This window comes from Leguminivora glycinivorella, chromosome Z (assembly GCF_023078275.1).
Source record: "Leguminivora glycinivorella isolate SPB_JAAS2020 chromosome Z, LegGlyc_1.1, whole genome shotgun sequence".
NCBI lineage: Eukaryota > Metazoa > Arthropoda > Insecta > Lepidoptera > Tortricidae > Leguminivora > Leguminivora glycinivorella.
Genome location: NC_062998.1, coordinates 44,928,565 through 45,201,680, shown reverse-complemented (window position 1 = coordinate 45,201,680; position 273,116 = coordinate 44,928,565). Strand labels below are relative to the sequence as shown.

Here is a 273,116-nt window from a genome sequence, read left to right as displayed (position 1 = left end):
TAATACGACTATGTACAGTTGTCAAAGGTGGACACAGACTGTGAAAGATAAACACATATTTAATTTAGCCGTATTATAACTTCTAAAAGGCATCCAAAAGGCATCCATTTGACAATCGTTTAGTGACCACCTTCGGGAAAACGAAAGAAGTTCCGGATTTTTGTCTCATTCGCTCATAAACAAAAAGTACTTAATAGTGTGTTGTGAGTAAGATTCATGTTAACGTATGCGGAATGAAATCTGGACAAAGTTTTGATATCGTACAGAGTAAGTAAATAAATAAACTTAAATAATGTATAAATGCCAGATTAAAGTTTTCATATCTGTCATTTAAACTGGTAAGTTTCATGAGTATTGGATTCCTTTTCTCGAAATGATGGTCAATCGAGAAGGACGACCTAGCGAAACAGTTTGTAATTTCTACATACCTACCAATTTTCTGTGACCGAATGCAAAGCCCGAGGAAAGTTTTGTAGGAAGGGTTAGAAGCTAACAGTCAATTTATAATATTTTTGCGTCCTTTTTCTTTACAAAAACTACCGCTACAAAGCGTGGTTCAAGAAAACATTACAGCATTGGCAAGTTTTCTGGGAGAGATTTGATTAAAAGAAAGTCGGCCCCCTAAGGCACAAAATCTTACAGAGAGCTCGAGACAGCATTCGAATGGGGCAGCGAAAGTGATAAAAATTATCTTGAAGACATGAGTATCGATACACATTCAAAAAAAGTTAGGCCTATAGTCTTCAACAATAAAATAAAAAACTTTGAAAATGCTGCTACGCCGTTAAGTCAAAAAATGTAAAAAACAGCTATTTTTGCATTTCTGGGTTTCTGAATGACTAATAATATGTCGAGTAAATGGAATTTCACGACAAGAAAACTATTATTTTGAGAACACTAATAATCCTACGGACAAGAATGTGAAAAATGTCGAGCACACGAAGCTTCTTTAAAAAGTTATCACATGGAAGATGAATTTGGACCTTAAAAAATGCTAACATTGGTTTTGTCGACACCGATGGACATAAAGTATCACAAGTTCTGTTAGAAGCCTCACATTGGCGAAAAGTAACTCTTTTATTTATCGATATTCAATACATAATTAAAATCACGAAATATATCAAAAATAAACTATGTTAAAACCGAAATAAATTACACATATGAAATAAAAAGCACATTTGGCGCCCAACATAAAAACTCACTAGGAGTTTCGTTAGCTCAGGAGGATTCTGAATATTCTGATAGGCTAGGGCGTGCACTCGACGCGTCCCACCCACCCGCTTAGAAACATTAATACCGAGACTTAGCCGCATTACGCCGGCAACCGTAGGAAGTCAATCCGTCCGTACCGATACCGAGAGTCGAGCGTAAGTATCCCGACGCGCCGACCGCACCAGACAGTCATAACACACAGACAGACAGTAAATAATAGACAGTTTTTCTTTCATATGTGTAATTTATTTCGGTTTTAATTTATATACATAGTAGTGTGACTACTTTAAGACAGCACAAGTTGAAATATTTTCAATAGATTATAATTTAACTTGTGTTCATTAGAATAAACTATGTTAACCCTTCAGGTGGCGGAGCTACAAGTTGCATAGGGGATAAGTGGCACGGTCGTTTTATAAAACATTCCGTTAAGTGGCAGGCGCCGGGAGCCGGACTCTGGGAAAAACAAGCCGATAAGTGGCAGGGACCGGCTCCCGGACCCCGTGCGACGATATACCTAAATATATAAATAAAACCGTCTAAAACTGTATCTAGCTTCCTCACACTTGCACGAACCATTCGTCACTAAACAAGGACGGCATTCAGTAAAGGTCCAACACCCTCAACTTCAAAACAGCTTGAAATATGACCCAATTTGATTGGACCAACCGCCTGCCATATTTGAGACACGTGTTTAAAAACCGTCTTTTTTGCAAAAATTGTACTGTAATATGTTAAAAAAAGGGATATAAGTGTAAATAAATGTATATTTTAGTCCCTGAATTACTTTTTTATACAATTTACTGTTTGTTTTCCTAAATAAAGTTACTTTAATACATGGAAGTGGAAAACGTAGCCACCTGATATTTGATCGAGTCTAGCAAAATTCACATAAATGGAATGTATTTTTTGCTATGGAATGATTTTAGCCGTTTCATAATGAATCCAGTGATATATGGTTTATGCACAACATCCCTACACTTTTTGAGAAATTATAATTTTTGTAACACAAGTGACATTCGCGATGACCACCCGTGAGGGCCCCGCCACTCAAGGGTAACTTTTTCTGTCATTTTATCGGTATCCTTGCCACTCAACAGCTTTTTATTTCAAGTCCGGCTCCCGGTTATACCTGCATTACCTGCCACTTTACGTGCGCCCATATAACCATAATCGGTCGCCGTTCCTACGCAAATCCTCCTATTTTGTGTACACACAGGTCTTCGGGTCTCAATGCTTAGTCGCAGTACGGTCGACGTTTAGTCGCGGCGACCCAAATGGGGACGATTGGTAACAGGCACAAATGGTCACAGAAGTGACAGAAGTGTGCACTACGCGTGCACACATTGTTACCGTTTGGCGACTACTTTCCCAAAATCATTCGTTCATTTCATTATTTTCAAATGGCGACTGTCAGAGACGTCAAAGTAAAAAAGAAATAAAATCATTTGACATTAAAATGTAATGGCGTAAGAATTTGTTAAAGATAAATATTGTTTGCATTTGTAATATAATGTGGGCTAATTACCATGGCCAATTAAATTGCTCGAGTGATTTCATAAAATAAGTCTAAATTTATCAACGCGCCATCAATTTACCTCAGTTTAACCAGTAATAATATTATTGACTACTCGGTGTTTGCGTGTTATGTATATTGATTGGTGAAGTTTTATTGCTCCGGTGCATATACTATACTGAAATAATAAAAATAATGCCTAGAAAACCAATAAAGTTGTTAAAATATGGATTAAGACGGTAATATTCCATGTAAAGAACAGTCGCCAAACGGTCACCAAACGGTCGACAAACGGTCGCAAAATGGTCGCAGCGTACACGCGTGACCGAAAGCAGTGAATATCTATTATATTTTCAAAATGGCTTCTTGTATTATTTTTTTTCAGGTATCCTCAAACTTTATAAACAATTAAATATGCCGTCGTACTCAGTTGCCCTCACTAAAGAAGATTAAAAAAAATTGTAACGTGCGTACCGAGCTGCTGGATTGTAAAGGATCGGGGATCATATTATTATGGTCTTCTATAGAGCAACTAGTATTTTGCGGCATTTCACAATTGACACTTGTTGAAGTAGTCGTCATTAATATTACTATCAACATTAATTTCAGCGATCTGTACTTCTTTTGTCAAGATTTTTGTATAGATAAGTGTCTACAAATTTGTAATGTTAAAGAGACATAAATAAAACGTAGTAGAGTAAATAATGTGTTTTTTTATAACCCAAACAAAATACTTGTAGATACGAGTGCGGAAAAGAGGAAAATCGATACGAGTAGCGATAAATTAATACACGAACGAAGGGAGTGTTTTAAATCGACACGAGTTGTGAATGTCCTTTTCGCACGTGTATCGTACGAAGATTTTCAGTACCTAAATCTAAGCTAAGAGTTTCGACCAGACAAGAAATGAATCATTGCTTGATTTGCTCGCACTACTGCGTTAAAAAAAGCAGCATCTGTACTGAAAAAAACTATCATTGCGCAACAGAAATTCTATTAATATCACAGTAAATACTCTATTTCATTTGATTCCTACTTTTATTGTGTAAAGCAACACTACACTTAATTTTTATCAATAAGAATTAAAAATTATATATTTAATACATTAAGTAACTATAAAGTGCTTATCTATTTGTATTATCATTCTGCACTTTTCTTAACTTTCCCACATTTCTATAAAATGTCGAAGAGTGCTTAAATGGTCGTCGTCGTTTATTATTATTTAATTCGCTCATATTTAAATGATTCAAAGCAACCAGTCCACAACTTCACAAGACAGTTTGAGAAACCTTCGTATTTCAGATTGTCATTTGCGGATACAGTGGTTTAGGAGCAGTTCGGTAATCAGACCTACACATGTGTGTACAAATTCTGTCAATGTCACTGTCAGAAACCGTTCTGACAGTGACAATGACAGCCACAAATTCGTCCACATGTTGTTACCGTTATGTGTGCAAACGTCGACTAATAAAGTGTCGTTAAAAGTCATTCTGACAGTGACATTGACAGCCACAAATTCGTACACATTTTGTTACCGTAACGAGTGCACACGACGACTACATTTTGTTATTGTATCAATACGGTCGCATTGTTTGCACGACGTTACCACGCGTTATGTCACATTTGACAGTTAGTTACTGATTTGAAGATTTTGCGACTGAAATGGTTGTATGGGCGGTCGGCTCCCGGATTTCGCCACCTGAAGGGTTATATTAATTTTATAAGACATCGAATTTTGTCCAGATTTCATTCCGCATACGTTACCATGCTCTTATTTTTTAGCATGGCTTCCATGCTTTAGTTATACTTCCGTGGTTTTATCATTTATCGCGCGACCATACTTGCCTGCGTGGGGGGGGGGGATCATGGAGGACATGGAGCCTAGGTTGGCCCACGGAAGTAGAACTAAAGGGCCATACAAATAGACCACGTACAACTACTACAAATACCTATCCAACCATAGAAATATTACATATAGAATACTAGTTTCCATACAACTCATCGGCCAACAATGAAGCCAAAACCCGATCGATGTGTGCGTGGAACGCGCCTGTTTTACGCTCACCCCACGCACACATGCATATAAAAAATGTTGCCAGAGAAAAATGTTTTCCCTCGAAGTTGGGATTTTTACAAAGTCGTACTTGGTCATAGTAATTAATTACTAATAATTTTAGTGTGTGTTCCATGGAAATTGCTGTAAGTAAGATTATTTAAATTTGTTGCAAACGGTTGAAATGAATAAGCCAATAAATTTAATCAGTCTTTTATTTTAAAAATACCTATACCTACATATTAAGTACTTAAGAAGCTATAGTACATGGACTCGATTGTTCTAGTTTTCGTCCACATACAGGTACTCTAGTTTTGTTCTACGCATAGAATAGCAAACAATATAACTATAAATATTTGAATTGTACGCTAAACTATTATATACACCGTGTTTCACTTAACACTAAAAACCTGAAAACCGTTTGTTCAGAATCGAGAGTAGAATCGATTGAGCTATATCTTGATGGGGGTAATATTTTTTGTTTTAATTTGTATTATTAGTTATTGTTTACGTGCCCATTCTACAAATTCGTAATACAACATTGTGCATATCATATTGCTAGAGGTTGTATACCTTTTTCAGTATTTAGGGGTATTAATACTGGCTGGTTACTTGGACGATTATTTTTTCCGCTACGAGTTTGACGTTGTGCGTCACTTTAATTTTAAAGTTTATCATAAGTCATAACAAATTGAACTCTTACCTAATTACAACCTTGTCATTTTGAATGGTAGGTTTAAATTTGCTTACTGCGTCACCTGTCCAATTTGAAGTTTACTGTGACACAGTTTAACGTGCTTTACAGTGACATAGCTGTCTATTGGTAAACCTTATGTCGTTGCAGTAACGTACACAATTAATCAGTTTTAAGGTTTAGGATGGTAGCTAGCAATTATTTTATTGAGTGTAGAGTTAAAAGTCGAGTAGAGCTGCACAGAAAATTAAATATTCAATTTAAAAAAATAATAATCATCAAATTAAAAAATGAATATTCTAGATGCGTTTAAAAAAATAAAAATCAGTTGGGGTGTCTGAGGTTTTGAGTGATACCGGCAACACGGTGTATACACAGTGTAACATGAGGAAACCGAATAATTTTAAAAGCGTGTTCCTGATCACATTTTAGGACGAAAATATACCTAATTCTTGCCTAGTTTGATAGTTACTTTACTACCAAAAACCGGCCAAGAGCGTGTCGGGCCACGCTCAGTGTAGGGTTCCGTAGTTTTCCGTATTTTTCTCAAAAACTGCTGAACCTATCAAGTTCAAAACAGTTTTCCTAGAAGTTTTATAAAGTTGTGATTTTTTTCATATTTTTAAACATATAGTTCAAAAGTTAGAGGGGGGGGGGCACTATTTTATCCTTTAGGAGCGATTATTTCTGAAAATATTAATATTATCAAAAAACGATTTTAGTAAACCCTTATTCATTTTTCGGGGGGGGGGGGGGGGGGGGGGGGTGTACCCCAATAAAATATTTTTTTTCAATTTTTTATTTTTGCACTTTGTCAGCGTGATTGATACCTATACATATTGATACCAAATTTCAGCTTTCTAGTGCTAACGATTACTGAGATTATCCGCGTACGGACGGACGGACGGACGGACAGACAGACAGACAGACAGACATGGCGAAACTATAAGGGTTCCTAGTTGACTACGGAACCCTAATAAAAAAGGACAACTTCATGTTACTTAGTAAAAAAACCGGCCATGCACATGTGACACCCATTGAGTTACAGGCGTCCATAGGTTACGGTAACCGCTTTCCATCAGGCGGACCCTATGTTTGTTTGCAACCGATGTAGTATAAAAAATATAAAGCGGTGGACGGAAACACTAGTACAGTAAGTGCGTTTTCACATTATCCGATCCGATATCGGATATAGGACCGATATCCCATACAATACAGGCGCCATCTTTTTTCTATTGAAATCCTTCCGACATCCGATATCGGATCGGATAATGTGAAAACGGACTTACTCTGCATACATTGCAAGTTAAAAAAAAGCTTGTAGAAAGGCACTTACTTTAGAAAGGACCGTACCACGGCGTAATTTCCGCAAGCCGTTTTTACTAATGTATTTGTCTTGCTCATTAAAATGGAGCGAGCATACACGACTATGTTTAGTAGGCTTCCACATAAAATCGTTCCTGTTTTGCCGGATTGTCTCAATCCATTTCGCAGACAGAAGCGGATCAATCGGAAATCTAAAACGAACATCATGCTAAAATTCCTAGCTATAATTAGAATTTTGATAAAACAACAAAATTTCTGTCTAGTTGAGAAAATTAAAAAAAAATTGTTCATTTTAAAATGTATTTTTTCTTTAAATATACATACAAAGAACCTAACATTGTTAATACTTATATTTAAACATCATTTGGCGAAAAAAAAATCATTGGACTGGCAACATTTATAAGAAATGGCGGACGGCGAAAATTTCAATTTTAGTATTTACAATTTCGTAAAAATATCACATTAAACTCTGTACTTACGCGTGGAATGTAATGTCGGGCGGTTTCTTAATATTATTTGTTGTGTTATAACATCTATTCACTGCACAACCTACCATATTTCTAGCGAATTTAATTTTTTTTCCGGAGATGTTTTCAGAACGATTTGAAATTGAGTACTGCGAGGGCCGTTCAGATACAATCACACAAGTGCGAAAAAAATTCGCACTTGGCATGGCTGCACTAGGACGTTCGGAAACACCATCTGGAGTTATTAATCTAAGTATCCAACAATATATCAAACGTTGGGGTTGGAATGAAAAAAAAAACAGTCCCCACTTTACATGTATGGGGGTAGTGGGGTACCCCTAACAAAAAAATTTTGCCACTTTTTAATTTACCACTTTGTCGGCGTGATTGATATACATATTGGTACCAAATTTCAGCTTTCTAGTGCTGACGGTCACTGACATTATCCGCGGACGGACGGACGGACAGACAGACAGACATGGCGAAACTATAAGGGTTCCTAGTTGACTACGGAACCCTAAAAATGACTGGCGACGCGCAAGACAAGACAAGAAGCGCTCCAAAGTTCGCGATGGAATCCGGGACGATGGCGGAGGCGGTGACCGATCGCATGAACTTAACGTACCTAAGTAATTAAATTAATTATAAACGATTACTTATTTCCGGAAAATTCAACCACAACAGATTTTAAAGTGTTTGTGGAACACATCGACTCACAGGTCAGGCTGGGTAATAAAACCTCCATGTATTTACTACAGGCGTAAAAGGTGTGACGGGGCGACACAACGAGTGAATGCAAATAAAATTGCAGTTAGCAAATAATTTCTTGACCAACACTGCGTTCCTTTAACAACACAAAATGAAGCGCAAACCAAATTGAAATAACAGGAATATAAGGTTCGTTCTAGCAAATATTTCGAATATAAGTAAGGACTTAGGCACGCCACAGACAGTCTGAAAAATTCATAATCTGAATTTGGATTTGTATGCAACCTGTCAGTTCAAACTGACAGATCTGTCAGTTGTCAGTGTCAGATTGCATATTCAGATTCAGATTCAGATTTTTTATTGATAAAATATGATATTTTACACGTCATTTTTTATAAGTATAAATACAATAATCTAAATCCAAATCCAAGCATACAAATCCAAATTCAGATTATAATGAATTTTTCAGACTGTCTCTGGCGAGCCTACGACGCTTCACAAAGAAAATCGGCTAAGGCTTGCCACAGACAGTCTTAAAAATTCATAATCTTAAAAAAAAATTGTATGCAAACTGACAGTTCAAACTGACACTGACAGATCTGTCAGTGTCAATTTGCATACAATTTTTTTTAAGATTATGAATTTTTAAGACTGTCTGTTGCCGGCCTAAGACCGCGTTCCACTACCTACAAACAGTCAGTATTAAATACATTCTTATCAAATGTACTACTTACCAGATAATGTACAATATGCTTTGATTAAAGTAAAATTCTGTTTTCTTACAGAGTATTTGATTATATACCACCACTGCAACAATGTTTTAAATGTTTCAATTCAAATTTAACCACTCTGCTCGAGTGTAATGGCAAGCAAAGATGTTCGATATGTTCAGACTTTTATAAAGAATGCGACAAACCTAACAAGGTCTCCTACATTAAGGGCCACTTGCACCAACGAAAATGGAGGGTTAACCCGAGGTTTAACCCACCATTTTATATGGAATTTGAGAGATGACAGCCCACTAACCCAGAGTTAAGTGGTTGGTGCAAGTGGGCCTAATAATTGCAGTGGTCCTCATCTAGTTATTTCCACAGAGGGTCCAATTAAGATGAAAAAAATATTAGAAAAGAAAAACAAAATTACACATGCCATAGTCTAGCTCAAACTAAAATCCCGGAAAATGAATATCATTCCTTGCCATGTCAAAGCAGCCATTGCAAATTTTTTTGGGGTTTTGGTGAAAGGTACTTGCGAATGTTGGATTATGTAGAAATGTGTAGGCATTTTTTATAACTGCTTTGATTATTTGATGGAAACACAAATGAATATACGTACCTATACCGTTAAGGTTTGAGTAGTTTCTTCAATTCCTCATGAATCCGATATCCGATTACTTATAAGAAATCGAGCTTGACAAAATGTTACTTGAAAACTCAATATGCTTAACAAACATATTTAAGAAAGAAAACAAATCTCCTAACAAATAAATGTCATGGTTCTGAACTTAAATGCATGCTGTACCTACTTATAAAAATACTAAAGTCACTATAAGTGTGCCGTTCAGATTTGAGGAGTTCCGTTCTGATCATCATCAGAAGTACCACTGCACCAAATGTCACTGTTTCATACGTAAATGCATGCCGTTCTTATAAAAACACAAAAATCACCATTTATTTAATTATTTGTTGTTATTATCTGTTGGAACTCGACGGTAAACATACTGGCACACCACTACTGCGAGTTTGAATGCGTGTCTATTTACTTAGATGTCAATACTGATTGTAAAATTGTGAAAATAACATGACGTGCTTATTTAATGTATAAAAGAAAATAAAACGAAGATTCATTTGTATATGGTTTATTCTTTAATCCGCCTCTCCACACAACAAGTGGTAGCAGAGCGTGGTTATTGAAGTCTGCTAGTTAAATGTAGTCGGTGAATATTTCGATCAAGATGAGTACGTCGGCAGCAACGGCTTCGTCGTCATATCATCGAATCGAAGCACTAACAAAGGAAAATTATGATACGTGGTGCCTCCAAGCTCAAGCAGTGCTTATCAAAAATGGCCTATGGGGATACACGAGTGGAGAAATACCCGAACCAGCAGAAACTAGCAGCGAGACGGAGAAGAAAGAATTTACACAAAAGGATCTCACAGCACGGTCAGAATTATTACTACTAATTTCACCATCCGAGTTAAAACAAATAAAAGGCTGCAAAACTTCGCACGAGCTGTGGAAAAAACTAAAAAGCATATACCAAAGTACGGGCCCCGTAAGAAAGGCATCACTACTAAAGCATCTGATCTTAAAGAAGCATGATGACGGTGACGTCCGAGAACACCTGAACGACGTCATGGACACCGTAGATAAATTGGCAGATATGGACATAACTCTCAATCCTGATTTGCTAAGTATCATGATGCTCTACAGCTTGCCCGCATCTTTTGAAAATTTTAGAATTGCTGTTGAATCGAGGGATACCCTACCAAAGCCCGAAGAACTAAAAATTAAAATAATAGAAGAAAGCGAAGCAAGGCTGAACCAAAATAGGCAAGACCAAAGACGAGAAGGTGCATTCTATTCCAAGAAATATACAAAATATTGCCAGAAATGTAAGAAAAAGGGGCATAACACTGAAGAATGCTGGAGTAAGAAAAATAAACGTCATCAAAATCAACCTACACATAAAAGAGACGAAAAGAACTTCAACATTACTCCTACTTGTATGTCTATTGCCTCAACAGATACCTGGTGCATTGACAGCGGCTGCACATCCCATATGTGTGCACAGGAAGATAATTTTGAGAACATGAACTCCGAAACTGGAACTTCATACAGGAAAAGTACGTATAAACATCCAAAACGAAACAATTAACCTCCATGATGCATTATACGTACCCACCTTAGCAACAAACTTGATGTCAGTTGCAAAGATCACTGAAAAAGGAAATACCGTACTGTTCACAAAAGATAAGGCATTCGTCAGAGATCAAAAAGGTGAAGTAGCTCTAACTGCCACAAAAGAAAACGGCCTGTATTACACAAAGGGAGAAAAAGCAAATATAGCAAAAACTATGAGCAACATTGAAATTTGGCATAGAAAACTCTGACATCTTAATGAGAATGACCTAAAGTTAGCTGCAAATAAGAAACTGATAAGAGGTTTGGAACTAGGAGGAGGAAATTTACCGGATTGCGAAGTATGCATAAAAGGGAAAATGAGCAGACTGCCATTTTCGTCCTTAGACGGACCACAATCTATTTACACAAGCACTGGAAATAGTGCATAGTGATGTCTGCGGTCCGATCAACACTGAAACACTAACCGGATCCAAATATTTCCTAACATTCCTGGACGGCTATACTAAATATTGTTGCGTGTACTTCATATCGCACAGAACGACTGACTGACTGACTAACTAATAACTGACTAATAATAAAGACTGGACCAGCTGTTTCATTATACAAATGGTCCATCTGGACCAGATGATATCAAACGGGGCATAAGGAAAAAATAAATGTTCATAACTATGCCAAATTGATAGCATAAGTAGTTCTCGAGATATTTAGTAATGTGACAGACGGACAGAGTCGCACCATAAGGGTTCGTTATGTACCTTTTTGGTACGGAACCCTAAAAACGGGCCGCTTGCAGAAAAATGCTCGAAACCGTTAGCTTTTTCCGTGATAACTAATGGAATTCAAGTCACATATGTGAGCTGAGGTGCATCCATGGATACCTTACAACCTTAATGATCTTTAAGAGATATGTGGTCCGAAGTGCAATGCCTTTGTTTTGAATACTTAAACCTTAGGCAGTTGAACCAGGATTCACTGGAAAATCTTTTTGATGTTCTGAGACAGCACAGCCCCCCACAAACAGACATACCACATAATATTGTCTTCGGTTACCACGATAGTTACTCATGAAATAAAACTATGGAAACGGATTAAATCGCGTAATAATGAATTTACAATTAATCCCGACGTTTCGAACGCTTTACAGCGTTCGTAGTCAACGGATGACTGAGGAAAAATTACAATGTGCAAAAGCTACCCACATACAAGAAATACTAACGAACCATGACCATAAATAATATAGATTTGTAAGGCAGGTTCATACTCTATAAATAAAGCCATACAATATTCCAAAAATTAACCATTACTATGTTAAAAAACAATTAATCAATTAATCTACACAAAATTCACAAAAAATAAACTGCAATTCCATACAACACAAATGCCTCACAGTCTTCGTCGTGCTTGTTCCATTATTAGATGTACTACTGGATCCCAAGCCGGTGGTAAAGTAAAGCCATCTGCTCTATTAAAGTTTGGATATTTCTTTATCTCAATGGCCTCGCGCAACATTCTGGGTAGGTATATACCGCTTCTCCTTAGCAAGAACCAGAGACGTATCAAACTTTATAGCATGATTGACTTCATCCATGACATGTTCAGAGACTGCAGACTTTTGCCGACGGTGCTTGATATCCGCTATGTGTTCCTTCACACGTGTGGAAATACTTCGTTTCGTCTGCCCCACATATGACAGGCGGGATGAATTGTAAATTCATTATACGCGATTTAATCCGTTTCCATAGTTTTATTTCATGAGACATACCAGTTTCCTCATTCGTGGCAGCTTTAAAAACCGCAATTCTTTCGGGGATGTCTGCTCTGCACAGCCGTGGTGCAATCTGTATGAAACACAAAAACAATTTGCTGTCGGGCTTACATGATTACTTATTATGTCATATATCATTCATTTTTATTTTTAAACTAGTGCTGTGGCAGAGTCTGTCATTTCGATTCAAATGACATTTCAGTAAGTTGATAGAAATCGTATATTTGTTTAAGCGCCTCCTTGTACATAGGGCCTAATTGATTCAACCAATTCGAAATTAATCGTTAGATTTGGCAAACGATACGTCTTAGCCACATCGCAACATACTTCAAAACAAATGTGTCAAAAATTTGAACTTACAAATCCGGGACAATAGCCGTCCTTTTTCAAAAATAGCATTACGTCGTTTTACACAGACTTTCGAACGGCGAATTCGTGCGTTCGAAATTAAAAAATCGATAACCAGGCCATAAAATTCAAAGAAAAAAAAAGTCATGGCGGCATTTCAAATTTAATTTTACTTCAATTTTATAATCTTTTGGCTTTTTATTTTATAAGTAATCTTATGTATGAGTCACTCTCATTTTTAACTTGTTGCTGTAAAACAGTCAAAATGGTTGGCAAAAGCCGATATTGTGGAGTGAGAGAACGTCTTCGGGGAGGATACTTTGCTTGCTTTCCTAAAGATGAACAGCGGTAAGCCAAAACCATTTAATCACGATCTTTGATTAAAGTAAAATAGCGGAAGATAGGTGACGCGCCGCTCAAACGTGGGCCTCAAAAATCAGGCCCCCGTCGCCTAATTGCCTTCAGTTGCAATCGGAACTGCGTGCGCATCGGATGTTGTGAGACGTGTGACGTGAGGAAATTTTAAATTATTTTTTATGGGTAAAACGTAACCAAAATGCCTTCGTGTGCTTTTATGCGTTGCACAAACCATTCTAAAAGGAAGAACCAATCGCATGGAATCACATTTCACTCGTAAGTACATGATTTTTTTTATTTTCTAATATAATATTTGAATTCAGTCATTGTTTTGACGGCCATTTTGCAGAGCGGGATAGAAATATACGTTTCACTGACGTGCGACCACATACGCATGATACATTAATGACGACCAAAGATTGCCTTTTGAGATTTGTCTTTGCGGTAGCGTCAACATAAAATGTCGATCATAATTAATTTATATAATAAAACTTTTACCTGGTATTGATTGTTGCTTGATTATATTATTTTTTGTTAAATGATATTTGTCCTCATTTTTGCAACAAACTTTAGTAGTAGATCATTATTTTATTATTTTTATTTACAAATAATAAAATAATGATCTACCAAAGTTTGTTGCAAAAATGCTTGTCTTATCAACAATGTTTTTTAATTCACTAGCACCTAATCTGTTTATTTGTTTTCTAGTTTTCCTGGAGATAAACTTGTCAGACACAAATGGCTTATTGTAGTGCGTAAACTACGACAAGAACCAGACTGGACGCCAAATTAACACCGACGGAAAAGTTTTGTAAATAACTATTATTCTAAGTATAGGAAAGTACCCTATTGTAAGCAATTTTAATAAAGTTTGTCTTAAAGAAAAAATATGAGGTCACTATTTCAGTTCCATCAATTTCTGCCCCTTCATATTTTCATAAGTTGTGAGTGAGATACATGTCATCAAGCTCTTATATTTTCATTTCAATATTACGAAGATTCACTTCTTCCGCGCACTTTTTGTTTTAATGTCTGTATAAGTACATAAAATATTGTAACAGTTGTGGCAAAAAGTGCCTCATATAAAAGACCTCGTGCTTCATGCTTTTACGTTATCTTTAATGCTAAATAAAACGAGGTATAGTACCATTGTTATGTAACTGTTACGTTTTACCATGTTGTTCACTGTTCGAATTACTTATAAGATAATATCTAAATTTTGGTCTAAGATTTATTATAAGTTCATAACTTAGTTTAAAAATAAAAATAAATATTAAAAAATATACTTTTTTTGGTAACCCTACTTACTCCAAACATTTTTCCAGAGTGCAAAATAGTAAAGTAATAATTATAAATTAATTTTATTTATAAGTAATTTATTTTGTTTTCATAAAAAAACATGTTTCATAATTCTTATACTCCAATTGGTCTGCTGACGCTTCTTGATTTTTTGCAATGACATATATGACATGACACTTGACAAGAGGCTCATCTCGATGCGCGCGTTTGTTTCGTTCGCACTACCGTCGTAATAAATCGGTGTGTCTCTGTCGTTCAATAGCGTAAATTTACATATCTGTGTGGTTGTGCTTGTATGTAGTAGTGTGTATTGCCATTTATTAGCTGACAATTAGTATGACGTGCCGTATCTTCCGCTATTTTACTTTAATCAAAGATCACGATAGAAAACTTCTTGACGTAGGCCCTTGGTTTTAAAATGTTTAGGGATTTACATTATTATTAGATTTTCTACCACAGAGGGTAAAAAACTGGCCAAGAGCTTGTCGGGCCACGCTCATTATAGGTATCCGTGGTTTTTTTTTACCAAAACTCAAAAATAGCGTAAATTTACATATCTGTGTGGTTGTGCTTGTATGTAGTAGTGTGTATTGCCATTTATTAGCTGACAATTAGTATGACGTGCCGTATCTTCCGCTATTTTACTTTAATCAAAGATCACGATAGAAAACTTCTTGACGTAGGCCCTTGGTTTTAAAATGTTTAGGGATTTACATTATTATTAGATTTTCTACCACAGAGGGTAAAAAACTGGCCAAGAGCTTGTCGGGCCACGCTCATTATAGGTATCCGTGGTTTTTTTTTACCAAAACTCAAAATATTTTAAACTGTTCAAGCACAAAATGTTATTACTTATTAGAAAACCCCCTATTCTTTTTTAATTACTTATCCAATGAGACGTCACACTTTAAAAGCTCGGCCACACATGCGCGTTTTGATAGCGTAGGCGGAGCGGTAGCGGAGCGTTAGCGGAGCGCAACGATAGCGGTGCGCCGGACGAACGCTGGCGTTGCGCCCAGCGGACGCCGGCGGAAACTAACGAGCGCGGATTGCGAGCGGAATGCGCGCGGATTGCGAGCGGAACGCTGGCGTTCCGCCGGCGCACTGCTATCATTGCGCTCCGCTAACGCTACTCTATCAAAACGCTTTATGTGTGGCGGAGGCTTAAGGTTGAAACTAAATCATTGCCTAATTTGGAGACACCCTAAAAATTATTTTTATTTTATCACTTTTTAGCCTTGTGGTATGCCCAGGTCTAACATGCCGGCTTCAGAGTTAATGTTCTTGCCTTATTCCTGAATCATGTTTTCTATGTATGGGTGATTCTAAGTTGTAGGGTAATACGTTGTACCTATGGAGTGACGGCGCGGACTTTTTTTTTGTTTTTTACCTATTTGTTTATTTGTATTAGTTAAAACTGCCAATTTGAAGTGTTTACAAAGAGGACCAGTCAATTTATTTCTTTTATCGTGTTTTATAAGTGACCAGGGGAAATACTCAGTCCAGGGGAGATACTGTTGCACAGGGGAGGATACTTTCTGACCAGGGAAGAGACAGTTGTATGAAAAATTTAGTTAAATTTTTTAAGAATTAATTTTATTTATCGTTTTAATTATAATTATTGATTATTTATACTCAGACTTTACATTTCATAACATTCTTACAGCAAGAAAAGTGATAATTCCTTAATGAGTTGTCTTATTTTTCACTTCTCCATATTATCCATTAAAACAAAAATAATTTGAATGTACAATCAATAGGCAACAATTAAACAAAAACCTATCCTTTTTTATGAGTATTAAACCTTTTTATTAAACAGCTTCATGAAAATTTCATATGAAGTTGAATGTGAATGTGCCCTCTTTTTTTCTTAATAGTTGCATTTTTCTGGAAAGAAAACCTTCTATCGTAAAGCTAAAATAAAAATAGGTACAACGCTAAACAAAGGTTAAGAGATAACGGAAATAAAAATAATCAAAACTAGTACAAAAGTATCTCCTCTGGACAGAAGTATCTCCCCTGGCATCAAAAAAGCCAGCTGGGGGAAATACGTCAGGGGAGATACATTTTCGATGAAAATCAAAAATAGTTGTAAAAGTGTTTCTCGTACGCAATTCATAAACAAACGTAACAATATATTCAACATTTACAGTGGATATTGTTATATATATTAGTATTTGAACAAATGATTGTGAAATAAAAGTGACCAGAGGAAAGACTGCATTCACTCAACATTTCTGTACCCAGCGAGTGCTGTGGCCGAAACAACCAACAAAACGGATGCATAGTTGCCTTACGCGCCTCTTGACGGTAACTTCACATAACACCCTGTTTATTAGAGGACAAAACCTCCACAGATTAACAAATTAAACCGACTTTTGAAGGAAAACTAAAAAGCCAGGGGACGAGACACGAAACGAGGAGGACAAAGTTTGGAGTTCATATTTGTTGTAAAATACAGAAATATAAGAAATTTCACTCATAAAATACTGTTCCCTAGTTATTTATGTTTGTAAAATTAAGGCTATTAAAATAATAAGTGAATTTTAACAAAGTCATAATTACTTGTTTACAAATAAATTCGGTTGGGGGACAGGCCAGGGGAGAGACATTTTTCCTACATTAGAGCTGATTGTGACTAATTTACATAAATTTCTGTAATAATTTTGAGTGTCCATGTAGAAAACATTTAGTTTTATAAAATAAATATGTTATTATGAAGTTTTATCTTGAAAAAATATATATTATTGTCAGTGCCGTCGAAAGTACCTCTTAACTTAGAATCACCCGTATATAAGTAAAGTATAAGATAAGTTTCGGAAGATCTCTTTTAGTATTGCGCAACCTCTTCAATCTAATGTGCCCATTAGAGGGAGAACAGTAAACACATATAATGGTTAAATTACCGCGTTCGGTGGATACAGAAACAGTTGCTGTTTGAATTTTTTCGTCAAGAGATGTATTTAAAGAGTTGTAATTAAGTAAATTTATTAATTAAAAACACAAAGTTATATAAGTATGTATTTATTTATTTAAGTATGTATATCGTCGCTTAGCACCCATAGTACAAGCTTTGCTTAGTATCTGGCTAAGTTGATCTGTGTAAGGTGTCCCCACCAATATATTTATATATTATATATTTATATTCTATTCTGACCTTAACCCTTGCAGAGGCGGGGCTATTAAAATCTATGCAGACTTATTGTGGGACGATATTAAAATCTATGCAGACTTATTGTGGGACGATTATATAATTTGTATTTTACATCACCACACCATTGTAGTTGTGCAGATTATTAATAGAATTAGGTTGTTTTGGTGAAAGCTGTTAGTTTGAGTTTGGTTCTATATCGGAATCCCTAAGCGTTTTACGTGTGTTTAGCATTATACAGTTATAGGTACTTTTTGTAACTGAGGCAGTTGGCTACTGCGGGCTAATGATGGTTGGCATGAAAATGAACATTGATCAGTTTACGAATAGTTTCAAATATCTAAGTCAAATTGTAAAACTTAAACATATTGATTTAAACTAACACGATCTTAAACATGTTGTACTATCAAAAAACAAGCTAAGTGGGTAGGTACATACCTCCTAATTGAAAATCACATAATTATGATTGTAATGATAAATATTAGACAATTTGTTTATAAAATATAAAGAATGTATAAAAATTAATAAAATTTATATGAAGCTTTTCGGGGCTTTCATTTAATTTTTTAAGACAATAACACTAGGTTTAGGGCAGTATTTAACGACCTCATTTATGGGGCCCTATTTATCGCTTGCCTTTTCGGTTTTAATCGGTTAAGAAAATCAGTTTTATCGATTTTTTACATCACTACTTCCTAAAACCTTCTTGATATGATAATGCTTAAAAGACTTGCATCCAGGCCATAATATTATTTAAAAAATATGATAATATGGCAACATATTATTTTCCTTTTCGGTTTTAATCGGTTAATAAAATCACTATTATCGATTTTTCACATCACTACTTCCTAAAACCTTCTTGATATGATAATAGGGAACTTGACTGTAGTTAAAATAAAATATTTTTCACCACACCAACTGGTAAAGGCTTTCTTTGCTATTCGAAAACAGATAGCAAAATTGCATTTTATCCACAAGGGGGCAAAGTAATTTCATACAAATTTTAACTCGATGTCTGAATCTGGCTGCTAGATTTTACTTATAAATGATGATTTCGAATCATAAATATTGAATAAATTGATGGATTTGATTTATTTTGATGTTTTATAGTCAGTCTTTTGTTCGTGTTGGTGTGATGAAAAATTTTGTGTTTCACTCGGTGGCAAAGTTTGTTTAACCTTTGTGCCTTTGATACCCTCGCAAAGCTCAAGATTCCACTTTTTGAACCACTCGCTACGCTCGCGGTTCAATATTGGAATCTTTCGCTTGCTCAGGTATCAATATTGGCACGTGTGGTTAAACAACTACTTTGCCCCCTTGTAAAACAAATGTGTGCGTGTGGATTGAGTAAGCACCTTCAGAAAATAAAAAAAATATGCTGATAATTTAGTAAAAGTTCTAAAACAATTGTAAAACGAATCTCTGAATTTGTAAAAAGATAAATCAAAAGATACAGTCATTAATGTGCTCACTCAGTTCTCACAAAATACCAACGAAAACAGTGAATGTATTCATTTAACATATATAAGGTCCTAATTTATTAGATGCAGATATTTTTACAGCTGATAGTACTCGGTCTCTGGAGTATATTAAACCGTGAAACATTATAGCTTTTACGATGTTTTTTTGGAGAAAACGGAAAAACAAATTTGCTACGTAAAAACATCCTGTTTATGTGATTATTAAATAAAAAACTCATTGAACAGATTCTAGTACCAATTTTACGTACCATTTAACACTTTCGCTACCAAGAACCCGACTGTCGGGCACACCGCTCGTAGAAGCGTAGCCGATTACATGGGGAAACCCGTATGTAGCGAAAATGTCGTAGCGCCGCGTAGAGCCCGGTTTCGAAAGTGTTAACTGTAACTGGCCACTTCAATGACATGTGCAGTTTTCCCGCCGAACATTTACGACATTTACAACAAACAATTGTTGACATGACAGACAGTGTTATTGTGACATGTGATAATGCACATGATGATTTTTTTTAGACGAAATTATAATTAATTTTTTTGTTAGGAAAATGAAATCAAAAAAGTTACATGAAAAGATTTCTTAATTTATATTTAAAGTTAATTATTTTAATGTAAAGTATCATGTGTTAAAATATCTGCAACTAATAAATTAGGACCTTATATATACTAACATTTAGTAAAAAATATGCCAACTACCTCTATAAATTTTAGATCACCTAGTGACGTATTTAATTTTTTACAAATAGTTTCTTATGCTCACTCAATCCTCACACTTTTGAAAAGCCGAATTTTGATGAAAAACATAAGATTTAGACCGCTATTATATGTGTATAGTTTAGTAAAAGTGAAATGGGAATTTGTAAAATACAAAACGAACCACTAACGTGTCAGGTTTTTTTATAATAAATTTTTGTAAGTGCTCACTCAGTCCACACGTTTTGAGAAAGTTAAAAATGTAAATATCTTAAGATTTGTAGCACCACAGACACTCGAAAGTACTTCAACATTTAGTAAAAATTTTTACTAAATATCCACCATCTAATATTTTATATTCGTTGTCTGGTTTTAAAGATATTCAGACATAACTTTTCTCATACAAATGTATCATGTAGGGTGACCACACTATGATTTGACTAGGAGGCAAGTAGCCTATGCTTAAAGGACTTGCATCCAGGCCATAAATATTATTTAAAAAAAAAGATATGATAATATGGCAACATTTTATTTTCCTAGTTTGGTACAAGTGGAACTCGAGTGCAATACAAACCGTTCGGCAGATACTCACTATGGAGTTCCGTCTCTTAGAAAGTAGTGATTATGTTCTATTTGGAAGTAATCTGCTCTGTTAAGAATATTTAAATCAGAATTAATGATATCTATTCGAAATTAATCCCTTTAAAACTATTCATTTCAGTAAAAATAAAAAGAACCGGAAACTTCTTGTATTGAGAGGTAAATACACGTTGACCAAAGATGGTAAAACTAATCAAAACGGTACTTCTCGATGGAAGTGTACAAATGGAGATGTATGTTCTGCAACTGCAACGTTAACAAAGGATGAACATAAGATAAAACGTGAAACCAAGCATACATGCATACATCCATAAAATTAAAGTCACTGAGCTGATAGACGAAATCAAGCGGGAAGCATGTGTCAACTTACGCCCTGTGGAACAAATATATGGCGGAATGGTGCAACAATTTATCGACACTAATCAATTGTTTCCAAGTTGTTTCCTATAACAGAAATTCCAACTTTTTCTTCGATAAAAAGTACCTACGTTATATAGAGCGAGAAAAAAATAATTGGGCACGGATTCCCTTGCTTTTATGCGCATTGAAGACGTGAAAATTCCTAAACAAATTCCTGATAATTTCAATGTGTTTCAGGATGGTGATCGGGAAAAAATAATTATGGTTTGTTCTGAAATTGCCATAACGGCAATCAAATCGTCAACATCATGCAGCTACAGTGGTGACGGTACATTTAAATCTTCGCCACGCCCCTTTCGTCAGCTGTATCCATTTGATTGGACTAAGCAGACAAAAGGGCGCCTACTAAACTTGGCTGTTTATCATTTCGTACTCTAGAAAAGTAGGGAAATAATATTCTGAATGTCGTTAATCTAGGTAACTCATAGTTTCCCTGAAACAGGGCACCTAAATTTGGATCCCATACAAGAAAAACACATTTTATTTATTCTTGCCTTAAATATGCGTTATTTTGAAAAACATTTATTGTTCGCCATATTATTTCTTATCAAATAGTATTTTTATACATTCATTTTTCGTATAATAGTACGAATGTCCGCTTTTTCTTCGTTTCGCCCCATAGTGCGCCGTTCGGGCCAGTTTTCCAGACGCTAAATAATATATCTGGATGTTATCATCACTTTAATAAAGCCGTCTGGAGAAAGGCAAGAAAACTGAAAATTGCTGGAGTGAAAAGACCTTCAAGTGTGCACGAAAGATTGTAAGGGTGTGGTCGAATTTCGTATTGTTGCCACCCTCTGCCATGCCTCAAGCCTGGAATAGTACCTATTCTAAATGCTGCACCAAGTTCCACAAAAATGAAGTTATTTTTAAAATACTTCAAAGATGAATGGTACGAAAACGATCACAATATGATAAGTTGTGCGCTAGAAATTCACCGAACCACAAACAGTTGTGAGGGGTACCACAAACGACTTAATGCGAGATTACCATTGAATCCAAATTGGTACTTAGTATTCTACACAATCGACGGCTGAGGGATATCCTGTTTGACAATAACTATTTATCACTAATGAAAATGCTCGAATGAAAATTTATATCTCCAGTTAATTTACTTGAGAAAATCAATTTAGTGAGATTGAAACTTGGTTTTAAGTAAATAAATAATATGTAAAAGTTTTCAATAGAAGTGAGGTTTCATAAACGATTATTGGTAAAAGGTCAAGTTACGTTTTATTGTAAATAAGCTGTAGGTATCTACGTTTTATTGTAAGTAAAGGGTCATAAAAGATATTTTCTTCCCTGCTAGCAGGGATCAAAGAGGCGTGGTGGGGGAGCTGTGCACATAATATGTTCACCCTATGATTTATAACAGTATACGTATGCGGCTTCAGTATTCCGCAAGCCTTTCCTGCCTTCACTTCGCGGGCCGGATTGGGACCGCTTGCGGGCCTGATCTGGCCCAACTCAACATTAAAAAAATCGAATGTGTGCAATCTCAACATTTTAATAATCAACATCCTGCAACTTCAACTTTTTGCAATTTCAACATTGAAAGAGAATTTTGGGAATTCAACATTTTAGAGCGTGCGCAGACAGAGAGCGGTCTGGAGTTCTGCGTTCCGCGTTCTTTAGAATGGACCGTGTCTATAGCAACAACGCACACAGCGGGCAGTCTGACCGCAGTGACCGCGGCGAGCAAAGCGGAACGTCGCGTTCTAGCGTTCTATTCCCGCCGAGACAGAGAACGCCGGAACGCCGCAATGTCCGAAGTCGCAAATACAGAAATATTGATTGAATTAGTTAGAGAAAGGAGTTTATTGAACGATTAAGTAATGTAGACTATAAAAATCGTGACAAAAAAGCAGAAACTTGGCTTCAAATTGCCACAGCATTGGGATTTGGAGATAGTAAGTAAAACATCACATTATTGTAATATTTTTTTTATTTAATGCGTACTTTTACCTACTTATCTATATTTATTGTTTTAATACTATATTACGTATTATTGTAACACATATCATTCACCTATATTTATTGTTTTAAAACTCACTACTTATTATTATTGTAATACATATCTTTACCTATATTTATTGGGGGTTAGGGGGTTAGGGGGTTAGGGTAATTCCGAATGACAAAAATGCTCTGGTAATTCCGAAAGGGGAATCTTAATATGATGGAAATAATGGTGATTTTTGTGCGACTTTCGAAATTAGACGGCTTTCGGAATTACCCTAGTGCACGTTATATTATAACACCTATTGATTAAAATAAGTAATATATTCATCTCGAATTGCATATGCTGTATTATTTGTTCTATTCGTATTTGTTCGACGAAAAGATTGAAAGGCGGTATTTTGTTGATCGTTATTTATCTCTGGTTCATCATCATGGATGTGACAATCTTCTTTTACTCTGAGATAGTTGTGCAAGCAGCACGCTGCTTTTACAACATCAACAGCAGTGTCTACATTGAGTTCTATTGGCTTAAAAAATACCCGCCATTTTTGAGCCAAAATGCCAAATGTGCTCTCCACGACACGTCTTGCACTATCAGTCTCTTATTATATGTTTTCTTTCTTTCATCCTGTATGGTTATATTAGTTGGGAAAGGTCTCATCAAAAATGTTTCTAATTTGAAACCCCCGTCTCCAATAAAAACGTGAGGCACTAGCTTTTCTCGACCTGGCAACGGCTTTGACTCAGGAATGTTCAGCTGATTGTTAACAATTTTGATAGAATGACGTCCTTTGAAAAATCGTACTATCACTGTCTTTTCCGTAGCTGCCAACATCAATCAAAATAAAGGCCGTAGCAGGATAAGGGAAGAAAAAATGCCCTTTAATGATTAGAAGCTGTTTTTTTTTCTATAGTTACTTACACTTAGTAGTAAGATTGTGCAGTTTTGTTGAAAATTTCCCAGTGGTTCAGCCGGCAGAAAAAAAACCAAATTCATGAAATATGACTTTTCTCTAGAATTATTTAACTCTATCATACAATCTTTTTTTCATTTTGGTTAACTAAATTGTACTTATAACCTGGAAGAAAATTGAGTTTCCAACTATAATATTTCTGCAAAAAGTACGTAAGTCCACATTTCAAGATTTTTTTTTTAGTTTCTGAAGGAGCGACCACTCTAAGTGATACTTCTAAAAAAGCCTTATTTGATGATCTGTCAGTCATATAAGTTTGACAGTTAAAATCGAAAAGCAAGTGTCAAAGTTAAAAAATAGTGTTGATTGGATTTTGTTACATTTTATTGTTATACCGTTCTAACACAGCTACGGAAAATTCAAGAAAAATAATGAGTCTTCTACAGGCCAGTCTTATAAAAAATATAAGACTTGGCCATGGGCGTCACAAATGAGGTTTTTGGATGATTACAATGTTAGAAGACCAACAGAAAGTAATACTCAGCCTTCTCAAGCCACCATTGATACAATTTTTCACACCGACACGAACATTACGGACGACTCTTCGGTGGATATGACTGTGAGTCATGCGACACCTGGTCCAAGCAAGCCATTTTCAAGAAAAAGAATAAGAACGAGCGAAGACTCCAGCGATAAAATAATGGAGTATTTAAAAAACAAAAATGAAAATAAGAACAAAATGGATGGAGTCGACTATTTTTTTTAAGTAATGCTCTAACATTTAAAACATTCCCGCCGAAAATTCAAAGTATGGTTAAATTAGAAATGGCTACTCTATTTGCCCCATACGAGCTACAATTGGCAGAAGGCAGTGATGCAAATGCTACTCGAGTTTCATCTCAATTATCTAACCAAGCAGGCAGTTCTACGCCAAATTCGGGGTCTGTTCCAAGTCCTGCATGTGCATATGAACTGAGTTCAAGTTCGTGGGCCGTACTCAGCCCTTTTCAGAACAGTTTCTGGAACCGGCTAGTCCTAGTGCACCTAGTCAAGATAACAACACTGTAGCGTATGTTCTTTCACACAGTCAACACCAACTTCACAACAATCAACGACATTACAAACAGCTACAGAATATTACGAAAATACGTAAGACAATTCTGTTGAAAAATGAACCGAGTATAATTTGTTATTATTTTGTTTAAACAGTGTGTTTTCACAATACGGGCAATTTGGCGGGCGGGTATTTTTTTGTTACGAAGTTTATAAGGTGAACATTTTTATTTTTTTATTAAGGGCCACTTGCTTAAAAGTACAGTAATAATAAACACACTGTTTTTGTTGCGAATACAAGAAGAAATACTGTTATGTTTTCTTTTCATTCTTAATAAATAATACGTACATACCTTAAAAATACGGCCAGTCTTTCTTATATATATATACATACAGTGTGGAAAAATCGAATGCCACATCAATGGCAACTACCTTAAATATTGTAAATAGCACATTTTGTGTAAGGGAGACTTTCCTTTGTTTTTAAAAACAATAAATTCTGCATTTAAGGATTTATGAAAAATCGCTTGCCTCGGTCGGGACTCGAACCGGTCAAATGTGACAAAAAATAACGTGCCAAGCCAAGTAATGTTAATTATGTCATCAGCCGGGCATATCTCGTAGATAGGGTGGTGACACCTGAAGAAACAATATAAGTACCTAGCTAACCAAACAATTACGTTGTTTATGGCTAATGGAAGTTATGACGAGCACCGCACGCGAATTTTCACACATTGATAGTACGGCTGGCCGTTACAAATAAGAAGACAGTGTCAAGGAATTAATATTTCGTTGTCTTCTCAAGAAGAAAAATCTGCTGACACGTACAAAAAAGCACAGCATCAACACGGAGCCGCTAGATAATATTTAGTCTTAAAAAGGCGGTGGCCCTTTTAAAAAAGACTCTTTCCGAGGTAGTGAGGAGTAAATAATATATTATTATCCTGTGAACATTTCCATATATTTATTAGGGTACCCGCGACTTCGTTCGTGTAATAGTACATTACATCAGAGGCCGGGAAAATGAGGATTTCCGGCCAAGTGGGTATATACGGCCGAGCGAGCGTGCGAGCGAGGCCGGATAGGGATACGAGGCCGGGAATCCGTTTTCACGCCGAGGCATGTATAGTGCTTTTCTCAAACATACAATGAAATAAAACAAAAAAATGCTCTAAAGGACAATATTTTATGAAAAAAAGTTACTTTGCAGGCCTAGGTCTAAAAATTAATATGAAATCCCTTTACAGTCCTCTCGAGTTGTTGCGCCCAAAAAGCGATACTTCCTAGCCCATTTTAAGGAACGTAAAGACAATATTTCATTGCATGTTTGAGAAAAGTTTTATTTATAATATAATAATTAACTGGGAATGTAAAACGCAATTTGTATGGGAATCAAGGCCTGTTAACTAAGTGTAAGGGGGGGAGAAGGGGTCAATTTTAGTTCCATTAATGTCCGTTGGATTTTGATTGAGACCGCCACTAGTATAAACGTGTGAAGGTGTGTAAGTGTGTGTGTGATTGGAAGGGGGCATTTTTTTTATGAAGTTGGTGTTCTCCTCCTAGTGAGTGTTATATATTCTTTGATGGGAATATACACGCGAACCCTACTTATTACCCCTTTAAATCAAAAAGTTACTTATAGTACTAGAGCCCACGACCAAAACCATGTCTCATAGCAATACGGCAAAAACCCTATAAAATCGTTAGATTGTATGATTCTGAACCCGACTAGGTGTGTAGTAACGGTCGAAAGTGTAGCAACTGCGTGGGAGGCCATTTCTGCTGTGTCAAAAAAAAAAAGGCAGTCGGTATTATACCAATACGTCTGATAGTGAAAATGTACATAGATTTTATAATTGTATTACGAAAAAGTTTGTTTTCAGACATTTTACGCGTAGCACATAGCCTGAGCGCATTTTTGAAAATGTCAACAAATTTAGCCGACCTGTATCATAGCAATACGGATAATTTTTTTTTTAACTTTTCGTATTGCTGCCATGATTACCAAAAAACTGTTTTCAGACACTTTAAGTGTAGCATATACTCCCAAAAACGAAAATAACGTTTCGGAGTCGCCTGGCCGACGCCTCTGTTAAATGTTTTTTTAAATTTACAGCCTTCATAGATATTCAAGAATCTCCCTTGTCTATTATATGTACTTTGACAGATGACAGATGTCATTACTTATTTCTTTTGTAAAAGTTATTCAAGTGTGCTTTAAATAAAACCAAAACTATCAAATCAATCAGTATTTAATTTCAACAGCCTCAGCGCTTGTTACGCTCCTGCCCCTTTCTTACTATTATCAAGGACGATTATAAAGGACCAGCAGAGTCCATACTAAATACCGTACCCCGTTGGCAGCCGTAAATCTATGTCGCTAGATGTCACTAAGAGTGTCATTTGAATAAAAATGTTGTTTTTTTTTTTTTAAATACGCACGCGGTAGTTCAACGGCATTACAAGTGATACAGTGAAAAGTATATAGATGACGCTAGGGGCCCGTGTCATGTTTCAGTCCCTGTTTACAACGCAAGCCATCGTTCTTATTTTGAATTATGACAATCATGCAAAAGAGTACCATACTGTCAAATTTTCTATCTCTTTCATTTTGAGCGTGACGTCAATGATTAGTAATATTACTTTCAATATATTTAAAATTTAGATTTTAATGAGGCCATTTCGAACGGTGTTTATGATAGATATCATGTTGACAATCAATCTCCTGACCGTCTCGCTCACACCAATATATTCCCCTATATTTGAACGAGTGCGACCGAAACAGTTGAGTATTATTGAAGATTTTTTAATGTCTAAAATCTTATTGGTAGTTGTCGAAAACCCGCTTTTTCCATAAAGTGTTGGCGCGACGTCAAGTGGGTGATAGGCGTACGAGCAAGTACGCGTTGGATGGTCGACTACTATGCGCGGCGGTTTTTACGCGTACTTACGGTGACACACAATCGAAAAAGGTCGTCGAGCCATAAGTACGCATACTTGCTCGTATCGTACGTCTATCACCCACTTCAGACTGCGTTTCGATCGGCGTTTAGCGTCAATAATTATCAGCTTGGCTTCATGGCTTTACGAACCTTAGCTCGGACCATCGAATATGAAACTTATAAACTTGTTTATACACAAGGGTATAAAGAAGTTTATAACCAGGTGCTCCATGACACCATTGCACCAATCTGTCGCCAGCACCACTACACTTCAACGGCCAAGTCACACAACATCCATACTAATATTATAAATGGGAAAGTGTGTGTGTCTGTTTGTTTGTCCATCTTTCACGGCAAAACGGAGCGACGTATTGACGTAATTTTTTAAGTGGAGATAGTTGAAGGGATGGAAAGTGACATAGGCTACTTTTTGTCTCTTTTTATATCCCCCCACTTCCTTAGAATGGAGGATGGAACGTTGTGGAGAGATTTTTGAATTTAACGCGAGCGAAGCCGCAGCAAAGGCTAGTTAACAATAATAATAAAGAAATCGCAGTAAGGAACTTTATGTAGATTTCATTACTTTTTAGAGATAAACAAGCAGTTCCATCGAGACGGCTATTTTTTACAGAATGTTTTTGGTGGGATATACCTATGTATATCCCACCAAAAACATTCTGTAAAAAATAGCCGTCTCGATGCGTCGTTATCGTTCGTATCGGATCGGATAATGTGAAAACGGACTAAGACAATAGATACTTGGTTAGTGTTATATATGCCTATGCATATATAACACTAACCAAGTATCTATTGTCTTAGTCCGTTTTCACATTATCCGATCCGATATCGGATGTCGGAAGGATTTAAATGGAAAAAATCCAAGATAGCGCCTGTAATGTATGGGGTATCAGTCCTACATCCGATATCGGATCAGATAATGTGAAAACGCATAGTCTCATTAATTATTACTTATGTCAGAGTTTCACTCATTATTTCTTTTTATTCATTTATTATCTCAGTTTAGGTTTATACAAGTACCAAACGAGTAGTATAAGAGTAGAAAATATATTACCAAAACAATACAATCTATCATTAATTTATTATAAAAACGTAATCCAAAGTGCCACACCTAGTCGGCCAGTGCATGGCCTACGCTGCCGATGGTTAGGGTGCTCGGAGTGACATACAAGAAACGCTGAACTATCCGCGTTCTGTCCAAGACGAAGCCTGACCGACGAAGCTAGCAAGTCTCTCTACATGTTAGCTGAAATACTGTCAAACCGTTCACTGTGATTACTCAGATTATTATAAGCAAAATGATCTTCGAATGAACTTTCTGGACAATTGAGATGCATGGGCGCAGTCGAAACCAGCTCGCCCCTTCAGCCGTGTCCCGTTGAAAATCGGAAAGATTCTTTTCCTTAGCACATTTAATGTTTACAAATTGGATTCGCCTTCTGTCACCTAAACTGGTAAATTTATGTATGAGGTCATTGGTCATACAATTATTAATTTATACAGTTATTAATTCTGTATCTCTACTCGCATTGCTGCTGCGATTCTAAAATAATTTAATATCCATATTATGAATATTCAATAAATCATACAATGACATTTGTGATGTGACATGGATGTCACATCTGTTGGCACAATGATTGCGTTTTGTTGAACGTATTTGAGCTCAACATATAGGTTTATTATCACTAAGTATATTATATTAATGAACAACGAAACGGATGTGACATTTTCCTAGTCCACCAACGTCATCTTTTTTTTTTTTTTAATTATTATTATTCACAACAACATGTACACTTTTACAAATTTTATATATCTCATTTTATTTGGCAATAATTAGACAACATGCGAACAAACTTAGCCAGCGAAGCGATCACAACTACGTCGAGGCCGACCAAAAAATATAATTTGTAAAAATTGTGTTTTGAGCCAATATTTTGATATTAAAATAAAGTTTTTTGATAGTTATTCATAGTATAATATAAAAACAAGTAAAAATATGGGTGAAAATATGTTTTTTTCCACTCCCGGGTTACGAAACAACGCCATCTAGTTTTAAAGCAAAAACTAAGCTTTTTTCAGGGGTACGCTTTTTTGTATGGGCTATATCAGTCTAGTATTAAATGGTCCTTGCTATTATACAGTTCACTCGGCACTTCCTTTTGTGCGATTTATTTCAGTCCTTCAACTTCAATGTTACGGTTTCGGGTAAATTCTTTGTTAATTATCATCTAATAAATTCAGGGTCGCAACGTATTCATTGGTTTGTAACAGAGAATTCAAGATGCCTCAATACGATTTTTAAATGATATCTGAGTATCGAAAAGTTGTCTGATAGAGAAGGTGCTACACTTAATTTGTCTGATATAAATTTTTTGCACATGTGGACAACTTATTTTATCATGTCCAACAATTTTCAGACATATTGCTATGATACCGATCGGTAAAATTTGTTAACATTTTCAAAACGGTCTCAAAATTTAATGCGTTCACATTTCCGTCTGAAAATTGTTTTGTTCGCATCAAATAACCAAAATTTACTAATAAAAAAGATTTTCAGACGTATTGCTATGAGACATTTTTTTTGTCTCATTTTTAATTTTTTTAAGTGATTTTACGGGTTTGCGCTACACCACTAACGTCTGAAAAATATGTTTCCGGTATCTCAGAACTATCATTCAACTACAGTCTGCAAATCAGACATATTGCTATGATGCAGTTCGGTAAAATTCTTTGACAATTTTGAAAATTCGGTCAGATCAAACGCTACGCGGAAAATGTCTGATATTGGTATTTTCGAGTTCAGGATAATCGTATCTATCGATTTGATGCGGTTTTGGCTGTATTGCTATGAGACAAAAATTTTGGTCGTGGGCTCTCGTACTATTAGTTATTTTTATAGTTACTATTTCTGTACCCGCGACTTTTGTTTATCATTGATTTGGGAAATGAAACTTTTGCGAAATGATTCTTGGCAAGTTGAATCTTGCGAAATAATTTTTGTTAAATCAAAAAGTTACTTAGTTATTAACCGTCGCCTCATATCTCTCAAGAAGGACGGTTATCAAGTCGTCTGTATGTTTTTTTTTATTTTTTTTAAATGTTTGTTCCTCGATATCTCCGTCGTTACAGGACCGATTTTGAAAAAAATTTTTTTGATTGAATGTATATGCATACAGATTGGTCCCATTTTTCTCAGAACCCAGTTCTGATGATAGGATCCTGGAGAAATCGAGGGAACTCCTCGAATCTGAAAGGCATACATATGGTAATTTTTGTGTTTTTAAAGGAACAGCTCCTCAAATCTGAACGGCACGCTTATAGTGACTTTGGTATTTTTATAAGAACAGCATGCACTTACGTCCAGAACAGTGACATTTTGTGCAGTGGAACTGCTGATGATAGTCAGAACCGTACTCCTCAAATCTGAACGGCACACTCATAGTGACTTTGGTATTTTTGTAAGAAAAGCATGCATTTAAGTTCAGAACAGTGACATTTATTTAGTTATGTTTGTTAAGCATATTGAGTTTTCAAGTCAAAGTTTGTCAAGCTTCGATTTCTTATAATATAAACGGATTCATGAGGAATTGAGGAAGCTCCTCAAACCTTAACGTTATACGTATATTCATTTGTGTTGCCATCTAATAATTAAAGCATTAAAAGCAGTTTAAAAAAATACTTACACATTTCTACATAATCCAACATTCGCAAATAGCTTTCACCAGAACCCGAAAGGCGACGGTTTTTAGGGTTCCGTACCAAAAAGGTACAACAGGAACCCTTATGGTGCGACTCTGTCCGTCTGTCTGTCCGTCTGTCACATTCCTAAATATCTCGAGAAATTTGGAATAGTTGTGAACATTGTAAACCTCTACAAATAGAAAGTATAATTTTTTCAAATATATTAATTTTAATTGTAGAAAATGGCCAAAATGAAAGGAGGGCAAACTGTAAATTTCAAGTTATTAGGTCAAGTGGGGTATCGTTGGAAAGAGCTCAAATTGAACGTAAATAAACTATTTTTTATAATTTTTTTGTTGTGGAAAAAAAAAGAATTTTGAAGGAAAATGTAAAAAAAAATACCGTCCCCCCCCCCTTATCTCCGAAGTTTACCAACGAAAAATTATGAAAATTTTAGTAAACATTGGTTTTATGCTATATATTACAGGAAAAATATAATCGTGTTTGTATTTTGAATACTTTTTTTTAATTCACAAAAAACTTTTCAGATTTTTACTTTCAATTTACCCACCCTTGCGGATATAGGTATATCGTACTTAAAATTAATACGAGATGTTACGTAAACCATCTTCTGTCCAATAAAGTAAAAACTGTTTAAATCGGTTAACATTATAAAGAATTATCCCTGAAAAACCAGGTCGCGCAAATTAGTTAGCAAATTGACCGGGAGATGGCGCTATACACTATAATACTCATTAGTGCCTATACTTTTGTCTTCTAGTCAAGTCATTAGAGTTATATGAAAATATGAGATTATTTTTACTAGGTAGTTTGAAAGAAAGTTTGTACGGAACCCTCGGTGGGCGAGTCCGACTCGCACTTGGCCGGTTTTTTTTTCTTAAAAATTATTTTTATAGATACTATCTGTACCCGCGACTTTTGTTTTTTTTGGGAAAAGGGCAGGATACCGAAAGAAAAGTCTCAATACAAAACTACAGAACATTTCCATCATCATTTGTACAGTCAGCAGCAGAAATTGCTAAGCGGACTCACAATGAGCTTGGCACGACCTAATCGTTAAGACTATATAATCGCTTACTTAATAGCTACTTCTGCTGCTGACTATTGGGATGAGAGGCAGGTTTAGAATATGCTAGGTAGGTTTAGATTAAAGAAAAAAAATTAGGAAAAGGAAAACCTAAAATAAACCATATTGAAAATACTTGTAAAAACGAATCTCTCAGGCAGTTACTAAATTTAAATTTGAGCTGCTCATTTACCCTTTTGCTCGAGAGCCAACTTCAAAATTTTCAACGACCCAAGCAAGGCAGACGGTACAATTTAGACCAAAAACTACTGGCATTAACTTTGTATAAAAAATCTCCAGCTTGTTACAGTCTGCTAACAATATTTTTGTCATTGCCATGCCCACCAACTTTGATTAACTTATTTTATTGACTACCGATGAAGCCAGGAATTAATGCAATCAATGACTGAAACGTTAGCAGACGACGAAAAAATTTGTACCTACTCTAATATTTGACGAAATGTCTATCAGAAAACAAATTACAACACACAAATTGATTCCTTTGACGGATTTTAAGACCATGGAAACCACGGTAGAAACAATGTAGTGCATTGAACGCATTCGTTTCATCTTGTGTGGAATAAGAAAGCAATGGAAGCAGCTTGTAGCTTTTTACTTTTCGGAGAAATCGGCGACCGCAGACAGACTCTCAGTATTAATCCAAGAAGTATGTTTTCTCCTGACGATGATACCTTTAGTGCGTTTTCACATTATCCGATCCGATATCGGATGTCGGACCGTTATCCCATACATTACAGGCGCCATCTTGGATTTTTTCTATTGAAAATATTGAAATCCTTGATTATCTGAAAAGTTGCACCACAATGCCAAAATGTACAACATTCATAAGGTGGGAGCTGTTGCTAGGGCGCCGTGAAAGATGATTCTAATAGCTCTTGACGAACCACGTTGTTGCGACGCCGAGCGACAAAGTTACGATGCTATCCAAATGACATGACCGACAATCCAAAGCGGAGTCCCTCTTAAAGCCAGAGGCGCAAAACGTCTCAGAGGGGCGCAATTTTGTATGAATCAAAGGAGCGTAAGCGTGATGATGAACGAACTTCTAATCACTAGGAAACCGAAGGGCACATGGCAAACCACCGATACCCATTATGGCATCCCGACGCTGACTACCGAGTTACTGTGGCCTAATTAATTCTTAGTGCTATCTTATACTATTAAACGAGCAATTCTTGTATATTTATTTATTTATTTATATATACCGACGATCTCGGAAACCGCTCTAACGATTTCGCTGAAATTTGTTATGTGGGGGTTTTCGGGGGTGAAAGATCGATCCGACATCCGATATCGGATCGGATAATGTGAAAACGCACTTATATGTAGTAATCCATACTAATATTATAAATGGGAAAGTGCGTGTATCTGTTTGTTTGTCCGTCTTTCACGGCAAAACGAAGCGACGAATTGACTTCATTCTTTAGGTGCAGATAGTTGAAGGTATGGAGAGTGACATAGGCTACTTTTTGTCTCTTTCTAACCCGAGCGAAGCCGTGAAGAAAAGCTAGTTTTATATACATCCATATCACAAGTTCTTTATAATATGCCTAGGAGCGATAAGCAAATGGCCTATATTAGAAATCTGTATGCTAGTGCACCATAATTGACAGACTTTCAAATCTCAAGGGAGAAGGTTATCAATTCGTCTGTACTTTTTTGATGTTTGTGTCGAATACGATATCCCCCTCGTTTCTCACCAAATGTCTAACCAACAATGACGCGTTCCAGACTGTACTCGTAGTGCACACGATGAAACCTGAACGGCATTTATTGAATATGCAAAAACAATCTTAAAAGAAACCTAAAGGACGCTATTCAGTAAATGATAAAAATCTGGCATTAGGTGTCGTTTTACAGAGTCCAAATATTTTTCACTTCCATCTGGAAAAGCAATGAACAGATTATTTATTAAGAGAAATCAAACTAACCAGCGGCATATACTCAAGGAATTCAAAAAGAAAACAATGGCTACTAAAGAACCTGCTGAGATGCTGCGTAAATAATGGTCTGCTGTCGAAATGTCCATTACGCTCCAAGTCAATTACATCGCTCATAAACATATTTTGGGAGCGGGAATGATTTACATACTTAAGCTCGAAAATGGTGAAAACTATAAAAGACAGACATTACATTAGTTTAATTTATATTTCAATACACGAATTTGTTCCGGCACCCCAAGTCCAATTACAAGAGGCTTTTCATGTAATGCTAAGGCAGATTTTAAAACTATGGTCGTCTGTTATTGTGCATGCATTAAAATCTATTCTTATTAAGTATTGTTAATACCATTTGTGATTTAAGCTCGGTTAACCCTTCGGCCGCGTACGAAACCGGAGGTTCGTAACCAATTGCAGAAAAAGAAAGAATCTACTTTTTACGATACTAGTTACTAAGGGGTCACTATCAAGTTTACCTTATCGCTAAACGACTATTTCGGCTAGATGTCAGAAAATTTAAATATACAGTCAGTATAAAGTCAATTCAGCTGGGATGACATGAAAGTAGAATACTCAATCAGCAAAATGTAAATTTAACTGGATGGCTAAGACTTAGAATGAATGAGTAGCCAAACGTCTGGAAATATATTTAGTCCGTATGATTAGCATATCTAAAAAGCCAAAAGTGTAGTTAGTTAATTGACGTCAACACAGAACTATTCAGTAGCAAAACGTCCGGAAATATAATGTGTCATCGCCATGGTTTATATATATGTAACAGAACAGTTCTTATTAACAGTGCGAGAAGGTTTGAATTCTCAAGACACTTAAGCATTTTAAAACCAGACGTTTTGCTAACGGGTCGTTTGGCATTTATTCTATTTAGCAATAAAAACATTAAACAATCCAGATTTTTTGCTCCTTGACCGTTTAGAGTTCATGTCTGTTTTGTAATACAGACATTCGAAGATGAAGATGTTTTGCATCTAGATCATTTTAAATTGTTACGTTTTAAGATCCAGACGTTTTGCTAAAGACACATTTAGCATTCATGTCTACGTAGCCACAAAGACATAACACAATCCAGACGTGTCAGCTATATAGTCTTTTAGCGATAAGGTAAATTTGATAGTGACCCTTACTAAGCAATAGGTTTTTTCCTTACCTACACGTTACTGGTATCGACGTAGGATTTTTTATCGAATTACTAAATTACGTAAGCGTACTTTACATTCTTAATACTTAACTACTTAAAATAGACTTTCAAAATGATATCAGAACCTCTTTAGATATTGATAACATTATCTAAAGCCTCCGGTTATACTGTCAATGTCTCGTTTATTTCTTTATCGATGTTGATTGCCTGTGTTAAATGAACATCTAGTTTATATCTGATATTTCAACTAAAAGAACTTTAAAAAGATGAAATTACAGTTTAAGTAAAGTGAAGATAAATAGAGGACGGAACGAACAGAATGGAATTAGAGTTCATTTCCACAAGAGGGAGAGGTGGGAGATCATTATTGAACAATGGTCGTAGATATCATAGAAAGAAATTAATCAATTAATCCACAATATAATCACCATTATTATCTAGAACATGTAGCCATCTGCTAGGCAAAGTTTCAACACCCTTATCACAGAAAGAAAGTGGCGGAGAAGCAAAAAAAAAATGCTTTTTACGAAGATGCTGTTTTAAAGCCCGGAAAAGGTGATAGTCGGAAGGTGCCATATCAGGGCTATAAAGCGGGTGAGGTATCGTTGTCCAACCGAGCTCCTCTAGAAATTTACGGGTAGACTTCGGCGTCAATAGTTTGGTTATCCTCCAGTAACTCCCAAAACAACATTCCTTGCGAATCCCAGAAGACTGACAGGAGAAATTTCCGACCATGCGTACTGCTTTTCGGCTGTGTCGGTGGCCGTTTATCGACAGGTATCCCAAAGGCTTCAAGTGTGACGTTCTCGTACAAGATCCAGGATTCGTCTCCAGTGATGATCGACTTCAAGAAGTTCTTTTTTTGGGGACGCAGCAGCAGAATTTCACAAATACTAACACGTACTTCACGTTGAGTATCGGTCAAAGCATGAGGCGTCCATCTTGACAAAACTCTACGGTAACCCATGGATTGTAGATGGCGATATATAGTACTGTAGTGATATTTTAGAGTCTTCTCTAAATCTCTGGTGGCGGAATCCGGATGCAACTCAAGCTCGCGCCGCAATGCCACTTCGTCAAAAGTGACGGGGCGACCAGTATGAGGAATGTCTTTTAGACTTGTAGGTATCTCCTTCAACAAAGCGCTGGAACCAATTTCGTACTGTGCGATCGGTAGTAGTGTTTGGGCCAAAAGCACTGTTAATCTTATTTGCTGTTTCCCTTGAACTGGTTCCCAATTTGTGTTCCTATAAGTAAATCGCTCAAAGATGTTGTTGGTCCATTTTTTATATTTTAACTAAATCCCTGTGACAAGCCCCCGCTTATATACCCGTCGTGAAAGATTCGAGAACATTCTGCTATATACCAGATTTATTCTAGAATATTCCAGACAATACCGGAAATAGCAAGAAAATTTTGAAGTGGGAAAATAATTATGCAACAACCTAATATTACATACATAAATGAAGACATGGAAACGCATATATCTTACATTTTACATCCTTCCTTTGGCATCTGGGTATATCTTAGGATAAAATGCATCTCTATGGAAAGAAAGGACCATATACATCTCTAAGGAGAATTTGATTAAGTAGTTATACATTTTATCTTTAGTTGTGACATTTAGAGTCATTTGCAGCTCTAAAGTAATTTTAGACTTTTTTTTTGTATTTGTACTTTTTATATTTAGTGTAGTTCTTGGTTGTAATTCGACATTTAGAGACCTTCTACATCTCTATAATCTAAGATTTAATATTATTTATTTTTGTAAAACACATTTTTTACCTATTACTGTTTATCTGAAACTTCAACCTTAATGTACTTAGAAATAATGCTTTTATAATTTAAGATTTAATTTTGTAAACAACTTTGTTATGTTACCTAATGTTTATTTAACACCTTGTATGAAAGAGCGAATTCCTCCTAACACAAGTGTCAAACTTAAAAGGAGGATTCGACACCTTAGGAAACCATGTTTGATAAATAAACGAATTTTTGATTTTTTTTAAATTTTTAATTCCTACATCCGATATCTTATCCGATAATGTGAAAACGCCTAAGGCTAAATATTAGATGTTAAGAATTTTAACCAGAATGAGAACATAACAGGTCAATATAAGTTATTTTTAGATTTTTTTTTAAATTGGAGTGATTATTTATTTATTTATTTATTCGAGAAACTAACATTCAGAGGACAACGTGACGGTGTTTTGCAAGCCACTTGGGCCTGCCTCTGGCTGATCCATTGCAGTAATCACAGTCGAATGCCACCAAACACATAGCACAAAATAGAATATATCATAAAATTCATCATAAAATTCTATACAAAAAATAACGTACCTAATATCGTCACTACTTTGAAAAACTCTCGTATCTCACGCTGCTCCTCAAAGTTAAAACGCAGTAAGTCTTAATGCATTCCATACATACTTACTACAATTTTCTTTTCATTGACAGACGAAGATACAAGTTTTTTAAAAGTAGTGACAATACGTATAAATAAAAAAAAACATATAAATGAACCGATAGTTCCAAATGTCTGCTTCTTTAGGTTTTTTAACATGCAACCTTTCCAGAACTAAATTAGGAAATTTTAAACAATACAAATTAAAACTAATATCTACTTTCAAATTAAATGTATAATTGTAAGTATTGTAAATATTAAACACAGTTTTATAATTTAGGGTAGAAAACAATAGAGTATTTTATTAAAATGTCTGTTTATGATACTGACAGTTGTGGCAAAACATGTCCCAATAATGCTAAAATGAGGTATATGAATTTCGAAATTATTCCAGTCGGCGAGCCGTTGACAATTATCAGAGCTGCGGAAAACATTGAGAAATGTATTTTTTCTCAAACATGCAATGAAATATTGTCTTTAAAATGGGCTGAGAAGTATCGCTTTTTGGGCGCAACAACTCGAGAGGACTGTAAAGGGATTTCATATTATTTTTTAGGCCTAGGCCTGCAAAGTAACCTTTTTTTATAAAATATTGTCCGTTAGAGCATTTTCTTTTATTTCATTGTATGTTTGAGAAAAGCACTATACACATACATGCCTCGGCGTGAAAACGGATTCCCGGCCTCGTATCCCTATACCCACTTGGCCGGAAATCCTCATTTTCCCGGCCTCTGATGTAATGTACTATGTAATAGATGCAATATTCTGTCGCTGCGGGAAATACCAAACATGATAAGAATAAAATATATTCATTATTTTCAATTAGTGTTCGTTCCTGACTATCCCGCGTACCCTCGTTCGAAACTAGTGTTGGAAAAAACAAAAAATTGTTGCTCGAAACCAGTTACGAAAGAATTACGCGGTTTCGTTTGAGTAAAAAAAGCTTTGAGTTACAACTAGTATCGTAGAAAGTAGATTCTTTTTCCCCTCACTAGCTCGGAAACACGTGTTTTGTCCTTTAATACCAGCGGGTAAAAACGCATTTTATCCACTAGTGGGTAAAGTAATTTGACCTTGAATAAAGTCAAATTAACTGCTTTAAAATTGATAAAAGTAGGTGAATCTAGTAATAAAGATGATTTACCACCTGTGGAACTACTGGAAACAGTGATAAACGCATTTTTTGCGTTGTAGTTTCCTCGCTATAGTGAGAGGAAAAGTTTTGTGTTACACTCGGGTGCAAATGTATTTTACTTCTCGTGTGTTAAAAAACTTCCTTTCACTTGCTCGTTTTTCAATCCACACTCTGCGTTAAAATACAACTTTGCCCCCTTGTATAACAAATAACTATTTTCTGTCGCAATTGGTTACGAATCTCCGGTTTCGTACGTTATTAATTATTTTTAAAAGTATTTCGTATATAACTCACGATTCTGTGGTCCGATTTTCATGCACTTTTCACTGAATTGATCCACTCTTTATGCACTACATTTTGATATAATTTTATATGCGAAATAATAACTTTTTACAGCAAATTTTATTTTATATTTACGGAGTAAACAAACGTAGGTGTTGCCTCTATGACAGCGCGCGCGCAACAAAACGGGATAGTTAAAGAAGCAATAATTTTTAAGAAAAAAAAATGGCCTTCCTTTGGGGTTCTGGTGATAAATACTTTCAAATGTTGGATTATGTTATCAATTCGTCTGTATATATTTTAATGTTTGTTATTCGATATCTCCGTCATTTCTGAACCAATTTTGAAATTTGGATGATTCTGAAGTACTTACAGATGAGAATGATTATCAGAACGCAACTCTCTAACCAGGGGCGGCTCACTCTTCATCAGCAGTTCCACTGCACCAAATGTCACTGTTCTGGACGTAAGTGCATGCTGTTCTTATAAAAATACCAAAGTCACTTTAGGTGTGCCGTTCAGATTTGAGGAGTTCCGTTCTGACCATCATTAGCAGTTCTACTGCACCAAATGTCACTGTTCTGGACGTAAGTGCATGCTGTTCTTATAAAAATACCAAAGTCACTATATAAGTGTGCCGTTCAGATTTGAGGAGTTCCATTCTGACCATCATCAGGAGTTCCACTGCACCAAATGTCACTGTTCCGTACGTAAATGCATGCTGTTCCTTTAAAAACTCAAAAATCACCATAAGTATTCCTTACAGATTTAAGGAGTTCCCTCGATTTCTCCAGGATCCCACCACCAGAACTGGGTTCTGAGAAAAATGGGACCAATCTGTATGCATATACATTCAATAAAAAAAAAATTTCAAAATCGGTCCAGTAACGACGGAGATATCGAGGAACAAACATTTAAAAAAAATACAGACGAATTGAGAACCCCTTCCTTTGAGATTTGGAAGGCGGTTAAAAAGAAACTTGATACAAAAACCAAGACAAATTATATTACCTTTACTTTACTCCTGTAATGTTATAAATTAAACACTTTCCTGGGAATAAAATGAAACTTCCTACTCCATGATCTTCGTCTTTCGGCTCGTTTCATAAAACTTCGTCAAATGTTATGTTGCCAAGGACACCCAATGATGCAATGATAGCGCGAAGTAGTAGTAGCAACGCAGAAAGTTATTTTAAAAATATAAAACAGTTCCTTCTAATTCACATAAGGTACAGCGAGGCAAATCTCGACTGGGGGGCAAATGTAACTGGTCCATTTTTTCCATGTTTTACAATGTTTGCATTATTAAGTAGAGTGTCCACCGGTTATAGAGGTATATGGTAGGTGTGTTCAATGGATACATGTAGAACTCAACATCATAGTGTAATAATGGAAAAAATGGATTAGTTACAATGCCCCCCCCCCCCCCCCCCCCCACCCCAGTCGAGATTTGCCCCGCTGTACCTTATTACAATTGTATTATGAGGAATATCTACAATATTTGTCTTTTGAAAGTGGTAGTTTAATGAACACTACTAAAAAACTACTTAAATATCGATTTTGACGGAAAATATTGATTTTTCATGAAATAAAATAAAAACCGGGAAATTACCGGTTTACCGGTTTTGGCGACGCTATGTCGGTAAATTACCGGTTTTGAAAAACGACCGGTAATTGCATTCCCTAAGTAAGATACATGTACCCATTACCAATCATTGAAAAGAATTTAAATCTAAGCCAGGATTTAAAATATGGCGGAACCGAATATTCGTATTCGGCAAAGTCCATATTCGGCCCATCTCTATCCTGGGCACATAACATTACATCTTGGTAAGGCGATCACATATAACTTTATAAAACGAAAGTGAGGGTCCGCATTTCGACACAGCCTTTCAGCAGCTGTGGCTAATGTTATACAATATTGTAAAGACAAGAGCACCCACGTGTTCGAGGACTGTTAATAATAAAGGGCCCCCGACGAATTTGGGCATTTAATTTTTATGGTTGGTGTGGCTCTACACCAGGGATGTAACGGAGCTCTGCTTCTGCTTCCGTTTCTGCGGAACTTCCGTTTTGTTTTACACATCCGCTTCTGTTCCGGTTCTGTTATTTTTCAAACGGAAGTTATAGCGAATGTCGGAACCTAGCGCGACGGTGGGACATGAGCGGCGTACATCAAAGACCAACAGGTCTATACCTGTCATTCGCTCATCTCTCTGCTGCCACGTGCTGCGATACTAAACATCAATCACTTCATTCAATTGCGCGCCAATATTTGTCCTGTCCACCTAGTTAGTAGCGAGTGAACAACTATTCAGTGGTGCCAGGCTTATCTACGATCCCCTTAGAAGCAAACTGCCGGGAGATAAAGCTGCTAAGCTTTTGTTTATTAAATACAGTTTACTTCTTTTACAATCACTCCATTTAATTTAAAAATTTAATTGTGTGCTAACAATTACACATATCACGTTTTCTGGTTAGTTTTGGATTGTATTATACTACCTAACGAGTAAGTTTTCTTTTCGTTTCAAAAACCTTTTACGCCATAATAAAGGTTTAAAATGATTCTTATGTGATTTTTAGTGAGTAAACAACTAAACATCTTAAAGTTCAAGGTGATTTAAATATTTGGATTGTAATTAATGATACACTTAAGATGATATACTTACTGATATAATCAGGTAACTTTTCTTTTCGTTTTTAAAACCTAAGTGGGCCTAAAGGCTGATTACAAACTGCTGATTACAGGCTGAACAGTAAACACCTAAAAGTTGTAGGTAATTTAATTAGTTTTGGTTTATGTTATACCTATGTGGTATTTTTTCTTTTCGCTTTTTTTATAGTTTCGCCATGTCTGTCTGTCCGTCCGTCCGTCCGTCCGTCCGTCCGTCCGTCCGTCCGTCCGTCCGCGGATAATCTCAGTAACCGTAAGCACTAGAAAGCTGAAATTTGGTACCAATATGTATATCAATCACGCCAACAAAGTGCAAAAATAAAAAATGGAAAAAAATGTTTTATTAGGGTACCCCCCCTACATGTAAAGTAGGGGCTGATATTTTTTTTCATTCCAACCCCAACGTGTGATATATTGTTGGATAGGTATTTAAAAATGAATAACGGTTTACTAAGATCGTTTTTTAATAATATTAATATTTTCGGAAATAATCGCTCCTAAAGGAAAAAAAAGTGCGTCCCCCCCCTCTAACTTTTGAACCATATGTTTAAAAAATATGAAAAAAATCACAAAAGTAGAACTTTATAAAGACTTTCTAGGAAAATTGTTTCGAACTTGATAGGTTCAGCAGTTTTTGAGAAAAATACGAAAAACTACGAAACCCTACACTGAGCGTGGCCCGACACGCTCTTGGCCGGTTTTTAACATCTATAAGTTCCGCTTCTGGTTCCGGTTCCGCTTCTGCTTCCGTTAAACTAAATTCAAAACTTCTGCTTCCGCTTCCGGTTCCGTTAAAAACACATCCGTTACATCCCTGCTCTACACCAGTAATTAATGTGCAAAATTTGAGCACCCTAAACTTTATAGATTTTATAAAAAAAAAACGAAAAATCATTTTCCTTTGATAAGATTTTTTCTAGTTTTCCGTCCGATTCTAGTATAATTTACATAATATGCTGTACATTGAGTCAAGATAAGTCCGATTTTAGTAGTCAAGATCATTGTATGACATAATAATATTCTCATTGTGTCATAGCAAAAAAATAAAAAAACCGGCCAAGAGCGTGTCGGGCCACGCTCAGTGTAGGGTTCCGTAGTTTTCCGTATTTTTCTCAAAAACTACTGAACCTATCAAGTTCAAAACAATTTTCCTAGAAAGTATTCATAAAGTTCTACTTTTGTGATTTTTTTCATATTTTTTAAACATATGGTTCAAAAGTTAGAGGGGGGGGACGCATTTTTTTTTCCTTTAGGAGCGATTATTTCCGAAACTATTAATATTATCAAAAAACGATATTAGTAAACCCTTATTCATTTTTTAATACCTATCCAACGATATATCACACGTTGGGGTTGGAATGAAAAAATATATCAGCCCCCACTTTACATGTAGGGGGGGTGCCCTAACGAAACATTTTTTTCCACTTTTTATTTTTGCACTTTGTTGGCGTGATTGATATACATATTGGTACCAAATTTCAGCTTTCTAGTGCTAACGGTTACTGAGATTATCCGCGGACGGACGGACGGACGGACGGACGGACGGACGGACGGACGGACGGACGGACAGACAGACATGGCGAAACTATAAGGGTTCCTAGTTGACTACGGAACCCTAAAAAGCTGACTAAACTATTTTTTTTTATTACTTACAGGTTAGAGACCGCTCTAGTTTTTTCGCCAATAGTATGCCCACTAATAACCTACAACATATATTTTTTTCAAAATTGTATCTGAGGGAGAACATAGAGATATCTTTACATAAATTACTTTACATGCATTTCCTAGACTCGCCTTCATATAACATAATATGAAATGTGTGAAACCTCTTTAGAGAAACGTGCAAATTGCATACCTACATAATACTGGCCACTTTCATTATAATTAAAAAAAAGTTTAAAAGTAAAAAATATAAAAAACCATGAATCTACAATTCTATGGACGGATAACTCCGAAGAAAAACTTGTGATTCCATCATCCACATTGATGGCTTTGTCTATGACCTCATCCACTAATCTCTCGTCAGTCGGATCGAGGCACCCGTGGTGAAAACATCTCCAGAAAAATAAGAAAATATGCCTACATGCATTATCAAACTGTGTAAAAATGACAACAATCGAAAGAAAAAAATACGGAGTAACTTTTCATGCGTAAATTAATACACTATCACGTTATAATACGTAAAATTACGATATTCATTTAATGTTCATAATCATAAACCAACAAACTGCAAAACAAGAGAGTGACCAGTATTTCTGTTAAATAGTGTTTGCACACGGTGCACTGAGTCATTATTTTATTGTTAAAAACAATATATCTCTAAGTTTCATGTAAAATAATTAATTTTTGATAAATTAAATGAAGAATTGATTATCTTTTGACCTGAATTATCATTCTTTTGATATTAAATCGTGTTTGCACATCGCATATCGTGTGCCATTGCTGGCTTGAGTGTTCCGCCACCAAGCCATGAAAAAGAAAATGTCCGCCATAGCACAGAATATATAATAGTACAAGTACAGAAGGCCCACTGCTTTGATGTTCACGACATGCCGCCTTTTTAAATGCCTACAAAATTCTTACAAAGAAACGAGCCGCACGTGCGCGGCGCCCGGCGATAGGGTTGCCTATGGACTAAAACGAATTAATACTCAGATAAAATGTTATACTATTATATTCAAGTCTTGGGTACTTTCTAGGTATATATATATATATATATATATATATATATATATATATATATATATATATATATATATATATATATATATATATATATATATATATATATATATATATATATATATATATATATATATATATATATATATATATATATATAGTATTTATATATTTTTGTTTGAGTTCCAACATCACAAGCCTTATTGAATCTTTTTGGGGGAGTTAATCAGTAGTAGATCTGTTTAAAAATGTCTTATGGTATTTATTTTATTCATGATATCTATTTAACTAAGTATTATTAGCCATTCCACCCGCGGACATCCCATATGATATGAACCTTAAAAAAAACTCGCAACGTAAAGTAACATTAGAAAGTGCGAACGTGCGTTCCGTGAGAACGCGCGCCACCCCTGATTAGGCCGCGAACTCGCGGCCACCGGCATGTACTTGTAGCGCGGCGATAGAATCGCGGAGTGAGCCGCCCCTGGCCATAGTTGGGTCACAGCCGGTCTTCAGTGAGGCTCTCTCTGTTTCTATTACTCTATGTAAAAAACAAAGTAGGTATTTCTTTTCGCAGCGGAATATTTAATTTAACTCCTTTGGATTGTAATACGCTACAAAAAAGCAACAATATGAGGTTTTTAGCAAAAAAAAAGGTCTGCAATAGCACGGGTTTGGAAAAAACTGGATGATGGCGATTTTTAGTACATGATTTAAGTAGATTTTTTCAGAGTTAGTAATTATTTTATATTTATATATTTTTTTATCATATCATGGGTTTCACAAATAATGTACCTTTCTAATAAAAGTAAACTTTTCATATAAATTTTACCAATAATGATATACAGTAGCGATCATAACGCCGTGTCTTGCGTGGGCGACGGTCGCGCGACCGTCGCCGTCGCGTCTCATACTTCCATATCGATAAGGTTTGATTTCGTATGCGTCGCATCGCCGTCGCGCGACCGTCGCCCACGCAAGCCACGGCGTAAGTATTTTGACGACAATTAAGTACCTAAAGTTTTGATATTTTAAGAAACGTATAGGTACTATGTCAATAATACTAATGTGGAAATAATAAACAACCTAAAACCCTATCGAAACAAGCAAAATTTTTTAATTTTTATTACGACTTGATTAAACTGGCCACAAAAAACTTGCAATCGCAAGATCAATTTGCAATGAATTTGCTATGAATTTGCAATAAATTACTGATTACAGTGTCGACAATAAGCCAAGAAGCGGCCGTCCTCGAAAAACGACTACATGATAATGTCATTAAAAAGCTGTCCGCCGAAGACCCGAGTTAGTCGGCAGTGACGATTAAAGACGAATTAAAAGAAAACTATGACATATTATGTTTCTAGATATTCATGTTTCTACCGTTAAACGACGATTAATAGCAGGGGTTACACGGCCGACGTCCATCTAAAAAGCCGCATATTTCGGCAAAGAATAAGACATCAAGATTAGCGTTCACTCTTCGTCATAAATCGTCGACAAGTAGTGAATGGTATAACATTTTATGGAGTGACGAGAGCAAATTTAATTTGATGTCGTCGGATGGCATTAAATATGTGCGACATCCACACAATAAACGTCACGATGTGCGATACCAGGTACCCACAGTGAAGCATGGTAGTGGTAGTGTTATGGTTTGGGGATGTTTTTCTCGTGACGGGGTCGGCCCTCTCGTAAGAAGTGACGATCGCTTTGTGTACGAAAACGTACTTAATTAATACACACATGATTCCTTATGAGAGAGAGAATATGCCACCTCGCTGGATTTTTCAGCATAATATCGACCCCAAACAAATCCAAACATATCCAGGCTTTCTTAAAGCGTTAAAAGCCGAAAGTTTTTGAATGGCCGAGTCAAAGTACTGATCTGAATCCTATACAGCATTTATGGGAAGAACTGGACCGCAGAGTAAGACGCAGAAATTACTCTATTACTATAAACTTATTTAAAGTTTTTTATTTGTCAAAATACTTATGATCGCTACTGTATGTATTTATATAAAGAAGATTTAGCCTATTTAACTTTTAACACTGATGTTGTATTAAATCGATGGTAAATATTTTTTTTATTATTTATCCTAGAGTCAGAAAACGACTATCACATATATTAATTTCTCGTTAGAATAAAAAAAAACCGGTCAAGTGCGAGTCGGACTTGCTCACCGAGGGTTCCGTACAATTTTTCAATAGTTGAATCATCAAAATGTTATTCATAGAACTCTACAGATTTGACTAAATCCCTCAAGACTCAATTTCCCACAAAACAATTTGATTGTTAGACAACGTCCAAATAAAATCAAGACTATTCGACTTCAATAGTTTACGACTTACGACATGTCGCAAGAACGCTCCTGAACCGACCTCATTATATCAGGAAAAACGCGATGTAGGAAATGAGCGTTCAACGTACAGCGTGCAGCGACATCTATCGGCAACTAAACTAATGCGCGCGAGCTAGTATGAATAATTATTTATTGCGTGAACCGATTTTAACCATTTTGCCTCTATTTGAAAGCAGGTAATTTCATTGTAATTTTGTTAAAAAATACAGACGTACAATAAACACCCGCAAGGGTGTTGAAATTGAAAACGTAAATCTGAAAGGTTTTTTATAAATAAATAAAAAGTTTTCAAGTGTACGATTAAAATCCTATACAGTAAAATCTAATACAGTGTACGATTTTATTTTGGACACGTGGCGTCTGTTTTATCACATACAGATTCTCCTTATAAAAAATAACTCGTCACATGCGTGCCGAGAAAGTATTTTGTTGGCGCTTTACCTTTGGTTTTCTTAGACACTTCGGAAATTTCATGTACTTTGTGCTTGTATTTTATTAAGAGGAATATACTCTTTAGTTTAAATAAGAATTTGATGGCCTGTGATCCCTATATCTTTAGAACTGAGGTAAAATGTGAGTATTCGGACACGGTGTATATAAATTAATAAAAAAAAATACTTTCAACTTGTAGAGGTTCACAATGTTTATAACTATTCCAAATTTCATATCGATAGCATAAGTAGTTCTCGAGATATTTAACAATGTGACAGACGGACAGACAGACGGAGAGTCGCACCATAAGGGTTCCTGTTGGTACGGAACCCTAAAAATATCATGTTAAAATTATTAAAAATTACACTAAAATTACACCTAAATGGACTTTTCATTTAATTCAAGTTCATAAGATTTCATTTTTTTTTCATAACTAAAATTATATATAATATATATATATTTTTTAATGTACATTGGAACATAATTTATTGTTTGCATTTTTCGTGTAATGTATAATTGTAAGAAGTATAAATAATCAGTTGCTTTCAGCGTTTAAAAACGCAGATACATTGATCGACTTGAATATTTTTGCCGCATTTTTATAGTGCGCAAAAGTGGGGTATCGTTAGAAAGAGCTCAAATTGTACATAATACATATCAAAACTATTTTTTATAATTTTTTGGTTGTGGAAAAAATATATTTTTTGAAGGAAAATGTAAAAAAATACCGCCCCCCCCCCCCTTAGCTCCGAAGTTTACCAACATAAATTTATGAAATTTTCACCAAACATGGCTATTATAATGAATATTATACGAAAAATAAAATCGTACACGCATCTTGAAAACTTTTTTTTATTTATAAAAATCTTTCAGATTTACATTTTCAATTTCAACACCCTTGCGGGTGTTTATTGTACCTGTGTTTTTTAACAAAATAACAATGAAATTACCTGCTTTCAAATAGAGGCAAAATGGTTAAAATCGGTTCACGCAATAAACAATTATTTCATAAAAATCATCTTCCATACTAGCTCGCGCGCATTAGTTTACTCAATTTTCCGATAAGATAAGATTAGATGTCGCTGTACGTTCAACGCTCATTTCCTACATCGCGTTTTTCCTGATATATTGAGGTCGGTTCAGGAGCGTCCTTGCGACATGTTGTAAGTCGTAAACTATTGAAGTCGAAAAATCTTGATTTTATTTGGACGTTGTCTAACAATAAATTTGTATATTAAAATATTACTTGTTATGTGGGAAATTGAGTCTTGAGGGATTTAGTAAAATCTGTAATAGAGTTCTATGAATAACATTTTGATGATTCAACTATTGAAAGTTTGTACGGAACCCTCGGTGAGCGAGACCGACTCGCACTTGACCGGTATTTTTTTAAATAACAACTACGACAATAATCTACACAACACGAACAGAATATTTTTTAATAAAAAAACCTAGGTAAGGACAATAAAAGAAATACCATTTCTTTACAATTTAAAAACGGTGACAATATAGGAAAGACCGAAACTCGAGGAAACTATGCTTATGATCATTGTAACTCGACACACATGAGCTAAATTCATGACCATTTTGGTCTTATTGTAGGATTTTGCAACTAGTTTCCATTAGGAATACTGCATTATGTAATGGGAAACAGATCCTTTCTGGGAATGAAGCTGAAGCTACAATCGACAATTAGGGAACTAGCATGTACTTAAAAAATATTGTATACCATGCAGAAATAAAGTATCAATATAATTATTAGAAAAAAATGGACAAAAGTTATTTTTAAAAACAAATTATATTTAATAAGTGAGAGAAAACGATATAAAGTAAATGTGTTAATCGTGTCGTCACTCGACACGATTTCATATTAATTCCATATTAACAAACCGTTCAAATTCGTTTTGTTTTGATAGTTCTTAAAAAGAAGTTGATTTGACTGGAAGGAGAGTGTAACCTATTAGAAAAATACAAAAGAAGAATAGGAGGAGTTTGATGAGGAAAAAGGATTATCACTTATCAGAAAGCCTTAAAAAAGGAAATTCACGTCTGACACTGTCTTAAAATTATCAGTCTTTGTTATTTCATTTTAACCCTTAATTACGAAATAAAGATTGGAGCTTTGATTTTTAGTTAAGTACTAAGGAGGTACTTGAACAATAGATAAGGTTTATTTTAACGTTATTTTACATTTTATAAGCATTTTTATTTATTTTATTTTTATTTCTTGGAGAAACAACAGAAGTATGTGACAGGATAATACAGATTACATTAATAACAATACACCGAGATCATCGAAAAATTTAACTTCTTCAACTATACTCTCAAATTTTATTTATATATCATAATAAAAACACTTAAATTAAAATCTTATAAGCTGTAGTTATTCCGTTATACTTTTTATAAATGGGCGTTTTCCAAAATAAATCTTGAATATCGAATTTCACCAGATCTGGATGTGTTTGGGGGCTCATTCTTCTCAGAATCACGTGCTGATTCAATCCCAACGATAAAAAAAATGTGTCCCAAATTTTCCATACAAAATTCGAGTTTCCAATACGTCACGCACGTAGTAAGTTCATACTAAAATCGTGACGTAAAAGGAAAAAATAAGACACATTTTTTCATCGTCAGGATCGAAAGCAGGTAATTTCATTGTTTTTCTGTTAAAAACTACAGATACAATAAACATACGCAAAGGTGTTGAAATTGAAAATGTAAATCTGAAAGGTTTTTAATAATTAAAAAAAAAGTGTTCAAGATACGTGTGTACGATTTTATTTTTCCTGTAATATTCATTATAATAGCCATGTTTGGTGAAAATTTCATAAATTTATGTTCGTAAACTTCGGAGATAAGGGGGGAATGGTATTTTTTTTTTCATTTTCCTTCAAAATTTTTTTCCACAACTAAAAAATTATAAAAAATAGTTTTGATATGTACGGCGCCATAAGGGTTCCGTTTGTAACTTTTTGGTACGGAACCCTAAAAATCGCCGCATCCAGATGTTCTGGTGAAAGGTATTTTTTTAAACTGCTTTTAATGTAAATCTATGATTGTTTGATGGAAACACAAATGATCCGATATCCGATTATAAGAAATCGAGCTTGACAAAATTTGACTTGAAAACTCAATATGCTTAACAAACATAACAAAGAGAACAAATCTAACAATTAAATCGTCACTACTTTTAAAAAAACTTGTATCTTCGTCTGTCAATGAAAAGAAAATTGTAGTAAGTATGTATGGAATGAATATAGACATACTGCGTTTTAACTTTGAGGAACAGCGTGAGATACGAGATTTTTTCAAAGTAGTGACTGTTCTGAACGTAAATGCAACCTGTTCTTAAAAAATACCAAAGTCATAAGCGTGCCGTTCAGATTTGAGGAGTTCCGTTCTGATCATCATCAGCAGTTCCACTGCACCAAAGGTCCGACGCGAAACGAAACGCCGCGAAAAATAGTCTGACTCTGTCGCGCCAATACGCAAGAGCGATAGAGAGATAGATATCTACGAGCGTTTCGTTTCGTGAGCGTTTGCACCATTAGCCTACGCACTCTGGGTTTTGATAAAAATGGGACCAAACTGTATCAATTAAAAAAAAATCAAAATCGGTTCAGTAACGACGGAGATATCGTGGAACATTAAAAAATTAATACAGACGAATTGAGAACCACCTTCTTTGAGATTTGGGCGGCGGTTAATATAGAAAACGAATTGACCGTGACGTCACTCGACACTGACAGTTCTTCAAAAGAAACTTATGTGACTCTCTCTGTGATTAGTGTGATTATCTGTCATTTTTACTTATGCATCTGCGAGAAAGGGACAAAACACTAATCAGTTCAGTAACTTTTTTACGAATTAGCTTAAAAATTGATGCATTTGCAGTGGAGGATTCAGGCTTTTATATATACACACCTGCAGTATAAGAAATAAATTAAAATTCAATACCAACTCAAAGAAGAAATATTTTAAACATTGCATTTTAAATCTATAATCATGATACTTACTCTAGTTGCTCAACCACGACAGGCCTAAACGCCAATATAATTATTATGGTAGGTGAAGACAAAAATGATAATGTACCTACCTACCAGCAGCGGCTGGTCCATACAAGCCGATTCCCACCGGCTTGCCTTAAATTGATTACTAGTAAAGTACCTAATGTTCAGGTAGGTTTCTTTTTGCTCAGTGTTGCCTAGCAGAAATTTACACCAGCCGCCACTGCTACCTACCTACGTGTTTAAAAGCTAAAACATGTAAGCTGAGGAACTGATAATTTATACTACTTATCTATTATTGCACACGGTATATTTTAATAAATAACAATTAGGTAAGGACGATATAATTATGAAAGACCATTAATTTATAATTTTAACACGCGAAAATAATAATTAGTTCCTATAATGGTTACGGTTTGTAGAGGAAACCTTGCCTGTCTTACCTAATCAAAGTGAGTACCTACCTACTGAATGAAAAAGTAGACTAAAGCCGTAATTAATTATATTTTAGTGACAAAAATACACGAACAGAGTTTTATGATTCTTACTAGTTATATTTGACAAAATCATATATCTCAAGAAAAACCCGCACGACACTCATACCTATACTATACTAACAGTGATGGACGGACAATGTGGAGTAATACTGTTGCTTGAGGCAAAAAAGGTAACTCTAGGTACCTATACCTAAACTTAATTGGTCATTGTTTAAAAACATTATTTAGGTACTATCGGATTTGATAAAGTAAGTAGTCTACCTTGCTTAAACAAATTCCACAAAAAAAACTAACAAGACTTAAGAAAATCCTGAAAAAACAAAGAAGTTTATGAACTTGCACAGAAGAAAAACAAACAGAAACGGCACGATGTGTGATATACACGGAACAACATAACTTAGCAACGACGTCGGCGTCGTCGGCGGCAACGGTAACGGCGTTTACGAGTGCACTTGCACTGATGGCGGCGGCGCCTTCGACACTTATCGCTTGGGTCTTCGGCTGCAGTACCAGATTGACTAGTTCTTTTTTCAAAAAGTTTCATCTCTTCTTCTGCAGCTTTAGCAGTCGCTTTTCGGTGTTTATCATCTTCACGCCGAGGGGTCCTCAGGCGCTTTATAATATCGCTCAGCTTCGCGCTATGACCGCAGTTTCGCAGACATTGGACCACCGCTTGTCCGATCGGAGTGATAAGCTGTTCCAAGTCTTCCAACTCGAGTTTAAGATTAACACCTCGCAACTCAGTGCTCGTAGACCTCGTTACGGCCAGCTCGGATGTCATTAAAGAAGTCTTACTCATAATTTAAATCAATTTTATAACTAAAAATTTATCATAATCAGAGACCAAACATGAATTTCTTTAAAACGAAAATGACATTAATGACGTCTATTAGAATGTGTTGACATTCCGAATTTGAAATGACTGTCTTCCTTATAGCCGATAAATAGTCCAAGAAGTCTATAATCGATAACCCCTTCAAAGAATACCGCCTCGCAATTGTGGCCGCGTTCAGATGTTTCGGAGGGGCAGGCCGTACAGCTGCGTTCGTGGCCCACAAACTGTAGGGCAATCATGGTCGCACTTACAAATAGTGCGATAGGGACGGCCTGATGTTTTATCATTTATCGCGCGAACATACTTGCCTGCCTGCCGGCGTATCAAGCTAGGAACACACTACGCGGACGTCCGTCGTAAATCGACCGCGGACGGGAATCTGGACAATGGAAATACACATAACCGTGCAAACTATCGGTCGACGGACGCGGACGTAGCCTTGAGCGCACGGACGTCCGATCGAAATCTGGCTCTCTGGATGTTTTGTTCCGTGCACACTGATAGGTCGCGGTCGCGGTCGTTTTACGACGGACGTCCGCGTAGTATGTTCCTAGCTTCATGCTGCCAATTTAATCACTTATTCTCGTGGATAAGACATCTGTCACTCTCACACTGACATACTTGCCAAAGCGTGACGGATGCTTTATCCACGTGGATAAGTGATAAAATTGGCAGCATGATACGCCGGCTGGTCTCGCCGGAAGATCGGCGCTGACCCTTGGGTCAGCATTTATGCTGAGGCGGGACCATTTCGTGGTAAACCCGTCATACATTTTTTAATAATAATTATAAAATTTATGTAAATAAATTCCGTCTAAAAAAAAATTACGCTATAGGTCAGAAACTTATCACTAGGTTAGCGGTTTAGGTAGGTAAAACGGAATGACACTAACTATAAGGATGTGAACATAGGTATATTTAATAAAATTTGGCTGAAAAATGGTAATAAGATATATATAATAGAAACACTCACATTTTACAAGTCAAAATCGGTACGTAGATAATTGGTTAAGTACTTACTAAAATTTGGTGGGTAACAAAAAAACGTCTAAGTCATACAAACATTTCCGTGCCTATGGCATAAAGTGGATCGAAATATGTCAAGCACTAGTTTAAATTTTCGATTAACTAAACGCTAGTAACAATAACAAATTGCCTCAATCATGTTCTTAAAATACATACCTAATCGAAAAATACTTACATTTTTGAGTGCTAAATCATCGAATTTTAATCCAGTGTTACTTTGTAACAGACAATTGAAATTATATTCTTAACACTAGTTACCACAGAACATATAATAGCACAAGTACTCCTAATGGCTTAGGTACTCCTTTGATATTTATTTACAACAAAATGCCGCCATTCTAAATTCTTAACTTAACTACATTAACAAACGGACCGTACGCGAGCAGCCAACATTGAATTATATTGAACCGCGCGAAGGTCGTCACAACTGAATGGGCCGTGAACTCGCGAGTGTCCGGCATGTAGAGTGAGCCACCCCTGACACTACAAAGTTTGCACTTTTGGTTGTAGGTAGGTATTTATTCAAAAAGTAATCCCGTCGGAAATTCGGCATTTCACACATTTCCTTTTAATATTTAGGTAAGTATTTTAAAAACTAAGACAATTTGAAAACAGTCATTATCAGGGCCCGATTATAACTTTCATGCCGCGATGACATCAATTTGACGTCACGCTGCATATAGGATGATTCAAATAATTTTATTGTAATAATTAATCATTATTCATCAATCAATTTAATCATGTACAAATGACTTCAAAAGTGAGCTACTCATACGTGAAATAATTAATACCTACTTGGTACGTGAAACGAAAAGGAAACAATTTTGTTTTGTTTTTATAATTTATTGAAATATGGTAACAAAACTATTTAATAAAAGGTAGAGTGTGGCTAATGAAAGTTGAACCCAGTATTTTTTAAAACAGCAACTCTGGATGTCATATCATCGATTGTCATCTGTCAGTGTGACTGTCACTCTAACGAATTTCGGTAAAAGTTAACAGCGAAATCTATAAATAATAATGAATAACACCATAAAAATTAGTAAAGTAAGTGCTGTAAATAAATTAGAAATAATAAAAAAGAAACCATGTTATCAATGTGTTGCCAGCTCCAATTTTTTTTAAATTGCCACGTTTTTTCGGGGTCAACTTTCATTAGCCAGACTCTATGTATAAAATAAACAAATAATTTAATTTTCTCAAACATGCAATGAAATATTGTCTTTACGTTCCTTAAAATGGGCCGGGAAGTATCGCTTTTTGGGCGCAACAACTCGAGAGGACTGTAAAGGGATTTCATATTAGGCCTGCAAAGTAACTTTTTCTTTATAAAATATTGTCCTTTAGAGCATTTTTTTTTATTTCATTGTATGTTTGAGAAAAGCACTATACATGCCTCGGCGTGAAAACGGATTCCCGGCCTCGTATCCCTATCCGGCCTCGCTCGCACGCTCGCTCGGCCGTATATACCCACTTGGCCGGAAATCCTCATTTTCCCGGCCTCTGATGTAATGTACTATTACTACCTTGGTTGTTCATAAGTTTTGAGAGTAATTTAAAAAGTTGATTTTGAAATAAGAACATGCCCGCAGCTTGCATCCAGTGTTACAATTTTTGAATTTGGAACCTTTTAATTTAAACAAGGATATTTTATTCGATTATTTGTCATTCTTTATGGCGGGAAAGAAACAGTTACGGTCAATGGTGATTTCGTTGTATGAAGCCGGTGCAAAACCTATGGAGATTTTCAATCAGATTAAAAGTATTGGAGCTAGTCGCAATTTTGTATATTATACCTTGAAGAGGTACAGGGACACCCAATCAATTGCTGATCGACCAAGAACCGGCCTTCCGCGATCGGTAAGGACTCCAGCAAATATTAAATTGATCAGTGAACGACTCCGTTGTAATCCGTGCCGCACACAGAAGAAAATGGCTCTTCAAACTAATATTTCACGTATATCGGTAAACAGAATTCTTAAATATGACCATAAAGTAAAGGCCTACAGTCGGAGAAAAGTTCATTATTTAAATGATCGCATTCGAAAAATGCGGCGTGTTCGATGTCGGATGCTGCTAAGGACACACGATCCTAAAAAAAATTATTCACTGGTGTAAAAATAATTACAGTTGAAGAAAAATTTCACAGACAAAATAACAAAATCTATGCAAAAAGCTCGAAGGACATTACGGCTAACGTGCGAAACGTCCAACGTACCCATCACCTTGCTAGCGTCATGGTATGGTGGGGCGTTTCGTATGAAGGTGTTACTCCGCTACATTTCTGTCAACAGGGGGTCAAAGTCAAGGTACTAAATTATCAGAATGACATACTAGAGAACGTTGTAAAACCCTTATTCACTGGAAAAGACTGGATTTTCCAACAAGATTCTGCCCCGTCTCATAAAGCGAAATCTGCCCAGAAGTGGCTAAAATACAATTTACCCAGCTTTATTAAGACTGACGAATGGCTTTCGTCAAGCCCCGATTTAAACCCGTTGGATTATGCTTTGTGGACAGAGTTGGAGCTAAGAGCATGCCGAAAAACTCATCCGAACCTTCAGTCCCTAAAACGCACGCTACTTAGTGAGAGAATCGAAACGAATCCCCATAGAAAAGGTGCGTGCCGCTATTGACGAGTGGCCAGCCCGCTTAAAGGCCTGTATAAAAAAACGAAGCGGTCATTTCGAGTAAATTTTATTTATTTATTAATTATTTATTGTATATGGATAGTCCTATGTTTGACATATTACAATAAATTGTTTCAGTTTTTTATAGTGTCAGTTTTTTTCTCGTCTCAAAACTTATGAACACACGAGGTATTCACGTATCAAGTAGGTATTAATTATTTTACGTATGAATAAATTAGTATTGAAGTCATGATTAAAATGATTGATGAATAATGATTAATTATTAAATAAAACTCTTGAATCATCCTATATGCAGCGTGACGTCAAATTTATGTCATAGGCATGAAAGTTACAGGCCCTGGTCATTATAAATAAGTATTATGATATGGAAAACAATTTTATGTTTTGAAATTTAGGACAAATGAATATAATTACATTATGATAATTAGTTAGGTGTAATAAAGAAACCAAAGCGTCATTTTAATACTTACTTCAGCCATGAGAAAGGAAAATAATATACAAATATATATCATTAACACAATATGTAGTTCAATAACTGAATTACATTCAAACATATTAAACACACATATTGTACCTACATGTTTGCAAAAATAAATGATTAGGTATATACATGTTGGTATATAAAAAAAATACAAATGTATACAAGGTGTAACATGAGGGAACCGAAAGATTTTTAACTACGCATTAACTACGCATTTCTGAAGGCAAAATCAAGTTAAAATATTATATGACGTAAAACATATTTCGCCAAAATTTATTTTTGTGTAATTTCGTTTTTGTATTTTCTTGGTATATTTTCACATAAAAAGTAGGTAAATGTTATTCGTAAAATATATTTTAGACATTTTTTGAAATCTATCAACGAGGATAGTTAGATTAAGTCCGAAAACAAACGGCATCATCGCCATTAAAATAGCGTTTTGTTCTGAGAAATAATAAGTAAGTAATTGTTATTTTTTTAAATGCTTATAACTCTGAAAGAAGGCGAAATCCAGAAAAGTTTTATAACATTTTTCTCTTCTAATATGATGAGGTAGGTATACGTTGTCAAAATTATTTGGTTTGCTTATGCTACACCGTGTATATGTTTAATATTCTACATAATAAAATATACATATTTAAATTGAGTACATTTACGTACGTTCAGTCATATATATTGAATAGTGTGTATTTTTAATACCATCTCAACATCTCCGGACGCAATTTTATTAATCACAAGGTTCATGACATTTTGGCACTTGATGAAAGGTTTTTAATTGGAATTATTTGGAATAATATAGAGCTTATTTTAACGATGACATATGAATACTAATAATAAAGGGTATAGCAAGATAAGCTAAGAAAAATTGTAAGATTTCATAATTTTTAAAAGTCGCTAGTCAAATGTTGGTTACTTTAAGATGTAATATTAGTCTACAGTTTAATTTTTTGCTTTTGTTATACTATAGGGCCACCCGGTATAATGCAAGTCTCAGCCAATTCATATTATTTTCGTTATGTTCCTTCTGGACCTGCGGGCCGATTTTTGAGTCTCACTCGAATTCAGAAAATTGTCACTGAAAATAATAAGCAAGTCACCGTTTTCAACCGGTATTTTAGTGACAAAATCTCGTATGCGAGATTCAAAAATCGCCCTCTAGGTCGATGAAAGTTTTGTATGATGTAGAATATAAATTGGTTCATATTAAAAAAAAATATGGTGTTTGTACCAAGAGCCGAACTGGTTATACAGAGTGATTAAAAAATTTATTCAATTTTTTTTCATGAATTTTTATGGTTAGAAGGGTCATATTTTTTATAGCTTTTAGTGCCCATAATGTTTGTACAAAATTTGGAATTCGTACCTTTTATAGTTTCGGAGAAAAGAAATAAAACAGTTTTGGGGTTAATCGGGTATTTTTCACCCCCAGGGGGTATCAGGGGGATGAAACTTTGTACAGTGTATAACCTCTTCAAAAGGCATCATTTGATTATAGATCGCTGGGGACAATTTTTCTTAGGTTATCCTGCTATATTTGTTTCTTAGGTTACCCTTAGAGGTATATTTGTGACAGCACTGACAGCACATAAAACTACATAAACATATATGTACCTGGCTACGAGAGTACAGGATCACGAGCAACGTATCCTGTAAACTGACCCGTTGGGACGCCAGGGGCCCGTTTCTCGAAACGTACAAGCCTTGTATTACAAGTGCGCGAACTGTCAAATCATATGGGTTTTCATGGAAACACACTGGTAATACAAGACTTGTACCTTTCGAGAAATAGGCCCCTGGTCTGACTTCGTCCGCCACTGAGCACCTATCCATACCTAATTATACACCGTAAGCTCAGCCAGTGCGCAGCGTGCCTCGTACGTAAAGGCCTGGCCACGACAATGGTCTAAACTAAGGCGACCGGAGGCTTGCCTCCACATTTCTGTAGGCGTCATAGCATTTCTGCGACGCGAAACGAAAACGAAACGCCGCGAAAGGTAGACTGGCTCTGTCGCGCCAATATGGAAGAGCGATAGAGATAGATATCTATGAGCGTTTCGTTTCGTGAGCGTTCGTGCCATTCGGCTACGTACCCTTTACCGGGCGGCGAGAGCGATGCCACGACTGGCTAGACGGGTCGAGCGATTCCTCCCGGAACAACACATTTTGTTTTTATTATAAGACTTGGACCTGATTCCAGGCGAAGCCCTAACATCTCAGCACCGTATCCTCGTGGCTGTTTACGATTTACCAAAGCCCATTAGAACAATAGTGGATAGATCTCCTAGAACTAAGTGGGGGGCACTAGATAGCTCTAAAGGCGACACACTAATTGATGAGATGAGAAAGTACCTCGAGGCTGACTTGGATATAGACTATGAGTGCGCTGACCACATGTGGACTAAATTTGAAGAACAATGTAAAAGTAAAGCAACACAGATCTTAGGTGTGTCCAAAGGTCCTCTTAGTGGCGGCAAAAATCCTAAATGGTGGAATGAGAGGGTGCATGAGAGTTTGGCAGCTAAGAAATCCCAGTTTAAGGTTTGGCAAACTTCCCAATCAGATGAAGATCGAATTAAATATAAAGAAGCAAAGAAACTAGCGAAGCAAACCGTCGCACAAGAGAGAGCCAACTCAAACCAGGCTTTTTATGCCGACTTGGAAAACGCCAAAAATGAGACTGAAGTACTCAAAATTGCTAAAACTAGACATAGGTCAACAATGGATATTAGAGTAAATAAGTACATAAAGAACAAAAATCATCAACTAATCACAAACAACGAACAGATTAACGACAGGTGGTTAGAATACTATGAGCAACTACTTAATGAGGAATTCCCACATGAAGAACCAGCACCTCAAAATGCCACACATGGTCCTATAAAAAATGTGGACGAAGGAGAGGTCAAACTAGCGATCACAGCAATGAAAAATCGTAAAGCCCTAGGCCCAGACGAAGTACCGGCGGACTTATGGAAGCGATTAGGCCCGCCGGCAGTAACCTGGCTGACCAGGCTGTTTAACACCATCTTAACCACCAAAAATATCCCGGAGTCGTGGCGAAAAAGCTACTTATTGCCCTTCTACAAAAATAAAGGAGACGTGGCAGAGTGCGAAAATTATAGAGGTATAAAACTTACCTCGCATACGCTGAAAATATGGGAACGGATCATTAACAAACGTATCACAGCGCTCATCAGGATATCTCCAAGTCAGTTTGGGTTCACTGCTTCCAAATCCACCACCGACGCCATACAAGCGATCAGAATCTTGATGGAAAAGCATAAAATCAATAAAGTAGACCTACATCTAGCATTCATCGACCTTGAAAAGGCGTTTGACCGCGTGCCACGTAAACTTGTATGGCAAGCACTTCGAGCCCAAAACGTACCGGAATACTACATCCAGATTATTCAGGACATGTACTACGGTGCTACCACAAAAGTTCGAAGCCTGGCGGGTCTAAGCAAAGCTTTTGAGGTTAAAGTAGGCGTCCACCAGGGTTCTGCGCTGAGCCCTTTACTTTTTAATCTGGTGATGGATTACCTCACTAAGGACATACCGGCACCGTTACCATGGACCATGCTGTATGCAGACGATGTTGTACTAGCCGCAAATACTGCACAACATCTGCAGGAACTCCTCAATATGTGGACACAGTCCCTGGAAAAGTACGGCCTACGTGTTAGTAGGAGCAAAACCGAACACATGCAATGCTCCTTCAGTGGAAACACAAAGCAAGACACAATACACATCGGTACAACACCCATACCAACAGTGAGGAAGTTCAAATATCTGGGCTCCATGCTAACACCAGATGCAAACGTGGATGACGACGTCACACATCGCATAAGTGTCGCGTGGCAAAAATGGAGAACGCTGACAGGAGTACTGTGTGATCATCGTATGCCCGTAAAGGTGAAAGGCAAAGTGTACAAAACTGCAGTTCGCCCAGCCCTACTGTACGGATCCGAATGCTGGACAGTCAAGAAAATCCACGAACATAAGGTCCACGTCAATGAGATGAAGATGTTGAGATGGGCGGGAGGTGTGACTCGGCTCGATAAAGTGCGCAACGAATATATAAGAGGCAGCTTTAAAGTCGCACCAATCGCCCAGAAACTCACAGAGAACCGTCTCAGGTGGTACGGACATATCAAAAGACGCAGTGAGGACCATGTGGTTCAGATTGCACTAGGTTTGCCTGAGCGGAAAAGAGGTGGAGGCCGCCCGCCACTAACCTGGTGGTCAAAAATACAAAGAGACCTCAAGGAAGCCCATTTGCCTGAAAAGACAATCCAGGACAGAGTATCCTGGCGCAGACGAGTGAGGAGACCCGACCCCAAATAATGGGAAAAGGGTAGGACAAAGAAGAAGAAGACTTGGACCCGAGAACGTTATTATTATTCGCCAAGTGCCGCGAGCATACTGCGGAAAACTACGTTTGAGGAAAGTGCTCGTTGTAGGTTCGTCGCTCGTGCTCGGTTCGTCTAGCGTAGACCCACCAACCCTTAAATGCATAGTGATGTATATATGCATCATGCATTTTGGACTCTATTGACAGCTCGTCAAAATTCAAATTTGAATAAATCTTTGTCAAGGTCATGCATTTAAGGGTTAAAAGTACCTACCTACGTAACGTGGATAGCGAACGCGCGCGAATTTCGCGCGGCCCACCACACCGCTGGTCGCCTTAGACCAATGTTGTGCCCATTTTTCAAAATTGAAAGTTACAAGTTACAAGCGGAAGTCTCTTTCCAACTTGCCATAATAGACATTGACTACCGCTTGTAAATTGTAAGTTGTAGCTTTGAGAAATGGGCCTCAGGCCGTTGACTTATGAACCCGAGCGTCAAGGGCAATTTTAAGCACTGAAACGCGCGCACCACGTCATATGAATATACATCGGGCGTGTCCGGAACTACGGGTTCGTCGATACATAAAATTCAATTTATTGCACAGCTTTGGAACCATCTTTGGACGAAACTTTTCATTCAAATATAACCTTTAATTCATCAGTCATTCAATTGAGCAAAAATTATCAAATAAAAAATAAATTTTCTGCGTTACGTACGTAAACTATCACGACCTAAATAGTATTGTGTACTTTCAGGCATGGAGACGCTGATATAGCATCCACCGTAGACTAAGACCTAATGGAACGTTAACAAAGAATTACAATATATAAGATTCTCACTCACCAAGGTATATAACTAGTATATTACTTATATTCATTAATTATTTATAATTTACACAATAGTTAAGTACTTAAACTACTTAAAATCACAGGAACTAATTATGCAAAAGCTGCAAAAGCAATTCGCACCACAACCAACATAATAAAACAAAAACCTAATTATTATAAAATGTTAAGTTGTTAAGCCACTATGTGGAACTCTTGGGCAAACCTATATTAGTTAGGTTAATATTTCGTTTATATAAATATTGCAATGTGATAACAATTTACATTTATTCATCATTTATGTACATGTTTCCAAAAACATATTTTCATAATTATAAACCAGGTATCACAATATACACAATGTCAGGTTTTCTTCATTATTACAGCACAGAGGATATCATCTCGCTCGAATCTAGGGCAGAGCCCAACTGGGGAAGTACCTCCGCCTTACAGAAGTCCGCAAGCCAAATAGCACTAGACCCTACTCATAGTGTTGTGTTGCTGCCGGTGAGTAAGGCCGCCAGAGCTCAACGAGGGTGCGGTGTGCTGGTGACGGAAGGACCTACGGAACTAAATTTGTTCCGTCTATTGTCTGAGTCGTCGGCATCCCGAACCCTCCTTGGAACTTGTACACTCCTTTTTGCTGTGTACAGTCACGGACTTTAATTGTTGATCCACTTCTAGCTCATTTTATACTGGAACGTCATAGCTTAACTATGCTTAACTGTGATATGTCCAGTATAAAATGAGCTAGAAGTGGATCAACAATTAAAGTCCGTGACCGTACTTAACCCAGCACTAACCTAACCACAAAATTAAAATTTTGAAAAACCCCCGACCGCGACATAGTAGACCGATTTTAATGAAACATGGCTAAGAACACTCCCGACACAGCTTTCAGACAAAAAAAAACTAAATCTAAATCGGTGCATCCGTTCGGGAGCTACGATGCCGCAGACAGACAAACAAACAGACAGACAGACACGTCAAACTTATAACACCCCGTCGTTTTTGCGTCGGGGTTAAAAAGGGAGTGTACTAGTACAAGTTTCTAATGGGTTGGCAACGCGCATGTGATACTCCTTGATTTGCAGGCGTCCATAGGTTACGGTGACCGCTATCCATCAGGCGGACCGTATGCTTGTTTGCCACCGTCGTAGTATAAAAAAAATTAACTTAGTAACAATGATTCCATCAATTGTATGAGCACAGTGAGCATATATGCCCACGTATAACATGATACATACTTATTATGTTTTACTCTGAGAAATTGTAGAATTATATTTGAAATGTTCTGCAATCACGACAGCTAGGTAACAAATTATATGTATACCTAGCTATTACAAAAAAAAATAGCTCTAATGTAGCATTAGACAATAAGTTAGATACTTATGTATATGAAGGATATACTACACAGGTACTGCGCCCAGCTAATCGCAGTTAACATGGCGTACAACGGTTTCGGAGTGACCGATCTCAAATTCACTAAGTTAACGAAAGTATATGTTTATAACTACCGCAACTGCATTTCCCTGCCTTCTAGGTGATCTTCCATTATACACACCATATCTCCGGGCTGCTCATATCTTATGATGGACATGTAGCCTCCTGAAAAGTTAAACATCACATGGTAATAAAATCACATTTGCAAGCCTATGAGGATAGGAGACAAACATACTAACTAGGAGGACGAAACAATAAACATGTATGCAAGATGAATTAACAGAACAACATAGGTACAAGTGCATAGTAACGTTTATTTTGCACTAATACAGTATACACATTTGATGGTTCATACATGGTTATAATATAATGTTTTATATTTAGTATATTGGAATGTACTTGCTTTTAGTTAGAAAAGTATAAATAATATCAACTTCCTGATGTGCATACACTGAAACAAAAAATCTCCAAAAATTCAGGGATAAACATCGCAGTTTTATTTTTAGAAGGAAAACAAATCAAACACAAGTTTTTAGCTAAAATTTATTTGAATAAAAAACTACGACTATTCTCTAATATAATACTGGATTAAAAGGAACTTATAAGCACAACTTTAAATTAACTAAATATTTTATCCTACATACATTATTAAGCACCTCATGGTAAGTACTTAATTACTTATACATATGTATTTTGGAAGTAAATATTATAAAAACAATTAGTAAAAAAGTCCAGGGGGATAAAAATTATCTAACCCAAAACTTCATTTATATATATAATAATGGAATTACCTAATGTCAAGAATAATAAGTACGCGGAAGGAATCATTCAACACAGGAATTAAAATAAATTGAAATAAAATTAAAATACAATCTCGCAGATAATCCCCACTAACGATGTACATATATATATACCTACGGTGATGTCGGTGATGTTCTGGTGTGTATGGATGGTTAATGTAGACGTAATATGAAATTCAAAATCCATTCTAACACTGTCAAAATTATAACATATGAGTGCATACTAGTTTGAGAAAGATAACTTCAAGGCCAATGTGTTTTTGAGTCAAGAAATTATGTTTCATAACTGTAAATGAATTTCAAGTGATTTTTCATTTGTTATATTAAGGTACCATAAACAATACAAGTAATATTGAGCATAATATGTAGTTATGAAAAAAAAATACTTAACAGAAATACAAATGAAACAAAACACGGGAACACGACCCACAAAAAGAAACAAATAACAATAAATATCACAGAACTATAAAAGTAACAAAAGAGGGCAATCGAATAAAGTAACAAAAAAGTGTAAGTACAGTAGTGGAAAAAATCTATCTATCATATTTTTTGGACACATTTGCATACTTATTTAGTTAATAAAAAAAGGCTATTGCGATGTCGATGAAATATACAATATAGATGCGTATGAAAAAGGCTATTTTGGGCAACTTAAGGTTCATTTTGAAAACAATTTGTATGCCCGAGTTATGCAGGGTAATAGCCATGTGGGCCTCAAATAGTAAAATAATGATGTGGTGTAATTTTCATAACGACAACTGGCGTGCGACCATACTGCCTGAGATTGATAAATCCATTTATCTATATATTCTATATTATATTGTTAGTAGGATTCGCTATTTTGTGTTTTGATAATAAGAAGTTCAATATTAGTAACATACACGATCGGTGTGTAAAGTCTAATCCGCATCAGGCACTCGTGGATGCCCACTGGCCACGTGCAGTGGGTCCTAAGACTCGTAAGTATTCAAATACATATTTGAAATGAGTTGTTTACTTGATACAAAGTCTAATTTAAGAATTTTCGACTTATTGTTATCGTTATATAATATAACCAGTATGATAGTATTTTTTCAGTACAGATGGTGTTTTTTTACGCACTAGTGCGAGAAGTGGTTCATTATATGCTAGGTCGAAACTTTGGAGGCTCATCTGTACTGAAAAACGTCGTACGATACACGTGCGAAAAGGAAATTCGTAACTCGGGTCGATTTAAAACACTCCCTTCGGTCGTGTTTTAATGTATCGCCACTCGTTTCGAACTTCCTTTTTTACGCACTTGTATCGTAATGTACTATTTCCGCTACTGTAAATACAACAAGAGTCGAAACTTCTAAAAGTTCTAAATAATAAGCCGCTATTTGCAGACACGAAATGTATTCAGGAACGAAGAATTATAATTTCTTTCGTTGTCATTAAAATCCATAGTGGAACGGAAAGTACCTCACGGAAAAAAGCAAGTAAATTCCAAGTGCAAACCGAAGTACGAGTAAAGGACATTTATTAACCACAGTAAGTAGCTATCTAACTCTTAATTCCAGTTGATTTGAATTCAAAAACTGGCAATACAATAAGTAGTTAACAGTTTTAAATACTACTTAAAGTTTTAACTAAGGTAAGGTTCATTAAAGTGCCGGCACAGAGACACTTGTGTGTTGTTATCGTTGTTCCTAGCTGCGAGGTAAATAATTAATTATATACTATCTAAACTTCATATGAATTAAAGGCAACACTTTTAGTGTCCGAGAGAGATATAGAAACAAACAGGATAAGTACCTACACAGTAGACTCACATCCTAACATATATTATGTTTACAACAACGGTTTATTTAAAATTAACACAGCCAATGTCTTTTATTTTCTGTATATTTTGTGTTAGGCGATATACTAACCAATAGACCTCTGGCATTTCAACTACTAGCGTAGTTGGGTATGTTTTATCGAATTATATGATGGATGAATAATATTATATGAAGATCAATGTAATCAAGCTAAAACTGAATTAAACTCAATGAATACGTAATTGTTAGGACTATTAAATATATGAAATTTCATACCAGGTAAATTTTATTATTTTACCTTTTATCCAACGTCTCTGCTTGAAATGAAAACGTGAAATTTTAATTATTAAGTACTGAAAATCATCAATTGCAAATTTCAGTACAAAACGTATAAAAGCTTACAATGCTATAAATATATTTAAGTCAAACAGCGCCTATTTAAAAAATTGAAACAGCGCAATAATTTCTAGATTTTCGGTAGTATTTTACTAAAATAATACTTTCCTAGTTTCATAATTGAAAAACTAACGTTATTATAAAGGTAACCACCCTTACTTACCTATATTTTTGCGAATAAAATATACCACAAAAAATACGTTGCCACAGGCCCGGATCAGAATAATTTCTAGATTTTAGTATTTGGAAACTAACGTTAAAATATTACTGTATTGCGGCGTGTTCGAATTATATTCGATTTTGTTAGGTAGGTATGCCAGGTCACTGGTATACACAATGTAAATTGGTACATTTTCTATAAAACATTGTTTTAATAATACAATTAAATCGGACATATCCATTGCTTGAAATCAAACGCTATGCTTTCAACATTTTTTCGCATGTTTTTCAATTAATCATCAATATTATCATCAATTCGTAAACGAGGCATGTTTTTCGCAGAGACCACGTCGATGAGTATGAGGTATTTGTGGAAGTATTTGATGAACATATATTGACTATAAAAAATCATTTTAGTTATTGCTTTGCCGCTTAGCAGTCAACACCTTGCAGGACACTCCAACACAACAGAAAGAACAAGGGGATTATCCCTATAGGCGTTTAGTGTTCACAAAGGTGTTAAGCTAGAAGGTTAGTCACACAATAATGACCAATAAAATTCGTTTTATAACAAAGTAAGTATGACTTACCAATTGTATGAGTACAATTAATTCACTATTTCTGCCCATTCGCCATCATGCTTCGTTTTCACTTTACTCGTCAACTTTTGTAACACCTAGAGCAGGTTCATTCGCTTCTTTACCTTGCTGTGTTCCTGCCGTTCTGTCCTTGACCAGGCACTGGACGACGATGTGAATCACGCAGAAAACCAGGGACCCGATCCCAAACCACAGGAAAGTCTTCCAGCTCCCGTATTGGTCGTAGAGAAGGCCTCCGATGAAACTGCCGAGCGAAGTGCCAACGCCTTCGAATATAGCTCCTGTCAAACCCTGAAAACATATGTAGGTTTGATTATTTGCCCAGGGTAAACAATATAAACAAAATCAATGAAAATTCGATACTAAATACCCGTTGAACGACTTTTAGGGTTTAAATAAATAACTTAGGATTGATACTTCTAAAAGCTCGTTTTATCGTTTATACAGCCCAGGAAGTTTTCATCTATACATAATGACAGCAACGTTAAAAAAGGAGGTGCAATAGAAAGCATCGCTCACGAATTTCAAGTTATTTGCCATTAAATATTTCGTACATTGACTTGCCGAGTACGTTCATGTCGTCGAAACAGTTTCTTCGAGATAATGTACAAAAATCTTTGTCCTGGTAATGTGTTAGTTACCTGTACAGTAGTTTCAGTCCCAGGTGGTGACACGACCTTGGCGTATGACGCCATGGTGGGGTAAAACATGCCGAAGGTGATGCCCTGAAACATCTCTATGGGCAGAACCCACCATGCGTTGGTCAATAGCGAGTATAGTATAAAACGTACGCCGAAGGCAAACAACACAAGGGTCATCATGTTTATATGACCCAGACGCTTTAGTATGTATCCTGAAAACAAGAAGGTGATAAATACATATTCAAACAGTCTGAGAAAATATTAGGTATTTTAGTGGGAAAACAATTTTGGTGTACTCAACATTTTGGTCAAGTGTGAGTTATTTAAAAAAAAATATAATATTGATGAAAGACACATTTTTTGGAACGACATATTTTTATTGTTTTCCCAAAAATACCTAATGTTTCCTTAGACCGGGAAATCGAAAACTATATAGAAGATACAGGGGTATCTTCTATAGTTTTCGATTTCCCCATACCGTCCAACTTAAAAAAAAAAACACTGTATAACGGCACTGATAGCTTATAGCTAAATCCAAGAAGGGGATGAAAATCTTTTGTCTTGTGTTCAATTTTACATTGTTTTTGTTATAACTTTGTCGAGTTTTGCGACCAAGTAAATCACCTACCAGACACAAACATGAAAGGTATCTCCCCTGCAAACGTCTGTATAGCGCTAACCAGGCCCTGCAGAGTCTTGTCATACTCCGAGCCACTGCCGTTTTGCTTCGAAATGTCCTCTAAATGCCAGAACAGAAACGACCAGAGCAGTCCCGTACAGAGACCCACTGTTATCGTCCATAGAAAGAATATCACAGTTGGTAGAGAGGATAGCAGGGTTCCGACGTCGGCGAGAATGCTCACTGACATTTTGGTGGATTCAATCTGAAATTTGTATAAAAGTTAGTTTTTCTGTCTACTTTATAATTTAGGTGAGATATTATACGACGCTTTGTAACTTCGCTTTGTAATTAGTAGGTAAAGTTTTTTGAAGATAGTCAAATAATATATTTTTCTGATAGAATACATCATAACGATCACGCAATCTTGGCTCTTTTATTTTTATTTAGTATTATTCGGGTGAATCAACTTTTTCTTGTCTGTTATTGCCATGGTTACGGTCTCCTGAGTCACGCTGGTTTTATACAAAAATATGCTACTTAAACCATGAACCTACAATTCTATGGACGGATAACTCCGAAGAAAAACCTGTGATTCCATCATCCACATTGATAGCTTTGTCTATGACCTCATCCACTAATCTCCCGTCAGTCGGATCTCGGAAAACATCTCCAGAAAAGTAAGAAAATATGCCTACATGCGTTATCAAACTGTGTAAAAATTACAACAATCGAAAGAAAAAAAAATACGGAGTAACTTTTCATGCGTAAAAATTAATACATTATCACGTTATTATACGTAAAATCACGATATTCATTAATGTTCATAATCATAAACCAACAAACTGCAAAACAAGAGTGTGACCAGTATTTTTGTTAAATAGTGTTTGCACACGGTGCAGTGAGTAATTATTTTATAGTTAAAAACAATACATTTCTAAATTTCATATAAAATAATTAATTTTTGATAAATTAAATGAAGAATTGATTTTCTCTTGACCTGAATTTTTATTTTGATTTTAAATCGTGTTTGCACATCGCAAACCGTCTGCCATTGCTGGCTCGAGTGTTCCGCCACCAAGCCATAAAAAAAGTTAAAAAAAAATGTCCGCCATTGTTGGGTCACAGCCGGCCTTCAGTGAGGCTCTCTCTGTTTCTATTACTCTATGACTTAAACTATGCAAATATGTATTTTTCTGGTGTTAACAAGCCTTGGGTGTCGTAGAAGTCGACTGTGGGATATGGGTTAAATTGTGGCGTAGGCGAGAGGCTGGCAACCTGTCACTGCAATGTCACAATTTGGATTTCTTTCAACCCCTTTTTGCCAAGAGTGGCAGTGAAAGCTAGTAGTTCATGTGCTATGCCAACCCCTTTATGGGATACAGGCGTGATTATATGTATGTTATATGTATGTATGTTAACAAGCCCTTTCCTTAAATTGCCACCTACAAACATGGACAACATGCATGCTTGCATAATTTTGCATAAAACCAGCGTGACTCAGGGGACCGCAACCATGGCAATAACAGACAGAAAAAGTTGATTCACCCATTTATGAATTATCTTTCTTGAAGTAATCGAAACGACGTTTGTGAAATTTAATGGCAGATGAGGTGACAAAACCTTTGCGCGTAAAGGAAGTCTGTAGCGTACCTTTATAAAACACGACACGATGACGTCACCCAGCATGAACACGAACATAAACACGAACGCTACGGCGTAATTTTTGTACTCTCCTTCGCTGAACACGTCTATGAGGGTCCCGGTGAGCAGAGAGAATATACCCCAGCCCACCGAGCCCCATAGTCGCTGTTTGCCGTATTGGGACACTTTGGCACCTGAAAATAGAGATTGTTATACTTGCCGCTAAGGTCCGACCGAGAACGCCTTTTTAGTCTCGGCAGAGAACGAGACCGAGACCGAGACTCAAAGTCATTCTCGGCCGAGACCGAGACCGAGACCGAGAATTTAGAAAATTTAATAAAAAACACAATTTCTGCACAAAAAACTGTTTATTTCAAATTTTAGTACTTAAAATCAAAAAGTTTTATGTTGTAACACAAAAACAACATTTTTTCCCATAAAGTTAAATTATGCCGACGCTCATCATACAGCTGGCCAGCTCTACTAAAAAGTTGCTCGCTTGCGACACTCGTTGGTGGTGCCGACAAGAAGTTTTTCGCCACTGCTGTTCTTGTATCGCGTAAACACTTTCCATTCACATCAAGCTTCAGTAGTCAAACACAATCCAACTTCTGCCGTCCCACACTGCCACCTCTGCAGAAACCGGATGGTACGCTGGCCCACTCCGCGGCGGAGAAAGCAAACTTGTTTGCTTCTCTGTTTGCGAGCAATTCACGTCTAGATGCAGGCTCAAAACTCCCACCTACGCTACCTCAGTGCAGCTCCTCTATGAAAGGAATTGCTATCCGGCAAAATGAGGTACGCCGAGCTCTGCAGACTCTTGACGTGAATAAGGCTAATGGTCCAGACGGTATACCTGCACGTGTTTTAAAACAGTGTGCGCCTGAGTTGTCTCCTGTACTGACACGCCTGTACCGCCTCTCTCTCCAAACAAGAGTGGTTCCGAAATCCTGGAAGCTTGCAAACGTGCAGCCAGTACCCAAGAAGGGTAGTCGTGCTGATCCCTGCAATTACCGACCAATCGCCATTACCTCCATGCTCTGTAAAGTCATGGAAAGGGTACTTAACGGCAAGTTGCTGACTTACCTCGAGACAAACGATCTGCTCAGTGACCGTCAATATGGCTTTCGCCGGGGTCGGTCTACTGGAGATCTCCTAGCGTATGTCACGCACCGCTGTGGCGAAGCCATCGAGAGGAACGGTGAAGCGCTTGCTGTTTCACTGGACATCTCGAAGGCCTTTGACAGGGTTTGGCACGCAAGTCTCCTTAGCAAGCTTCCTGCATACGGCATCCCTGCTGACCTTTGCAGTTGGCTATCTGACTTCCTGAGTGAACGGTCGATCGGAGTGGTCATTGATGGCTGCTCTTCGGACCTCATGGCCATTGACGCCGGTGTTCCTCAGGGGTCTGTTCTCTCCGCAACCCTTTTCCTGCTTCACATAAACGACATGCTGCAACCCAGCATTGTCGGCTATGCAGACGACAGTACGGTTGTTGAGAGATATTTAGCTAGTGCAGGGGACAGCAGGGACGACATACATTCACAGAGAGAGGCCATGGTTGAGCGAGCGAACTTGACCCTTAGTCGCGTTTCCCAGTGGGGGGACGACAATCTGGTCAAGTTCAATGCCACCAAAACGCAGGCGTGTCTGTTTTCGGCAAAACGGAGTCCGTTCGATCTGACTCCTACTTTCCGGGGTGCATCTGTACCTATTACCGACAGCCTAGAACTCCTCGGTGTGGAGTTGAGTTCAGTCCTCAACTTTGGACCTTCATTGAGTCTAAAGCACAAACTGCGGCCAGAAAGCTGGGCATCCTAAATAAGGTGAAGCGATACTTCACACCTGGACAGCTTCTAACACTCTATAAAGCTCAAGTCCGATCCTGTATGGAGTATTGCAGCCACCTGTGGGACGGCTCAGCCAAATACCAACTCGCTGCTTTGGACTCAGTGGAGCGCAGAGCCAGGAGGATGATTGGCGACAAGAAGCTAACGGCCAAGCTACAGTCTTTGGCCCATCGGCGGAAAGTCGCTAGTCTGTCGGTGTTTTACAGGTTGCACTTCGGGGAGTGTGCTCAAGAGCTACACGAGCTTATTCCACCGTAAAAAACAATTAGTTAAGTTATTTATAAATTTTATAATTATCATAATTTTCTTTCATAAGTTATTTATTATTTATTAGATGACAACAAAACTAAAAGAATCACGTCAATAAACAAGTCATTACACGCGACTGTTGCAAATGTGGCATTTGCGCCTATCCAAACTCTTACATCTAGTATTTGAAATGCAATTTGCTTAAAATGTGATAAAACTACCAATCAAAACGTCACATTGTTCGAGCAATGTAACCAACGCGTGTCATGGAAGCGGGTGGCCGTGCGCGCTAAATTTAAATGCGCCAATCACCGCTCAATTCGCTCATTGCCTAGTATCGGCCGGGGCCGAGAATCTCGGCCCATTTAGGCCGAGAACCGAGACAGAGTTCTCGGCCCTATTTTCGGCCGAGAATGCCGAGACCGAGACCGAGATCTCGGTCGGACCTTACTTGCCGCTATACATGTGGCGACTGATGTTGTAGTGCTATCCTTCTCTATCTCACTGGGTCTCTATTAGCATGAGAGATAGCAATGATTTCAGTTCCCTAGTTAGTATTGCGCCGAGTATAGTAACATATTTAATGAATGTAACAAGTTTAAACAGTGGTTAGGCATTCTCCTGATCGGCGATTCCAGCAACGTTAGGCTCGCATTGCTACGTAGCATAGATACAAGTTGACGCCCTTTTGCGTGCACTACCACAGATTAGATAATGACGTGATTTTTGAAATCATTGAATAGTTGAAACTGTTGAAAGGTGCATGCATTAGAAAGGAGCAACACGGTATTAACTCTGAACTACAGTCAAAATTCGGTGTTGTAGGAATAGGAAGTGTTCTACTAAGCACTATTATTTATTCTACGTACTTATACCCCCTATTCATAAAAAAAGTTAGTGAACTGATTACTTACAATGCGTTTTGTCAATTTCTCCCAAAAACATATGTCAACATGACATACAATGACAAACCATTATTAGCTAAGTCAGCCGGCGTATTATGCTTCCAATTTTGTCACTTATCTATGTGGATAAAGTATTCGTCACGCTTTGGCAAGTATGTCAGTGTGAGAGTGACAGATGTCTTATCCACGTGGATAAGTGATAAAATTCGAAGCATGATACGCCGGCTGGTTATAAAGCGATTGTGAAAAATGACGCACTACGTTAGAAACAGGTAGTAATTTATCCATACTAATATTATAAATGGGAAAGTGTGTGTGTCTGTTTGTTTGTCCGTGTTTCACGGCAAAACGGAGCGACGAATCGACGTGATTTTTTAAATGGAGATAGTTGAAGGGATGGAGAGTGACAGGCTACTTTTTGTCTCTTTCTAAGGTCAGCTTCCAGAGGTCGCGGGTTCGAAGTGTTCGAACCCCGGCTCGCACCAATGAGTTTTTCGGAATGTATGTGCGAAATGTCATTTGATATTTGCCAGTCGCTTTTCGGTGAAGGAAAACATCGTGAGGAAATCGGACTAATTCGAATAAGGTCTAGTTACCCCTCTGGTTGGAAGGTCAGATGGCAGTCGCTTTCGTAAAACTAGTGCCTACGCCAAATCTTGGGATTAGTTGTCAAAGCGGACCCCAGGCTCCCATGAGCCGTGGCAAATGCCGGGATAACGCAAGGAGGGTGAAATACCTAGTATATTGAAGCAGATAGCATCAGCGAAGGTGACGACAACCGCCATGCCCACCCAACTCAGGATCATGAGTACGAAGAACATCCAGAACTGGCCGGTGTATTGGCTGCCCGAGTTCAGGCTCTCTGTCGCCGCTTGAAACAGCTCGTTCAACTGTAAACAACCATCAACTCAAAGCTTACATCAGCAGCAGCTGTCGTATCCTCCTAAGGCACTGGTCCCATTTTCATTGAAACACCACCCTAAACGTTTCTATCTAACGTGGGCCGTTTTCGCTAGCCTGGTACGGACGCCCTTCAAGCTCGGTAAGAAGGTTAAATTTACTATGGCAAAAAAATGAGAGGACCCTCTAGTGTTATAAAAATTAAACTCTATGGTTACTTGGTTACATAGAAATCAGCTAGTGTTCATTCCATATATCAGTTTTCTAACGATAAATAATTCAAGTAATGAAAATGGCCGTGCCACGCTCTATTGGGATCGATCTATTATCACTGACAGGACTATTGTAGCCAATAAGCCTGACATTGTGATAATAGATCGACCGCAACGCCGGGCCGTGCTCGTTGACATCACCATCCCCCATGATGAGAATCTCGTGAAAGCCGAGAAGGACAAGTCCAGTAAGTACCTAGACTTGGCTCACGAGATAACCACCATGTGGGATGTTGATTCAACGATCATTGTCCCGATAGTTGTTTCAGCGAACGGTCTCATAGCGAAGAGTCTCGACCAACATCTCGAGAGACTCTCGCGAGGCGGTTGGATCAAGGGTCAGATGCAGAAGGCGGTGATCTTGGACACGGCGCGGATAGTCCGACGGTTCCTCTCTCTGCAGCCCTAACCACCGGCAGCTTGGGCCCTGCCCCGCTGCTGGCGGCACCCTAGGTTAGGTTTTTTATAATGTGTTTATATATTTTGTATTGTTTTGTATGTGGTTTTGTATTTTACTTTTATAATCATATTATAAGTAGCCTAACTTAAGAAGAAAGATAAATAAAGATAATAATTCAAGTAACAAAGTACAATGTAATATAAACTACGCACCTCAGCTTTCTTGCAATTTATTTTACACGACGTCTTGAACAACTCGTGTGATGCACAATACGGATAATGCACAGACTCCGTGTCACCTGAAAAGAAATAAAATAAAGTCAAGGTCTGGGTGTGGAATGCTTCGTTGAGAGCCCAAAGTAGTATTAGCAATATTTGGAATAATAAATAAGTAATATAGGACATTCTTAGACAGATCAGCTTGTGGGTACTGAGACAACGGTATATTTAGTCACACCTCGGACACTGGCGATCAAATATATGAAAGAGGCGCGTTCCTAGCACACAGTCTAAGCTCGTGTGCGTGAACGCGTACCATGCTTGTATGAGTGAGATATGACAGGTCGACTGTTCGCGTTTTTGACAGGCGGTAACTGTAAGGTAACCGAGAGGTGGTGGGCGGCACTTTCAGCGGGGTGCGGGAGTGGCCATACTGTACGATAGTACTATTTATTATACTGTGATTTAGTATACAAATACTTATAAACGTTAAATTTTCGTGAGACATTTTCAAATATTTAAGTATCGGTTGTACTCACGTTTAATTACGGTTGTATTGATTGCGTCATTAGGATTTCGGATCAGTTATGAGGCCCGTTTTCCGGCATAGGTATAGAAGTGCTCGCGGCGGCTGCACGCAACAGTCGCGATAATAATAACGTGAGTACAACCGATAATTAAATTAAAATATACAAATACTTCTTTATTACTTACTTAAAATAAAGCCTCGCCAGAAATATATGAGTATTGTGAAGAGGGCGCTGTTATTCTGATTTATGTAGTGACAGTTCAGTATAATAGGATGAAGAAATTAGTTCTAATTAAATTCCGCAAATGGCGCATAGTCATATATTTCTGTTCAGGCTTTACATAGAAAAGACACCATTGGAATAAGACTTACCATTAGGAATTGACACGTTTTTAAGCCTGGCATAAACGCAAGAGCTAACATTGGTCGCGGTGTCCAGTTCCACGTATCCAGTGAACGACAGTTCATTCGGCAGCGCCTGCCCCTGGCGGGTCTTCGGTTGGCAGGATTCCGCGTCGTCAGCGTACCAGCCGTCGCAGATCTCCATGAGACGCCATGGAGTCGTCGAGTCTAAGTCGCAATGCGCCTGGAAAGCGTTTTAAAGGGTTTTTAATACGCTTATATTATTAGGTCGACATGTATGCAACTATATGTAATGGAATCTAACTCATTTAACCATCTTCCATGGATCGTAGCATAATGAACATATACAAAAATATTGTACTGTCAAACTGATCTGATGATGGTGCCGAAACATATAAACTGGAACTTCGTGATGTAACATCGTATCATAGCCGTTGGATTTCTTAGAAAAGTCTTGTAATGAACTTTATCAAAGCGTGTTTTTCTAGTGTTTTTTACAATATTAATTTATTAGTAAGACGATTCATTGCAAAATTATGCTGCTAAGTGCCATACATTTTTACTTCGCTATTTGATACTCGAAATCCATTTTTACTGAACATTTCATTCAGTGTAGGGATGATTTGATTTATTTTTCGTAGTTTTCAACACGCGCACTTAGCGTGTGTTGACAAATATTTTGTAGCATCAATCGATAAAGACTCGAATTTTAAAGCCGTATGCAATAAGCAGTTAAAATCAAAATATACGGAGACTGTTAAGTCATGTGAGGTTCCGCGGCAAAAGGTACCTATAACACCATGTTATTTATTGGACATAAGTTTGTATTGAATACGCCTGTCGCAAGTTCTTGAACCCACACACTTGTATTGGGTTGGTAAGAAAGTAATGAGCGATCGATTGAATTCCACATAAAATTTTTGAGAGAGTTCTAGAATCTTCTATGGTCGAAAGTATATAAAGGGCGAGTCGCACAGTTTCTCGTCAGTCATTCACTAGCTGTCGCCGAGCTAATATAAGGAAGAAAATGGACGAATTAAAAGTGCATGTAAGGCATTGCTTACTATATGAATTTCAGTCTGGCCATTCAGCCGCCGAAGCAATGCGTAATATATGTCAGCGTGTTGCTCCTGAAGTTGTGTCTGAGGCCACGGCGAAACGATGGTTCCAGCGGTTTCGTAGTGGCGACTTTTCATTATCAGATCAACCTAAGTCTGGTCGACCGGTGAAGATTGATGTAGCCAAATTAAAAACCTTAATTTAAGGAGATCCGAGGCTAACGAGTCGTACTCTTGCTACCGAGTTAGGCTGCTCTCATGTCACCATAGAAACACATTTACACGAGTTGGGAAAAAACTACAAATAGAGTGTTTGGATACCGCACGAACTTGATAGACATCAACTAAACCGCCGTACCGATATCTGCATACAACTTCTGTCTTTTCGCCGCACATTCAACTGGTTGGACCATCTTATCACTGGAGATAAAAAATGGGTCTTATATATAAATCACACACGCAAACGTCAGTGGCTAGCTCCAAACGAAAAAGGAATAGAGGCACTAAAAACAGAGCATCACCCGAAAAAAGTTATGCTGTCCGTTTGGTGGGATATTCATGGTATTATTCACTGGGAACTCCTACCAAGTGGAATGACTGTTACCGCATCAGTATACTGTAATCAGCTTGAAAATTTAAACCAAAAAATCTGTCAGAATCGTCCACAGCATGCTAAAGTTTTTTTCTTACACGACAATGCTCGCCCACACATTGCAAAAGTGACTCGGCTAAAGCTATTGGAGCTAGGTTGGAAAGTGATACCTCATCCACCGTACTCTCCAGACTTGGCACCTACGGATTACGCATTGTTCAGATCGCTAAGCAATGCCTTGAATGAAAAAAAGTTCGATGATCAAGCCCATCTACGACAGTACATAGCTGAGTTTTTTGAATCTAAACCTAAGAACTTCTTCGCCGATGCTATTCATTCTTTACCAGAACGATGGAGACAAGTAGTAGATAACGAAGGCCGTTATATTTTTGATAAATGATTAAAATAATAAATTAAATAAAAATTACAATATTGGTTATGATTCGCTCATTACTTTCTTACCAACCCAATAGAATGTAGAGCCTACTGGGCTGTTTGCGCATTACACGCGCAATTAGCTAACAACTGGGACCCGTCTGCCGGTCGCTTGTCAGCTCTCTAGTATTATATGCTCTAAGGACGTCACTCATTCATCATATGTCATTTATTGTACTGTACCTACCTCACATTTGCTGCTAACATTGGCAGGTATCTGTTCCAGCGAGGTATCGTTCACACACAGCTTGTAGTTGAGGGTCTGGTTCCCGCAAGTCATGTTGGCCGTGCGACTGCCTATCACTCCAGAGAGAGCTGCATTGTCGCACTTCAGGTTACATGGCTCGTTAATGTCCACGTAGTCGCTTCCCATATTGCAGCGGGGAGTGTAAAAATTGCCTGTGGAAGGTATTTTACATTACGTGATTTATAAAATAACGAGACCGCTATACATGGAACATCCTCATCATCCTCCTTGCGTTATCACGGCATTCACCACGGCTCATGGGAGCCTGGGGTCCGCTGTGACAACTAATCCCAAGATTTGGCGTAGGCACTAGTTTTACGAAAGCGACTGCCATCTGACCTTCCAACACAAAGGGTAAATAGACCTTACTGAAATTAGTGCGGTTTCCTCACGACGTTTTTCTTCACCGAAAAGCTACTGGCAGATATCAAATGACATTTCGCAAGTTAAGTTCCGAAAAACTCATTGGTATGAGCCGGGGTTCGAACGCGTGACATCCGGATTGAAAGACTCACACTGTTACCGTTAGGCCACCACGATGCTACATGGATACCGTTACTAAATCAGCATTATGCTATTGATGCTGACTACCGGGCCTGGGCAGTTCAGCGATGCATTTCCATTTGCACAAAGTAAAATCACGGTTGTAATACCTCCGAAATTTCCACATTACCACTCGTGGTAATGTGGTAAAGATATATAAGATGACAATGTTACACGACATACAAAATGAAAGGTAAAAGATGATTAGATTTGTGTTCTCAACATCAACGATTGCCTTCTCGGTTCTAATCTAATGTTCTTGTATGTATGCCGCATTTCATATTGGAGTTGTCGTGAACAGTGGAACTACTTTTATAGTTATATCCTGCAGACTTGGAGGGTATATTTCATTCTATCTTTATTATTTACCCAAATAAAGAATGAGCAGGATGTGCCACAGGTTCTGTATAAGTGTATATACCTACTAGGAGATCCTTATCAATGTAAATTGTGACCTATATGTTTGAAAGGAAATAAATAATTTTCATTCATTTTCATAGACTGTGTCGTTAACGAAGACGCGCGCCTTGAATCGCAATGGTATGTCATTTGTCACTGTCATGTTATGTTACTCAAGGTTAGATAATTTGACAAAATAAATGTGCAAGTCATGGTGGGCGACAGGAACTATAATCCTTGCCAGTCTTTGACAAGTGTCAAGGGTGGCAATAATTGTGCTATTATTTGTATTAGCCATACTAATATTATAAATGGGAAAGTGTGAGTGTCTGTTCGTTTGTCAGCTTTCACGGCAAAACGAAGCGATCAATTGACGTGATTTTAAGTGGAGATAGTTGAAGTGATGAAGAGTGACATAGGCTACCTTTTGTCTTTTTTTAAACCCCATACCCCTAAAATAGGGGGTGGTAGATAATATGGAGCCTTCTGCAATTTTCTAATTTAATGCGAGCGAAGCTGCGAGCAAAGGTAGTTAAAATCGCTGTCAATAGAAATTGTCAACAATGTAAACTAACCATTACATAAAATATCAATATTTTAGCACAATTTTATTATTTTAAAGGTTGAGGATCATAATGTGATATGAATTGATTAAATAACACGTGGATTTAGCCAGTATCTGATGAGTTAGAATGGAAATTAAATACATTTTAACTACAAGGTTTGTTTACATTGTTCACAAGTTCTATTGACGGCGACTTTATAGAATAGTGTCGAAGAACGCTGGCGCGATGAGGACCGAGCAAAGTGGCGTGCTTTTATGTTGGAGGCCAAAACTCATTTTGGGTTATCGAGCCAGCCAAGTAAATTAAAAAAAAAAACTAAAATTATTCCCTTACCTTCTAGTGAGACGTTGTTAGCAGCTATATAAGCGCAGTTGTCGCGCACGGTGGAGCCAGCCACATACGCAGTGTAGTTTATACTGTCGGTGGCACTGTAGCAGTATTGCGGTATGTGCCAGTGTTCACATATCGTTTGCCACATCTTTGGTGACGTCATGTCGCAAGTCATCTGAGGAATTTAATTACTAATTATGAAGGATTCACCTTCGTCGCGGAAATTAACGTAACTCGTATTTTACCACAACACTGCGATAAGAGGTCTTTAGACCCTTTACCGCAGTGAACGTGTTAACATAAATATAAATCATAATAATACAATAATACATGTAATAAACAATAGTTTCCTTCCAGCGCTATTTTGCATTTGCATACATTAATAGTTATTTGTTATACAAGGGGGCAAAGTTGTATTTTAACGCCGTGTGGAATTGAAAAACGAGCAAGTGAAAGGATTCTATAGTTGAACCACGAGCGAAGCGAGTGGTTCGGGAATAGAATCCTGAACTTGCGAGTTTTTTAACATACGAGGAGTAAAATACATTTGCACCCGAGTGTAACACAAAACTTTTCCCCTCACTATAGCGAGGAAACTACAACGTAAAAAATGCGTTTATCACTGCTTCCAGTAGTTCCACAGGTGGTAAATCATTTTTATTACTAGATTCACCTACTTTTATCAATTTTAAAGCAGTTAATTTGACTTTATTCAAGGTCAAACAACTTTACCCACTAGTGGATAAAATGCGTTTTTACCCGCTGGTATTAAAGGACAAAACACGTGTTTCCGAGCTAGTGAGGGGAAAACGAAATTTTGTATAGTACCTATAACCCTGTTTGCCGCACTCATTGCAATCTTCAAAGTCTAAACAACATACATTTTAATTTACAGCCTCAACCTCCTAAGTCTCGGAAACACTATAATGTTCAAAATAGATTTTGGAATTATGTATAAAAATTTGTCAGAAGATTATAGCTAGAGAGCGGATTTCGGGTAGCGATTTAAATATTAATATGGATATGACTAGTGCAAATGTTTAAATACATGTCATGTGTTATTTACATTACACCGCACACCGTAAACTTCGCTGAGTAATTAGATTAAATTAACGTTATTTTTACAACAAACTGCATTTAAAGAAAAGTATTTTATTCTAAATAAAGGGGTTAGTATACAGGAAGCGAATTATGTTCATTATTCTATTCTTTGAGTCGTAATAGAAGTTTGCAGACGAAATATTAAAGAAGAGCTTAAATAAATAAAGTATTAAAAAAATATATATATTTAATTATTATCATCATAATCTTTGCCCAATATTCAAAAAAGCATCCAAAAAAAGGTTTGATTTTTATGTTCTGATACCTTTTTTTGTGTGTAGAAAAAATAATAAATTATGCAAGTCATATCCTTTTTAATATTTAAATCGCTACATTAAATCCGCTCTCTAATTATAGCACTATAGATACCCATTTTTAACATATCGGATATTTCAAAACAAGGACTCACATGACATGTAGTCGTAGCATTTTCTTTTCCTAGCTTGTTTAATTTATCAAAATCTATCAAGTTCTCCGACGAATAACAGCTCTGAAGGTAAGATAATCCACTACTGCAGGAAATGCCCACTGTGGCGAGGTTATCGGACTCCGGTATCAGGTATATGGCTCCGAAGCTCACAATAGTTACTATTTGAAATATTATGAAAAGCGATTTTTGTATCCTAAATCTGTAAAAGAAAAAACATTTTAAGTGAAAACATTAATTTTACATACCGACATAACCAGTACGACGGTGTACCTAATTCAACATTATCTTAATTTGTATTATGTTGCCAAAGGACATAATTATGGAGATATTAGTGATATTACCTGGCAAATTTTTAAGAGTGCACGCATTATGCAAAATAGAAATCCGACTGGGGCATCAATGGCATCATTCTTTGGTGAAAGTATCATAATTATTTGAGGTGACTTCAACAAAATATCTTTTTCGCTAAATTCACACTAAAGTTTTGCCACGAGTATGGTTGATGTAACAAATAAAACAACAAAACAGAGTTATTGTATCCTATATACAAACTAATTTGAAGATACCCGTACCTATGTTAAAATAGCGGCAAAAGAAAACTTTTTTTTCATTTCCGTTTTTTTCCTCCCGGACGCATGCCGCGCGCATCCGTTGAATTCTCATAACGTTGAAATATTTGAATTCTCAAAATGCCCTGAAACTATATAGCATGTAACAAAAGTCAATAGGGTGCTTTGAGATAATTTCGACATACAGAAATGCTCGGGTAATTTCGAAAGGGGAATCTTGATATGATGGAAATAATAGTGATTTTTATGTGACTTTCAAAATTAGACTACGTTCGAAATTACCAATGCACTTCCACAGCCGGCAAGACCAATACCCTGATTGCTATTTAAGCGGAAAAAATCGAAACTCATTTTTTTTGAACTTCGAAATTTTTTCACTTGTATCACACTTAGGGTCATTAGTAACCCTATCAGCTGTTAAAGTTCGGAGACAAACTAGAGTCTGGGTCTGATTGCAAAATTGGAATTCATATTTGATTGGCGACTTTTTTTTTCATTTGAATCATTTGTCGCTTTTTTCTGCTGACCGAAATAGCTTGACATTATATATCTAACTTACCGCTCTTTTTTACAGGTGGAGTGGAAAACGGCTTAGCATCGCAAAGATTAACAACAAATAAAATTGTTTTTTTTTCATAAATGTAAAATTTTAGTTTATAATTTAAAATTACTTATTTATTATACGCAATAATAACATTTTTATATTTGTCATTATAGAGCAGAGAAAGAGAGAGAAAATATAGTAAGGTAAGGGGGATTTTGACAACGAGTATGTAACTCGCGACAGCCGCAGGCTGGAGAGAGACATTTTTTTCATTTTCTTATTGAAGTTTCTGTTGTACTGCCCGTTGCTATGGCAACGCGGTCAAGCGCGAATCGAGATGGCCGTCACAAATTCCTGTCAGATTGTAAATTAAAACGATTGATTTATCTGCGTGAAATTTACAAAATAAATGTAAAACACAATGAAATCATTGTTAAACATAAATAAGATGCAATTTTTATAATGTGGAATATTTTTTTACAGCTTAATAGTCAAAGTCTGGTAGTGCAACAAAAATCCTTGGCTGAATGGGCTGCTCGAAGGGTTGGCCCAACCGTTGGCTCCATGTGTACAGCGGCCATAATGGGTACAGTCATTGGCCCACAGCATTGGCCCCTATAAATTACGAATGTAGCCTTCAAAAAACCGGCCAAGTGCGAGTTGTACTCACGTTGCAAGGGTTCCGTACACTACAAGAAGGGCTTAAGCGCCTCGTTTTTAGTAGGAACTTTTGTCATTTTTGCGAATAATCGATATTATATGAACAAAACGAAACAGAAATGAGTTTATATGTAATATTCAAACGCGCTCACACAATTTCAAGAGATTTGGTAATTCCTTGCAGCGGCAGTGAGTGAAATTCGTAATTTGAGTTTTGTTCTTTTAAGTCCGACTTACGCTTTACTGTAGATTTCTAATAATACTGTAGGTTTTCCTGTAATCTATAGATTGAAAACTATTTCGTGTATTTTTTTGAAAAATTTACGCTTAGTAGTTTCGGAGATAAGGGGGAGGGAATGGTCATTTTTGGCCTATTTTCTTAAATTACTTGAAACTAAAAACTAAAAAAATAAATAAATAAATAAATAAAATAAATATTATAGGACATTCTTACACAGATTGACTGAGGCCCAAAGCTCAAGAAGGCTTGTGTTGTGGGTACTCAGCAACGATATATATAATATATAAATACTTATATAAAAAAACATCCATGACTCAGGAACAAATTCTGTGCTCATTTTAAATGCCCTTACCGATATGTAACGCAATATAGTTCTTATAAATCTTTGATTTTTTGAATTTATAGTTCTTAAAACTTTGATTTTTAATTTTCACTTTTACCCCCCAAAAGTGGCCCCTATAATTGAATTTTCTTAATTTAAATTACATGTCCGTCTTTGGGTTACAGGTTTAATTTCAAGCAAATTTCACTTAAAAAATCGCGTCAATTCGTCGCTTTGTTTCGCCGTGAAAGACGGACAAACAAACAGACACACTTACTTACCCATTTATAATATTAGTATGGATTTCATGAGTAACTATCGCGCTAACCGAAGACAATATTACGAATCAACAATATCAAATGAACAGGATCTTAAAGATTATGATAACGTAGAGATAACATTCGCTAGTAATGCAACTATAGATTATGATGGATTTTAATTACACGTCGATAATAATATTTCGTCCCAGTTCCATCAGTCAGGATAAATCATTTTTTTTTTATTAGTAAAATGATTATTGTTACATATTGATATTGACAATGTTGTAATCAGGTGTCAATTGACAATTGTACATTTATTAGAAACAGATTGAACTCCTCTTTTCAATTACGCCAGAAAATTCTTTCACACTCGCTTATTAAATATGTGCCGCGATTTTATAAGTACTCAAGGCAGTGGGTTGACAACTGCCGGGCAATAAGCGCGAAGCGATTTTTTTATTTTATTTATTTAGGTAATTACAAACAAAAGTCTCTAATTAATTTACACAGTATCGTTAAACCAATAAGGTTTGTCTCGATACCTATTCCATTCCGCGGTAGATGTACGAGTGTTGCCTTGTGAGCCAGAAATTTGTCTTAGATACTATCATATATTAATTTATTTAATTCACAGAGACCTTTACTGTTCGTTAATGCTTGACAATGTTAACAATCCATTCACATAGTCAATATCAACGAGGTAAGGCTTAAAAATATCCAGCAATGTACCTACCTAGTTTATAGTAGGCCATTTTATTTAAAAAAAAATGACTTACTATTTTTCATAGACATTGTATATGGTGGTATCAATGGAAGGTACAAAAAATGGTTTCACTCAATTTTGTTTCCCATTAGGATGTACAGAACTTGTGACTCACACGGTTGACATAACATCTGAAACAGTGTTGTGTAAAACTTTGAATGAAATATCCCATCGTGATACTGAGTTCATTCACCTTTAACTCATGGAAAAGGAAAGAAAAGAGAAGAAAAGGGAAGAAAAATACTAACCTATCAGCAATAACTCCAAAAAGAGGTTTTGCTACCAGTCCAAATATTGGCAGGATTGTGTAGATCAGACCCACAGTGGCCGAAGAGAATCCCAGCTGCCGGGCATATGTGGAGAGATATGGGACTAGGGGTGCAGTTCCTGTAATTGAAAAACACAGCAATAGACCACTAGCACAAAGTGCCTTAATGCATCACTGTTATATTTTGTTATGTATTAGTTAATCTATGGTTTAATTTATTCCAGTTAATGAATTGAATGAAAAACAAAACCGGTTTTTATAATAATGGGTGTGCAACTGTGCACGGAAATATATGCAAATAGTCTAAATATATAATTACACTTATATTTAAATTTATTATTAGCTTTAATTAATGAATTTTGTCATAAATGCCAAATTGTTAAAGTTGTTGCTTCTCATGCATTGAATATGGCGAAATTCGCAATACTTTGGTCTTAGAATAACCTTGTAAGAGTCAGTAACCTAACCTTCAGTTACAATAATACTTTCGGCTAGTGTTACAGGGTGCAGTTATACGGCGAAGAAATATACTATTTTTACTTTATAATTATAATTCTATTTCCGTGTCTTTGTGTTTGTGGCAGAATATGATTTCAGACCTAGGCCCCAAACCCCAACAAAGAATAACAAGATTAACAGAAGAACATATAATTTTACCTCCAGATTTTCCTTTCTAATTCCTGACTACAACCACTATTTTAATGTTTAAATTAATTTATATCGGCATTTGGAACCCCATTGGACCTGTTTTAGCCCTATTTTGAGTCCTTTGAGAGATTTTGTGGCAGATTATATTGAGTGATTTTTTTTCAAATATTTTTGATGACTCCAACATATTATTTTAATGCAAGATAATAGCAAATTAACATGGACACCGAAGTTCAGGGTCTCCTGATTCTAAACATATTAAGTTAATGATAAGTTTAGTAAATGCCCAGTGGAAGTGTTAATTGCTTAGGAAAAGTTTAGCAGTGAAGAATTATTTTTAACACTAATGAAATTAATAAAGGATAAAACAAACCAATTTAAACACAAAAAATCAATCAAGGACTAATGGATAATATATCTTTAATACAACAAATTGTGTTACATCAAAATATTACAATCTGGAGCATTCTTGTTCTGTTCTACATTTGAAATCAAACTGATAAGCTATGTACTTAGAAACTAATTATGCAATAAAGATAAGGGAATTGGCAGTTATCAATGGATTTAAAGACAAATACAGACGCCATCAGATATAATTATTAGAATGGCTCGAAACATCTGAACATAGCTTTTTTTTATTTGGGGACACCTTACACAGACCAACTTAGCCCCAAACTAAGCAAAGCTTGTACTATTAGTGCTAAGAAACGATATACATACTTAAATAGATAAATACATACTTATATACATAGAAAACATGCATGACCCAGGAACAAATATCTGTGCTCATCACACAAATAAATGCCCTTACCGGGATTCGAACCCAGGAGCACGGCTCAGCAGGCAGGGTCACTACCTACTTTGTAATCATGTTAACACATCCACTACTAGAATCTAGCTGTTCAGGATCTCATTACAGGCCTTTATAATTTGGGTAACCCCATGTTATCGGCTACACTTGTAAGCCTGACCAGACAATATTATGACTATTGTCAAGAGGGTGCTGTTGTTCTGATATATGCGGTGAACATAAGTATAGTATGATGAGATAAAAATATATAGTTTTAATGCAATTCTGCAACATAGTGTATACTAATATATTTCTGCTGTCGCTTAAGAATATAGCTCACACCTCACACTTGCATTATACATATATTTTAATACTGATCACTCTGAGCTATGGGACAAGTTAAGGGCAATATATATATATGTAAAAAAGTATCTGGCATTATATAGATTATAGCAGAGCTCAAGATTATCAAACTTACAGTAAATGGTGACTTATTTTTTACAGTTTTTAGGTTAAATGGAATACTTGAAATTCGCATTAAATCAAAGAACCCGACTGTCGGGCACACCGCTCGTAGAAGCGGTACCCCGTATGTAGCTGTTGTATTAATAACATACAACCTGAGGAAATTAGAGAAATCTAGCACATTATATATTCAGTATTAACTGGTACATAATCTTGTACTAACTCATTACTCACCTGCATTGAAAAGAAAATAATGCCCTTTAACAGGCAACAACTTTTTGTTGACTTTCATTCTTGATGACACCATCGGAACTGAAAACACATTACACGCGCTTAATTATGTTGAATGACAAGAAACACTATTTAAACAGAATTCATTAATTGTGAAGCAAATAAACGATAGAGGACAAGGTAAAGACATGCAAATCCTGCACGACCGGAACTGTTAAATGAGAACTTAAGAAGTACAACTATTAGTGTTTATTACTTAAAATAGCTCGGAAAAAAACAATACCGACGATTTCAGAATTTTATCAATTACCTTATGATTTTGCATGGATATTTCAACCAAAACTTAAACACAAAATAATTGCCAATCGGAAATATTTATTGAATGCAACATGCACCGGTTCTCGGTGCGTTTCTCAAATGAAAGCGCGTGCAAACAATATCTATTCTCCACCTCCAGTTTTGCAACTGTTTGACAGTTGTCAATGTTGTCATTGTCACTGTCAGGTCAGGTGGTTGCCGGGCTCTATAGTCTATCGTACGTGCGGAACTGCCATAGACAATTCATTAGGGCTCTCCAACGGATTTGTCCTGGATTTTCCGTTCGGGCGGAATGACCAAGAGTGGACGGTACAGAGGTACAGGCAAAGAGTAGTATAAAGGTCTAGGCTTTGGGCTATACTAAAACTGGCACCCTGGCAGACTTTAAAGCCTGACCAGAAATATATGACTACGCGCCATGTTGCGGAATTTCATTAGAACTCTTTTCTTCATACTATACTGAACCGTCATCCCTATTAAAACCTCATTGCGTAAAATTGTGGTTACTAGGCAACAATGTTTATATGTCAATTAGACTTCTGAAAAAATTTTCGATTCAATATACGTTGTACATTGCTTTTTGAGATTCTTTTCGTTAATATAGATATACATATTTAATTACTTCCATATAGTCAGTAGTCACCATTAAGCTTCCAAAAGTATTAATATATAGTGCGACTCCCAACTTTAAAAGGTGATGTGCCCAGAGTAATAATGGATAATTTAATGACTACAAAATTGTTGATCGGCAACCTAGAAGGAAAAACAAATTGGTCAACGTGGAAATATAAGATATGTATCGCCTTAAGAAGCATTCCAAATGCGTTGGATGTTGTTGAAGGCAAATTAGCGAAACCCGCTCAAGTAGAGGGAGCAGAGGCAGCAGCGGCAGCAGGAGCAGGAGACCAGCTTGCTACCTACACCAAGGCTGACTGCAGTGCTCTGCTTCTCCTAACAAGCAACATGACAGATGAAACACTTCAAAAGGTCATGCGGTACAACACTGCTCGAGAAGTCTGGTTAGAACTCCATAGATTGTTTGACGGAACTAACGAAGATAAAAGCTATAATCTATGCATGAGCCTCTTTGGATTCAAAAGGAGTCCAGAAGATGACATAGCGACTCACATGAGTAAATTGAAGAATATTTGGTCCGAACTTAATCAAGACTTAAAAAAAGATAATAAAGAGTTACCCGAACTATTATTGATCTGCAAAATTCTTGATACACTAAGTGAGGAATATTCGACTTTTAAAAGTAGCTGGCTTTTAGTTCCGAAAGCAGATAGAACAATAGAGAGTTTGACAAATCATCTTTGTGCTTACGAAAGATCAATCAAGGGTCCTGTGCCTGATCAAGAAGCATTAGTTACTCACTCAAATGATGTTCGAGTAATCGATAAGAAAAACAAAGATAAAAAGATTAAATGCAATTACTGTTCTAAAATCGGTCATCGTGTCAAGAACTGTCAAAAGTGGATACGAGATGGCAAACCTCCGAAGAACATAAATGCACAGAAGGGTGAAAGTACGCCATCAACTTCCCAAGCGTCAGTAGTTAATATGACAGTAATGCTGGTGCAGGAAGAAGTCTTAGTCGTCGAGCATGACAAGGACAATTGGTACGTAGATAATGGTGCCACTAGCCATATAACAAATAGAAGCGACTTGTTTACAACTTTCAATAATTTTGATGACAGGCATACCGTTACAACAGCCAATGGTCATGTTTTACAAGCCAAAGGAAAAGGATCGGTAGTCTTAGAAACGAATGTTAATGAAAAAGTCTCAACTATTACTTTAGAAGATGTATGGTATGTTCCAGGTATCCAGAAAAATCTATTCTCGGTCCTAGCAGCTCACGATAAGAATCCCGATAGCAAGTTTATATCTACAACTCAAAATTGCAGTATATCTATAAATGGAAATGTCAAGGTTATCGGAAGACGAAACAAATTTGGTGGTCTCTATAAATTAGATGTCCAGAATGTCATACCAAAGAAGATGGTAGCCTGTCTGACAACAGAGACTCAACTTTACCATGAGAGATTTGCCCACCAGAATAAGCGGCATATTAGAGCGTTTGTGAAACGAGAGTTAGGGATAGAGCTTCCCATTGATGATTCATTATGTGAAAGCTGCATTTTTGGTAAATCGCACAAGCTAAAATTCGGTACGAGAAGTAGAGCATCACATCCAGGTGAGCTAATTCATAGTGACGTGTGCGGACCATTTCCCAACTCTATCACAGATTTACGATATTTCGTACTATTTCGTGACGATTACACTGGATATCGTATGATTTACTTTATGAAAGCCAAGTCTGAAGTAAAACAAAAACTAGAACAAATGATTTTAGAAGCTCACAATCAAGGTCACCCAATAAAGACACTTTTGAGTGACAATGGAGGCGAATATGACAATAAAGATGTCAGAGATATTCTTGCAAAGAATGGAATCAAACAGAGGCTGACAATGCCATACACGCCGGAGCAAAGCGGTTGTTGCGAACGTGATCATCGCACGTTAGTCGAAGCAGCAAGAACAATCATGTATAGCGGCGAAGGCTTTCCTCAAGCGCTTTGGGCAGAGATTGTTAACACGGTAACATACGTCATTAATAGAACAGGTCCCTCCAGAGTGGAGAATAAGTCACCGTTTGAACTATGGAATGGCAAGAAACCAAAGATATCGCATTTAAAGATAATTGGCAGCACGTGTTATGCTCACATTCCCAAGCAAAAGAGACAGAAACTTTCGAAGAAAGCGCTTAAAGGAAGACTTGTCGGATACGATAATGATGACGGTTATCGTATATGGGCGGCAATAGAAAATGACAAATATAGACTTATACGATCTCGCGATGTCATATTTGACGAAAAGCCGCTCAACAGACAAAACTACTCTGAGATTAAAGTGCCCCAGAAATCTAGAGATTCGAAAAAGAATGAACTGGAAATAAAAATTGTCTCACCAGAAATCCGTCCAGCATTCAAGTTTGGTGTGCCAGTACCAAACGACTCGCCAGTATATCGCCAAGAAAATACATCGCCGTTCGAATTTAGGGAGGAAAATCAAGTCGAAGACACAATACATGTCGGTGAAATGCCATTTCGAGTCGATGAAAGACAAGAAGTCGAAGATTCATCATTCTCTGAGGAAAGATCAGAAGGTTTAGCGGAGGTGACTAATCCAATCGCGTCTGAGTCAGTTCCTATCGAAGAAGAGGCATTCTCTGAGGAAAGATTAGAAGGTTTAGCAGAGGAGACTAATCCAATCGCGTCTGAGTCAGTTCCTATCGAAGAACAGGAAGAACCATTCTTTGACACCGAACATTCCTTACAGCCCAAATACGACTTAAGACCAAGATCGACCCTTCGACCTCCAAAGAAATTCGACGACTATGTATGTAATGTTGATACCCTTACAGATCCTCAGTCCTACAGGGAGGCTATGAAGAGCCCTCTAAGAGGAAAATGGGAGGACGCTATGAAAAGAGAGCTAACATCTTTAAAAGAGAACGACGTGTGGACACTTAGTGAACTGCCACCAAATAGAAAGGCACTCTCATCAAAATGGGTATATAGAATCAAGAGAAATCCTGATGGCTCTATAGATAAATTTAAAGCACGACTTGTAGTAAAGGGCTTTAAACAGCGAAAAGGAATTGATTATGACCAAACTTTCAGTCCCGTTGCAAGGATGGCAACAATAAGAGCGCTTATAAGCGTTGCAGCTAAGGAAAGGCTGGTACTTACGCAATTTGACGTCTCAACAGCATTCCTATATGAAAGACTTCAAGAAGACATATACGAGTATATGGAACAGCCAGAAGGTTTTAATGATGGCAGCTCCAACAAAGTCTTAAAGTTAAAGCGCAGTCTATATGGACTTAAACAAGCACCACGCTGTTGGAACTCATGCTTCGCTGAAATCCTTTTAGACTTAGGCTTTACACAGAGTGATGCAGATAGTTGTTTGTTTACTAAGAAGACAAATGGAAAGAAGCTTCTCATAACCTTGTATGTGGATGATGGACTAGTTGCTGCTACTGATGCAGAAGTTACCAAAGATTTTTTGAATGATTTGCAAAAAAGGTTCAAGATAACGACAAAGCCTGCATCCTACTACTTAGGATTAGAAATAACACAAGAAGAAGATGGATCTGTCGGAATAAAGCAAGAATCTTATACAAAAAGATTCTGGAAAGATTCCATATGAGTGACTGTAACCCTATTTCAACTCCCATTCAAAAGGAATCAGTGTCACAGACTAGTGAAAAAGGGAAAGTCGCACAACGCGAAAAGAATTTTCCATACAGAGAAGCAGTAGGTGCTCTGACGTACCTGATGGTTGGAACACGTCCAGATATTGCTTATGCTGTCGGTATTGCATCTAGAAAGCTTGAGAACCCCGACGATTCGGATTGGCTCATGGTCAAAAAGATTTTCAGATACTTGAAGGGAACAACCAGCTTCGGTATAAAATACAAATCAGACCATCCCGAAGGCTTTATTGTTGGATACAGTGACGCTGACCACGGGGAGATCAAACAACAGGAAGATCGACCACTGGTGTCACCTGTTTATACTCGGGAGGAGCTGTCTCGTGGCTGAGCCAAAGACAACCATCAGTTTCAATCTCTACCACTGAAGCCGAGATCGTTGCCGCAAGTGAAGCCACAAAAGAATTAATCTGGCTTCAGAGAGTATTTAATATGCTGACTCAGCTTAAAGAAGTGCCAATTCTCTTCGTTGATAATGAATCAGCAATTCGACTTGCTCACAATCCTGAATTCCATAAGAGAACGAAACATATACAAATTAGGCACTTCTTCGTGAGAGAAAAAGTCCTTGAAGGATTAATAACCGTGGAAAGGATAACCACAACAGATCAATTGGCAGACATGTTTACTAAACCAATGCCAAGACCGAGGCTCAATGAACTGAGAAAAAGAATCGGCTTGACACACATTGTTGAGGGAAAGTATTAAAACCTCATTGCGTAAAATTGTGGTTACTAGGCAACAATGTTTATATGTCAATTAGACTTCTGAAAAAATTTTCGATTCAATATACGTTGTACATTGCTTTTTGAGATTCTTTTCGTTAATATAGATATACATATTTAATTACTTCCATATAGTCAGTAGTCACCATTAAGCTTCCAAAAGTATTAATATATAGTGCGACTCCCAACTTTAAAAATCCCAACGTAGTGATAATACAATACTCTTTGATCAGAATAAGGCCGGCCACATAGTCTTAAAATTCATAATCTTAAAAAGCAAGAGTGTGTGTGGACCAAAGACCTTTACAGGGGACAGCGCAATCACAATTTTTGCCATGCGAAATTGAATCTTATCAATTAGTCAGAAAGGCGATCGTATCAGACTAGCGAAAACGGTCCACATGAGAGGGCATTGTTTGGGCTGGTGGTGTCTCTCTCGCACGTATGGCCAGTGTTAATGAGGTTACCATAATAGTAGTATTTTATCTGTATATTACCTGACTTTATAACTTCTTCTATTATTTTAAGTGTTATATTCAGACTAGGGTTTCGATATACATATTTTATAGAATTGGCAAATAATTAAGTACAATGTAATTATTTTCATGCCAATAAATCAAAGATTTGCTTAATTAAAAAACCTTCAATTGGGTATAGTAGATTTGGTAGTAACTTTGAATATTTTACTGGTATCCCCAATGTGATGATGATAATGTCCTCCCAGACGTATCCGTCGACGGCGACACCTGGACAATTCAGCTATTTTATAATTTCTGACGTGCATAGGCTCGAACGTGACTTGCGAAGCCGAGTTTTGTTTTAAACTTCCGGTCGCAAGTCATGCAGTAAAGCTCACCATTTGCGTCATAGGTGTATGTGTAAGAGGGCTTGGGCCGAGATTTTCGGATCTGGCGTTTAGCGTCAAGATCTTCGAGGCGTGCACTTTCGAAGTCGTTGAGACCAGTGTTGATCGCAGTTCGCCAGTCTGATCTCTGAGTTGCAAACTCCTCCCATGATTCACACGATATACCGATGGCCGACAGGTGGCGCTTTAGGACATCTTTGTACCTCAGATATTGCCCACCAGCCTTGCGTTTACCCGAAGCTAGTTCAGAGTAAAACACAATTTTGGGCAATCTTGATGGTGGCATGCGCACAAGGTGTCCACACCAACGCAGTTGACCTTTGACGAGTAGGCATTCCATACCCGTCATACCAGTACGACGCAGAACCTCCGAGTTTGGAACACGATCCTGCCATCTCACCCGAAGAATTGCTCGGAGACACTTTAGGTGGAAGGTGTCGAGACGTTTGATGTCTCCCTTGTACAGACACCAGGTCTCCGAAGCATAAAGCAACACAGGCAGAACTATTGCTTTGTAAACGGCGAGTTTAGTGTGAAGCCTGAGATCGTGTGATTTCCAAACTCGTTGGTTGAGTCCGCCAAAGGCTGCTGCAGCTTTTGCTATCCTGGAGGATATCTCAGACTCGAGGCGATTGTCTCTCCGCAATAGACTCCCAAGATAACGAAAAGTTCCTACTTCCTCTAAAGCAGTGCCTCTAAGGAGAACAACAGCATCGTTCGCAGATTTCCCCCGTGCAGGTTGTTTAAGAATCTGGGTTTTCGACGCGCTGATCACCAAGCCGAACGTACGACACGAGTCGTCTAAATTGTCTAAATAACTTTGCAGGTCCTCCAAGCTGTCCGCCATAAGGCAAACGTCGTCAGCATAGAGAACTTCTGTGATTACAGTGGAGGTTACTTTTCGTTTAGCTCTGAGTCGCGCAAGATCGAATATACTTTTGTCCATTCTAGAATTCACCATGATTTGATGGTTACACTTTCGAAGAGCATCGTTCATTACGGCGGAAAAGTAAATAGCAAATAGGGTCGGGGCCATAACACAGCCCTGCTTAACGCCACTAGTGACCGGGAATTGTTCTGTGTATGTACTTTCGAGACGCACGCGGGCACTCATGCCTTCGTGAAATTGGCGCACCAAGTTGACAAATTTCACAGGACATCCACATTTCTCCAGGACGATCCACAGGGCTGACCTAGTTACACGGTCAAAGGCTTTTTCTAAGTCTACGAAGCACAAATAGAGGTCTCGGTGTTGCTCTAGGCTTTTCTCTTGCATCTGCTTAACAACAAAGATGGCATCCACCGTGCCCCTATTTGGCCGAAACCCACATTGGGATTCTGGAAGGAAGTTCTCGGCAAGTGTGTTAAGGCGCCTGTTTATAATATGGGCAAGAATTTTGCTAGCCACAGAAAGTAGGGCAATTCCTCTAAAAGAACTGCAGTCGGACAGGTCCCCTTTGCCTTTATATAGTTTGGTTATAGAAGCATCCTTCCAGTCTTGTGGTACGGTCCCAACGTCCCATATGCATTTTATAAGCTCAAACAAACAATCCCCAATGTATGACAGTGATGACGTCACTGAATAATGTTGACAATGGCCGGCAACAGACAGTCTTAATTTTCATAATCTTAAAAAAAAGATTTGTATGCAAAGTGACACTGACAGATCTGTCAGTGTCAGTTTGAACTGTCAGTTTGCATACAAATCTTTATTTAGTAAAGCTAGGAAAATACTACGCGGACGTCCGCCGTCGCGCGACCGCGGACGCGGATCTAGACAATGAATATACACTTAAGCTAGGAACATACTACGCGGACGTCCGCCGTCGAGCGACCGCGACCGATCAGTGTGCACGGTCTTCGGGTGACCAAAACATCCAGCGAGCCAGATTTCGATCGGACGTCCATGCGCTCAAGGCCACGTCCGCGAACGTCGACCGATAGTTTGCACGCACGGTCGGTCGCGGTCGCGGTCGCGCGACCGCGGGCGTCCGCGTAGTATGTTCCTAGCTTTAGAAGGTGCGCCCACGGGGGACTTTTCGAAGCGACTTTTTTGTCGCGACCATGGAGGGCGATTTTTGAACTCATGAAGTGACGCAACTTTTCATACAAATACGTAAGTCACCGAGCAACTTTGTCGCCCGTGGGCGCGCACCCTAAGTGCAAGAGGGACACACCAGCCCAAACAATGCCCTCTCATGTCGACACACTTTTTGGCCTAACTACTCAATCTAGCTTAATTCCAAAGTGTTTTTCGGGGAGGTGGGAAGACGCTTGAGGAAGAGGGGTCTGGATCCTCGCTCTGGGACCTTCCTGATGGACCATCGCGGTTCAACGCGGTAATGCGGCAAGCGTTATGGGTACCTTTGCATCGGGAGGCTCACGGGGGGCTTGCTAGGTTAGGTTTAATTATGTATCTGTCTAGTTTTTAAGTGCTTGCATGTATTTGCTGATTTTGAATTGTTTTGGCTTTTGGTTTTTTGGTAAATAAAATTTATTTAAATCTAGCTTAATATCTCTAAATCTATGGAGTGGACAGTCCCGAAATGAGGAGGCACTTAGTTATACTTCCGTGGGAGGCACCACGGGAGGCACACTGACATTTTATCCCGCCAGGTGGCGCCTGTGCAAGTATCGAGCATGTCACTGTCATTCATATGTGACAGAGAGAAGAAACATATAATCTTCTCGCTCTCACGTATAGACTAATAGGGTGGCGCCATCTTGTCATAACCTTTGAGTGGCCTCCTCATTGTATGAAACTCCGTTTTTTCCGCAGATTTGTGTAAGATTATGATTTTTTTTTCAGATTATGAATTTAAGACTGTTGTTGCCGGCCTAACAGCGCCCTTCTGACAATGAGGCAAGCTCTTGGAAAAAATGCAAGATAGCGCCTGTAATGTATGGTATTATGCTTTAGTTATACTTCCGTGGGTATTATCGGTCCTACATCCGATATCGGATCGGATAATGTGAAAACGCACTTAGATTACATGATCTGGAAGCTGAATTGGAAACACAAATCAGTAAACCAGACACGTTCTTTATTTCTTTAACTTTTATGTGAAATAATGAGAATAAGGGTGCCCTTCTGAGAATTATGGTGTGTAAATTGATTAAAGGTGCGAAACGCGACGACGCTCTAACGAACGTCGCTCTAACTACTTCATCTCTATTAAACGAGCAATTCTTGTATATTTATTTATTTATTTATTTATTTATTTATTTATTTATTTATATATACCGACGATCTCGGAAACCGCTCTAACGATTTCGCTGAAATTTGTTTTGTGGGGGTTTTCGGGGGTGAAAAATCGATCTAGCGTAGCCTTAGATCCCGGAAAACGCGAATTTTCGAGTTTTCATGAGTTTTTCTTTCGCATTTGTAAACGTCAAATATGGTCCTTAATTTCGCCGCGCGCGCATCGATTCCGCGTAGCTCAGTCGCACGAGGTCGGTCTAATGTACGCAGATAGATCGTAGGTGTCAGGGTTTCGAATCCCGGCCAGAAATTAAGTTTTTGTTTTTTGTCTTTTTTTTTGTTTTTGTATTTATAAGAGTTTTTTTTATCTAAAGACGTGATATATTAAAATAGAACCGAGCGAAGCTCGGTCGCCCAGATATAATGTTGATGTAATGTTGTAGTGTTGTACCGTTCACACATGTGGATGATGTGGAGTGTGTCATTCCATAATGGAAAAAATCTTAATGCAATTAAAGCCTGACAAGTTCTTATTTGACCCTGAAAGAGTGTCGCTACAAATCGTTTTCATATGGCAATAATGTGCGGACGTCATGTATAATGGGGACAGCGTGTACTAGTTTCGCGTTAATATTTGTAGAAAATTAAAACATGGTTTTAGAGAGTCAAAATTTAATAAGCTAGGTTTTAAGACTTGCTACTTGTTTCCGCACAGCCTAAAATCTATGGATCTTGTACCTTTATCGAAGTCGTCGATCTTTGTTTTCTTTTTGCGTGGGACCTTGTTTTGTACTGATGGCAATGATGGAACGGCCTCCTTATTTCTTTAAATATATTTTACGGCAGTGCTACAGACACCATCACTAAGAACAAAAAATATATTAAGCTAAATCGAAACGAACTAATCAATACAGGAGAACCGCACTATAAACCGTCAATACCGGACATGTCAACAATCAATCTCGGAACATTGTCATCGAAATGCTGTGAAATCCTTCATCCTCTTTTGTTGTGCGTAATTTATCTCGTTCAGTATAATTATTTTCACTTTTTTAAGTATTATTTTGGGCATATTTGCTATGAAACCGTTAGAAATTTTCAAATATTTACGTCTAGCTTACATCGCTGACATTCGATGACTTTAGATGACGGGTGTCAAAAAAATCATTGCCAGTAAAAGAAATTAGTTCAGCTGAAAATCCGCAACGCGGCGAGGGTCAAATAAAAACTTGTCAGGCTATACTTATAGTCTGACCAAAAAGAGTAGAAATTAAAAAGTGGCAACATTGTAGTGTCATCCCTTTCAAATCAATATGTGTGAGAAAACGGGCCGACACTACGATATTGCCTCTTTTTAATTTCTACTCTTTTTGGTCAGACTGTAATCGAAGGTCGCAATCGGAATTCAGAATTTGTAAGTTTTGTAACCCTTAAGCGCCTTCCACAGTCGCGCGCGTATCGCGGCGATACGCAAAAAGAATCCACACTCGCGTTCGCGGCATCGCCACAGACAGTCTTAAAATTCATAATCAGCGGGCCGATTTTTGAGTCTCACGCGTTCGAATTCAGAAAATTGTCACTGAAAATAATAAGCAAGTCACCGTTTTCAATTACAATGCGCATATGAACGTCAAAAAAAGCTACGCCGGCTCTAACCCTACGCCTCAGCCTCGAGAAGATTTCAGTCCCCCCTCAGTTGGAGGGGAGGTATCCACTATGGGACCGCCAAGAAACTCGGCGGGCCACTTCTTTTCAAAACATTACATTTTATAATTGACATGCATTAGTAAACAAGATACAATTTAATATGCAAAAGTATTCATCAAAAAATATATATTTACAGACTAGGTACCTTCTCTATAGAAATTAATTTTAATAAATTATACAAAGTACAAAGCTACTATGATGTTAGAGATGTATAGAGTCTCTAAGTGTCAAAGTACATCTAAAAAAAAAAAAATTATACATGATGAAGAAAAAAAACGAACTGATACAAATAAAAGATAACTAAAATAACTTTAGAGTTGTAAAAGACTCTTGATGTCTCAACTAAAGAAAAACAAAAATATATAATATACTACCTTCATGGGATACAGGCGTGATTGTATGTATGTATGTATGTATAATATACTAACCCCCTTATTCATAATTCACTAAAGTTATCAAGCCGATAAAGTTCGTTTGTCCCTTTCTACCACATCAGTAAGGTAACGGACCCAATCATGGACAGTTTAAGAAAAATTTTCGCCTCTTTTTGATATTTCACTCATAAATGTAAAAATTCTAACGCTAAGCGTGTTAAATCTTGAATGTCCAATCCTTCTTTTACATTTCAAGCGTATTGCAGTATGGATACTCCTATTGGTTTCTTCATAGTTAACAAATTAAAAATAGGTGTTTTTTCTCCAATTATGGACGGCAGTTCTCCAGTAATGGATCCCCCATTATGGACAGTGAAATAAGTTTAAAATTTTACTTTTAAAGCCAACTGATACTCAATGAGTCAATATTATATACCATAAATGCAATTAGTTTGAGTTATTTTAACATAGGATTGTTTCTTGTAAATTTTGGTTTTGTAAATTGTTCCTTGTCCATCATAGGAGGTAGGCAGTTTTTCGGTTCCAGTAATGGACACTCGCAAAATAACGCCATTTCTTTATGTCTTTGGAGCAACAAACTAGTATGTTTTATACCTTGTCTCATGCCTAATGCAGGAAGTAAAACGCATTCAAGTTTACACCGAGTATTATTTTTTTATTATTTTTTACATGAACTCAACTCTCTAAGCAACATTACTAAGGATTCGTCTTGATATTTTTTTCAGTAAACTGATGAATTTTATCTTGTCGCCAAATCCTTCAGAAATAACCGAATTAATTGAAACTTCAAAATGAAACAGCTCTACAACTCTAGTTTATGGTACATAGCCGTCAGTTTTTAGAAACTAATTTTAGATACTTATTTTTAAGGATTTGTGTTTTTTTGTCCATAATGGCATCACCGTCCATTATGGGGTATTTCACCTTAAGTCGAAAAGGGACAAACGAACTTTATCGGCTTGATAACTTCAGTGCACGTTTATATGAATAACGGGGTAAAAATACATAATCTTAAAAAAAGACTTGTATGCAATCTGTCTGTCAGGCTGAAACTGCTTGTACACACCTACACAAATATGACAAATAATAACTCCGCCTGAAGGGCGCTATGACAAAAACAAGTCGAATTAAGAAAGAAGATGCGATCTATGAATTAACTGATTTGGGTGCTAAATTATTTGTAAAATTTGATAAGCTTATTGTCATAAATGCTGTAATTATGTGTTTCTAATACCTTATATGTACCCCAAGAGGACATGTGCGTGGGGCGACACAAACGGCACCGGGTCGCACTGACATCTGAATCCTAAACGTCTCGTTGCTGAGAAGAGTGCCTATATTTTTGGAGCATAACTAACATAAGCAACTCCCATTCAGAATAAGCAATGAATCGAGCCCGCTCTGCGGGGCTAATGAAGGTTTTATACTAATAATCCCGTACCAGAATGCAGAGCGGGTCGTTCCACTATTGTCGTTGCGAGCGGAGAGTCACAGGCAGGGAGGTCAGTATGAGGCAGTTCACCAAAAATGTATGGTTTCTGTTGCGAAATAAATTTTGAGATACAGGGTTTGTCAGAAGTTTGGCAACTAAATTTCAGCGATATGAATTGATGAAAGAAATGCAGAAAGAGACACGATCGACATTTTACGAATCCCAATTAGGTTAGTTACATGAATAGTGATTTTGCAACTAGAGCATTTTCTCTCGGAATCAACAATCCCTATTACAATACCTATTAAGCCGGGCTTCGCCACCAGTGGGCTTGATCGCTTTTTCTTTAGTGTATGGTATCTAATTCAGTTTATTACCTATATCATCTTTACTTGTAACATTCAGAGTCTTTTACAACTCTGAAATTATTATAGATTTCTTTTTTCTTTGTATCTGTTTGTGCTTTCTTTATGTATTAATTATAGTTAGTAATAATATGACATTTAATAACTTCATACATCTCTAACTCTATGTCAGTGTATAGCTATTAGCTACTTTGCTTATGATTAATATTTTTAATTGTTAATATTTCTGTTAATTTAATTTGTTTAATTCTAATGGATACTTTGTAATGTTGACATGTAAAAGTGCCCCCGTGGCCTAATTGCTGAATAAATGATTTTGTATTTTGTACATAGAAAACATCCATGACTCAGGAACAAATATCTGTGTTCATTGCGCAAATATATGCCCTTACCGGGATTCGAAACGGGACCGTGGCTTAGCCGGCAGGGTCACTAGCAACTACGCCAGACCGGTCGCCATGTGATTATATTATCTTTGTAAAAAATGCTACGCGAGCCCCAAGCAGTATCTACGCGCGTAGCACTAAAGGACTTCTACGAGCTTCAAAGGCGCATCACAAGGACTTCGAGTCTTACGCTGTCTTTTACTTTTGTGTTAATATTTTAATTAAATTATTACACTTTTAGTTAGGTACTTTTTTTAATAATTTACTTTCCATTTGTGGAACATTTGGATGCTGATACGCAGTTGACATCTTATTGCGAAATGCATGTAGGATAACACATTATTGCGTATCAGCATCCATTTAACCAAATGAAGAAGAAAAAATTAGTGCGTTTTCACATTATCCGATCCGATATCGGATGTAGGACCGATATCCTATACATTAAGGACGAAATCTTTGATTTTTCCCTTTGAAATCCTTCCGAAATCCGATATCGGATCGGATAATGTAAACACGCACTTGCACGCACTTAAGTTTCGTATGTTTAACTGCTCAACTATTCATGATTATTCCGCAGTAGGTCAATAAAATCAGATTTGTAGGACTTAAATTAAAACAATGCATTATGTCACGACAATACATATAAGTAGTCGTTATCCATTTTCTCGTCCCTAAACGAACAATTTGAAAACGATGAATGATTCCTTTTGTGGCTATTTGGAGTGAACTGTCGGTCTAGCCAACGTGACTCTTCCATATCAGGGAGACTGTTGGACGGGTAAGCGTAGCGAAGCGTTAACTGATTAGAATATTGGTTACGCACATCGTTAAATACCTACCCTCCTGAGCAATTGTATTCTGTTTTGAATTTAGAACAAAACTTTTTATAAAACAATAAAAGTTCAAAATATAGATGTCTTAGGAGGGTACAGCAAAGTTATGGTAGCCCTAACTGGCGAGATGGCACTGACGTAGCATATTTATTGACCACTGCGTTTAGGTTCCACCTCGCACTAATACATATTATACTTGGAGGTACGATCGAGAAGCATAGAATAACTTGCGAGGGCCGATCTGGAAATTGTTACCGCTCATGCGATTTGAATAAAATTGATACCTAGTATGAGATATTTCAATACACATCTAAAGAAAATACTGATTATAATTATTAATTTATTATATTTTTTTACATAAAGCTGTTTTGTATGGAATAACTGTTTTTTTTAATGTATACCTTTTTTTCTATAATTAACCGAATTTGTAACTACCATGTACGAATTCAAAGATGTATATTTGTAATTATTTATAATTAAACGCATGATAAGTGATCGTACATAAATAGTAAAAATGCTTAAGGCTGCTTTCAAAAAAAAAACGTCAAAATAATGTAAAATTGATAGTTTTAGTCGGTGAAATACTACACTTTCCGTTATCCAATAGATTTATTTAATTCAAGTTCCAGTTAGAGCATCTTATTATCTTGATTTTTATAAGACTGGATTTTTGAAAACTAACTCACTAAATTAATTATGAATTTTTCTCTAATGCACATTTAGAAAAACGCACGTATAGAGCTGAATCAGTCGATCTTATTTGTAAAATTTAGACAATTTTGAATATTAAAACGGGTAAATTTATAATTCGTATATCCTGTACCACAATCATTTCAGACTAGATTTTTATTTTAAGTTTTTGAAAAAGAGTAAACTAGCCTAAGGCGAATTCAATTTATTTCAGAAATTACCTAAAATTAAGTGACAATTTCTTTGAAAATCTACATCACATCGAAGCAAGTTTTGTACTAAATTAATCTGCAACGTTTACTTAAATTGCTGTTATGCCTTAGTGATTATACATTGCTATTATTGATTTTTGCCAATTTTTTGAAAACGAGCCTTCACCGGTACAATTATTACCACTTTTGGACATTTTTCATATTTTGTTAGACCAAGTAGAAAAAGTCCTATAATGTGATATATATTTATAAACTACTCGCAAAGCCCTTTAATTTGATACCACACACGGTATGATCGAGTGCTCGGTTGCGATTTCACTATTTTTAACACGAAAGCCCTCTTAAATAGTAGCACCTAAAAACTCTCAGATCGGCACTCGTACTATTGCTATCAAATACCTTTGCCACAGTCACGTAAGTGTGCCATTTTTAAGAGCCCTATACTTAAAAAATCATATACGTAGAGACGTTGACACTACGTCGCGATCGGAACGCAGTCTGGCTCTGTCGCGCCACATCAGAAGAATGACAGAGAGAGCTGGCCACGACACGAAGCGTAAGCAATTATGACGTTGGCTTAGTTGGCTGTGTACCCTGGGCGACTTAATTTAAGTACTTACGTTGACTATTTTTTTTAACTGCGGAAAATTATTGGTAATGATAACACATGCTGGGTAAGTTTATTTATTTGCTGATAATATTTTTTATGAGAAAATTAAATAAAAACAAAATAGTTAATTAGCCATATATTCTATATTTGAAAAACCATACACCTGGGGCCCATTTACAGAAGCTGGAAAGTTGAACTATCAACTTTTTACACTATTCGTAGACCAGGTACGTAATTTTACTAAGCCACTAAGAAAAAATATCCCTTAATTGGTAGCTTATTTTTGAATGACTGATTGCAGTTCTTTGTCTGTGCTAGCTTTCTGTAGTCCTACAAAATAAAGTAACAAATATATAAATATTGTATATTGCACGAGTAGGGCCGTTCGGTACTTACCTACGGAATAACACCGGGAAGGCTGTCCTGCGAAATCTACATTATTCAAGTCCGAAAGACGGAAATTGGGGAGGAACCGTTTCTCGCCAAATTTCAAAGCGGTTACAAGGCTCCTCCTTCTCACGCTATTGGTGTCGGGCCGCTCAAACCCGCCAATAGCACTACGTCTTGCCCCTCCGACCGCAAGACCAAGATTTGGTTTTCCTTGTGAAAACTTAACGATTTTCGTCATTATTTTGTACCTATTACGTGAAGGTATTTAAGGAATTTTAAAATGGAAAATCTTTCTCGTTTTAAGTTTTCTTTTTTTTTTCAATATAGGTTACAGTATGTTTTGTTTTCAGGTTTCAGTGCGGCGTTGGTGAGCCGTGATTTGGCGGTAGCGAGCGTAGCGCAACCTAAGCCAGTCCGTCGGTCGCCCATCGCTCGCACACTCGTTCGGCGCGCAACGCACCGTATCCGCCCGCCCAGTTGACGCGATTTACATAAAACTTATAATCAATTTTAAAAAAGCTGTTTACGTGTGGACTGTTTATTAAATTTGTGACGTAACAAGGATGTCCGCTATGCAAAGCTTCATGGACTTTTAAGCTGAATTGGAAAGCCTCAATTTATAAAAAGTGGGTGAGTAATATAAAAGTATAGAAGTAGAGTTGAAATAATTTAGTGGGCAAACGAGTTTTCTGTAGGCGGTAAACATTTATAGCTAGTTACCTTTGATTAATGCACTGTAAAATACGCGTTTATTACAAAAACATTGTATGTTTTGGTAAACAAATATAAGTCAATAGTGGATATAATTTTTTTATTTTGTTGTAAAATAACTCATAAACAAGTAACTCTAAAGAAATTAATTGGTATGGTTTCTACGTTGCCAGCACTTGTGTCAGTATAAATATTTTCTAGCTTGCTATTAATATTATTATACTTAAAATAAAATGATCACAGAACTTCAATAGACATTATACATATACATATACAGCCTGTGTATTCCATACGGGCGAATATTTTAATAACGATTATTATCGGACCTAAGGAGCCTAACTACTTACATTGTTTTTTTTTAATAGATGATAATGTCATTTGTTCTAAATAGAACAGACTAAACACACAGATTAATTCGCATTAAAAAAATATACATAATTAACATGTAGGCAAAAACTAAAAAAAACGGTTATTAACACTTGAGTGCTAAGAAAAAAAAGTTAAAAAAAATTACACTAATCTAATGCATGATGTTTTTTGTTAACATTCAAGAAACACCTCTTCCAAAATTCGCTTAAACGTGACTTAACTGAAAATTGTACAAAATGACAGACTAGATTGTCACCTTAGAAAAACAGTGCAAAATCTAAATCTATTGTTTTTCTATCACAATTCTTTGTTGGCGCGATGAAATGACAGATACATCAGTATTTATCTACCTAAAAGTCAATTTTCATCAGACTCACTCGTAAACGGTGTTGTTACATGCCTGCAGTGCATATTACTGATACGTAATGAGCTATTTTACCGCCCTAGGGCGGTAAAGTGAATACCTGGGTGGGGCCTTCCTCGACCTGTCAAAAATTACAAGATGGCGGACGAATGTTAGAAATGTTAGGGTAGGTAAATTAAAGTAATCATTTATTTATTATTTATTTTTAAGTGACCGAAACGACATTAAATTTGTGAAATTTAATAGCAGATGAGGTGACAACGCTTTGCACGTGCTGAATTGTAAGAAATTAGAAAAAAAAACAACAATGACAGCTAAGTGACACTGACAGTTGACATCGTTTTTTTTCTAATTTCATATACGAATTAAAAATATAACAGCCAACTGTTCGTGATCGTTATAACGTATTCTATCAGAAAAAAATATTATTTGCCTATCTTCAAAAAACTTAACGCACCTAATTGTAAATGATCACCAATATTGAAACACTATTTTAATGTTTTAATGTGAAACGAAAACCAAAATTTTAATATCTTGCCGTGCTATTAAAGGACATACCACCCAAAATAATTTGAATCCAAAAAAATTAATGATCACCAAAATTGTTATTTTATTTTATTTTATTTTACTTTATTAGGTACACCAAACAGATTTTAATACAAAATGATACTCAAAATACTGTACCTAGTCCTAAAAGTTGTTTGTGTGCTGCGGGTCGCAGTTCTAACTTAACTTAGTTAACCCACTTATTGGTAGCAATTCGTCTGTGTGTGGGTCGCAGTTCTAACCTAACCTAACCCACTTTTTGGTAGCAGTTTGTCTGTGTGTGGGTTGCAGTTCTAACCTAAACTAACCCACTATTTGGTAGCAGTTCGTCTGTGTGTGGGTCGTAGTTCTAACCTAACCTAACCTAACCCACTTTTTAGTAGCAGTACGTCTGTGTGTGGGTCGCAGTTCTAATTCTAACCTAACCAACCTACCTTTTGGTAGCAGTTCGTCGGTGTATGGGTCGCAGTTCTAATTGTAACCTAACCTAACCCACCTTTTGGTAGCAGTTCGTCTGTGTGTGGGTCGCTTCGCTATCTATTGAGACCGGTCAAAACTGCGACCCTGCTTAAATGAATGCATTTAAAATACATTTATGCATATAAAATAGTATGTAAATGGTGAGCAATAGGCCATGTACAAACTAATTCACCTACCAATTATAATCCATGATTTAATTTTACTTATATCGATTTTTCGACGATGAAAATATTGCTGCCGATGAAATGAAAATATTTGGATCGTTTTCTTTGAAATAATATTCGATTAAATGTTTGTCGGTAATTCACGGGTAAACCTAAATGTATACTTCGGTATAACTGGTATAGAGGTATGTATTTAAATGGCTGCAAGACTTTTGGTGCTTATTTTGTCTAATGATGTTATTTTTGATATTAATTGTACCTACTAAATTAATTGATGATATTTTTGACCCGAATTGTACTAAATTGGTGGAAATCAAATGGATTGTAATTTGTAATAATCGAATAATATTAAGAAAGTTCCCCGGTTCGAAAGTCGGGTGTATTGCCGTGTGTCCTACAAAGAACTTCTTTTTCTTTGTATTAAGATAAATATAGAATATAGGTTATGGACTCGACAGAAAAGTATCGTAGGTAGTTAGCTCTTTTCAAGCTTAATTAACGGTATTTCTATTATAGTTGAAAGGCAAGCTAATTGTTGCGTAGGTTGATCTGTAAAATAATAAAATTAAACTATTAAATGTTAAAAACGTTTTGAGCTATAAATAACTTAAATCCTAAATAAATATATACAGCAAAATTAGCTTTACTCATATATTCAAGGACAGTAGACAACAACAGTTGAATTTGGCATCCATATCAAGTCAACACTTCGCTTTTCGGTGAAGGAAAACATCGTGAGGAAACCGGACTAATTCTAATAAGGCCTAGTTACCCGTCGGGTTGGAAGGTCAGATGGCAGTCGCTTTCGTAAAAACTAGTGCCTACGCCAAATCTTGGGGTTAGTTGTCAAAGCGGACCCCAGGCCCCCATGAGCCGTGGCAAATGCCGGGATAACGCAAGGAGGATGATGATCAAGTCAACACAAGTTGATTACAACAGAAGTTGATTATTTTAGACTCTTAGACTATTTAATCGGTACATACTCGTAAGTAATAACTTTTAAATCGGGACTTAATCGATTTGAAAGTTATTGTGTGTAATAATCCTGAAAGTTTAAACCAGTGTGTTGATTTGGTGCAAACAAATCCCTTAAACTCCAATAAATTTCAGTAAAAGTGCAAGACTGCAAGTATTTGCAAATGAATGAAAAAATAAGAGTATTTTTGTGTTAACGTCATCAGCACGGGAAGCATGGTCGCGCGATAGACGATAAAATATCAGGCCGTCCCTATCGCACTATTAGTAAGTGCGATAGGGACGGCCAGATGTTTTATCATTTATCGCGCGACCATGATTCCCGTGCTGATCGATTAACTAATGTAGACCATCATAAATATTTATCATCTTTGGCCTCAAAATGAGCCGAAATAGCCTCTTTCACCTCTTCATCATCACGAATATTTTTCCTCATAGTTCTTCCGTAGCCAGATCCGGGCTGTGGGGTGGGTAAACCACCTGTTCGAAGCCGCACCTGTTAAGAGCAGCAGTCGCAATATGGCTATATTGAACGGTTTCCCACTTTTTTTGTATTTTAATGACTTAAGTGGCTTAACGTATCCTTTATAATACGGTAGCACCTTTTTCCTTATAGTAAATCATGAATATTCCTTTCAAATCCCAAAATAATCGTTGCCTTCTGGCTGATTATCAGAATGCACCCTTTATACCACTGCATGTTTCAACTCAGGTTGAACTATCACCAGTCACTTCGTTCTAATATGTGGAAGGATTGTCACCGCACATATTAAAAAAATGCTTGGATTCGTCAACTCGTTGCATCTGCTCCGGTTTCAGCATTCTCGGTTCCCACCTAGCTCTCAATTTCGTAATGCCAAGAAGGCCTTGTATGATCTTCAAAATTATTGTAAGTATCTGATACACCAACTAATTGTTTCTTTTTGAGTCGAGCATCTTCTTTTTCAACTTTTTGAACGATAACCGACGATGTGGCATCGATCGGCCGTCCTGGGCGAGGGTCGTCTTCAATTGACTCTCTGCCATATTTGAAGAAGCCATGCCGCTTGTAAATCATGGTTTTAGCAGGGCACTGGTCCCCGTAGACGGCTTATTTAATTAATTGTAAGTAGCGGAGGTTAACCTTGCTTCGATGGAAAAGACACCATGGCACGATATCTAATTGGTTACATAATTGCACGTTTATTCCAAAATAATTGGTTGACGTTTTTTTCTAAAAGTGTTCTCATACCAGACAAGCAAAGAGATTTCATTATTAAATTAAAACGGGACTTAATTGCATAAAACTTCCGTTAATATTTAACTCGACGTTTCGGACGTAACATTACGTCCGTGGTCACGGGTAGACTAAGTGACCACGGACGTAATGTCACGCCCGAAACGTCGGGTTAAATATAAACGTAAGGTTTACGCGATTAAGTCCCATTTTAATTTTATAATATGAGTAAAGATCGTGTTAAGTAGGTAGTTTAAATCAATATACAGCAAAGAGGTTTTGTACCTTTTTACCTCCTTCTTCATTCCGCGAATATAATTATGACCTCTCGTCGTACATACTAGGTACGTAAACACATCCCTGTATACCGAAATGGGGTAGGCCGAGCACATAAAACTGTAAGTTTCAGTATCACTCTTGGCAATTAAGAGGTAGAAACGGTAGAAAGAAAATGGAATTGTAATACACTCACAGGTTGCCAGTACCACTCATATCACTCTATGAGATATACCCATATCTCAAAATCGACTTCTACGAAACCCACGGGTCCTCCTGGAGGGTGATAAAATTCTTAACCCGTCTTCAGCGCACGGGGCCGTTGGAATTCCAATAAACGAAAATAAACTTCAATTTAAAAATCGAAATAAAAATCACAAAAAATTAATATTTATTAAAAATAATTTGATCTGTTCCCATAGTTGCGTAAACTTCAATTATGTTTAATAATAACTTTGAATTCGAATTGGTTTGATTTTATTGTTAATGAACTGTGGACTTCATAGAACACACACCACAAACATTCGGAGAAATCCGTGGCTGAAATATTTAAATATGTAGAGAATATCGTGTGACGCAAGATTATTTACTAATGGAAAATTATCAGATAGTTAGTATTTGAAATTTAAAATTGTTAGCTTTTTTGTTGCGTGGCTGGTATGGAAAAAAAGCTGCCTTACATCTAACATTACAAAATTACATTAAAATAATAATTTGTACTCGTACTTATGCAGTTGTTAGTATCCTTGCCCACCTAGTTGCTAAAGGACTTGACGATCTATAAAGCTTGCAGGAAACCGGATGATTTTACCTAAGAACGAATTTATGTATAAGACCAAATAGGCCGTTCAGGTAGCTTCGGAGAAATAAAGAGAAATACCAATATTAATACCCGTGCAAGTGAAAGATTTCATCATTGAACCACGAGCGTGGCGAGGGGTTCGAAAAGTGGAATATTGAGTGCTGCGAGGGATTCGAGGCACTAACACTAGGGTTAAACACAGTTTGCCACTGAGTGGAACACAATTTTTTTCACCAAGCTAACGCTGGGAAAATATGTATATTAACTGTAAAATAATGAAACTAATTCAAATCGATCAATTTATGTGTGTGATTCAATCATATTTGAAACGTCAATTCTACCAGCCCAACCAGCTTGTTTTTTTGTTTACAACGTCTAGAAATACCCACAAATGAAAACATGATTTTTAGGAGTCCTCTATCGTAAAAAATTCAATGGTCTCACGGTAGTATTTTAGGCAACGGGTGTTTAAAAGAGGTCCAAAAAGGTGAGTGGCGTGGGTAACAATTTGTGGTGAAGTCGAAAACTGTTAATAAAGACGCCAGGAGTATTTTTTAACTCAGTCAAACACGGTTGCATAATACTTTTTCAGTGACCATGGTCTTAGTCCGTTTTCACATTAGCCGATCCAATATCGGATGTCGGAAGTATTTCAACTGAAAAAATCCAAGATGGCCCCTGTAATGTATGGAATCCGACATCCGATCGGATAATGTGAAAACGCACTTACTTTTATTAATAATGCGTTTTTAAGGAATAAACTTGGAGACTCGACTTGACATTAGGTCAGATAATTGGCCGAGTTTTAGTTATGCAATTATTAAAAAGTTAGCGTGACTTCGTCAAACTACATCAGCGCATGGAAGTGCTTCAGTCAGCAATAAATAAAGATGTTCGTATGTCGTACGTATTCTAGTTAGGTATATGTAATTTGATTACTAACTGACTGTTGAGTTAAATACGCTTACGTATGTTAAAGAAGTCTTAATGCTTCGACAAATTAAGGTCGTATATTATATATATTTATGTATTTAAGTTAGCTTCAAAATATTTTTCACCACACCAACTGATAAAAGCTCTCTTCATAAAAACCAATGACAACGTTGTATTTTATCCACAAGAGTGCGAAGTAATTTTAAACAAATTTCAACTTGATGCCCAAAGATGGCTGGTACTTAGAATTAAGGTTTATAATACCTAATATTCATTGGTGTGAAACTCGTACCAATACTGCATGACTACCTCTATAATCGATACCTCCTAAGTATACTGAGCCAAGTGACAATTTTACGATTTTACGTTTTTTTTACCTACTTATTTATGATTAAAATACTAATATTTATCTTCCACTGAAATTTCATGCTGAAATTCGCATCAGTTTTGGAAAAAAAGTGACGATTACTGATACAACATATATACAACTAACATATTTTTTTAACATCGAGCACTGTACACCGAGACAATTCCCTTGCAACACTGTGCCTCGTGCAGTTAACGCAGAGGGAGTTAAAAATAAATAATATTATTTATTTCGTTATTAAAAATCCAAACCTTCATGTTATTACGTGAACAAATACGCATGTTATGTTTATTTTCCCCTCACCAGCTCGGAAACACGTGTTTTGTCCTTTAATACCAGCGGGTAAAAACGCATTTTATTCACTAGTGGGTAAAGTAATTTGACCTTGAATAAATTCACATTAACTGCTTTAACATTGATAAAAGTAGGTGAATCTAGTAATAAAGATGATTTAACACCTGTGGAACTACTGGAAACAGTGATAAACGCATTTTTTGCGTTGTAGTTTCCTCGCTAAGTATAGTGAGGGGAAAAGTTTTGTGTTACACTCGGGTGCAAATGTATTTTACTTCTCGTGTGTTAAAAAACTCCTTTCACTTGCTCGTTTTTCAATTCCACACTCGGCGTTAAAATACAACTTTGCCCCCTTGTATAACAAATAACTATTAATACATTTGAACGGGTCTCCTGCAAAATCGTGATTTTGCACTTGTCTCAGTATGCTTAGGAGGTATCGTATGCCCTTGATGCAGACTAGCGAGATGATAAGTTGCTAAACTTTGTCGCAGTGGCGCGCACGACGGATGAAGACGAGCTGCACGACGGCAGCGGCGATGTCGCGCTGACTGCCTACCCCTTCGTCATGAACGACCTGTATGTCGACGCTCGCAGGATGCAACTCTACTCCCACCCACATATGCACCCGACGGTGAGTCATTTTGTCACTACGTATGCAGGGTCATATTTTATTTTAATGATTTGATGGCCCTAGCTTCGCTGTTCCAACAAAAATCTGCCGCCCCGGGCCGTGGGTCGGTTGGCCCTAGGGTAAATACCTCGCGCGAAGCACCACGGGTGATTTCAGGCAACACGGTTACCCCATTACCATGAACGCGTATGTCAAGTTGTCGATGCGCACAGGGTGCAACTCTACTCCTACGCATGTGCACTGTGCGTGTGCACCCGACGGTGATATAATGGGTGGTGTTATGCGCTGAAAAGCGTCATCATTGATGTATGTAAACAAGTAACAAAATGAGAGCCCTAATCCGATTTAGTCCGACAGCTGATAAGTACATAAAATAAACCCATAATAGTGTCAGAGTAAGAAATTAGAATATTAATCGTATTTTTTTTAATTAATTGATAATCAATAAATACTAAGATATAATCTTACAGAAATTGACTTATTTTCTAGGTAAGCTAAATTACGTTTGTGTTCTGGATAGGCACTCAGAATTAGCGTTTGGACAACCGTAAAGTTAAACGCATTTGCAAATCAGAGAAAAATAGTGTGTAAGTACGTATACGTATTTTTACTTCTTACTCCTCATAAATGACGTGTAAACATCAACGCTTGTAAATTGAAACTACCTCCACCTCGTGCTGTTGCACCAGACTGTGAGTCAGCCTTTTGTCTTGACGCAAGCGGACTTGGCCCCAAGTACCTATTGTCATTGGATGCGCGAGAACGGGCGGACCGAGGTTAAACCAGTGTGTGCGACTAACGGGCCAATAGGCAACTATCCTACTAGTAAATGTAACTAGTACTAGTAAATCTGTAAATAAATATGTAAGCCTGACCAGAAATACAAGACTATTGTCAGGAGGGCGCTGTTATTCTGATGTATGGGGTGACAGTTCAGTATAAGTAGTAAATACTTTAGTATAGTAGTAAATACTTTATTGCACAGAACAAATTACAAGTACAGTGAATAATTATAATGGTTATGTACAAAGGTTAAGTACATAGTATGAAGATACTTTTTAAGAAAAAAAACCGCCGCTTTTGGGGTTCTGGTGAAAGGTAGGTTGCGAATATTGGATTATGTGGAAATGTGTAGGTAACTACATATAATTTAAAACTGTTTTTAATGTAAATCTTTGATTATTTGATGGTAACAGAAATGGATAATGTATACCGTTAGTGCGTTTTCACATTACCAGATCCGATATCGCATGTCGGAAGGATTTCAAAGGTAATAACCTAACCACAAAATTAAAATTTTGAAAAAACCCCCGACCGCGACCTAGTGGACCGATTTTCATGAAACATGGCTAAGAACACTCCCGACTAACTCAACTTTCAGACAAAAAAAACTAAATCAAAATCGGTTCATCCGTTCGAGAGCTACGATGCCACAGACAGACACACACACACAGACAGACAGACAGACAAACAGACAAACAGACAGACAGACAGACAGACAGACAGACACACACACAGACAGACACGTCAAACTTATAACACCCCTTCGTTTTTGCGTCGGGGGTTAAAAAGATGGCGGCTTAAATGTATAGGATATCGGTCCTACATCCGATATCGGATCGGATAATGTGAAAACGCACTTAAGGTTTGAGTAGTTTCCTCAATTCCTCATGAATACGATATCCGATTATAAGAAATCGAGCTTGACAAAATTTGACTTGAAAACTCAATATGCTTAACAAACATAACAAAAAGAACAAATTTCCTAACAAATAAATGTCACTGATCTGAACTTAAATGCATGCTTTTCTTATAAAAATACCAAAGTCATTATAAATGTGCCGTTCAGATTTGAGGAGTTCTGTTCTGATCATCATCAGAAGTTTCACTGCACCAAATGTCACTGTTCTGAACGTAAATGCAAGCTGTTCTTATAAAAATACCAAAGTCGAATACCAAATAAGCGGTCCGTTTAGATTTAAGGAGTTCCGTTCTGATCTTCGTCAGCAGTTCCACTGCACCAAATGTCACTGTTCCATACGTAAATTCATGCTCTTCTTATAAAAACACAAAAATCACTATATTATGTAGGTATGCCTTTAAGGAGTTCCCTCCATTTCTCCGGGATTCCATCATCAGAACTGGGTTCTGATAAAAATGGGACCAATCTGATTTGTATGCATTTACATTCAATAAAAAAAAATTCTAAGTCGGTCCAGTGACGACGAAGATATCGTGAAACAAACATTAAAAAAAATAAAGATAAAGATATTTTATATTGCATTAAGCATTACCACATACAGATGAATTGAGAACCACCTTCCTTGAGATTTGGGGCCACGGTTAAAAATACTTAGTTCTAATTAAATTCTCGGGCTGCAAAACGGACTCAAAACGTTCAGCGCCACTATTTAACGTGGTTTTTATAAAGGGCTGTGCTTCATGTCGTTTTCTTGTTGGGATTAAATAGGTATACATTCTACAAAAACCAATTGTATTGATCTGATTCGTCAGATTTCTCTATGTCTATGTACGTACGGTACCTGTGTACGGTACCCAAATAGCTAATTGTGGGTGGACTTTACCACGAAATGCAATTATCCAGTGTAATGTTCCGAAATTCTAACTCAGACGAAGATTATTTGGATTGGAAACTACTGTGAAATTGGGTTTACATTGTACTTACATAAATATAAAACTCTATCTAATCTATTTATCTACGATAGTTCTAGGTATTTGTTTTCTTTTTTGCATTTTGTCTGTTACTTACACAACCCATGAGGTGTACGAAAATGTATTTCATAAGATGTTTTTAAGAGGTCGAAGTGCGCACCGCCCCAAAATATTCAAGTTTCGTTTATCACACGACACCGAACCAGTAGGTAGGTAAATATTTTTATAACAATCAATATGACATTGACTTACCCAAAGTTCAGGTTATCGAACATTACTATTTTAATCGGTTAGGGCACTCGCAATCACAAAATAACATTTTTATTCTATACAGACTTAACAAAGATGTCCACCCACTATTTTCAAACTTAGGTGATCGCGATACGACACAGCTAACAAAATACGACACTATTAAGTACGTATTTCAGTAGGTATTTGAGAGGAGGTTAAACACGACAACAAAACACAACTCACAAACTACCCATGCAATAAACACTTTGAATTTGCACAAAAGTCAAAAACAAAAGTCCAGTTCGGCATTTGTAAAGATGAATTACACCTGAAGTCGTGAAAATAAAAATAATTGAAAGGTATGAAACCGGGCGTTGTATTTCGGTTAAAAGCTAAAAAAGCGTATCTACAGAAGAGAGTCGGAGTGGCATAAGGCGTATTGGGTTGGTGTCGCGGCTTCGAATTCGAATCCGGCGACGGTCGCTCGAACCAATAACTGCACATTGCCGTAAAGCAGTCTGCAATGTGTTTGTACGAGAAACGTTATTTGTCAAATGTTACTAAAAAGGAATTCACAATGCTATGTCTATAAAACCAGTCACAATTCACGAACTCTCAGGTTCTAATTTCCAATTTAATTTAACATTACTAAGCTTTATAGGAAGACTTTAACATTGAGCTTACACATGAACACTTGGCGTGGTATTCCCCTAGCAATGTATTGATTTTTTTTTTCAATTTGCGGTATTAATTATGATATGTTATTTACTTAAGTAGACTGATATTCCGCATTTCTTTACCTTTGGGATTCCCATCTTCTTTAATTTAAGTGATGTAAGTATGTATACTTATTTATCTTTTGTAAATACTCAACATATGTTTATTAAATAAATAAACCAAACAGAATGATATTTACTTAAAATACTAATTACGCACGTTAAATACGAATCTGTAGATCAATTTGCAAAAGCCTATAGCTCGTTTTAATCAGTATCAATTGAATATTGTTTGTAAATATTTTTCTAGTTTCATATAGTTAATCGAGTATTTACAATAATAACTTTCATATTTTTATGAGCTGGTTACATGATGACGTGGGTTGTCAAGTCGGAGTACATGCGGTATCAGAGCTGGGCCTTATCGTCCTCGTCACGGTTATATCACCGAGACCGACCTTGTTGTCTTGACTTTTATTCTTGCGACTATAGATATGATACTGAAGCTATCCTGTGTAATAACTTAGTTTGGAAATACCTAGTTTTTCAAATAGCTCGATAGTTATGATATCTTAAACATTACCTGTATAATAATTTGAAGTAAAACCGAAAAAATACCTACATCTATACTTATATGGCTATTTTCTTCTTTTTTTAAAAGAAAACAAAAGAAATGGGTACATAAATTGTTATAAATTTAATTGTATTGATAGTATTGCATATTTTTGTTGATTTTTTTTTCATATTTTACAAACATGTTATATAACACTCAACCAGGAAACCTACGAGAACGTAACCAAAGTAACAAAAAATTTTAAGTAGCATATAAATAATCTATACGCCGTGTATAACATAAATTCAGTGGTACCTATTTACATGAATTCTAGTTACAGGCCCGGAATCTGTATTATCGGTCGTCCGTGACTCTAGTTCACCGCGGGCCGAACAACAGATTGACCGAAAGATAACACTTATTTACTACTAAGCGGGTAAAAATTAATGATGAAACATTCGGGTCAAGAACTGACACAAAACTATACCTGAAGGCTTATAATATTGCACGATTTTATTTCATCTTCCCCGTTCGTACACCGGACGTCCAGGCGTGGGGAGGGAATGCATCCGTACATTGTTGACATACCGTTTATTAGCACGAAGCGAATTGCCGTCATCTTTAATGCGAACTGCTGTGGAATGGAACTCGCGTCCTCTGACAAAAACGATTATGCTAGCGATAGTATTATGCACGTTTACGAAAACATCAAAAACGTCGTTTACTTCATTGTAAGTATTCTTAATATTAACTGCAGAATAAAGCTGGAAAATTAGCTCAGATGGATATAAGTGGAAAATTATTTTTCTCAAACATGCAATGAAATATTGTCTTTACGTTCCTTAAAATGGGCTGGGAAGTATCGCTTTTTGGGCGCAACAACTCGAGAGGACTGTAAAGGGATTTCATATTATTTTTTAGGCCTAGGCCTGCAAAGTAACTTTTTTTTATAAAATATTGTCCTTTAGAGTATTTTTTTTTATTTCATTGTATGTTTGAGAAAAGCACTATACATGCCTCGGCGTGAAAACGGATTCCCGGCCTCGTATCTATCCGTTCGCACGCTCATATACCCACTTGGCCGGAAATCCTCATTTTCCCGGCCTCTGATGTAATGTACTATTGCGAGCACTATGTTCTCAGGTTAACATGCATATAATTACTTCACCAACTTGGGCACAGCAATAACACATTAACGTTGTAGAATATAATGATAAATTAACGTTGTTGTTACGTCGTAAAAAAATCCTTATAATTGTCGTTTGTCCAGACTGCCCCTTTCGAAATGAAGAAACAATTTATGTTTTGTATACATACATTGGTCGTATCGTTGTGGTTTGTGGTACACTATTCATTAAGTAGGTACCTATTGGATATTGGCAGTATTAGCACTTTACATTAAGTACCAGTTTAGTTTACACATCTGCAGACGTAAGTATTTTCTAATTTCTATGTAAATATCGTACCTATGTCCAGAAATACGATAATATCAAATGTTTCTCGCTGTACCATTGTCATACGTCTTTAAATGATACAAGGAGACGTATAGTTCGGAGATTTTATACGTTACTACGTTCAAATGCATCAAAAAGCTTTATAATCTTTATGAGTAACTACTACCTATATATTCGAGGGAGAAGGGTAAGTATTTATTTTTATTATATATATAGTTAGGTATGAATGTTTACAGAGATTAGTGAGTAATAAAACTTTCTTTCGTATCATCACCTCGGGCGACCTACAAAGTGCAGATTGCGCGTCTAGAGCATGATATGCCTTAGTAACCTCGTGCTCAAAGTGACTCAATTCATTACTAATTATGGTCTAGACTCATCTACTTACACTATATTAAACACTATTCTACGTATACTGTTACACTATACCTCTACTAAACATTTATGCAGATATTGTACATGTTTAAACTTTTTGACTTTTAAGTTTCATATAAAACGGTCCCTTGCTCATAGTTCCCATATACTTACCTATTGTTATATGGTTAGGTAAATACCTCTACTACTTCCATTTTATTTTTTACCTCATACTCATACTCATATTCTTTATTGCTTGTCTGTATCTTAACCTATTACATAGTTTACAACATGACACCCTGGAGGGCACAGCAAAACAATTTATATAATAAGAGGAGACCGAGGCTTTTTACATATTATTACTATTAATACGAGGGGTGCCTTTTATATTTCGGGAATATAACTAGGCTTGGGACTTTTGGATGCTCGCTATGGTTCTGGCATCCGCTGAGTCGCCATTATGTTAAAAAAATTTTTTCGAAGTCAAAGTCAAAGCCTGGAAATAAAACATGTTAAATGTCATGATCTATACGTATACCTATAACAATATGCAATTAATTTTATCACTAATCTATTACACACACGTGTCGAAGTTCACAGTTGACGCGATATGCATACCTACGATTTACTTTACCTACTATGCATCCTCTTTGATACTTGTGTTTTGTTTGACAGACTACTGACATCTACTTCAAATAAAAATAAAAACACTTGAGTAATAAGTTGTCAGTTCAGATGAAATATCGTTTACGCAATTTGTAAGAAAATTTTAAAATGAATAATTTTACGACTTGCGAAATTAAATCCTGGTTAGAGCCGTATCAGGAATTAAAATGTGATGAAGAAAAGTCTAGTATATTTTGCTCTTTATGTGATGTTCATTTCAAAGCCGGAAAAAAAGTATTTATTGATAACCATATTAAAAGTGTATCCCATCAAAAAAACTGTGGTGAATATAGATTGTTGTTAGATTGGATAGAGATATTGTTGTTAGATATTTGTTGTTAGACATTTTATTTCCAGGCTTTGACTTTGACTAACATTTTTTTTAACATAATGGCGACTCTGCTTATGCCAGAACCATAGCGAGCATCCAAAATTCCCAAGCCTAATTATTTATTTATTTTATTTAATCTTTATTGCACAAAGAAAATACAATTGTACACAAGGCGGACTTAATGCTATAAGGCATTCTCTACCAGTCAACCTCCGGGCAAAACAGAGAAATTGTAGGCGGTGCAACATTAAATTATATTAAGAACAAAATAGTTAAGTTATTTGCACAATATTATTAAGCTAACCTATATGTAATATATAAAAGAATAAACATACTTACACACAGATAATAATATACATACATACAATATATTTAAATACATAAAAAAATACATACATACATATGACATCAGATGAAACTTACAAAAATGAAATACTAAGGATTTGTCATTCTACCAGCAAAGTACTTAATCAGGGATTTTTTAAATGCAAATCTATTCGGACATTGTCTAAGTTTGACTGGGAGACTATTCCAAAGACGAGACACCTGAACGGAGAAAGAATTGGACATAAAACCTGTTCGGTGAGATGGTATTGACAAGGAAAGGTTGCCAGAAGAGCGCAGTTGGCGAATCCGAGAAACACCGTAGTAGTTGAAGAAGGATTTAAGATATTCTGGAGATTGAGGATCGTTAATGATAGAAAAGAGCGTGCAGAGCATGCGAATGTTGCGACGTACACGTATAGGGAACCAGCCAAGTTTAACACGGAAAGATGATACATGGTCGTATTTACGAAGACAGAAAATGAAACGAATGCAGTTGTTAAGTAAACGATCTAACTTGTTCAAGAGCTCTACAGTTAAGTCGGTTAATTATAACATATTAACAACTTTATATTGATATAAATAGCTTTATTATTTTTAAATTCAATCTCCTATGAGGTCTACACATTTTTCTAATCGACAAAACCAGTTTTTAAAGCATTTCAACCTCTCCGATTGGAACACCTCCAAAACGTACGTTTTGAAGACATCGACAAAAAAAACATCAACAAAAAAAATCTTTAGGGGCCAAATCAGCGCGACTGTACAGCGGGTAATCCATTAAATCGATATTTTTAGGTTTAAAAAAAATATGGTTTGCCGACTGGTAACTGGATTCGCAATATTGTCGTGGTGCAGTAGAGTCCGTCTGAGGCAACTGGCTTCCCTAACTTTTAAAATTAAATTAAGTAGGCAAAAAAATGGTTATATACTATTCCAAATTCACTGGTTTACGTCTTTCTTAAGGATTGGTTATGCAATGACCTCAGTTTTTCCAAATATACAGACAACGATTTGGTTTACAGGACTTCGTTCTCTAATGGACTGAGAGCCCAGAGCCGCCAGACCTTCTTCAAATTCTCAAGGATGAAACTTTGGGATAATGTAGAGTTCGTATCGACGTTTAATGTCTGCATATTTTCTAGTTCGGCCCGACGGCCATTTTTTTGCTATCAAGTGCTGAAGGTGAAAAAAAAAAGTGCTAACTTTCCTTACATATTCAAGGCTGATTTTTATGTATGTGTTTAGAGCACGTTGTTAGAAATTGGTTATCATCAATGCCAGGCCGTTTCCGCCGGCCGTAACTTATAACAGACGCGACAAAGTTGACAAAAAACGACTCTAACTTTCCTCATTTTCTCAAGCCTAATTTTGATATATGATACACAGGGAACTATAACTAGACTGTTTGTAAGCAGCCAGACCAATCGAATGGACCTAACCATCCGCCAGACCGACTTAAAGTTTCGCTGTGAACATCAGTAAAATCGTGATTATAGATAGTTAGCCGAAACTACAAAACCCAAGATGTTGAATTTTGCACAGCAGTTTACTTTTATACGTATAATGTACATTAAATTAGATGTTAGAAGCGATTCTGAAAAATTGTACCTCTAAGGTGGTTAACAACGGGATGTCAGTTTGTATGGGAATCCAATTTTATTTTTAGTTAGGAACTTAAAACTTGGTAAAAAGATAGTAAATAGAAGTAGAATAAAAGTAATTTCAGCGATTTTCGTCCTTTTAGTGGGTTAGAAAAGGGATGGCAGTTTGTATGGGGGCCAAATTTTATTCTGAGTTAGGAACTTACCTAGGTACCTTATCTGTTTTGTTTAGTTATAAGTGTTGTTTTTTTTCTCTCTTTCATTGAATTCAGTTTGTGTAGTTTCATAAGTCCTCGTTGTTGTTTTTTCTTCTCTCTCTCTCTTTTCATGTACCTATGTATGTTCAAACACAATGTATATTGTTATTGAATAAAGTACTATGACTATGACTAACTTGAAACTTGGTAAAAAGATAATAAATACTAATTAAAGAAAAGTAATTTCAGCGTTTTTCGATTTTAGTCTCCTTAGGGGGTTAAAAAGGGGATGGCAGTTTGTATTATGGGGATCAAATTTTTATTTCAGTTAGGAACTTGAAACTCGGTGCAGAGGTAAATACATAAAAATAAAATGAAAGTGATTTTGGCGTTTTTTGATTCTCGTCCCTTAAAGGGGTTAAAAAGTGGATGAATGTTTGTATGTGGATCACATATATTTTTGAGTTACGAACTTGAAACTCGGTGAAAAGATAATGATGGCAAATGGCTACGCGATTAAGCCCCGTTTGGAATTTTAAATATGTGTAAAAATCGAGTAAGTTTAAATCAGTGTAACTCATTATTGGATTGGGTGTTATTTATTTCTTTAGAGATTTTATTGTAAAATATATTTTAGCTTTGTTTGCGAAGCCATAGGTATATTTTTTATTTAAACATTACCATGGTTTTGAGTAAAAGTTTTCCGAAATTCTATCGTAGGTTTATCTTGCGTTGTAATTTGCAGACATCGAAAATATCGGTGCTGCATGATATCTTATACTTTTAAACGAGCAATTCTTGTATATTTATTTATTTATTTATATATACCGACGATCTCGGAAACCGCTCTAACGATTTCGCTGAAATTTGTTATGTGGGGGTTTTCGTGAAAAATAGCCTTAGGTCCCGGAAAACGCGAATTTTCGAGTTCTCGTGAATTTTTCTTTCCCGTTAGTAAACGTAAAATATGGTCGTTAATTTCGCCGCGCGCGCATCGATTCCGCTTAGCTTAGTCGTATACGAGGTCGGTCTAATGTACGCAGATAGATCGTAGGTTTTTCGAATCCCGGCCAGAAATTAAGTTTTGTTTTTTGTTTTTTTTTTGTTTTTGTATTTACCTATAAGAGTTTTCTTTTATCTAAAGACGTGATATATTAAAATAGAACCGAGCGAAGCTCGGTTGCCCAGATATTAAGTTCTTAATATAAGATATAGGTAGGTAGGCAGGTATGATATAGATCGTATATGACAGTGTCAAAAATAACGGGTTTGTTTCATGAAACAATAGCGGGTCGGTATCGTATCGTAGTTAGATCTTACTCACATCTTAGGATTGTTTCTTCAAGTCACGATAAAGAGTACTAATTATACTGTGTTCAAGTATTTGACATAATTTCACTATCGCTAATACCCCGCTTCAGTAGGATAGGAGGTAATATAGTACTATAACTTTGTAAACTAATTATTGTTTTAGAATTAATTTTGTCGTTTTCTTTCAACCCCTTATTTGCCAAGAGTGGCACTGAAGCTTTAGTAGTTTCATGTGCTCTGCCTACCCCTTTATGGGATACAGGCGTGATTGTATGTATGTATGTATGTTTTAGAAAAATAATATTCCTCCTAATTCGGTCCAGTATCATTACATACTTCGTTAGGTTTAATGTTTATGTTTGTAGGAATTGTAGTTAAGTATTATGTATTTTTGTTTTGCATCCGACTAATTAAAATGCGAAAATAGATCTATTTTATCTATAAAACCATCACGGCTTCTATTAGATAACATTCGTATTTCACGTATTCTCGAGAATTGCGTTAAAATTCAGAGCGACTTTTATATATTTTTATAGAATGCCCCGGGCAATCCTAGAATAACATCGATACGTACATTATATTAATCAAAATAAATGTAAGTAATAATTGTAAATACAATTTATATACCTCTAAATTTTCTAATATGTTAGTTTTAGGGAATAAGATCAACATGCACGGTTTTCTTGGTAGCATTGAAGGGGAGTGTTAAAAATAATGACATTTAAAATATGTATGTAAACCATTCAAATAGTTTTTTAACCGACTTCTTTACCCAAAACAAGAAGGAGGTTATATATTCGAGTTCCTGTTTACCTATTTATGTTTTATGTATGTTTACCGATACTCAGAGACCCGTAGTCCGATTAAAATAATTCTTTTTTTTAATGAGCTACCTACCTACAAAGTAGTCCCATATTAATCTGGTGCTGTTCTGATGATGGGATCCATGAAGAGTTGAGGGAACTTCTCATTTTTTAAAGGCTCATGTATGGTAAATATTTGAATGAATATTTGTTAATTCAATGTTTTCTTAAGAAACTCGAGCGGTTTCTTTTGAAAACTAGCACTTTCATAAAGTGGACCTGATGATGATGATTGTTTTTATGATAATGCTTTTTTAAACAATATATTTTGACCGATTACTCCGAAACCCTAGATCCGATTTGTATGATTATTTTTCTGTTCTATGGGAACTACCTTCCAGCTTCCAGATGGTCCCATATTAATCTGGTGCTGTTATGATGATCTATAAAGAGTTGAGGGAACTCCTCAATTTTTAAACGCACATGTATGGTGATTTCTGTGTTTTCTTAAAGCACCCTCCACACTCGCTCGAGTGTGGATTCGATACGCAGAAATTCTCGGCGTCGGGACTCGAGTATTTTTTCTCGAAAACCAGCACTTTTGTAATGTAGGCCTGATGATGATGATTGTTTTGATGATAAATGACTTTAAACAATATATTTTGACCGATTAATCCAAAACCCGCGATCCGATTTGTATGGTTATTTTACCCTCACTAGCTCGGAAACAATGTGTTTTATCATTTAATGACAGCGGGTAAAAGCGCATTTAATCCACTAGTGGATACGGTAATTTGACCTTGAATATAGTCAAATTTGGGTCCATATTGGCTCATATAAAATTATTTGTTATAAAATTATTGTTTATACCGATTTGTGCTCCGAATGATCATTTCTCATAATTTTACTTATCATAATTTTGTTTCATTATTATCAATAGTACTACTATCACTGTTCATAACAATCATTTAGTCGAAAATTTTTATTGATAAATTCTATACAAATATTTAATAACATTCATAATTTTGTGTTTAAGAAAATCATTCATCAAAAATTATTTAAAAAGTTTTGGGGAAGTTCTATGAAAAACTTGTGCCATTTATAGAAGCGCGCTTGAAGCTTTTACAGTGACATATACAATTTACATTAAAAATTCGTTTCTGGTTCGCTCACGGTCAACCTAACACGCTCCTCCTCGCTACGCTCGTCGTCGCACCTAACTGGACTGTCACATGTGATGTCTGTTCTGTTAACAATAATATAACTATTGGTACAGTGGCTTAACAGCCACTGGGCAGAAAGCGGTGTACACTAGGGCTCCCGGTCGTGACCGTGTATCGTGAACACGTAGCCGTACGCACGTTGCCGTGATACACGGCAACGGATTTCTGGTTCGTTCGTCACGTGAAAATAAATCACGTGAAATTAACGTTCGTACGTACGTAGATCCGTACGTACGTACGTACGAATTCACGTGACACGCCCGGTCCGCCAGCGGCGTTTCATGAGAGATGATCAGATCGGATGTAGTCTCTATAAGTTATGAATAAAAATGTAGGTATCGTGAGGTTATATCTTAATTATTTTGAATTAAAATTTATATTCAATACTGCGGTTTTTCAAATATTAATATGTAAGTAATAATAATTAATTTAGAAGTAATAATAATTAATTTAGGCTTAATTTAGAAGTGGTTATTAAAATACCAACGATATGGGTAGATAATCTTTTGTAAGCGTAACTGCTAGATTTGGTAACCGTTTCAGATAAAGTTTTCTTCCAGTCATTTGAGTTTTTTACTCTGTCCAAAAGTATTCAACAGTTGTAATTCTAAATTCAACTTATTATTGAATAACCACTGTTAGCATTGTCTCTACGCTACAACCGACGCTTCGAGTTCAAATTCAGAAAATGCTTATACTTTCACTAAAATATTACTTTTATGTTAAGGCACTATACCATGACTATACCTTATCATTTGTTAAGCTTATCTGTTGAGTGGTTGTGGTTGAAAAATACCATGCGTTAACGTGGTAATATGGGCTTAACCGTGCACCGTGATACCTTTGAACCTGCTTATTATGTGTCTGCAGTGTTCGTTGACAAAAACTCTCTAGTTACCCTCTGATTAATAAGATTTAATAGGTAGATAAGGAAATAGGAAGATACACGGTACCATTCAATTATTGATGAACGGAATATGAAATTTGTCAATTTAGTATAAAAATTAAGAATGTGTCGATAGGATGACATCCACGGAAACGTAATTTTATCACATACCTAGTTAATAATTATGTTATACATTTTACTCCAACTTAACTGTTATAGCCACCATTTAATTAGGTAATTACGTTATATAGTAATAAGATTGATGGTCGTAAAAAAGTCTACTTTAAGAGTGTTCAAGGCGCAGGCTTATCATTTTATTGTTTCAAACTGTTTCAAATTGTTTCAAAAATAATAATTAATATAATAACTAAGCCATTTATTACTGATTGCTTAATAAAGCGTTGCTTAATAAAGTGAGCTTCGTTATACTATTTAAGTATTTACATGCAATAACTTTAAAATTATTTTTTTATGGTATTTAAACTTAGACCTCTGTTGCTTTCATTTACTTATTATGGATTACACCTATTTAAAAAATTAACTTACTCATTTGATGTCGTAACAGTAACAGCAGATTTTAAATGAACTGACGTCAAATGCCTCGCCATAGATCCTGTAGTACCATGACGACACGGAAACTCATTGTTTGTCCGATCTTTGCAGAGACTACATAAAGCTGAATCTCCGACTCTGGTGGCATATCTCCACACCAAACTTCTCTTCGTTGTTAAGAGTTTCAAACATTAACAGTAACAATACAAAAACTGAACAAAACAACAACGACAATAACTTTTAAATTCACCGCTAAAGTAAAGTGTCAAGGCCTTCAAGTGTTGGTCAACTGGGATCTTACAAGTGACTAATTGAAATAAACTAAAATTCTAATCTGCCCCATCCAGATTAAATAAAAAAATCCCAAAATGTAAAAATAACATATCGCTCACTTCACTCAGCTTCCCGTACAAAAGGCTGCTCGTAAATCTTACTGTCTTTATTACCACGTGGTGGAACTGCACTTATTATTTACAAAATATCACCACAGTAAGATAGCTGAGCTCGTTCGTCAAACAATACAGTGCTTTAAAGGAATATACTATCTAAAAGTATTATTTAATGTACCGTAACTGATAAGAACTGCAGCTGTTATTTTTTTTGTCTTAACCGTGGCCCCGCGCACATGTGTGCATATTTTTTTTTACCTGGAGTATAATAGTCATCATAGTACGTCTCAAAGATTCACAGAACTTGATCTTTTGTTCATCCACACTGCTGTTTGCCTTGTTTAAATTTAATATTACGTTATATTCTTACCTAGTAGCAAGCTTAAATATTAATTAATTAAAGCCACTTGGTATTAGGTGAATCACTTTTTATAAAAATCTTTTTCATTTTCATCCATACTAATATTATAAATGCGAAAGTAACTCTGTCTGTCTGTCTGTCTGTCTGTCTGTCTGTCTGTCTGTCTGTCTGTCTGTTACGCTTTCCCGCTTAAACCACGCAGCCGATTTTGATGAAATTTGGAACAGATAATCTTTAGACCCTGAGACAAAACATAGGCTACTTTTTATTTCGAAAAAAAGGGATGAAGGGGTTGAAAAAGAGGTTGAAAGTTTGTATGGGATTTCTTAATTTTAAAAGATAAAACCATGAAACTTTATATTTTAGCACTTGATAAGAAATCATTAAACATATATTTAAAGTCACATACAGGTCGAACGCGATTAATTAACATTATTTTTACCTTTAAAATAAACATGGTGGGAAATAAACATTAACTAAAAGCGGGTAGATTATATTTATTTGTCTACCCCGAACATTTATATAAAATAATATCGGGTAGTTTTGTGTTGTTTACATCTCCGGTGACATTTTGCTGGGACGTCAGTCTTCCGCGACCATGGCCAGTGCAACCTGGCCGAAACGTTGGGAAAAAAGGTAAAAATAATGTTAATTAATCGCGTTCGACCTGTGACTTTAAATATGTGTACAAAGCGCGAGAACTTAAAGTGTTATATCATTAAACATCTTGATAAGGGATAGGGATAGCGATAGGGATAGCGATAGGGATAGCGATAGGGATAGCGATAGGGATAGCGATAGGGATAGCGATAGGGATAGGGATACGGATACGGATAATATGGGTATCGTTAGAGGGATACGGATAATCGGTCGGCGGTCTCTTACAATCAATGTGCTCTAAGACGATCGTTGTTTGCTTGCTTGAAGATTACGTTTGCGATAAGTATAAGCAAAATGTAAAAAATTGTAAGGGATAATAGAAAAAAGTACTTTTTACCCACCGATCATAGTGTCGAAATACGGGCTATGTGGGATGTTTATAAAGGTTTCCCCAGCGTATATAGAATTACCTACGCTGTGGTCGATGTGTAATATTTCTACAATCATTGCAAGCAAAAGTATTATGTGCAATCGAAATAATCGCAGATAAATATACCTACAGAGAAACCTAAGTATCCAAATGAAAATCTTAATGAATACTTTTATTACGCGGGCGAAGCCGCGGGTAAAAGCTAGTAATATTATAAATGCGAAAGTAACTCTGTCTGTCTGTCTGTCTGTCTGTCTGTCTGTTACGCTTTCCCGCTTAAACCACGCAGCCGATTTTGATGAAATTTGGAACAGACAATCTTTAGACCCTGAGACAAAACATAGGCTACTTTTTATTTCGAAAAAAAAAGGGATGAAGGGGTTGAAAAAGAGGTTTAAAGTTTGTATGGGATTTCTTAATTTTAAAAGATAAAACCATGAAACTTTATATTTTAGCACTTGATAAGAAATCATTAAACATATATTTAAAGTCACATACAGGTCGAACGCGATTAATTAACATTATTTTTACCTTTAAAATAAACATGGTGGGAAATAAACATTAACTAAAAGCGGGTAGATTATATTTATTTGTCTACCCCGAACATTTATATAAATTAATATCGGGTAGTTTTGTGTTGTTTACATCTCCGGTGACATTTTGCTGGGACGTCAGTCTTCCGCGACCACGGCCAGTGCAACCTGGCCGAAACGTTGGGAAAAAAGGTAAAAATAATGTTAATTAATCGCGTTCGACCTGTATGTGACTTTAAATATGTGTACAAAGCGCGAGAACTTAAAGTGTTATATCATTAAACATCTTGATAAGGGATAGGGATAGGGATAGCGATAGGGATAGCGATAGGGATAGCGATAGGGATAGGGATAGCGATAGGGATAGGGATAGCGATAGCGATAGCGATAGCGATAGCGATAGGGATAGGGATACGGATACGGATAATATGGGTATCGTTAGAGGGATACGGATAATCGGTCGGCGGTCTCTTACAGTCAATGTGCTCTAAGACGATCGTTGTTTGCTTGCTTGAAGATTACGTTTGCGATAAGTATAAGCAAAATGTAAAAAATTGTAAGGGATAATAGAAAAAAGTACTTTTTACCCACCGATCATAGTGTCGAAATACGGGCTATGTGGGATGTTTATAAAGGTTTCCCCAGCGTATATAGAATTACCTACGCTGTGGTCGATGTGTAATATTTCTACAATCATTGCAAGCAAAAGTATTATGTGCAATCGAAATAATCGCAGATAAATATACCTACAGAGAAACCTAAGGATTCAAATGAAAATCTTAATGAATACTTTTATTACGCGGGCGAAGCCGCGGGTAAAAGCTAGTACATAATAAATGAAAGAATAAATGTGAAAACCTTAAGAATAACATAATAATGCTTCACCAGAAATATATGGCTAAGCGTCGTGTTGCTGAATTTCATTAGAACTATTGTCCCGGATCCGTAAGTTCACATTTTTGACACATTTGTTTTGATGTATGTTGCGATGTGGCTAAGACGTATCGTTTGCCAAATCTAACGATTAATTTCGAATTGGTTGAATCGATTAGGCCCTATGGACAAGGAGGCGCTTAAACAAATAAACGATTCCTATCAACTTACTGAAATGTCATTTGAATCGTAATTACACTCTGCCACAGCACTAGTTTAAAAATAAAAATGAATGATAAATGACATAATAAGTAAATCTTGCGTTATAAATTAATATCGTAAAATACTTACTAACGAAGATCCGCAAAAATGTAACATGTTTTAGATTATGTTTAAAGTAAGCGAAATATTGTTTTTAAGTACTTGATTTTTTTAACCATTATTACACGATTTTACGTTTTGTGGACGCTGTCATGTGTGAAAAAGAGGTTCTTACACTTCTTACAGCTCTGGGACAATATTTACTCCATACTACACTAAACTGTCACCACATACAGTTTTAAGTTAGTGTCGTGTATTTGAGGATTCTCACGGCACATGTCAAAAAATAAACAATATTAGGCCGATCAAGTGATTTATGGCGAATAACGCCATAAATCACTTGATCTATACTTGATCTTCTCTTATAAAACAAAGTCCCCTGCTGCGTCTGTGTGTTTGTGATAAAGTCAAGAACTACTGAACGGGTTTTCATGCGGTTTTCATTTATGAATAGAGTAATCCTTGAGGAAAGTTTAGGTTTATAATTTGTTAAAGTTTTGTTTGAATTGGTTAAAATATGACGATATTTTCTAATCGAGTTGGACAAAATCCCGCTGGCTGAGAGCTTTAATCGAAAACGCTGCCAAAACCGTTTGAGCTATATCAAAATAATGTATTGGAAAATTGTGTCTCTCTAATAGGTGTACAAAAAAGTCCGCGATGGCATATATCTATCTTTTACGGATAACTTATTATAACAATTTTTATGATAATCCCCGTGCGTAGCCGGGGAGGGCCGCTAGTTATATGTATTGTATAAAAATCGAAGCAAAACATAAATATAAGTTTAATTCATATGTAAAAAAACTTTCGTCCAGTATTAAGTATAGGTACTAAGTGATAATTCATAGTAGTCATGATTTGGTTTTCTCCCGGGCGTGTTGAATCTACAAAACGTACGATAAGTACCCAACGGAACCGCCACCCGAAGCTCTGCACACGAACATAGGTTCGGGCGGCGGCGTGTCACGGACCGCGGCGTGTCACGTGAATCCGGGCGCTAAGGCAAGTACGTACGTACGAGGTACGTACCTTGCCGTGTTCGTGAAATTCGTGATCTTAGTACCGCCGGTGTTAAGGTCACGTAGCTACGGTTCGGCGTGAATCACGTGTATCCAGAGCCCTAGTGTACACCTCTCGACGCCCTTGAGTTCTCACACCGGTGTTGCCCTTGAGCCATCTTGGATGTCGCTTTTTGTGGGGGCCCATCTTGTGGGGACGAGTCACCGTCTGCCGGAAATAAAATTGGATACCATTTTATTAGGCAGGCGTCCGGTTTTTTTATCCATAGCCCAGTATTTAGTCCATCACTTTCATCAAAATAGACCAGTTCATTTTAGATTCCATTAACTCTCAAATAGTCCTTACACCCTGGCGGGTGTTGCCTCTGCGTGTGTCCCATGATACGGGCAAGGGCAACATCCGCTCGGTGTACCCCTTACATTTCATTAAAGTGTCGAAAGGGCCTCTACGCGTTGGCTTCGTCCCCGCGCACGCCTCCCAAAGGTCCGGAATACCATTGTTCCGTGATGGGAAAGATATAACTATAAATTATATTACTCGCAATCGTTATGATCAATAAGTATATAAACATAAACATTAGTATAAAACGTATTTATGATTAATGACATTATGAACATAAGTCATTCGAAGTTACGATAGTTATTAACATAAAATTGTTATAAATAATGATCGTTATAATGTAAAATTGTATGAGAAACATTTTCGGACTACCAATAATCTATATAACAATTTTATATGAACTTTGGCGCACCCGTCAAATTTTCTGCTTTAAAATTGATAAAAGCGGATGAATCTGAAAGTAGTGATAAACGCCTTTCGTAACTGTATATTTTTACTGTGCAATAAAGTTTAAATAAATAAAATAAATAAAATAAACGCGTTGTACTTTCCTCGCTATAGTGACGAGAAAAGTTTTGTGTTACACACGGGTGCAAATGTATTTTGTTCTCGTGTGTTGAAAAATTCGCCAAGTTCGTGATTCTATTCTCGAACCACTAGCTTCGCTCGTGGTTCAACTGTAGTATCCTTCCACTTACTCGTTTTTTCAATTCCACACTTGGCGTTAAAATACAACTTTGCACTTTGCACCCTTATATAACAAATAACTATTTTGTTCGAAAGGAGCTTCAAACATATCCGTCAAACGCATAGGTATACTTAAAATACTGATAATATTTTATTTCTACCTTTTATTTTTTCGTAAATGGTTTTATTTTACACTTTTTAGTTTTAAAACATTATTGTTCCACTTACTGTGGGTTGTTGTTCCCTACCAAGAATCAGGGTGGATACAGATTGTTGTAGGTATTTGGAAAATATACAATAATATTTAGGGTGTAAGTTACAATTTAGATACATACATTTTGGCGATAGAAAATGCATTACCCATATTAAGTACCTATTGCTTATGTTTACAGCATGAAATCTAGCATTATTTACGCTCCGCATATTATTATGACGACCTCATCACTTTCATATGACATTTATATAAGTACCTGGGCGAACGAGCTTCGCTCGGTTCTATTTTATTATATCGCGACTTTAGATAAAAAAAAACTTATAAATACGGAAAAAACCCTGACCTGCGATGTGCCTTCAATGTTTGGTCCTACCTCTTACGACGGAGCTACGGCGCCGCCGATGCTCGGGCGACGAAATTAGCGACCCAATTTTGAGTTTACTAATTCGAAAGAAAAAGGCATAAAAACTCGAAAATTCGCGTTTTCCGGGACCTAAGGCTAAGCCAGATCGATTTTTCACCTCCGAAATCCTCCTTAATGACAAATTTCAGCGAAATCGTTAGAGCGGTTTCCGAGATCGCCGGTATATATATATATATATATATATATATATATATATATATATATATATATATATATATAAGATAAGATTAAAACATCATTGATATTACCAAATTTAAATTATGTGAATTGATTTTTATTGTTCAACATATTTACAAGGGCAAACCAGGCATGAAAATGTTAAACAGGCATTCGAATTGTCAATAAATGTTTACGTAAATAAAAGAGTTACTTCCGTAAAATAATTTGTAATATGCTAATAGTTTTTCAGTATATAGGTATAGTGTTTTTTCCCACGCTAGTTCGCAAAAAGTACATTTTCCCCTCACTAGCTCGGAAACACGTGTTTTGTCCTTTAATACCAGCGGGTAAAAACGCATATTATCCACAAGTGGGTAAAGTAATTTGACCTTGAATAATGTCAAATTAACTGCTTTAAAATTGATAAAATTAGGTGAATCTAGTAATAAAGATGATTTACCACCTGTGGAACTACTGGAAGCAGTGATAAACGCATTTTTTGCGTTGTAGTTTCCTCGCTGTAGTGAGGGGAAAAGTTTTGTGTTGCACTCGGGTGCAAATGTATTTTACTTCTCCTGTGTTAAAAAACTCGCAAGTTCAGGATTCTATTCTCGAACCAACTAGTTCAACTATAGAATCCTTTCACTTGCTCGTCTTTCAATTCCACACTCGGCGTTAAAATACAACTTTGCCCCCTTGTATAATAAATAACTATTCTTGTCAGGTCGAAAATTGAAAGAGCTTCGGACCATATGTAAAGAAAAACGTCGTACGATATACTTGTATATTGTAATGTAGGTAACTACTTTTCAGTATCCTATGTCTTGGTATCGTGTCGATTTAAAATACCCCTTTAGTCTTGTTTTAACGATATGAGTTGAGAATCATCTAGCTGTTCATAAATGTATCGTACAGTCGAGTTCATAAATATGTGTACATTTCTTCACCTTAACTCATTGCAATAAGGTGAAAAAATGTACACATATTTATGACTCGACTGTATACCCCATATGACCCTTTTTAATTTCGATATAATAACGTAATGTGTTAAATTATCCTGCTAGCGCGGTTACCTATTAAAATGTAATATGATTATAAAATTTTAATTGTCTATTTATTGGTAATTATTAATTTATTTAGTTATTAGAATTAGTATGTTTACTTAAATTGTTAGTCTAAATTGTCTGAACTACCTATCGACATAGGTAGGTAAAATTATTTAAAATACTATGTATTAAAATTAATATGAAATCATGTTAAAATGTATACTTAATAGCTTCCTAACTTCTATTTTCCTCTTTTGTATATGCCTTTAATAATAAGTATTCAACCGATTTCCATATCCACAGGTGACTATTAACTGATTATTTACCCAATTCCTTTATCGGTATGGGTTGGTGTATATTCTCCATATCTTCTAAGACAACGTCGGCAACTCTAAGTCACACACGAAACCCTGGCCCCGTAGCCGAATGGCATTTCTCCGACGCCAAACGAAAACGAAACGTAGTCCGGCTCTATCGCTCTTGCGTATTGGCGCGACAGAGCCGGACTAAGTTTCGTTTTCGTTTGGCGTCGGAGAAATGCCATTCGGCTACGGGGCCTGTTGTCGCTACACTTCAATCACCGTAACTCGACACTTCTAATCATAAATTTCAAAGTGCGTATACAAGTACAGGAAGCGTGCAATACTACGCCATCCATTAATCCTACAACAACGGCTATAGTGGTGGGGTTTCACACGAACCCGAGACATTTCGGTTCTTGACCACTCATAGGTCGCTTACTATTTATATTACTCACTAGAGCGTGCGTGATTGCTCGCTTTCAACAAGCTTTCGCTTGCAACCGCCAATGCATACTAACTGTGTTCATAAAAACCTTGCTTCGCGATTGCTTAGTTGTAATGAAGGGCCTCCTTTTAAAATATTGTCGCTCGTACTTGCTCAAAAATATGTCTCACAGTTCTTAATTTGCAGACATAATAAGAAGAGCCATGGAGTTTTCACATTGAATCGTACAATGATTTATACCCACTATCTTAACTATTTTAGTGAATACCGACATTAAACCGGTATTGTCAATTCGAATGTAGGTAACTATCATTTATAATTTTGTTACCTAGCTCTATTAACCAATGTATAAAGTTTAAAGCCTGGCAAAGGAAATGTCATGCGGTGATTATTGTATATTATTAACCACCATCATGCGAGACCAAGTAGCGGGAAGAAGCTAGTATTTCACAGTACACTATCTACGAGAGGTAATCACTGATTTCATCACTTGAAACCGTAAGGTCCTTAGTCGTCTGCGGTTCACAGTTTTTGTTATTTTACGTTTTTAACCGATTCTACTCTCGTTATTCATTCACACGCCAGAACGGTTTGACTTTAACAGAACGCTTTGTTTAGAGCCGGAACTCTGCTAGGTAAAATAAAGCCCGAAAAGTCATTGGGATACGTGGAGTTAAGACTTTTGGCCTGGCGATTGCTGCCGATGCCGATACGTAAGTGGTTTGATAAAATATTGCAGTCCCAAGAATGTTCCTGAATAAGTAGTTTCATGGCGAGGTTCTGCTACCATACTTATTCAAAGCTGTGTTCAAAGTAAAGTAAGTTTTATGTATGATTAACGTGCGATCTAAGGTGAGCTATCTTTAAATTACCCCCTTTACAAACATACAATAAATTAGAAACAAATACATAAATTAAAACTAATTTGCAATATTTTTTATTGCAAATCCTGAAAATAAATATAGGGTAATCGGGATTTGTTGCTTGATAACCTATTTTATTGGAACTAGTTTTTATATAGGTCATGTTCAATGATAAAGTATATAAGAAACTAAGTCTAAAATAGGCCCTTGAGGCATTGTACTAAGGATACTGGCGACATTTCCTCGCTGTATCGCAATGCTGATACGTTGTGCGAGGAAGTCGCCAGCTCTTCGGTCACCAGTTACCTGAACCAGACGCTTCACGATTTCTGTAAACAACTTGTTCGCGCTGGGATCCCATGGATCTAGAGTTTCTACGCCAAAAGGTACAAAAAGGTATTCTTTGCCAAGACTTTTGTATTTATTACGTTTCAAAATTTCGGCACTTTCTGCCGCTGCGCCCGCTTTTATCTTGGTTCGCTGGAGGTGAGACGGTGCCAATGTGTCTACGCAGGTAGCATCCCACACTAACATTCGTCCCATACTCCAAGGGACCAAGGACACTCCATCAGGCCTCTTGCCATCATCTCTGATTATGCCAGTCGGTTCAAGGAGAGTAGGCACATTGATGGTTGCAAGGGACCGACGGATAATGTCATTAATGTCTCGAAAAACGACCTGCACTTTTTTGACAAGATAATCCATGGTGTCCCAGTCGGTCCACGTCCGTGCCACAAGAGCATAATATGTGTGGCGTACACACCGAAACCCCAAGTCGCAGGCCAATCGCCAGTCTAAGGGAGGTCGGATCCAAGAAAGTACCAGTGTTTGGTGAGGGATAGGCATGTAGCCAGTAACCGGCTTCCCGGGCTCCGACCGCCAAAAGCCTCGCGTGTTCTGGACCTGTGGATTTGTTTAGCTAAATCACAATAAATATTATCCCAACTCCTTTGTGATTTTGGATTGTCTGGAAAGTTTTTGCCTGGGCAGGCAATTTTGAAAGCATTTCTGGCATCCTCAAAGCCCGCAATCGTTTGTGGGCAAAGCCCTTAAGATATTTCCTATGAGATTTGACGCGCCATAAATAAATATTTCATTTTCATTTTCATTTTCATTTTTTTTTTCATGAGTAGATGCCAAAAAGGCTGGGGAAGCGACACTGGTAATTTTGCGAATACCTAAACCACCAAACCGAATAGGAAGGGACGCTTGACACCTCACCCAAATGAATATTTAGGATTGTCTCTAAACTAATTTTGATTAATTCATCTATGGGTGACAGTACATTTTGATGTTTCCAGAAAGGACAGCAACGGAGCACATATGTAAATTTAGGGACAAAAAGACAGTTAGTAAAGTTAGTTTTTAATGTAGTAAAATTATTTAAATTTTGTTTTTTCGGATCCCTATGAAAAAATACTGATACCTACCTACCTACCTGTTCCTCCACTTTTGTCTTATGGTCACTTGCACCACCAAAAATGGAGAGTTAACCCGAGGTTGTCGCAACATTTTATATGAAATTTGACAGTTGATAGCCCACTAACCTTGAGTTAAGCGGGTGGTGCAAGTGGCCCTTACAGGATAGTATATTAAAACCTAATTGGGATTGCTGGACAGTAACTAACACCTGGCTGCTTAGATTTAAAAATAATCTTAGAATAAATGTATGTGCAGAATATTCTTGTTTCGGGGCACTTGTGTTACTTGCCATATTGAGTGGGTATTATAGTGTAATTAATTGAATAATTAGGTATTATAATTAGTCAATGCTATTACCTACTTACTGAACTATTCTGGCACACAGTCATTTGTTAGGTACAGGGTACTTGTTACATATAAATATTTACTCTTAAAACCCAACACAACGCCCCACATAGCATAGTTTTGCGTTAAATAAAGATTTTACTAAGTGTTGATATAATGACATTTTACAGTAAATTTTTTGAGCACATGACATATTAAAAATACTGTAGGTAAATAAAAAGTGTGATTGTTTTCTAAGTAGGTATATACGTTGTTATACTGTTCATTCTAAGTATAGATATATTTAGGTTTACTTTTAAGTTTAGCTTATAACCCCTTTTTCCATAAACGTACTCTAAAGTTATCAAGCCGATAAAGTTCGTTTGTGCTTTTCCGACGTATTGGTGTGATAGAAAAGGACAAACGAACTTTATCGGCTTGATAACTTTAGAGTACGTTTATGAATAAGGGGGTAAGTAGTTTAGAAATTCGGTTCATGTAATTCAACCGAGGAACCCCAAAAGTTAAATCGAATTCTGAAAGCGTTTCAACAAAGCGCATTGTTTCAAACTCATCGATCATCAGCACTTGGGCTCGATAAAATACTTTTGTTCGCGACTTCAAGTAGTGCGCAGCTTAAAAAGTACGAGTAGGCACGCCTACCATTTGTTTTTAAAATTTTAGAGCACGTTACTCGATTAAACGTCACAGAAAAAGTACGTTGCAGAAATCGCAATAATGAACCTTATTATTTATTTAATTAATAAATAACCTTATTATGTACTATCAGCTGCAAAAGTGCATGGAGAAATTATGAATGAATTCAATGATAAATTCGCCATGCACTTTTGCAGCTGATAGTACCTATGAAAAGCATTAAATTCTGATTACTGAATCGAACAGCAACCGAATCATGAAACCCTTTGCAACAATGACCGAATAGACTTAAATAACTTGGTCAACCAAGTCGTACTCGAGTACGACACACTGATCGCTAACGTATAGGTATCTAAAGGTAAAGGTACGGACTATTTGTTTCAAGACTTAGGTGCTCTCATTAGTATGTCTCAGCTATGTACGTGTTGTGTATAATTATGTATACACCTATTGACATTCGACATTGCGTCTATCACTGAGATGTGCCAAACAGCCAGGTATCGCTGACTCGCCCGCCTCGCATGTCGGCAACCTGACACGCGCAATGTGACAAATGCGAAAACTATTGCAGTTTTTAAGTGCCCACAGTGCCTGCAACAATTTAGGCTGCCGATGGATCGGGTTACGTCAAAATGCTGCTCGTACAAAACCGTAACGTCGTCACATTCCTTTTTGACCACGTGTCTTGAACTACCGACGTGAATTGTTAGCGTTCTTTGTACCTACATGGACTCCTTTTGTTCCAAAATTCATCTATTCATGAAAGTCTTGATTGATAAATATGTCGATGGTATTATTTTTCTTTATTTAAAATAGCAAATGTACAAATTAAATAATCATTCTAAATTATGTATTTTTTGAACTGTGATTTATTTATTTATTTTAATTGTACTGTTTGGACCATATGTTGTCTGCAATAAACGGATTTATTATTATTATTAAATACAAACATTCCTATATATAGAAAGAATGAAAAACTAAAACTAAACTAAATCTAAATAAAAAAGGTCCCCGCGGTAAGGTGCCGCAGATGCTGGCTGCGTTACCTCGCTGGACTGCCAAACTCATTCGTTGAGCGAGGTATTAACTGCCAGCTCTACGGTCGCCATTTGTATCCCTGAGTCTCTTTGAAGGTTCTGCAAAGACTATTATCGATGGTTGTCTTAAGATACGCAGATCGTAAAGTTCTAGAGTATAAAGCGAGAATCACACCAAACAAACACATGAACGCAATTATTTTCTGACGTCAGAACCGTGCCGTGTGACTATTCGAATTAGTTTACATTGCTACCTAGTGTTTACATTAAGTCTTACCCTAATAATTAATTGTATAGAAATAATACCTGTGAAAGGCAAGGTCTTAATAAAGTCAGACGAGTAAGACGAACAGCAAACCGATTGCAATAGTATTTTATACAATCGTGATATGATACAGAGCTTTTCAGTCGAGTACCATGTTTAGGCCACGAAGCTTGCTGTACTACATGTACTACATGGGATCTGATAGATGTCCTCACTGACCCATCATCAAAATACACCCTGCTATAGCATATTAAATTTGAACCATCTGACTTATATTTAATGATTTTTCATCAATTTCCATAAATGTATAGTCATTCATATTTTAATCTGCATAAATACAACAAGAGCGAAAATGCACGTAATGAGCTGTTTAAAAAAATCATGTTTTAAAAAAATAGGCGAAATAACATAACTTTTTTTTTACTGAATCTAATTAACGGAGATAGCAGCTATATTTTCTCTAAGAAGAAGACCTTTCCTCGATTTAAAATTCATGAAAATTGGCGACTGGCGTTTACAGATTTTAGAAAAAACACACAATTACAATATTTTTTCACAATATTTTGTTTAACATGTTTCCACCATTAAATTACTACCGAGGTATTTTGATGAAAGAAAACGCTTATTTTCTGGGCGTATTTGTTTTAATATCTTCCGCTCCAAACTATTGCTGGATTCCAAAATATAGGTTCTTGAAATTGCAATAAAACGCTGTATATGAAATAAAACTACTGATATAGAATTATTTTCAAAAAATATCGTAGCAGTCTAAGAAGACCTTTCCTCGATTTCAATTTCATGAAAATTGGCGACTGGCGTTTACAGATTTTAGAAAAACACACAATATTAATATTTTTTCACAATATTTTTTTTACATGTGTCCGCCATTAAATTACTACGAGGTATTTTACTGAAAAAAAAAAACGCTTATTTTCTGGCCGTATTTTTTAAATATCTTTAATTTCAAACTATTGCTGGATTCTAAACTATAGGTTCTTGAAATAGCAATAAAAACTGTAAGGTCAGTAGGGGTAATAGTAACTACGGGACAATTGTAACTAATCGAAATATCTTCCATATTTTACATCATTTAAGTACTGTAGTTCCATATATGTCCAGATAGCGTATAAGCTCTTTCATCATTTCACCGTAGATGGTGTTGATAGATCTAATGATCTCTGATCTACACGACCGTGTAGTTTTCGACGAAATTGGTAGTATGCGCGTGAGAGACAGCCTCTCAAACATTCCATAAAAATATGGTTTCAATGTGATTTAACATTTTTTTCTACAATTAGTTGCATAATTAATATAATTGTAAACTATTTTATGTTTGTATGTCCTTCAATCTTCTGATTTTCATGTTTTAATAGTATTTAAGCGATAGCTTAAATTGCCCCGCTTTAAGTTGCGATGGAGGCTCATTTCAACAATTTGGTAGTTTTATTTGCCCCGTCATATTTTATATGAAAATCAACAACACTAGTGATGTACTCGATTCGAGGTTTTGTATCGATATTAATACCTCATATAGTACTCTGGCTCTGGAAAGGGATAAAATTATATTTTATTGAACGTCATTGTGTATTATCGATTATTTTAAGCATTTAGCCCCTTATTGGTCTGATTATGAACAGAGCATAAGGTGTGCGTGGGTACACGGTATGCACCTATAGACACAGTATCGACAGATTTTTATTAGGCACGATTGCCATAACTACTTAGTATGGAGACCAGTTTTAATTACCCCGCTGACATCTTATAAGTGTTTTTTTACACAAACCGACAGACCTACATAAAAATGAGTGTTTTATTTAGGTTCCTTGCGCTTTGACAAACCACACGATATCCGGTTGACCAGTGTAGGTTCACAGTAACGAAACTTATTATCAATAGTTGGAATTCCCCCTCGGCGGGGTAATTATAACTATTTCTGCCATCTCATATAAAAATCGCATTTTAAAATATACGGAATATATATTTTTGGATGAGAGTCAGAAAAAATAAAACCTAAATAACTAATCTACAGAGTGAAGGCAATCAATTGTCATTACAATTACCGTAGATAGTAGTTTTAGGCAGTCAAAGTTGTAGTTTTATTTTAGTAGTCGCAGTTCCCCCGCTTGACCTTATATGAAATAAAACTACTGATATAGAATTATTCTCAAAAATATCGTAGCGGTCTCGGGCTATTGACAGATTACAGTCGACGAGTAGAAAAAGTTATTTGAGTAAGTATGCTCGATTTTGTCACCTGAAATTCTGTTGAAAATGGAGACATTGTTCTAAAATTTGTGTGATCGATTTTGAGAATCGAGTGGTATAGACGGATCACTCTTATTCAATTCTGTTATTAGTCGATTGAGAATTTGTACCGCCAATTAAAAAAAAACATAAACGGAAGAATTTTCCTTTGTGCTGTTAACCTTTTTTATTTAGCTAAAATATAAATATTTTCTTGTTCATTTTAAATAACTCTTAAAGCAGGAAATGCGATATAAAGGAACTATTCCTTTCAAATCGATAGCATAATGTGGTTTTCTAGATATATAGCAATGTCACAGACAGAAGGATAGTATTGCATCATAAGGGTTGCTTTTGTACACCTTTTTGGTTAGTGTAAGGCCTGAGTGGACGGTCGGTGTGGAGCGTTCGGCGGGGCGTGCAGCGGGCCGGGCGAGCGTGCAATACAGTCACCGGCATAAATATTAAGTGATGATTTCTGTACCTTGTTATATTAACGTCTTGTTTGACATGTCATATGAAATTGTCAAACGATTAAAAGCGACAAGGTACAGAAATCATCACTTCTTTATGACGGTGACTGTACAATTTATGCAGCGTCGAATCAGGACACTTGTATGAGTTTCCATTGTTTGACATGCACGCCGCACGCCCCGCCGCTGCACGCCCAATATGAGCGCGCACTCAGGCCTTAATATTTACTAGTGCAGTTCTGTATAAACTACACTCCGTCTGGATCGAACTTAATAGACAGAGACATGGACATACCGCTCGCTGGTTTACTTTCTCTCAAACTAGAAAAAACAATTAAAGCTAATTAACACACGTAAGTCGCGAAGAAATGTTTTAAACACACTTAGGGCCACTTGCACCAACGAAAATGGAAGGTTAACCCGAGGGTTAACCCATCATTTTATATGGAATTTGACAGATGACAGCCGACTAACCCTGAGTTAAGTGGTTGGTGCAAGTGGGCCTTAGGTATGTACGTTGAAAAATTACAATAATGAATTAATCATTGGTATTTATTTACATCATTATGTTAAGTACACATATTAAAATGATTACCTACTTTTTTACTGGTACACCCCCAAATATGAATATTTGCTTATTTGTTGCTTTATGTCATTGACGCATTAATAATAATTAATAATAATTATTTGTTATACAAGGGTGCAAAGTTGTATTTTAACGCAAGGATTCTATAGTTGAACCACGAGCGAAGCGAGTGGTTCGAGAATAGAATCCTGAGCTTGGCGAGTTTTTCAACACACGAGAAGTAAAATACATTTGCACCCGAGTGTAACACAACATTTTTCCCCTCACTATAGCGAGGAAAGTATAACGCAAAAAACGCGTTTATCACGGCTTCCAGTAAATCATATAGGTGGTAAATCATCTTAATCACTAGATTCACCCAGTTTTATCAATTTTAAAGCAGAAAATTTGACTATTTATGAAATATGAAATATTTTTTATGAAATATTTATATTCAAGGTTAAATTCCTTTATCCACTAGTGGATAATATGCGTTTTTACTCGTTGGTATTAAAGGACAAAAAACGTGTTTCCGAGCTAGTGAGGGGAAAATACAATTATACATAAAATTGACATGTAGAAATATTTAAAGCCTTTTATTTTGGGTATAATGCAAATATGAATATTAATTATCAGCCCGCGGCCGAGCTGCAAAAACCTATACTATATGTTAGTTGTAGAAAGAACTCAATGTTATGCTCAAAAGGCCACAGAGGTAGGAGGTCTGGCCTAGCGCGTAGGACCCTGCCTGCTAAGCTGCAGTCCCGGGCTCGAATCCCGGTAAGGGCATTTATTTTTATGATCAGCACAAATATTTGTTCCTGAGTCATGGATGTTTTCTAAATTTCTATAGACATTTATTCTACAGAAATTTAGAAATATTTATTTTGATGAATACTTTTGCATGTTAAATTGTATCTTGTTATTTAATACATGTTAATTATAAGACGTAATGTTTTGAAAAGAAGTGGCCCGCCGAGTTTATTGCCGGTCCCATAGTGGATACCCCCCTCCAACTGAGGGGCGACTGAAATCTTCTCGAGGCTGAGGCGTAGGGTTACTAGAGCCGGCGTAGTTTTATTTGATGTTCAAGTGCGCATTGTAATATGCCTAATTGAAAAATAAATATTTCATTTTCATATGTAAGTATATCGTCGCATAACACCCATAGTACAAGCTTTGCTTAATAGTTTAGGGCTAGGTTGATCTGTGTAAAGTGTCCCCCAATATTTATTTATTTATTTTATACCTAATGGCTTGGCATCAGAATCAATGTTTAATAATTTTTCACTTTATATCTTCATTAGGTAGGTATATAATTTCTGTCTTCATGACATGACATACAATTGCAATATTGGTCTCCCGCGGTTACAGGTCCAGTACGGAGACCCCTGGAAACTTAGTTTTAATTAACTCTGCATCAATGCATGTATCAACCATTGTGTTTATTCACTGTTCTTTATTCGCATTAATAATAACTTCATTTTTGTGCAGCCCTATATCGGGCGTATTCGAGCACATTTGGCCGATATTTTCTCGATGAAGCTACCTATTTATTATTAAGCATAGTTAATACAAGTCATATTTGTGTCGCAATGCTCGACCTCAATAAAGTAAAGCGTAATATGTAAATGATGCCAATGTTAATGTGACGAAATCGAAAATGGCTGCCCCGTCAGCGCCGTTTCAGCTTCGTCGACAACCGTGGACACTGCTGTAGGCGGCAATAGTAGATTGTGTCACAAAGGAGCAAAATGGCATAATTAGGAGGCACACTCAAAGGTTATGACAGATGGCGCCTATTACTCCATACGCGAGAGCGAGAAGATGATATGTTATTTCTCTCTCACACATAATTATGAATGACAGTGACATGCCTAGACATTTGCATAGGCGCCGCCTGGCAGGATAAAATGTCAGTGTGCCTCCTCCTTACGGCGGGGGTGTTGAATTCTGAACGAAGTCAATGATTCTATAATTGAATCCTGAGCGTAGAGAGGAATTCTAAAATAGAAAACTGAGCGTATGAGTGATTCAAGTGTTAACGACCTACAATTATTTTGCTACCATGTGACACATACTGTTTTTCACATCACCTATGAGGAAATTATCATGTTCCGAAATATTAACTATTGCTGGATGTAGGTACAGATAGCACGTTGTCCGTTCACCTTTGGGGTACTGTACGAGGTCCGGTCCAAAAGTCTTCGGCCCGAGAAATATGGCGAAAGATTAAAAGAAAAGTATGGATATCATTGTGTTCGACATTTATTCCACTTATTTGGTGTATAGTTTCTCTGTCTCTGTTGGCTGTAGGTTTTTTTAGGCTTCCCACAGACAGTCTTAAAAATTCATAATCTTAAAAAAAACTTGTATGCAATCTGACAGTTCAAATCTGTCAGTGTCTTGTCAGTGTCAGTTTGAACTGTCAGATTGCATACAAGTTTTTTTTAAGATTATGAATTTTTAAGACTGTCTGTGGGAAGCCTTACGGTGTTTAGTGCTAGGCTAGTGCTCAAACTTTTATCGTGCTTACAGCGAGCTGAGTGAGAAAAACCTTATCGGGAGCACTGAGAAAAACCGTGAGTTCATGAAACTTTAGACCAGCATAGACACTGCGTAGCGAGTTTTATGAATGCAATTGCTATTGTAGATGAAATTATGGTTATCTAAGACGATACTCTATATAAAAGAAAATGAATGGAGTGACAACGTCGTTGTTTAAAGGCGCCTAGAACAACCTCGGTCATAAAATGCACGAAAAAAGATAAAGGCTACGGTATTCTAGGGTTGTCACGAAATTCTAACGACTGACATAAAACAAGGATTGACTACGGTAAATAGCAGATACTACGCAATATTTTTTGATCAGTTACGATAGCAGATTATGCAGAATAGTCTTTAAAAACTTAGCAGGGGCACAAAGGCATCTCCGCGACAATTTTCCCGTTCACGCTGCTTCATTTTACAAGGCTGCTGTGACGAAATGTGTCATCAAAAAAATTCGGCACCCACATTATATTCGAGACGTGACCCCAATTGACTATTATTTGTTCTAAAAACTTAAGGTAGACTGAAGTAGAAAAAAAATCTTCGGTTGAAGAAGTGACCCGATTTTTTTGTTATTTTTATTAGGTGATACAGAAGCTTTTAAAGAGATTTGAAAAGTGCGCTGTAATATAGGAAGACTACCTATATAAAAAAATAAAAAAAAAAATTGTAAAGATATGCCCTTTCTTTGTTAGGCCGGAAACTTTTGGACTGCACCTACTGTTATACGTACAGTCGAGTTCATAAATATGTATAAATTTTTCACCTTATTGCATAGGGTTAAGGTGAAGAAATGTACACATATTTATGAACTCGATTGTACCTCAAGAGCTGGGTAAAGACATTGGTCAGCGAGTCTCCGTGGGTGTCCCAGAAGTTGACTGTGGAATATATGGACATAGTGTCGTTTAACTTCAAACGGGTAAATCCATTCTGCTGTAAGATTGATTATATTTTCGATCAATATTATATTTTTTATATAAGTAATCAACCTAAAAGCAGAATGGATTTACCCGTTTGAAGTTAAGCGAAACTTTGAAGTATTATGCAGGCCCGTAATTTTTCATATAGTTGTAAGCAAGAAAATACTGTATGTATTTAGCTGTAGCCCGGTCGGGATTTGCCCCGCTATACATTACTTAACAATATCAATTAGGTAGGTAATTTCAAGTAGGTATTTAATCAATCAAAGTTTTATGCAAATAAAGCACCAATGTTTTGTAACAAAATATTCCCCGTAAGCACTGGCATTGCTCGTGGGTGGCCCGGTTGCACTTTTTCACATATGTATACTTTACTCAGGCGTCAACCGGCGTCTGAAGGGATTATTCGAAAATCGATCTTGTTCGTATAAGCGTTAGAATCATATATGGACGCATAAAAATGCCTTATCGGGAGCACTGGTTCAATTAGTTAGCGAAATGTGAAATAAGCACGCGGAGCGAGCTACTTCATAAATTTCTTAAGTTATACCTAAGTACGAACATGTATAGTAACATCGTCTTCAATGGGGTAGCAGTACACGCGTTATATATTTATAGTACAGCGATTCGCAGTTTTGTATAAATAGTAAGTGTATTTAGCGGAATTGCAGTATATTATGACATTGACATATTTCATAAAATACGAGTATCTAGTACCTAATGAGTAATTTCAGCAGAGTCCATACACATATAATAGGCAGTTAGCAACATATTTATACATATAGCCCTGCCGAGATTTTCCCGAGGGTCTACAGTATGAGTTCTTCATAAAAGGAGTGCCCAAAATCTGTAAAGGATCGACAACGTGCAAGTAACACCTTTGAACTTGCAAATTTATGTCAATAGGGTACGGTGACTACTTACTATCAGGCCGTTTTCACATTATCCGATCCGATATCGGATGTCGGACCGACATCCTACATCCGATAAAAGCTTCCGATAGTGTCGGATGTAGGTCTGATAAAACGCATTGTTCCAAATCAATGAAGTATGTAAAAATGTTTGATATTTAATAATTATAAGCACTATATTCCAAATATTTTATTGTAAAATTAAAATAACGAGCATAAAAAATACTCAAGAGTGTCAGGCAAAATAAATAATTTTACATTCAACTATATCTACTAAAAGATGAAAAAAACTAGTATCCGCAATTCGGACCGATGCATTACAACCTTTTTTTTCAATGGAAATTGTCAACTAATTTGAATTTCGATCATTAGGTAACAGCTGTTTAATAGACGCCATTTTTGTTACGCACACTACTACTACAAACGTATACCTACATTATATACGCACCCAAACAAATATTATCGGCCGACAACTGGCCCCCGCCATGCCATGCCAAAAATGGTCGGAAGCGTCCTGCCGATATCGGCAGTTCGATGGTGCCTCAGACAAAAACTGTTCTAGGAGAGTGCCATCGGCATTAAATCCGCAATATTTGCGTTTTATATCGTTTTTTATTAATAATGATCTATTAAATACATATACATAAATAAAGACCTGGAAGCGCATAAATCTTACATTTTACATCCTTCCTACATCCGATATCGGATCGGATAATGTGAAAACGGCCTCAGGTGGGACGTATGAGCTAGTTATGTTATACTATTATTGAAAAAAAAAATATTTACATACTTGATATAAAAAATACATACATACATACATACAATCACGCCTGTATCCCATAAAGGGGTAGGCAGAGCACATGAACTACTCAAGTTTCAGTGCCACTCTTGGCAAAAAAAAATAATAATAAATATACTCAAATCGTCGATGTAGCTCGGAAGGCGGCCGAGTTAAAATGGGACTGGGCTGGTCACGTCTGCCGAATGTCGAATGAGTTGCGGGCCAAACTCACTATCAGTGTGGGAGCCCGAAGACTCTGATCAGTAGGCCTAGCACATGATGGCCGCGGGAGTATGTCGCCGCGAGATAGATGCCACGTCTTCTTCTAACTGTATTAATGACATAAGGACGGCTAGGCCTACAGGTATCGGGTAGACCCCGCTGGTGATGGCGGGATAAACTGGATTCCTTCTTGGCGGAGTGGCCAGACATAGCACTGCATAGAGATCAGTGGAGAAATTGAGGGGAGGTCTTTGCCTAGCAGTGGGGCACGACGGGCTCCGAATAATAATAGATAATCAATATACGGCTGAAAAATCTAACCTGCAAATGCCCAACACCATCTAACAGTCTTCGTCGTGCTTGTTTCCCAAGTCAATGGAAGACTAAAGCCATCTTCTCTATTAAAGTTTGAATATTTCTTGATCTCAATGGGTATTAGGTATAGCTTTTCCTTAGTAAGAACCAGAACAGAACAGAACCAGAGGCTTATGAAGCTTTTTCGATGACATGCTCTGTGACTGCAGACCTTGGTCGACGGTGTTTGACATCGTCTATGTGTTCCTTCACCCATATGAGAAAGGTGACAGGTCCAGCCTAATTACTATGGATAACTACCTATGCCTTAATCCGGTAACCAGAGAGCTGGCAGCTTTCTCTCGCAACGCATAAGCATTGCTATTCAGCGAGGGAATGCTGCCAGCATCTTTGGCACAATGCCGCGGGGGCCCTATTTAGATGTATTTTAGTTTAGAGTAGTTTTTAATTTAATTTTAAGTCGTTTTATTATTTTAGAGTTAGCTTATTATATTATTTAATTGTTATTTAAGTTTAAAAATCTGTTCTCGGGCTTCCCTTCTTATTTCATATCGCCGATGTACACACCGATGTGGTAAAAAAAAAAATTAAGTAGGTACAATATTTTCAAGTTTCTTAGAGGTACGTTGTCTAAGTAAAATAACGTGAGAGATTTGACGTGCTATTGCTTCCATATCCATATCCTTTTCTGACAATAGGCATATATTTCTGGTTAGGCTTTAGGTGATCTCAATAGAATAACAAAAACTAAAAAAAATACTCTAGGCCCTCAATTCTTACTACTCTCCTTTTTCCAAATAAGGTCTACTATAAGTAAATGCTTTTTTCTCAAACATGCAATGAAATATTGTCTTTACGTTCCTTAAAATGGGCTGGGAAGTATCGCTTTTTGGGCGCAACAACTCGAGAGGACTGTAAAGGGATTTCATATTATTTTTTAGGCCTAGGCCTGCAAAGTAACTTTTTTTTATAAAATATTGTCCTTTAGAGCATTTTTTATTTATTTCATTGTATGTTTGAGAAAAGCACTATACATGCCTCGGCGTGAAAACGGATTCCCGGCCTCGTATCCCTATCCGGCCGTATACCCACTTGGCCGGAAATCCTCATTTTCCTGGCCTCTGATGTAATGTACTATTATTTTTATAAACGCCTTGGCTTGGTGAAGGAATAGGGCTGTATTTATACCCTCGATTGTATATCGTAGTGGCGGACTAAAATGTCCCCGAAATGTTCATCTTCACACTCATGTTGCCTAAAGGCTTAGCCAAGACATTCGTAATAACAGTTAGATGTAGACAGATAATGACAGAGTATAAAAGTATTAGTATTCGAGATCATGTAGGTAATAATGAAAAATAGGGTTTCGTTTTTCCATTTTGAGGTAGGTAACCTTAAAAAGTATAAAAGCATATTTTGACGCAAAACATTATTTTCTTTGTATGGAGTGTTAGGCGACTAGGATAATCTAACCCATAGTCTGTATACATGCTACTTATCGAATTCGACAATAAACTGGTCTCCATTATTTTTATTACACAATTGTATGCACTCGAATTTAACACTGTCGACGACTACCACGGGACGGGACGGTTGTAAAGTCAGTTCATTAATCGAATATATGTACGCGCAGCCGTGAGTCAGCGTCAGGAATCGAGCTAACCGGCAGTGTAGCACAACCCTTACAATTTTATTACGTACAACTTTAATGTAACCTGTTGCACCTTGTTGCACGCTTCATAAAACGGTCGCGAAGGAATAAGATCGGAGGCTACGGACGGTGGAGATGGTAATTCGTTTGGGTACACAATGGGCTTATTTCACGAACCGATTGAATTATGTACAACTTTAATGTTTGGTTTTGTTGGCTACGATAGATACTTACCTAGAAATTTATAATTATTTGGAAGTGAATACAAATCTCAAAAGTTAATAGGTACATTTTTCGATTGTTTGTTAGCTACCTACACGAATCGGCTCCTAAAAAGTAGGGCCTAAATCTAAGTAAATTAGTCATCATAAATAAACTATGAAGCAGGTCTTTAATTTACTACATTTGATTTCATACATAAACAAAACACCGAAACAGGTGTCACAATACTGTAAAGTTCATTACTGTAAAGTCTAAATACTTATTACGAGTATACACGATGTAACATGAGGAAACCGAAAGATTTTAACTACGAATTTCTGAGGGCAAAATAAAGATAAAATGTATATTCACATAAAAAATAATGTTATTCCTAAAACTGGCACTTAAAATAAAGACTTATATTTTTTCTAAAGATTTTTTTTTTAATGAGATACTTACTAGTTACTTTTTGACATCTATCAACGAGAATAGTTAGATTATTTTCGATAACGGCATCAAAACAGCGTTTTATTAATGTTGAGAAGTTTGTTAATGGAATAAGTAATAGTTATTTTTTTAAATGCTTATAACTCTGAAAGTAGGCATGGCAGTTTACTCTTCTAATATGATGAGGAATACGCTGTTAAAATTATTTGGTTATACCGTGTATAAATTATTACAGTTAGTGACAATATGATTTGGTGCTATAACTAGAAATGCGATGCGATACTGTGTAATGCTTTTTTTATCGGTTGGTACTACGTATTTTTTTGTTAGTTGGCGTTCGTATAACTTTTTATTTTATTACTAGTGTTGACCGTCGTGTACTAACTAAAACAACTGTGTAAATTGAGATGAACTACAGTGTATCTCGTGGGTTGGTTCATAGTCTATTATATACAGAATATCAAATTCAGTTCGAATGCATACTTATATGTATGTACCTATTAAATTTCCATTTTCTCTACCATTGATTTTACCCTTTCATAATCATAGATTTTTGACATGTAAAACTTGTAATTTTAATAATAAATAAATTAACATGAATATGAAATGGATAAATTTATAAGTCCACTTTGAAATGGGCAGTAGGTAATAGCGAATATTAACTCACCGTTTATTTATGAATGAAATTTCCAATGAATTAATAAATTGTTCCAGTTTTGGTCTCATTTTCGATATTTTACTGTTCTGGTCATCCTACTTCTATGCTTACAAATCAGGGAGAATACATTTCGACATTTGATCGGTTGGCTGAATTGAATATAATGTAACCTCCATAATCCACATGCAAGTTCGCAGGCCATGTTCCTTGCTAGTCTTGCCACCGACGTTGTAAAAATGACAACTGTACCTATGTACCTCTAGGTACCTACAAACATTGTAACAAGGTAATTTGTAAATACGTAATACTTCGGAGAAGTCATCTTTCTGGCCGGAACCTCTGTCTAAATATGACACGCTTAAAATGTTGTCTAGAACTCATGTCCTGAATCAGCGAGTCTCATATAGTCTCGTGTGTCGACAGACTCGACACATTTGGCTGATATTGTTAAAGTGTTTAAAATGTAAGTCTGATATGCACCTTTTTCTGTTTATTATTTCAGCTTGTTATTCATTGTTAAATAATATGTATATAAAGTATCTCGGCTGCCCTACGCAGAAATCAAGTATCTCAAAATTTTCCAAAAAATGGTTTTTTACATCATTCGATTCATTTTTTCAAAATACATCTTTCAATATTTATTTTTTAATTTTTATAACGTATATTTTTCAAAATACAGAACTTTAAAAAATTCTAGTATCTTTTTTTAACGGGGTACTACGCTAAAGTCAAGTATGTACCCTATTTCTATCTTGAAATCGAGTATCTTGCGAAAGATACTTGCAATTCATATTAGATGGCTAAGTTACTTGACTTCAGCGTAGAAATATTGATATTTATTGCGAAGTTACTTGACTTCAGCGTAGAACTATTAATATTGATTGCGAAGTTACTTGACTTCGGCGTAGAAATTATCATTTTGTTACATACACCGTGTTTCACTTAACACTAAAAACCTGAAAACAGTTTGTTCAGAATCGAGAGTAGAATCGATTGAGCTATATCTTGATAGGGGTAATATTTATATTTAAATTAGTATTATTAGTTATTTTTACGTGCCTATTCTATTGTACTCGTAATGCAACATTGTGTATATCGCATTGCTAGAGGTTGTTTACCTTTTTCAGTATTTAGGGGTATTAATACTAGCTGGTTATTTGGACGATTATTTTTTCCGCTACGAGTTTGACGTTGTTTGTCAGTTTAATCTTAATGTTTATCATAAGTCATAACAAATTGAATTCATACCTAATTACAACCTTGTCATTTTGAATATTGGGTTTAAATTTGCTTACTGCGATTACCTGTCCAATTTGAAGTTTACTGTGACAAAGCTTTAAAGTGTCTTACAGTGACATCTTAGCTGTCTATTGGTAAACCTTATGTCGTTGCAGTAACGTACACAAATAAATAGTCTTATGGTTTATGATGGTAGTTAGCAATTATTTTGTTGAGTGTAGAGCTAGAAGTCAAGTAGAGCTGTACAGAAAATTAAAAATTTAATTTAAAAAAAAGTAACCATTAGATTAAAAGATGTATACTCTAGATGAGTTTAAAAAAATAAAAATCAGTTGGGGTGTCTGAGGTTTTGAGTGATACCGGAAACACGTTGTATATTCATTTGGGTTTCGGGTAGAAGTTGTCTTAGTATTAAAAACAACCAGATGTACCTAAACAGTAAAAGCACGAGGAACTTGTCTTATTTAATATGTAACTTCTTTTATACAAAATATAAAAATACATATAACGAACATACTTACATAATTATTTTTTATATAACTTTCATTTTTTTTTCTGTCTTCGAGTATCTAGGCACCTAGCTACTGTACTTAATTAATATTGTGCTTTCCACGGGAAATCGCTTTCGTGGATTTTAGGGTTCCGTAGTCAACTAGGAACCCTTATAGTTTCGCCATGTCTGTCTGTCCGTCCGTCCGTCCGTCCGCGGATAATCTTAGTAACCGTTAGCACTAGAAAGCTGAAATTTGGTACCAATATGTATATCAATCACGCCAACAAAGTGCAAAGATAAAAAATTGAAAAAAATGTTTTATTAGGGTACCCCCCCTACATGTAAAGTGGGGGCTGATATTTTTTTTCATTCCAACCCCAACGTGTGATATATTGTTAGATAGGTATTCAAAAATGAATAAGGGTTTACTAAAATCGTTTTTTGATAATATTAATATTTTCGGAAATAATCGCTCCTAAAGGAAAAAAAAGTGCGTCCCCCCCCTCTAACTTTTGAACCATATGTTTAAAAACTATGAAAAAAATCACAAAAGTAGAACTTTATAAGGACTTTCTAGGAAAATTATTTTGAACTTGATAGGTTCAGTAGTTTTTGAGAAAAATACGGAAAACTACGGAACCCTACACTGAGCGTGGCCCGACACGCTCTTGGCCGGTTTTTTTATTATTATTTAAATAGTCTCCTACAACGTAAGTAATATTAAGTTTAATGAGTATTTTTGAACTCTTCGTGACAGAAAAAACTTGCATTCAAACAGAACCAGAGCTTCTTTTCCGTGGATTACTCCAATATTGCATTTATATTAAAACCTAATTTACACAAGCATGACATACACTATATTAAAGTCATCTATCTACAATGTATACAGTATACATATACTAGCGGCCCGCCCCGGCTGCGTACGGGGCTATCATAAAAATGGTTATAGTAATTTATCCTTAAAAGATAGACTTATGCTATTACGGACTTTTTTGTATGTCTATGAGCACAATTTCGCCATACATTGTTTTGATATAGCTCAAACAGTTTGGGCAGCGTTTTCGATTAAAGCTCTCAGCCAGCAGAATTTTGTCCGACTTGATTAGCAAAAATTGTCATATTTCAACCAATCCAAACAAGATCTTCGAAACCTTTCCCACGAATCATTCTATTCATTGGTGAAAACCGCATGAAAATCCGTTCTGTAGTTTTTGTTTTAGATACAGTTACAAATAACAAGCCTATCAAAGCTAAATGAAAACAGTTCAAGCTTTAAAATTTTCTTAGGTATCGCATTCTACGCAGAAACCTGTTTTTGTATTTTAATATGATTGTGCTAATAATTTTGAAAAAAATATTATAGTACCTACCTACACTATTAATGATATAATAAAGTTCGGCTGTTTTAAAGGCTAATTAATTAATAAGCATATACTTAGGTAATCAGGAAAGATAAAAATAAATTGTTTTTTCGCTCTACTGTAAAATTTGACAAAACCCAGATACTTGATTTCTGCTTAGGGCAACCGATCTATGCCTCATACTTGGGACAATAAGGGACGGTACACTTTACTACAAATCTGTAAAAAATGTTGAAACTGCAACTGCCGTCGTTAAACAAACTGCAACCACTTTGACTCTCACTAACAAATAACTATACTATCTTTATTTTTATTGATAATGCTGAAAATCCATCAGATCCAGCTCGCCTACGTGCAGTATCGGCGCCACTGTCAGGGCTCTGAATAAAACCACACCCACAGTCACACTCTAGCCGTATCGTTGCGGTGCCAGCGTTAATGTGCTGGGCCACAATGGCGTCTCCTGTCAAAGGAGCGCTGGCCGCATCTCCCGCCACACCACCCTGTACTACGTCATACATTACTTTTTTTTATGGGATAGGAGGCAAACGAGCAGACAGGTCGCCTAAGCGATCACCGCCGCCCATGGACACCCGAAACACCAGAGGTGTTGGAGGTGCGTTGCCGGCCTTTAAGATGGGTGTACGCTCTTTTCTTGAAGATTTGAAGGTCGTATCGGTCCGGAAATACCGCAGGCGACAATTCATTCCACAGTTTAGCTGTGCGGGGCAGGAAGTTTCTGGAGAAACGCACAGTTGAGGACTACTTAGATTACGTACCACATTTGCTTCCACCAGTGTGCCGGCTATCTTAAAACTGAACGTTGTCGCATGTGGCCACGGCAAGCGACAAGACGCTCATTTCTTGGAGGCTGGGGAGGTCGCTGGTGCTACATGCGTTGACATGCTGGCATCGTCCCATCTCCGTACCTATTCAAATGCTAAAGCTGCGGCTGCAACAGCGGAAGCAATCCAAAGGTGCCAATACTCTTAGTGACGGGTATATATTTGCACCTTTTGGAGTCGGAACACTTTGGCCAACGATTAAGCTTGGTCATTCAAAAATACAACGCTGCTAGCCCACTGGGCACCATCACTTTCGAGGATGATCGGGGAGCAATTTTTATTTGTAAACATTTTTAAGTTGTTATATAATTATATTACTCATTGTTCATTATGCTGTTATATTACATTATGTGGATTTATAGGTAGTACTAATATCGAAATATAGAAACGATAATTTGAAAGATGCCGCGCGCTGCCGCTGCTGCGGCGTGCACATCTGTCACAACATAATTAAACGACGACGAACTGTCTTTTAAAGAGATTCGTTAGTCAACCACTGCATTCATTCGTACCCATAAACTATGATCCTAAACTTATAGCAGATAATTCACTTAAGCTGGCGCTTCACACGAATATATTGACGGATGAACTGAAAATATCAATAGAATATACTTATTAGAGTTTTTATAATAAGATCCGGTGCTCCAATGGATGGAGAACTGTTAGGCCGTTTTGAAGCTTCAAGATTTAGACCAGAAATCAAGTAGATTCTATATCTATAAATATATTAGCATGTGAACTTAGTCATAATTTTTTGACCTAAAACAATAAATTATTCACCGAATCAGTCGCCGCCTTGCCATATAAATCTTGCCCGGGCAAGTTATTTACACGGACTGAAAATAATTTCCAAAGTATTATATTCGATAATTTTATTATCATGTGTTGGTATTCTCGAAATGCGTTCGTTTGGAGACTGTGGGCTTCGAAATGCCCATTAATTACGGAGCTATTTTCGTTTAATCCACCCGCGATCCGTAGCGTCTTCGTCACTATGTCGAGGACTTTTTCTTGTATCTGGAAATATTTATTTTTTATCCACTAACAAATTACTCTATCTGGATTTTAACGTGCTGTCCATCACCCCGGAATCCATGGTACTTGTTGTTATTGTTACGCTTCGTTATTTGGCATGTGTTTTGTTATAAAGATATTTATGGGAGCCAATTAACGTTACCGCCGTGAAGCAGAGCGGTAAGAAATCACCACATTATGAAATGTTGATAAACTAATGCTGTGTTGACAAATAATTGAGGTTGATACGCCGCCAAGAACATATTTTTTCTGAGCAGCGACACGTAATAAATGTCTTAATTATATTGTTTCTGCTAAGCTATAAAGGAAAGACAGATACATCCGCAATGCAGGTATGTTTATCTTTTATTTGATATTGATAGCTCTAGAAAATATTTAATAAATAATTAAAGGCAAAAAATGTGTAAGGTTTCAAAGACAATATTTTTGTTTAGGTAAATAAAAATATAGTACTTATGTCATAAAAATGCAACATTTCTTGACCAATGTATCTCTATACAGTATAAGAGAAATGACCTGCCAGCAAAAATGTCGCGTTTATATGCTCCGATTCCAATTTTCGTTACGAGAATTTTTCTCATGTGTCACACTGCAGTAAAATAAATATCGGTCGTGAATTGAAGAAATGGATCGATCTCACTCTTTTATGGGTGATTTTGGATTTTTATCTCTTTCTCGCTAATAGCCGGCTGACAAACATGTATCAGCGGTTAATAGGTGCGCTCGCGCAGCTGCTGCGAACAAATCAGTTTGGATATAGCTGACACTGTCAAAAAGCTAACTCTTCGGTACGAGGGGATAGCGCTCAGCGGCTTATTTATTACACTATGCAGTTTTCAAGTCCTTCAGATTTAAAAGTAGCTAGAATTATTTCCAACAAATTAAAATGTGTTAGAAAAATTTTAACTGTTAGGAATTGATAATCACCATTTCCTAACTATTTCTGCCGGCCACAGCTTGAGAAATTAGGGTAAGTTAGAGAGACTTTTAATCGTCTGGTAAAAATTACGGTCGGCGGAAATGGTCAGGAAATGATGATTATCATTACAGTCTCTTTTATTGCACATATAAAAATCAGCATTGAGAATTAAAGGAAAGTTAGTGTTTAAAAAAAAACTTATAACAAAAAAATGGCCGACGGGCTGAACTAAGCAATATGCAGACATTAAACTATTGAGAAAATTAGGAAAGTCTGGCGGCTCTGGGCTCTTAGTTTATTTCATATTTTCATTCACTATTTTTGTCATTGAAGAGATTATCCTATAAGACCTAGTAGTGGTATTCCTTTTCGAAATCATGATGTACGAGGGTTGTCCCGAAAGTTGTTAGCCGAATGTGATTTGAATAAATGTTATACTATTCTGTGGGATATTTCAATACAGATCATATCCAAAAGAAATTGAGACTAGTGTGAATAATTAATTTATTATATTTTTTTACCAAAACTTGTTTTGTACAGAATTTTTGACGTTTTAGAAAAAAATAGATTTTTTTTCTATAAGTTATCGAATTTGGTTTCCAAATACCTAGTTATATAACATACTTGGTTCCCCCCGGGATTGATCAATTGTGTCTTTCTGCTATTTTCCATACATGTATTACTTCACGTAGGGTTTATTTGATGTACTTATTTATAAAATATCTGATATTCATGGTTTTAGAACATGGCTCATTTGTCACCCTCCACTAAGTCTATTATATTTACGTAATCAAGCGCAATTATACGTAAATAAACAGTAGTGATTCTCAATTAGTACCACCTATAAATACAATAACTTTTGCAATGAACATTAATGTTAAATTACAGTACGAAAGAGTGAAGAATTGATCATAAATGTTCGCGTTGGTTAGGCGTCGACGCGTTCTAGTTAAATAAATATAAAAAATAAACTAATCTTTTTCTAAACCCAAATCTACACCACCTTAGTCAATAATGAAAAATCCCTCAAAACAGTATAAGAAAAATACAAATCGCATGAATACAACCGTAGCAGCTATAAACTTTCGGAACAGACCTCGTATAACGAACAACACTTAATCCAACACCATATAAGTAACTATATTTTATATTCTGTTTGTATGGTTATGTCAGCGACAGTCGTTGAAACTACTAGAGAAATAATTACAACGTAATTTTATGCATGCTCGCTTCCTCCCAAAACTTGCACCTGCACCATGGCGTAACAGCCACTCAGAATTACACATTACGAACGAGGGTGGACTCGTTCATTCAGCATAGTAGAAAGCACGGCTTAAAAATAGACTCACGATATTTATTGGCCATGTCACGGGGATTCGATTTAATATTAACATCAGAAAAATATGGCTGACGCGTGCTCGTTCGATAGATGCTAATTTCATTACTGGAGTTTTACTTTAGTAGTTGTTTTTACGGGTGAAATTAAATTTTATAGGTATTTATAAGTTATCAACCTAAATGTCGTTATTTTGTACCCTTTTTTTTGGTATCTTTTGAAATCCTTAAGTACTTAATAGGCTTTTACTCGTTTCCTCCCATTGCACCTCAGAAAAATATGGCTGACGCGTGCTCGTTCGATAGATGCTAATTTCATTACTGTTTTACTTTAGTAGTTGTTTTTACGGGTGATATTTAGAAATTTAAGCCTATTTGGTATATTGCGGTGGCGTTACAAATAGCAAATTGTATGGCTTTCACGATAATTGAAACGAATCATTATAGAAAATAGCTGTGCTGAAAATGGGTACCTATCTACTTATAATGTTATATTGTCTTACGATATTGTTTATATATTTTTTTCCACTAATGTTGTAACGCTAATGTTGTGTGTAGTTTTCGTAATGTATCTAGTTAACTAAAGCCTGACTAAAAATATATGACTACGCGCCATGTTGCGGAATATCATTAAGAACTATTTTCTTCATGCTAAACTGAACTGTCACCCCATACATCAGAATAACAGCGCCCTCCTGACAATACTCATATATTTCTGGTCAGGCTTTACTTTTATGGGAAATATAACTAAAAATCAATAACTGTTCATAACGATAAGACAGGCTTTTTCAATCTAAAGTTTTCTAAAATTATGCTTTATATTGTAAGATATTAAGTTTAAGTGCGTTCTAGTTCGGTTCGGTTCACAATATATTTCAGCATCCCCTCCGTGTTGTTATTAACCTGCAGTCATATCCGTATACAATAATTGAAACTAGCCCAGCTGAAGTGACAAATGTGACAATCGTTGACGCTAAGTGGCGATCGAAACGAAATCTAACTCTGTCGCACCATTACACAAGAGCGATATCGAGACTATCTAGATACGATAATTATGCAACAAAGCGTAAGCGATTGTGATTTTGGCTAGGTATCCAATGCTAGTTAGCTATATTTTTCATTTTATATTTACATTTTTTTAATTAGTCAATACACAGTTCAAATATCGACCTCCAATTTCATTTCACACTGGATTTCTGGGAAGAAACCGAATAGGTAGGTACGGTAGATTAATGGAGTAATAATACTGACGATTTTAAATACAAAATATTTCTTCCGGCGATATAAAACGTACATTTACGAGATATTGCAGCTTGGTAATAAGTTTACTTATAAATTTTAATACCGTTCAATTCAATTTAAAAATAAAAGCTTTTTCCCCTCACTAGCTCGGAAACACGTGTTTTGTCCTTTAATACCAGCGGGTAAAAACGCATTTTATCCACTAGTGGGTAAAGTAATTTGACCTTGAATATAATCAAATTAACTGCTTTAAAATTGATAAAAGTAGGTGAATCTACTAAAACAGATGATTTACCACCTGTGGAACTACTGGAAGCAGTGATAAACGCATTTTTTTGCGTTGTAGTTTCCTCGCTATAGTGAGGCGAAAAGTTTTGTGTTACACTCGGGTGCAAATGTATTTTACTTCTCGTGTGTTGAAAAACTCGCAAGTTCAGGATTCTATTCTCGAACCACTCGCTTCGCTCGTAGTTCAACTATAGAATCCTTTCACTTGCTCGTTTTTAAATTCCACACTCGGCGTTAAAATACAACTTTGCCCCCTTGTATAACAAATAACTATTAAAAGTGTTGAGTTGCCGTCTTCATTTGATGCATTTGATATCTACATAGATTAAAATTTTAAATCTTATCTTTCTTTGTACCTATATCAAAATCAAAACGTCATGTAGCATTTAATAAAAACCACTTTCGGTCGTATTTGATGAGCTTATAGACTAAACTAGTGTGTTTACTTCAGGAGCTGACGGTGCAGGCAGTGTCGTCACACGAGCTACTCAAGCCCAAAGACGAGCCGTCGTACACCCTGGCGCCGAGCTCCACCCTCTGCTCGGTGGAACTTCATCACCCAGGTTAGTGATCATCACACGAGCTCTTCAAGCCCAAAGACGAGCCGTCCTAAACCTTGGCGCCGAGTCCACACTCTGCTCGGTGGAGCTTCGTCACCCAGGTTGATCATCACCTCTGTCATCATACGAGCTCCTCAAGCCCGAAGACGAGCGTCCATCACCCAGGTCAGTGATCATGGCCTGTGTCAATGTAGACCGTGTCGTGGACTGGGCACTTAATGCGTTTTCACATTATCCGATCTGATATTGATAAAAATGTTTTGTACTTGTTTTTAGTTTTTAGTTTTGCAATGATTTAGTATTTAATACGGTCATGCTGTATCACTATTTTTGAAATAAATAAAATAAATAAATAAATATTGGATGTCGGACCGATATCCCATACATTACAGGCGCCATATTGGATTTTTTCCACTGAAATCCTTCCGATATCCGATATCGGATCGGATAATGTGAAAACATACTTACGCTACTTTTATTTTATTGGTGAGTTTAAGTAGTAACTTTTGGTAAGTATGTTACTTTAACTGTTTATGTCTCCACGACAGCCCAAATGTGCACTGGCTCAGTGCTGGAACTCACCTTTGTTTGCGTTGCGCGGTGGGTACGGATGCACAGTGCACACGCCGCCAATCACCACACCATGTCGTTTTTAAGTGTATTTATTATAATTAAATAGCTATTTAGTACGAAAATTCTACCTAACATAATTTTTAAGTTTCGCTGTGCTATGTACTACTAAATATGTACTGGAATTAAAAAAAATAGGGTCGTTTAGGAGCAGTAGCTTTTTTGTTATGACAAAAAATCAGAACTTAATGAGTCTTAAGAGAGAACTTCAGTGTATAGTATTATTAGTAAGTAGTCATTGGAAGTGAGCCTAGTAAGTGGGTTGGATTTGAAGATGATGCACATAACTTTGGCTACCCATCTATGTATGTCAAGTCGTCTTTGCCACCAATAATAGACCTGGGCGAAGTGACGTAAATCACATTTTAATTTGATTTTCAAGGATCTGGGCTCCCTGAAAATAGCAACGGGTTTTTAGTGCGTCGACCGGACGGCATTAATGACTTTGCAATTTACTCGAATCAAATGCCGTGTGCGTTATTTTAGTGCATGCGATTAAATCTATCAATGAGTTTCCGGCACGGGCCGGTTGACAGTTTTAATATCGCCAATCAACCCGAGAACGCCGTCAATGAACAATACGGCTTCAGATCGTAAATTATACGTTGCTGACTTCGCGCGAGTGCTCAACTTCTGCTTGAAAATGGCTTACAAACGCCTAATTTTAAGCACAAATTTGCCTCTTTGGTAATATTATTTTTAAGAACGGTTTCTATTGCCTTGGGTGCAATGAGCACAGGGTGCCTAGCCGAATGGCACAAACGCTCACGAAACGCTCACGAAACGCTCACGAAACGAAACGATAGTAGATATCTATCCCTATCGCTCTTGCGTATTGGCGCGACAGAGCCGGACTATGTTTCGTTTTCGTTTGGCGTCGGAGAAATGCCATTCGGCTACGGGGCCAGGTACCTACCTACGTTTTGTATTGAAATCCTATACAAAATGTACGCTCGGTTTTATTGTTCTTGGTTATATTATATTCGGTCACGGTTCGCAAACAAATAATATTTGGTATATTTATGTGAATTGGGCAATAATGGGGCATTCCGCGAGAAAGTCACTTACGACATGCGTTTGCCTTGTACGGCACCTATATCAATCAAATCCGTAAAGATCGTAAATAAGCATTGCAGACTATTAAAGATTTTGATGCGATAATAATTTAATTTGATTTTGTCAGGATTGTGGAGTTCTTCCGAAAGTAAGTAGTTAACTTGCATTAATTTTAATTCGCTCACGTCTGTTATCGAACTTATTGTACATATCCTTAAACCACCTCTTTACTCGATACTAACCCAACGAAGTATTTTTTTTATTAAACGTCACCACACGAGTTCATATCAAATTAAAAATAGATTTTTTAGTAAAACTATATAATTTGCTATTAACATAATTTTAAATTAAAGGAAAAATGGAAAAATTCACACCTCCGGCAGGACTCGAACCTGCGACCTCTGGCCTTGCCGGGGCCATCGCGCTTCCAACTGCGCCACGGAGGCCTGCTGGATGTGTGTGGAGGTGTGAATTTTTCAATTTTTCCTTTAATTTAAAATTATGTAATATCGCTCGCAGACGTTTCTGCATGATAAAAAACAAATTTGCTATTAACATTACTTAAATCTTGAGTTTTAACATGAAAACGTTAACTATATTCATATTCATTCATATTCATATATTTATTCAAAATAGTTCATATTATATGTCACATACATTTTAAATACAATTATTTGCAGAATTGATACCTATTCGTAACATTAAAATATTTTACATACTTATTCTAAGCTTAGGTACTTATTTGGTCTCTATAAACTCCTTAAAGCTGTAAAAAGTGTGCTCGATAAGCAATCGTTTCAGTCGCGCTTTAAAGCTATATATTTTTAAGGCCTATATACGCATTGGTGTGACAAGATTTCACAAGACGTCCTTACGAGGTTACATAATTATGAACAAATATGTGTTACAGTACCCATAATAAAACGGCCCAGGAATAAATGTATTGAAATACCTTTTTTTTTTGTCGGAGTGGGGAATGCGTTACGCACCGTCCCCCCAGCCGCGGGAAGGCCTTGAAGGGGGGGTGTGTGGGACTCCCTCCTTCGGCCCCCTCTCTAGTCGAGCCACTAAACCCCACTCCGGCGTTTCGCCCTCTGTGCCGTGAGCGAGGGCGTCATGGGATCATCGGGACTCCTCTGGCCACCATGGCGCCCTCCGGCAGCCCCGACGTTACAGGGCATCCACACAGATTAGGGAGAGAGGGATCAGAAACGCTTGATCCCTCCCTCGACGGGGTTAGTGGGGCCGGTGCAATGCGGGTCCCGTACCCGCTGGCCCCACTAAGGGTTGTGGCGCAAGAATGCTCGTCGCCTTCGACCCTGCCGTCTTCGTCGGAGAGGCAGCGCGTCAGCCGCAGCTTCGCGCTCTCTCTCCGCCGCCTCCTTCTGAGACATGACGTCTTCACAGAAGGAGGCCACCGCGTCCCATCTTCTCTCGCTGCTCAGCATCGCCGCTATGACGCTGTGCAGCGAGAGGTCCACCAATCCTGTGGCTTCGACCAGTGCAGCCCTTTCCACGGCCCAGCGACTACACTCCTCAAGGGTGTGCTGGGCCGTATCGTCCTCCACCCCGCAGTCCAAGCACTGGGTGCTCGGCTCTCTCCCTATCCGATGCAGGTAGTGTCCAAAGCACCCGTGCTCGGTCACCACTTGAGACAACCGGTACGTGAGGACCCCCCTCCTTCTTTCTAGCCAGTCCTCCATGACAGGAAGGATGGCCCCTATGGTTCGCGTTCCATAGAGGCTATCCTCCAGGGCGTCCCTCCATTGAAGGCGCAGGTGCTCCTCAGCTGCCCGTGCCGCTCTTTCTTCTTTCTCGGGGTCCGGCGGCTCTCCCCGGCTCCTCGCTGCCACCTTCCGCTGGTACCTTCCGGCTAGGACCACCGCGTCAAGCTCCCATGGGGGCGTGCCAGCGAGGAGGCAGGCTGCGGCATGGGCAGTGGTGCGGTAGGCCCTGAGTGCCCTTTGGGCCACGACCCTCTGGGGCCGACGGAGTAACGCCTTGGTGCGCTCTCGCAGCCTTCCGGCCCAGATTGGCGCTCCGTAGAGGGCCATACTCCGGACGACCCCCGCAAACAGTCGCCTGCAGGGGACGTTCTGCCCTCCCAAGTTGGGCAGCAAATTGTCCAGCGCCGAGGCAGCACCCACGAGACGAGGAGCGAGTCTTGCGAAGTGCTCCTCAAAAGTCCACTTTCTGTCCAGGACAAAGCCCAAGTATCTTATGTTGGCCTTGACCTGGACAGAGTGGCCCTCCACCCTCAGCGCCGTGTTTGCCTGTGGCCTCCACCGCCTCACGCCCCCCAGGACCATGGCTTCGGTATTTGCGATGGCGACCCGCAGCCCGAGGAGCCCGATGCGCTGGACGGTGAGCTCCGTCGCCACCGCCGCCCTCCTGAGATGTATTGAAATACCTACGCTGACATTTCGAACATTCATCCGGCATCTTGTAATTTTTGACAGGTTGTGGAAGGCCCCACCTAGGTATTCACATTACCGTCCTAGGGCGGTAAAATTGCTCTAATAGTATGCAGGCATGTAATAACACCGTTTACGAGCGAGTGTGATGAAAAATATTTTTTTAAATTCACAGAGAGCTAATAATGCTCTCTTTATTTCTAATTCTTATCTATAAGTTCTTCATAAATACCTACTACATTTGTCCGCCCGTTACAGTGGCAAAGTATGCATGTTTTGTGGTGTTTCCTTATGTAGGCTTTTAACGAAGTTGTTTGTTTATACATATGTATTACCATCATGTAATAAAATATTCAAAAACTTTGGCAAGTAGGCATTGTAATTTCCCCTTCGTATATCTTCCCCTTGTAGGTACATTAGAACACGGAAGTACGGAAAGGACTACTCTACATAAATAAGAAAATTGTAGCGAATTATTTATAAAATTAGATCCTTACACACATAAGTAAATAATATCGGCGGTGTAATTATATTCATAATAACAATGCTTCTATACTAATTCGAAACGTGATCCACCACGGTTTGCTATGAAAACGTTGTACAATGTATGCGACGGATCGTCAATATGTACTATGTGTGTGTGTGTGTGTGTGTACCATTGTTTACATTACGTTAGCCTTCTCCAGCCGTCTGACATCATGGAACAACTCACTGAATAACACATCAGATGCATATCTGTTCGGGAAATAATTATTGTTAATACTAAAAATTTCTACTAAGTAGGTACCTATCTATTTAATAAAATAAATAATATCGTTGTAAAATAATAATATCATGTAAGTGGGAGTCGGGCGCATGGCTGCACACTTTGCCCTCCAAAAATCTAGGTACTCTTTTAAACAATGAGACGTTTAGACTTTCAATGGCAGTTAGACTCGGTGCCATTTGTGTCGCCCCACACACATGCCACTGTGGTTCTCCCGTTACCGGTAAAGGCCTGCACGGTCTGTCCTGCAGCAGGAGCGCAGGCCGCATTACGCGCCATGCGAGCATTAATGACATCCTGCGCCGGGCCTTTACCAGTGCCGGTGCACCTGCTGTCCTAGAACCCACAGGGCTCACCAGAGATGATGGTAAGCGGCCTGATGGCATGACCCTCGTTCCCTGGAAGCTGGGACGGCCCTTAGTCTGGGACGCCACATGTGTGGACACTCTGGCACCGTTCCACCTCCCAGGGACTTCTACCAAAGCCGGCACGGCCGCCGAAGCGGCCGAACGCCTCAAACGGCGCAAATATGCAACCATAGACCCTGGTTGCATGTTTGAGCCGTTTGGGGTGGACCTTGGGGACCCGGAGCACACTATATCTTCAAGGAGCTGGCGAAGCGCCTCGTAGATGCTACGGGTGACCAGAGGGCTGGCTCGTTTCTTGCGCAGCGGATAGGCATCGCGATCCAGCGCGGAAATGCTACCAGCCTTCTGGGCACCCTACCATCCGGCGCCGAGCTTGCTCCTGTCTTTTATTTGTAAATATTTTTATGTACATATATTTATCCTGTTTAAGTTTAGTAGTTTAAGTTCTTTTTATGTTTTTATACAACATTGTAATGTGTAAATAAACTAAATACCTACATATGCTTAACAAACATAACTAAATAAAAGCGATAAATAAATAATTAACAAAATTATTAGGGGACACCTTACATGGATCTGCCACCCAACTCCAAACTAAAAAAGACTTGTACCAAGGGTGCTAGGCGAGGACATAAAAAACATCCATGACCGGGAACAAATATAATTATGTGTTCATCACAACTACACACATTTAATACACACAATCACGCCTGTATCCAAGTTTTAGTGCCGCTCTTGGCACTCTCTTGACATTGTAGTGACAGGTTGCCAGCCTCTCGCCTACGCCACAATTTAACCCATATCCCACTAGTCGACTTCTACGACATCCACGGGAAGAAAGGGGGTGGTGAAATTATTAACCCGTCACCAGTCACCACACAGGGAAAAAAATCAGATTCGTAATAGGTACCTACATGTTTATAAAAGAATTAATTTTCTATTTCGTAAAATTGCGTACTTAACTGTATTATACACAATTACACACATCATAAACCTTTTTGGGTTTGACGATACTGTAAGTAGTTAATTCGTTTATATCTTATTTTTAGTTAAGGTACAGCGGGGCAAATCTCGACTGGGGGGCAATTGTAACTAATCCATTTTATTCATTATTACACTATGATGTTGAGTTTTACATGTATCCACTGAACACACGAAATATTTATTTATTTGCAAAACCAATTCATTAATTACAACATATTAAAAAACTTACAATTAAACACTTATACTAAAAATCTTATAAATAAAAACTTATACTACGTATCTACAAATAAAAAATTTGGCTCAAATCGTCGCCAGTGGGTAAGGTGCCCAGAAGGCTGGCCGCATTGCCCCGCTGGATAGCTACACTTATCCGCTGAGCGAAATACTGGCCAGCCCTCTGGTCACCAGATGCGTCTATGAGGCGCTTGGACAGCTCCTCATAAAGGCGACGCGCACTAGGCCCCCACGGCCCCAAGGTTTCAACCCCAAACGCCGCAAATATGTAGCTACTTCCGAGGTTGGCATACTTGCGACGTTTGAGGTCTTCAGCCGAGGATGCAGCCGCACCAGCACCAACTTTAGTGCTTGGAATATGGGACGGAGCTAGGGTGTCTACACATGTAGCATCCCAGACGAGCGGCCGACCCATACTCCAAGGCACCAGCGTCATCCCATCAGGCCGCTTTCCATCAACCCTGGCCAGGCCGTTGGGTTCGAGGACGGCCGGCACTTTTGCGCTAGCAAGGGCCCTCCGGATGACGTCGTTGAGGCTAGCGTGGCGAGGAATTCTCCCGGCACTTCGGCTGCATGAGAGGCCGTGGTGGCCAAGACTGTCCACCGTAGCTCCACACTGGCAGCGATGAGGCACATTTGCTGATGCCCCTATTCTGAGACAGGTGGCTAATCGGAATGTAGTGTTGTCCAGCAATGTTCCTATTGTGGTGGATGGGAGTGTATGTAGCCACAGACCTGACTCCCATTCCGCGGTAGCGAGGAGGCGAGCCCGATCTGCCGAATCAAGAGCCGTCTCTAGGAGGCGGTCCCTTGTTAGACGGCAGAGAGGCCCGTCCCACTGCTTTTGCGAACATGGGTTAACAGGCAGGTCTGTGTTTGGGCATGTTAGCTGCCAAACATTCTTGGCCTCGGTACAGTGTGCAGCCTCTAGGACCCCAATGGAAGGGGCTAAAATTTTCCTGATGAGGTTTTGAGCACCGTGTACAGAAGCCAAGAACGCAGGCAGCGCCACACTAGAAATTTTACGGATGCCCAAGCCGCCTAACCTGATAGGTAGGCTAGCCTGGGTCCATGATCTTTCGCCAAAGGAAATGTTAAAGATGGTGGTGAGTGTTTCCAAAACTAAATTGTCCAAATTTGAGATCAGAGAAGGATGCTTCCAGAAATGTGAGCCGCGAAGTATGTATGTAAATTTGGGTACAAATAAACAGTGTTTTATGATGCAATATGCCGAATGTATGTTGATATTCGCCAGACGGTGTGACGACGCTTTAAAAATTTCGATTTTCTTGTCTATGAAACGATGAAACGATTGGTCCATGATGGGACAACCAAGGAGTTGAAGCGTTTCTTTATTAATAATTTTGATTCCTGGAGCTACTTGTTCGAACTGTTGTAATATGTGATCTTTGCTAGGGCAGGTCTCTGTAACAAAGAGTTCACATTTTGAAAAGTTAAGGGATAAGCCGATAAGTTGTAGATCAGTTTTTAATTTCACTAAATCATCTAGAACTGAAATCGCTTCACCTCCGAGGGTGCCGTCATCTAGGTACCATATGTTCAATTTAGAATTTAGGTTTTTAAGTATGGGATGAATGGCGAGACTGAATATTGCTGGACCGAGAGGGTCGCCTTGTTGACAACCTACGGAAGAAAACAAAGGGTCAGTTTGGTAAAACAATTTAGAAGGGGAACTGTAGCACTGCCAGAGAAAGTTATAGGTAGAAGGAATTTTATCTTTGATTTGTGTCAACAAGGCGCCCCTGTCTACTGAATTAAAAGCGTTGGAGATACCCACCTTCAGAAGAACCTAATTATTTTTTACTAAGTCTTTCAGCACTACTTTTTTAGGCTTCCGTAGTCAACTAGGAACCCTTATAGTTTCGCCATGTCTGTCTGTCCGTCCGTCCGTCCGTCCGTCCGTCCGTCCGTCCGCGGATAATCTCAGTAACCGTTAGCACTAGAAAGCTGAAATTTGGTACCAATATGTATATTAATCACGCCAACAAAGTGCAAAAATAAAAAATGGAAAAAAATGTTTTATTAGGGTACCCCCCCTACATGTAAAGTAGGGGCTGATATTTTTTTTCATTCCAACCCCAACGTGTGATATATTGTTGGATAGGTATTTAAAAATGAATAAGGGTTTACTAAGATCGTTTTTTGATAATATTAATATTTTCGGAAATAATCGCTCCTAAAGGAAAAAAAAGTGCGTCCGCCCCCCCCCCCCCCCCTTCCCTTTGAACCATATGTTTAAAAAATATGAAAAAAATCACAATAGTAGAACTCTCTCTCACAAAAGTAGACTCCCTAACTTTTGAACCATATGTTTAAAAAATATGAAAAAAATCACAAAAGTAGAACTTTATAAAGACTTTCTAGGAAAATTGTTTTGAACTTGATAGGTTCAGTAGTTTTTGAGAAAAATACGGAAAACTACGGAACCCTACATTGAGCGTGGCCCGACACGCTCTTGGCCGGTTTTTAGGGTTCCGTAGTCAACTAGGAACCCTTATAGTTTCGCCATGTCTGTCTGTCCGTCCGTCCGTCCGTCCGTCCGTCCGTCCGTCCGTCCGCGGATAATCTCAGTAACCGTTAGCACTAGAAAGCTGAAATTTGGTACCAATATGTATATCAATCACGCCAACAAAGTGCAAAAATGAAAAATGGAAAAATATGTTTTATTAGGGTACCCCCCCTACATGTAAAGTGGGGGCTGATTTTTTTTTCGTTCCAACCCCAAGGTGTGATATATTGTTGGATAGGTATTTAAAAATGAATAAGGGTTTACTGAGATCGTTTTTTGATAATGTGAATATTTTTGGAAATAATCGCTCCTAAAGGAAAAAAAAGTGCGTCCCCCCCTCTAACTTTTGAACCATATGTTTAAAAAATATGAAAAAAATCACAAAAGTAGAACTTAATAAGGACTTTCTAGGAAAATTGTTTTGAGCTTGATGGGTTCAGTAGTTTTTGAGAAAAATACGGAAAACTACGGAACCCTACACTGAGCGTGGTCCGACACGCTCTTGGCCGGTTTTTTATATGTACTTTTTGGTAAAAGTATTTTATACGATTTCTTATTACACCTTCCAGTTCTTGTTTCGTTTCTACTTTTCCATAAAAGTTGTAACGATATACATAGGTACATATAGATATTAAGTAGAATGGTGTAAAACAATGCCCCACCTTCGATTCCGATCGTAAAGTTACCCGTAGCAAATTCAGTACAAATATGACCGTGTCCAACACATCTCATCGACATTATTCTTTCTCCGCCTTTCCTAAAGGACTTAAGGTTGATATTAGCTTGATTAACTTAATAGCTCCCTGCACTTTCTCGGTTTAAGACCGGGTGCGAACATTACACCTAAATCGATTAGACATCGAAAGAAATCGATTTAAGCTGTGTGCGTCGATAATTTCGTTTATAGCGAAGTTATCATTCATTTACAGTTCATGTTACGATTTTATAACATGAGAACGTAATGTGATTTATGTATTATAATATTCTCTAATAACCCTTTCACGGATTGGCATTTTATGTCACCATTTTTTGACTTAATACTTTCGATAAAGATGCATTTGTTTTGAGTAGGTATTTAAACTAACAGGTACAATATGTTGCTGCTATCCAATAAAGCGTTTCGTTCCAAGTGTGGAATTAGATTGTTTATAGTACTTGTACTAGTAATAAAAGTATGATTGTTTGGATATTGCATTGTTGAAATTGTGGGTCCGAGCTGGTTTTAAATGAAAGTTGTCTGTTTTAAAAGAAAGTTGAAGGTCCGACCGGTCTGGCCTAGTCGGTAGTGACTGACCCATGTCTGCTAAGCCGATTGTCCTGGGTTCGAATCCCTGTAGTTGAATTTAAGTGGGTGATGGACACATTTCTTCCCGACCCAAGAATGTTTTTCTATATATATAGATAATTTTGTTTGGGGCTAGGTAAACTATGGAAGAGGTCCTCCAATATTTATTTATTTTTGATTACTTAAAATCGCTTTTTCATATTAACGAATTACAAAGTTCACTGGGACTATGAAATACAATAGGTGTCTACATTGTTACCTACCTAGTGGTAGTCACACCTAGCGTGCCAATGAAGCCGATGGGCTAGCCCGCAAAAATAGGTATTTGTTTTACAAGGGGGCAAAGTAGTTGTTTAACCTCACGTGCCAATATTGACGCCCGAGCAAGCGAAAAATTCCAATACTGAACCGCGAGCGTAGCGAGTGGTTCAAAAAGTGAAATCTTGAGCGTCGCGAGGGTTTCAAGGCACGAAGGTTAAACAAACTTTGCCGCCGAGTGAAACACAACATTTTTCACCACACCAACACGTACAAATTACTGACTATAAAACATGGATCTAAATCAAATCTATAAATTTATTCAATATTTTTGATTCAAAGTCATCATTTATAGGGAAATTCTACCAGCCAGCTCAAGATATCAAGTTAAAATTTTTATGAAATTACTTTGCTCTCCTGTGGATAAAATGCAATTTTGCTATCTATTTTCGAATAGCAAAGTAAGCCATTACCAGTTGGTGTGGTGAAAAAATATTTATTATTTTTCGGAGTTTACAAGCTTTTATAGTAGCTAAAAACCTGTAATAAAAAAATTGCAAACGTTTAGATGAACAATAATGATACTCGTAGGTACCTACTTATATTATTTTCATAATATGTACAATTGTACATGCATAATTTGACACAGCACATAAAACTGTTCAAGCTTCAGTGCCAGTCTCAGCTAAATAAATAATAGAGGATCAAGAGAAAATTAAATTTTCTTATTTTTATGAATTAATAGTTGGCCTAGTTCTAACCTTTATAACATAATTTCCCTTCAGAATATAAATAACCGAAAAATACCGTTACCGGTTATCCGAGATTTCAATACCTGATAGGTTATGTATGAACTATGAAATTTTGTTAAAATAATCGGTTTTAGCCGATAACCGATTATTTTGGTTATGATTATAACCGATTTGCATTCTCTAGGTAGGAATCTTGGGGTATTAATAGACGAAAATCTCAAATTCGAAAAACACGTCCTAGACAATAAGAAATTCTTCTTCGATAACATAAATAACCGAAAATAACCGTTACCGGTTATCCAAATTTTCAATACCTGATAGGTTATGTATGAATTATAAAATTTTGACAAAATAATCGGCTATAACCGATTATTTCGGTTACGATTATAACCGATTTGCATTCTCTAAGTTCTGACTATTCGGAGTTCTTGCCCATTGTGGGCGACGGGGCGACGTACCGTCGGATCCGCCTGCGGCTGTACAAAACGACCGAGGTCTGACTCAAATTCAAAAATTCGATCATAGTAAAGACGGTTAGAGGTAGTGTTAGTGGTCAAAAGGTCAAAACAGCTTTTATCAAGATTTTTATTGTTGAGATGACCACGGATATTTATTCCTGGGTCATTACTGTTTCATATATATTTGTATACCTACCTACTTATAAATGCGTAGTTTCCCATAAAGTCCCACTTTTGCCTTAAAGACACTTGGGCGGGTTATAGTCTCGTTTATGGTAAAAGCGAGATATACCTCTGACCACAGTTGGATACAAACATGTATATGTCGGAAATCGTGAGCGTATCCCATCCGGAAGCATATCAGGAGCTTTAATTGATGTTGATGAAAGCTTTCGATACCATACCACTCGTACCATACTCAATACTCATATCACAAAGTTTACAGGACAAAACTGCATGATTACACAAATTCAAATACATTCCGCCTATTACTCCAAGCAAACCGCCAGGACACCTCACACATTTCTCCTGCAGATCGATTGACAGCCTTCCGACATCTGTTTTCAGATGTGAAACGTCGGGATGAATTGTAAATTTTGTTAGAGTAACTAAAGTGCGAAAAGTGAAGCCGGCGATAGTTATTAGTCAGCCTGTACGAGTATCATGGCTCAGCTTTACAGGGCGAGGGGCCCGCGGGCTGCGGTAAACTTTTATAACGTAAGTAAGTATGCAATCGGGCCTCCATTTGAGGAACTGTCGCTGTACCAAGAGCCTCCCAGCCACCCGATTGGCGTGAGTATGGGTTTCTTGGACAAAGGGCGCTGGTTCAACCCGGAAATCGACGCCTTAGGAAAATTGCACCCGTTTCGGGGTGCGAACAAAATGGGGAAAACTTAAAAGAAAATATATAAAATTAAGGCCCTACACACACCCGCGCTTTGCGTGTAGGTCTTCTGCCGCTTATGTTATCTCTTTTGGTTTAAATCCTCGGCTTTTCCGCTCGCCGTAAATTCACAATATTTCTTGACAACCGCCGTGAATGTCAAAAATTTTCTCCTTTTTTTTGACATATTATTTTCTTCTATTCTTGTCATATTTTTTAAATCTTGTTCTAAATTTAACGCTTTTTACTCATGCCCACAAATTCCCCATACGAGATAAATATATACCTATGATAAAATGATGTGAGAGCGAGACATGACAAATTTAAACAATTTAGGGTGTGTTTCGAAACTACTTATGATATTAAAAACTAAACAGTCGTGTTTTCATTGGTCGTAGATTTTCAAAATGCATGCCATTATGACGTTCATTACTTACATATATTTAATGTCTGTAGGCAGCGCCTCCGCACCCTTTAACTATATCGCGACAGGATTTTGTTGTTGGTAGGGTAATTATGTAACAAAAGTCATACCTAGTAAACATAAAAACCTCGAGGAACATCGCGAAGATGTACATTGGAGAAGATTAAATTACATTAATAGGTACTAATACTATTGGTGTGCAGTATCGAAGGTTGTCGAGCGGACAGGGTTACTATTTTTTAAAGCGGCTGTAAACTGAGAACATTTTATGATGTTAACTATTCATATTTCCCTTCAACATGCAGAAGGAAATAATAAAAAATAGCTATTTTTATTGGATTTAGTTACCAACGTGGACCAGGAGCGTAGAGGTTAAGAGGACATGACCGCTGCTAACGTCATCGGTACGAATCCGACAGATACGGCGGATGATAACTCATTGCTTGTGATCGACAACAACTTTTTATACGTTCACGCAGGGAGTCGATTCTCCAATCATGTAATTAGGTTAGGCTCGCACATTTAAATTGTATTTATTATATATTGCTTAGCGTGCTTACTCTTGTTTTAAAGAGTGAATCTGGTTGTGCAAGACTGCACAAACTTTTTATATTATTTTACCTTTTTATAGTTTATTGTCTATGATTTTTTTATATTCCTTTTGTCTATTTTTAGTGATTGACTTCATTACATTTTGTTTTCTCAACGATACCAGTGCTTATTTATTTAATTTCCTTAAAATTTGGTCTTTCTCGTAAAGTGAAGCAAGTTAAGACAAAACAAGTTAAGTAAATGATAACACGCTCTAAAAGTGCGAAAATGAGTGTAACTCATAAGGGAGACGGTGAGGCCGCCGTGAGGGATACTGCTCCGCCCTTGCAAGGAGGCGAGGGCGCCGCCGCTGCCCCTCCCGGAGCGACGCCGACACCTTCCCGCGTAGCGAGCGCCGTCTCGTCACGCTCCTCTTCTACAATCGTGGCGCGCCAGCTGGAGGCGAGGGCGCAACATGCGCGCCGTCTGGCTGAGATGGAAAAGGAGCGCGAGCGCCAAGCGGCCGAACGTGCCGCGGAGCGCGAGCGCCAAGCGGCCGAACGTGCAGAGCGTGCCGCGGAGCGCGAGCGCCAGGTTGCCGAGCTCGAGCTGAAAGCCAGTCTCGCCGCCATAGAGGCGGGCGCTAGCCGACGTGGAAGTCATGGCACGCGTAGTCGTGCAAGTGTACAGGAATGGGTAAATAATACGATGCCTAATACCTTTGAACAACATTTATTAAGTGCCAACCCACCTTTCAGGTCTGTCGATGTTGCGGCCCAGCGCGAGCCACTGGGACCGAGAGAGCCGCACGGCATGAGCGCCGCGGCAAATAAAAACTCTTACGAGCAATATTGCCCTGAAGACGGAGGAGTGACTCGCTTAGTAAATTCGCTCGACAAGCTAATAAATAAAGTAAACCAAACGAAGACGGATTTACCAAATTTTGACGGCAAGTCGTACCTGGATTGGTTAGCTTTAAAACGAATCTACGAAAATAAAGCAGATAGTTTTTCTCCTAGTGAAAATTTAGCTCGATTGTCTCGCGCCCTGAAAGGGACGGCGCGCGAGGCCGTGGCGGGCCTGCTGGCGGCGGCGCGCGACCCCGGCGCCGTGGTGGCCGCGCTCGACGCGCGCTTCGGCCGCCCCGAGCTCGTCGTCATGCATGAAGTGGCAGCGGTGCGTAACCTGCCTAAGGTAAGCTACGACGGTAAGGATTTAGTAATTTTTGCAAGCCGTGTGCGTAATTGCGTAGAAGTTATCCGCATGTTAAATAAGCCCGACCATTTACGCTCGCCTGAGCTGTTTCAAGCACTATGGAGCAAACTGCCAGTGCTGCTGCGTCCACGGTGGTTGGATTATGCTCATTCGTGCAATGGCAGCGCTTCTAAAATAGAAATGTTTGCAGATTTCCTCTCGCGCGAGGTTGACTTGCAGTGTAGATTTGGAGGCAATATTGACCAGGCCTCGGCCTTAATCCCCCGGCCGATAGGCAATAGGGATAAAGTCAACAATATTGCTGAAAATAATCATTCCTCTAATAGCATTGAAACTTCTATAAACTCGAATAATATTTCTGATAATAATTGTTCATTATGTCAACAAAAACATGATTTATCGGATTGTGACAATTTTGTCAAAATGTCAATAAATGATAGGTGGCAATTCATTAAGAAAAATAAAATATGCCATAGGTGTTTGAAAAAAGGTTTCCATAAGAATAAAACTTCATGTATGAAAAAAGTATGTAGCGTAGTAGGTTGTGAAATGCGTCATCATAATTTGTTACACGGGTCTAAATTTGAACGTGTCGTCACCACGCACGTCGACGCCGAGGACAACGACGACGCCGCCAACGACGACTCCGAGGACGACGATGACGAGCAAGTGCCATCGACGTCCGGCGTGAGCGCGCCCGCCGCCTGCGCCGCTACCGGAGCAGCCGCGACTACTCCGCTGCCTGACGACTCGGAACATGACATTCTGACGCATGCCACCTCTTCATCGCCCAAGATGCCTTCCGCGCGGCCGTTGTTGAAAATTGTCTCTGTCACCGTGTCCGGACCGTCCGGTAGCGTTGACACATTTGCCTTATTAGACGACGGATCGTCAGGAACATACATAGACTCAGAAATATCTTCTCAAATTGGAGCCAAGACGTCTGAAAGGCTTATCCACGTAGATTGCGTACTCGGTTTAGGCAAGGACGTTAAAGTGCAGTATGTCAATTTTAATATACAGGGTCGTCATTCAACTGAAGTTCACTCCATTAAGAAGGCTAGGTCAGTTAATGGTTTAGGCGCCGCGCGTGAGTTTGCGTATCAAGATAGTGTACGCAAATACCCTCATCTAGTAGATATAGCCGACGAGTTTTGCTACGGAGACGTAAAACCAATGCTGATAATAGGTCTTGACAATTGGCATCTCTCTATTCCCACAGACGTGCGCAAAGGAACCAGAACACAACCTGCAGCTATTTTGACTGCCCTTGGCTGGGTTTTGTTTGGTTTCGGTTGCAGTAAGACTAAGCGGGTTGACGTTGTCAACCATATCTCATTAAGTGAAACTGACGTCGAAAGTGATCGTTTTATGTTAGAACAACTTATCAGGGAACAATTTAAGATCGACGCAATCGGTATATCTAAAAAGGAGGCCCGCAATGCTGACGATGAGCGTGCCATACAAGTTTTAGAGAACACTGCTCACCGTCTGCCGAGCGGCCGGTATGAGGTTGGCTTGTTGTGGAAGGCTGATAATCTGGATATTCCTGACAGCTATAAGTTAGCAATGTCCAGATTCGTAAGCTTAGAAAAGAAAATGATTAAAGACCCCTGCTACGCGGAACGTTATCGTCGCAATATTCATGACATGTTATCTAAAGAATACGCTGAACCATGTTCATCACGTGCTGGCCCTGGACGTCCTCTTTGGTATCTACCTCATTTTGGTGTGATTAATCCCAATAAACCTAATAAGTTGCGAACGGTGCACGACGCAGCTGCAAAATCTCACGGCGTGTCACTAAACTCTTTGTTATTGACTGGCCCTGATCTTTTGCAACCTTTGCTAGGCATTCTAATGCGTTTTCGTGAGGGCGCCGTCGCTTTAAACGCTGATATCCGTGAAATGTTTCCGCAAGTCAAAATTATTGAAAGTGATAGAGACGCGCAAAGATTTTTGTGGCGAGATACCCCCGGTGAACCGATTAGAACATACCGCATGTCATCCATGATTTTTGGCGCCGCGTCGAGTCCATTCACTGCCATACACATAAAAAATAAAAACGCTTTAGAATGGCAGGAAACTTACCCCGACGCGGCTCGAGTAATCATCGACGACCATTACATGGACGATTGCATTACTAGCTTAGACGACGTCAACAAAGCTGCTAGGCTGGCAGCTGATATTTACTCCGTACATGCGCATGCCGGCTTCGAGATGCGCGGCTGGACGTCGAATAATCCTAGTGCGCTTTCGTTGTTGCCTAAAGAGTCTTTGCTAGAGGTATTACCTCGCGCCAATAATGGAGACGTTGAATTGGGCCGCCTGTCTACGCCCGTTCGCACGCTGGGCCTTATATGGCAGCCCTTCAACGACCTGATTGGTTTTAATACAGGTGTAAAAAAAGATACGGTGTTACCTGAAAAATTAACGAAACGAGAGGTTCTAGTACACGTAATGAAAATTTACGATCCGCTTGGGATCCTTGCCCCAATCGTCGTTCGTGGCCGTATAATGTTCCAAGACGCTTGGCGCAAGGGTTTAGACTGGGATCAAGAGCTCTCTCAATGTGACAGCGCCGCGTGGAAGTTATGGTTTCAAGACCTGATCTCCACTTCCAGTTTGCGAATACCACGCCGCTACAACTTGAGCGAGCTCAAAGTAGAGGGATGCGAGTTACATGTGTTTTCGGATGCGAGTGAGTCTGCCTATGCTGCTGTGGCCTATTGGCGCTTTCTATATGTAAATGGTGACGTGAGACTCTCCCTCATCTGTAGTAAAATGCGCGTGTCCCCAATTAAACCTGTCTCCATTCCTCGTTTAGAACTTCAAGGTGCACTAATGGCTGCGCGCCTTGCTACGACAATATGCGAAGCCCATCGGTTGAAGCCAACGAGACGTGTTTTCTGGTGCGACTCAATGACTGCGCTAGGTTGGCTTCGTAGTGATGCGCGTACCCTTAAACCCTTTGTGTCCCACAGAGTTGGTGAGATACTGGAGCTTACAAATATCAGTGAGTGGCGTTGGGTACCGAGTGACCTAAACGTAGCCGATGACGCTACACGCGTCAAACGTTTTGTGTTCTCTCCAGAATCTCGCTGGATTTCAGGGCCTACCTTTCTCCTGTCCTCGTCCTGGCCCGCTGAACCTAAAATTGATGTTAGCGGATTAGGACGTGAAGAGTTTAAAAATATCATTCATCTGATCACCGAGATTGAGCTGCCCGCACCAATATCTGCAGATCCGTATCGTTTCAGCTCATGGCTGAGAATGGTGCGAGCAACGGCAAAGGCGCATCAATTCATATCATTATTGCGATTGCGTAGTATGAGAAGACGAGACGCGAACTTCAACCTCCCTCGTCTTGAAGGACACTTATGTACCTTCCATCCACCTTGCACATCCTCTCCTGGTACCGCGAACCCCCCTAATAACCAACCAAGAATAACTGCGAACGATATCCGTCTAGCTGAAACCCATATTTTACGTCAGAGTCAACTTGATTCCTTCAAAGAGGACATTTTGAGAGTAAAGAACGGAGACCCGTTGCCTCGAAGCAGCCGCCTTTTTAAACTATCCCCATTCATAGATAACAATGACCAACTCAGAATGTTCAGTCGTATAGCAGCTGCAACAGGCGTCACTGATGAAGTTAAACGACCCCTGATCTTGGACGGAAAGCACCCAGCAGTACGCCTCCTTATAGCAAGATACCACCAAAAGGCTGGCCACGCAAACAAAGAAAAGGTCCTGAACGAACTCCACCAAAGATTTTGGATATTGGGCCTCAGAAATGCTGTCCGATCAGTAACCCACGCATGTCAGTTTTGCAAACTTCACCGCGCCAGAGCATTCACGCCACCAATGGGAGATCTACCGGAGTCCCGATTGGCTCATCATCAAAGACCATTTTCCTTCGTCGGTCTTGACTACTTTGGGCCTGTGCTCGTTTCAGTTGGTCGAAGAAGAGAGAAACGCTACGTTGCTCTATTTACGTGCCTCGTCATCCGCGCCGTACATCTTGAAGTGGTACATAGTTTATCGACAGACGCGGCCATAATGTGTCTACGCCGTTTTATTGCTCGTCGAGGCACACCGCAAGAGATCTGGTCAGACCACGGAACAGCCTTTGTTGGGGCGAGCAGGGAGTTACAAGCTCTTTACGGCAACTCAGTTGAAATTTATGCAGCTAATGAATCAATCAATTGGCGTTTCATTCCTCCGGCAGCACCTTTTATGGGCGGAGCATGGGAGCGTTTAATTCGCAGCGTTAAAGAAGCCCTGAAGACAACCCTAAGAGAACAGGCTCCCTCAGATGAAGTTCTGAGCACACTATTGGCGGAGGCTGAAGCCATTATTAATACACGACCACTCACGCACGTTTCACTTGATTCTGATGCTGACGAAGCGTTGACCCCGTCGCATTTTTTACTCACATCTCCGTCTGGGCCCCCTATTCCCGCTACTTTGACCGAAGCCGACCTCTTGAGCAGAAATAAGTGGCGCAGGGCGGTAAGGCTAGCCGACCACTTCTGGCAGCGCTGGGTCAGGGAATACCTCCCCTCCTTATCACCACGGACAGGAGGAGGATCTCCGCCTAATATCGCGATTGGGGACATCGTAATAATTTGTGATTCAAACCTGCCTCGAGGCTCTTGGCCTAAGGGTCGTGTCACCGCCGTATACCCCGGCAGAGATGGGATAATCAGAGTAGCAGATGTCGCCACTGCTGCTGGGGTGTTTCGCAGACCCCTCAAGAAGCTCGCGAAAATACACGTCGCTCTTTAAAAAAGGGGAGAATGTGCAAGACTGCACAAACTTTTTATATTATTTTACCTTTTTATAGTTTATTGTCTATGATTTTTTTATATTCCTTTTGTCTATTTTTAGTGATTGACTTCATTACATTTTGTTTTCTCAACGATACCAGTGCTTATTTATTTAATTTCCTTAAAACTGGTTTAGGAGCTGTATGCAATTAAATTAGTGATGACTGACGCCCACCAGCTACGATAACACTGTTCAGATTTTCCCAAATGTATTGCTTGCCGTACCACCTCGTATTCGTGTTAGATATATCTACGCTGATCTGATTTTTGTACTTAAATGCAAACCAAAGAACGCAAGTTGGTGTTGAATTTATTCGTGCTGAAATCAGGAACAGAAATTTCAAACTGCTTACAAATTCAAATCCAATAATACTTGTAACTCATAAAAAAAATTGTTTCCATGAAATATTTATGTCCTTAATTAACATGAACTCACTAGGCACGGCATTTGGGAGAAATAGTATCTACATATCGTTTCCTTTTGAGTTTCCCAACAACCGCAAGTTAAACAGAGTTAGCACGAATTAAGTACTAAAAAATCTTACTTCCAATGAAGTTTGACAGCGTAATACATAAGCTTGCCAGCTGTTACGAGCAACTACTTTCCTTACCTGTACTCATAACATTCACATTACTCATTACCCAGATTAACTCAGCTATGTTACGTGAATGTTTGAAAAAGGTTTCACGTGCGCCGATAGAGTTATCTAAGTATAACAACGATCATCTGGGCATTACCTCAATCGACAATGCACGCGTACCTTACCTAGAACCTTGCGTTATTAAACTTTATTGTTTGAGGGAACAATTACCTTTTGTACAGTGGGTATCGGAGCCATTATCAGTAGACGCGTTAAGTAACGCCGGAGGCTCGAGTTCGACTATTTAACTTAAGTCACAGGTTCATAACCAGTTTTTATTATGTCTTTGTTCGCTTGGTGGAAAAGAGAAGTAACTATGTACTTCATACAGGTCTAAGCACTTTACACATTCTTTGGAACTCATCAGTCGTACTCTGCTTATAATATTCTAATATATTTCATATATGTTCCACATTAGCAAACACATCCTAAACATCATTCAGACATCAGTCATGTCATTATTCATAGACGCAACTAGATAGTTTCGGATCAAGTCAATTGGAATTCTCAGTCAATATGTGGCACTTGTCATTGTCATTACAACTACGCTAATATTTATACGTAGGTTTTTATTTTAACACCCATAGTTTTTATAATGCATTATAGTCCAAAGGCAGCATCCGCATATTTGCATTTCATTAAGTGTCAAAAGGGCCTCTACGTACGTGTTGGTTTCGGCTCCGCGCACGCCTCCTAAAGGTTCGGAATAAATACCCAATGGTTTCCGTGACGGGAAAGACTACAACTAAATATGTGCCTACTATTATTTTTAGTTCTATAGGAATAAAAATAATTAATCAGGTATATTTTACATTTATCCACTAATTTTGAAATGGACATAGATTGATCGATACACGTTTAGCAAATATCATCTGTCTTCTTTTATGTAAACATAACGTATCTCCCCTAAGGCGATACTTAACCTGAGTTTTCTCTTCAGTAACCAAGTGTTTGGTAATTAGTAATAAGACTCGGGATATAACTCTCCTAATTGAAAGGAAATATTTGGTTTCTGCCTACGGCGTTATGACGAAGGTGGGCTAAGAGGATCAGAGGATCAAACGATATCGAGTTACATTAAATTTCTATTCTTATTAACTCTATATTTACGTAAAAGTTAAGGGGAGTTCTACAGTCTTGTTCAAGTTCATATATACGGAAACTGATATTTTACAAGTAATGATAATGGATCGAGATAGATTAAGGTTTATTGAAATCTCCTGAAGGCAACTTGATGATTAAATAAAAAACAGACAGACAGACAGACGGACAGAGCGGCACCATAAGGGTTCCTTTTGTACCTTTTTGGTACGGAACCCTAAAAATCAGCATGTATGGAGTTTTTACGCAGTTATTTAACATCTAGACTTTTAATTATTTTACAAATAATGAGTAATGATGTTACTATAAAATCTAGCACAAATTGGTGTTTACAGGCAAGCTCTAGTGGCATACACCTCGCTTAGTTTAGGATCGCCTCGGAGCGGATCCCATGTGACCGAAGGCACAGTTATTCGCCGTGTGTAATCCACTCCCGAACTAACGTTTCACGATTGTTATTTGTTATTAATTTCACGAACGATACGCTGGCTTTTAATGTTTTATAAATACGCATTGTTCTACGCGCGACACAATGCCCGGCGGCGCGGCGTTCGCGGCGCTCGAATCCGATACGCGGGCTACAGCTGTCTGCTGAATTCTTACCTACGTTACCTGGTTTAATACCTACTAAAATACTTCCCCTATTTACCCTTTATACAAATTATTACACGGTTATACAAAATGTAATTAGGTAGTTATGACATTTGGCTGGTATACCTATCTATGTAGCTAGTCTAATAGATTCGGCCAGTAACATTAATCAGCACTACACTATCCAATATATCTTTATAATTATAATTTTATTATGCTTTTGTAGATTTCAGCATTATTTCTTTTATAAGTAGGTCGTACTCGTACGTAGTAAACAAACTTAATTTTCTTAACTTATGTTTCATGCTTAGACTTTAGCTGAAGGAAAGTTTTCTTTTTCAAATATAGCGGAAATTATATATAAATTTATTTGTTCATCGTTCATCAATTGTGTTATAAGCCAAAAAGCAGTTTTTATATAACAGTATCTACATACCTATTCTATTGCGACAGATTCCAATTAGTAGGTATCTACTAGATTTTTAGTTTTTGTCGTAATTGAAATTGACGGGAAGTATAGTTCAGCACCTTATTCGGCTTGCAAAACTGATAAGAGTGACAACAAAACCAAAACATTATAAACAGTATAGTAGTCTAGTAACATAATAAAAAGGCTTTTTAGGGTTTTTCTCCACAGCAACTGATAGCAATATTGCATTTTATTCATAAGAGTGCAAAGTTATTTCATACAAATTTTAACTTGATGTCTTACGCTGGCTGGTAGAATGTTTTTGAATCATAAATATTGAATAGATTGATGGATTTGATTTAGTTTGATGTTTGTAGTCAGTATTTTGTTCGTGTTGGTGTGGTGAAAAACTTTTGTGGTTCACGTCACGCGGTGGCAAAGTTTGTTTAACCTTCGTGCCTTGAAACCGTCGCAACGCTCAATAATCCACTTTTTGAATATAGGAATATTGGAATCTTTCGCTTGCTCGCGTATCAATATTGGCACTTGAGGTTAAAGAACAACTTTGCCCCCTTGTAGAACAAATAACTATTGTTCTCTTCTCTTGTCAATTAGGTACGTAATACGTTTTGGTAGGTCAGTTAATTGAATGAAACCTTTTTGGAATTAACATGTGATTATATCAATTCTTGATTTTTAAATGAAGCCTAATTTGAGTTATTTTATGCAGTCGAATAAGGCTCCTGCTGGCGGTACGTAGGTACTCGTAGGTATTTCTCGGCTAAGTATTCCGCGACGATTCCAAGAAGCCCGTATTGGGCGGCACGTACGTGTAAGATTGGCTAAATCTCAACTCAACAACACACTTTATAACAATAACCGCACTTTAGTTTTTCCGTGCCGTTCGGAGAATTCTATTTAGAGTGGAAACAGATTGATATATGGGTAGACGTAGGTAATAGAGAACACTGTATAGTGGTGGTAGTACCTCTATTTTTGAGAGTCTCGACTGTCCTTTAAAAGACAACTCAGACAAGCAATATATAAAATCTCGAGCCTCCTATGAGACTGGAAATAAATTATAATTCATCCTCTCCACCCTCTATGTAACACTTTTTTGTATCCGTTTAACATGGATTGACACATTTAGTATGACCCCCTCCCCCTTAGTGCGTTTTCACATTAAATATATGGGATATCGATATGGGATAATGTGAAAATTGTGAAAACGTACTTACACTGTGACGTAATATATGGATGTGTTGTTATATGTTGGTTTATGGGCCGACTTTTGTTTGGGTAGGTAGGTACATAAGGTCGTTATTTGTGAGTGTGTTTAGTAAAACGTCCCACTTTGTCGGTTACCAATAAGGCGAGATTGATTTGTATCTTTATATGAATAAGCTGACAAAGCGGCTTTATAGCAATCGACAAAGTGGGACGTTTTCCCGTGCGCACTCACATTTTATTCGAAAGTTTAAATGGAGTTGAGAAAATTTAACTTCCTTATTTAGGAGGTCAAATTTTCTGCACATATTTAATTTACTGAGTATTTGAACATTATGAACTACTTTATCCTAGTCCGCTTATATTCGCGAAAAATGCGTGAATTTTTATCATAGAATAGTAATATTAGCAATCTTAACTAATAATTTTAAATTTTTTGCAGGTTCTTCTCCGTACGAAAATCGGCTATGTCTCCAAGACAACAATGGCCCGGACACATCCAACTCTCAAAGTGTGAAGGGCGACGAGGAGCTGTCCAGAGTTTACCAAACTTTGAACATGCAACCACTCTCGAGGGAAGAGAATACCAGCTCCAATAACAGGTTAGCGACAATCATATGAAGCACTTTGGAACAATATCATACACGAAAGAAAAAATGGCAAGGCCCACTGGTGGGCGAGCCGGGAATCGAACCCGGGTCTTCAGCTTACGCGGCTAACGTCTTTACCACTAACCTAACGCTAACGTGATTAGTTGATTACACATTTTACTTTGACAGTAACTCTCTATAATACTCGATCCTCTTTGATATTAGTAACTGTGTCTTTTAACTTTCCAGTAGCGAAACCAAAAGCAAATCAAAATCTACGACTCCGGCCAGCCCCGGGCGCTCGGAGATGAAGCCGCAGTCCACCACCAGCTCACAGGCGCTCACCAAGCCCCCCTACTCGTACGTCGCGCTCATCACCATGGCCATCCACAGCAGCCAGACCAAGCGAGCCACGCTCAGCGAGATCTACGCATACATCACCAAGGAGTTCCCGTTCTTCGAGAAGAATAAGAAAGGCTGGCAGAACTCCATTAGACACAACTTGAGTCTCAATGATTGCTTTATCAAGGTTCCAAGAGAAGGCGGGGGCGAGAGGAAGGGCAATTACTGGACTCTTGGTAAGAAACGCATTACAACTTATCCACGTCAAAATTTATCCAAATCTGTCGATTGCGTCGTTACTATTAATTATGTAGCTAACGGGTACGAGAACGCACAGTATAAGTTAGCGACGTCACATAAACGCACATTTTTGATCCTCATTTGCGGCACGTTCGAATGATTTGGACTTACCGAACAATAGCTTATGGAATCCATTTATAAGTAATTAATAAAGAAAGACATGTCTTTTCGAAATTTAATTATGCTTATGTGCGCCTAGCGAGTGTGGGCACTGCGGATGGTAAAGACTTATGCGAACTGCTAGCGAGTTTCATGTTTACAGCTGTGTATATTAATTTTTCTGCGAATAAGGTGTTGTTGGAGCATTCTGCCAGAGTGTCACATACGAGCACTTTTCTATATACCACATTGTCTAACAAAATGCTTGGAAGTCGATTTTGTCCCTTTGTTAATATTATTTCTAAATCGTCTTTCTAACATTTTACAAATGAAGGTTTCGTAAGCGACACTGGTGGAACGCCTGTTCTAGATCCCCAGTGTGGCGACATGTTTGAGAATGGCAACTTCCGCCGCCGCCGCAGGATGAAGCGTCCCTCGAGAGCCACTCCGTACTCCAAGTCGATATTCGGGGACGCTTACCATGTAGCCCACGTGGCTCAGCACGTACCTCCCCATATGCAGCATCTCCCGTTGGGCGGGAGAAACTACTTTGGGGCTACGTCTCCTTATCCGCCGTCTTATCCGAGATATGACACGTAAGTAACATGAATTAACGAGAGCCCACAACCTACTGTTTTGGAAACGAATGGAAAGCAAATGGCTATTAAAACACATTTGGGCGCGTACCTGAAATTACTAATACCCCGCCAACATAGGCACTCGGCAAGTGGCGTGGGAAATAGCCAGAGAAGTATGGCGGCAGATACCAGTAAAGTGTCAGCCTATTTAACTAGCTAGTTCCCATGCTACTCATCGATTATGACCGAGCGACCGTCCATTGTCGAGTGTAAATGAAATGAAAATGAAAATGAAATGAAATGAAAATGAAATGAAAATGAAAATGAAAATGAAAATGAAATGAAAATGAAATATTTATTTTTCAAGTAGGCATATTACAATGCGCATATGAACGTCAAATAAAGCTACGCCGGCTCTAACCCTACGCCTCAGCCTCGAGAAGATTTCAGTCCCCCCTCAGTTGGGAGGGGGGTATCCACTATGGGACCGGCAAGAAACTCGGCGGGCAACTTCTTTTCAAAACATTACATCTTATAATTAACATGCATTAAATAACAACATACAATTTAACATGCAAAAGTATTCATCAAAGAATATGAACAGACTAGGTACTCTATGGAAATCAATTTCAATAAATTATATTATTGCTTAATAATACGTCGTTCTTCTTCAGAGAAAACATATCAAATTGTCATAGAAGAAAAAGATAATATGAATCTCAATATCATTAAATATGTAATTTACCTACACAACATAAAATATAAAATATTTGATGTGCTTTCTTATCTGAACTGTGTCCTCTATACATAATACAATTATTTTAATTGCTATTCGTTTTTTGTAGTTTCTGGTTCGGGCCATGCATGTTTGTCTGTCAAATAGTCCTCGACTCTGTAATAAGCCTTTAACATCAATGATTTTTTTAAGTAGTTCTTAAGAGCTGGGAGGGGTAATCTCAAAGCAGTGTCAGGTAACTTATTATAAAAATGAATGCATTGCCCAACAAATGACTTCTGTACTTTACGGACACGAAACTTCTTTATGGCAAGCTTATTTTTGTTTCTAGTGTTATAATTATGGATATCAGAATTCTTAGTGAAACAGTCTAAATTCTTAACAACATAAATTATACTATCATAAATGTATTGGGAAGCTACAGTTAAGATATTAATTTCTTTGAAGAGTTCTCTTACTGATTCACGTGTTCCTAAGTTGTAAATAGAACGAATGGCTCTCTTTTGTAATACAAAGATAGTCTGTATGTCAGCTGCTTTGCCCCAAACCAGAATACCGTATGACATTACACTGTGAAAATAACTATGATACACTAGGCGAGCTGTCTCAACATTAGTCAGTTGCCTGATTCTCCTAACGGCGTATGCGGCTGAACTTAATTTGCTTGCTAGTTTCTTTATATGAGGACTCCATTGTAGATTTTTGTCCAATGTTAAACCAAGAAACAGTGTTGTATCTACCATCTCTAAGCATTCATCATTCAAAAGTATTTTTGTATCGATTGGTTTAACATTCGGCAGAGAAAATCGAATACATTTGGTTTTCTTAGAATTAAGAAGTAAATTGTTGACAGTAAACCACTGCAGTACATCAGCTAACGTGCTATTAATTACATTGTAATCCGTAGATTTTCGGTCAACATTAAAAAGCAGTGATGTATCATCAGCAAAAAGTACTATTTCACAAAAGTTTTTCACTATACATGGCAAATCATGTAACTAAATGTATGTATACCATTTTACCTCTACGCGGCTATCGGTCATATAAATTATAAACTGCCTACCCCTTCGTTCCTAGCTTATGAACTGGCGACGCCCTTGCTACACCGCCATCCACACACAACCTTGCTACGGTTACACGCGTTAGACCAGAATAGGTACCTGATACAGACACTTCCTAATCATTTATGTTAGGTCTGTTACATAATATTAAGTATGTCGATAATAATTACCTACATTACATAAAATATAACGCATCATTGGTACTTTGGTACAACTAATTATTATAAATATTTACATTCTTATTCTCATGTTTACAAAACAAATGCGATTACTTAATTAATTAATTATAATAATAAAATTGATGTGTGAGTGATTTTAGTTCCCATTTCCGTATTGGTTCAGCCATTGTCGATGTGTTAGTAAACATTCATAATTGACATTAGATAACACACAGGTGGAATATTAGTACTTAAACGATACGATATGACCACATTTACTTTTATAATTAGCAATTCTGATTGAAAATCTAATAATACTTTTGTGCCAGTTTGAAGTGAGGAAATGCAGGTACCTATACTATGTACCTATATCTTTTTAAAGGTAAACCGAAGTAAAGCTAATCTGTACAATTTCTAATACCTCCTTGAAAACACCTACATATTTATGCATAGGTAATATAAAATCGGGGAAATTTCGATTCTATATTAAATATTCACTAGGCGACGACGGGTAAACATTCAAGTATTAAAAAGAGAATGATGAGATGAGATCAATGTATGGCGTCACGAGAATGGATATGGATAAAATAGGCAAGACGTATGTATAGGAAAATTATAAGACACACATGATGACTAATGATCACTAATGATGTTACGTACCTACTTTTTTTATGCGAAGGGATGATAGTCAAAAGGTTCTTATGTAACATGAGTCGTTTTAGGAATGAAAATAAGGAGCCGAGTAATAGTATATTACAATACAAGTGCGGAAAAGAGGGAATTCGAAATGTTTAATACGATAAATGGACACGAGTTGCAATAGCAAACTACCAATTTGCACGTGTATTGTACAATGCTTTACAATCCATAATGACCCTTTAACTAATGTGTCTGCAAACAACAGTTTGTTCACATTTAATGATAAATTGGTGGTCTCGTTACAGGGCATGGCTGTCTCCCTCCAGCGCCGGCCTGGGCTACGGAGGCGCGTGCGGCGGCGTCGGCCGCAGCCCCCCCGGCTGCTCGCCGCACACCGCACTGCCGCACCAGTCCTCGCCGGTGCCGCTCAACCCGTTCGCGTCGCACCAGCTCCAGGGCCAGGTACGAGGACAAAAGAATCTGAGATTCCATACTTTGGTTGTTGGTCGCCTCACACAGCACTGGCGCACTAGTTTTTGCCGGTAGATATCGCTTAACTCGTTCGTTTATTTTTAACCCCCGACGCAAAAACGGCGGGGTGTTATAAGTTTGACGTGTCTGTCTGTCTGTGACATCGTAGCTTACGAACGGTTGAAGCGTTTTAGATTTCGTTTTTTTTGTCTAAAAGCTAAAGTACTCAGGAGTTAGTGTTACTAAGAACTTAGCCATGTTTGATGAAAATCGGTCCACAAGTCTTGTTGTTTTCAAAATTTAAATTTTGTATCGTGGTTATATTTATTTATACCTATTATGAATCAAGCCTTATTAATGCTGAAAAACTTTCTTCATCTAGTAGGTAATTAGATTTACTTTACACCTAAATCGTAATAGTCTGACAACAAACCAATGAATTCATAACGCGATAGTCTAATAATCGTAAATTTCAGCTCCAGTTACAGAATGCGTGTTAAAAGACCAATTTGATTACTGTAATTAAATTCAGATTGAAATTTTACTAGCGTATCACGACGATGCTGTAAAGTAGCATGCTTGCAAATAGGTACTTGAACGACGCTGCTTAACATTTTCACATCGTAAAACTGTTTAAACCGTTTGGAATTGCTGTGTTTAGCATTGAATCTCAATCTTTGAAGTTTTGAATATTTTATGTCATCAATTTATTTGAATGAGTATGATTAACCACACAGATATAAAAAACTGACTTATAATCACTTACAATATACATTCATCTATCTTATACGAGTATGTATACCTACTAAGGAAATTGGAACCATGAAGAATACAAAATAAACACTTATTTCCTTATAAAGTTTACTCTTTTTAGGGTTCCGTAGTTTACCTTCTTAGTTTGGTTGTAGCTACTTGTAGGTACTTGCCTGTAGTATGGCTGCGCCATCTGTAAATAAAAAATAACATATCGTACACCTTTTTAGTTCCTGGACGTATTTCGTTTCAGATTCAGAGCCCCTTGCAACCGATGCAGTCAATGCCAATGAATTACAACACCATAGGCGGTGTCACTTCTTTGGGTAAGTTTTAAAGTAGCTATATTTTTAAGTTATAAGAATAAATGCAAATACTTTCTCTCCATTATTAAAAAAAAAACAGGGCAGTCATATTTATCCCGGCATTTGCCACGGCTCACGGCCTGGGGTCCGCTTTTGACAACTAATCCCAAGATTTGGCGTAGGCACTAGTTTTTACGAAAGCATCTGCCATCTGACCTTCTAACCCGAAGGGTAACTAGGCCTTATTGGGATTAGTCCGGTTTCTTCACGATGTTTTCCTTCACCGAAAAGCGACTGGAGAAAATATCAAATGACATTTCGCACATAAGTTTAGAAAACTCATTGGCACGAGCCGGGATTCGAAATCGGTTCCCCTCAATTTAGTTTGAAATAAAGTTATGTTAACAAATTGTTTGTAATCTGCAGACGGGTCTCCAAGCCCCGGACCAGGCTACGCGCACTCTTCGGGCGGGTTCTCGCCGAGTCGACACCACGACGTTGTCACCTCGTCTGACACCGCCGTCACCCGGTTTCCCTTCTGGACAGAGGGTATAACTGTTACTTTTTTATTATTTTTAACACTTTCGCAACCATGAAGTTCTCGTATTACGAACGGCAACGTTCATATTTGTTATGCTACTTACTTGATTCAACGTCATCGTCAGTACTTCTTGTACTGAGAATATCTGTATATTTCCGTGAAAATACAATTGAAAAAACATTATACACTACATCTGTATTGGAACGCCATCTGACTACATACTCCCGGAACTTAATACCGTTGGAAATTACTACGCCTTCTCGTTCCCGCCCTGCGCTCCTTATACTAGTACGGAAAGCTTTCAGTAGATGACGCTAGTGTTACGTTCATGGTAAATAATATCTGATAGTCACTGTTATTGCAACTAAGACGTTATCTTATCACCTCATGGTAATAATAATTAGATTATATCTACTGTATGGGGTTTTGTAGCTATGATGAAAGAAGTTTTTTTTGTCATTCCAGTTTTTAGAACTTCGGTTTCAGAAACAATTTAAAAACAAAAATGTTACCTTTTTTCTTTATTAAAGGTATTGATCAGGTTGCACAGAGTTCAGTGTTTTTAGAATAAAATACAGTTTAAAGTAATTGCACCAAATACAGGAAAAAGCCTTAAAAATATTACTTACAAAATTTCAATCGATCATCAAAATAATTATTAGGTACCTATAACCAAGTAGGTATAACGACTTTGTTAAAATACCACAACTTTGAGGAAAATAAATAAACTCTGGCAACACACATCGATTGTGTTTTGGCTTCACTTTTGGCTGATGAGCCGTATAGAGACTATCGGTCTAAGTGTATTATTATGTCCATGTTTATTAATACTACCTACTTACATCGCCAAAAAATTGTGTTCATCCTTGTTCAGCAATCTACTACTGCATAGGCGTTTCACAAAATGACCTGAGCAAACAAAATCAATTAGTGCAGTTCAACGCCAGTTCCTTGCACAGTGCCTTGGAAACTAGCACTTCGATGGAAGTTCAAGGTTACTCTAATGCTCAAGTTCAACAAGCTGTTTTCTTGGAAAATTTTACTCAGTCGATCGGAATAACGAGGATTTAAACTCGGAATAAGAATAAGCATGCCTGTAAAATGCATATTATGAGTTATGAGGAAGATAATAATAGAATCTGTAGAATATCATCAAGTTTCTTACCGACTGCCACGGAGATATCCTAAAAAAAATGCGTGCCCCAAAATTTCCACCTGTTATTTTCGTCCTTCTAAAACAGTTGCTACATTTTGAATTTAGCATTTCTGTAATCAATAGTGTGGAGTTTACTGACCGAATGCTGCCAGCGCATCGCTGTTTCTTCGAAATATTTTTTTAAATAATTTTTAGTAAAGTAATTTTCAAGTAATTTAAGAAAATAGGCAAAAAATGACCATTTGACGCTTAGTAGAAAATTTTCAATAAAGAATACACGAAATAGTTTTCAATCTATAGATTACAGGAAACCTATTACTTAGAAATCTACAGTAAAGCGTAAGTCGGACTTAAAAGAAAAAAAACTCAAATTACGAATTTCACTCACTGCCGCTGCAAGGAGTTACCAAATCTGTTGAAATTGTGTGAGCTCGTTTGAATATTACATATAAACTCATTTCTGTTTCGTTTTGTTCAAAATATGGATTATTCGCAAAAATGACTTAAGTTCCTACTAAAAAGGAAGCGCTTAAGCCCTTCTTGTAGTGTACGGAACCCTTGCAACGCGAGTACAACTCGCACTTGGCCGGTTTTATTCCTGGGAACACTATGTTAAAGTCCAATCACTACATGCATGCGTATTACAAGAGGTCATGTATTTGTAAAGGAAGTTAATAGGCCTTGGTAGGGACACATTAGACCATGTAAATTTTAAGTTTACTTTGTAATAGGCCCAAAACCAAGCTCGTACCTTATGCATCCATACTAATATTATTATAAAAGGTAAAGTGTGTGTCTCTGTTTGTTTGTCCGTCTTTCACGGCAAAACGGAGCGACGAATTGACGTGATTTTGTAAGTGGAGATAGTTGAAGGGATGGAGAGTGACATAGGCTACCTACTTTTTGTCTCTTTGGAAAAAGCTAGTATAATATCGTAATAATTATATTATCTAACTATATCCTCAGTGAATAGAACACAAGATCGGCTAACAAAATTGTCCGTTGACAGGAGGATCCCCTAGCCCTAACCCAGGCTACGTGCCATCGAGCAACTACTCGCCCACGCGACGACACGAGGCCGTCACCTCTTCAGACGCGGCTTCGCGCTTCTCGTTCTGGCCTGAAGGTAATTTCTAGATAGTACCCGACTCTTAACTATTTTCTTGTTGCGAAGATAGCGGTTTTTCCCAGACAGGAACCAATTTAATGAGAATAATCTGTATGATCCTATTCCCTGTAATTATCAGAGCCATACGGGAATATGTACACAAGGAAAGTGGATCTGGTGGAATAGCGTGTGACTTTCGACCCGGAGGTCGCGGGTTCGAACCCCGGCTCGTACCAATTAGTTTTTCTGAACCTATGTGTGAAATTACATTTGATATTTGCGAATCGCTTTTCGGTGAAGAAAAACATCGTGATAAACCGGACTAATCCAATCCTATTCCTCCCACCAGTAATTATCAGGGTATACGGGAAGGAAAGTGGATATTATTGATAATTAAAGTACTATAAAATTTAGTTCTATGAGAATTAAATTAATGAGGAAATTTCGATAATTTCTGAATATTAATGATAACTTTCATTTTTACTAATTAAAATTAAATTAAATGCCCAATCCGTATTAAGAAGCTTAATGACCAGAGGTAAAGAGGTCTTAGGTCTCTGAAAGACATAGACATAGACATTTTATTAGTAAATATCTGGGCGACCGAGCTTCGCTCGGTTCTATTTTAATATATCACGTCTTTAGATAAAAAAAAACTCTTATAAATACAAAAACAAAAAAAAAGACAAAAAACAAAAACTTAATTTCTGACCGGGATTCGAAACCCTGACACCTACGATCTATCTGCGTACATTAGACCGACCTCGTGCGACTGAGCTAAGCGGAATCGATGCGCGCGCGGCGAAATTAAGGACCATATTTTACGTTTACAAATGCGAAAGAAAAACTCATGAAAACTCGAAAATTCGCGTTTTCCGGGATCTAAGGCTACGCTTGATCGATTTTTCACCCCCGAAAACCCCCACAAAACAAATTTCAGCGAAATCGTTAGAGCGGTTTCCAAGATCGTCGGTATATATAAATAAATAAATAAATAAATAAATAAATAAATATACAAGAATTGCTCGTTTAATAGTATAAGATATTGACGACGAAATGAAATTAACTACGTACGAATTGTATATGCCACAACTTAAGAAAAGTAGTGTTAAACGACCGTCATTATTGAGTTTAAACCATGTAATCGTTACAGCATTTACTTATTATATAAGTATACTTACATATTCGTCTCCTTATTATTTCACTTTAACGTTAAATGTTTTCGGTAAATATACTCAGACGTCTACTTACTACTGCCATTAGTAGCAATCCATATTGTAAAAGCCTTTGTTGTTTCATGAAAACATACTTAAGATAAACCCTCCTAGCCGTACGGGTATACATGTATAACGGTTTAGTAATATGTGATGTGATAGAGCCGACACCCCAAGTGAAATGGGATGTGGCTAGGCAAAGAGAGAGAGAGTAATATGTGATGTGATATAGGTATCTGAAACATAAATATATTTTTGGGATACAAAATATATTTATTATAATTTAGAAATTTTCGTTGATATAGATACTTAGTTTGAGGATATCATTTGATCAATATCTTTATCTAACATATGCACCTGCCGTATGCGTCCAATTTCCACTTTTTTTTAAATCGATACAACCTTTTTTTCCAAAACGGTGCTTGGTTCGAATCCCTATTGCAAATAGGTACTTTCCTTTGGTGCTACACGACCCCGATTTCACCCTGTGTGCGTAGCCGAATGAACAAACGCACGCGAAAAACTCACGATAAGTAATATCTCTTTCGTAGCTATCTATTTCTATCGCTCTTGCGTATTGGCGCGACAGAACCTGACTACATTTCTGCGGCGTTTCGCGTCGCAGAAATCCCATTCGGCTACGTGGCCTGTATATCTAACTATCTGCCAAGAGAGGAATTTTCTTGTATGCTTAATCCATTTTACAACAGGTAGGTTCCTACAAAAGTTAGATTTATTTTTGCATTAACATGTAAAATGCAATCTAAGATATGAATTTTGATCCCCATAGTACAAGTATTATCAATTACAACGCTTATCAAATAGTACCTACATGTATTTTCCTGTACTTACTAGTTTTTTTCTGTCTTTAGCTTACCTGTAACTAATTGAAGACTTTTGTTGTGACTTTCAGCCATCGGTGTCAAAGAAGAAGCTTCGACGACTCTCATAACCAACGCCGCACCTTACTCCAAATGTTTCATGTGAGCCCAGAGAGAAGCGAGAAACCCATAATAGGTACTATCCTGGCCCAGTCATTATGAAATTAAATAAAATATTTTATTGCAAAGTTACAAACTCGTAGAATGAATACCGATTATTTTCAATGAATCCATTAATATTGAAAGTAGCAAAAAATTATTCATGATTTAGTCGGAAATTGATCAGTAAAGAATAACAGGGTGGAAACTTCAACTTTTATCTGTAATATAATTTTAAAATGATAAGATAACATTAATGTGTTAAATGTGTATATACAAATCTAACGTTAAACGTGCATTTAAATGTGTAAGTAGGGGAAAACAGATTTGGGGTAATTCTTGACCTTATTAAATGTGTTTAATGTACTCTTTGTATGTCGTAATGTTTGTTTTTTATTCGTATAATAAAATGCATATTAGAATTAAAAGAAATCAAATTGTTAACATGTCAACCACACGTCGTTGCTAAAAAGCTGTAACTAACAAATGTTTACTTCACGGACATATTCGTCTATCCCACCGTTGCAGTAGGTAGATATTTGCGTATTGCTTTCAAAATTTATTGGTATAATTAATTGTTTAAGTATCGACCATAAAGATAGGCAGGCTCAACTAAACTAGCTATAACTTCACTGGTCGAGCAACTATACTGTCTATATTTTATACAAAGGTATGCCAACCATCGCCGCCACTTTTAGATCTATCTGTAGGTAATTCAGTTCAAAATGTCCGTAGGTATGTAGTAGTGAAGGAAAATTATTGAAATTTTTGAGTGGGGTCATGTCGTACTTGTATTTTTACTTAGAACATATATATGACTTTGTCGAAAAATAGAGGATCTTATTTGCATAGCTCATTTGTTATATTATTAATACCCCGAGAGCTATCCGGTCTTGCTACTACTGAGAAAATAAGTTAATTCTATAACAGTAGTTTTAGTGTGACCAAAAATTAAGTTTTCTAATTTGGTATAGTTTTTTTAGTTAAGCCTAAAATTGAAAATTAAAATTTATGACAACGAACGTATAATACAGTGCGTAAACGTAATAAGGGCGATAAATGAAACCAGGCATATAATTTGTTATCATTAATTAAGAGGTGTTTTTGAGTTACTCTTAATTTTCAGCCCATAATTCATTTTTGAAAAATTTCCCAGCAGCAATGTACTGTAAACGTGGTTGCGATGACAATCAATGATAACTGTCAACTAGCGTTTAACGCGAGTGTGTTTGCATTACGTTGCGGGCCGAATTAATTTGTATGGTTAAAAAAAATACTTCAATTTTAAGTAAAAGTTATCTAATTCCATTTTTTATGTACTATACTCACCACCGTAGAGGTTCGCCCGTATTAGGTTTACACCCTGTATAATAAAAAAATGATTATATTAATTCACTAAAAATCAGGCGTATTCGGTATCAGGATTTTTGTTAAAGTAGAAGTCACTTTTATTTATGACCTTTATGACACATTAAAAAAACCACCTGTTTTTGAGGACGATATATAATAATACGTCCGTAGTAGCAAAAAGCGGACTAATTAAATTAGTTATGGCAAAATGAATAGAAGTAGTAGTGAAGTTATGGTTGTTTTGTATATGTATACATTTTGTGTTGATACAATATTTCTACTGGAACTACCCTAAAAACAAAACGAAAGTTCTAAATTTAACTAGTTCGGAATAACTTTCACCACACAATGATAGCAGTAAAAAACTGGAACAGACTTTTTGTTAAGATCAAAATGAAGAAGAATAAAAAACAATCCACCCTTAGTTGCACGCCAAGTAGCGCTAAAAACACATAAATACGTACAGTCAAGTTCATAAATATGTGTACATTTCTTCACCTTAACTCGTTGCAATAAGATGAAAATATGTACACATATTTCTGAACTCGACTTTACGTATATATTTCGCCACCATTACTATCTTAATTAGCTAGCTTAAATAGCTCAGTTATCCTAGCGTAAGATGACGGACGATCCTCGGCAATCGAAATGTATTCCTTTTGTTTTCATTATTTTTATCTTTTATCCCCTTTTCACACCCTTTTTTAGGGTTCCGTACCTCAAAGAGGAAAAACGGAACCCTTATAGGATCACTCGCGTGTCTGTCTGTCCCTCTGTCACAGCCGATTTCTCCGAAACTACTGGACCGATTTACTTGAAATTTGGCACACGTATGTAAACCTGTGGCCCAAAGACGGACATGTAATTTAATTAAATGAAATTTAATCACAGGGGTCACTTTTGGGGGGTAAAATTGAAAATTAAAAATCAAAGTTATTAAAACTATATTGTGTTACATATCAAATGAAAGAGCATTTTATCAGCATCTGAAATATATATTTTTTATATTTTTTGTTTTGGTAATTTAGAAGTAATTTAAGAAAATAAGCAAAAAATGACCATTCCCCCCCCCTTATCTCCGAAACTACTTAGCGTAAAATTTTCAAAAAAATACACGAGATAGCCCTCTCCCTGTAGATTACAGAAAAACCTATTAGAAATTTACAGTCAAGCGTAAGTCGGACTTAAGAGAAAAAAACTCAGATTACGAATTTCACTCACTGCCGCTGCAAGTAGTTACTAAACGTCTTAAAATTGTGTAAGCGCGTTGGACAGGTATAAAGAAATTCATTTCTGTCTTTTTCTTTTTAGAACTTGTTCAATTTTTTTTTCATTTGTACAAAATGACTTAAGTTCCTACTAAAAAGGAGGCGCTTAAGACAGTTTATAAATTGGCTCAGCAAAATTTTATTCAAATCGGTCCAAAAAAGGTGTCTGTTGACGAAAACATAGAATTTGTGCCACCGAAAGCCCAAATCTGAAGTCCATTTTGCTCTATCTCTTATCGTTTCCGAGATATATACGTAAAGTCTTGAAAGTGCGAAACGTTAACTTTGCCATCATAGTCGTTCAGGCGCTCATGAGTTCTTTGTATGGAAAAGTCGAAAACCGACTCGCACTTGACCAATGTTCATAGAACGTTGTGGTTTTTTTTTATTAGCAAAAATGACTTAAGCGCCTTCAGAAGTGCAGGTGCTTAAGACCGTTTGTAAGTTAAAGTTAGCTGTGATGGCTCAACGAAGAAAGAAGATTTCAATATCCTACTTATACATATTTCATTAATTTAACTATACAGTTTTTATTACTCAAGCCAAGCGTTACGTTAGCTATTGCTATTGAAAGGAAAACTTGTGTATAAAGCTTGAAACAAATTATGGGACGCGTCTGACGGACGCGGCTGACGACCGCGACTGATAAGCCGATGGCTTGCGTGGGCGACGGTCGCGCGATGGTCGCGCGACGGCGATGCGACGCATACGAAATCAAACCTTATCGATATGAAAGTAGACGATGCGATGAAGCTAGGAACACACTACGCGGACGTCCGTCGTAAAACGACCGCGACCGCGACCTATCAGTGTGCACGGAACAAAACATCCAGAGAGCCAGATTTCGATCGGACGTCCGTGCGCTCAAGGCCACGTCCGCGTCCGTCGACCGATAGTTTGCACGGTTATGTGTATTTCCATTGTCCAGATTCCCGTCCGCGGTCGATTTACGACGGACGTCCGCGTAGTGTGTTCCTAGCTTGAGACGTGACGGGGCGGAGACACCGCGCGCCGCTGCGGGCGGGTGGGAGGGAGGAGGGGTGTCGATGGACAATGTTACGCGGGATTCGCCGCGCGAACTCATCATTCGCGCGGTCGGCTCCCTTCGCTGCCTGCACACGTTCGCTGCTCTCGTACGATTTGATATTATACAGGGTGCCCGGTAATTAATGGACAACCTTTTAACCACCAAGAGGGCACCTTATACTGGTCCAGAAAATCTATGGGATATGGGTTAAATTGTGGTGTAGGCGAGAGGCTGGCAACCTGTCACTGCAATGCCATAGTTTCGTTTTCTTTTAACCACTTATTTGCCAAGAGTGGCACCTTATACTGGTCCAGAAAATCGACTTTAAGGTTTAGTAAAAGTCGCCTGGTTTTCGAGATTTTCACAATTTTTAAAATTTTAATACCTACTACCTAAAATTTTAAAAAGTGAGAAAATCTCGAAAACCAGGCGACTTTTACTAAACCTTAATGTCGATTTTCTGTAAGGTGCCCTCTTGGTGGTTAAAAGGTTGTCCATTAATTACCGGGCAGTGGCACCCGGTATATTTGTCAAGCAATTTCTGTCGTAAGAAAGCGCGACTCATTCGCGCAGTCGGTTCACGTCTCTCGTTGTCGTACAATTTGACATTATTCAGCTACCTTTTATCGCTCGGCTTTAGTTCGCATATACAAGAGTACCTATAGGTACTACAAGGTCCAAGGCAAAATACAACAACAATAGATAATGTATTTACTAAATAATATTTATTTAGTAATTTCCCGCTAGAAACTTGCGTTATACTACTTGTACTATTATATATTCTGTGGTTATACATGTATACTTTTTCAGCTACCATAACCAAATTTGGATTAGATTAAAAAACCTTTAAAACTTAGAACCTTTCAGATTGTTTTACTCACCCTTTCTGATGTTTACCATACTTACTTACCCCGTTATTCATAAACGTACACTAAAGTTATCAAGCCGATAAATTTCGTTTGTCCCTTTCCGACGTATTGGTGTGATAGAAAGGGACAAACGAACTTTATCGGCTGGATACTTTAGTGTACGTTTATGAATAAGGGTGTTAAAATTTATAGCTACGAAATTTTACATAAAACACCTACTTTAAAATAAAATAAAAAATGCTGAATTTGGTTAACATTATAAAAGACCTCACGCAAGCTGTGCTAATTAGTTCGCGAATTCGTCGAGAGGTGGCGCTAAACACAATTATGCTCATTAGAGAATCTATACTTCTAGCCTAGCCCAGTCTTTAGAATTATGTAAGTAACGTAAAAGTTTTGTAGGTACGGAACCCTCGGTGGGCGAGTCCGACTCGCACTTGGCCGGTTTTTTTAAATATTGATTTTTATTTAATGTTAAATTTAGGTACAGTCAAGAATTTTAATTTACAACCCCTTTAATTAACATTTTGTTAGACACATATAATGCAATTAGGTCAACCTAGTTATAATAAAAATAAAACATATGCGACGACCGAGATTTGAACCCGTGATCTCTGATTTGTAAATCTAACGATACCGGGCTATATCGGGCCGTGGCATATGGTTCAAAATTAGGCTTTGCACAGCTTTCGCGTGGTCGTGATAAGCATACCCCGTAATCGAACCGGCAAATCTGTAGCAGATGTACGTCAGGGTTGTCACTACCTATGTATGTACTATCAGCTGCAAAAGTGCATGGCGAATTTATCAATAAATTCATTCATAATTTCTCCATGCACTTTCGCAGCTGATAGTACTTGTACTACGAATACAAAAAAACACACATGTTATTGAACATAATTATCTTTATTAACTAAACATCTTATTTACCTCCACAGAATTTTGAAATAAACTATGCTCCTGTATAATTACGTCCTTATCCATGAATGTAATGTATGAAAGGCACCATCGTGAATTATATTTAAGTTGTGATCCATCTGAACCTTCTTCTCTATTATATATAGTCACTCCATGTTTCCACTTCATATGGCTACGTACTTGAGCCTGCCCGCTACACATATGGGACAGCTGGCCTGTTTCTCTCTTAAATAAGTGATGAACTAAATCCCGACACATCTTTTTAAATCTTTATTATATATCTGGGGTTTATTTAAATATCAGCTTCTTTGTGACATGAAATATGACTTTGACAAATTAACTTTTTTATCACTCGGTTCTTTTTTATTTTCGGCCAGGACTTGTGCAGGCAATTTTTTTATGATAATCTGAGTACTGTGATTTATCCCCTGATAAAAAATGCCGACAGAAGTGAAGGATGTTTAGGGGTAGCGGCAACAGTGTTCAATGTTCTATCGATCTTCAAAATAAATTATCATAATTCTTTCTAAATTTATTGCAGTCAAACTGCGTCGCCTACTTGTGTAAATCCATTTTAAACTCGAAAAAGAGCGTTCCACATCTACCGACGTTAATGGTACATAATTTAAATATGTATAATTTTGTAATGTATTTTTATTAATGTTTGTTGTTAACTCAGTTTCTTGTCCTCTTAAAAGATTGTTTACTGCTGTAACAGTCGTATAACCCGGATTGTTTTTTAAAACAGTTTTTAATTTGTGGTAAACTTGTTTTCCTTCTAAATGAAGCCTCGATCTGGAAAGCTTTTTTTCTGTGCCATTTATAATATTCAAAGCTTCACTAACAGTAAGTTTTGGATTTTGCAATTTATTTATGGAAGATCGAATAATATTGCCTATGTTAATATTAACAAACTCCAAATCTTTTCTTATAATGGGATCTCGAAATACTTTTTGTGCTTTTCGAATGGACACTGCTTCATTTGAATTAAATGTATTAATTATTTCCTTAATTTGGTCAAAGTTCGTGTCATAATAGGCCACAGCATCTAGCCAAGTTCCCCATCTAGTTAGTACTGGTTTCGGCGGTAGGGGCATATTCGGTAGCGTTTCCTTAAATTTTGCAATCCTTTTAGGTGCTTTGTTAAATATTTTTTTTACGTTATCAATTAAAGTATTTATTTTTGGATATAAATTTCTCACTTTTTCTGCGACTCTGTTTAACCCGTGTGCAAGACATGTCACATGTGTTAAGTTACTAAACATTTGTCCGAGAATTTTTCCAGCTTTAAGCATGTAAGAACCAGCGTCCGTAACAAAACATAAAAAATTATCCTTATTTTTCTGATAATTTGTTCCCCATAAGTCTTTTAGTGTATCCACCACTAGATTTACAATAGAAGCGTGATTCGTTGCGTCTAAAACTTTTGATGCAAGCAGGTGTGATTTCGACTCCTCGGATTGTGATAATTTTCCTATAAGGACATTAGCAACATGTTTTCCCATACCATCTTGTGTTTCGTCGACCATTAGATAAATGAAAGAATCTTTCAACTCTTCTCTTATATATTTTTTTCTCCTTTAAGTAATTATTCCTTAAATTTGATTCACTTGGCAAAATAGTTTCCTTTGAATATTTGCCATTGATACAATTAGTCAGAAAATCTCGGAATTTAGGATTTTGAAGCTGATTCCAGGGAATGTTGGAATGGACTAAAAAAGCTGTTAGATCCTTGTTGAATTCGAACTGATTTTGTTTTGAAACATTACGATGTTTATCTGATGCCAAATGATGATCAATGTCATATTTTTTTTGTAAAATGTAAGTATTACATGAAATACAGTAAATTTTGTTATCTTTTACCTGTAATCCTGGTTTATCTTGTAAAAGAAAATTTAAATGTGAAGAGTAACCACTTTTCTTTTCTTGATGGCTTCTGCTAGCCAAATGTTTGACAACGTTGTCTTTCTTTGATTTTATATTTGTTGCACATACGATGCAAGAAATATTTAGTTCGTTTTTTTCTAGTACACCAATATTTTCAAGTAATAAAGATTCCATAATGTATTAATTCCAGAAAATGCGTGCTCTTATGAATAAAATAACATACACATTTAAACGCATTTAACACGGATGACATTGACATATTAATAATCTATTTTCTTTGATAGAAAATCAAACAAGGTTTTATCTAAAGAGGGTCAGGTGATAAGCGTTGCTTCAACGTTTCTGCTTAAACAGAAGAATACATTTCACAAAATGACGGAGATCTGTCAAATGGTTGAAGAGAAAATCGTGAGATAGATGTATGTAGTGACAAGTTTGTACTCTTTTCAAAGACTGTCAAATCGCATACCTAAAATAAATATGTCATTTCTTTAATTAACTTTGGACTTTTTAACGGCGGGAAACATTATTAGTTATGAAGATACAGGTATGTAATTTTTGTTAATGTGTATATGTATAATAGAACAAAATAAAAAGCAGGCGACACGGCTCATCACCTACTCTCTGCCCAGTCCCACTTGTGTGGTGGCACGCCGTATGGATTCTTAAATGTAAGACACTAAGGTCCAAACCAAATCCCTAATTAAATAAATGTCAAACTTATTGGGAAGATTATCATGCTGTTAATATTGTTAAATAGGGACAGTAAAAGTCAACCTCGTACAATACCTACTTCTACTTTAAATTTGCCCAGTCAAATATTTAGATTTTTTCATTTCTATATAAATAATTATATTAGCAATTTTTATATATGAATTATCTGAAATATTATGTCCTAATCATTTCTACTTAAAAATATCTATTATTATATCTGCTCTAGAGCACGTTAGACAAAATTCAAAAAATATTTTCCAATAAAAATATTCTTATTTCTGTTCATACTCGTATGTTTAAGTGGATTCGGGTTGTAAGTTTCAAACCGGATTTTTTTTTACATGATGTTTCCACCATTAAATTACTACGAGGTATTTTGCTGAAAGAAAACGTTCCAAACTATTGGTGGATTCGAAAATATAGGTTCTTGAAATTGCGATAAAACGCTGTATATGAAATAAAACTACTGATATAGAATTATTTTCAAAAATATCGTAGTAGTCTCGGGCTACTTAAGTAAATTCTTAAGCAAACGCTACCTACTGTTAAAACTGCTTACACTAAACGTAGGTACGTAGGTACTTAAGCAGATTATTTTCAGTTACTATTAATTTCAGTCAATTTTAAAGAATCTCCATTTTACGGCTTGCAATTTAATGGAGCATCTATTTTTCGTTTAGTCTCTTGTAATGAATCGTTAATTGAACTTGGGGTTGTCGCGCACTTAAATAAGTTTACTCGCATTTGATAATTTAATGAATTCTTTTTACGTTCTTAATTGATAAAACATATTAAAACGATTCTCCTTGCAGATTTTTATATAAGTACCTACTATTTCAGATTACCCCAGTCACCAGCAACAGGTCTAATCCTCCTTTTTATACGCCTTCTCATACACAACAATAAATAAACTTGGTCTTTCAGCACTGTCATTACTACAGTAAGTATGACCAAAAAGAGTAGACATTGAAAATTGGCAACATCGTAGTGTCGTCCCGTTTTCTCACACATATTGATTTGAAAGGGATGAAACTACATTGTTGCCACTTTTTAATTTCTACTTACTCTTTTGGTCAGACGTTAATAAGTAGGTATCACAATTCTAGGCGGTGATTCACAACATTTCATATTATGTATAAGGGGAGTTTCTCGACAGCCTCCAGGTTCCATTAAATTCAGCAGGCCCCAAACTTATAAGATCAGAAGTCATCATTGTAAAAAAAATCGACAAGATGATACATTTTCTTGGCTCCCACAAGATTGTCACTTCTAATGACCATTTTGAAGGCCAATTTATCTATGTCTGAACTCCTTATTGGAGGTACGGTATCTACTTTTCGGTATGGTGATATGAAAGAAAAATGCAACGATCTTTGCCTAAATGCTTCCGTTGCGGTTGTGCTAATTTTGGACATTTTAATGTCCACCATGTTTTGTGGAAGGTACTGTGACGGAAAAGATACGCGGTGTAAGTGAACACTTTTTATTAGAGATATTGGACAAATGCAATTAATACCTATTAAAGTACTCCCACCTGCCACTCCCCCTCGAATCAATTAGCTAGTGATGTTGATTTGTCACTATGCTCTTCCTCTCTGGCTCTCTTTAGGATGTCTTGTTTGTGGAAGTGACCCTTTCCTACTGTCCCCTTCCTTCACTTCACTTTCACAAGGAGAGAGAAGAATTGGCTTGGATTACTTTTTGGACAAACTCTATAGCACTTATTAGAGTTTTTTTTTACATTTTTAACTTTTTGTTCAATTTCGGTATCGTTAATTCGAATATATTTTAGTCTTCGTTTACGGCTCATGTGTATTGTTCTCTTTATAAACACGTCAAAGGAGGTCGTCAGAACTTCTTTTTTTAGAATGTTTTACTTCAAAAGCGTTTGTACCTAGTGCCGTTTTTTTTGGTCGGCTACGCTTAACATTTCAAAAAGAGGTTCCGATTGCTTTTAGAAATATTCGCAAAACTGTTGAAAAGTGACTGAATCCTAGCACGCTTCTCTCTATTTCCATCCATGTATCCAAAAGAACATTGGTAGGTAGCAAAAGTCATGTCAGAGCATAGTTTTCTTATATTTAGTCCAATAAGGGTTTGGTTTAAGTCAATTTCCTCGCATTTTCTTCTAACAGCTTGATAGTAATGTCATGAAAAAAACAGATTAACACATTTATCGGGGTATACACTTTTTACAGCGTTAAGCTGTGCCACTTCGAAATCCGCCTTGAAGTATTTACTTTGGACACCTAAATAGTTCCTCTTTTAGTATAGTGAAACATCTTTTGTACGTCTCTTTTATTTTGTTAGGTAGCAAGCACTAAATGATTTTACTTATTATCTCGATCTAAGTCAAAATGTACTGAGAAAATTTGTTTGAACGGTTCGGGGGATCTTTCGTGCCATCTGCATAAAATTTATAAACGTTCTTCTTGAACTGAACGACAAAGTAGTGAGTTCTAGACTCTTATTTTTCGTTCTATATAGTGTCTCTTTTTGAATGAAAAGATAATGGCATCGGGTTGTTCTAAGCCGCTGTCTTCCAATTGCTGGAAGGAGTCTTCATATATCTGTTGTATAGAACCAAATCAGTTGACAGTTTCGTTTTGCAGGTGTCGAATGCAATGTCGAATACAATTCTTGAGTAATCTGGCTCACACATGTGCATTTCTCGCAATACTGTATCACGGCCCTCATACAAGGTGATAGACGGGTATTTCGCGAGAACAATCACCAAAAATATTTTTTCTAAGGTACTTAGGTAAATTTTAAGTTTTTCCTACTCAGAATCACGAGCCCTTTTGATCCAGGACAAAAAAAAAAAAAAATATTATTTGCAAACTTTCCACTTGGAACAGTGTTTAAATTTTTTTAACGAAGTGGAATTTTTTTGGACGCTTTTACGTCTACGCACTGCAGTCGTACTTACCTATTGCTGCATCGCCACAATGAAGTATTTTCACGATTTAATTATTTCTTGTGTTTAAAAAATAAATAAAATAGCCTTTATTACTGAGAATTTTCTTACGCTTATTTTTGACATTGAGGTTGAGTTTCATATGTTGGTACTTTTATTTATATTTAATTAGATAGCTGTTCTTTTTGTTATATTTATTTTTTTTATTTTTTACATAAGCAATTTATAAATTAACTTAATAATAAAACATATTCTAAACACAAATCAAATCTTACAACTAAATATCAGCTAACACAAACAAACATTAATTAAAAAAAAAAACAAACTATATATAAAAAACTTCCCCCAATTCATTCGCCTGCGGGAAACCCCCCAAAATGCTGGCGACATTTCCCCTCTGAATTGCCAGCCCTATTCTTTGGGCAAAGAAAGAGCCAGCCCTGGGGTCACCTGAGACACCTACCAGCCGAACTGACACTTCTTTCACGAATTTTTTCGTGTCAGTCGACCACGGACCCAGTGTTTCGTTCTTAATGAACGAATACTTGCGTCGCTTGAGTGTCTGAGCCTGGTCCACGGCAGACCCAGGCTTCTTCGTAGACCCTTCAACGTGGGACGGGGCCAGCGTATCGACGCAGGTCGCGTCCCACGCTAAGGGGCGACCAAGGCTCCATGGCACCAGAGTGCAGCCATCAGGCCTTTTGCCATCCGCTGCTGAGAGGCCTGATGGCTCCAATGTCGCGGGAAGAGAGGCGGTGCTGAGGGCGCGGCGAATTAGGTGATTCAGAGAGGAATGCCTGTACATGCGACCGGCGCTCATTCTGCAATGAAGACCATGCCGTCCCATAGTATCCACCGGCTGGTCACAGCGACTGCAGGCGTGGGCCTCACAGATTTTCTGATTCAGAGAGAGATTCTGATTTTTGTTATTATTTATTAAATTAGGTCTCGTAACTCGGTGCATCCTGGCAAAGGCCTCCTCTAAATCTCTCCAGTGTGTCCTGTCCATGGTTTTCTTCCCATCTACAGAGATGTGGGCTTTTCTTGCGGCTGTATCCTCTGGGGTACCAGTTGGTGATTTCTTTAGGTACTCCACTTTGCTTGCGTTTAAATGATATTGAAATCCGTTTCTTAGTACTTAATAATCTCTGCCTCTTTTGCTTTTTATATCGTAACTATTTTATATCCACCATTCGTCGAAAGCAAAGAGGATCGAGTATTAAAGAGAGTTACTGTCAAAGTAAAATGTGTAATCACAGTGCATAGACTGCCATCTCTCGACAGAGGCTTAAAACTTTTGAACCTCAGTTTTGACAATTTGGGCCATATTCTTAGCTTGATATGTTTTAAAATGTCAAATATTTATATTAGCGCCATCTAGCCGAGCGTACCCCAAAGGTGTATCGCCATCTAGCTCACCGTACCTTTTTCTGTATGGTTTTGGGGTACGTTTTTTTCTTAGACTTTATCGGTCTATACGAAGTTTGTAGAAGAGCGGGTTTCGCGTTGGTTGATGAAAAGTCCGGAGAAGAGTAGAGATTATTCTGTTTATTTAAAATATTAAAATGTTATATGAATGTTATGTTATGTTATCGAATGCACCCGGCCACGACGGTTCTCAAAAGTGCACTAATTTTAGGTAAATGAAAATTGGCTAACATAGAGTAAATTGCTGACTGGGCACACGTGCCGCACGAGGCCCGGAACGTGTTGAAGGTGCATTGCACCGAACATCTTGCGGGGGGCAAACGATGAGATGAGATGAGTAAGAGAATGATACAAGGTGATTAAACAATCAGCTTAATACTATTCACTAAACGATGTTTTTCTTAAAATTGGGGAGCTTCCCCGGTCTATGTGTGTTGATTCACTCATCTCGTGTTTAGGACTTGTAATCACTTTCACTCGCGCACTGTTTATTTCTCCTTCACTCACACTTTTTGCTCGATATTGCGCACTAACACTACACTTGTTATCGTTACGGATGTCACCGGTGCTGGTGTGACGTGTGTTGTACGGCGTGGAGGCTGCGCTCGCGCTCGCTCGGGGCGGCGGCGGCGGCGGCGGCAGGTTCACCCGGCGTCTCACGGAGATGTTGCTAGCTGCTGTTGGTTCCTCTGAGTTGCTTGTGAATTCTGGAGTTCTTTGAGGTCTCCATTGGCAACGTTTTTTCCGGCAAACTAACGCAATTGCCATAATTGTTATTATGATCCAAAGGCAATAAATGGCAGTGTAGTGGTGTATATTATGCATGGAATAGTCGTTCTCGTCTGGGAGTTTACTTTCCTTTAGCGCTTTTATTTTTTCTTCTATATTTTTATCTTCTTTTCTTTCCTTGAAGTTTAAGCTGCTGTTTTCGAATTTTTCGATAGTGATGTTTATTATATGGTTTATTGGGTCGATTTCTGGTGTAGGTATACTATACTTTAAATTTGCGTTGCTTTGCATGTTCATGTGCGTATGAATTGCAAAGTTATCTGTTTTTACAATGCAATTCTCCTCGATGTAAATAATGTTAGAGCGTGTCAATGTTTGTGCTGTAACTCGATCCGTACATATTGTTCGAAACTGACACCGGTCGCAACAAAAATATAAATAATGATTTGCTTTTGATAGACTAGTCCACTTGTTCTGGCACGCGGCTATGCTTGTTTTGCATTGTAAATTCTTATTTTCGTCCTTTATGCATAAATCTTGATCCATGTTCATTTTATATATAGGTACTTTAAGGGGGCACATGTACGCAAACGGATCTCGTATGATACAAAGTTCGAGATCTTTTTCTTGTAGTGGAATGTATGCATCTTTCTGAAGGTTCATCGCTACGTATTTTTCTATGGGGACAACAGATATCATATTTCCGTCTGAACTATGCGGGACCGGAATAATGTTGTAAATATCATAACGGTCACGTGTTGTTAATGGGATGCGAATCTCAAATATCATGTATTGGTCAGTCATTCTTGCTTTCACTTTTAATACTTTGTAAATGTTTTGGAGGTTTGTTTGTGTGTTGTCAGTTGGTAGGGTAAGGTCGCTCGTAAGTTGACCAGATATAATGTTTAATTCTTTTTGTAGTTGTTCGGGGCTGATAATATGTATATTCATTTTATCGCTATAAATGTTAGTTAACGTGTCTAATAACATATCTTGGATTGTCCTAAGGTGGTTTAACAAGTTATTTGCTGCCATGGCGATCAATGTAAATTGAGATATGCTTTCTGCATCTGTAATTTCTTTCTCCATTGCAGTGTTGCTCTTTTCTAAAGCGATTAGATGCTGGTGTATTAATTTGTGTTGCTTTTGTATGGTATCTCTTGTCCTCTGGAGCATGTTATATTCGGCTTCAATGATTGATGTTTGATTTTTCCACATTGTGACGATGTGTTTTTCGTTCGCCTTAATACTATTTATGTCATTTTGATATTGTTGAGCAAATTTATCATCTAAGACTCCGAATAAAGTATTTGCTAGATTTCCGACACCGTTGAAAAATCCGCGTTTCTTTCTTGTTTGCTGTTTTAGTTGATGTCTTGATAATACTTTATTGTAATGTTGCAGTTCGTCGTGTGAATGACGTAATTGTAGAAGGATGACGTCACAGTGTGAAAGGCTTTTTACTTGTTTACAAATAGTTTCTAATTGTTCGTTGTATTTTCTGTATGCTGATACCCCTTCCCAGAAAGGGCTCATGTCGTAGTACGCGACTAATTTCCATTCGTCCCTAACTAGCTGCATTGTTCCTAGCCTATCGAAGTATAGGCCTTGCCCTTCGTTGACAGGTGTCATTTTGACGCAATTTCCAGTTGTCAAAAATGTTATGAAATAAAATAGCATCATCAATATTGTCGTCATGCAACCCCGTTTAGCTGGTTTTTTAGTTTTGTTTTGTGTCAGTTGTTTGGAGGGTTCATTTTCTGATTTTGTCTTTTCCAAAGGTAAGAGAGAGAGTTTAACTACGGGTCTTTTCAGTATTCCTTTTTCTGTCTTAAGTGTTACTACTCGTACATAACCATCTTGACCTGCGTGTACGTCTATTACCCTTCCGAGCGCCCATTTTCCTGCTGGTAAATTATCTTCGTGTATGACCACTATGTCTCCTATTTCTATGTTTTTCTGAGGATTGCACCATTTCTGTCTTGCTGTAAGTAGGCTTAAGTACTCAGATTTCCACCTTTTCCAAATGTCATTGAATATTTTTTGTGTCAAACTCCATTTTGTGCGTGCGTCCTCATATGTTTCCATTATTGTTACACCGGCTCTTCCTTGTAAGAAGTGGGCTGGGGTTAGTGTGTTTAAATCATCAATGTTTTCGGTGAGGGGACACAGTGGGCGGGAATTCAGGCAAGCTTCTAATTGGGCTAAAACTGTTGAGTACTGTTCGAAGGTAAGCTTTTGCTCACCCACTACACGTTTTAAATGGTGTTTCAAACTCCTCACTGCTCGTTCCCAGAGGCCACCAGCACTTGGCCAGGATGGGGCATTGAAATGCCACTCAATTTCCATCTCGGCAATGTCTGCTAAGAAGTTATCGTCGAACGTGTTTTGTATTTCCTTCCACTGTTGCTTTAATATGTTATTCGCGCCTATAAAATTGGTTCCTTGGTCTGAGTATAGGTGCTTTGGGGCTCCTTTCCTGGCGGCCATCCTTCTTAGAGCTGCCAGGAATGCTGAGCTTGTTAGTTCTGTTACGAGCTCTAAATGTACTGCTTTTGTGACCATGCAGATAAAAACTGCAATGTAACCTTTCAGTGTTCGACTTCCTCGCGTGTTACTAGCTTTTATGTCAACAAACCCTGTGTAATCCACTCCAGTGTGAAAAAATGGTTTTGCTTCGTTGACACGGGCGGCGGGTAGATCACCCATGAGTTGATACTGTTTTTGCCCATCGATCTTTTGGCATTTGACGCATTTTCTAACTTGTTGTTTTACTCTATTGTTTCCGCCCATCACCCAGTACTCTTCTCTCAACTTGCTTGATGTAATCTTGGCGCCTCCGTGAAGTGTTATGATATGGGCATGTTCTATTAGTAATGTAGCAAGACGTGATTCCTTTGGAATGATTTTTGGGTGTCTCATTTCGTAAGGTAAATGCGCTTCTTCGAGGCGTCCTCCTACTCTAAGTATATGTTCGTTGTCCAGGAATGGATATAACGAGAAAAGTTTACTCCTTGTTTCTACTTTGTTATTCCTGCGTAAATGTTCAATATTTTCTTCTAATTCTTTGTTTTGCACGCTTTTAATTATAGCTCGTTTAGCTTTTCGCAACTCCTGTAATGTTAGATAGCTGGGTAAGCGGTTTCGCTTCAAAGTGAATGCCCTCAATATGTAGGCTACGATTCTTGTTACTTTTGTAATTGAACTATATTTGTTTAATAAATCATGAATAATATCTTGCTTGTTATTGTTTTGGCCCACATTTGATACATAGGATTTTTTCTCCTCTTCTGTTGTATGATATGTTGGTTTTTGACAACTTTCGTGTTCTGGCTGGAAATCAGCTAACCATGTTGGTCCTGACCACCATAAAGAGTTGTCTTTTAACTGAGATGCTGTTTGTCCTCTGCTGGCAGCATCCGCGGGGTTTTCTGACGATTTCACATAACGCCATTGTTCTTCTGTCATCACCTGTTTTATTTGTTCTACGCGATTGGCGACGAATGGTTTCCAGCGGCTTGGCTGTCCTTGTAACCATCCAAGGACGATCTTTGAATCGCACCAACCAAACGTTTCCACAGTATGCTGTTGTAGAGATATTTTTATTTTTGCCATTAGTTTTGATAGAAGATGCGCTCCACATAATTCAAGTTTCGGCAGTGTTAATTGTTTCTTCTGTGGGACGACCTTTGTTTTTGCTGCGACCAGAATTGGTTTTGTTTGATGTTCAGTTCGTGCATATACTACACACCCATATGCTTCTAGCGATGCGTCACAGTACCCATGTAGTTGGATTACGTCATTCTGTTTACATAGCAACCATCTGGGTATTTTGCAATCGTTAATTAAGTGAATTTCTTCTTGTATTTTGGACCATTCTAAGTGTATGCCATCTGGGATGGGCTGATCCCATTGAACTGTTTGTTTCCATACTTTTTGGAATAAAATTTTGAGTTTTATGCTGAGCGGGGCAAGCCAGCCAAGTGGGTCAAAGAGTTTGGAGATGTCCGATAGAAGGGTTCTTTTTGTTGGTTTGTTTTTCTGCTTTTCAATTTTACATTGAAAAGTAAATACGTCTTCAGTTGGATTCCAACTTAAACCTAGTGTTTTAGATATGTCATCTTGTTTAAAGTTAATTGTTAGGTTTTGATTGTCTTGCTTGTTCTGTATATGTTCTAACACTTCTTCTCTGTTTGAGGACCATTTTCGTAAGTTAAATCCCGCTGTTCTTAACAAGTCGATAATGTCGTTTATCAGTTTTATTGCTTGCTCTATGGAATGTGAACCGTGTATAAGATCATCCATGTAGAACGATTCTTCTAAAATTTTGGAAGCTTCTGGGTAGTTTTCCTGTTCGTCACGTGCTAGCCTTTTTAGTGTCATCATGGCTAAAAAGCTTGCACTTTTTGTTCCGTATGTAACTGTTGTAAGCTGAAATGATTGTAGTATCCCGTGCTCGTCTCTCCAGATGATTTTCTGAAGGTGTTGGTCATCTTCATGCACTAAGATTTGACGGAACATTTTTTCTAGGTCAGCGCAGAACACAAACTCGTACTGTCTCCATTTTAATAGCAATGTTTGTATGTCCTTTTGTAAATTTGGGCCCCTGTACATTAATTCGTTCAATGAGTATCCTGTTGATGTTTTGCTAGACCCATTGTACACCACTCTATACTTTGAAGTTAAGGATTCTGCGCGTTCCACAATGTGATGAGGCAAATAGCATTCCACTTTGTTGTTGTTTAAGGAAGGTTTCATATGTCCTAAGTCACTATACTCTTTCATGAAAGCTTTGTATGCTTCAGCTAATTTGTTCTGTTTTTGGAGCTTGTTTTCCATGTGTTTAAATTGGGCTATTGCTTTTGCCTTGGACTCTCCTAATTTTTCTTGAAAGTTAGGTTTCATAGGAATGCGTACTTCGTATCTTCCGTCTACTGTTCTCTTCGTGTGTTCTTCAAAGTGCTTTACGCATTCCAAGTCTTCCTGTGATAAGTTTCCCTCTTCTGTTATGTCTTCCACTTCCCAAAACTGTTGTATCTCTTCTAAGTTGTTTATTATTATATTACAACGGTAGGTTTCCAGTTCTTCTTCGTCATTTCCGCTTAAAAGCCACCCAAGTTGACTCTCCTGCGCCAGAGGTTGGTACTCATCCTCACCCTTTATTTTACCATCTAGAATAATCTGCGCATTAATCACTGATCCTAGAAGCAGATCTACTGGGCGACTAACGTTGAAGTCTGGATCGGCCAAGTTAAGATTCTGTATTATGGACCATGAAGGTCTCGAAAATGTTTCGCTTGGCAGACATTTCACAACTTTGTTCATGATAAAAACTTTTGCGTTAAATGTAAAGTCATTGTAAATCGACATACATTGTATTTTAAGTTTGCCCTTACAGTCGTTCTCTTTCTCTCCCAATCCATATATAACTCCAGAACACTTATCTCGTTTTAAATTAAGTATCTGAGCGGCCCGTTCTGTTATAAGTGAAATTTGGCTTCCGGGGTCTACCAGGGCCCGAAATGTGTGATAGGTGCCATCTGCCGCTTGCACTTTCAATATGGCGGTAGCTAATAAAGTTCCACAATGTGATGAGGCAAATAGCATTCCACTTTGTTGTTGTTTAAGGAAGGTTTCATATGTCCTAAGTCACTATACTCTTTCATGAAAGCTTTGTATGCTTCAGCTAATTTGTTCTGTTTTTGGAGCTTGTTTTCCATGTGTTTAAATTGGGCTATTGCTTTTGCCTTGGACTCTCCTAATTTTTCTTGAAAGTTAGGTTTCATAGGAATGCGTACTTCGTATCTTCCGTCTACTGTTCTCTTCGTGTGTTCTTCAAAGTGCTTTACGCATTCCAAGTCTTCCTGTGATAAGTTTCCCTCTTCTGTTATGTCTTCCACTTCCCAAAACTGTTGTATCTCTTCTAAGTTGTTTATTATTATATTACAACGGTAGGTTTCCAGTTCTTCTTCGTCATTTCCGCTTAAAAGCCACCCAAGTTGACTCTCCTGCGCCAGAGGTTGGTACTCATCCTCACCCTTTATTTTACCATCTAGAATAATCTGCGCATTAATCACTGATCCTAGAAGCAGATCTACTGGGCGACTAACGTTGAAGTCTGGATCGGCCAAGTTAAGATTCTGTATTATGGACCATGAAGGTCTCGAAAATGTTTCGCTTGGCAGACATTTCACAACTTTGTTCATGATAAAAACTTTTGCGTTAAATGTAAAGTCATTGTAAATCGACATACATTGTATTTTAAGTTTGCCCTTACAGTCGTTCTCTTTCTCTCCCAATCCATATATAACTCCAGAACACTTATCTCGTTTTAAATTAAGTATCTGAGCGGCCCGTTCTGTTATAAGTGAAATTTGGCTTCCGGGGTCTACCAGGGCCCGAAATGTGTGATAGGTGCCATCTGCCGCTTGCACTTTCAATATGGCGGTAGCTAATAAAGTTTCACAGAATGTAGTCTGTGAAATGTTTGTTGAATAACCCATCTGCTTATTCGAAGTAATTGCATTTGTTGCATAAGTTGAGGTCGATGGCTGAACTGCTGATGTTGTATTTCTAGCACATGCCTCGTGCAATAATGTGTTATGTTGACCTGAACATTTCTGACATGTTTTATTTGAGTTGCAAGCATTTCCATTATGACTAAATAAGCAATTTATGCATAATGCCAGTTTATTGACCGTTAGGAATCTTTTTTCCATTGGCATCTGCAAAAAATGTCGACAGCTGTAGATTCCATGTTGTAGTTTGCATAATGGACATTTGATACCTGAAACGTGCATAGCTTTCGCAATAGTTACATTTCCACTGTTATTTTTGTTAACTCCACTGTTACTGTTGTAATAAGGTCGATTATTGTATGATTGAATAGGTTTCTTAATGTTGTTAAATGTCGACTGTTGAGTGTTTCCTTTGTTGTTTAGAGACTCCTGTTTTCGGCGAGATGCTTCTAGACTCGTGAATCTTCCTTCTAAGAAATTAAAGAACTCCTGTAGTACTGGTAACTCCCTCGAGTTTTTTAATGATTCTATGTAGTCTTTGTGTGTCTCAGCGTCTAGCTTTTGAGTTAAAATGTAAACTACTAATGGGTCCCACGTAGCAATATCTACTCCTAGATTTTTAACGGCATGCAAGCATTCCATTGCTGTGTCATGCAGTTTCTTTATTTGGGCTAAGGACGGTTGTTGCATGTTGGGTAGCCCAAATAATATGTTCATGTGGGAGTTGAATATCAATTTAGTATTATTGTATCGATTACTGAGAATCTCCCAACAAACTACGTAATTTTCCGAACTTATCTGAAGATGTTGAATTAGACGCTCTGCTTCTCCCTTAACTTTTGACTTCAAAAATTGCATTTTTTGAGCGTTTGATAAGGCCGAATTGTTATGAATTGCTTCACTGAATAAATCTTTGAAAGAGACCCAAGAATTGTAATTTCCGTAGAAGGTAGGGATGTCCAAAACTGGTGTTGATTTTACCTTATGTTTTACAGACCACACCTTTTTGTTAATATTTTTCTTCATCATGTTATAAGTATTTTCATGCATGTTAAACACACTTTCATACGCCGAATCACCTAGGGAACCCTCGCTTTCCATTTCCCAGTGTAAATTGTCGATAGCCGACCAACGAGCCTCCAATGTTTTGAGAGTATCCTCTAGCTCCCATTTCTCTGTTAATAGGTCAATCTGAATGTTATTCACGGTCCGCGCGAAGGCTTTTATGTTAGCCTGTTGTTTACGCATCATCTCGTCCATCTTACTTTCGGTTCCCCTCTGCTGTTTCCCAAATATGTTTCCTCCTACCTCGGCGACGGATCCTGGCGCATCGCCTTTAGCAGCCGTCTCTGCTTGTTCTCTGTTAACGGTTGTTAATGTGCTTGTACTTGAAGCGTTCAGGTCGGTCTTAGATTCAATGTTCTTCTCGGATAATTCTTGATACCCTGCTGTTAGCTTGGCGTGGAAAGTGGTATATGATTCCTTAGTACTCTCATAAATCCTGTTAGTAAAATACGAACTAGAGTGACTCTCTACCATACCCAACTGTTCATGGTTAAACTGGAACTCACTCCATAATAAGTTTAATGTGTCTAAACGTGTTTTAAAATATTCAAGCTTCGTTTTCCTGTCCGAACTGTCTTTTCTAAAGTTAGCGTAAGATGCCTCAATTAGACGTTGAATCTCCGCTTGACGCTGAACGTAGGCCATGTTGATTGATGAATATAAGTAAAATAAGGAAAGATCTTACTTGAATATCTCCTAGCGCTGCTCTGTTACTGCCAATACCACTACTGTTGTTGTTGAAACTCTGCTACTCCACTCCTTCAAACGCTGCAACCCTCACTCGTTGATTTTAAGTTCGTTCACCTCACACGATTATCAACCAAAGTATTAAACGCGCGAGATCCGGTTCGAAGGACCATGTAGAAGAGCGGGTTTCGCGTTGGTTGATGAAAAGTCCGGAGAAGAGTAGAGATTATTCTGTTTATTTAAAATATTAAAATGTTATATGAATGTTATGTTATGTTATCGAATGCACCCGGCCACGACGGTTCTCAAAAGTGCACTAATTTTAGGTAAATGAAAATTGGCTAACATAGAGTAAATTGCTGACTGGGCACACGTGCCGCACGAGGCCCGGAACGTGTTGAAGGTGCATTGCACCGAACAAAGTTATATAGGTCTTTGGTCGAAAGTCATTGTTTGAAAAGTCACTCTTTCGAGAGTTTAGAGTCAGTTTGATAAGTGGCCAGTACGTGTGTCATAATTATCGTAAGAGGATTGATTTGAAATAAGAAGTTCCGTTTTTATATCATAGGCGACATTTTTTTTAACCATAATACCTATTTGTAACTTGTTCATTTGTTAAAAAAGACGATAATCCGCAAAACTTTTATTTTAATATTAGGTACAAGACTTAAGCCTTTACCGCAATAAAGACATATTTGTAATGAGAAATCCGTAATTGAACCTATTTTTGATGTCCGCTTAGTAAATTCAACAGTCTTTAGTAACTTAATCGTACGAGTATGAGCTCAGTTATATGATGATTGAGTCCGACCGATTTCGGCTATGGCGACCACTTCGACTCCTAGTCAATGTTTCGACGCTCATGCGCCTGAAGATGGCTAATGTCCTATATTTGCAGCGAATCTCCGTGCACATTGAGAGCACGTAGGTAAGTACGCCGTGAACATACTCGTAATTATAAGATATGGCAGCAGGTGGGCGGGTCTTGAGCTCAGTTATATATATTTTGAACAAACCTAATACCTACCTAAAGGTAACCTATGTACCTTTCATATTATTCAAAGATAAAATTATCCGCCACATAAGCATGTGCTTAGTGAACTTTGGAAGTAAATCTGTTTGTACTAGGGTTTGAGATCCGGATATCCGGATATCCGAATTATCCGGATATCCGTCGAATTTGAGATCCGGGTCCGAGGTCTCATAGGATCCGGATAAAACGGATCCGTTAAATATGGGTATCTATCCACGCCAGAAAGAATTTTCGAATGAAATTTATAAATTATTTCCTGTATTTTGTCGCCTAAAATGTTTATTCACATTTATTTAATTCAAATACTCCAGAATATCAAGCTAGGTTATGTTTGGTACATTACGCCATGCGATGAATCCATTAAACTATATGTTAACAAACTAAATAAAATGAACAGTAAACCATTGTTTTTAAAACTTCTTTCGTTTCTAAGTGGATGCATCCCGCAGGAATAACGATAAATTATTAATTTTCTATAAAGCAGAAACGATTTCCATGGATGTTTTTAAGCTTAATGATGAATTAGAGATCATGGAAGTAATTAATATAATTATATACTAAGCTGAAGCTAATAAGCTGAATCCAGATCCAATTTTTTTTTTATTTAATAAGAGGGGAGGCATACTAACAGACAGGTCGCCTGATGGTAAGCGATCACTCCCGCCTATGGACACCCAAAACACCAGAAGGATTGGAGGTGCGCTGCCAGCCTTAAGGTGGTTTTCCACCGGCAGAGCGTGATTGGGCAGAACGGAGAGGGAATTGAAATCGCCCGGACCCTTTTCCACTAAAAATTGCCATTAATAGCCATCGCGGGCCTGCGCGAGCCTGCGCGTGCCTGCGCGTGCCTGCCGTAGATTGTAGGTTTCATACAATACTCTATGTCGAAAGCAATACGGTACATTTTTACAGTAACAAATATCTCAATTCAAGTCTCCCACATCCTCTTCAATCCGCGCCTCGAGTTAATTTATATTCTAAGTAAGAAGCAATACGGTTAATTTTTACACTAACAAATATTTCAATTCACGTCCCGCACATCCACGTCAAATCCACTCCTCTCCACGCTAAGCCACTTTTTGTCTCGCCCTGCCGATGGATAACTGCCATCAGAGTTAATTTATACTTTAAATCGGAAGCAATACAGTTCAGTTTTACACGAATAAATGTCTCAATTAAAGTCCCGCACATCCCAGTCAATCTTTACTGTTTCCACCAAAGATGCGCTGGGCGAGAATTGAAAATTTGCCATACAAATTTCAATTCCCTCCCCGCTCTGCCCATTCACGCCCTGCCGGTGGAAAACCACCTTTAGAGCTTCACTGAAAAGCGACTGGCAAATATCAAATAACATTTTGCACATAAGTTCAGAAAATCAATTGAAAATGGTACATGATAACTAAATATGTGTAACATATTTTACACGTCGAATACGTGTAACGCAATAAAATTATATTATTTTATTTTTTTTCCTACATCTGAAATTTCGCATGGATGTATTTATTGGCTGTGGTTACGGATAGACGCCTCAGTAAAACGAAGGCGTTAGTGAACAACACTAAATTACCCTGCATTAGCTTATGTATGTTAAACAAAAATATTGGCCTACTGTTTAATTTTATATGCTGTACTGTACAATGGGAGTGACATTAATTGTGTCGCTTAACTTCAAACTCGGGTAAATCCATTCTGCTTTTTTTATATAATCATCCTTAAAACCGAATCGATTTAGGCGAGTTTGAAGTTAAACGACACAATTGTATGTTAAAAGTTCGTCTAAAAAGTTAATGAAGCAAGAATAGACTATACTCGTATTTATGTCGTTTTGTGAGTTTAAATTATTTTATTTCGGTAACAGCGGTTTTGATTCGACGAAACCCCTATAAAAAGTGGCCTTTTCAACACGGATCCGTTTTATCCGAAATATCCGGATATCCGGATCCGGCAAATCTTAAGATCCGAAAAATCCGGATCCGAAAAATCGGCGGATCTTGCAAACCCTAGACTTTGTACCTATACTAATAAAGATACTTATAATATACATTTTATAGAATAAATAATAAATAGGTGTATGGAGCTCGACTTGTGAAGTTAGTTTAAAACCTGTTAGTTTAAAACCTTTAGTTAGCTAACCAATTGTCGTTGAATGAATTATTCTCCGATCTGTTTTCTGTTTGTTTCCAAGTGTTTTATTATAGTAGTCGTTTCGTTTCACTGTGGTGGCATATGGCGGGCTATGTTATTTTGTTGATTTACTTTAGTTAAACTGATGTATCAAATTGAAACTGATATGTAAACATTAATAAGGGATATTAAAAATCTTCATTGCTGTTGTTTCATATTTATTTCAAAACTCCCTTACGCTATGACGAAAATAAGTTTTCATTTAAATTTACAAATTATCCTCAAAGGTAATCTCTGCCGTCGCCCTTCGAGGTTAGTGGATAATATTATTTCAGGTTTTAGGTCATTGACAATCAATAAAAATATATCCTGTAAAACAATAAAGGTTCTTATAGAGACTATAGTCAAAACAGTGACGAAAAATGCCACGCAGTTCAAAATAAAATAAAGGGAAATTGGAAGACGCGCTTTTCTACAGAAACCATTTTATTTCCGTGGATATTAATACTTTGGAAAGTATAAGAGATTTGACAATAGGTGATTTTATCCAAAAGTATATAAACAAAAAATAATTATACTTTTACGGAGAGAACGGACTGAAGACACGCACACTGCACAGTGGCTCAGATATTTTAATATATTATTTTATTCGTGTAGTATTGTATACTTGATACTAAAGAACAATACATACTTGGTTAATTGAAATATCTTAAGGCAAACAAGATAGAAAAATTATACAAGGATAATTGCGGTGCAATTTCGACTCGGGGACAAATGTAACTGATCAATTTTTTCCATGTTTTTCAATGTTTGCATTATTAATTACAGTGTCCACTGGTTATATATGGTACGCGTGTTCAGTAGATACACGTGGAACTCAAATTATACGAACTCTACTCATACCGTGACACCTAGCTGAGTAAGGACCATTTAGCGCAACTCATAATTTTGTGTAATTAGTTTTAGTTTAAAATTGTTATACTTTAGAATGTATTTTGTTCTACTAAATACTTTTTCTTTCTTTCTTTCTTAATAGTGTAATTAGGTACCTAATGGAAAAAATGGATCAATTACAATTGCCCCCAATCCGGATTTGTCCCGCTGTACCTTACCATTATTTTATAACAATATGAAAATATTTTGACACTAACTTAATTAACTAGATAATTATATCTATTCGATCTATACTAAATACTAATACACTTTTATGATATCGTTTTAATAAATCAGAGTTTTCGTTCTATGATAACATTAATATTGTTGATATAAAAATACAAAATTTAGAATTTACATAAACATGGTGAAATGAAAATTGGTGAAATTATGCCAGAGTTCACAAAAAAATAGTTAGAACGACGTGCCAGGTTTACGATTTAAACGGATTCGATTATACATTACATGAGATGTCGGACGAACGTTTTCTATTGTATTGTGTAAGTCGCGACACTATACGCCGACGACTAAGCGCACTTGGCGTCAATCAAAGCGATATTGATGCCAATGAATCGGTACCATCCGTATGGACACAAACTATAATTACATACATTTTAAATACAATTAACGAGTATTTTAACAATCTTTAAAACAATACCATTGGAAAGGTAAGTCGTTACTAGAGAACTTAAAAATTTTATGATTCACTAATGATGATTATGTCATTAAATACCTATCTTATTAAAAATAATACTAAGTCTTTAAAATGTTACATATAAATAATTATTTCACTTGTTTCAGATATTAACATTTAAAACGTTCCAATACCTATAGTAAATGTAACGTCTCTAGTAATTAGATTGTTTTATAAACAAATTAATTAAATATGCAGCCGTATGCTGCCCCTCCCTTGTTTCTAATTAAAGCCACATTCCATTGACACTAATTTTCAAAATTATATTAGATAGATTTATCTTTAACTACAATTTTTATAATAGTTTTTGGTTTGTTCTCGATAACTAGCCGTACCAAAATCACGTTCCATTTCCAAACCCTTACATTTAATAAAACCCTTTCAAGGTATCAAAAATAACGTAGATTATATGAAAGAAAAAAAATATTGGGTTCAAAACACATGATGTTTTTTTTTTTAATAATTACCCTTTTTGGCTTTTAGTGAGAGTAGTCTTTGGGCGGTTTTTTAATGCGGAGTGATTTACTCCTTGGTTGGGCGGCAAGGTAGCTGAGGCTGGGCGTCCTCTCGACGCTCAGCGAGTGGCCGCGCTCGCGGCAGGCGACGGGCTTCTCCAGGAACACGGTGGACGTGCTCGGGGACATGCTCAGCGCCAGCTCGCTGCACTCGTAGCTGTCCGACATCCGAGCGATCTCGCTTCTTATTTCAGACCCGTCCGATGAAGTCCTATCCTCATCGTCGGTAATAACCTCACCTTCAGTGTCTACCACTCTGAAAAATCAATGTTTATTTATATAACGGTGTACAAATTACTTACAAATTCGCTTTGCATATACACTATCGCTTTGCGCAATTGCTACTAATTTGAGACAGATACATAAGAATATACCTCATTTCTATCTGACTGAGCTTTTGCTTAATTTTAGCTTGTTCTTCACCAATATCATTCAACAAGCCTTCTAGTCGGTTATTGAGTATTTCCACTGTAGTTTCCAGTTGGCTGACGGTTTCCTCTAGGCTCAATTGAGTATTTTGAGCTTTCTGGAAAACTTGCTCGTCGAGTAGACCATCCTATAAAATAATCGATTAGTGGAATATGGTTACATACACAAGGTAGGTGTTTTGTTCTTTAAAATGTCCAAGAAATTACCTTGCGTAAAAGTTGACATCCACGTTCAGTCAACGTAGTCCGGGCATCGGGATAGTCAGCCAAGGCTTCCCAAAGATCTCTTTTTCCCAAACAAAACAAGTCAGAATAGCCCAGTGCTCGTACATTGGCGGTTCTACGATTGCCGGTGCGATTTCCAACGATGTCCAAAACGCTTACTTCTCCAAAGACAGATCCGGCGCTTAGAACTGCAAGCACAGTTTTGCCATCGTCAGCCACTACCTGTAGACGTCCCCGTTTAACAATGTACATCTCTTTTCCAACATCTCCTTTGCGGCAAATGTAATCTCCGGGACTAAATACCTGAAGTCGTAGCTTTAATACAAGTGCTTCAAGAAGACCAGGCTCGCAATCTTGAAATATTTGCACTTTCCGCAGAGTCTCCAAGTGAACGCGTATAGCAATTTCGGCTTTAAGTTTATCAGGTAATGAAGACAGGACGTTCTCTTCGTCCAGGGCGCCGCTCTGAGCCCAAGTGTATGCAAACCATCTGATAACTCTCGCCTCCAGTTCCCCGCTCACTTTTCTGAATGCCATGTACTGTTTCACGCCATCCATTTTATTTTGAAATTCAACGCGAGCCACGTTCATGTTTGATATCATTGAACCGATATTACCTACAATCGTAGCAAAAATTAGGACGCCAGCAAGGAAGTCCGCAACAACAAATAAGTATTCCGGATCGATTTCAGGCTGAGGCGTTTCTCCTATGGTAGTGAGTGTTAGGGTAGACCAATAAAAACTATAAATGTATTGATGAGCCAACGTTTCGTTTCGTCCACCTGTTATGTTGTATACCCAGTTGTCGGTGCCGAATCCGATTGCGTAGCTTATCGCGAAATAAAGGCATGCATTCCAGTGAATTAGAACTAGAATGGCCATCACGACCTGAAATATTATTGTGTATATTCATTTTCATATCGAAAGGTTTATCGTGTAAAGTAAAAAGAAAGTCAATACCTAAGTATAAAATGTAAAATATATTTTTCAGTACAGATGGCGTTTTTTTTACGCACTAGTGCGAGAAGTGGTTCATTATATGCCAGGTCGAAACTTCGGAGGCTCATCTGTACTGAAAAACGTCGTACGATACACGTGCGAAAAGGAAATTCGTAACTCGTGTCGATTTAAAACACTCCCTTCGGTCGTGTTTTAATTTATCGCCACTCGTTTCGAACTTCCTTCTTTTCGCACTAGTATCGTAATGTACTATTATTACCTAACCAATTTCATTGTTTATATAATTCTCAATTCTTGTAAAATCAAGTTTACTTAGTAATTACTAATTTTAATTGTTTTCAAATACTTGCGTTATTCCGGTACTGACCTTGCAGATTCTGAAAGCGTTTGGATAGCTGGTGGCCGTCTCGGTGCGGTCGAACCACTCCCACATTCGAGGAAGGCGAAACAGTCGATTCATTCGCACAATAACAGGGCACGGTAAACGATCCTAGAACGCAAACAATATTGACATTTGTAACTGTAACGACAATGTTAAATAACGTGCACTGCTGCTATGTTTTTGCTGTCTTTATTTTGAGGCATTTTGTGCCGAATAACATAAATATAGTCTTGTTTTTGAGGTATGTACTTACTTAAAAGTTATGAATACAGTTATGGTAATGAAGTAAGTTACGTTTTTATATGAATATAAGTAAAAAAAAGGACTAATAATGTTACATTTTAAGACGACGAACCCAGGTAGATGCGGTGTAGCGGATTTCGTGATTCAAAGTTTCGCATCTGTCGTACCGCACAGTGGGACAGTGCTACATCGCAACGCGGGTTCTTCATCTAATAATCTAACATTAATTGTTATAAGAACGGGGGTAAATTGAATTAATTGAACCTGGTAGTTACTAACATAGTCACAGCTCTGCGGTTTCCACCAATAGTATGCCATGTCCGTGGGAAGCAGAGATATTAGGTCGTACCGCCAGGAATCTGTCTTGAGATAATGCTTCCTAAGTCTTGTAGCTTCCTTTACCATTAGACCGTGTTCAAGATACCCTGAAACAATGTTCTTTAATCAGGCCACAAAGAGTGAAATGATTAAGACATAAAGGAAAAAGTAAGGAAAACAATCGTTTGTTACCAAATAGCCTTTTATTTCTTTTAGTATATCAAGAGATAGAAGCGCTGGTGGCCTAGCGGTAAGAACGTGCGACTTACGATCCGGAGGTCGCGGATTCGAACCCCGGCTCGTACCAATGAGTTTTTCGAAACTTATGTGCGAAATGTCATTTGATATTTGCCAGTCGCTTTTCGGTGAAGGAAAACATCGTGAGGAAACCGAACTAATTCCAATAAGGCCTAGTTACCCTTCGGGTTGGAAGGTCAGATGGCAGTCGCTTTCGTAAAAACTAGTGCCTACGCCAAATCTTGGGATTAGTTGTCAAAGCGGACCCCCGGGCTCCCAGGAGCCGTGGCAAATGCCGGGATAACGCAAGGAGGATGATGATGATCATTAGATAGTGCACCATACTGTCATCTACATCTGTGTGTGATTTTAATCATTTATAAATTCATCGAGTTATAAGACAAACTCAACTTATTCATATATAAGTTCAATCTTGTATGTAGCTGTTGTTAAGCCTAAAGACACAGATAGTTGCATCTGTAGGGTAAATTATACGGCTATTGATGAACCAAAGAATTTCCTTTGGTAGGATTGGTCCTTAGGGCCCAAGGATGGATTTAAGAAGTGGGGCCACCGTGATTTTTGATGTTAGTTTTTTGAGGTTTTGGTAGCTTCTGCTCTGGAGGAAAATAGGGTCTCAATCTACATAGAGGCATTCATTATGCTACTATTCCAAGTTTGGTGCCATATCTGTATGACTTAAGGATGTCAAATACATTATAGGACTCATATGTGCACGAGAAAGATGTTAAACTACGTAAAATAAAATAGAAATAAGTAAATATTACAGTATTTATAAAAAAAATGTAACAACAAAAATCTAAAAAAAATGGCACAATGATTCCTGGGAACCTAGCCCTCGTCTTCCAATACCTCTAAATCCAAATCTATATCATCTTCGATGAGTGCTTCGCGTTCCATTACTCTGTAACAAAAAATAAAACAATGATTTTCCAAAAAAGTAGAAACAAACCGGCAAGCAAACTAAAAGCGAAAGTTATTCAAACACTAATATACCTAGAATTATCGCAGTTGCCATTACAGGTCTTGCATAGCATTCCATTCCTTCTCGTCTACAATAACAACGGCCTCTACAGCTGTTCTTACATCCACATTTTATCAGCTCTCATATGGACAACCCAGCACAGTATCTGGGATGCGGCGCGAGAGCTGGTAAAATGTGGATGTAAGAACAGCTGTAGAGGCCGTTGTTCTTGTAGACGAGAAGGAATGCCATGCACACTCCTATGCAAGAGCTGTAATGGCAACTGCGATAATTCTAGGTATAAGATAATTCTAGGTAGTGTTTGAATAACTTTCGCTTTTAGTTTGCTTGCCGGTTTGTTTCTCCTTTTTTTGGAAAATCATTGTTTTATTTTTTGTTACAGAGTAATGGAAAGCGAAGCATTCATCGAAGATGATATAGAATTGGATCCAGACGTATTGGAAGACGAAGGCTAGGATTTTTTTATTATTTTACGTAGTTTTAATATCTTTCTCGTGCACATATGAGTCCTATAATGTATTTGACATCCTTAAGTCATACAAATATGGTACCAAACTTGGAATATTAGCATAATGAATGCCTCTATGTAGATTGAGACCCTATTTTCCTCCAGAGCAGAAGCTACCAAAACCTCAAAAAACTAACATCAAAAATCACGGTGGCCCCACTTCTAAAATCCATCCTTGGGCCCTAAGGACCAATCCTAACAAAGGAAATCTTTGGTTCAGCAATAGCCGTATTCTTCGTTTTTTTGCCTTGTACAACTGCAACTAAGACGTTTGAATAACGTACAAGTACATAATTTTGCGCTATAGTTATAGTACGCTTTAGGTATAGATACAGCGTGCATAGTTTCTTTATAAATTTTATTATGTCATGCATCATCTTTTTAAAGTTGATTCTTTGTAAGTACTTATCTTCGAGCCTAAGAAACATGACAAAAGAATCGATCACAAGTCGCCAGTGCCAAACGAACGCAATGCAAAATGTACGGAAAAAGCAACAAGCCTCGGTCAAATATTTATCCACGTGTTAGCTAAATTTGATGACGTAAGGCGCGGTCGGTGTCGAATTTGTTGGTTTGTGAACTCGAGTCTTGGAGAGCTGTAACTTTAGTAGTTTTAGGCAAACGTTGATATCAGCCGATAGTACGATTATGCATTGGAAGGAAAAAAGGAATTAAACTTTTGTTATGTTCCAAATACCTACTACCTAAATATATTTTTTTTACTTTACAATTTAAAAATCCAGTACAAAAATGTAAATAAAAAATTATAATCGAGAAAATAGGTAGCAGTACTGCTATCAAATAAAAAATCTATTCAGTAGCACACCACCAATCTTAGTTGAATATTTGGATCTTTTAGTTCTCACACGTAGCCACAGTCCAGCTTGCTAAGCTGTAGCCAACTAGCCATAGTCTACCTACTTAAAGGTGGAAATAAAAAAATGAGATGGAAAACGAAAAAACAAGTATTTAGCTAGTTAATGAAATAATTTATAAAAAAACCAAATACCTACTAGTAAAAATTCACACACATACACTGTGAAAATTCTACTACAACAGTCTTTATACTAAGGACTTAATACCTCGTTGCTAATAGCCAACATGGAACAGTTAGTAAGTAATTAATGATGTATAAATTACATTCAATATTTAGATTCAATGATTCTACAAATCACATAGGCCTGGCAGAAAGCGGTTTAGGTCATCTTAGATATATTACATGATGTGATATATCTAAGATGACCTAAACCGTATAAATGTATAATATTGTCTCAAAAGAACGCCGCTTGCTGCCAGGCCTATGTGATTTGTAGAATCTTTGAATCTAAATATTTAAAAGAAAGGTATTCGCAGTGCACAATCGCATGGCTTATAAAAAATACGGTACACATAGCTATTTCACTTTTTAATACCTGAACGATGCTTTTATTGTTGATGAACTATCACTGACAGGGACTATATGTGCAAGGAGAAGAGTTACAAGATATTGCCCGACTCTTTTATTTCCTAAAATAAAATGGTGTAATTTCGTCCGCGGGTAAAATCGTAAAAAGTAATTTGTCTGATTAGGTACCTTCATGTACGTGGACGACGGTGTCGACGAGATAGATGGCGTCGCAGATGTAGTCCAGCACGAACCAAACGACTGTGATGGTATCCAGCTCCCAGAACACGGCGCGCCCGATCACGAACACCACGTTGTACAGGATTGCTAGCGAGACCACGGCTAGCCACTGTCGACACGTCCCAAAATTATATTCTTATCATTCAAACGGCTGGCCTATGTTGACTTGTTCCATAACAGATTAAATTATTATTTATGCCCTTATGTATAATTTTGGCAAATTGTATCTTACTTAAATATTCATAATTTAAGCTAAATTCATTGTTTGTTTTGTATAAACATTGTATTAATGTATGCACGATCTTTATACAAAAGGAGGCGCATGTCATCGCAAACACAGCATTTACATAAATATTGCTAGCAGATTTCACACGCCAGATAGCATAATTTCGTATGATGTAACGCAATCAAAGGTAAAACGCTTACCATTTTTAATGCTTTACTAACGAAATGAACCCAGCTCACAATGTAAGTCGTTACTTTGAGTAATCTTAGAGTTAGGTACGGCTTATTGACTACCTAATGAATACTTAAGTCAATAATACATTTTAGTTTACCTTTTTTCTTTCTTTGAATATGGACTAGGCACTTTATGTTATACCACGAGTTGATAGAGTAATTATGCTAACTAAACAAAGCCTAACAATCATCATCATGTTCCTAACTTAGTCTTTGGAACATCACAATAACTAATATGTTTAATATGTTTGCATAGGATAAAGTCACGCCAAGCTAAATCTGCGTTGCCGCGTGTCACATTATAACTTTTCTTTTACTGTCTTAATTAAATGACAAGAAAATAGATGTTGATGCAATAATATATTACCGGTTTCTCCATGAGGTGACGCAAATATTTATGGGAAGAGCAACACTAACTGTCTGTCTTATTGTTTTTCCTACTCTTTATAAGCGATTCAATAGCACATTCTGCCGATTAAGGCAGCAGTAAATCGATTTATCACTTGAATTAAATTTAAATATGTTTGCTTACATGCAGAATACGACGCCAGTACTTCTAGAATCAAGCAACAGATTGGATACACGAAAAAGAAAGGAAAGTGGATTAAGTTCTTAAAATATATTGAATGGCCTTTCTTTTAGCCTCTTAAACTCTTAAAAAATAACCCAATTGGATTCTCTCGTATTTGAAATGTAATAGGGTAGTTGCACCATTAGATGACCGACACCCAAAAGTTGACCGATAGGTATAAAAACCTAAATAATTAATTTAGGTACAATAGTATTTTATACAATCGTTATATAATACTAAGCTTTTCAGTCGAGTACCATGTTTAGGCCACGAAGCTTGCTGAGTGGCCTAATAGTACGGTACGAGAGTGAAAAGCTTAATTATATCACTATTGTACACAATACTTTTTCTATGAGTCATCATCTTCATCATCAATGGACGAAAAATATAATCATTCAAGTTAAAATTAATGTTAATGGCGTCGTTCACCGTTGTATCAACATCGAATTACTTGGCAACCAATTGTTTGTAATAACCGTCTGTGATTGGTCGATAACGCGATAGATAAAAAAAAATGTGTTTCAGATGCAGAAAAATTTGCCAGGTATCGCAAATTAGTATAGAACTTGTATGAAGTTCTATTTTTGAATTTTTTTCAGTTAACTAAAGTGAAGTGTAATGAAATATTATAGTTGACTAATTGTCAAAGACTATCCAACACTGAAAAGTCAGCACTTATAGTTTAGTCTGTGGTGTCCTAATTGACAGATTAAAGTCGACGAGTAGAAAAATATTTTTGTTGTTATTCGTGAGTTACATGGTCGTGCATAGAACTTTAAAACCCTACATAAAAGATGTCAGGACAAGTCTATCTAGTCTATACCCTGAAAACATTTAGTAGCAGTAGCACGATATAGCTGTTTCAGTTCAGTAAATACATTGCTACCAACTTAACAAACCAATTCGCAGAGTCGAGACTCCTTCGTTTTCTGCTGCGTTCATTGGCGACGCGTCGAATCGCATTCAAATGTATGAGAACTCGATTCAACTCGGCTCGATTCGTCTTAGTGGCCAGGCTTCAAAGAACCATACCATAGACAGTTTTATTTTCATGTTTGCACTCAAACTGCATATTCAAAATGGTAGGCGGTCCACTAGATAACTAAGATGACTGAAAGTAGGTATTTGTTGATTTATAATTTTCTTTCAAAATAAGTGTTTGGTCGTAGAAAAAGTATTGTATGCAACGGTGTTTAACTGAGTCAAAAAATGCTCGTGGCGTCTTTATTAACAATTTTTGGCTTCGCCTCAAATTGTTACCCACGCCACTCACCTTTTTTGACCTCTTTTAACCACCAGTTGCATAAAATACTATTTCGCACCCGGGAGTATTTTTCATAAACACGGCAACTCATCCCCGATGCTAATTTTTTTATTCCCAGACAATTGAGCCACGTACACGTCCGTGAGCGGTCGTCGAGTTTGCGCTACATGCCGAAATCGCATTTTGTATGGATTTCTTATTAAGGGAAGCCCTTAAAAATTTAAGCTTTTTAATTCGTAAAAAATCGAGTATTACCTACATTTATTGGCCCGATTTACATCCATATTATATTCTTGACTAATGTTTCTTTTGTTTACATTATTGAGAAATAGGTTTTTTACTTATTTTACGAGATATTTGCTGGTCAAGATATGGTTCCAATATTGTATGTTCGAGCCAAAAGATGAACGACGGTCAACTTATGGGCAAAGGCTCGTTTTTTTCCAATGTTGTTATAAATTCAAATAAAATAGATAGATGTACTATTTTTACATCAAACTGATTCTTTGTTGGTTGTTAATTTTTAAACCAAAAGATGAACGGACCTTTTTTATCTAATAAGGATTTATTTAATATTCTATTTGTATGAAAACGGGATTGTTCAACTAAAGAATCTGGATTCCAATAAATGAATCTTGCGTCAAATTAGTTCGTTCAATTCATTAATATTGTGTCTAACACATGAACTAAATTTATTGATTCGTTCAAGTTTTAGGTAGCGGTTTAAAAAATGAACGCGGTAATTTCAAATATTTATTTTGATTTTTTTTAAACGGTTGCTGTTTTGAAATATTGTAAACCATTTTATATTAATACCTATGCATTTACAATAGGGGCAAAGTTAAACTGTTTCCTAATAAATGCTGCGTTTGTCCCCACCTGTTCATCTATTGGAATTACATCGTTCATATATTGGGCACATTATAATGCCATTATGCTGGTTCATCTATCGGGGTCAAATCGTTCAGAGATAGGGCACTCTGCTTCAACTAATGGGAATTTTGTCCCCTTTTTAGATATAATCAATTTTATAAAATTACTGAATCATAATATGAGGCCCGAAAGTAGCTTATTATAAACTCAATTAAATGCTGTATCACATAAAAAATTAACGTTGTTGAAAATGAGTTACATCATATAGAAAAAAAAATTCAAAGTTAGGAAATTCGCTTAACTGTTCATCTTTTGGTGATTTCACCCTAGATAGAACAGCCTCAGCAACCAGTAGGTATCATTTTGAACTTTTGGCGTAGAAACTCCTTGTAACAAATGCTCCAAGGGCCTATTTTTTAGATAAAAGCTAGTTATTATTTTTTATGCGTCGTGAGTTTCTTATATATGTAAATATGTTCATATAAATAAATATAATTACGGATATCTTTTTGAATTAAAGAAGAACATCCAGAACATGTCTCTGAGGAGCGAGGTAAATTATTTTACGTTCAGCGCACGTATTCCTATCGATTTTGCCATGATATTCAATTACTCGTAGGAATAATGTGACAAATTTTTGTGCACGAAAACAACCAACCAACCAGCATTTTTGATATGATCTGATGATTTTAGAGTTGTTCATATTGGCCTGCATTACTGATGTGCCGACGGAAAGTTCCCGAAATTCTCAAATTTTCACATAGGAAAACTTCGGAAACTTTCCATAATTTGTATGGACAATGGTATGGAGGGAAACTTTCCATTTCATAAATTTAAATTCCCTTTATTTTTCGTGAAATTTTCATGAATTTTTTTTCGAAAGTTTCCGCATCTTGCACATCACTAGCCTGCATGGATCAAGTTTAATTCGTATTGCGTACTACTAACGACTATGTAAGATTATTATTATTCCCTGCAAAACAATAAAATTCAGCTCCCATTTGATTTTTAGTTTTGAATAAATTGCACTTACGTAACGTCACTATAGACTACTTACACAATAAATTGCCGCTAGAAAAAGTATGTATATATAGTAAAATGGCGACTGTTCTATAAAAACAGCACCTACCGCTCTATTAGTGTTTTTACTTAGTAAATATGAATACTTAATTGGTATAAACTCACATGATAATGTCCCGGCTGTGTCGGATCGAATACCAGTTTAAGTCCACAAAGGATCTTGGACCTCTTGGCCTCGTACATAGGCTCCTGCGGGTCATGGAACTCTGTGGCCGCGTACTTGTCGAGGAACAAGTCGGGCGGCGTGGCGGAGTCCTGGCGGCTGAGGCGGCGGCGGATGGCGCGCCTGATCCGCGAGAGGGCGCTCCTGAACCAACTGGGGCGCTGACTCTCTCCCATTCCCTGGTAACAAAGGCAAAGTGAGCTCGACCAACTTGGTAGATCTATCATGTCACTTGTATGGAAATGTTTAAAAATATACGAAGAATGATCGAACCCGAAAAATAAAAACATACTAAATCTTATTATTTAAACTTAAATATTATACGATTGAATGTAGAGGTATATAATAGTACGTTAACTGTAATGTTCATGTTTCGGAAGTTGTTCGAAAGGACAAGTGAGATTGTCGCCGCTACCACTAGCTCGCTACTTAGTAACTAGCTATGAGTACTACATTATCTACTTAGGTACTTTGCCGCGTATCACTCGCAGGCAGTCGCCTGGCTAGTGACCTGGTTTTTCAGGGATAATTCTTTATAATGTTAACCGATTTAAACAGTTTTTACTTTATTGGACAGGAGATGGTTTACGTAACATCTCATATTAATTTGAAGTACGATATACATCCGCAAGGGTGGGTAAATTGAAAGTAAAAATCTGAAAAGTTTTTTGTGAATTAAAAAAAAAGTATTCAAAATACAAACACGCTTATATTTTTCCTGTAATATTTAGCATAAAAACAATGTTTACTAAAATGTTCATAATTTTTCGTTGGTAAACTTCGGAGATAAGGGGGGGGGAACGGTATTTTTTTTTACATTTTCCTTCGAAATTCTTTTTTTTCCACAACAAAAAAATTATAAAAAATAGCTTATTTACGTTCAATTTGAGCTCTTTCCAACGATACCCCACTTGACCTAGTAACTTGAAATTTACAGTTTTCCCCCTTTCATTTTGGCCATTTTCTACAATTAAAATTAATATATTTAAAAAAATTACACTTTCTATTTGTAGTACACCGGTCAAATCTTACATGAAAATCGGCTAAAAAAACAAAGTGTGATGTAAAGCTGGATTTTTGGTATGTTATTTGGAGTCCTTGGGGGCTAAAAAAACAAATGTAAGACTATATTTTGCAAGCAAAAAAAAAAAAAGTGCTAACTTCGTAATTTAAAAAAAAAGTAAAAAAATCGGACTTTTTTTGGTTTTTATTTTTTTATTAAAAAACTATGCGTTTTTGGTCAAAAGTTGCTTTGTAATGTTGAAAGCGCATTAAATTTCAAACAGTTTGACATCTTTTTTATCAATGTCCGTCAAATAGTTTTCGAGATATGAAGCGTCAAAAAAGGTTAATTTTTGACGAATTTATAAAATGTAGCATTTTGCCAATATTTTTAGACAAATATCTGCAAAATACTTCATGATATGATATATATTGCAATATAACATTGTATAAAAATTATTTTGCTTTAGTTTTAGTGCAAATAAAGGTCAGTAAGACGAATAGTTACTTTGGTAAACAAAAAAAAATCTATAAATAGAGAAGCCAAGAGTCTGGTAGATTGGTTAAGGTAAAATAGTTTACGGTAAAAGTTTTAGGTTGAAAGTGCTATCTATTCGATCTTACTTTCTTTGACATCCGTTTATCTGAAAAAATTGTCTAAGCTAACTTTGCATCGATTTGACTATTACTAATGAAGAAATAAAATACAGTAAAATTTTGAAGTTTAGTAAATTAGAAAAATAAAACAGAATTAGTTACATTTTACTTTTTCCTTTTTGAGGGTCCTGGTTCTGCATCTTGATGGCATAACTCCTGTAGTGATAGAAAGTCCACTTGAGTTGTATTTGACCACCAATTGCTGTGGAATAAACTACGGGAAGGGAAAGCGCCCACGCCAATTATTAAGATACTGGAGAAGTGGTACCTATTCCCAGCAGAAGAACGTAGTAAGATGGAAGTCAACTCTGTCCACAGCCAGCGGGCTAAACTGTGGCGTGAGACAAGGAGGCAGTATGTCTCCGGCTCTCTTCAGCGTGTACATGGATGGGCTGTCGCAGGTTTTGACCAGTACCGAGGTTGGCTGCTCCATCAATGGGCAAATGATAAATCACATCGCATATGCAGACGATATGGTCCTACTAGCACCATCTGTGGGAGCTATGCGTGAGTTACTTGCAGAATGCGAGAGATACGCCAGCCAGCATAACGTGAGATACAATCCGGACAAGTCTGAATTTATGCTCATGGAGGCAGCACATATGCCCACACATGTACCACCTCTTTTGCTTGATGGAGTTCAATTGCGGAGAGTACACGAAGTCAAATATCTTGGCCACATCTTGTTGTCCAGTTTAAAAGACCACGAGGACATAGAAAGGCAGAGGCGAGCCACCGCAGTAAGGGCAAACATGTTGGCTAGAAGATTCGCCAAATGTAGTGACAGCGTAAAAAGACAGCTGTTCCTCAGTTTTTGTACAAGCGTGTATACTGTCGAGTTATGGTCCGACTACACCTGCGCGGCGGTGAGAGACCTGCGCGTGCAATACAACACATACTATGTACTGATATTTCGTTAAACGGAGAATACTATGATTCGGACACGTCCACGACAACGCTCGTGAGATTGCATCGATGTTATTGACCCTCAGTGATATGCTTTAAAAACCAGTCCGTACGAGAACAATTTCGGAACAATCTGATTCAATTAATGAGGGTTTTCTACTCGTAAATATTTTTTTCCGCCAAGCGGCGATCCTAAGCTCTTTCTGACCGTAAACTTAACTTACTAAATAAATGTTGATTTGATATACGCAAATATGTGTCTGAGTAATACTTGAACAGCCCCCAAATAATAATAATTCGTTCTCCGCTACGCCTCCTGTAAATATATGTAAACTATCCCATTTGGCCATTACCATCCACCGATTATTTCTGATCCAGTTATACTAGACTTATGATATAATCCTATTTTTTTAAATAACTGGCACTCTTTTGGTCTTAAATGAAAGCTAGTGAAATTTTCTACATTTTTATTTTACAATTTATGTAATAGCCTGAGTTGTTTTGCTGATATCTGTCTCAAAATATTAGCAAAACGAATATTTTCATAGAAAGGGGAAAAATGCTCTTTTTTGACGCTTCATATCTCAAAAAATATTTGACGGACATTGATAAAAAAGATGTCAAACTGTTTGGAATTTAATGCGCTTTCAACATTACAAAGCAACTTTTGACCAAAAATGCATAGTTTTTTAATAAAACGGCAATAACCAAAAAAAGTCTGATTTTTTTACTTTTTTTTTAAATTACGAAGTTAGCACACCATTTTTTTGCTTGCAAAATATAGTCCTACATTCCCCCAAGGATCCCAAATAACATACCAAAAATGCAGCTTTACATCACACTTTGTTTTTTTATTTCTCTTTTTGACCAGTGTAAATGGATTGTATGTGGTATGCAAATAAATTCTCTATTCTATTCTTTATTCTACTAATGCAACAAGTAGATAAATTATATTGTAAAAAGATAGAACGACCATGTACTCTTATAGGTGTGTTGAGCTCATAGGAGTGTTAACATTGAATACTTAACAGTTTTGCCATCTTCTTTGTTTTTAATCAAATAATCAACATGGTGAAATCAGAGAATCAACGTGGTTCTTTTAATACACAATAAAGTCAATAAGTAACCAAATTCAAGTGCAATGTATGATTAAAACGCCAGCCTTGATGAGAGTATCGACAATATCGACATGTTGAAGTTGTCATGAAAATATTGGCCCGAGGGACAGAAACGTCAATTAACTCTGGAATATTTTGCGGTACAGCTTTATAAATGGTTTTATCCTTTCAACTGTATCAGTTGACCAGAGCATATTTAAACTTGTATTGCATTTATAGTCACCTAGCGGGAAAATGATACTTAAAGGGTTTGAGTTTTGGTAAGTTATGTTTACTCTCCGCACTCGTGTGTAGTGAATGTAAGTGATGTTTTTTACGAGCATTTATACCTATTCTTCATTTTAGATTTAGAATATCGATTGTCCGAAATAATAATTGCATATATTAGAGAATGTATGAAATTATACTAAGCTGATTAGTATTTACGTAAATAGGTAAGCTCGTAAGAGTCTCATCATCTAAAAAAAATTAAGTAGTTGATATCCAAATGGAGATGGAAAACCGTTATATTAAAAGAAAATAACTAAATTTAAACTTTTAAAATGCACTTGTGAAATTAACACATGGTGATACACAAACAGGGCCTATATACAATTTTCATTAATAGAACTGTATAGACAAACAACCCATTCGTCTTTTCAAGCGCAGAATAATCGTAGGGTTCAAGCACCCTGACGATTAAACTGTCTCAGTGCACATTACCTGCCACCTTGAAAACCAAATTGAATGGAAAGATCTGATCTGATCTACGCAAGATCCTGTTTCTAAGTGAGGTTGTTTATATATTATTAATTTATTTGGAATTTTTTTTTACTAGATCCATGCGACAAAGTCACCTAACTTCATTCTTAATTTATAATCACAAATGATTTGAACTTTCAACCCCCTTGCATAATTTTCTTAAGAGGAAGAAGTATTGTCTAATAAATATTAAATTTGAAGGTATCAAAACTTTTAACTGGATCAAGTCGAGTTTGTATCCAATAAGTTTAACGACGAAAGCGTAACTATCATCATTACGAACGTTTCCATTGTTTACTCATTTTAGTGACGTTCAGTTGCAATTGCAAATTACAACTGGTGATTTTACTATCCACTGCGTTTTGTTTAGTATAATCACATCAATATGTATAAAGTGAAAATATCTATTTCAAATTGTTTAAAAGGTAGATCATTCGCTGGGACATGTACCTACCTATTTATTCGAAACGGGTGCGAGCAAATTAGAAGTGATTTTAAGCTAGGTATGGTTTTAGAAATATTATTTCCACACACTAATGGTTTTTTAGCAATATGATAATTACACATTAGCATCTGATTTTGTTTAAATATTTATTTATCTGTTCTACATTTTACTTTATATGGGCTTCGATTATTACAACTTTTCAATTCAGGGTGTTAGAAAATAAAAGGTTTATTGCAGCGAATTATTTATGTATTTCATGTTATGTTATGTATTAACCCAGAACTCTAAGAGCCCAGGGCCGCCAGACCTTCCTCAAATTCTCAAGGATGAAACTATGGGACAATGTAGAGTTCGTATCGACGTTTAATGTCTGCATATTTTCTAGTTCGGCCCGACGGTCATATTTTTGCTATCAAGTGCTGAAGGTAAAAAAAAAAATTGCTAACTTTCCTTTAATTCTCAAGCCTGATTTTTATGTATGTGTTAGAGCACGTTGTTAGAAATTGGTGATCATCAATGCCAGACCGTTTCCGCCGGCCGTAACTTTTACCAGATGCGACAAAGTTGACAAAAAACCACTCTAACTTTCCTCATTTTCTCAAGCCTGATTTTGATATATGATACACAGAGAACTATAACTATACCGTTTGTAAGCAGCCAGACCAATCGGATGGACTCAACCATCCGCCAGACCGACTTAAAGTTTCGCTATGAACATCAGTAAAATCGTGATAATAGATAGCCGAAACTACAAAAGCTAAGAAGTTGAATTTTGCACAGCAGTTTACGTTTATAATGTATATTAGACGTTAAAAGCGATTTTGAAAAATTTGCCCCCTAAGGGGGGGGGGTTGAAATCGGGATGTCACTTTTAACGGGGATCCAATTTTATATTTACCTACTGTGGATGAATTTTTTGCAATTAATCTAGATCTAGGGAGTCATTAGGTGTGACGGTAATTTCCATCCTTCACGGCGACTGTTGTCTTACTAGATATTAATAAAATTAATAGAACTTAAAGAATAAAATAAAACGTAGGTAATAAATTACCACAATTACTATAAACCTATAAACTAAATTTACAAACATTTATATAAAATCAGTATTCGCTCTTCATTTTCTCATTAGTCAAATATGTACATGAATAAAGTCTAAAGATGATTGTTGAAATAGTCAAATATGTACATGAATAAAGTCTAAAGATGATTGATGATGATTGTCTAAAGATTGAGAGTAAGTTAATAATTTTTGTTCTTCTTTTTTACTGTTTTTATTTCAGATGGAAGCGACTCCGCGGAGTTTAGATAGGCTGTTAAAAAGTTTGAAAGTTTAACAAGATGAAAAATAATATTTTGCTAAATTAAGTGCTAGCTAAAAATATGTAAAAAGTCTGTGTTTTTTAATTTAAGGATCAAACCTGCGACCTTTTTAATTTATTTATTACCTAATTCCTTTAGTTTAAAAACACATACTTAAAGTACCTATTGAATTTTGAAGGTGAAAATTCAACCTCAGCCTGCGGCCTTGACATATCGCACTACATCTATGAACATACCGAAAACGTAACCGCAGTGTCAGCAGTGCATGGCTAACGCATAACTGCCGAAATCAGAAAGCCGTATATCAACGGTTTTAATAGGAAGATATACTGTTTAGGTGTCGTAACGATACACTAATTGATACCGGACCATGAAACACCGCAACGCGTGGATGACATGATAATAAAGTGATACTAATGAGCCACTTTTAAAACACATGGCGTAACGATGTTGACCCAAAGTTACGTTCGCACTGAGTGGCGTTTCCGTTGAGAAATAAGAAATAAATTGAAATAAAAATCAATATGGAGTAAAATATTTTTTTTCTATTTTTATGTGGTCATAAAACTTCTTTTACTTATAGTTATTCGTAAATAATTTGTAAACATGTTTTCAAACATGATCATTATTCATTATAAATAAACAACTATAAATGCTATAAAAATATCCCACCAAAAACATTCTATAAAAAACTAGCCAAGTCTCGATGGCGCTGCTTGTTCATCTCTAAATAAAAAGTAATGAAATCTAGACAAAGTAGTACCAAGTCTAAGGTTCCTTACTGCGATTTCTTTATTAGTTGAGTTTTAGTTAATGTTGTGAGTACTACAGTGTAATGGTGTGGTACCTGGTTTTGTACCTTTGTGTACCTTTCAACGGCCAAGTCACACAACATTAACTATAATAATAAAGAAATCGCAGTAAGGAACCTTAAACTTGGCACGACTTTGTCTAGATTTCATTACTTTTTAGAGACAAACAAGCAGCTCCATACATTTTAAAAGTGTGGCTACTGTAAGAGGTTGCATAAGTAATTATGCGAGATGAAACCTTTTACAGGATTATGATATTCGGTGGCATCCAAGTGGCATCAGTCCCCGATTTGAATGTAGAATTGTCTATAAATGTCAAAACAAATGTATAATCGAGTAATCATGTCGTAACTAAATACTGGAGCTTGATATATTCATTTCTTTATTTCTTCAAACGCAATTTGTGCCTCGGGTGTTCATTCGAATAAGGTTAATAGGTAGGGAAAATCCGGAGTTAAATAAAATAAAATAAAATTCCTGTAGTAGGAAAACAGTCCTAATGTCGATCCTAGTTCTTTCAAGTTTCTTGGTGGTTTTGCTTCTTGCATAGCTTTGATTCTTTCTTCTACAGGTTCATATACTTGCGCAGATGGGTACTGTGCGTCCGAGGATTGTTAGTTTTGTATAGACGATCTTGCGTTTTGTTGGTTTAAGTGTAAGATTTGTTTTTTAACATGTGAGTACATCAAGAAAATTGCAGATCTGGCAAATTTTTTTCAGATATAAATATTGTAAACAATAAATGAAGAAATGGTATTTATTTATTTAAAATAAATTTAAGTATAATAAAACACAATAATTATGGCACGATATAGTCAGTATAAGGCTTCATTTAGGACACCCTTTTTAGGGTTCCGTACAAAAGGAACTCTTATATAGTGCGATTCTGGCAGTCTGTTACATTACTGAATATCTCGAGAACTACTGTTGCTATCGATATGGATAGTTATGTACATTGTTAACCTCTACAAATTGAAAGTATTATTTATTTAAATTTGTTAATATTAATTATAGAAAATGACCAAAATTAAAGGGGGCAAACTGTAAATGTTAAGTTACTAGGTCAAGTGGGGTATGTCGTTAGAATGCGCTGAAACTGTTTATAGGTACCAAAACTATTTATTATAATTTTTTTGTTGTGGAAAAAATGTTTTTTTTTAGGAAGATGTAAATAAAATAAACTTCCAGAAAAAATAAAAAAATAAAAAGAAGAATACCTGTTTGTACGCAAATTAAAAGATATGCTTATAAAGAAAAGTTTTTATTCTGTTAAAGAATACTTAGACGATAGCTAAAATAATTTTAAGAAAATGATTATTACATTGTATTAGAAATAAATTAGATTAAAAAAATTGCTATGCCCTTGCAGGGCTCATGTTTGAAACATTTATTGTCATAATTTTATACCTATTTATACAACATGATTGCGAATAAAGAACTTGAACTTGAACTTGTACATTGTAAAATATTACTGAAACTGAATAAACAATTTTTAATTTAATTTAATTAATTTAAAAAAATGGGGACGGGTCAGGAGCATCCGTTACGACCTTACGACAGTTACGACATTCGTTAACTAAATTGACTCTGGAAATTACAAATATCGTAAAGGACAAAGACCTATTTTTCAGGAGAGCCAAAAACAAATTTCATTTTTTTCAAAAAATCATAACATTAAAATTAAGTATCCTATTAAGACTAAACTTGAATGAATACTTTCCAAATAACTTCGTCTATGTTAACATAGTAACTAAATGTGAATAATTAGTTGCCTGAGTGTAGAAAATAGTGCCCCTCACGCCAAAAATATTCTGGTTAAATGCTACATACAACAAAAAATGCCGTCCGAATATTGATTTATGTTCCTTATACTTGGTACTTATAACATTTTTAATTCATTATCTTGTCGTATCAACATTTTGGTAGAACAGGCTGACAGATTTTTTTCTGATTTCTATGCAATATTTAGTGTAGGTACTTACGACTAATCAAATGTCCCTTACGACTTTTGAAATTTCCAGTGTCGAAATATTGAAGTCGAATAATTGTCTTGATTTTCTTTGGACGTTGTCTAATAATAAAATTGTATATTAAATATTACTTGTTGTGTGGGAAATTGGGTCTTGAGGGATTTCGTTGTCTGTAGAGTTATACGAATAACATTTGATGATTCAACTGTTGAAAGTTTGTACGGAACTCTCGGTGGGCGAGTCCGACTCGCACTTGGCTGGTTTGTTTTATTAAGATTTAAATAATGTTCTAGCTAAGCATGCATTGCCACTTTTTTCCTGAAAGAATTTTAACTATTAAGTCTTATATGAGATTATTAGCATATATTTTTCGCAAGCGACGGATATGATAAGCGCTAATACATAATAGGCATTAAAAATGATTGTACTTAACAGGTGAACACATTAAAATTCATAAAGAAGAATTATATACATGCATAGGGGCAGGCAAAATAATAATTACCGATGAATTAATTACTCATATTACCTAAATACCTTTGTAGTCTATCATTTAAATGTACTCAATTAGTTATGCTAATATACAGGTACAAAGTAGGGATAATAAAATGATACTTTCCGATTACATACCTACTTAAGTACTATGTAGTAGGTATGGTCACGATACTTAGGTACATAATGGGTATAAGTAGCTACACATTAGGTACTATTCGAATGTCCAAGTAAAGTTTAGTCCGCAGACGTACTTCAGCTAATGATCGCACTTATCGTTTCCGACCCCAAAAAGTAATATGTTTGAAATTACTTCCTACCGGATTATGAACTATATTTTCTTGACGAAAAAGGTTGATAATACTACCAATGACCCAATAGTACGTTTGTGTGAAGTGGGCGCACGTTTGTGTGAAGTGGGCGCACTGGGGTGACACAGGCAAGACACGAACATTTCATTTGCCTCGCTATTAAATGTCACAATTAACGGTTCTAATTCTTCCCCCAGTTCGAGGTTGTGGTACAGAAATATAATACTAGCACTTACATTTTAAGGATAATGTAACAAAAATGATGAACTGCAGAATTTGATGTCTTTAATAGAATCAATTTGTAGGATAAAATACTCATAACTCGTCCTCTCTATTTTATAACTAACTTTTGTCTAAGTCGACGGGCAGTGTCGTAGTTATAAATTGAACCACGATGAACTATCATCCTATGTTAATCCATATACAATTATAGATACTTGAATAATTCGAAATAAAATTATTACAGCCGTACTTGTCCCCCCTTAAATAAAACGTGAAGTCATAACAACGTTGTCATGTGTTTGGTTGTTTACCTTTTGTTTTCGAAACAACTATAAACTGTGTCTTAAAGTTAAAATATAAAAGACTAACTTAGTGTATACCTAATTAATATGCAAATAAAATAAACGTTTAATTAGTATAACAATACTTAAATACCAGTAATTATTTGTGCCATTCTGTAATATTTGGACAGATATGACCTTAATTAAAACGTACTTACCGGGCCCAAGCTATTCCCCAGGGGTATTTTTTGGATTGTGAACACTGGACTCATATTTGTTGTTGTTTTCACTATTGTCTATAAACTCTCTTGCAGAATTACTCCATGTCATGTCACTTCACCGGTCTCCAAATGAATAGAGCCGTTAGGACTCTTCGACAAACTAAAGATCTCTATCAGATAATTGCTGGTCTAGTCACGATATCTTAACACGAACTTCAATTAAAAGAATTCAGGCAGCACTTCAAGTATAACAGCGTTGCCAATTTATGCGGTGGACGTAAGTGTCCAATTTTGAAAATCCATTATCAGGAGGAGGGAGAAGTTAATGCCGCCACCGTCCCAGGAGGAATGGGTGAGCCGAAAAATTGATAGTGCGTGCTTAAGTCAGAGGACATCGAAACAATAGGCCATGAGCGCCGGCTACCGACTTCCCGATGCGATGTCACGTTTATGACGCGTTCACCGTACCTTCCGTTGTAAATCGACCACTCAAACCGATAACCTCGTATCTCCTCCCTCATCGGTTGTAAAGTAGACGTCCACCACCTTGAATTAAAGTTCACGTTTGAATCGATGCTGTGAAGATATGAGGTTCAGACAATAAGCTGGGTAAATACTGATTGCCACCGAACGTAATACCCCTAATTGCCCCTTTAAAAAGTTAGTGCATTAACTTGATGATGGTTCTATGTCTCTTGATCTATATTCGTGTTTGCAATTTTATCGTGTTAAGTAAATTAGGTAAGTGGTGGAGACTGCACTATGTTTACTAGTATTCAGTTTACGACATAACTGGTTTTAGATTACTGTAGATTTGGTGGTGTATTCACTGTGAACTAGTTTATAATAGCATTTTGAAAGATTGTAAGTACCTACTTATATCATTTTTAAGCTAAATAGGATTCTATCAAAAACTCTCCTGTAAAAAATATTCCTGTAGTATACATGTACTTAACTTTTGTTCATATCTACATATACTAGACAAAACTACCTATATTTGGATATGTAATTGAATTCGTAAATCGAATTTAAACTTGCATAGTAATTATGCGTTTTCAAATAAATAATTAAACTTTTATCCCTAGGTTTAGCATCACTGAACAGTAATTAAAGTCTTCAGGGACTTAGTTGAAACGTAATTAACGAGGGAGTGAATGTCTCCTACCCCGATGCTACCTTACCAATACACATTCCTAAATTGCTTGCTCTGCTGTGAAATAATACAAATTGACTTAGATGGCATTTAAGATGTCTTGGTAGTTGCACAATATGTCATAAACTTTTTTACTTTTACTTATGTCTGTTTCATAAGAGTAGAAAAAAGATACTGGTAAGTTTAAATGGATTAGGTGATAATTATGAACAACACTTACTTCATCATCACATATCTCAATGACATCTTCTACTCCATGGTTAGGGCTGGTCAATGATTTCAACGGAATAGAATTTTTGGAGGTAACGGGAGGACTCTTGAGGTCCCTGGAGAACGGGGGGCTGCTGCAAATGTCTTTGGAGGTGGAGAGAGGGCTCATGCAGTCCTTAGAAGAGGGAGGGGGGCTGCAATCCTCGAAGATCTCTTTGGTGCTGACGCCGGAGGGGCCAGGCTCGTCCATTCGGGGCCCAGATACCATAAATACTTGGCCATCGCGGTATCTGGGGATAACAAAATAGCTAGGTGTAGGTAGGTGTATTTTTAAAGGACTCGTTTTTAGAACTCTCTTTCATGTTTTAATATAATAAAGAAATAATGAGGCAGTATTTTTATATTCGTTCCATACGATAAGTATCATGTCACATACGATAAGTAGGTACCTATAATTTTCCCTTTATTCGGTTAAGGACAATTTTTTTTTTTTTTAATTTATTTATTTAAGGTCGCTCAAACATCTGAGGTCATTAGCGACCACTGTAAGAATACATAATCAAATCAAGTCATAATAATTAACTAATTTAAGGAATTTTATCGTACTTTCTGCGTTATTTAAGCATTCTTTTAAACATTTAGGAAGATTAACAGTCAACCTTTCTGCATTATACAACGGGCAATCAATAAGCAGATGTTTAACAGATATATCACTGGTGCATCTTAAACATTTCTTTTGGGTTTCCTTAGTTATAAGATGTAAATGAGTAACATTACAATGTCCTATTCTTAATCTATTCATAACTACTTGATCTCTTCTATTATTTACATAAAATGACTTTTTTTCAAACACTGATTTTCTTATCTCGTATAAAACACTGTTGTTATTATTTACCCAATGGCTGTTCCACAATTTCTTAACATTAAACTTTAGGTATTTTTTGAGGTCTTGTTTATTAGAAGTCGAGAAATTGCATTGTTCATACTTCAAGGCGTCTTTAGCAGCGGTGTCCGCCCTTTCATTTCCAGGTATACCTTGATGACTAGGTATCCAGAATAATTCCACTAGGTATTGTTTATCTGTTAAGTCGAACAGGTTATCTCTTATTAAATTAATCAAAGGGTCTTTGTTATTAATATTTGACAGGGCCTTGAGTGATGACATTGAATCATAACAAATGATGTGTTTCTTACTACTTGAGATATTGCTAATTACTTCTAGGCATTTAAGGATGGCCACAGCTTCACATGTGAAAATAGATGCATAGTTTTGTAATCTGTACTTATAAATACCGTTTGTTGTTACGATCGCGCAACCGGTTCTACCCTCACAGACGGAACCATCGGTATAGTGAAATGTAAAATCTGGGTATTTATTTTTAATTTCATAAAAAAGGTTTCTATAGGTATAGTCAGGAGTAGAATCTCGAGGGTTTTGGTTTGCTAATTCAAGGTTAACTTTAAGTTCAGTATTTTTCCAGGGTGGGTAGTTAGATTGTTTACGCGGGAATAAAGTAGGTATGTGGCAGTTGATTTCGTTTAAATACTTTTTTATTCTAAGTCTTAAGGGGGTGGGGAGAGATGGTTGTAGGTTGTATTCAATATCAGACGGTAATTGGGTTTTCAAGAGTAACGCCATATTACTATTATTTGTATGGTTAATGGCATATGAAAGGCATAGTTCTTTTCTTCTAAACTCTAGGGGCATTTCGTCCGCCTCCGCGAAAATACTGTTTACTGGGCTAGTTCTAAAGGCTCCTAGACTCAATCTTAAACAAGTACTATGTGTGCTTTCAAGGAGTTTTAAAATGGTGGGAGAAGCCGAATCATATATTATTGAGCCATAATCGATTTTTTGCCTGATCAGTGCTTTGTAGGTATTTTTAATGCAAGTACTATCCGAACCCCATTTATTGGCTGATAAAATTTTAACAATATTCATTCTATTGTAGCATTCAGATTTTAGCTTTTTTATGTGACTAACCCAATTCATTTTTTGATCAAAAGTTAGGCCTAAAATTTTTAACTTATTGACTTCTTTGATTTGTTGATTGTTAATAGTTAAGTTAACAGTGCCTTTGATTTTTCTTTTTGACAGGGTCATTAATTCGGTTTTTGTAACAGAAAATTTAAACCCAGTACTTTTACACCATTCATTTAGTTTATTTAATGTGTTTTGTAATAGTTTTTCGGTAGGTTTTAGGTTGTTACCGCTACATAGTATTGTCAGATCATCTGCAAATAAGTACCCCTTTACAGGTCGTTCTATTACATCTAAAACGTCATTTATCGAAATCAAGAACAAAATAACGCTTAAAACCGATCCTTGAGGAAGACCGTTTTCAGTAATATGCGGATCTGAGATTTGATCATTAATTTTAACTCTTATAGTTCTGTTAGTTAAAAAATTTACAACAAAGGAGAGGATATTACCTTTAATATTAAACTGTTCTAGCAGTGTTATAACCCTGTGTTTCCACACCATCTCATATGCTTTTTCTAAATCTAAAGCAACAACTACTACACTATGTTTGTTTGCAAAAGACGTTGAAATTTCATTTTCTAAAAACGCTAGATGATCCGATGTTGACCTAAACTGTCTAAATCCAAACTGATATGGCGATAAAAGCTGAGTATGTTCTAAATACCATCTTAATCTATTACTTACAATTTTTTCAAACAATTTACACAAATTACACGTAAGAGAAATAGGTCTGTAACTTGAAGTCGTAGTGGGGGGTTTACCTGGTTTTGGAATAGGGATTACAATAGCTTCTCGCCATTGATCAGGAAAGACGTGATTAATCCATATGTAGTTGTAAATGTCCAAGAGTCTTTCAAAAGCTATCATAGGTAGTTTCTTAATTAAGGTATTGGAAATTTGATCAGGACCCGGACTTGTATTGCCAAGTTTTTGTAAAATTAAGTAAAGTTCGTGTATTGTTATAGTTTCATTAATTGGGTTACTATTATCTTGCAAATTAAATGAATTATTTGTCATTTCTTTTTGGTTTTTGTACTGTAAAAAATCATGATTGTAATTACTGGAGCTTGAATTTTTTGCAAAAGCTGTTACTAATAATTCTGAGTTAATTTTAGGATCACAACATAATTCTCCGTCATTGTTTTTTAAAATTATAGTTTGTTTTTTCCTTTTCTGTCCGTTAATAGAATTTATTTTTTGCCAAATGATTCCTAAGGGAGTATGATTATTAATCGAAGATACAAATTGTTCCCAATTATTTTTCCTACTTTCTTTAAATAATCTTCTAGTTTGCGATCTCTTTTTACGGTATTCTATTTTAAGTAATTCTTGTCTATGTTGCTCTTCTTCGTTAATTTCTTCGTTATTCATAATATGACTATTTTTGGATTTCTTCGCTTCCTTGACATAATTTCTATAAGCTTTTTTAGTTTCCTTTAGTGACTTGGCACATTCCTCGTTCCACCATGGAACTTGTTTCTTTCTTAGTTTGCCAGAGGTTTTTGGAATAAATTTTTCGGCTGAATTAATTATGATTTGATTAAATTCGTTCACTATGTCGTTAATACAGACATGGGAAGAAGGACTTAATTTATCTAAATCTTTAATCTTATTTTCTATTTCGCTACGGTAGTTAGACCAATCTGCACTATGATATTTCCAATACTGTGGGATTCTTTGGACATTTGGGCTCAGATCTATACTAGATGATATAATAATAGGGAAGTGGTCGCTGTCGTAAAGATCATCAATTGCATTCCAATCGAAATAAGTTGATATACTTCGTGAAGCAAAGGTTAAATCTATACTACTAGTATCGCCATTTCTGCTATTGAAGTGAGTGGGCTGCTGAGAGTTAAGAAGAATAATATCATCATTGACATCTAACCAATTAGCTATCACTTTACCACGCTGATCACAATGATTTGATCCCCAATAAAAATGGTGACCATTGAAGTCTCCCAATAATACAAAAGGGGTTGGGAGCTGATTGATTAAAACATTCAGATCATTTTCACAGGAATGCAGATTCTGGTTACGGGAGATTCTTTTTATGACAGACGTAGGTATAAAGCTTAAATCCCATTTTCGAAGCATAAGAAATACGATAATTATTTACACATGTCTTAGAGCATAATTTCATTGATGAATCACTACCTATATTCAATCCTGAAAAATAGGTTCAATACAAGTCACTGAGCAGTTTTGTTCGTCATTGACGCCTGTCTTCAAAACTATAGTGTCGTTCTCCAAATTCGAAGGCGGTGTTTAAATATACTTATTTAGTGGAGGTTGGATCAAATAAATGGAAAGATAACAATTACTAACGAGAAGGTGTATTCTTCAGGGTTGCGAGCCATCGTCTGGCGGGTGTCCCCGCGAGCCGCCGCGATGATATAGGCCCACATAGCAGGGCCCCGGCCAGTTCGTACACCCTGTAAACACAAATTTACGTTCATGAAAAGAACTTAAGAAAAATCTGTTAAACTTACCATAAATAAAGTCAGTTCAGCCTTACTTGTTCAATATAGTAAACAAACGAAACGTTGGAAGTGTCGATGAAATGATGTATTTATTAACGATAATTTCGCCGCTGACGTCATCACAGGATTTTTAATTTTACGTCACACAATATCTATGTTAAAACCAAAATGTAATTCTTTTTCGTCACATTTGCAATAATCCTGTGAAAAAGGCTTGTCTCACTTTCGCTTTCTTCAGAAACATGATTAAAATCGGATCATGGCTCTCGGAGTCATCGGTGAACATAAGTACATAAAACATAAATACGAAACTGAATACAGAACCTCCTCCTTCTACGTAAAGAAGTCGGTTAAAATCTGATAAATTATTGTAGTTAATATCGATATCGATATCGATTGTTCATAACGATAAATTGTCATCCCAACATTGGGACTCATAGACAATCTAGACTTCGTAATGTCAGGAGTTTTTTATGTCATCCGTTCGTAATTACAATTATTGAAAAAAAATCGTTCTAGAAATGATATTATTCAGTCTTTTTAAATTTGATCGCGGGCTGCAACATTTTTTGAAAATCGGTGGAAATTCGCACATTTTGTATCTTATCTGTTTCCACAATACCAAAAAGAGAAATTAGTATATCTGTCCCTTTTTAATACATTATCTAATTCGTAAGGAAGGAGCGAGCCCCTTGAAAAAAAAATATCTGTGGCTGTTCTACGTACATTGCTGGTTTTTGTTCGTTTCATGGGATACCATACTTTATTTGATGTACATTGCTACTGAAAATTTGGTTGAAATATTCAGTTTTTTTGATTGATTTCAATACTTTGTTTTACTTAAGTTGTATAATAACATTTAAAGTGATGGTTAATGTGTAATTCCAGAGAAAATTGAGATAATGTTTTCCAGCAGTGTTTGTTTACATGATTGGACAAGTAAGCCTGAACTGAGTGTACGTACTGTTCCATGAGTGTACAATAAAAATAACTTTTTTTTAACTAACTTTTAAATATAAAATTCCGTTCCTATAGGGTCCTATTACGAGTATATATCGTCTGACGTGACTCTTATACATAATATATGTACGAGTATAAGGAGTAATACTCTATACTTAGATGCCTGCTCTTAACTATAAATTTTAAAATATTCATTTACAAATCTCAAACTTACTAAAGTACCGGTAGTAACTAACTACTTAGCTTAGGTAGGTGTAGAAAAGATCACTGAAGGAAAAGTAGGTATGTATTGTAATACGCAATACCGACCTACATCATGAAAATAGCCGAGATTTTAATGAGTGATAAGTACTATTTAGTACGAAAAACGTATTATTTTCTTTAATTTTTAACAAAATCTTCCTCAAAGAAGTTATTTTAACGAGCAAATGGTTCATTCCAATGGCTTTGCTTAATTTGAGTGACGCAATGGTATAACGTGTAAATGGAAATTTACGTTTAAGAAACGTCTACTTATTTGCCATTTGGCTCATTAAAGTCATTAATCACCAGTTTATTTTGAAACTATTTCTGTGCACAAAATATAATGAATATAACTATGAACATTTTATTTGAAAACAATTTATTAAAATTTAATATAAGTATATATTTTTTAAATATCTATAGTATACACCCCATCTTAAGCGGAAAAAGAAACTCATTAGAGAACTAAACATTAGAAGTAAATATTCAAGAACATAGAACTACATAATAATAGTATGTAATAAACTACATTCTGAACGTAGATGGATCCTTAAATATAAATATTTTACAAGACAGCTGCGTAATGCCTCATCGCTGGGCGCGGTACGAATCTTGGCATTGTGAAATATCGACTGACTTGTCTCCCATTAAGCAACCTCCATGGAAAGCGAATTTGTTTGTGCCATTAGTATTCTATATTCGTGTCCTGATAATAGGGGCCTTCCAGAGGCCGGGTATCGATTATGACGTAAAATACAGTTTTACTATGTCGTTGCATTTTATGGCGACGTTTAATTTGTAACTTAACACTTCTTGGACAGTACCTAATTACTTGGACCTTCCGTTCTTATGTATGTCACCTGGCTTTCGCATTTAAAGTTAATAACCTACATTGTATTTTTTCTAGCAATTTAGGTGTGCCACTGTCGCGTTAAAGGCATATGTAAGTCCGAATCTAGCTGGAATGGTTAATTCGGATATTTAGGATTTATAACAGTAATAATGGTATTATGAATCTTAATTATTTTTACCACGTTGTACCAAAATTACTAGAAAATTTATAATATCTGGTTATTATAAAGGATGCAAAATGTCGATCCAGTCAGGCTATTAATGAATATAAATAAGATACGTTCATACATTTTACTTTAAGTTGTAAATATTGCTTTTCATGATTTAACTGGTTTTTTAGAATCATCGTTTCACTCTAACGAATTCGCGAGTCAGCTTGTAAGATATTATATGTACGAAAATAACTTTGCCTCTCTGTTACCTTCTAGGTCAATTACAGGTACAGTGTTTCTAGAAACAAATTGCAAAGCATAATTGTAGTGATAACGCGCAGCCCCGACAGCCCCGTAGTGGATACAGATAGCAAAGCCTGATAGATTGATCTATTTTAACAACCATATGACCTGATAACAGCTGGCCAGCTAAGGACACAATAAAAAGGCACCACGCGGGTCAGTCATAGTTTACACATTACGTCATTTTGGTCCTGCGCTCGCCATGCCTACATTCGAGGTGACGTGACAGCATTATCAAATATACAGTCTAATATACAAAAGGACCATAATCCACTTCATTAAGATCCATATTAGTGTAAACCTAATTTTTATTAACACGACTCAATAACGAATACGTGCGACAAATCCAGTCCAGTGGTTCAGATATGTATTTACGATAGAACTAAAAAAAACTTTACATGCCAACAAGTCAAAAAGCTTACGTATATTACGTATACAGATACACGTCTCTAAGACAATGACAATAAGGTCACGTATATGCAGACATATGTGGAATGTTTGTTTGTAAATATGATTACGAACATGACTGTACAGAAGGTTGACAGTGTCGTCTCGTAGTATGAGATGTTATACATATGTATACCAGTGTCTCTACCTAAGTTATGTTGTGATGGCCGAGTAAATATTTACTCATTTATAAAGTTGGCATGCTACTGACAGATTAAGGTGCAGTAGGTATTATTTCAGAGATGTATTCTCCGATTCAAAATTTCACAAAAGATGATACAAGATGACCCAGTTGTTAAGAGAAAGAAGCATAGATTGGAGGGTCCTCACGGTACGATTTCGTGGCATTTCGTATGAAAATATTCTGTGAATGTAAAAACGTTACTGAAAATGTCTTAAACAGCGAGCGTTAAAACTTATCGACATCAGATACACATTAGACCTCATTTATTCAAAAAAGTCGCAAACTTTCCCTGGGGTTCGTACCTTATTGTTAGTACCCTCGTTGTATACAGTGGAATAAAGGCACAGGAAAGAAAATGCCTTAAAACTGGATATTAGTTAGCTAATTTTACTTATATTTTATTTATATTTTATTTGTAAAAATAAATAAAACTATACTAAATGTTTCTTTTTAATTCACTGGTTAACTCAATGCAAACTTTCGTTTTGTTTAGGGTTCCGTAGCCACTATGGTTAATTTTGTCGTGTCTCTCCATCTGTCTGTCCATCCACATGTCACAGTCAATTTATCCGAAAGCTATAACGTAAATTTGGATAAGATTTGGAGCATAGGTGTATTTTGTAAGACACTACGTAGTTTGGAAGCAAGTATATTTTTAAGTGAAATAACTTAAGGTTTTAAGGCACTTTTGCCTACTTTTGCCTCAATATTTCTCCACCCTGTATAAAGTTATGTGTAAAATAATACTTTCTGACATTTTTAAGTTATATATCTAAATACATATGTGTAGTACCTATAGCATATTTACACATTAGGTATTTCGTACTTCGTTTGATGAGGTAATAGCGGAGGAGCGTTGTATAGGTGCTTGAGGATTTTTTTGTGCAACAGTGAATAGGTATCTATCTTTCAACGAATCTTGATCATGGATGGATCTAATTTAGGTTTTTTGGCCGTTAGCTTTCACCTCGGAGCCGCAAATGCATTTATGAGATATACAAACATCGCAGCTCGCAGCCCAAGTGGAAAGCTACAGCCATACGCATTGAGTCACTGTCCAGGAGAATTCCCAAACAAGCAGACGGTAATGCTTGTAACCACCTAACCACGCTCCCGCTTCAACTTTTGACACCGACCGGAGTCTTGTCAAATCTACACCCGAAGCGGCAGTTAAGAGATGGGCAAGCGAGGTTTAGGCACCAGAGTCATCCCACGCCCACTGCACTTTTGGAGCCTCGGGCATGGACGCAATTGGGTATCGGTCTGACGCTACCCCATGCGCTGATGCTAGAAAGGCTGGCAAGCCTACGTTACCCGCGTGCCTTAACCCCAGGCCACCATAACGTACAGGCAGGGAAGCTTGAGTCCACTGGGCAACAGTTAAGGACACATTTAAAATAATTTCTGTCGTCACGCAGTATATTCCTGTCAAAAGAAGAATTATCAAGATTGTCATATCTTGAATAATACGCAATTTATTAATACGCACTTTTTATTACTTAACAAATTAGGCAACTAGTACAATCGAACCGTACCACAGATTATATATCAAATTTTGAGGCTGCACAGACCATACATCACACTCTCCACCTCCAATTTCCAAATAATCTTATCAACACTGAGACAATCTGTAATTGTTTTAATATTCGGAAGCTTTTCTTACTTCTATCTTTAGTTTCTTAAACTCTAATATTTTGATTAATCTTAAGCTGTAGTTGTACATTTTTTTTTATTTACATATTACTCTAATAAACTATTACTACAATTTAACAATTGGTTTACGTGTCTCTTCCATTTACATCCCTCCACATCTACAATATAAGTTGTATCAGGAATAGATTCCTGTACAATAATTCCCTGTATCCATGGTGGTCTATTTTTTCTGTAATCCTTAACCATTACCATTTCTCCCACCATAAATTTAATATTCCTACTGCCCGATGCCAATTCTCTTTGTTTTTCTAATATTTCTTGTGTCCTTTCAATTATTGGAGGCGGTCTTAGTAAGGCGAAACGTGACCGGAGTTCCCTATTATACATAAGTGATGCTGGGGTTACCCCTGTCGTACTGTGAGTTGAAACCCGATAGTCAAATAGAAATAAGTTTATTGCTGATTGAAGTGTACCACCCATGCTCTCTTTAATTTTTAAAACATGTTTTTTAAAAATATCTACAAATCTCTCTGCTGCCCCGTTGGTCGCAGGATGATATGGTGGAGAAAAGGAATGTTTAATTTCTTTTCGTTTAAAAAAATCTTTAAATTCAGACGAGATAAAAGATGGTCCGTTGTCAGTTACCAAGTGGACTGGATAACCATGACGTGCAAACAGACAGTTTAAAACTTCAATTGTACGCGACGCAGTAATCGAGTTCATTTCAATAATTTCTGGCCATTTGCTGTAACTGTCAACCACCACTAGATACATTTTATTATAAAAAAGTCCACAATAATCGGCGTGGATACGGTACCACACTGTGGGTGCTGCTGGCCACGATTTCTGGGGACCTTTGGCAGGGTTATTTCGAACTGAAAGGCAATTTAGACAATGCTTTGTAATTTTTTCAATGTCTGCATCTATTCCCGGCCACCAGAAATAGGAACGTGCCAGCTGCTTCATACGCACTGTACCAAAATGGCTCTTGTGTAGTTCTGACAAGATTGCCTGTTTTAATGACTCTGGTATTATTATCCTATAGCCCCAGAACAGGCAACCCCTATCATAACTTATCTCGGTTTGTTTATTGCAATAAGGAGACATTTCTTTATCAATCATTAAATCAGGCCATCCATCCATCGTGTAGCGTACCTACAACTTTGGCTAGTGTTACATATTTTTTTGTTGTGTCTTGTATGGACTTGAAATCCAGGTTATTAATTTCACAAATTTTAATATGGTAAACATTACCTATGGCCACATCAGTACACAGGGGGTGCAATGATACTTGTTTATCACCGATAGAGGTAGGCGTGCGTGATAAGAAATCTGCTGGATTTCTTTCAGTTTTTATAGAAATTTCAGCCTTTACCTTTTCTTGGAGTGCGAATGGAACACGACGTACCGGCAAGCTTTTAGGTTTGGCATCTGCTTTTAACTTGAGGCTGATAGTTTTTGTTAATAGAATGCATTTCATTCATATTAAGAAATTTAAGCGGCCATAACCCGAACGCCTTTAACCAATCCCTTCCTATTACACACGGGCTTTTCTTTGCAACAAACATACTCAGGACTTTAGTTACATTGTTCAAGGTTACTCTCAGATTTTCCAAAATCCCTAAAGGTTGCGATACTGTTTGATCAAAGTTTGTAAACAAGACCTTACATTGTTTTATTTCATTACATGGAAATAACAGTTGTTTTTGTTCTAAGGAGATGACAGTTACCTCAGACCCTGTGTCAAGTTGAAAGTCAACCGTGCAACCATCAATAACTAGACTCAAAATGTGCGCCGGTACTTTACTTACATTAAAGGTGTAAATTTGGTACTCAGCCGGTTGATGATTCCATGTGTTGGTGTCGTTTTCAGGCATCTCAACTGTCTTGTCCTCTTCTTGTTCTATGCAATTAATTTTTGCAGTGTTCTTCTTTGGGCAGACTCTAAAAATATGCCCTTGTTGGCCGCACTCGGAACAATACTTCTGGCGAAGCCTACACTCTGATCGCATGTGATTGTCTCCACCGCAGCAAAAACACCTTACTACTTTTGTGAAATTTGACTTCCTTTTTTCAGTTTTTCCTCTAGTAATGTGACTTTTGTTGGTGCTCTGATAAAAAATACTAGCTTCCAGTCCCGATTTCTGACTGGTCTCCTGCAGTGCTGCTTCAACCATCCTTGCTAATGCTATGTAGTCTTCTGAGGTTTTGTTGGTATCAGCCTTTAATAACTCAAACTTAATTAATTTAGAGTATACCCCGTCAATAAACTTTTCCTTGAGTTGGTCTTCCGTGTCTTTAAATTGACATTTACCAGCTAGTTTCCGGAGTTCTAGCACGTAGTCTTCAATTTTTTCGTTTGAAAGTTGGTTTCGGCCCCGAAATACGGCTCGTTCTAGGACTATTGACTTTTTGGGTACATATTTGTCCCTCAGCAATGCAATTAGCTCAGTATAATTAAGACTTGCTGGCTTTTTTGGTGCACATAAGCACGTAAGGGTTTCAAAAACCTGCGGCGTCAATTTGGTCAACAGTAAGGGGACCTTTTTTCCTTCCGATACTTCATTTAATGCAATAGAGCATTCTAATTGTTGCTCAAAACATTCCCATTTATTCCCGTCAAATGGTTGCAAATTCCAATTAGAAACGTTTGCGTTACACATTTTATTTTCTATTTTGCTTGTCTTCTTCTGTTTTTCTTTGCAATATTGTGACAGAATTTGCCTTAACTCCTCAACTGTATAACTTGCTTCGAATGTAAGGTTAAGAGCCCGTCACGATGGGTAAAAATTCAGTATCTGTCAAATTACCCCATTTACACACACTAACGCACGTCACACTCACCAACATACTTTTCGCACACTACCGCAATTTACTGGAAGAGGTCAGTGACCTAAGTGAGAGGAACTTAAGACAGGTCTATAGTTTCACTGAAGATCAGTTGTAACGTTAAAATCCCATCAAAACCAAAAAAGGGAAATATGAGCCAAGTTCAATATTATATATGCCTTGGTTGTTGGCGTCAACGACAAAAGCAGTGAGATCTAAACGGGTGCCAAGTTCAATGGCAGTCCTCAAAATGTTTTATGACAATTGATGACATAAAATATCATTTCTTATAACTTTTATAATAGAATAGAATAAAATATAATTAATTTATTCGTTAACACACACACAAAATAAACGTTACAAATAATAAGACATAAACAAGAAGGAGATCCAACGAAATGGTCTAATCTTCCGATAAGACCATCCGGTGAAACGAATCACGACAGGCACATAATATGTATGTCACAAATATCAATATAAGAGCCAAATTTAAGACGTTTATGTGAAATAGTTTTTGTTGTGAGGACGCCCATAGAGGCTCCAAATAGTTCGTGTAATATTACACACGATGTTGTCTGCCAGTTCGGTTACTTGAACTTGGCTTGACACGCTGCCGCGTGTTTAGATTGCGGACAGTGTCAATTTAGTGTTACCATCTCACACGAATTGACTCCGATTATTTTTCAAAATAAATTTGTGCAAACACCATATAAAATCAAAACAACTCTGGTGTAAAAAACAGTGCTTCGCTTATTCTAATTATAAATGGTTAAACCCTTTTCCGAATGAATTAAAATAATTCACTGTTCCTGATCGGTTTAGCCATTATAACATCCGTTATAAATGCACTGAGACAAAGGTTGAGGTTATGTATGAACAGAGGTTGACAGTCAGTTTACATGTAAAATTGTTGCCATATATAGAATTCTTCATTAAAATAATAATTTTCAAAATTTAGTTAAAGTTGTCTGAATCTAAGGTTACGTGCCCCGTGTGCAAACACCATTTAAAAATTATATTGAACGTAAGAAGGTAAGTCATACAGAACAATTTTGTGATAAGATAATATATTATTACAATTAATAATTTCGCCATTTATGTAAATAATCGTTTATAGAATATAATTATAATGATTAGTTCTGTTAGTTTTTTCATACGCCACACTGAATGTCTCTTCGCGAAAGAGAATGTTACACACACTGACACACTAAATAATGTGACCAGTATAATGAAAATAAAGTCCAACGAGTTAAAATTAATTTTAAAACTCTTTCATTTTAATAAAGTTTAGAAGACAAAAAATACCTATATTTCTTATCATTGTATTAAAGTTACATATATTTTTTTATTTCTCAACAATAATAAGTAGTAAACAACACAAAAAAAAAAAACGATTTTAAACTGAGACTCTTTTAGACGTGACGATATTTATTTACCTTATTACTTTTGAATACATTCATAGCACTGGCAATCTTTTTGTATCCGTATATGATTTCCAGTGTCAAAAACAAATGTCATTGGAGCAAATTTGGCGACACGTCCGCTCCGAACGAGCCCGATCGGGCGTCTGACTCAATAGAATCTGTTCGCAGTTTTGACGTTTGTATGGAAAATTTACGAAAGTTTATATTCAACATTGATTTTATTCGTTCTCTTTGTAAGGAAAAATATGAAAAGGTAATAATTCTGTAGTCCAGTTATCTAGCTTATAAAATAACATTATTTTAATACTAAAACACGGTCGTACATATTCAAATTTATGAAGATGCCGACAGGGGCCGACCGCATTTTAGTTACAACTTTAAGTAACTATGTTTCTAAAATTGGAAGTGTTTCCTGATTTGTATTACACACTATTTTGCATACACATACTTAAAGTTTATAATTATCAAGAAAGCCTTTTGTTTGCCTAAAAGGTTTTCGAAGTAATTGCCATTTGATTCGAAGTATTTTTAGACAAATATTGATGTCGTTTAACTTCCATTAACTGTATTTTAGTAGCATGATAACACACATGTAAACTACTGAATTTTTAGTTTAGGATATAAGTAATGCGACAGCATCAATTTTAGCAGCCTAAAGTATACAAAATTGAGCTCAGCTCACTCAGACGTGAGCACTATTTGCGGGTTTTCTTAAACTAGCGTCAGGAAAAAAATCATAATTAATTCAGGGAGTAACTTTTCCTTGATGTTAACTACTGATTTTGTAGATAAGAATACGCGCTGTTTAAAACAAGTGCTTTTCTTATCAATAAGTATATACTGAAACTAAAACCGGACGTAGAAAACTACCAATTTTACGATTTTCTACTTTTTGATATCTCTTAAATTTTGTTAGGTACTCTTGAAGCTCGGATTTTGTTAATTTGTAAACCCAACCTACTTTATCGAATAGTTTGTCACTGTTAGCGTTGCCGTCCTCCTTATCCGACATCACTCTTTAGTATTAATTGGTTATTAAACCACTTGTATGGTGGCCGCCATAACCTCACTTGTAACAAAATTTGTAGTTATTTTTCGATTGTGCACTTTTCTGGTAGTTATTTATTAAAACTCCCAATCTCGTCGCCACTTTATCATATCTTGAATAATACGCAATTTGTTAATACGCACTTTTTATTACTTAACAAATTAAGCAACTAGTACAATCGAACCGTACCACAGATTATATATCAAATGTTGAGGCTGCACAGACCATACATCACAAAGATATCATTGAAACTAAGTAGGTATAATATACATATAAAGTATTTATCAATTAACTTCTTTTAAAGGGTGTAGTGGTTTCAATCGACGGGAGGCAGTGCTGTTGAATCCATTTAAACGACATTCTAGTATCGTTAAACAGTATTTGACAGGAATACTAAGTGCCTCTCAGACGGAGGAACCTTTTAATGTGATTTGAATTATCGCCAGGGTCGTGCATGTTTTCTAAACACCACGCTATTTATAGCTCTAAGGGCTTGAGTGGAAACAGCATCTGCTTCTGAGTCCTGGAAACTTTTTTTTGAACCTTTGTGTTGCTTAATAAAAGTTCCTTTTTTTTAAATATGTACAAAACTTTGTGCTCGAGGAGGTTAAATAAGAGTACCGAGATCGAGGTGGATATTCACTCGTTCACGTTTTCCTGTAGACATAACAAAATTAAGAAAAATTAAAAGTTACTTCTCTTACAGCTTTCCGAAAATCTGATATTAGAAATTGAGAACCTGGTTAAGCTCTGTCAATCAAGTACCAACACCTACTCTATTTATAATTTAAATAATAATCATTCTATAAAATAAGTTTGGCATCTCATGTCAGCTTTGTCTTAAGTAGTATGTCATTGCATTGCCATCAGAATTTGTTGTATTCCAAATTTTAGCACAATGTCACTCCGACACGACACTCGTAAGTATATCATTTTCTATAAATAAAATATTTGCTTTGATTTGTTTTGTATTTTCAGGCGCTCGCTCATTCATAATTTTCTTAAGTAGGCACAACAATTATTTTGCTTTGACTTTTGAACCAAGTGCAGTCTGTAATTTTATTGTCAACCAACTTTTGCCCGCGGCTTCGCACGCGTTAGAAAGAGATAAAAAATAGCCTATGTCACTCCCCATCCCTACAACTATCTCCATTAAAAAATCACGTCAATTCGTCGTTTGGCCGTGAAAGACGGACAAAAAAACAGACACACACACTTTCCCATTTATAATATTATATATAGTATGGATTTCTATGCCAAGCGTACACAAAAGATAAAAAACTTGCACTTAGCCGTGAAAGCATCACCTCTCAGGCTGAGACGAAGAATAGATGTCAATGCATCTTAACACACACGCTTATAATGATAATATTAAGTTACTTCATTTGATACATGCCTCTTTTACATTATCTAAATTACAAAACCTTACATTATCTAAATATCTGTCCATTTACGCATTTATTGTCGCCAATAGGCCTAGTATAAGTATTAGGTAATAACCTAATACTTATACTAAGTAATACAATATATTTGGGGGCTAGGCTAGGTTGATCTGTGTAAAGGCAAATAGGCTGGTATATTTTGTGGACATTGTCAGCAGGGTACTATCATGTAACAAAATAATGTAATTCAACAATTATTTGTATGTTTCGTTACAAACGCAAATTTAAATAAGTGTCTAAGGATTAAAATCAAGCTTATCATCATCCTCCTTGCGTTATCGCGGCATTTGCCACGGCTCATGGGAGCCTGGGGTCCGCTTTGACAAGCAAGCTTATGTAGAGAAAAATTAACACTTCAATTTGCGTCATGTAATGAAGTGGTCATTTACGTGACAGTTACGTGGATTTGCCCAGCAGTACTTGAAATCCACTCATATTATTATAAATTCGAGTTAAAACCACATTCAAGGTTGCCGGTTTCATGATAATTATGTAATTAAATCAGATTTTGTCAATATGCATAACTGCATTATTGAACATCATTCGTCCGTGTTTGACACAGAGGTAATGCGGAAATATGAACGATCGACTGGTAACGGTCTACTTTGCGAATCTTTACGTATGTTATCAATATAAATGAGTGAGTGGAGTGCGGAGGTCAGTCATCTGCAATAGTATGTTACCTGCCTTTGAACCTGCAAAAATGGCTGACAGACATATATTTTAGGGCATTTATTTAATATTGTACCTATTGTATCAAGTAATGTTACCTATAAACCTGTATTTGCAAAATGACACCTGAAAATAGCCAATTTGATATATATACGTTATTTACCAGTTTCAGTATTTAAAACTGTCCAAATTTTACAAATTAGATGGAGTGATTCAGATCTTTACGCGGGTTTCCCTAAACGCGCATCAGAGAAAAAATCATAAATATTTAAGTGAGTTAGTTTTCGAAAATCCAGTCTGATAAAAATTAAGACAATAAGATTCTCTAATTGATACTTGAACTAAATATATCTATTAGATAACGGAAAGTATAGTATTTCTCCGACTAAAACTATTAATTTTACATTATTTTGACATTTTTCTTGAAATCACCCTTAAAAGCAGTGACATTTGATTAAAGGAAACTGCTGGAATATAAGCTCCATATTACATTGAATTACTATGTACTAACGTACTAGAAATGACACCCCAAACTAAGTCTGTGCTCCGGCCGGCGGGGGCGCATGCGTGGGGAGGTTCCGTGTCATAGAGTAAGACTTGACCAATGACCACCTAGACGCGACACTTTTAGTGTAGACCTTTTTTTATGCTTTTTGTAAAATACTAAGTAGTTTAATTTTAGCACTATCATACATTGTGCTATGTTTAAGTTCTACTGAGTGAAACAAAAATACATTATTGAATTTTTTCATATACTTTAATTGCCCTTGACGAAAATCATAAATTATTATTGTATGAAACTATCGATTTAAACTCGTGTTACAACTGTATAATATTCATAAGTATAACGTGAAATAAACATTTCTCTTTTATATATTACAAACCGAATATAATCACAATTACAATACTTCATTACCTACATGTCAAGTCTGTGCGATTATGGTGCGATTAATCATTGATTTCGTTCGATAAAATGGCGGCGATAGCTACGCGTTTGAGGAGCGCGTCCCTTCATTAAAATAATTACTTAAATAAAGTTAGATCAACATAGCGTGTCTACTAATCGATGAAATAAATGACACCGTCAGTTTTATTAGATTTTCTCGTATGGCTTAAACAGCATCTTATTGCGCAGGAAGGCATTTTTACATTTTATTTGTGTGCAGGCAGAAACAACCTCCTCACGCTACGCGCAGAGACTGACTGAGGCAACATAAGTCCATGGACTTATGTTGGTAGCGCAAACTTTTTGTTCGCAGTGTCCTCTCTAGTATTATACCTCAATGGCTCCATAAAACATTTCTACAAGCGTTTCTTTTATATAATACTAGCTGTTTCAAAAGACACAAAAGTAGCCTATGTCACTCTCCATCCCTTCAACTATCTCCACTTACAAAATCACGTCAATTAGTCGCTCCGTTTTGCCGTGAAAGACGGACAAACAAACAGACACACACACTTTCCCATTTATAATATTAGTATGGAAGTATGGATATGGATAAACGTTTCAACTTAACAATACCAACTCAATACCTATGTTAATGGGTTTACTTGCCTTCTTTGTCATCCTACTTCTATGTAGGAGAGAGACACTGCACTGTTTGACTTAAAATTGATATATAACCTAACCACAAAATTAAAATTTTGAAAAAACCCCCGAAACATGGCTAAGAACACTCCCGACTAACTCAGCTTTCAGACAAAAAACTAAATCAAAATCGGTTCATCCGTTCGAGAGCTACGATGCCACAGACAGACACACACAGACAGATAGACAGACAAACAGACAGATATACATACACACAGACAGACACGTCAAACTTATAACACCCCGTCGTTTTTGCGTCGGGGGTTCAAAAATACTTGAAAACACAATTTCTCGTTCTATATTTTGTTTCCTCCTCAGTTTTAGATTACCTTGTATTGCTTCTAAGGTATCTACAAGACGACCAATTTCAACTGACGAATGAGTATATACATACGGATTGGTCCCATTTTGATCAGGACCCAGTTCTGATGATGGGATCCTGGAGAAATCGAGGGAACTCCTCAAACCTTAAAGGCATACATATAGTATTTAAAAATATTTTAAGCGGGTTACTCACGTATTAAGTCGATATAGTCCTCGAAATTGGACCGAAACATGTCGAACGCTATATCGACTTAATACGTGAGTAACCTGCTTAAAATATTTTTAAACATGTATGAGTCTCACGGGAGTTTTATAGTTAAAATTGCATACACATAGTGTTTATTTTATTTTATATAAGAACAGCATGCTTTTACGTTCGGAACAGTGACATATGGTGCAACGGAAATTCTGAATATTCTGATGATGATCAGAACGGAACTCCTCAAATCTGGACGCCACACTTATAGTAACTTTAGTATTTTTATAAGAACAGCATGCTTTTACGTTCAGAGCAGTCACATTTATTAGGAGATTATTGTTCTCTTTGTTATGTTTAAGCTCTATTTCTTATAATCGGATATCGGATTCATGTGGAATTGCTGAAACTCCTCAAATCTATTAACGGTATACGTATATTCATTTGTTTTCCATCAAATAATCAAATATTTACATTAAAAGCAGTTTAAAAAATACCTACACATTTTTTCAACATTCGCAAGTACCTTTCACCAGAACCCCAAAACCAAAGGCGGTTTTTTTTTCTTAAAAATTATAATATGTAAATATGTTCATGTAAATAAAAAAAATTAAACCTATCTAAAAACACATTATGGAAGACAGTTAAAATCATAACTAACTAGCTTTTGCCCGCGGCTTCGCTCGCAATAGAAAGAGACAGAAAGTAGCCTATGTCACTCTCCATCCTTTCAACTATCTCCACTTAAAAAAATCACGTCAATTCGTCGCTCCGTTTTTCCGTGAAAGACGGACAAACGAACAGACACACACACTTTCCCATTTATAATATTATATATGTCGCAGAATGGCCTGGATTATCAGATTATTTTCTACTTGTGGGCGTCATTATGGGAAATAGGTCCTTATAAGTTCTAGGGTCCCTCGAGATAATAAAACAGTCTAGATTCTCAGCGACACAGTTTACTTGCACGAAAGTTTACAAACAATATACAACGCCCTTGTATTGCCAAATCTCTGATCTCTGATCAAAATACGAATTACACAATCATAATTAATATTCGGAAATGAATGCGTCTGCGCGTGTCAAAGGTCGACAGGAACTGTCCCGGAGGCACCGCCCGCGCACCGGCGCTGGCGCGGAGCACTTGAGATTAGGTGACGTCATCAGGCTGGACCCGTAGTTTGCGCACTGGGTTTCGACATACATATTAGTATTCTGCCGTCCTAAGGTAAAAGGCAGCTATTCGACAAAAGCTAGTTTTGAGATAATCGCAAAAAACCTTCTTTTTTGAATTTCTACAAAACGGATTAACTTTTTTCATTATTTCTTTTTGTATATAGTAGGTATAAGTGTTGAATAAGTCTGATTATTTGCTCTCCTACATGGTTTGGTTTAGTTTGGTATCAATCGACTAAAAGCGCCAGAATGTGAGAGTACGCGTTGCTGGGCTAGCCGGAACGCCACATTCAACCGACTCGCTTCCCTACGAGTTTTGAGAGCACATACGCTCTTTCTTATTGCATACGCGCTTGAGAGCTCCGAACGACAATCTCCATTCGTTCCACCTTTACCTTTTTATTTTATAGTAATTCACTTACTGACAATTTACATGTATTCACATGAATATGTTAGTACACAGATTGAGTTGCTTTGATTATTTTGAAGAGCACAATGAATTTTGAGATGTTTTCTCGTAGCTTTAAAAGGATTAAATTACAAATAAACATGTTTCTATAATTAAATCTTCCCTTCACCACACCAACTGGTAATGGCTCACTTTGCTATTTGAAAACAGATAGCAAAATTTTATTTTATCCACAAGAGAACAAAGTAATTTCATACAAATTTTAACTTGATATCTTAATGTGGCTGGTAGAATTTACGTATAAATGATTATTTTGAATCATAAATATTGAATAAATTCATGAATTTGATTTAGTTTGATGTTTTATAGTCAGTATTTTGTTCCGTGTTGATGTGGTGAAAAATTTTGTGTTTCACTCGGTGGCAAAGTTCGTTTAACCGTCGTACCTTGAAAGCTTTGCAACGCTCAAGATTCCACTTTTTGAACCACTCGCTACGCTCACGTTTCAATATTGGATTCTTTCGCTCGCTCGGGTATCAATATTGGCACGTGCGGTTAAACAACAACTTTGCCCCCTTGTAAAACAAATAACTATTGTTGGACGGTTTTACTTTTCTCTGACTTAAAAACGTATTTAGCACAAAGCTCGGTTTGTACTAGCTCTTCTTTCATTATTAACAATGTATGTACCTACATACTTTGAGTGCGCTGTAATTTATTTAATTATTGCCTTTTTTACATGACTTCAATGTAGGTGTATTGTCGAAAAATTAGTAATTAGGTAAGAAAATAAACAACCAACAACAATAAAGCTGCTTTTTATAGGGAAATCGATCACTTCGCAACGCTAGACCTCTGTGTGTGTTGCTTCTGGTTTCAACACAGGGGGCCGATTTTTGAGTCTCACTGTCACTAAAATACCGGTTGAAAACGGTGAACTGCCTATTATGTTCAGTGACAATTTTCTGAATTCGAACGCCGTGAGACTCAAAAATCGGCCCCCAGAGCAGAATCATCTCACACAAATTGCGCGAATCATACTGTATATATTCTTGGCATTTGAAGAGCTTGCGTTATTTTCAAACACTGAAGTGCCTAAGTAAATTAAATATTCATTGTTTTTTTATGTTATTTTGTGTCTTTTTTTTCATGCGCGTAATAGATGCGCGTAATTAATAAATAATGTTCATGATGATCACATAACCCTCATTATATTTTTTTAAGAAAACAGTACAAAATCATACCGCTACTGTTTATATTACATATAGGTATTATGGCTCATCGCTAACCTATTATTGCCTAAATGACATTAACTACGTGCAGAGCCAATAAAGTTTTACTTTTTTGGTATAAAGTTCCTAAACTCAACGAAGAAATTGGAAAGTTCCCGCTCTTCTATATTAATGGATAGGGCGTTTTCGTAATTCTTTTGCCGGCTATAATATCATCAATTACGAATATTTCGTTTGAGATAAAAATGTCATCGATGCTGTAGATAAAGTTTAATGTGATAAATTGTGACCAATATTGCATGCTGGGTTTACTGAATAACACCATCACCACCACCCTTCACCATTTATATTTATTACACTATATCAATAGGTATCAAACCTAATTTAATTTAATTACTACTAACCGGTTGATTAAGATGCCTCATAGGTAATATTATTAACTAAATAACGTACCTATAACTAAAAAATAACTACTAATGTAAAAATAAACTTATTATAAAAAAATAACAATACTGAGTAAACTATTAGGAAAGAATAAAAATTAAACTTAATTATGAAATGAAAATACCATCTAGTATAGATCCACCTGCTGCATGGTGTCTGGCGGCATTGCCTCGCTGTATCGATACGTTGAGAAAAAATACGCGCCAGCTGCTCTGGGATCTCGGTGGAGTCGATGAGTCGTACAGACAGAGTTGCCACAGAGGCTTTCATGTCGGCTGACCAAGGACTCCTTAAATCCAAGAGCCGCTAACTCGTATTCTTTAAGCAATGAGGAGAATTTGCGGCGCTTGAGAATCTGGGCCTTGTCATCTGCACCACCGGCTTGAGTGCGGGTCGCCTGGATATGGGACTGCGCGAAGGTCGCATGTCGAGTCCCGTACCAGTGCTCTGCCTAGTTTCTACGGTACTGTTACATTAACAAATACGTATGTAGGGTATGTAGGTTATTATAAAATAAAATATTTTACTGACTATCCAAGTACACTATACATATTTGTAATGTTCGACATCTGACGCTGTAAAAATCTTTGCATTTTTTGGGCTTAAGCTTAGGCAATTTTTATATATGTATCTTGACTTTTAAGAGTTGATTTTGGCATTAAAAATGTACTACCTACAAGGAGTACTTGGCTTTTTTGAATTGGCTTGCTTCAGAAAATATGATAACAACACTGTTTCTTAACACGTCTTCGCTCCCTTTTTATCCCGCCATGCATTATAAATCAAATGCTTATATGTAGGTACTTGGGTACTTTACTCGCGATTTGTCGGGCAACAAATGCAGTTGAGCAGTTTGCACGGCTTCCCATAATTCTGCAGGCGTCAATTGCAGCTCTTCGTCATCACATGATGCTAAGTCACCCAAAATTATTGATGAACACATAAATAAGTAAATTTGTGTTAAATTTGAACGATACACTAAAGCCAGAAAAGTTTTAAATTACGAATAAAATCTATTTATTCAACCGGAAACAAATTTGAGGTAAATAAATAAAGTAGTAAAGTAAATAATTTCAAATATTTAGTAAATAACTCTACAATGTATGTATTTATTTTGATAAGACGGCACAGTTCCTCGGAAACGTCAAGGTATCATTTTACCTTATTTACTTACTTTAAAAGAGCGACGTCAACAATATCAATCTACCTAAAACCAGTGTATAAGTTTCATTATTTTTTGAATTTGTAAGTAATTTTGGACTATCTATACTTAGTAGACAAATATAATATAAATTTAGCATGGTAATTAGGTTGGTCAGCAACGGGATTGTGTCACTCTGAAACCTTTTCAAGTGACACCCGAATTATTCTCCCCGACAATCATTCGGTCTAGACATGTCTGCCGCGAACATGTGATGTTTCCAGAGGCAAGCACGTCTCATACTAATTAATACCGCTAGAAAAGGACACGTAGTATTTCTCGCTCTAGATACGCGTCCATCATATCTTTGCTCAGCATTTTCCAACTTTAATTTTCAGTTAAATGTCACATTAGTAACGGGGCTATTCCTAAATTAACACTTTCGCTACCAAGAACCCGACTGTCGGGCACACCGCTCGTAGAAGCGTAGCCGATTACATGGGTTTCCCCGTATGTAGCGAAAATGTCGTAGCGCCGCGTAGAGCCCGGTTTCGAAAGTGTTAAGATATATAGGTATACTTATAAACTAGTCGTGCTACGTGCTACGCGCGTAACGCGCGTAGCCGATTACATGAGTGTGCGTAGCCGAATGCCCAAACGCTTTACGATTCGCTCACGATTCGTTTCGTGAAGCGTTTCGTGAAGCGTGTGTGTGAGCATTCGGCTACGCACACAGGAAATGCGTATGCAAGGGCGCTTTGGGAGCAAGATGGATCTTTGGGTATGCAAGAAAGGGTATAGATTTTTTTTAACCAACGGTGTTTTTTTTGGTTTAGTTAAATAAGTAAGCAATATAAATTAATAAGTAGGTATAAATTATCATGAAAAACAATTGTATCCTATTCATATTTTTTTCTTATATCTCCTTAAAGCAAAATATCATAAAATACTAATAGGTAGGTACTCGTATTACACTTCCTAAATAACATTTTAGGGAACAGCTAGGAATCCAAAAACAAGTTCAGCGGCAGACGCGGTGTAGCGTGAAGGATTGGCAGTTTTAATAATTGGAACTGAATGTTTGAATACTAGTTTGATAATTCGGTTATTATCCTTGGGGTAAGGTGTACTAAGCAAGTTTGATTAACAATTTAGGTATTATTCTTATCCGTTTGACGGTTATTTATTCCAAATTAAGGAGTCTTACAATGATACAATAAGGAAAACTAATAACAAAAGGTATAACAACAGCGACACAATACTGTTGCTGGGTGGAGGTTTACAAGTTATTAGGTAAAGCAGCACCGTCGTTGAAACGTACTGATTTTATGGCGTGGTCCGCGAATACACATACTGGTTGCACTTAGAACTAAAACCATTCTAATTAATACCTAAATACATGTTTTGTGCAGGACTCTTAACGAGCCACTGAAAACCTAAAATTTTGCATAAGGCAAACGATAACTGTAACTAAAATTACAATGTCATACGCGTAAGATTTTTTCTGCGTCAGAATTGGTAAAAACCGCACTTGGTCCCTTGTTCTATAGCGAACTACCGATTCTCTCGTGTTTTGGATATATTTAACTAAGTTCCCAACTGCCCACTTATACTATTGCCTACAGATTAACAATGTGAAAAAAACAAAATTATTAATCATCATCATTCTCTTGCCCTTATCCCAGTCACTTGGGGTCGGCGCAGCATGTCTTTCTCTTCCATACATCTCTGTCACTCGTCATCTCATCATTAACTTGTTTTAGTTCCATATCATGTCTCACACAGTCCATCCACCTCTTCTTCGGTTTTCTTATTAATATACTATTTAATAAACAAAATTATTAATATACTATTTAAACTCTTTTTCAACAAATGAATGATTTTTCACTAGGTATTTATCGAGAAATTCGTAGGTCGGTCTTCCGAAACACCAGTAATTGGCATCGAATTTTAACCAGACCGAATGTCTATCTATTGCCTTGAAATGAGGATACTCGAAACGAGATAGTAATTGGAGGGTTATCGAGTTTAGTGCGTACAAGTAGTATACATGTTAACATTGTTAACCCGTTCATCAACCACAGTAACTTCATCGTGACATCCTGACGCCGATTCTCATTTAACAATTTGTATTGCTTTTGATGCAACCTCAATAATTGCTCCCGCTGATTCGTCGCCGATGAGAGATGATCACTTGTCACCAAGTCGAACGAAGTACTACTACTATTACTTATATATGCTATTGAAATGTCATGTCAATGTCATGGATAACACGTTATTTCGCCTATAAGAGCAATGTTAGTTACCTACATATTTAAGCTAGCAGGCGGTCTAGTACAACTCCGTACCAAGTCTGGAGTCGTCCTTGATGACGAAAATGATAATGAGAACGAAAATAGCGATAATCCTTTTGAAAATCAATGTTAGCTACAACGTAGCTATACGAGCGCGTTGTAGCTCAAGATGCTACGTCGTAGTGCAGAGAATTGTAAATTGATCCTAAACTAAAGGAAAATCTCTCACGGCGCCTTGACGCTGCAGCTAATGTTACAAGCTAAACTGAAATTTCTAGTAACTCCTTTGTTCTCATCCCAATAAACAACTACATATACAGAGTGGGACCTGTAACAAAGGCGAAGAATTGAACTGTAGGCTATTCTCCTTATACTGATCAACATTTGTTCAGTGACTTTTAAAAATTATGAAGTCTTTAAATTTTTAATTTTTCATACAAAATAAATATTCATAATGTACGCCATTATTGTTGTCATTGACGTTGTCTGTCACACTTTAGACTTAACAGAATTCGCAATACATTACCTCTTAGAAAAAACTTTCAAGGGTGATAAAAATCAAAATAATACAAGTTATTTTTAAAAGTCGCCGAACAAATGTTGATCAGTATAAGGAGAATAGCCTAGAGTTTAATTCTTCGCCTTTGTTACAGGCCCCACTCAGGTACGTACATTTCCGGAAAACAGTACCTGACCTCAAAGGTTGAATAACGTGTGCGAAAAACAAATTACACGCCCTTGTCGCTTTGATGTCGCATGATGTGGAAAGCGCTGGTCAATCAAAAACCTCCATATGTTTCAGCTTCAAATATAACGAGCCTGCATGTGGTGGACGTTTCTCATATATTGCCAAGGTTAATGCATATTTGTTTTTTATTTTACATTCTAATTGCTTTATTTTTTAGCAATAATCACAACTATTTATTTTGTCGAAATCTAATAAAATGTGCTTACGCGAGGGAGGTTGTTTTTTGGAGAAATTTACTCATGTCGCATTTTGGCATGACAAGCAATCTATAAATGCCAAACTAAAAAGATAAAGAAGCATACGCTGTATGCCGCGGAAGTTTTAAGTTTCAATTAGTATTGTCATCTTGGCTGTGTCCCTAGAATAAATAAAATGAAATAAAAACGATTTTCATTAACTTAAGAACTTCACAATATTCAGGTTGGTGTCTCTTTTTAAGTATAAGTATACAAGAATGTAATGCCTACTTAAATAGTTCAATAAGACAATAGTTTTCTAGTCATTTTGTGATATAACAATTGTAAAAGTTGTATTTAACATTGAAAATCATAACGGTGCCCTGCTACGTAGATGCAGTATTGATCCGAATAATTACTACGTAATTTTTTTTTTTAACAGTATTTTATTAATATTGTAGATTAATTTGAAAAATTTACGGTTTCAGAGATTTATAAGTCCAGTCCCCCAGTATTTTTTTTATTCGTCCGACACTTATATGAAGTTAATTAGGTAGTAAAAATATAGGCATATGACTTCATACCTAAATTGTTTCGATTCGACGATTCATTTGTCGTGCGTAGAAGAAAAGTTCGTTTTAATCTAATCGTAGTTCGCCGAATAGAAGGTACATCACGAGGCTGTGTAAATTGAAAAACTATAGCCATCAAGACACGAAGCTCAGAAAATTACCTCATTACGGTGACTTTCGAACGTAACATATCATCGCGCCCAATGTCTTCAAAGATGTTATCTCAATGTAATTTAAGTACTGGTAGGGAGAGGCTAAAAAGGTCCACTGTAAAAACATTTTGGGTCCATAAGGAATCAAACAAAAATGGAGATTACATACATACATACATACAATCATAACTGTATCCCATAAAGGAGTAGGCAGAGCACATAAACTACTCAAGTTTCAGTGCCACTCTTGGCAAAAAGGGGTTGAAAGAAAACGAATATTGTGACATTGCAGTGACAGGTTGCCAGCCTCTCGCCTACGCCACAATTTAACCCGTATCCCACAGTCGACTTCTACGACACCCACGGGAAGAAAGGGGGTGGTGAAATTCTTAACCCGTCACCACACGGGCAAGATTACATGGTACTTATTTTCCTTTTTTGTGATGACCCAGGGGAAGCTGATATGAATCCTACTAACCCGGGAGAGGCCAAGGGAGTATGTCCAACTTTCACGGGCTATTTACTCGCTTGTTTGGTGAGAAGTTTCAGACTTTAGTCATCCCACCAGCGTTGCCCTTGCCCACTTTAGGCTGGTTATCTTAGCCTCCTTCGCTGAGTGCACCATGGAAACTTGAGAGAGTTGAAGCTCGTCGCTCGGTTCCTGTTAGGGCGGCGTTCTTTTTACTGCGAAGGGTTTTCGCCGCATAACCGGCCTCCTAAGATGGTGCCCTCTCTACTACCGGCGTATTTCAAACGATGTTTTGGTTTCGAAGTTAGGTAGGTATAAAATGGACGATTTTGATCCGCAGTATTCTTCCCCATTCTACCTTTAGATATGTATACACAAAATAAAAAATAAGATGACCAGTTAACTATAAATATGTCTGCAAATTGAGGTAAACTATTTTTAATATTAAATACCTACAAATACAAGTTTATCCATCTATTCTGACTTTCTAGTTCCTAGAGTCTAATATTGGAAGGATTTAATGAAAAATTAAACTCCAGTGGGCTATTTCCGCTAAGGTGGGTGTATTATTCCTATGAAACAACATATTACTTTACTAGGGTTACTAGGGCTAGGCACTTGCGTAACTTAATCATAAGGCAGCTGCAACATGCATGCAAACATAATCTGCTTGTTGTGGGTGCGTAGTTCAAATGGCAATTAAAGACATCTTACTTTAGGAGAGGATCATTATTTATTCGTATGGTCCTATAGTAACTCTAGTTAATTTTTGAGCTATTCTAGAGAAACGTTTAAACATTTGAACAGAGGGTGCAAAAATGCTGCCATAATATGCACTTTGGCTTATAAATACGGTTGTTTGTATGTTTATTATTCGTATCGAGTACAGACATAAGAGTGTTCCGTTTTATAAAACTCGTTTTACCTATTTGTTTAAGCTTGTGCGGTTCGACCATAGGCTACACGTATAGAGCCAGTTTGCTAGAAATCTTGCAAATGTGACAGAGCGTCAAACACAATTTCAATGACCAACATAAAATACGTGACATTTCATTATTCATCATCATTCGCCTACCCTTGTTCCATTCATTTGGGGTCGGCGCAGCATGTCTTCCGCTTCCATTCCTCCCTATCATCCGTCATCTCATCATTCACTTGCTTTCGCTTCATATCATCTCTCACACAATCCATCCACCTTTTCCTCGGTTTTCCTCTCCCGTTACTTCCTTCCACACTCATTCGCAATGCCTTTCTCGTCACATGTCTTTCATCCCTTCGCATCACATGCCCATACCATGCCAGACGATTCGCTCTTACTTTTTCTACTATCGGTGCAACTTTCAGGCTTCCTCTTCCTCTTACATTTCATTATTACTTATACTTAATATATTATATAAATCTTCCAAGCTTATTTTTTTCTTATTGTTTTACGAGAAAATATAATTGCTGGAGACTACGTGAGATAGTTATTTGCTTTACAAGGGGGCAAAGTTGTTGTTTACCCGCACGTGCCAATATTTGTACCCGAGCAAGCGTAGCGAGTGGTTCAAAAAGTGCAATCTTGAGCGTTCCGAGGGTTTCAAGGCACTTAGGTTAAACAAACTTTGCCACCGAGTGAAACATAAAATTTTTTACCTCACCAACACGAACAAAATACTGACTATAAAACGGATCTATATCGGAATAACTATTTTTACATTCCCTAATATTGTTTGGTATAACGATCAGATGTCCTAAGACTCATATGGCCTATTCGTGATTTTCCTATTATTGAATGGCTGATTTTTATTTGGTCGAAATATATCTTTCCGTAATGGCAATTGTCATATGAATCACATCCTAATGTTCGTTGGCATAATTGTTATTTAGCCTATTTTTGTTTAAGCCTAAAAGTCATATGTCCTATCCATCATTTTACCTATTTTTATATGGCCAATGGTTACTTGGCATAACGCTCTTATGGCCTATTTGTAGTTGCCCTATTATTGCATGGCCGATTCTTATTTGGTTGAATTAGATCTTTC

At 36.9% G+C, this 273,116-nt stretch overlaps 4 protein-coding genes and 1 non-coding gene across 9 annotated transcripts; 1 reads left to right on the top strand and 4 right to left on the bottom strand.

The window, feature by feature from the left end:
• Positions 1–63,454: 63,454 nt before the first annotated feature.
• LOC125241334 (major facilitator superfamily domain-containing protein 6) lies at positions 63,455–88,041 on the bottom strand. The gene is made up of 14 exons (XM_048149751.1): positions 87,912–88,041; positions 87,605–87,682; positions 85,448–85,586; positions 81,820–82,039; positions 80,313–80,484; positions 78,412–78,623; positions 76,149–76,362; positions 75,242–75,327; positions 74,194–74,347; positions 70,463–70,647; positions 68,819–69,074; positions 68,191–68,402; positions 67,654–67,840; positions 63,455–63,979 (listed from the first exon to the last, which is right to left on the bottom strand). The coding sequence occupies exons 2-14, from the start codon at positions 87,675–87,677 to the stop codon at positions 63,885–63,887; spliced, it is 2,205 nt and encodes a 734-aa protein (XP_048005708.1). The 5' UTR covers positions 87,678–87,682; positions 87,912–88,041; the 3' UTR covers positions 63,455–63,884.
• Positions 88,042–104,168: 16,127 nt separating this feature from the next.
• LOC125241305 (forkhead box protein L2-like) lies at positions 104,169–195,568 on the top strand. 4 transcript variants are annotated; one of them, XM_048149712.1, is made up of 12 exons: positions 104,169–104,277; positions 104,367–104,642; positions 112,008–112,147; positions 159,889–160,000; positions 184,029–184,188; positions 184,426–184,754; positions 185,288–185,513; positions 188,395–188,551; positions 189,567–189,639; positions 190,045–190,167; positions 192,325–192,441; positions 194,551–195,568. In XM_048149712.1, coding segments are annotated over exons 2-12 (1,512 nt in total). In that variant the 5' UTR covers positions 104,169–104,277; positions 104,367–104,641; the 3' UTR covers positions 194,625–195,568. The 4 variants fall into 4 exon arrangements, with proteins under 4 accessions (XP_048005669.1, XP_048005670.1, XP_048005672.1 ...); XM_048149713.1 differs by lacking the exon at positions 104,169–104,277 and having other exon boundaries at positions 184,429–184,754; XM_048149715.1 differs by lacking the exon at positions 104,169–104,277 and having other exon boundaries at positions 104,367–104,646; positions 194,551–195,567.
• Trnaa-ggc lies at positions 162,055–162,129 on the bottom strand. The gene has a single exon. It is a non-coding gene; the product is annotated as a tRNA-Ala (tRNA).
• Positions 195,569–206,508: 10,940 nt separating the features above from the next.
• Positions 206,509–213,930, bottom strand: LOC125240497. The gene is made up of 4 exons (XM_048148390.1): positions 213,313–213,930; positions 209,971–212,431; positions 207,530–207,747; positions 206,509–206,667 (listed from the first exon to the last, which is right to left on the bottom strand). Exons 1-4 carry the CDS (start codon positions 213,928–213,930, stop codon positions 206,509–206,511), a joined length of 3,456 nt encoding a protein of 1,151 aa, XP_048004347.1.
• Positions 213,931–219,138: 5,208 nt separating this feature from the next.
• LOC125241965 (cyclic nucleotide-gated cation channel subunit A-like) lies at positions 219,139–248,427 on the bottom strand. Of its 2 annotated transcripts, XM_048150682.1 has the most exons (9): positions 247,805–248,427; positions 243,503–243,782; positions 231,577–231,813; positions 227,174–227,333; positions 223,811–223,956; positions 223,274–223,396; positions 221,929–222,834; positions 221,668–221,849; positions 219,139–221,549 (listed from the first exon to the last, which is right to left on the bottom strand). In XM_048150682.1, the coding sequence occupies exons 1-9, from the start codon at positions 247,933–247,935 to the stop codon at positions 221,258–221,260; spliced, it is 2,457 nt and encodes an 818-aa protein (XP_048006639.1). In that variant the 5' UTR covers positions 247,936–248,427; the 3' UTR covers positions 219,139–221,257. The 2 variants fall into 2 exon arrangements, with proteins under 2 accessions (XP_048006639.1, XP_048006640.1); XM_048150683.1 differs by lacking the exons at positions 243,503–243,782; positions 247,805–248,427 and adding an exon at positions 242,127–242,812.
• Positions 248,428–273,116: the final 24,689 nt, after the last annotated feature.

Bases quoted from the DNA above. Each gene is read 5' to 3' on its own strand.
- LOC125241334 (XM_048149751.1), bottom strand. From the start codon at position 87,677: ATGGTGTCATCAAGAATGAAAGTCAACAAAAAGTTGTTGCCTGTTAAA. The intron at 85,587-87,604 runs GTGAGTAATGAG...TTTCAATTACAG, and splicing joins TTATTTTCTTTTCAATGCAG to GAACTGCACCCCTAGTCCCA. The intron at 76,363-78,411 runs GTAGGTACAGTA...AACGCTTTCCAG, and splicing joins ATGTTAGCAGCAAATGTGAG to GCGCATTGCGACTTAGACTC.
- LOC125241305 (XM_048149712.1), top strand. The intron at 184,189-184,425 runs GTTAGCGACAAT...TTAACTTTCCAG, and splicing joins AATACCAGCTCCAATAACAG to TAGCGAAACCAAAAGCAAAT. The intron at 190,168-192,324 runs GTATAACTGTTA...GTCCGTTGACAG, and splicing joins GTTTCCCTTCTGGACAGAGG to GAGGATCCCCTAGCCCTAAC.
- LOC125240497 (XM_048148390.1), bottom strand. From the start codon at position 213,930: ATGAACAAAGTTGTGAAATGTCTGCCAAGCGAAACATTTTCGAGACCT. The intron at 212,432-213,312 runs ATTGTGGAACTT...TTGCCTCATCAC, and splicing joins AATGCTATTTGCCTCATCAC to ATTGTGGAACGCGCAGAATC. The intron at 206,668-207,529 runs GTTAGTGCGCAA...TTTAAACGCAAG, and splicing joins GTAACGATAACAAGTGTAGT to CAAAGTGGAGTACCTAAAGA.
- LOC125241965 (XM_048150682.1), bottom strand. From the start codon at position 247,935: ATGAACGTAAATTTGTGTTTACAGGGTGTACGAACTGGCCGGGGCCCT. The intron at 243,783-247,804 runs GTTAGTAATTGT...TGTTATCCCCAG, and splicing joins CCTGAAGAATACACCTTCTC to ATACCGCGATGGCCAAGTAT. The intron at 231,814-243,502 runs GTAAGTGTTGTT...CTTTGTTACCAG, and splicing joins TTGAGATATGTGATGATGAA to GGAATGGGAGAGAGTCAGCG.